At 42.5% G+C, this 288,358-nt stretch overlaps 1 protein-coding gene and 1 long non-coding RNA gene across 4 annotated transcripts; both read right to left on the bottom strand.

The window, feature by feature from the left end:
* Positions 1–77,834: 77,834 nt before the first annotated feature.
* On the bottom strand, positions 77,835–80,843 carry LOC121285313. The gene is made up of 4 exons (XR_005944635.1): positions 80,764–80,843; positions 80,636–80,659; positions 79,920–79,942; positions 77,835–78,079 (listed from the first exon to the last, which is right to left on the bottom strand). It is a non-coding gene; the product is annotated as an uncharacterized LOC121285313 (long non-coding RNA).
* Positions 80,844–106,053: 25,210 nt separating this feature from the next.
* pikfyve (phosphoinositide kinase, FYVE finger containing) lies at positions 106,054–279,621 on the bottom strand. 3 transcript variants are annotated; one of them, XM_041200720.1, is made up of 42 exons: positions 279,479–279,621; positions 260,853–261,033; positions 255,510–255,704; positions 233,542–233,660; positions 227,674–227,845; positions 224,925–225,132; positions 202,797–202,886; positions 198,257–198,395; positions 197,268–197,425; positions 192,037–192,148; positions 182,268–182,415; positions 179,159–179,326; positions 178,045–178,107; positions 176,772–176,901; positions 175,922–176,102; positions 175,116–175,190; positions 174,892–174,999; positions 174,575–174,715; positions 173,830–173,956; positions 171,563–172,782; positions 165,825–165,925; positions 158,290–158,361; positions 152,134–152,305; positions 151,823–152,001; positions 150,821–150,934; positions 150,624–150,732; positions 150,343–150,497; positions 149,493–149,583; positions 147,070–147,130; positions 145,809–145,964; positions 136,871–136,991; positions 136,127–136,222; positions 135,955–136,038; positions 135,203–135,294; positions 134,850–135,014; positions 131,933–131,989; positions 126,533–126,709; positions 124,849–124,952; positions 118,611–118,739; positions 115,144–115,405; positions 112,622–112,696; positions 106,054–107,345 (listed from the first exon to the last, which is right to left on the bottom strand). In XM_041200720.1, exons 2-42 carry the CDS (start codon positions 261,022–261,024, stop codon positions 107,230–107,232), a joined length of 6,414 nt encoding a protein of 2,137 aa, XP_041056654.1. In that variant the 5' UTR covers positions 261,025–261,033; positions 279,479–279,621; the 3' UTR covers positions 106,054–107,229. The 3 variants fall into 3 exon arrangements, with proteins under 3 accessions (XP_041056654.1, XP_041056656.1, XP_041056657.1); XM_041200722.1 differs by lacking the exon at positions 134,850–135,014; XM_041200723.1 differs by lacking the exon at positions 179,159–179,326.
* Between the last annotated feature and the right edge of the window lie 8,737 nt (positions 279,622–288,358).

Here is a 288,358-nt window from a genome sequence, read left to right as displayed (position 1 = left end):
CTACTGCCACCCTAGCCCCTCACCCAATTACCTTCTCTCCATAGCTTCTCAAAGTGGCTTTGAGACTTTAAACTCTCTGCTTGCCAGAATGTGGCAGCTAGTGCCATAAAAAGAGGCATTGCTTGGCTTCACCCAATGGACCTGCCCTACGAGGAACCATTTCCAATACAAGTTCACTCCGCATTTCTGAGGAAGCCCGGTTCGAAAATCCAGACAAGAAATGCAGAGCTCCGGTGCAAAACAAGTAAATAGGGGTGGGCTGGCAATCCAACACTGATTGCCACTGCTCAGAAGATTCAGCCCCGTAGGTCCTGCCACTTTCAAAGGTCTATACAATTAATCCCCAGGTCCCTCTAGTAGATTGGTATCATCCTCACTGGTTTCCACATTTCCAAGTTTGCTATCATCAGCAAATATTGAAATTTTACTGTGTATTCAAATTCCAAGTTATTTATATATATCAAAAAAGCCTACCATCATCCAGCCTGAAAAACAACCATTTATCACACATTTTTTTCTGTCTGCACTGGAGTGCTGCTTTGGGCTGCATTAGAGTGCTTCAGTTAAAGTTTGGTGAGAGATGCACTTTTAAGCATTAATTTCTATCTAAAGTCTAATCATTCTTTAATTTAGGAACTAACTAAATGTTGTTCTTTGGGTTTAGAGAAGGTCAGTTTTAGACCAGCTTTAAAACAGGCGTTATACATACTCTGCTTGCAGCTGCAGCTAGTTAATTAGTTAACTGGTTTAAATAGGTTTTCAGGAGGTAGATTCAGACAGATAAAAGCAAGCCATCTATAGTGATGCTTTTGCCTTCATTGGAGTGCTGCTTTGGGCTACATTAGAGTGCTTCAGTTGGAGTTTGATGAGAGAGAGGGTTTGGTGAAGAGGGAAGGAGGGACCCTTTCATTTTCTACCTTTCCTCAGTAAGAAGAGTGGCCGCATTGGTAAGTAGGACCTGGTGTGTACTTCCTTTGTCCTTAATATATGCTAAACTAGAGGAACTCAAAGTAAAGGGAGTAATTTAAGGGTAAGTCATGGCAGGACAGCTTGGTCAAGTGCAATGTGGGAAGTCGGAGACACTTCCAGTGTCCAGGGCGACCACATGTGCAAGAAGTGTCTCCAGCTGCAGCTACTCGAAATCTGCGTATCAGAGCTGGAGCTGCAGCTGGAGTCACTGTTGGGCATCTTCAAGGATGAGCTCTTTGTGGATAGTGCATACAGTCAGGTGGGCACACCCCAGCTAAAGAGTGCACAGGCAGAAAGGGAATGGGTGACCACCAGACAGAGTAAAAGCACTAGGCAAGTAGTGCTGGAGTCCCCTCCCTCTCCTTCTCTGACAGATTTTCCATTCTGGATACTGTGGAGGAAGGTGGTTTCCCAGTGGAATGCAGCAAGGACCAAGCCCCGTGGTACCATGATTGGCTCAGCTGCATGGGTGGGGGTGGAGAAGAATGGGAGCACAATAATGTTAAGGGATTCTATTGTAAGGGGAACAGATAGACATTTCTGTGGCCGCAGACCACAACATGGTATGTTGCCTTCCTGGTGCCAGGGGCGAGGATGTCACTGAGCAGCTGCAAGACATTCTGAAGGGGGAGGGTGAACGCCCAGCGGCCGTGGTCCATTTTTGTACCAACAACATAGGTAAAAGGAGATCCTGAAAACAGAATATGGGGAGATAGGAACTAAATTAAAAAGCAGCACCTCAAAGGTAGTAATTCAGGATTCCCCCGGTGCCACTTGTGAGTCATATCAGGAATATGAGAACAGACCAGATGAATATGTGGCTGGAGAGATGGTGTAGGAGGGAGGGATTTAGACTCCTGAGGCATTGGGACCAATGCTGGGGAAGACGGGACCTGTACAAGCTGGACCGGTTGCACCCCAGCAGGGCCAGGACCAAAATCCTTGCTAGTACTGTGGGCGAGGGTTTAAACTAGCTGGCAGAGGGATGGGAACCTGAGCAGGGAGACACAAGAAAGGGGAACAAAGATAGGAACGAAAGACAAGAAAAGGAGAAATCACGAGTGGAAGGCGGAAGAAATGAGGGCTAGCTGCAAATAGGACCACAGTACAAAAAGAAATGTGTTAAAGTATTAAGACACGTCCAAAGGCACTATGTCTGAATGTATGGAGCATTCATAATAAAGTAGATGAATTAACAGTGCAAATAGATGTAAATTTGATTGTGATTAGGGAGACAAGGCTGCAGGGTGACCAAGGCTAGGAACTGAATATCCAAGGGTATTCAATATTTAGGAAGGACAGTCAAAAAGGAAAAGGAGGTGGTGTGACATTGTCAGTTAAGGGTAAAATCAGTGCAATAGTGAGAAATTATATTGGCTCAGAAAATCTAGATGTGGAATCAGTCTGGGTGGAGCTAAGAAGCAGCAAGGGGCAGAAAATATTAGTGGGACTTATCTATAGGCCTCCAAACAGTAGTGATAAGGTAGGGAACGTCATGAAGCAGAAAATTAGAAATGCATATAATAAGGGTGCTGCAGTAATCATGGGGGACTTTAATCTACATATAGACTGGGCAAACCAAATTCGCAATAATACCGTGGTGCATTAATTTCTGGAGTGTGTACGAGATAGTTTATTAGAGCTGTATGTTGAGGAACCGACTTGGGAACAGGCTATCCTAGATTTGGTATTGTGCAATGAGAAGGGTTTAATTAATAATCTTATTGTGCAGGGTCCTTTAGGGAACAGTAACCATAACAAGATGGAATTCTTCATTAGGAAAGTGAAGTAGTCCGATCTGAAACTAGGTTCCTAAATCTAAGTGAAGGAAACTAAGAAGTTATTTTTTCCTTTTTATTCATTCATGGGATGTGGGTGTCACTGGCTAAGCCAGCATCTATTGCCCATCCCTAATTGCTCTTGTTCAGGGGACATTTAAGAGCCAATCACATTGCTATGAGTCTGGAGTCACATGTAAGCTAGACCAGGTAAGGACAGCAGATTTCCTTCCTTGAGGACATTAGTGAACCAGATGTGTTTTTACAACAATTGACAATGGTTTCAAGGTATAAGGCATAAGTTGGCTAAGATAGGCTGGGGAACTTTATTAAAAGGCAATCATTAAATTTAAGGAACGAATGTTTGCATTGCAACAGTTATACATTCCTTTCTGGAGCAAAAGCACTACAGGAATAGCAGCCCAACTACGGCTAACAAAAGAAATTAAGGATAGTATTAGATCCAACGAGGAGTCATATAAAGTTGCTAGAAAAAGTAGCAAGCCGGAGGATTGGGAGCAGTTTAAAATTCAGCAAAGGAGGGCCAAGGGATTGATTAAGAGGGGAAAATTAGAGTATGAGTAAACTTACAAGGAACCTAAAAGAGGACTACAAAAGCTCCTATATGTATGTAAAAAGAAAAAGATTACAAATGTAGAAGACAAATGTAGGTCTCTCACAGTCTGAAGCAGGGGAATTTATAATAGAGAACAAGGAAATGACAGAGCAGTTAACAACTACTTTAGTTCTGTCTTCACAGAGGAAGACACAAATAATTTCCCAGAAATGCTAGGAAACCAAGGGTCTAATGATAAGGAGGAATTGAAGGAAATTAGTATCACTAAAACAATAGTGCCGGAGAAATTAATGGAACTGAAAGCTGATAAATCCCCAGGGCCCAATAATCAACATCCCAGGATACTAAAGGAGGTGACCATGGAAATAGCAGATGCGTTGGTTGTCATCTTCCAAAATTCTGTAGATTCTGGAATGGCCCCAGTAGGTTGGAGGGTGGCAAATGTAACCCCACTATTTCAAAAAGGAGGGAGGGAGAAAACAGGGAATTACAGACCAGTTAGCCTAATATCAGTCATGGGGAAAATTCTAGAGTCTACTATAAAGTATGTGATAACAGGACACTTAGAAAATATCATTGGGATTAGACAAAGTCAACATGGGTTGATGAAAGGGAAATCATGTTTGACAAACCTCCTGGAGTTTTTTGAGGGCACAACTAGCAGAATAGATAAGGGAGAACCAATGGATGTGGTGTATTTAGATTTTCAGAAAGCTTTTGACAAAGTCCCACATAAGAGGTTAGTGAGTAAAATTAAAGCACATGGGATTTGGGATAATATATTGGCATGGATTGAGAATTGGTTAGCGGGCAGGAAACAAAGAGTAGGAATAAACAGATCTTTTTCAGAGTGGCAGGCAGTGACTAGTGGGGTACCACAGGGATCAGTGCTTGGACCCCAGCTATTCACAATATATATCAATGATTTGGATGAGGGAACCAAATGTAATATTTCCAAGTTTTCTGACGACATGATACTTGATGGGGGTGTGAGTGGTGAGGAAGGTGTTAAGAGATTTCAAGGTGATTTGGACATGTTGACTGAGTGGGCAAATACATGGCAGATCTTGCATAATGTGGATAAGTGTGAAGTTATCCACCTCAGTAGGAAAAATAGAATGGCAGAGTATTATTTAAATGGTAATACCTGGAAAAACTCAGCAGGTCTGGCAGCATCGACGGAGAAGATCACAGTTGATGTTTCGAGTCCTTATGACCCGAGTTTGTTTTTCGCTCCCCCATTCTTTCCCCTCCCGCAGTCATTCATTTCCTTACCCCCACTGTCAACCCCCTTGGCATCAACCTTCACCTACCCTCCATGACCTACCTGCCTCAACCATTTTCTTTTGGGGAAGTCCAGGTGGACGTGCACATTCCTTCCCAAAAATCCCGCTTCCAACCACATTAACCTCCCCAACCTCATCCTTCCCATCCCCAGGATCCTTGTCTGCCCCGAGGCCCACCAACCACCCTCACCGTCCCTTCTACCAATACTGTCGAACCCTCACTCTCCCACCCTACTGCCTCACTCTGCCCTCGGTCATTCTCATCATTCCCTCATACCACACCCATCCTCAGTTCAATCCCCAGGAGGCAGTCATGGACTCATCAGACCTCTCCATTGCATGTTCACCTGGAATTCATTCCCACCCCTCCTGGACACCACCCCCTTTATTCCTTCCCCCCCCCCCCCGGACTTCCCCCACTTAGTCCTTCCCCCTTCCTGACTCCTTCAGACACCCTTACTCCTTCCCCTCTCTGGACTGCTTCCTTCAACCTTACTTCTCCCTCCACCCTTACTCTTTCCCCTTTCTTGACTCCTCAGATGTCCTTACTACTTCCTCCAGCCTTATGCCTTTCCCCAACCTTACTTCTTCCTCCAATCTTATTCCTTCCCCTCTCCACAATTCTTCTTCCCCTCTGGACTCCTTCGTTCCCTGAACTCCTTCCTCTACACCTTCTACCCCACCCCCCCCTACACCTACCTCCTCAGTTGCTGTCTTCTCCCCCATTACGGTCTCCTCCTCCATACTCCCTCCCCCCTCCCAACCTCCTCCCCCGACATCATCGTTCCCCCTCCCAACCTCACCCAAGCACCTTTGTTCTCCCCTCCCTACCTCACCACATCCGGACACCTTCGTTTCCCTCTCCCTATCTCTTCCCCTATGCCCACCACCTTTTCTTCTCCCAGTCGATCCTAGACCTTCCTTTCCCACCCCTGGTACATCTTCCTCTCCAGCCCCTCACCTACCATCCGTTGTAAGCAGACCCTCAACAGTGACTTTCTACCTTCCGCGAGCTGCTTTGCAGCAGAGCCATGTCCATGAGAATCCACCCAGATGTTATGGATGCTCCTCCAGAGTCACGTTATTGTCGGGTTCCAGCATCTTCTGCTCCTCGGATGTATCCGATGCGAGCAAGGTCCTGACGGTACGTCCCAACTTCTGTAGGTCACACTTGCCAAGTCGTGTTCTGCACCTGCGTGTTTTACTGCCAGTGTGGGCAGATGATCTGGCATGGGGGATGATTTCAGTGGGCTGGCCTTTTAAGGATATGCAGATGTACTACAATGAAGTTCTTGACATCTGACAGTGGGAATTGCAGCCCACCATTGACAGGCAAAGCGGATGATTGCAAACTGGTTTCACAATGTAATGAAACTGATTTTTGGCCTTCTTGCCATATTGTCTGCTCATGCTGCCAAACACACCTGACACCAGCGGGCACAGAAAATTCCACCCATAGGAACTGAGGGCTGGGTTTTATGGGGGTGGCAGAGGGTCCCTACCACCATAGATAAATGTCAGGAGCAAGCCCACCCCCTGCTAGGCTGGCTTTGACATTGTGCCATTAATTGTTATGATGAGGGCTGGGGAGGTAGTCCTGCCTCCAAGAGCTGTCAGCCAATCAGATGGCTGGCAGCTCTCAAGTGCCTGCAGTGCCACTGGGAGTGGTGGCCACAGCTGGGACTGCAGCCAGTCCCCAACAGCGATCATCAATGGAGTTGGATGCAAAGGTAATTGGAGGGGTGGAGGAGGGGTTTAATATCACCAAGGCCTGGCTTGCAGATCCCAGTGAGGTGGGCAAGAAGGGGTGAGGTACCAGGTTGGACAAGGCAGTAGCGAGGGGCAACATGGGAGTGGGAAAGTTCTGGGGTCATCCAATGGATACAGGGCATCCAAAAAGAAGGGACCTGCCTCCGTTGACCAGCCACCAACTCAAGCAGCGAAAGCTGTCAGGCTGCACACTTGGTGTGGGCCTCTCCCACCACAGTTTTATTCCCAGCAGTGGAGGGAGGAGGCCCTTAATTGCCATTAACTCACTAGTTAAGGGCCTCAATTAGCCCAAGGGCAGGCAGGCCTCCCTCCCGCCATCCCTCCCTCCCCCACCCTGACCGCTGGTAAAATTGTGACAAGGCAGGCAGGTAACCACTGCGAATGGTGCCCAAGGCATGGCACCTAATCTTATGGTCCTCACAGCCTACCAACCCACCCCTGTTGCCTGCCAACCCACCTCTGGGGTCATAAAATCCAGCCATGAGTGTGGCTCACTGGTTGTTTTCAAAATAGGTGCATCATGTTGCACCTATTTTCCATTCTGATGTTTCCATTCTGATCATCATGATCAACCAATGGGTTTTCATTCTGCTGACAAAGTTGGCACTTAAGAATTTATTTATTTTGCATTCCAGTAGAAATATTGTATTCTAAAAAAAAATGGAGGAAAAGAAAGGATATTGTGATCTAAATGATTGTAATTGCTTTGAAATTGGGTTTTGCAAATATCCAAACTTTCACATTGATTTTACCATTCATAGCTTATCATTGGACTGAAAATGTAATCTAAACTAGAATATGCCCCAGACTAATGAATTATTCAACTTGTTCCACTGGTTTGTACAGAGAATGCATAACATACTGCTTCCTGAGGCTTTTTAAATCAGATCCATTCTGGCAAAGTTGAATGACTGAAGTTTGAACATTGTCTTCAGCCAGATCTTAATGAATTTGCAATAGCCTCTGATGCAGGTGAAATCAAACTCTTTCATGCAGTGGATTTTTGATTACTGAACTTAACAACCTATTTCCATTTTTGAAAAGTGAAAAGAAAAAAATGCCAATGCTGTGAGCCTGATGTCAAAGAAAAAGGCCATGTTGTTGAGGATCTGAAATAAAAAACTTTAGCGCTAACAATAGGTTTGCACCATTTGGAATGTGAGGGTCACAATTGCGATGTGCCTACCCTAGCTCTGTTGGAAGTGGGCAGTTTGCAACTTTGTTGCTGCTATTGACATGGTTGTAGCGTAGGGCCAAGCAGCTGCCCCTACACACAGCAGGGAGCTGATCAGCATCTACAGAGGGCACACAGTGCAACCAGCCTTCCGTTTTTAAAGGCATTCTCTCCTTAAAGAGAGCTGCACAAAATCACAAATGTTGCTGCTGAATACTGCTGTTACAATTGTAAACAAGGAAATGGAACACCTGGACATGAAGGACAAGTCACAGCTGCGACATTGGAGGCCATTGTGACGGAGGTAGATAGAAGAATAGATGCCATGGTTTCACAGATGCCATCAGGCCCTCGAGAACTACCCTCAGAAGAGTAGTTAATTCAACCAATAATTCAACAGTCAATCAACTATTCACTAGCTGATTCATTTATTCATTGATTAATTCATCTACTTATTCAATCATCACCCGGTGCAGAGGGGGGCCGGGAAGGAGGAGGACCTCCTCATAAACCTGCTCCAGGGCTTGGCCAAGTTTGCCATTAACAGGTCCAGGCAGCGGGCGATCGAGGGGGTTGTCCCACCCGACTGTCTGCCCCTCTTCCATGGCTACGTTCGCGGCCGGGTGTCCCTGGGACATTGATTTGACAACAAAGTCAACTATGGGAGTCAATTAATTATTTTTATTTATTTATGCAATGTGGGCGTGGCTGGCTAGGCCAGCATTTATTGCCCATCCCTAATTGCCCTTGAAAATGTGGTGTTGAGCTGCCTTCTTGAAACACGGCAGTCCATGTGGTGCAGGTACACCCAGAGTGCAGTTAGGGAGGGAGTTTCAGGATTTTGACCTAACGACAGTGAAAGAACAGCGATATATTTCCAAGTCAGGATGATGAGTGGCTTGGGGGGGATTTTCCAGGTGGCGGCATTCCCATGTATCTACTGCTCTTGTCCTTCTAGATGGTAGTGGTCATGAGTTTGGAAGGTGCTGTCAAAGGAGGCTTGGTGAGTTCTTGCAGTGCATCTTGTACATAATACACACTGCTCCCACGATGCGTCGGTGATGGAGGGAATGAATGTTTGTGGATGGGGTGCCAATCAAGCGGGCTACTTTGTCCTAGTTGGTGTCAGGCTTCTGAAGTGTTCTTGGAGCAGCACTCATCCAGGCAAGTGGAGAGTGTTCCATCACACTCCTGACTTGTGCCTTGTAAATGGTGGACAGGCTTTGGGGAGTCAGGAGGTGAGTTACTTGCTGCAGAATTCCCAGCCTCTGACCTGCTCTTGTAGCCACAGCATTTATATGGCTAGTCCAGTTTCGTGTCTGGTCAATGGTAACCCCCAGGATGTTGATAATTGGGGACAGTAACTTATTTCTAAGTAATTGCAGATGACATCATCAGGGGTGCAGTTTGGAAGTATTGAGTTAGCCTGCAAGTAGTATACCTAGTAAAACAACAGGTTCATTCTTTTCCTTTGGTGTCCTAGAAGTAAATAGAATGTACCCTAAGAGAAATGGTATTCAAACATTTCCCAAATCCAAATGGTGTACATTTTTAAATGACAGAATTATTCTGTAAATAAGAATAATTTTGAAGCCAAATAAATTAGATCCATTCCAGAAATGGAAAATGAACAGAATGTTCCTAAGTTTCACAGCAGATCCTTCACTTCTGTTCATCACAAATTTTGTTCATGTTTTCTGCTGCAGACATTTATCACGGGAAATAAAAACACTGAGACAAAGGATCCATCCCTAAAGTGTTAATCCTTTTTCTTCTGCAGATGATGAGGGATCTGCTGTAAAATCCTAAATACTTGTTAGCATTTCAGATTTGACCATCTATCTCTTGCCCACAATGGGCTATGCTGCCGGCTTTCAACATGTCGAATATGTTTTTGCAATTGACAATCTCTCATTTATCCAGCTGCGGGAACTGAATCCACTGTTGGGAAAAACAACAATGAATAATTTAGAACCAATTTGAATCTCAAATTTGGGTCACTAACCATTTAAAAATAGGAGATTTTAACTCTTGGAGGGCCAGCAACTCCAAAGAATTCTAAAGTCAGCATTCTCAAAACAAGATTTTAGCACAAAGTTGTGTGTGATTTAAAATAACCTCAAAGCGCTTTAATAATGTTACTGCAATATCAGCAGTAGCTTTCATCCGTTGAAATTAACTGGTAAAATAAACACTAAAATTAAACAAAAATAAAATATTGCGGATGCTGGAAATCTGAAATAAAAACAGAAATTGCTGGAAAAACTCAGCAAGCCTGGCTGCATCTATGGAGAGAGAAGCAGTGTTAACATTTTGAGTCCCTATGATTCTTCTTCAGAGCTGGAGAGGTGGAAATATGATGAGTTTTATGTTGTTGACAAGGGAGGGGTGGAGCAGGTGGAACAAAATAGAATATCAGGGATAGGTTGGAGGTCAGGAGAGATAAAGTGACAAAGATGTCATGGGCACAAGAGAGAAGGAGTGGTAATGATAGTGGTAAAGACTAAAGCAGGTGTTAATAGTGGCATAAAGGTCAGATAGCAGAATGTTTTAATAGCAGGACAGGGTCAGTGATTTCTGAAAGCAAAATATGAGAACAAGATACAGACTGGCACTTGGGGTGGGGGAGGGAGTCAAGGGGGTGGAAGAAAAAATCAAAATGGAGGACAGAGTTCATGGTCTTAAGTTATTGAATTCAGTGTTAAGTCCAGAAAGCTGTAAAGTGCCCAATTGGGAGATGAGGTGTTGTTCCTCCAGTTTGTGGTGGGCTTCAGTGGAACATTATAGGAGGCCGAGGACAGAAATGTGAGCATGAGAGCAAGATGGTGAACTGAAATATCAAGTGACAGGAAGGTTGGGGGTCTTCTGAACATACATACAAACTTATGAATTAGAAGCAAGAGTAGGCCACTCAGCGCATTGCGCTTGCTCCGCTTTTCAATAAGATTATGGGGCTGATCTGATTGTAACCTCAACTCTACATTCCCACCTACCCCCGATAACATTTCACCCGCTTCCTTATCAAGGATTTATCTACTTCCATCTTTAAAATATTCAAAGACACTGCTTCCACCACCTTTTGAGGAAGAGAGTTACAAAGACTCACAACCTTCTGAGAGAAAACATTTTTCCTCATCTCTGAGCTAGGTGGGTGATCACTTATTTTTAAACACTGGGTCCAAAATCCCCCACAGAGGAAACGTCTTTTCCACATTGCCCTGTCAAGACCCCTCAGGATCCTATATGTTTCAATCAAGTAATTTCTTGCTCTTCCAAACTCCAGCAGTTACAAGCTTAGCTTGTCCAACCTTTCCTCATAAGACAATCCTCCCATTCCAGGTATTAATCTAGTAAACCTTCCCTGAACTGTTTCCAACACATTTACATCCTTCCTTAAGTCAGGAGGCCAAGACTGTACACAGTAATCCAGATGTGGTCTCACCAATGCCCTATATAACTGAAGCATAACCTCTGCAACTTTTGTATTCAATTCCTGTCGCAATAAACAATAACATTCTTTTAGACTCTCTAATTACTTGCTGTATCTGCATACTAACCTTTTGCAATTCATGCACTAAGACACCCAGATCCTCTGCACCTCAAAGCTCTACAATCTCCCACCATTTATATGATATGCTTCTTCTTGTATTCTTCCTGCCAAAATGGACAAATTCACATTTTCCCACATTATGCTCCATTTGCCAGATCTTTTCCCACTCATTTAACCTATCTATATCCCTTTGTAGCTTCCTTATGTCCTCTTTACAACATTACTTTGTATTGTCAGCAAATTTAATAACCATAGCTTTGGTCCTTTCATCCCTTATATAAATTATAAAGAGTTGAGGCCCTAGGACTGATCGCTGTGGCACACCACTCATTACATGGCCAACCACAAAATGACCCATTTATGCCTACTCTCTTTCTTATTTGCTAGCTAATCTTCTATCCATGCCTATACATTACCCCCTACACCATGTGCTTTCATTTTCCGTCATAGCCTTTGATGTGGTACCTTATCAAATGCCTTCTGGAAATCTAAGTACAGTACATCCACCAGTTCCCCTTTATCCACAGCACGTGTTTCTTCTTCAAAGAACTCCAGAAAATTGATTGAAAATGATTTCCCTCTCACAAAACCATGTTGACTATGCCTGATTGACTTGAATTTTTCCAAGTGCCCTGCTATAACATCTTTATTATTAGCTTCTAACATTTGCCCTATGACAGATATTAAGCTGCTTTCTGTCTCCTTCCCTTTTTCAATAAAGTTGTTGCTGTTTTCCAATCTGATGGAACCTTCTTTGAATCCAGGAGATTTTGGAAAATTAAAATAAATGCACCAGCTATCTCATTAACCACTTCTTTTAAGATCCTAGGATGAAATCCATCATGACCCAGGGAATTGTCAGCCCACGGATCCAACAATTTGTTCAGTACCACTTCCCTGGTGACTGTAATTTTCTTGAGTTCCTCCCTCCCTTCCATTTCCTGGTCTACAGCTATTTCTGAGATGTTACTTGTATCCTCTATAGTGAAGACTGACATAAAATACGTGTGCAATTAATCTGCCATATCCTTAGTTTCCATTATCAATTCCCCAGACTCAATTTTTATTGGACCAATGCTTACTTTTCTTTTTTAAATATCTACAGAAACTCTTATTATGTTTTTATATTTCTAGCTAGCTTTCTATTGTACTCCATTTTTTCCCTCCTTATTAATCTTTTAGTCATTCTTTGCTGTTTTTATATTCTGTCCAATCTTCTGACCTGCTACCCAGCCTTACGCAATTATATATTTTGTCTCTAAGTTTGATGTTATCTTTAACTTCTTTAATTAACCATGGATGTTGGTCCTTTACTTGGAATTTTTCTTTCTTGTTGGAATGTATCTATTCTGTGTATCGTGAAATATCTCTTTCAATATCTGCCACTGCATCTCTATTGACCTATCCCTTAACTTAATTTGCCAGTTCACTTTAGCTAGCTCTGCATTCATCCCCTCATAGTCGCCATTATTTAAGTTTAAAATAATAGTCTTGGATCCACTCTCCTCTCTCTCAAGCTGAATGTAAAATTCAATCATATTATGATCACCGCTACCTAGGGGTATCTTCATTATGAAGTCATTAATTAATCCTATCTCATTTCTCAATACCAGGTCTAATATAACCTGATCTCTGGTGGGCGCTAGAATATGTTGTTCTACGAAACTATCCCAAAAACATTCTATGAATTCCTCATCTAGGATACCTTTGCTCGTCTGATTTTTCCAGTCTATATATAGATTAAAATCCTCCATGATTATTGCTGTACCATTCTGACAAGCTCCCATTATTTCTTCCTTTATATTCCGTCCTACCACGTGAGTACTGTTAGGCAGTTTGTACACCACTCCCACAAGTGAATTCTTGCCTTTATCATCTCTCATCTCTACCCAAACTGCTTCAATTTACTTGTTTCCTGAATTTAGGTCATCACTCTCTATTGAGGTAATACCATCATTAATTAAGAGAACCACCCCTCCACCTTTTTCCTAGCTTCCGGTCCTTCCTAAATATCAGGTATCCTTCAATAGTTGGGTCCCAATCTAAGTCATCCTGTGACCATGGCTATCAGATCAAACTTATTTATTTCTATTTGCGCTATCAGTTCATTTGTTTTGAATACTAAGTGCATTCAGATACAGAGCCTTTAATTTTGTCATTTTTATTTTGTAATCTCTAGCTTTACCTGCTGATTTCATCTTAAAATTTGTACTCTGTCCCTTCCTGTAACAGTATGTTTATCATTTCCCATATTAGTACCTTTCTCTATTGCCTTGTCTCTACTCTTTGATTTACCACATCTTCCCAAATTTGATCCCCTGCCCCAACTATTTAGTTTAAAATCCTCTCTACTTCCCTAGTTATGCAGCTCACTAGAACACTGGTCTCAGCACAGTTCAGGTGTAGACCATCCAAATGGCAAAGCCCCCATTTTCCCCAGTATTCATGCCAGTGCCCCATGAACCAGAACCCACTTCTACCACACCAGTCTTTGAGCCATGCATTCATTTCTCTAATCTTATTTACCCTATGCCAATTAGCTCAGCTTTTGAGGTTCTGCTTCTTAATTGGGTGCCTAGCTCTTCATACTTCTATGCAGAACCTCTTTTCTTGTCCTGCCTATGTCATTGGTACCTACATGGATCACAATGACTGGATCCTCACCTTCCCAATGCAAGTTCCTCTCCAGCCCTGAGCAGATGACCTGAACCCTGGCACCCTGGCAGACAACACAGCATTCTGGACTCTCGCTCCTCACTGCAGGGAACCATGTCAATCCCCCTCACTATACTGTTCCCTACTACTGCTCCATTCCTTTTTGCTCCTTCCCACTTGAACGGCTTCCTGTATCATGGTACCATGGCCAATCAGCTCATCCACCATGCAGCCCCCACTCTCATCCAAACATGCTGAAAGAACTTCAAACCTGTCGGGAAATTGCAAAGGCTAAGGCTCCTGCACTCTTGCCCCCTGAGTCCCCTTACCTACCTCACTCACAGTCACACCCTGCTGTCACTAACCACCTTTCAAATCAGAAGACCCAACCTAAGAGGTATGGCAACCTCCTGGTACAAAATATCCAGGTAGCTTCAACAATGGCCCACCTCAGGGTTTTAATCTCACCTTCTGAAATTCCTTTCCTCTGGATCTCTGAGTACACTGAAGCATCACCTTCCAAGAACAGTTTCAGATCTTCGGCAGTGCGAAGCAGAACCTCATGCCCCAAAGGCCCTCTTTACTTAAAGTCTGCTCCCCACGGCTCTTTTTTTAAACTTAACTGGGACCTCTGCCTATCTCTGTCTCTGTCACACTTACTGACTGATTCCCCAAAACTGACAGTCTCCGAACTATGGTTCACTGGCCCTTGAATTGATCTGGTGACCTATCACGACAGTCTAGGAGGGTCCCACTCTTGTTACTGGCAGGAACCAAATTAACAAGTATGAGAACATCCTGCACCTTAACTGCTACAATCTCCACAGACTGCCAATTTAGCATACCGGGGCACAGAAGCAAAAATGGATTTCATGACACCATCCCCTTGGAACAAAGAAAGCTTCACAACGGTGAATGTTTCTTTACAATGGCTTAACAATTCCTTTACAAGGAGCAATTATCATAAGTCTCTAACAAATTGCTTTTACATACTATACATAAACTGTTTTTGTTTCATAATTACATATCTTGTTTTATAAAGTTACAAAGATTTAACCAAAACAAAGTAACAAGTGGGATTAGCACGATTTACACATCACAGAATTATCATAACCCAAAATCTGCCTGTTCTCCTGCACCCTTTCATTAAATTCTAAATAGAACTCAATCAATTACATGGTTTTTGGCCATAATCTTTTCATGCTTAGCCAAAGGTAGTGAAGATAAATTTTCTTTCACAATACCTTGACCAGCTTGCATTTCTATTATCAGGAAAATATAATAATTGTCATAATGTTATTGGAATTTATTGTTAAGTAGAGTAAGTCTATGTCTGTGTGTGTGTGTCATTTAATTGAATTAAAGACAGATGGTCTGAGGGCTTTGGTATATTAGAAGATAAGCTAAGTTTGAAATCTTAAGTAGGTAGACATAGGCATAAAGGGAACATCTGCATTTTTAAATAAACCAATCTAGCTTGTTTTCAAAGGAGGGGTGAAATGTGTTACCTAGCCAGATGAAGTTCAGACACAGTGGAGGGAATTTTCCCAGATTTGCACTAAGTGCGGTAACAGGCAGGTAAAACATCGTTTTAAAACTGCGATGGCGGGTTTTCACGCCGTATTGTCCCAAACCGGCTGCATTATTTACGCATTCCTGGGAAACACGCAGTTTCCATGGCGAGCATGATCTCATTCACCCTCTTGCCACCACCCTGCTGTTGCATCACACCAGCCTCCATGTTTAAAAGGCAGCCACCAGCTCACCACTGCCATGGCCAGACATGGCCAGCAAAGGAAAAATACCGCAGTCCCCTGGTTTAATGATGGGTCCCTCAAGCAACTGCTGGATGGCATGGAGGCCCGCCGCGTTGTCCTGTACCCCCCCCAACTCTGGCCGCAGGATGGTAGCAGTGGTCAGCCAGGAGGTGGTGGCAGCAGGAGCCAGCATCAACGCCCTTCGGAAGAGGACAGCCACCCAGTGCTGCAAAAGGATGAATGATCTCCACCGGTCCTCCAGGGTAAGTCACTCTTCTCATCACTCTCAACTCACACTCACAAACCCAGCACACATGCACAGAGCCCTCATTCATTGCCAGTTCAAGGGACATCACCATTCACTCTCTGTCTCTCACACACACACACACACATCTTCATTGTCCTCAGCCCTTCAGTGAGACTGCTCACCACCTGCACAGGCCAGGCACATTTATCATCTGGCCCGACAGGCTTCCTGCTTACACTTTCTTCATCTCTAGACATGCAGGGCAAGCTGGCACACAAAAAGAGAGGTCACAGACAAGTGGCGGAATGCCCAAAATCAAGGTCCTCACGGACTTCAAAAGCAGAGCCATCCAGCTGGCCAGCAAGTATCTGGACTAGTCCTGTGCTGACGGTGAGGTCAGCGGTGTTCTACCAAGGATCCAGCAATGCAACATCCATCAGACAACCATACTGTGAATGATGTGTCCTGTTTCACAGGCCACTGCCATGCACTAATTATCTCTCCTTGTTTTCACAGATACAGCTGACAGAGTCCATGACCTAGGGCCTCTAATCAAGCCCCGAAGAAACTTCCGAAAGGGAAATTGAAGGCACCTTCCATGAAGTTCCGTCACAGTGCTCACCCACACCCTCCATCAGCACATAGACACACACCTTGATGGGACCTAGCTTTACAATACTCACGAGATCACAATCTGGTGAGCACATCACACTGCCTGATCCACAGCAGGCAGCAGCAGGGACTTCCCAGGTCCCCAGCATTCAAAGACTGAGTCCAAGTCAGATGAGGAGCCTCTGGACTCAGTCATACCTCAGTTGCTGGATCTGCAAGGGCAAGCTCAGGGACATCAGGAAGGGTTGTCCACTGCAATCCTCAAATGGAGGAGTCTGTCTGCCTTCAGTCTAAGGTGATAGCGCTAGCATGCCAACACACCGAGGTCAACACTGGTAGGATGGTGGCTGCCATGAAGACCTTGGTCCAGGACATCACTCCTGCATTGCTGCAAGGGCTCAACTCCATCAGTAATGCCATAGTTGGCCTCCAACAGTGTGTACGCAAGAGGAGTATGGGGCAGCTCGGTCTCACTCCAGCTACCCCTTTCCCTCAAGGAGTCAGCCAGGGGCCCATAGGCACACATAGGGAGGAGGATCAGCAGGTGCACACTCCGGGCCCCTGCACCCAGGTGACTCCGGCCCATCCCAATACCTTCTTCCTATGACCTCAGCAGCTCCTGCTTCACAGGCCAAGGATGGTGCCACTGCCACACAGCACGACCCCAAAAGCAGGTCGGGGTGTTCCAAGTCTCAGCCCTCCACGGGATGGCTGCCAAAGTCAGCACAGACAGGGCATCGCAGTCAGCAGGCTGCCTCCACCACCGAAGTGGATGTCCAGGGAGCACCAAGACATAGAGGCAGGGTTAGTAAAGTTAAGGAGAATTAGTTGCAAAGCCTGTGCACGGGTGTTAAGCACGTCTACATACTGTTCACTATTGTCAATGAACTCTCAAAATGTCTCCCTACCTATGGCTCCTTGTTCTGATGAGCAGTGTTCTTGTTACTCAGATGTGAAACCTTTCTGCACAAGATAAAGGCAGGTGTCTCAGTCCAGTTCAGGGCCTCTTCCATTGCTCTGTGCAGCTTTCAGACCAAAGGGATGGTCTGGCCTCTCACTCCCTTGCGACATTACTGATGCCTGCACCTAGATGATGTTCGTCATTGCTGTCAGAATGTTGTGGGCAGGCAACATGGAGTGTTCTCATTCTCTTGATTTGCCCTGAGGACCTTTTATGGAGGGGCTGGCCCCCATCTCTTCAGCATCTGTGACTATTGATGCTGTGCTCCAGCTCCTGAAGGGCTCAGCAGCTGAAGGCAGACAAAGCGTCAGATGTTTCTAAAGTTTCTTGGCTGCATCTCTATGATATAACCCCGATCACAGAGTGCAAGTGAGCTGCCCTCGGCCACACAGGAGTCAGACATTCTCAGAGGCCATGGGAAGGTTCATGCAGTGTCCTCAATGCATGTCATCATCATCCTCCTACAGTCAAAGCCTCCATTGCATCTCCATGACAGGAGCATTCTCACAGAGGGTATTCACGCTGCCATGGGCCAGCTTGGAGTCAAACGTTCACAGATGCGCTGTGAGGATCTATGGGGTCACCTCATTGCATGTCGTCATCATCCTCTACAAATCTAGCAGCTATGAGGGCCTCCCGAGCACACCTGCCTCATCTAGCCAGTGCGAGGGCCTCATCCCCATCATCGTTGCCTCTGAGCACCCTCTCACCCTCATCTATGTCGGCAGCCTTCTTATCAGAGGAGGTGTGCAGCTCCTCCATCTCTTCCTCAGCCAACTCGTCTCCCCGTTGGAGTCTTCCAAGGACACAGCACATTTGTGAATGTTTGAGTCACCTGGGTGGATGGGTCTGGAGTGTGCATCTGCTGATCCTCCTCCCTATGGGTGCCTGAGGGCCCCAGGCTGACTCCTTGAAGAGAAAGGGTAGCTGGATTGAGACTGAGCTGCGTTGCACCTCTTTCGCCTACTGTTAGAGGCTAACTATGGCGTCAGCTATGGAGTTGAGCCCATGCGGCAACGCAGGAGCAATGTCCTGGAACAAGGTTTCCATGGTGACTGTCATCCTACCAGTGTTGGCCTTGGTCCGTTGGCATGCTGGCGCTATCACCTCAGCCTGAAGACGGACGGATTAAATTTCTCTTTTCTCCCCCCACTTGAATGCTCCTTGTACCATGGTGCTATGGTCGGTTTGCTCATCCTCCCTACAGTCTCCGCTCTTGTCCACACAGGGAGCTAGAATCTCAAACCTGTTGGATAAGGCCAAGGGCTGAGGCTCCTGCAGTGCTACTTCCTGGATCCCTCTACCTGTCTCACTCATAGTCACACCCTCCTGTCCCTGACCACTGGCTGAATTTAAGGTAGTTAATCTAAGGGGTGTGAGCGTCCAGGTAACTGTCCCCCTCCCTGATGTGTCACAGTGTCTGAAGCTCAGACTCCAGCTCATCAACTCTGAGCCGGAGTTCCTCAAGCAAGCAACATTTGCTACAGATGTGGTCACTAGGAACCACAATGGGGTCCACCAGCTCCCACATCATGCAGCTACAACACATCTCCTGGCCCTGCATCTCTATTTTATTTAATTAGTTTTTCAATTTGCTTTTAAATTTCCTACTGGTCTTTAGTTTATCAATCTGTAAAATATTTCTTCTATTTACCTTTAATCTGAAAGCAAGTTAGAATAGAGATTCAAAATACATTTTTTTAAATGAACTGGAACTCGCTCTCGCTGCTGAGTTGAAGCTGAAGTGTTAGGCCTCCGATCCTAGGCCTCAGTAGTCACCTTTAAGCTGAAATCAAATTAGAACAGGTAGTACAAACTAGCAGTTATTTACCAACCAATGAACTTACTGCTTCCCTGTGATGTCACTCTTTGTTTTTTTTCACTTGGTGACAGTGACTGCAGAGGACATTCTTCCCAGGAGTGCAGCGGACATCCCTTCCTGGTGTCCCCGAGCTTGCCTCTGCAGCTCCAGCATCTGTGACATGATCGAGTCCAGAGGATCATCACCTGACTTGGACTCAGCAGATTTCTGGCCTCCAGAGGTCCTCCGAATGCCGGGGACCTGGGAAGTCGTTGCCGTCACCTGCTGTGGATCAGACTGTGCACTGTGCTCACCAATCTGTGATCCTGTGCATATTCTAGAGCTAGGTCCCACCAAGGTGTGTGTCTCTGCGCTGGTGGAATGTGTGGATAAGCGCTGTGATGGAACTTAGAGGAAGGTGTCTTCAGATTCCCCTTCAGAGGTTTCATCAGGGCTTGATTTTAGGCCCAGGGTCATGGACTCTGTTGGCTGTTTGGCAGCTGTGCCTGCGAAAGCAAGGAGAGATAATTAGTGCATGGCATTGGCCTGTGAAAGAGCACACATCACTCATGGCATGGTTGTCTGATGGATGTTGCACTGCTGGATCCTCACTTGGTCGAGCAGCACCAACCTCACCGTCAGCACAGGAGCTTGTTGGATGGCTCTGTTTTCAAAGTCCATGAGGACCTTGATTTCGGGCATTCTGCCACTGATCTGCAACCTCTCTCTCTTGTTGTGTGCCGGCTTGTCCTGCATGGATAGAAATGGAGAAAGTGAGAGCAGGATGCCTGCCAGGCCAGATGATAAAAGTGCCTGGCCTATGTGGGTGGTGAGTGGTCCCATTGACGGGCTGAGGACAATGATGGTGTGTGTGAAAGAGTGAATGGTGATGTCCCTTGAACTGGCAGTGAGCGAGGGCCCTGTGGAGGTGTGCTGGGTTTGAGGGTGAAAGTTGAGTGATGAAAATAGTGACTTACCCTGGCGGAACGGAGGAGATCATTCATCCTCGTTCAGCACTGGGTGGCTGTCCTCTTCTGAAGGACATTGGCACTGACCACTGCTTCCACTGCCTCCCAAGCCAGATTGGCCACGTTGCTGCCACCCTGCGGCCAGACCGGAGGTACTGGCCATCTCCGTGGGCCTCCATGGCATCTGGCAGATGCTCAAGGGACCCGTCTTTAAACTGATGGGCTGCAGTCTTTCTTCCTTTGCTGGCCATGTCAGTTGGCTTCCCGACGGCCCCAGCCCACCCCTGCTGAGCACCGCCGCCAAGGGCAAAATCCTGCCCTGTGTTTATTTTTACTTATTTTTCCCAAAGATTACTGGTAAAATTGGTACCATGTTAGATTTTTTATTATTAGAGCGGTAAAGTCCAAAGACATAATGAAACAATGGGAATTTGCATTCTAAGGGGAAAATATGTATAAAGGAGAGAAGGTTGTGTGTAAGGGCAGGAATTCTAAGATCTAACACAAATGTGAAAAGCCTCCAGCATCTAAGCCTCAAACTGCCGTCTACAAAGAACTGAAGCTGAATTTGACTCTTCAGGGTAGTGTGTGTTACTTTGCCTGGGTTTTTTAAGAAATACATGTCTTACTGTTGTCTTAACAAAAGTGTAGCTGGAAGTTAGATTAACTCAGGGATTTAGAAGTTATAATAGTAATGTGTAGATCTTTGTATGTGCTTCAAATAATTTCTTCTATTAATAAAGGTTTAATTTAGTTTTGTAAGAAACCTATAAGACTCAGTGGCCTTATTACTACTGAATTCAAAGTCCACATCTCAAAATATATACAAATTGCAAAACAGTCATGCCAGTTGTTTCAAGTTTCCCTTTGGGACTTGAGCAGTTCAGCATTTACCATCGGCTATGGAATAACAAAATTAGCTGTTCATCTGGGATATATTTGAGATTGCTTGATTGGTTTGGAGTTGGTGAATCTTAAGGTTACAAGTATGAGATGCACTTTGAATTCAGGAGTTGGTGTGAGGTTTTTTCTAAAGTGGTGAGACTGCAATATGGCTTAGGCAGTTGCTAAGACTTGTTTAGACATTGAAATTATAACTTTGGCTAGTTTACAAAATGTAACTAAATTTAAATTAATGGAATTGGTAGATAAGTTACAATTGGGGTTACCTGCAGGGGCAAAGAAAGCAGTTTTAATTGAAGGTATAGCACAGCATTTAAAGTTAGAAGTGATACCTGACTCAAGTGAGTCACAGCTTGAGGTAGTGAGACCTCAGTTAGAAATGAAGAAGCTTGATCTTGAACAAGCAAAGAAAATGAAAAAAACTTGAGCTAGAGACAGCAGAAAAAGAAAAAGGGAGAGCATTTCAAAGGGAACAGACAGAAAGGCAGGAGAGAGGAAGAAAACAAGGGAATTAGAAATGGTGAAGTTAGAAAAGGTAGAAAGAGGAAAAAAGAGAGAGAATTCCAGCTTAAAATACAGTCAGTTAAAAAAGAGACGCCAGCAAGCGGGGAAGGACTTAGTTCCAGACCAAAATCCAGTTGGGAGATGTTGAAATTTGCGCAAGCTTTTCCAAAGTTTGGGGAGAAAGATGTGAAAGCATTCTTTATTTCATTTCAGAAGATAACTAAACAGATGAAATGGCCACAGGAAAACTGGACATTATTGTTACAATCCAGGTTGGTAGGTAGAGCACATGAGGTTTATGCTTCACTGTCAGAAGAAATGTCGGTGAACTATGATGTGGTAAAAAAAGACTATTTTGAGTACATCTGAGTTGGTTCCTGAGGCATACAGGCATAAGTTTAGGAATATGAAAAAGCAGCCTGGGCAAACTTCTATTGAGTTTGAAAGAGCAAAACAAAGTAATTTTGACTGGTAGGTACGGACATTAAAGATAGAGCCAACATATGCAGCTCTTCTAGGATTCATTCTTTTGGAAGAATTTATAGATTCAATTCCTTTGATAGTGAGAACTTGTGGAGGAACTGAGGGTTGAAAAGGTAAGACAAGCAACAGAGATAGCTGATGATTATGAGTTAGTTCATAGAGCTAAACCTTTTATTGTCATCCTTTTAAATCAAAAAAGGTTAGAATGTGGGAAGATGAAAGGAAGCTAGGTAGTCATGGAAAAGGAGGAGGTGGAAATTCACAGGAAGTTTTTTTTCTCATAAAAAGGGGAGGTGCTAAGGGTAGGGGTGACATTTGAAAATTGAGGTGTTTTAATTGTAATAAACATGGACAGACAAAATTTGTGTGTTGGAAATTGCAATGAAAATCTGTTGGAATTATAGGTGTGCAAGAAAAGTACTGGAAGTAAAAGTACTGTAGGTTCTGAGGTTCAGGCACAGGAAAAACCAATGGTTTGTGTACAGGTAAAACGGGATGAATCAGTGATAGGTAAAGAAGTGGGAATGTATTCACAATTTACCTGAGAGGGTTCTGGGGAGCAGGTTGCAGAAATGTTTAAAGATTTTGTATGTGAAGGGTACAGGATGGCGTAGGTAAAAATGTTAACGTTTTAAAAGACACATGGGGCTAGTCAATTCTTAATATTGTGGGAATATGACATTTGTTGTTCAGAGGGAGTATTGCAGGAACAGGTGATAATAAGTGGGGTTCATGGAGATGCTAAAATCTATTCCATTGTGGAATGTAATTTTAAAGAGTAAGTGGAAAACAGGTGAAGTAATTGTTGGAGTATTAGAAAAATTGCCCATTGCAGGGATTCAATTTCTCCTGGGCAATGATGTAGCTGCATCACAGATGTAGATGATACCTATGGTAGTTGAACAGCCTGTAGAAGTGTTTCCAGCAGGTGTTGCAGAGAGAGTATCTTGGATCGTTTCCAGATTGTGATAACGAGATCACAGGCTCATAGATTGAAACAAGAATAACAGGAAGTTTAAAAGCAGGGAGAAGGTGTGAAAATCAAATTAACTGACATTGTGTTTGATTTAAAACAAAAACAGAATTACCTGGAAAAACTCAGCAGGTCTGGCAGTATCGGCGGAGAAGAAAAGAGTTGACGTTTCAAGTCCTTATGACCCTTCAACAGACAAAAATTGAAGGGTCATGAGGGCTCGAAACGTCAACTCTTTTCTTCTCCGCCGATGCTGCCAAACCTGCTCAGTTTTTCCAGGTAATTCTGTTTTTGTTTTGGATTTCCAGCATCCGCAGTTTTTTGTTTTTATCACTGTGTTTGTTTTGGTTGTTTAGGAAGAAAGAACAGAGGACAATTCAGCTGAAGTGTTTAACTCAAGGCTGTTAGTGGAGCTACAGAAAATGGGTTTGCAAATAAAGTATTTATAACAGACAGCTTACTCAGAATCAGGCAAAATGTGTTTCAGAATGTTATTACCTTAAGGGTAATGCTTTAATGAGAAAATGGAGGCCATTTTGGATATAGAAATGAGATTCTGAGGAGATGAATCCGCTTTTGTCACCACATTCGCCTTATGATAGTCCACACACAGTCTTTGTGTTCAATCCGGTTTCGGTACCAGCACAATAGGTGAACTGCTCAGGAAATTCCAATGGGGGGATATTTAGGGATTAGAAAGACACAGGCAAAGATACAGAAACATTTTTATTGGCCTGGATTGCAAAGGGATGTAGTCAAATTCTGTAGAACATCACACGTCAGGTGATAGGGAAACCACAAACAGTGATTAAGCCAACACCATTAATTGCCATTCCAGCATTTGAAGAGCCTTTTACTAAGGTCATGATTGATTGTGTAGGACTACTCCCTAAGACTAAAAGTGAAAATCAGTACTTACTGACAAAAATGGATGTGTCTACCAGGTTTCCTGAAGCAATACCTTTGAGAAATATTACAACAAAAAAATTGTGGAAGAGTTAACTTTTATTTTTAAAGATATGGTTTACCAAAATAAATACAATCAGGTCAGGATTCAAATTTCATGGCACAGCTCTTTAAGGAAATAATGAACAATTTGGGGATAAAACAATTTAGGTCAACAGCTTACCATCCTGAATCACAAGAGGCTTTGGAAAGATAGCATCAAGGCCTTAGAAGCTATGATGAAGACGTATAGTCAGCATTATCCACAGGATTGGGATTGAGGAATTCCATTCTTGTTATTTGCAGTTAGTGATGCTCCTAATGCATCGACTGGTTTTGGTCCATTTGAACTAGTTTATGGTCATGAGGTGAGAGGACCACTGAAGCTGATTCATTGGAAATTGGTGGATCAATTGGTGGTATTGAGAAAGTGGGACAATCAAAATTTATCACAAAGATTCACTTGCTAAAAGGATATTGGAAAATACTGTTATCGGAGAAAGCATATGAGCTATCAGCTTTTGTGGTGCCAGATGGACTATATCAGTTTAAAGCCATGCCTTTTGGTACGAAAAATTCACATGCAACATTTCAAAGACTGACAAAGTAATTGCAAGACTGAGCAATTGTGCTGTTTATATTGACAACTTGATTGTTTTTAGTCAGACATGGGAGGAGCATTTACAACATCCAGAAGAGTTGTTTACTTAATTACAAGAAGCTAATTTGGTGGTGAACTTGGCTAAAAGTGAATTTGCAAAAGCGCAAGTTACATATCTAGGCCATACCATTGGACATGGTAAGATGTGAAAGTCAAGGCTATCATGGATTTCCCCATGCCTACAACAAAACGAGAAGTTTTGAGACTTCTGGGCATGCGTGGGTTTTATCAGAATGGGATTAGTGTAGTCAGGTCTTTGTTGACCAATGCAGACACAGTGGGCCAAATGGCTTCCTTCTGTGCTGTAGAAGTCTATGAGTCTAGTTTAACGTTGTAAAAATCTACAAGAGGTGGTTTGGCGGGTGCTGGGGGATTTTTTGCTGTCTTTGGGGCTTCTGCACAGGCTGGTTGCTCCCTGACATGGCTTCACTGGTAGGCATTTCCTTTGGAATGCGGCGTGATTGTGAAGATGAGCAGAGACAGTGCAGAGCAGAACAAGCTTCCCGAGGTGGAAGGAGGAGGAGGAGAAAGGAAAAAGGGCTCTCAGCGGAGGGCCATGTTTAGGCAGGGTGTTCGGAGAAGAATCCTCCTACCTAGACTTTGGCAGGTACCAATGTGTAAGATGTCTGCGTTGCAATGAGGACAAGTCTGTCTGAGTCTGCCACCTGCTGCAGCTGCAGCCCTAGCCTCGGAGCGAGGCAGGGATGGTGTTGCCGGTGGCTCTGGGGGTGACTGTGGAGATGAAATTTGGTGCTTTGCAGGCTGATGCTGGAGATATTTGTGGCACCTCACAGTTTGTCATTGACTGTTCCATTAGGGTTTGTAGTTCTCTTTTCAAAGACAGCTAATTACATTTTGTTTTGTCTTGCCAGAGACCAGCATATGAAGGGAGCACACGTCTTTGCTATGATTTCAGGCTTCCCCATGGTGCCAAATGGCTTATTCTGTTTGCTTTGCGGTTGTTGCACATCAGCTCTGTTCTTTGGTGCAAGTAAACCTCAATGCTCAGCTGGTGTGCAACAATAGGCAATGAATCGTGCAAGCCCGTGCCTGCATGTCCGCCGTGCCAGCTGAATTTAAGCCACCACAGAAAACCAAAGGTGGCTACAGGACAACCTGGGCTACCCACTGACAACAGGGCTGATTACTCAGGTGTGCAACTGCATACAGTGAAAGCCGTCCTACCATACTAAATGTGAACAGGTCATTAGCGTATCAAAACAACTGCCTGAACTAATCTGGATGAACCCTGCAGCACTCAGCAGTGAGTGTCAGGATTCAGGGTGGCCTGCTGCATGCGCTAATCTGGCCATGATGGGGACAAACCAGGCCACCAGCTATGGAGGTACAGCCAGCAGCTGAAGAACAGAAGTGGGAGGAGGATGAAACGGAGAAAGAAGAGGTAGAGAAGGATGAGGAAGAAAAGGAATAGGGCGGAAGGAGGCAACCGAGACAACCTCTTTTTGTTTGGTCTATCAATGAAGACCTGAGTCAAGTGCAATGCCAGTAAGGACAACTCCAATTCCCTATTCCCCAACAGTCCCATACCTTACCTTTGCTATGTCACTAACCATTGCAGTGTCTATTTGGGCGCAATTCACAAATAACATCCACTACCAAATAGATGCCCCAAACCTAATTTAAAGATAAAATCAGGTCATATTGCATATGAATGTAAACTAATCTCCATTATTCATTCCCTTTGTATGTGTTTTCTGTGTGCCTTTGCCTGCTCTACTTCTCTAACGTAGTGTTACACCAGTAGCTGTAGCATGGCCGATGGAAGAATGCAGTCTGGGCTGGCTGTCTGGCTAAAGGGCAACGGCACGGACACTGGTGAAGTGACAGGGATGGAAGAACGAATGCTGCATTCCTGAGAGAGGGTAGCAGTTTCATACTACATGGAGCCGCTACCACTTCCCAGGGACAATGCCTCAGCAATCCTCATAATAATTTGAAGCACAGGCACTGAACTGCAGTGACGTAACTGAAGCGGTTATGAACATTGGTATCCAGAGTCATGTTTGCAGCAGTCTAAACTTGTTCTGGGTGGCTGCTGCTTTGCTGCAGTGGAAGTTGGCCATCATCCATCAGATGCTGCATCATGTTTGGGTCCACAAGTGTGTGAACAAAGTTAGCCACCACTTCCATGCTGAAAAGGATTGGCTCCAAGCTCTGTGTAAATCTGTGAAAAGCTGGACTTGAACTTCCCCGTGCCCCTTGCCATTGCATGTAGGCTTTCTGTCGGGATTTCCAATTTTTCAAATTAATTCCCGCGATGTGAGCATCCCTGGTATGAGCAGCACTTACTGCTCATACTCGAGAAGGTGGTCTTCTTGAACCATCCATGTGGTGAATGTACATCCAAAGTGCTGTTAGGTAGGGAGTTCCAGGATTTTGACACTGTGATGGTGGTGGAATAGTGACATACTTCCAAGTGTGTCTTGAAGGGTAACTTGCAGGTGGTCATGTTCCCATAAATCTTCTGCCCTTGCCTTTCTTGTTGGTAGAGGTCATGTGTTTAGAAGGTGCTGCTGAGGAAACCTTGTGAGTGATAGGGTTCATTTTGTAGATGGTACACACTGCTGCCACTGTGTGTTGGTGGTGGAGGGAGTGGATGATGAAGTTGGTAGATGGGATGTGGATCTTCATAGTGTTGTTGGTGCTTCTACTCATCCAGGCAAGTGGAAATTATTCCTCCATAACCTCCAGAGGCTAACTGTTTGGAAGAGCATTGGAAGAGAAAATCTCAATTGGCCAAGAAGAGGGCCCAGAGAAAACAGAGGCCAGTGAATCCTGCACCTTCTCAGCAAACGCGGCAAAGACTGCCATGCTAGAGTGGGGTTTCTGAGCGACACCAGGTGATGCTTAACAAATAGTTGAGCACCGTGGGACAGCATTTCAAAATAAGGGGGAAGCCACTTAGGTCCAGAATGGGGAGAAATTTCTTTACTCAGAGGGTTGTGAATCTTTGGAATTCTTTACCCAGAAGGCTGTGGAAGTTCAGTCATTGAGCATGTTTAAGATAGAAATTGCTAGATTTCTGATCAACAATAACGTAATGGGGTATATGGATAGTGTAGGTAAAAAGCATTGAAGTGTTTGATCAGCCATGATCGCATTGAATGGCAGAGCAGGCTTAATGGGCTGAATGGCCTTCTCCTGTTCCTATGTTCATAAACTTGTACCAAATTTTAGCACTGTTGTTGCTCCATTAGTTGAACTATTAAAAAAACAAGACGTTTCAATGGACACAGGAATGTCAGAAGGCATTGGACAGTATGAAAACTGTATTAACTACAAAACCAGTTTTGACAATACCCAATTACGCCAAGCAATTTAAGTTGGCTGTTGACGCAAGTGATATAGGGTGTTGGGACTATACAGTTACAGAAAGATGACATTGGAATTGAAAAAGCGATAGGGTATTTTTCATGGAAGTTGAATATACGACGGATAAGATATTCACCATCGAAGAGGAGATTTTGGGTCTGATATTAGCATTGTAGCATTTTGAAATTTATGTTGCAAACAATTTATCACAAACAATTGTTTATACAGACCACAATCCTTTGAAGTTTCTGGACAAATTTCAACACAGAAGTGCAAGGCTATTCAGATGGAGTTTATTACTGCAACCATTTAATCTACAGATTATATATGTAGTGGGACAAGAAAATCTGATTGCAGATGCATTGTCAAGAGTTTGAAGCTTAAGGAAAATTGGATATTTAAAAACCTAGACACTGGCTTAGATTGATTTCTGCTGATATCAAGGATTTGCGTATATATTGTTAATGCATGCATCTGGTAATGTAATAAGCGTGGAGATGATATAAGATGATTTCAGAAAATGAAGCCATCTTTTTTAAATTATGACAGCTCATTTTTAATAAGGAGGGGGATGTCAGAAAGATATAATAATTTTCATAATGTTACTGGAATTTATTGTTAAGCAGAGTAATAGCGGGGTCTGTTCTATGTTGATGTATGTGTGTTTTGATTCAATTAAAGGCAGCTGATCTGAAGGCTTTGATGCATTAGAAGATAAGTCAGGTTTGAAATGTTAAATAGGTAAACATAGGTGTAAAGGGAACATTTACATTTTTAAATAAACTAGACTAGATTGTTTTCAAAGGAGGAGTGAAATATGTCACCTAGCCAGGTGAGGTTCAGAAACAGTGTTTATTTTTCCCAAAGATTACTGGTAAAATTAATACTAAGAGATTTTTATTATCAGAGAGGTAAAGTCCAAAGACATCGAGAAGTAATGGGAATTTGCATTCAAAGGGTAAAATATGTATAAAGGTGCGAAAGCTGTGTGTAAGGGTAGGCATTCTAAACAAGTGTGAAATGCCTTCAGCATATAAGCCTCAAGCTGCTGTCTACAAAGAACTGAAGTTAAGAAAACCCACTTTGAATTGGATTTTTCAGGGTATCGTATTTCTTTGCCTGGGCCTTTTAAAATCGATGTGTCTTCTGTTGCCTTAGTGGAAGTATAACTGGGAGTTAGGTTAACCAGGGGATTTAGAAATTATCATAGTAGTAATTTGTAGATCTATGTCTGTATTTAAAATCATTTCTTCTATTAATGAAGGTTTTACTTAGTTTTGTAAGAAACCTAAGACTTGGTGTTCTTATTACTACTGAATTCAAGGCACACATTTTGAAATTTATACAAATTGCAAAACAGTTGAGGCAGTTGTTTCAAATTTCCCTTTGGAATTTGTGCAGCTCAGCATTTACCATCGGCTGTGCCATAACACTATTTCGTACACATATTGCTGGTGTTACTGCAAACTGATACCCTGCTGGTCTTCTCCTCTTCCAATGTGAATGCATGCTGGTCATGTTATGTGATACAAATTACTTTTGCCTAGGTTTCCCAACTTTAATAAGAACATGGGATTTTTCTTATTCCTTTCCTCTGTTGATGGAAACATGCCTTCAATAGGTCCTTTACATTTGTGACAGACACTGATTGGCAACCAACTTCAACACTGTCTTTCTTACCAATTTCTTCCATAATAGATTTCCTCTTTTCATTTTTTTGATCAACATCAGATGAATGAATTTGCACTGCAGTACTTTTCCTCTCTTTGGTCAAATCATTTGCTACTTTATCCACAAGATATATTCCAAAGCCTTCTGCACAAGTTTATATTCTTCCTGTTGACATTTCAAAAATGGAACCTTCATTTCTACTTCTTTTGCAATTTTATCCAAGTATTTGCTCATTTTCCAATTCTTTTCCACACTTGTTAATCTTTTCATTCAGCTCAGTAACTACTCTGGTGCGTTCAGTTGTTCTTCTTTCAGGGTCATTTATGAAACTCTTACACAAGGTTAACAACTTTGCATGGGCATTCAGTTCATTTTGGAATATTTCTTCCGTGGTTCCTGACTGTTTTTAAACTTCTTCAATTTACTCCTTAGATCTTCACTCTGTTTCTTTGAATTTTCCTTATCTGCTTTTAAAGTCTGGATTTGTAATTTAATTCAGCACATTTAATTCTTTTTGTTCTCCAAATTGCATTGAGTTCAAGAATCTCATTGCTCTGTTCATGACAAAGTTCTAACAGTTTGTCAGCCTTGGATTTTAATGCTGCATTCAACCAACTGTTCTGATTCACAGGCAATTCCTTTTCCTGTTCAAGGCATTTTTCACAATACTTCATAGAGCCTTTTGTTGCTTGAAGTTCAAGTTTCAACTGAAGACCTACCTTTGTTGAATTTGCTTCCACAAGTTTATCATTTAGATATTTCATGTTCTCAGCCAAGTGTTCCACTTCCTGTGACCGCTCAATTTTTCTCATCAATTTTCATTAGCAAACTCATCGTTCATATGTGAAAGTTGGTTCTCTACACTATAATTTTTATTGACTGGAGCAGCTTCTCTTAAACTTTGTTAGCTAAGCTTTTCTTTATCCTGTTTATACTACTTAATTTCTTCTTCTCTTTGAAACTCAAGCTTCAGCATTTCTATTTATTTTGCTCTTTCTTTCTCAAGCTGCATCATCTGCAACTGTTCTGTTTCCACCTTCTTTGGTCTTTCTATAACTGCTGGTGAAGCCACTACTTTCGCTCCAGCCAGGTCATTCCAGAGGAATAGGTCAAGTCCTTTGACAGGCAAATGATGTACAACTCCTATAGTTACCAACCCAAATATTAGGTCATTCTCCAGAAACACCCGATACAGAGGTGCTTGTATATTCTACCCTCTGAACCATTCATTAAAACCTTGGCATTTAATGAGCTCTCTGATGAAAAAGTCATACCTTTCCCCAGCAAAAGAGTTTGGGTAGCTCCTATGTCCCTAAGTATTATAGGTTTACCTGCCCTACTTGAGGGATAAGAAATTACTTTTCCCTTTGACAGGAATTCCCTGTAGCGTTCAGGTATCTTGTTCACCTCCCCAGCACACACAGCAGTGTCTGCACTTGGCTTTACAGCTGCAGCTAGAGTTCTTCTTCAGGCATATGGACTCAAAACATTAGCTCTATTTCTCTCTCCTCAGATTTACAGCATTTATGGCATTTTGCTTTCATTTTAGTGTTTAGACAATGTTGATTTTAGATTGTGTTTATTACAGTTAAAGTCTTCAAATTTGAACTCCTGCCATGTGATCATTCCAGTCAAGTCACTGGAAATTCAAACATCTTTTTAAAAGTTATCGGCCTCTGCAGGGATTGTAACACATTATTGAGGTTTTTGATGAGGTAACAGAGCGGATGTGGTTTACATGGACTTCCAAAAGGCTTTTGATAAAGAGCTGTGTAACAAACTTATCAGCAAAGTTAAAGCCTATGGAATGAAAGGGATGGTAGCAACATGGATATAAAGTTTATTGAGTGATAGAAAACCGAGAAGTGGTGAACGGTTATTTTGGGGGCTGGAAGAAGGTACAGAGTAGCGTTCCCCAGGTGTCAGTACAAAGACCACTGCTTTTCTTGATCTATATTAATGACCTAGAGTTGGGTATACAAGGCACAATTTCAAAATTTACAAATAACACAAAACTTGGAAGTATTGTGAAATGTTAGGAGGATAATGAGACATCAAGAGGAGGATATGACAGATGAAACTTAATGCAGAGGTGTGAAATGATACATTTTGATAGGAATAATGAACAGAAGTAATATAAAATAAAGAAAGTGGAATTAGCTGAGCTACTGTTGCTGAGAGTCAGCATGGACTCGGGGACCTAATGGTATCCTTCTGTGCTTTATAATTCTATTCTGTAATTCTGTCTACAAGACACAAGTTAGCAGTGCAAATGTGTGTCACCCCAACAACACAAGAAGTTCAACACCATCAAAGAAAGGAACTCAGCTGATCAGCGCCCTATCCACTACCTTACACATTCATTCCATCCACCATTGGCACACTGTAGCTTCAGTGTGTATCAACTACAAGATGTACTGCAGAAACACACCAAGGCTTCCAAACCTGCAACCTCTATTACCTAGAAGGACAAGGGCAGCAGGAACATGGGAACACCACTATCTACAAGTTCCCCTTGGATATTGGAATGCAGAGTAAAATTTGAACATTTGCCAATGATACCAAACTTGAAGATGTGGCAAACAGTGTGGAGGATACCAATCGATACAAAAGGGTGTAGATCATTGAAGATGGCAGGACATATTGAGAAAGTAGTTAGCAGACACTATGGGATCTTGGGTTTCAATAAATCAAGGGAAGTTATGCTGAAATTTATAAAGCTCTAGTCAGGCCACAACTAGAATATTGCATCTAGTTCTGGTCGTGGCACTTTAGGAAGGATGTGGAGGTCCTTGATGGGGTGCAAAAGAATGGTTCTCAAGATGATGGAGTTTAGCTACAAGTTTAGGTTTGTTCTCCTTGGAGCAAAGGAGGTTAAGTGTAGATCTGACAGAGGTGTACAAGATCATGGTAAGCTTAGATAAGGTAGACAAAGAAAATCTGTTCCTATTTGTTGATGATTTGAGGACATTGGAGATATAGGGGAACCGTGAGGAAGGGCTTTTTTTCTGCAGTGAGCAGTAGTGACCTAGATCTCTTTGCCTCCAAGGGTGGTGGAAACAGAGACAATCAATGATTTCAAAAGGAAATTGGATAGGCACTTGAAGGAAATAAACTTCCAGGGGTATTGGGATAGAGCAGGGGAATGGGACTGACTGAATTGTTCTGCAGAGAGCTGGTATGGATGCAATGGACCAAATGGCCTCCTGTGTTATGATGATTCTATGGCAACAGCTCAGACAACTTCAAAAGTCTGAGAGTCATACAATTACACATAAGGGAAATCCTATTCCCCAGTGTTAAAAGAGAAAAGGGCTTGCATTGATTCAGTTCTTTATCATGTCTCTCAGGAATATTCATCAGCACTTCACATACAAGTGCTAATTCCACACTCCTTGCAATGAATGGTTCTTTCAAAGAGTGCATTACAGGGATTCTGGGCACACAGCCTTTATTACCCATTAAAATAAATTGATGGAAAATCATGGATTGTGCACCTGTGATGTGAGCACTGCTCACCATTGGAAATGTGGAATTAAAAACAGAAAATGCTGGAAATGTGGATCAGCCCTCTTAATTGCTTGAAAGTCAAACACAGCAGCCATTTTGTGCATATAGCAGCGTCACATAAGCAACATAATCACATAATCTGCTTTTGCTGATGCGGATGAAGGGAGGAATGCAGGCCCAATCACCAAAGAATCCTTGTTCTTCAAGTAGTACAACATCCTTAACATCCACATGATTACTAAACAGGCATACATTTAACATCTCATCTGGAGAATGGTATCTCAAACAATCCCACAGTGTAGTACTGGAACAGCTGCCTAGATTATGAGCTGAAGCCCTGGAAAGGACCGAAACTGGCACCTATTGATCCAATAGCAAAATTTCAATTAGCTGAGCTAAGCTAAGATTCAATTTTGTGAAGCAGAAGATCTGATTCTAGAAAATCAGTTTGGTTGCTTTCTGACCTGGTCAAGACAAACAAAAAATGGCACAAAATCTAACTTGACCAGGCTTCAGCTGTAACAAGTGCAATGTCGAAGAGCATGTAGATCCATGTAATCACGAAGCTTAGAGTTGATGCTTTAGTTTTAGACCAGATGGAGCAGGAAATTACCACAGGCTGCAGGAACTCCAAGGCCAGGATCAAATGAGGATCCCGAGCCCCCACTTGCTGGCTGTGGGACCAGTACAGCAATTTTACCAGAGGCCACCTCCAAATTGGCCAACTTGGCCTCGCATCCTAATAAGATGGCCCAATCAGAGAGCCAGCAACTCTGAAGCCTCGGCAACTCCACTAGAAGAGGTGGGCACAATGGTAGATCGCAGATCGAGAGCGTGTCTGTAAATGGAGGTGCACTTGGACTGGTAAGTAAAAATATCAGAGGAGCTAAGCAGGCAGACCCCTCTGGGTGGCCCACTGGGCAGCTTTCCCTGCTCCCTCATTGGAGCATGGAGTCTCCAACTCAGCACAGTCTGCCTTCATGAAGCTGGCAGCCTAGCTATGTGGCAAAGACCACACCACCACCAGCAAAATGCAGGTAGCCTCAGAAAATTTCCCTTAATGCAGTCTTTAATAATTTAAATTGGCTGCCTGCCTCTTGTCAGTGGGCAGCCCATCTGCATCCAGTCCCACCACCAAGAAACCTCCCCAGCAGCAGGACATGGCACTCCACTATTTTCCCACCTGGAACCCCAGCCTCCCCAACCCCTCACCCCAGGATCTGGAAAATCCTGCCCATAGAATCAACGTGCTAATCAAAAGTCTTGGAATGAAAAGGCCAATGTTGAAACATAGAACTGATGTATTGATAAGGTAAAAGAATCAATACTGCAAGCTTGAAAGGAGGGATGTGAGATCATTACAGGATGAGTCAGGTTGGTACTGGAAGCTTGGTTTTCTAGAATGGATGGAAGATGTAGGGTAACCCAATGCCTAAAGGATAAGGTATATGGAACTCACTGGTAGTAAGGATAGTAGCCCTTCTCATTAGAAAGGTTATCAATACTGTTTACTTACTAGTTTCATTTTATATAGAGTGATGTCTAATCTTTCCATTTTTGTGACATCATGTAATGCATGTATATGTGCCAATGGTGCACGAATCCAGGATCTGAAGGTTTAAAAGGAGAGATTTTTAAGGAGTTTCAGTGAGTACACACCTGTGACGGAATTTAATGAAGACTCTGGGATCAGGAAGCATGGCGGGCGGGCTGAGTTAATCAGAGCTGAAACGCCAGACGATGGGCTCAGAATGGAAAAGTTAAGTCAGCGGTGTGGAAGTAGGAGGTGGGGCTTCACACCATCATGTGGCAGTGTCCTACTTGTACTATATTTTCATGCCATAAATACTCAACTTCAAAAAGTTTTAATATAAATCCTATCTTCAAGATTAAGTCAGCGCTGCACAGGCAAATGGGGCACCTGGTTCAAGTCCATTTAAAGGTCGTGTACACCAATCGGCTTTGTGCAGCTGTGTCTGAGGTCAGGGGATTTCCTTGTTGAACTCTGCAGCATAAGGGAGGGGAGGGCCAGAAAACGGCAGCTTGCATGGAGCCTTGGGACCAGCAAGGGCAAGTCAGGGATGAGGGTGTTAGCCGGGGGGGGCGGGGTGCCGATTTGGGCAGGGGCATGGAGGAGTGAAAGAGGGTTCTGAGGAAGGACAGAGCATGAGGTCAGGGCATGAAAGTGTGCAGTGGGAAAGGCCTGGTGTCTTGGGTATGGTGGTGGGGTGGGGGTGGGTGCAATCAGTGTAGATAAACATAATGGAGAGGCCTAAAGGGCAGGGTAAGAACTGTCCACATATGGGTCCTGTACGTCAAACTCAAGGTTCTGGCTGGCAGCAGGAACATTCACAGTAACACAGTGGGGAGTTTGATTTGGTAGGGAGGCAGCTCTAGTCTGAGGTAGGGAAATTCAACAATCTTGTAGAGCGAGACACGGGATCTAACGGAAGCTCTAAGGGTGAGGCAAGGTGGGTATAGGATCTGAGGAGGAATCTCATTGGGGTTGAGAATAGGCTCGGGGAGAGATGGCATATCTAAGCCCCTGCCCAAAACTCCCATCACTCCCACTGTCCTTGACAGGATTATGGGTTACAGAAGGAAGGCGCACAATGATGTTGGGAAGGTCAAGTGTGATGGGGTTAAAGTCATGGGTGACCGGAGGAGGGTGAAGGTTCATAGGTTGCAAAGTGAGAATCACTTGCACACTATAGCTGGCCATTTTCAAAAAAAGCACTTGTAGCTACCAGGAGTGCAGATCGAAATGGGAGGAGGTCAGTGTGAGGTGGGAGGAGTTTTGGATGCAGACAATAGGAGAAGTAGAAAATCTCACTGCTCAACAGCTTGGACAAAACCCATAGGCACACAGATTCTCATATCACTGCCTTTTTCACATGGTTTGCTTGGTAGAATACTTATGAATCTCATACACCCAATCTACATACAACCCCGGGAGCAGGAGGAGATGTGGCAAAGGAGATTTCTTGCCATCAACAACTGAGGCCACAAGGCCAGCAGCAGGCAGCATCAGTGAGGGAGGGTAGTCAGGAGGCAACCATCCAGGGAAGGCATAGAAGGTGGTCACTGGCATGTCAGCACATCTTCAGGACGTGGACAAACTACCTCCAGATGTCCAACAGACAATGCTAGAAGCCCCAGAGATGCCGAGAATGCCAGAGAGTGTCCTGGGAAACCATAACCAAAATCTGCTGGATTCTGCAGCAAGACCTTTGCCTCCACCTGTCACTGGCCTTCTATCCAGCTTCACCTGTCCCACCCCCATTAAACAATATATTTTTCACCATATATTTACTTCTCTTTTATTCTGAAGAGTCATACAGACTCAAAACGTTAACTCTGTCTTTCTCTCCACAGATGCTGTCAGTCCTGTTGAGTTTTTCCAGCACATTTTGGTTTTGCTTCAGATTTTCAGCATCTGCAGTATTTTGCCTTTATCCTTTAGACCTACATCCACATGGATTTGGCAGTAACCCCATGGCACTGGCCCTCAAAGTGACTGTGGTACTCAACTTCTTTCACCAGTGGCTCCTTGCAGGGATCCATAGGCCACATGTGTGGCATCTCTCAGGCTGCCACGCAGGTTACAAAGAGGTCATGCCAATGGGTTCATCAGGTTTACCACAGATGATGACAGCCAGAGCAATGGCTTTGTGACTATCGCTCATTTCCCTAGAGTGCAAGGGGTAATTGACTGCACTCAAGTTACCATTAGAGCTCCCTGGGAACAGCCAGCACCAAATGTGAATGGCAAGGAATTCCACTCTCTAAATGTCCAACTGGTTTGCGACCACAAGTGAAGAATCATGCTCCGCTCATTTCCCAGGCAGCTCTCATGACTCTTTTCTCTTGCAGAGCTCTCAGCTTCCCGAGCTTTTTGGGGCCCCTGCCCAGATTGACGGCTGGATCCTGGGTGACAAGGGTTATCCCCTCTGGACCTGGTTGATGATACCAATGAGGCATCCCCACATCGCAGAAGAAGAGGGTTACAACAAAGGCCACACCTTCACCAGGACCCTCGTCGAACAGACCATTGGCATGTTAAAAATGTGCTTCCACTGCCTTGATAGGTCCGGAGCAGCCACGGAGACTTTCACAGATAGTGGTAGTATGTTGTGCAACATGGCCATGCACTGTACTGAACCCATGCATCAGGATGACAGGGGGGAGCAACACTCCTCCTCAGATGAAAATGAATTCAGAATAAAAAGATAAAAAAGAGAAGCTTATTATCTAAAGAGTCATCTGGACTCGAAACATTAACTCCGTCTTTTTCTCCACAGATGCTCTTAGACCCGTTGAGTTTGTCCAGCAATTTTTGTGTTTCAGATTTCCAGCATCCGCAATATTTTGCTTTTATCTCTTTTATTCTTCCTGCCCAGATGGACAATTTCACATTTATCCACATTATACTCCATCTGCCAGAACTTAGCCCACTCACTTAACCTATCTACACCTGTTTATAACCTCATGTCCTCTTCAAAACTTACTTCCCTACCTACCTTTGTATCATCAGCAAATTTGGCAACCATCCTTTCATCCAAGTCATTTATATGAATTGTAAACAGTTGAGGTCCCAGCACTGATCCCTGTGGCACACCACTCGTTATATCTTGCCAACCTGAAAAAGACCCATTTATGCCTACTCTCTGCATCCTGTTAGCCAGCCAATCTTCTATCTATACAAACATGTTATCCCCTATACCATGAGCTTTTATTTTCTGCAATACCCTTTGATGTGGCACGTTATCAAATACCTTCTGGAAATTTAAATACAGTACATCCACTGGTTTATCCACAGCACATGTTAATTTCTGAAAGAATTCCAGTTACTTGGTTAAACATGATTTCCCTTTCATAAAACCATCTTGAATCCACCTGATGACCTTGAGCTTATCCAAGTGCCCTGCTATAAGTTCTTTAAAAATAGCTTCTAACATTTTTCCTATGACAAATGTTAAGCTAACTGGCCTGTAGTTTCCCACTTTGTCTCCCTCCCTTTTTGAATAATGGAATTACATTTGCTATTTTCCAATCTAATGTGACTGTCCCTGAATCTAGGGGTTTTTGGAAATTTAAAACCAATACATCAACTATCTCACTAGACACTTTGTTTCAGACCCTAGGATGAAGTCCATCAGGACCCGGGCTCTTGTCAGCCCACAACTCCAATAATTTACTCAATACCACTTCTCTGGTGAGTTCTTTCCCCACTTCCATTTCCTGTTTTATAGCTGCTTCTGGGATGTTACTTATGTCCTCTATAGTGAAAACTGATGTAAAATACCTGTTCAATTCATCTGCCATCTCCTTGTTTTCCATTATCAATTCTCCAGACTCACTTTCTATAGAGCCAACACTCACTTAAAAAATATTTATGAAAACTCTTACTATCTATTTTTATATTTCTGGCGAGCTTTCTCTCCCACTCTATTTTTTCCCTCCTTATTAGTCTTTTAGTCATTCTTTGCTGTTCCTTATATTCTGTCCAGTCTTCTGGCCTCCCACCTATCCTTGCACATTTATATGCTTTTTAAGTTTTTTAAAGTTCGATACTACCTTTAGCCTTTCTAGTTAACCACAGATGGTGTGTCTGTCTCTTGGGCTTTTTCTTACTCTTTGGAATGTATTCTATTCTGTACATTCTGAAATAGCATCTTAAATATTAGCCACTGCATTTCTGTTGATCTATCTCTTAATCTAATTTGCCATCCTCCATCTAAGTGTACAATGGCACTTTGCTGTCTCCTTGAAGGGGCACTGGGAAGGAAGTCAAGACAGCTCATCTCCCTCTTGCCTAGCCACTGCTGTTTGGCACCATTGGCTACAGTGACAGGGTGCAGATGAAAATGCATGTGGATTGATCGCTTGACCTCATTCTTCATGGCAGATCATAAAACTTGGAAGTATTAACATAACCAGTATAACAGGCCTTTAAATTGTGAAATCTTTTCATCACAGATTCAGGAGCTCTAGATAGGTTTAAAAAAAATGCTTCTAAATCTTTCATTCAGAAGATGCACTATTGACACAGAAGTATTTCTTTGACATTTCTATAACAAGTGGACCGAATGTCAAAGCTACTTTAAGAACTGGATTATGCTCCCAACATAGGCAATAATTTTAACAGAATGATTGACAAAAAGATCATTGGAATGAAGGGACATTAACGGCCGCAAGCTGCCTTCAAGTTGAACATCAATGACCAGGTGAATGTCACGATATACAAAGTAAGTTAATATTAAAATATGGAAGGTTATGTATAAATTTGTTCTTTTGCACATTAATCCACATGGTGGATTAACAATGAGGGGAGGATTTCTGCCTTTTCACGTGACCCCTCCATTAACCCACTTACGTGCTCCACTTCAATATCTCAGCCGATAGAGGACGGTAGGTGACTGTAAAACTGGCATCCTTAGGTCGCTGGTTCAATTCCAGCTCGAAGGAAGCCCTCCTTGTTTTAAGGTGGCATAGTGATATTGTCACTGACCAGAATTCCAGACACCCAGGGTAATGCTTTGGGGAACCTGGGTTCTAATCTCATCATGGCAGATGGTGAAATTTGAATTCAATAAAAATCTGGAATTAAAAGTCTGACCACGATCCATTAACACATTATTTCACTATTTACACATGGTAGGATAACTGTGGTAAAATTGGTGACTATTGGTTTACTGCCATTGAGGGAGGGAAATTGTATGATGCTGCAGTGGATTAAAGGGCTTCACATTTTTTTTGGAAGGGAGCAGAACAATACAGCGATGATTGAGGAAGGGGCAGAATTGCGGAGAATGGGTTCCCAACATACTGATGCTTCCATAGAAATCCTTCTAGCAAAAATAAGGTCCAAGAGAGAAGGTACCTCTGGAGCTGGGGCCAGGAAGCCCCTCCCAAGAGTGTGGCTCAAAATTTATAGATGGCCTTCATAATTCCACAAACTATCGCACAGTGCAAGAGGAGCTTTAATGACCTCGGGAAGGCGACCAAAGTACTGTTCACCAAGCACATCCTGTGAGATAAACTGAAACATTGAAGCATGACACACCACTATCTTTCAGGCTTCCTGGTCTCATGATCAGAGCGATAGAACTCTGTGGACATGTATTACATGGCACAATGGATTTTTCTAGTCTGGAAGGAGATTTATTAGAAGGGAACTTGTTCCTGCAAGTCTGATAACAATTGTGCTTGCAGACATTTGTATGATAAGAGGTGTGTGAGCTAGTCACATTCTTTTAGCTCAGTATTCCCTCATTGCAATGAAAAAAGGAGTGCATTACTAAAGCCAAAGACTGTTATTGAAGGAGCAGCAATCGTGAACATCAACTCTGCTGAAGGAGGAAGCTTGCTGCTTGTAAGATGACAGACAGGAGAAGTAGGAGAAGATGGGCAGGGAAGTGGGAAACTTTTGGACTAGATTGCAGAACTGCTCCAAATTTATCCATGTACTTAAAAAAATCCCTGTGGTTTATTCTATTAAAATTCTTGTAGTCCCCATGGGTCTCATTATACTTCTTTCCTTCTGCCTGCAGATGCCTTATTGGAATCAAAAATCATGATTGCAGGGGATTTGGCTGATCACCAATCATAGGATACATGTGTTATCAAAGTTATTTTGGTTTATTGTTGTATGATAAAGGCAACATGACCTCTTCCTGGGTTGCAGGAATTAATGCTAGCTAAATCTGTGGCGAATGAAAAAGTCTTCCTTGTTAATGAAATTAAGGGAGTTGTTATATGGGGCTTTCAATGCCACATGATAGTTGTTTCTCTGCACCTGTGGGAGGCTTGCCAATCTACAAATTTGGACGACTCACTCTTTTGCAGATTCTATGGAAAATATAAAAAACCGAAAAGCCTGTCCAAATAGAGCATTAGTGATTTTCTTTATGCAAGTTTGTGCTTCTGAATAAGGATACATAAGGCTGCCAGAACTATCCAGTAGCTAAAAAAAAAAAAATCACAAGACAGTGGTCACTTGCCTTACTACAAGTAATGGTATTCTCCAAGTGGGAGTAGATTGTAGGTCTTCAGCCAGCAGCTGCTCTACTTCATTCAAGAGTCTCTGGAATGAAGCATAGCCTTCTGAAGCATTAATCAGAAATTCTAGATCTATAACCCTGTAAAGTCAATACTGGCATGTAGGCATTAAGGAGAGGGTCTTATGGAGTCCGCAAGAGTGGGAAACAGGGTGACTGAGTTAGACAGGATGCGAAATTTTAACTTCCCAATGGTGTGTTGAGATAGAGTTAAAGTGAGCAGCATGTTTTCAGCACGTTGGGATTACGAAAGCATGTGGCAGGTTCGTACTTGTAACACATTTGTATGCCATGAATACTTATTAGCGTAAAACTTAAGTCTTACCTAGTGTGTAGAGTGGGGGGTCAGGAGCATGGAGAAGTGGAAGAGGAATCCAAGGGAGGACAGAGGGTTGGAGCAGTAGAAGAGAGAGTGACCTGATGTCCTGGGTGTGGTGGCGGGGGGGGGGGACAGTCAGTCAAGGTAAGAAAATGAATTCCTAAAAAGGTCAGGCTCAGTACTTTCAAACATGTATCTATCTCAGGGTATTGGCTGGCAGAGTCCTCACAGGGCTGAGTTCACCTACAACATTTCAATTATCCCCACTCAGTATGATCCTGGAAAATGTCCTTTAAAAGCATAGAAGAGGGCCAGCTAAGCCCGCAAGTGCAGCCATGTCCCAGAGTGGCGAGCATAACTAGGACACTAACATGAACATTCAATAAAGAGCGAATAAAAAAAAAACATTGTTACTTCCACAAGAAAGGAAATATCGCTAACTCCCTTGTAACCATCAATGTGTGCCAACCATGAGGCATGCCAGAACATTTAGCTCTAAGCTAGTCTCAACAAATAATGATGATGCACACATGAATAAAGTGAAACCAATGTAATGTGGATTATTTGCTAATGAAATTTAAATTTGACCTCTCAAAAGTCTTATGTTAATGCCAATGGAGTTGGGCGGGAAAGTTTTGGCTGTGATGCAGAATCTCCCTGTTTGACCAGGAGGCTCTTTAATAGCTCACCTATAGCTGCAACATTGTCAGCTGATGCTGGTTTCGCCACTGAAAAGCTTCCCCTGTCTCCCATGCAGCCTCTGGTTCTTTAAATTTTAATTGTAACCATGTGGGAACCAGGAAAAAGCAAGAGAGCTGAACTGGCACACACATCCACTTTCAGGAATAATGCAATACTGACAAAATCCCGCCCTCAACAGTCTTTTGCAAAGCCTCACAATAAAAAACTTCAATTTGACCTCTTTGTCCTCCTTGTCTTCGCAGCATAGAAGTACAGAAATTTCCAGACAAAGCAGAAAATGGAATTTCCCATTACATACAGATGGAGGTAGTACATTCATGTGACTAACAGGCTGAAGTATGCAGGCAAATGTGTGATATCTATGTATTAGAAATATACAGTCATGTTGAGAACTTAAGGAACGTGTTTTCCTTGGAAAAGAGATGATTTTGCACTGATCTAATTGAATGTTTAAGATCATAAACTGAATTGTAAATGTTCATGCAGGGGTTAAAAAGTGTATCCGGAATTAGAAATAAATTAGGAGGAGGAAAGGAAGTTACATGGAATATTTCTACTTAAACAATAGTAAGAGTTGTGGAATAAGTTTAGAGGAAAGAAACATTGAATTGTGTGGTGTAGATGTAATTTTAGAAAGAAGGTTTGAAGGATGATGAAATGGAAGGGAGGTAGATATATAGCTTCTCCTGGTACTAAAGTTTATGTATTACTCAGAATACTTTTTGAAAAGAATTCAGACATTTGGCGAATGAAGAGTGGAATATCAGAGCATATGGCAGATCTCAATGTAGATCTGAGAAATCTAAGTGGGAGAAAGCCTCAACTTACACTTGCATTCCAGGAATCCCAGTTGATCAGAAAGCATAGGACTGATTTTACAGAAGCACAATATTAGCTGGGATTCTCATCAGTCAGCTGTTCATATTAAGCATTTATAAAATTGGCCATTTTAAATCCATCCAAATATGAAGCACATGATCCATCTCATATTTTCAAGTTTACCAAAATATATCACTTAACCAGTATTATCAGACAAAACATGTATCCTCCATGATTGGCATCATTAAGATACAAATGTGAGCTCTATTACCTACATTATAAGAGTGACACTGCTGTTCATTTTCATCATTTTACACTTCTCAACATTTCACAGACTTACAAAAAACACTTGAAAAAAATGTGCACTTTATGCAAAATCTTTCAGCTCAAATGATTGTGGGCAGCAGCTATCACACAAATGTATGGATTCAGTTCATTACAGACAGAAAGGCCCTAAATTTAACGGGAGGTTGAAAATGTTGTACACGTGCCCCAGAACGTGCAGTGCATCTGGGAAACCAGGAGTCTCAAGGCCTGGTCCGTTTTCTGTGTCATGTCTCACTTCTGTAAATTTTGTCAGACTGCCGTCCAAACCTGACCAACAGGAGTGGGAATTCTGCTGGAAAGAGGTCACTGGCGATGACCCATGGGAACCGGCAGTCAGTTAAGTGGTGGGCAGGGAAGTGGGTGGGAAATAGGGTTGCCAACTCTGGTTGGACATAATTCCGGAGCTTTCATCAAATGTCTTCCTAGAACCAACCACCTGGCCTCCACATTCCTCCACTGGTTGCACAGCGTGACCATCCTCACGTCCTACCAACTTCCCATGCAAAATGAAAGGCAGACAGACTTTTAATTACCCAATTATGATGCTTGAATGTCAGTCAAACAGACTTTTATTGGGCACTGGATAAATTTTATAACAAATAAAACTTCAAAGTAAATGAAAAATTAATGCACTATTCTTTTGGTGTCCTTACGATTATTCTCCCAGGTAGCTCACAGCAGTTTCCTGGAGATAGATCTTCAACTCCTGCAGACTCAAGGACAATCCTGGAGAGTTTACAACCCTGGGGTATGATCACAATCAGGGAAGGTGACGTCCTGGAGCAAAGCAGGACCATGGTTTCCTGCTGGGGCTTGCAGTAAAAATAAAAGAATTGTGTTATATGCCCTGGAGCTTGGAACCCTGGTCCTTCTGAGCAGAAAGGAACATAAAAGGAAATGTAAAACTAACCTGCCCTCGGCCTCTTCTGGCCCATGCTGCAACTCTAGGCAGATTTGAACTGATGGGAAAGTTGTCACCGTTTCCCCAGTCAGGCCTTGGACTAAAATTGGAACCAGATTCTGATGCTGTCACTTGGACACTGTCTGCATATTTAAAACTCAACTAAGATATCGATCTACCATGATTTCTCTGAATGGCAGAACAGGTTTGAGGGACCGAAAGGTCTATTCCTGTTCCTGTGCTCCTATGATCCTTCTGCTGTCCTGCAGGTGTCCTGTTCACCTACTCAAAACAACAGTTAAAATTGGGACCTGGCAAGAAAGCAGCAGGATCATGGAGAGTAAGTCGCTGCCCTTGTTTTAACGGTTACCCACTTTGTCCAGTTTCCCCACAAGGCCAGAGTCTTACATACAAGAATAAAGAGTAAAGAATAAACACCTTGCAAAAATCTTTCCTTCTTGCAGATGTTTGACTGTCAAGGCCAATGACAGAATTATGCAGCAATGTAACGGAATTAATAAAGCGTGGGCAAAAGTTACCTCAATTTCCGTTTCTTAAGCATTGTTTTTTGGGATGCATCACTTTGTAACATTGCCAATATTAACAAACCAGAACTATCACTCAGCTATTCACAAGTTGTCACTCTCCTCACTCTCCCTGCAAGCCCTGCAAAAGAAAAACAGCTAAAGTGCTTTGAGAAGTAAAAATTACAAGTTCCACCCACACTGATTATGAAAAGCATCTGCCTGTGGATACCAAGCTGTGGAGTATGTGATGCACGAGTGATTACTGGATCTATTCACTGTGGTCTAATTCACAGGGAAACATGAAGATGCTTTGAAGACAGGCATAAAGTCATGGATTCAAATGGTTCAAAATAGGCGATAAATTAAATTACATTTTTAAGGAAAAATTGAATTTATGTACCACCGTATCACATATCTTAGCGACATCACAAAACATTTCACATCCAAAAAGTTAGTGAGCGGTGAATGCTGTGCAGCAATTTTGAACACCAAGAGCATGTGACAGGTCAGAAATGATCTTAAGAATTTCTGCAATTTTTGTGTACTCACGTTTTAATATAATTTCAGACAGCTTGCCAGTACTGTAATAATTTTGAAGAGCTGTTTTTAATGAGAAAGTTAATTAGCATTAAATTCATCTAAGGGTCTGAAAATATTGCTAGAGGGATTCAAATAATCCAAACATTATTTTCTTTTAAAAAATTGTTATTCTGAAAATAGTCCGTTTTGAAGTTCAGTAAAAGTTTTGTTAGATTGTTAGCTCTATGAAAAATGTATTTGCTGGATATTTGCAATGATTGAATTGGGACCCTAATTTCCAAGCTCCAGGACAGTATATCTGGGGGGTACCACAAAAGGTGAACTTGGGAAGACCCTCCCCCACCCCAACCCACTGGAAATTCCCAGGTAAGGATTGCATGGCAATAGCCCAGGAAGTTCAAACTTCCAATGGGCAATTGCCCTACACTGGGAACCATGTGAAAGCGTGATTTCAGTTGCAAACTTCGAATGGTTCCGACTGTCATACAGCAATAGTTACCCAGAAAAAGTTAGCAGAACTAAAACCATTTCTAGCTTCTGAGAAACTATTGCCCGACACCCTGACCCTCCATGGGACTCTCCCCACTCTACCTCACCGACCCCCCCTAGTTCCCCACACCCTGCCCTGAATACCCCCCATATTACCCACCCATCCCCAAGAAGAACACCTTCACATCATGAACATCTACGGGACCCCGCTGACCACCCCTGCCTGTGACCCAGCTGGCTCCCCCACCGGCCGTGACCCCCGCTGACCGCCCCTGCCTGTGACCCGGCTGGCCCCCCCATCGACCATGACCCCACTGACCGCCCCTGCCCTCAACCCGGCTGGGCCCCCCTCCCCCCACCCCGACCGTGAACCCGCTGACCCACCAACCCCCCTGCACTCGACCTGGCTGGCTCCCCCCAGCCGTGACCCCGCTGACCGCCCCTGCCCTCGACCTGGCTGGCCCCCCCTTACCCCTAACACTGAACTGCCCTCCCCAGCTGGCACCCCCACTTACCCCTAACACTGAACTGCCCTCCCCAGCTGGCACCCCCCCTTACCCCTAACACTGAACTGCCCTCCCCAGCTGGCACCCCCCCTTACCCCTAACACTGAACTGCCCTCCCCAGCTGGCACCCCCTGACTATCTCCCCTCCCGATCCCACCACTGCCATCCCCAGATAGCCCCCCCAGCCCGGCCATCTCCCCTCCTAACCCCACCACTGCCTTCCCCAGCTGGCCCCCAAAGACAATCTCACCACCTCCTACTGCCATCCCCACCTCTGACTATCCCTCCCCCCACTGCCCACCCCAACCACACCCCAACTGCCCCTTAGTTCTGGACTTGCCCACAAGAGGAAACATTCTTTTCTTGTCAAGACCATTCAGGATCTTATATACTTCAATCAAGTCATCCCTCACTATTCTAAACTCCAGTGGAAACAAGCCCAACCTGTCCAACCTATACACAAGACAACCTACTCATTCCAGGTTTCAATCTAGTAAACCTCCTCTGAACTGCCTCCAACACATTTATATCCTTCCTTAAGTAAGGAGACGAAAACTGTGCGCATTATTTGAGACATGGTCTCACCAATGCCGTTTAACTTAAGTATAACATCCTTACTTTTATGTTCAATTCCTCTTGTAATAAAGGATAGCATTCCATTAGCCTTCTTCATTATGTGCTGTACCTGCACACTAACTTTTTTGTGACTCGTGCACTAGAGCACCTAGATCCCTCTGCACCTCAATTCTGCAGTCATCCTCCATTTAAATAATTTTCTGCCTTTTTATTCTTCCAGCCAAAGTTTCACATTTTGCCACATTATACTCCATCTGCCATATTTTTGTCCATTCACTCAACCCATCTATATCCATCTGCAAACTCTTTATAACTTCTTCACACACTTTCCGATCTATCTTTGTGTCACCTGCAAATATAGCTATTATGCCTTCGCTCCCTTCATCTAAGAGATTGATGTAAATTGTGGGATTCCACTCATCACATCCCGCCAATCAGACAAAGACTCATTTATGCATACCCTGTTTTCTGCCAGCCAGCCAATCATCTATCCATGGTAATATATTACCCCCTATACCATGAGGTTTTAGTTCCTGTAATAACCTTTGATGTGGCATCTTATCAAATGTCTTCTGGAAATCCAGCACAGTACGTCCACAGGCTCCCCTTTATCTACAGCACATGTTACTCCTCCAAAGAACTCTAATAATAAACATGATTTCCCTTTCACAAAACCATGTTGACTCTTCCCGATTACATTGAGTTTCTCTAAGGTCCCAGCTTAAGCTCCTTAATGATTGATTCTAACAACTTCCCTACAACAGACGTCAAGCTAACTGGCCTATGGGCTCCTGTTTTCTGCCCCCCTCCCTTCTTGAATAGAAGGGTTATATTTGCTACTTGCCAGTTCTGGAACCTTTCCAGAATCTAGGGTATTTTCGAAAATTAACACCAACACATCTACTAACTTGTTAGCCACCTCTTTTATGTCCATCTGGATCCGGAGACTTGTCAGCCCGCAGCTCCATCAGTTTGCTTAGTACCGCCTCCCTAGAATTGTAATTTCACCAAGTTGCTCTCTCCCTTCCACCTCCTGGTTTATAGTTATTACTGGAATGTCTTTTATATCCTCCATAGTGAAGACAGAAGCAAAATATTTGTTTACTTCATCTGCCATTTCCTTATTATCTACTATTAACTCGCCAGACTCACTCTCTAAAGGACCAGCATTCTCTTTATTTCCTCTTTTCCTTTTTAAATTACCTGTAGAAACTCTTGCTATACATTTTAACATTTCTAGCTAGCTCCTTCTCATTCTCTAAATTCTTTCTCCTGATTAATCTTTTAGTCATTCTCTGCCATTCTTTATATTCTAACTAATCATCTGACCTGCCACTCATCTTTGCAGTTATATGCTTTTTCCTTAACTTTGATGCTTTCCTTAACTTCTTTAGTTAACCACAGATGGTCAGTCCCCCCCTTAGAATTTTTCTTTATATTAGGAATATACTTATTCTGAATATTCTGGAAAATCCCCTTAAATATTTGCCACTGCTCCTCCAGTGATCTATCCTCCAGTCTGGCATCCTTGTTCACTTCAGCCAACTCAGCTTTCATGTGCACATAATTGCCCTTATTTAAGTTTAAAATAGTCTTAGACAGTCTCCTCTCCCTTTCAAACTGGATGTAAAATTCAATCATATTTTGGTCGCTGCTACCTAGGGGTGCCTTTGCTCTGAGGTCATTAATTAATCCTGGCAAGTTACACAATACCAGGTCCAAAAATTCTGGTTGGTTCCATAACGTGCTGCTTTAAGAAACTGTCTCAAAAACATTCTATGAACTCATCAAGGCTACTACTGCCAATCGATTTTTCCAGTTTATATGTAGATTAAAGTCACCCATGATTATTGCCCTCCCTTTATCACAAGCATCCAATATTTCTTCTTGTATACTTTGTCCTACATTGTGGTTGTTAAGGGGCCTTACACCATCCCACTAGTGACTTCTTTCCCCTACTATTCCTCATCTCCACCCAAACCGATTCTACATCCTGATCTCCTGAACCAAGGTCATCTCTAACTATTGCAGAAACGCCATCGTCAATTAACAGCGCTATCCCTCCACATTTACCTAGCTTCCTATTCTTCTTGAATATCATATACCTCAATATTCAGGACCCAATCCTTGTCACCTTGCAGCCATATTTCCATAATGGCTGTCAGATCATATTTATTTACTTAAATGTGTGCTATCAATTTGTTTACTTTGTTATGAATGCTCTGCATATTTAGATACAGAGCCTTTCGTTTTGGCTTTTTGTTATCATGGCAACATCTTGTCTTGACTTTTGGTGCATTCTTAGGTTTGTTTCTGTCTGTCCCTTCCTGCCATTCTCCGACCCTTATTTCCCATGTTACAGGTTTCCTCTTCTCTTGCTCTACTGTTTTACCTTTTCTCTGCTCTTTGATATATCACATCTTTCCACATTTGATCCCTTGCACCCATTGTTTAGTTGAAAACACCCTCCATTTCCCTAGTTATATGGTTCGCAAGAACACTGGTCCCAGTATGGTTCAGGTGTAGACCATCCCAATGGTTCAGCCCCTACTTTCTCCAGTACTGATGCCAGTATCCTACAAACCAGAACCCACTTCTCTCACATTAGTTTTTGAGCCACATATTAATCTCTCTCATTTTATGTACTCTCTGCCAATTTGCATGCGGCTCAGGTAATAATCCAGAGATTATAACCTTTGAGGCTTTCCTTTTCAATTTAGCGCCTAGCTCTTCAGTCTCTATGCAGAACCTCTTTCCTAGTTCTACCCATGTCATTGGTACCTACATGGGTCACGATAATTGGATCCTCCCCCTCTCACTGCAAGTTCCTCTCCAGCCCCAAGCAGATATCCCGAACCCTGGCACTGGACAGACAACATAGCCGTCTGGGCCCTCGCTCTTTGCTGCAGAGAACAGTGTCAATCCCCCTTACTATACTCTGTCCTTCTACCACTACATTTCTTTTCCTCCCCCAACTTGGATAGCTTCCTGTACCACGAAGACATAGTCAGTTTGCTCATCCATCCTGCGGCCCCCACTCTCATCCAAACAAGCTGAGAGAATTGGACAATTGCAGAGGCTCACACTCCAGCACTCCTAGCCTCTGGGTCCCCTTACCTGCTTCACATGCAGTCACACCCTCCTGCCCCTGACCACTGACCAAATCAGAAGCCCCTAACCTAAGGGGTGTGACTGCCTCCTAGTATAAAGCATCCAGGTAACTTTCCCCCTCCCTGATGTGTCGCAGAGTCTGCAACTCAGCCTCAAGCTCAATGACTCTGGGCCAAGGTTCCTCAAGCCACAAACACTTACTGCAGGCGTGTTTGCCCTGTATCACAATGTTATCCAGGAGCTCCCATATGCTGCGGCCTTGACACATCACCTGTCCTGCCATCTTGAACTGTTGCAGTCCATGTGGTGTAGGTACACCCACACTGCTGTTAGGGAGGGAGTTCTAGGATTTTGACCCAGCGGCAGTGAAGGAATGGCAATATATTTTCAAGTCAGGATGGTGAGTAGTTTGCAGTGGAACTTCCAGGTGGTGGTGTTCCCATGTGTCTGCTGCCCTTGTCCTTCTAGATGGTCGCGGTTTTGGTTTGGAAGGTGCTGCCTAAGGAGCCTTGGTGAGTTCCTGCAATGCATCTTGTAGATGGTGCACACTGCTGACACTGTCGGTGGAGGGAGTGAATGTTTGCAGATGGGCTGCCAATCAAGCAGGCTGCTTTGTCCTGGATGCCGTTGAGCTTCTTGGGTGTTGTTGGAGCAAATGGATTTATTGAATTATAGTATTCACTTATATTGCTTTTTAAAATATATTATCATTTTCACCACCAATTTATATACTATTTTAAATCTTAGGAATGGAATGAACCTTAAATACTTACCAGATGCTCACCAAACGCCTTTACCTGTAGTAGAGTAAGAACCAATTCCTACAGCATGAGAAAGGTAGAAAAAGCAAAAGGAAATGAATAGCTTCTTCCTCCCTTCATCAAACTTTCCCACTCAAACTCTCCATGCCAAGCTATGCTCCTCCACCCATCACCCTGTGCCCATACACCTACCATGCCAACTCACTCAGTATCCACTATGGGCATACCTCAGAACTCATGCTGAAATTAAATAAAGCTCTCAAATGTCTATTTCAAAAAAATCACTCATTGATTAAAAACCCTACTTTTAAATTATTTTAATCCCTTATGAAAACAAGCTTTAGTGTTCATTCTCCGGCAGCAAAGAGATTAATATCACTTTGGGGGGCGGTGGGACTTCTACATCCAGGCCTCCACCACCATTTTCACTAAGATGGAGAGCATCGCCATCTGCACAAAAATTATGGCCAAACATTATGATTTTCCACAAAGGACAGCTGTAGACTTGAGTGCTAGGCATCCTCAGATATTGAGCTCAGAGCTTCACAAAGATTTAATGTTCCTCAAACATCCTTCTTTGCATGAATTTTGAAACATTTGGCATCTTTCCCCTCAGCCTTCAGCAGGAAGGTGGCAGATCCTCATTCTCACCCATTCCCTACTCCTCTGCTGCCTTTGTATTTATCACGCTCATGATCACTGACTAACTGTGTTTGTATAAAATAACTTGAGCTGGTGCCTGGGAGCAGGAAACAAGTGCCACAGGTGAGAGTTAGGGCAGAAGGTGGTGAGACAGGCTGAAGCAGCTGCAGGGGGAAGGTGTCCTGATTCTTATATTCTTCCTTAACACCAGCATTATCATATGCAATTCGGGAAAAAAATTCCCTGCTCCTTCCCCTTCTCATCAGCATCATGTTCATCCTCCTGTGTCCCCTTTTGCTATAGTGGATCTAAAGAAGGATGAGTGTTAACCCCTTGAGATTAAGGAGACAAGAAAAAGAGTAAAAAGTTTTGTCGGTTTGGTGCTTCACAGGGATGCCAGGTTGATAATATAGGGGTTTTGGTGAGATGTCCCTTGCTATCTCTGTCAGCAAAAGCCAAGTGAGTGCCCGCAAGTTCCTAGGCACTCTCCTTGAAGGGGATGAGGGGTTTAAAGGTGGGGATGGCTACTTAAGAGGATATAGTTTGTCAATTTGTCCTGCGAGCAGATAAAATAAATGAGGTAAGGCCAGCAGTTAAGGAGTGTAAACCAAAAATGCTTGAGCTGAAAGGCAAGGGAAAAAGTGTAACTAATGGGGCACATCCCAAGATGTCACACTCTAGTAAATTCTAATAGATTATCTAGTCCACTGAATTTCTATAAGGTGAGAAGCACAGAAATAATGAAGCTGTGGAAGGAGCCAGTGGGAGTGGGAGGTGGTGGTGAGCAGGAGAGAGGCAGAGTAGAAAACCAGGACTGAGTTTTAATAATCATAATTTATTCTTAATAATCAATGATAAAATCTATTTTTAAAAATTAGACATAATTTAAAAGCTATTTTATATAAATGTATAAAATTGCTCTGAAGCCCCATCTAGTGGCAGAGCAGGAGCTGCAGCATGAAGGACCATGGTTAAGCTAATTGCTAAACTTAGAATGGGAAATCCCACAGGCATAAAGATAAATGTTGACAACTAATGCATTTCACACAGAGATTGTATTATATTATAGATCTATCATAGCTTTTGAAACAGCCGTTTGAATCATTCTGGCCAACGCTTGTGCTATTCACCTAATGCAAACACCACTGTTTAGTGCTAAACTATATATCACATGTCTGGATTAGTGTGCATCAAAGGCAAGTGTGTTTCTCCCACTGTAACCCTAAGGGAACCCCCACACGAAATGGCAAACACCTGGTTGCATTGGTTGGTCTTCTATGAGGGTCAGAAACTCCCTCTGCTTGTTACAAAGCAGATGGATAGGCTGAAGGCAAGGGTTACCTAAGCAGAGGGAGATTAGTCAGTAATATGAGGACAAATGATAAAGTTGTCAATGTCATTGTATTCTCAACCATACTTCTGTTTGCTCTTGATTCCAGCTTAAAAGAAATAAACTTTTCCAAGTTCAGCATAGGCTCCACATGAGCAGGAATATATTAAATCTCATGAATGTGTGGTTGACTTGGGATCATCATCTGAACTTAATAAGGAACTGGCTGACAATATTGATATTGTTACCAAGGAGGAATAAACAAATGCATCATCACAACATAAATAATATTGGCATTCTGTGGGAACTTGTGCTTTTCTGAGTAATATTAGAAAATGCAAACAATGAAAATGAAGAGGGAAATTTGCTCAAGGGATTGAACCAGTCAGGTGAAATTAAGGTGTTGTGTAAGGATGCACTGTTAGTTGGGGATCTGATTTCTAAGAAACTTCCATCAGTCTAGTGAACAGAAAAGTTCACAATGGCACCATTGGCAATACAGTAATATTTGCTTCTACTTACAACTGCAATTTATTTTTAAATTAACTTAAAAATCAAACTACAAAATGCCACACTGAAGCAGGTAGGAAAGTATAAACAGTCCAAACTTGCACTAGCAGCCAACTCTGATGGCAGAGTTTCATACCTGACTATTCCTGGAACCTAGGACCCCTATAAGCTCCCCTTTAGCAACAGTTTATAAACAGTACAATAGATGCCTTTGACAATTCACTTGAGCTTATTGTATGGGACATATCTTATTATTTCTGTTGGACTGTTGTAAAGAACATATCTTTTTATTTTCTGTTGAATTGTAGTAAAATTACAGTGGCTGCAGTTGACAGACATGTCGACTGGAACAGGATGAGAGATATATACAATGTTGCAGTCCTGGAACAGAGTGTCACAAAAGACAGGATGATGCCAGGAAGGAGTCCTGACAACAGCATTTTAATTGGCTCCTGACCACAGCATTTTAATTGGCTCCTGACCACAGCATTTTAATTGGCTCCTGACCACAGCATTTTAATTGGCTCCTGACCACAGCATTTTAATTGGCTCCTGACCACAGCATTTTAATTGGCTCCTGACCACAGCATTTTAATTGGCTCCTGACCACAGCATTTTAATTGGCTCCTGACCACAGCATTTTAATTGGCTCCTGACCACAGCATTTTAATTGGCTCCTGACCACAGCATTTTAATTGGCTCCTGACCACAGCATTTTAATTGGCTCCTGACCACAGCATTTTAATTGGCTCCTGACCACAGCATTTTAATTGGCTCCTGACCACAGCATTTTAATTGGCTCCTGACCAGGTGACCAGGGGTTTGTGTGAGAGCAGTGTGCAGAATAACTCCTAGTCTGGAAGGAAGAAGACCTAAAACCTCTTTCTCCTGTGTGTGGAAGATTCCAATATTTCCACAATAATAGCTAGCTGGCTTTTCTCCTCATATCTCTGTAACCTGCTCTCTCTGAAAACCCCTGTCAAGAGGCAAAAGGGGAAAACAACTGTTAGAGACATTGAAAGGCAAGTGCTCAACCAGTGATCTACAGACTGAAAGTGCTGGAAGACCATGTCATCAACAAGAACTGAAAGGAATTTGGAAGACATCGATCAAAATTAACCCATCGATTCCTGTACTCCAGATTGGTGCTATTGAATTGTTTTATCCCATCCTTAAAATCCATGACATGTGTCTTGTGTGTCTGCATGTAGGGATTTAAGAAAGGGGTAGTGTTTAAGTAATGGTATTAGAAGTTAGTTCATATTTCTATCTTCTGCCACTAATTAAAGGCAATTTGTTCAATAAACAGTTATTTACTTATTGGCCAGAAATTTCCCCTGCTTTGGGGGGGGGGGGGGGGGGGGGGGGGTTATGCGAGGGCATGCGTGAAACCAAAACCAATTGGCACCATGCTGCCATTTTACATGGGCGGGCCAATTACGGCCTGCCCATTGTGACGCGCACCTGGAAGCGCTGAGCCTCTGTGCCTCAGAGAGATTTTTTTTTCAGTGTTAAACTTTTAAATAAAGGATTTTTAAACATGTCCCCTCACGTGACACTATCACATGATCTGGAATATGTCAAAGAATAAATGTATAAATTATTAGATTTTCAAACCGTTCATGAAACTTCATCCTGCCCATGGATGAGGTTTCATGAAAAAGGTGAAGGCCACCTGGGCTCTTTGCCCGCCGCCAACCTTAAGGTTGGACGGGCAGCTCATTAAATTGAGTTAATTAAGTTTTAAATGGCCTTAATGGGCCTTTGACAGTTCGGCAGGTGCACAGCCAACTCGGCTGCACACCCACCAAACTGAAAATCTAAATGACGTGCAGTGACATCAGGACACCCTCCCAACATCACCGTGCATCATTTTACGCGTCAGCAAGCAGGCTCAGCCCCCTGCTCGCCAGTGTGAAAATGCTGACTGTTAAGTTTGCAAACCTGGTGCTTGTATTCTGTTAACCTAAATTAAATAGTTAGGTAGAATTGGGGCATTCTGGTGGTTTGGTCAAACTTTTCACATTTGTGGTGGTTTGTGGAACATTGGGCTTGATATTGCGGCGCACTAACCCCAGTGAGTCGTATCATTATTTAAAATGTACCAAAGCCACACAGGCTGAAAGATCTCAGGATCAATCCCTTCTCTGTGCTGAAGCAGGTGACTCCAGACCCAATGACAATAGGAAATCTAACAGTTGGCCTTGAATTCAGTTCCATGTGGTAGCCAAAACAGCAGCTGCATCAGTCCTTTGTTTTACCAAAGGTGACGTTAGGTCACTTGACTAAGGCAAGCCACAGTACTCAAAAGGCAGCAGTGCACAAAGGCATTTCTCCAAACAACCCCATTTTCATAATAAGAAACAGATTGCATGCATTATCATTTGCAGTTATAAGTTACCTCCATACATGGGGCAGAATTTTTCACTGAGCAGCGCACCCAACCCGCTAGAGTGTAAAATAGTGTGATGACATCAGGTGAGCATCCCAACATCATGCACTTGCACAATATTTCGGTTGCCAGGTGTGCCTTGAACTCAGAGGTGCTGCTATGACACAACAATTGATAAAGGCTGAGTTATTTGAGGGAAATCTTAAATAACTGTCATAACCTATATTTTCAAATGGTATGTCTTGAGTTGCAGCTCTAAAGTCAGGAATAAGACCACCAGTTCCAGAAAGGTTTTTATATCAAACTAAAATGAAACATTTATTAATTTATAACGAATTAAACACATACACATGGCTACAAATTACTACTATCATAACTTTTAACAAATTCCCAAATTAATCTCCACCAAGGCAACAATAACCAATAGACTTAAACAGACACCAGGCAAACTATTCCCCTGACTAACAAATCCCCTATCACTACTACTCTACCACTCTTGTTCCTCCCCTCCAGTGCAGCTCGGCCACCCATGGTGCCACGGACTTAGCTCTGAATGCACTCTCTTCTGAGGAGCCATCACCTCCACCAATATCCAAAATGGAAAACTGATTAGCGAGTGAGTTAGTCTCAGGGAACTCCTACACTACCTACTTAGTTCTTAGACTGCCTGGCAGTCACAGATTCCATATCTGATTGCATGCTCCTAACCTGTGATGTGACTGCTTCCCTAAACATGCTATCCACGTAGTTCTGTGCTCTGTGGAGGCACCACAAGTTCAGAAACCTGGAGTTCAAGCTTGTACAACAGTGGCACTTCCTGCAGTTGTGTTTGTCTAGGACACATAGTGTGTCCATGACTTCCCACATGCTGTCCATCCCATTCTGTCAAGGTGCCATACTTTAGTCTGCAAAGTTATTTGTTATAAGTAGAATAGCTTACCAGTTACTCACCAACCAGCTCCTTCTGCTACACAGAAGGAAGAAAAAGGTAGTAAAAAAAGGAGCACCTCCCCTGACCTTCACCAAATCCCTACTCACCAAACTCATATCTGTTCACTCTGCTTGCAAGCTGCACTCCATTTGTAAAGCTGTACCCAGGCCTCTATATTTATTCTCATTGAAGCTGAAACTGGAGCAATTAGATTGGACTAGTTAGCTAATTAACTAATCAGCTGCATTCCATTAGACCTGGTTTATCCCTGCCTAAGGCTGGAAGAAACTTACTTTACTTCATTGACTTACTTTAGTCACAAGAAATGCCAGTTAAATGCTAACCACTGACCAGATTTTCAGAAAGAGATTGACATTTAAAAATCCCCACTCACCAAATCGTATCTTCTCACTCTGCTTGAAAACTGCACTCCGTTTGTATATTGCTCCAATGTTTAACAAAACAAATTAGAACAAGATAGCAACCCAACAATGATTTCTTGCTCAAATCTATTTATGTATTTATTTTTACAGAACTTATGTAGATGCCAGAATATTAGTGATGTTGTTGAAGAGCCGTTACAAAAGTATTAAGATTTAAAAATATCGATCAAAATTGATTTTAAAAAATTATGGCAGGTCCTGAAGAGAACTGACTACTAGCAATTAGACTACTCCTACTGAGCTAGTTGGGCTGAAGTCAAGCTTCAAATTAAGGAGGGCTTGGGTTAAGATTTTGGCAGCATTAGGGAAGAGCTGAAGGTAGGTGATGTTTGACAGATGAAACAGTGATCTTGGTCATGTTTGGATGCAAGTAAGCAAGCTAAGCATGGATTATGCAGAAGTTACACAAATCTGTAATTTAGCCAGAGGTGGAATCTTAAGGTGTTGATGCAATTAAGGCTAGATGCAGAAACGTATGTCTTCGAATTTTTAACATATGGCTAGAGGAAACTTCAACTAATTTAGATCATAATATAGTTGCCAAATGTAACTGCAGCCTTGGGATAGAGACAGACAGACAGAAAATGCAAAGAGATGTTAGGGGTTATAGACATGCATGTAGAAGTCACAATGTTTTCCAATGTTATTGCCAAAGTGTAACATAGTGGGCAGAATTTTGCCCTTGATGGGTGAGCGGACACCACCGGCTCGGCTGTGGGCGGGCAGCTGATTGCCGCCACCAAAACAGGGCCTGCCACCATTTTGAGTAAACAGGCCAATTAAGGCCCACTCAGCAGGCCACCCAACGGGAAGCACTATGCGCTCCCTGTGCAGGTTGGGGATGGGGGGGTGGAGGGATTCCCCAACTGTCAAAGAGCGCACATCTCCCTGAGACTAAGTGCAGTCTCGGGGGTTCCTCCTGACGTCATTCCGTGTCATTTTTGCGTCGGTGAGCGGGCCCCATCCCCAACTTGCCAATGGAAAAATTCTGGCCAGTAAATAAAAAGTAAAATACTGCAGATGGAGATTGGAAATAAAAATAGGAAGTGCTGGAAAAACACTGCAGGTCTGGCAGCATCTGCCAGACAGTGCTGATCTTTATTCTGCCATTAACACCTACTCTGGACCAATGCTTTGTTCCTTTACTACCACCATTCCCACTCTCTTTGCTTTTTGTTCCATGACCTATTTATAATTTAACCTCCCCTGCCCTCTAACCCATGCCTGACCTTCCCTTTTTGCTCCACCTCACCCTTGTCCCTTTTTCAAAGCATAAAACCCACGAAATTCTGTGATTCACATTTCTGCTTTCCTGTTCTGAAGAGGAGTCAAACTGGACTCAAAATGTTTACTTGTTTCTCTGTAGCATAGTAATGATGGATAGAAAGGGAGTATTATGGCACAACAAAGATGACTACATAAGCACATAAGGGGATGCAAGGGATAAGTTTACAAATTTACACACCATGTGCAGAACTTTACCTGGCAGGAGTGTAGAGTTTGTAAGATTATCCGTGTGATGATTACAATACAATGAAGTTTGAACGGAAAAAAGAGAAGGCAGAACCACATAGAAACATAGAATGACTACAGCCAAAAGTGTATAATTCGGGCCATCATGTCCATTTCCAAGTCACAAAGTTATAGACAGTGGATAGGCTGAAGAGGATGAATGATCTTCAAGCATGCAGCATATTCTTAATGACTTTGACATTGCAGAAACTGAATATGGGGTGAGAAAGAGGACGAGAATATAGTATTGCTGCGGGGGAGAAGATTGGAAGAAGCAAATGGGAGTATTTTAACTGACAGAATTGAGGAAGACAGGGATATAAACCAAGTCTTCAAAGTCAAGAACTAATACAGGGGAGGGAGAGAGAAGTCTCGTGAGAGGACAAGTAGGGGGGGTTGTGCTCTTGGTGGGAGTGTCCTGGGAAGAGGAGGTCTAAACTTTCCTTATGGGCCTGAGAGGAGCATTGCTACACTACCTGGCTCTAAAGGAAAGCACAAAAAGTTACAAAAATGGCTTCTTCTCATCTTTGATCTTCTTCCTTTTGTCTTTAATTGGCTGGAAAGATACAGCATTAAAATTACAGTTGAGATGCAATTATGATCTGCAAAGTTACAAGATTCCACTAATTTCTAACAGTCATCTTTGCCACCTGCAGAGAAGAACAGGCTAAGATTAAAGACAGCGGGATCTATAAAGAAGAAACCACAGGACTGATTTTTATTGGTCCATCTGTCTGGTTTCCACACGACCAGTTAGAGTTAAAATTGCTCCTCTAGAAGCAGCTGGGTGGAAAGCTTTGATTTTGAACAAAGTCTAACAGCTCTCCACTTTTGATATTTGTGAAGATTGAGGACAAGGATTTGGGAGGAGTGAAAGTGTGGATAGGATGGCACAGTTTATGTTTCCCAAAGCAGTCTCGGTATATCAATTGTAAGTCAAATTGTAAAGTTACAAGATCATTTCAAAGATTTTCTCTCAATCTACATTTTCATTCAGGTGGCTGATTAGTGAAATTTTAATACTTAAGAAGCATCATCACTGGGACCCAAGCATAATGTCAGCTCATGGCATAGCTCCAAATATTTAAGCAGTGAAGACTTGGGGAAAACTGAAGTTTAAAAAAAAGTGTCCTGATGATTAACCAGATTTCTGTTTTTAAGCAAATCCCAATATTTGAACTAAACAGTTTGCTTATATTCCTTTGAAGATGAAGTATGGCTCAATTTCTATCAGGAGGAAAGATTGGTATACCTCCATGAAGTTTACCACTTGTTTATTCAATCTGGCTTCCATCCTTGCCTGATGGTTCCATTGCCCTTTTAAAAAACATGTCTTATATTCTATGTTTCCACTAGGTCTGCTTCCTACAATACACCCTAGTCTAACTTATTCCCAATTCCTGTTTCCTCCTCTACCCACTGCATTTGCATAGTCAACATGCATCTGCCTGCATAATTAGCTGACCCCACAATTTCCAGTGGGTTCAGTACTGTGACCAAGGATGGAAATCCTAGGCCACCTTAATTCCTAAAGATAAGAATGTCAATTTCAAATCTTTAAGAGACTGAAAAATGCATTAACACAAACCATACTTGGATCATTGTTAAATTCTGCTCACCACGCCACTGAAAGGATACATTTGACATTGTAAAGAGATGCAAGATTGACTCCAAATCTAAAGATGATTATGAGGAATTATTATACAACTTCAAACTGTACAATTTATAAGGAGACCAAACTATTTTCTTCCAGCTCAGGGATAATCAGAATCATAGAACCCAGGTGGTCAATCAGCCCTTCATGCTTGTGCTGACTCTTTGAAAGAGCTCTCCAATTAGCTTCTCCTATGATTCTCTTTCCTCATAGCCCAATAAAAGTTTCATTTTCAATTAATTCAACTTCCTTTTGAAAGTTATTACTGAATTTGCTCCCACCACACTTTGATGGTGCATCCAGATCATAACTTGCTGTGTAAAAAAAATTTCATCTCTCTTTTTTTATGTCAATTACCGTAAATCTGTACCCACTCGCGACCATCCCTCCTATCACTGGAAACAGTTTCTCCTTATTTAGTCCATCAAAGCCCCTCAACAATTTGAATATCTGTGTTAATCTCACCTTTAAACTTCCCTCCTCTAAAGAGAACAATCCTAGTTTACCTAATCTCTCCACATAACTGAAATCCATCATACCATTCTAATGTATCTCCACTGCACCCTCTCCAATATCTTTGTCCAATTTTGGGCATGATGTCAACCTCCAACTGAAGCTAAGCCAGTGATTTATAAAGATTTGGCATAACTCCCTTGTTATTATACTCTAGCCCTCTGTTTGAAGGTTGAGGGGACGAGCTTTAAAGACAAATAAATGTCCCGGTCTCTTTACCATTTAGTTGATTTTGTCTATTCTCACTTTTCCTTCCAAAATTCATCACTTCACCCTTTACTGCATCAAATTTGATCTCTCATGCATTGGTCCAAAGGACACTTGGAATAAGTTATCAGGGAAGACAACTGAAGTAGACAACGTAAGTATGTTTAAGATCAAGAGGCAATTAGGCGCAGCCTGGACAGAGGATTGTGCTGAAGACAGGTAAGTAAAGTTCATTAAGCAAAAAGGGACTGAGTTATTCAGCCTATCCCTTTCATATCCCTGAAATGCTTTTTTCCCTCAAGTAATTGAAGAAACCATTTAAAATTACATTACACTGTAGAATTTACCAAATCAGCAGAATTGATGCCATAAGAATCAGATCTATTTTATTCTAAAATTACTGTTATGCACTTTCCCTTGCATCACAGAGTGGGGTATTGATCAACAAATCCTACTTCATAACATATAGCATATCAGTTTGAAGTTTAATTTTTGCTATCCAGATTTTGACTGTTTTTATTGGGTAGTTATTTTTGATTTACATTTTACAGGCCAGCCAGCAGCAAACTCCAACCGAGTAAGTTGGCAGACAGTGAAAGAAACAAATGAGTGCTGAAAGCATTTGTTTTTATTCAGCCGAGTTATCCTGTGGATACAGGATATAGGAAGAGTTTAGAATTTGATTATTGTCACCTCAATGGCACAATGATAATGTCATTGGTGACACATTTCCATTGCTAATACAAAATACAATTCTGATAAGCATGCTGCTAATACAAGAAAACTTTTAACATATTCAGATTAGTCCTTACATTGTGTTTTTTTAAATAGAATGTAAGGACTAAGCAATGTCTCATCTTGATAAGTTATTATTCATCCTCTCATTTTCTATTCATCCCTACACTACAGAGCACGAACCCCTCCCCATAATAAAAGTGCAATGTTGCCATTGAACCCACCAATCTTTGGAACCAATCAGGATAGCCAGATGCTTGTGGGGACCCAAGGAACTTACAATGTAGGATAAGGCGAAATAAAAAGCTTGTCAGTAGCCAAGAGCTCAATACTGCAGAAAGTCTAGAGGAGTATGGAAAATGCAGGATAAAACTGAAAATGAAATTAGGAAAGCAAAGAGAGGATATGAATAAAATATTGGCAGGCAAAATTATGGAAAACCAAAAGATGTTTTATAAATTCAGAAAGAGCAAAAGGATAACTAAGGAAAGAGTAGAGCCAATTAGAGACCTAGAGGGCAACATGTGTGAGATGCAAGATGTGACATGAATACTTTGAGTTTTCACAAAAGAACACAGGAGGCATTGTGGTTAAGAAGGGGTGTGAAAAAATTGGATGGGGTAAAAAGTGAGGAAGGAAATTTTAAAGGGTGCTTAGCAAGTTTGAAAGTGGATAAATAATCAGTCCCAGATGAAATGTTTCCCAGGCCAGTAAGCAAAGCAAGGAAAGAAATAATAGAGGCCTTAACCATCATTTCCCAATCCTCTCTGGCTATAGACATTATTCTGGAGAACTGTTAATGTTGCACCATTGTTTAAAAGAGGAAAAAGGTATAACCCAAGTAATTTTAGGCCAGTCAGCATGACTTAGTGGTGGGCAAATTATTGGAAAAAATTCTGAGACACTGTATAAACAGTCATTTAAGAGAGGCAAATTAATTTAGGGCAGTCAGCATGGATCTGTGAACAGAAGATGGGAATCTGACTAACTTGATGGAAGTTTTTGAGGAGGTAGCAAGGCTTCTGACAAGGTCCCTTGTGAGAAACTCAAAAGCTGATGGGATCCAAAGGAAAGTGGCAAGTTAGATCCAGATATATATATAATATAAATGATTTAGATTTACGTATAGGATGTATGATTAAGTTTGCAGATGATATGAGAATTGGCTGCATGGTTGATAGCTAGGAAGTAAACAGAAAACTGGAGGAAGATATCAATGGACTGCTCAGGTAGGGAGAAAAGTGGCAAATGGAATTCAATCCAGAGAAGAGTAAGATAAGGCAATTGGGAAAACAAAGCATGGGATTACTTTTCAGAATTCTACCATTTATTGTGCATGTCTGTAGGTCTCTGAAGGTAGTAGTCATATAAATAAGGTGATCAAGAAGGCATATGGGGTACTTACCTTTATTAGCTGAAGCCTAGAGCATAAAAGCAGAAAGGTTATGTTCGAATTGTACAAAACTAATTAGAGCACAAAGAATATTGCACACAGTTCTGGTCACCACGTTACAGGGAGGATGTGATCACACTACAGGGTACAGAAGAGATTTACAAGGATATTGCCAGGACTGGAGAATTTTTTTCTTTGCGAAAAGTTAGGGTTATTTTCTTTGGAAGAGGAGGCTGAGGGGAGGTTTAATTGAGGTGCATAAAACTGAGGCGCCTAAAGTGGATAGGGACTATTAGCAGAGTGGTCACTAACCAAAGGGCACAGATTTAAAGTAATTGGTAGCAGGTCCCTTCATCACATGTGAAAAGAACTAGGATATGCAATTGAGGTGCTGGAACCTACAGTGCTGCAGATCAAGAGCTGCAAGCTGGGATTTGACTGGATAACTCTTTTTCATCTGGCATGGAGACAATGGGCCAAATGGCAGCCTTCTGTGGCATAAATCTTTCCCTGATTCTATACAAAGATCAACAAAAAGGTGATAAATATAGTAAGAGCTACAAAAAGGGAGCCTGAAAACAAACTTATGAATTGTTTTTTTTAATCCTTTCATGGGATGTGGGCATCGCTGGCTAGGCCAGCATTTATTGCCCATCCCTAATTGCCCTTGAGAAGGTGGTGGTGAGCCACCTTCTTGAACCACTGCAGTCCATGTGGTATAGGTACACCCAACAGTGTTATTATGATGGGAGTTCCAGGGTTTTGACCAGGTGACAGTGAAGGAATGGTGATATAGTTCAAGTCAGGATGGTGAATGACTTGGAGGGGATCTTCCAGGCAGGTAGTTTTCCCAAGCATCTGTTGCCCTTGTCCTTCTAGATGGTAGAGTTTGCAGATTTGGAAGGTGCTGTCAAAGGAGCCTTGGTGAGTTGTTGGAGTGCATCTTGTAGATGGTACGCACTGCTACCACTATGCATCGGTGGTGGAGAGACTGGATGTTGAAGGCTTTTGATGGTGTCAGTTTTCGAATGTTGTTCAAGGTGCACTCATCCAGGCAAGTGGAGAGTATTCCATCATACTCCTGACTTGTGCCTTGCACATGGCGGACAGATTTTGAGGAGTCAGGAGGCAAGCTACTCTGCACAATTCCCAGCCTCTGACTTGCTCTTATAGCTATGGTACTTATATGACTGGTCCAGTTCATTTTCTGGTCAACGCTAACCCCAGTATGTTGATAGTGGGGAGTTCACTAAAGGTAACGCCATTAAATGTCAAGGGGAGATTGCTGGATTCTCTCTTGTTGGAGATAGTCATTGTATGGCGCTTGTGTGACAAATGTTAGCTGTCTTTATCAGCCCAAGCCTGAATGGTGTCAGTCTTACTGCATATGGACATGGACTACTTCAGTATGAGGTTGCAAATGGTGCAGAGCATTGTGCAATCATCAGCGAATACCCCACTTCTCACCTTGAGGGTGGGAAAGTCATTGGTGAAGCAGCTGAAGATGGTTGGGCCTAAGACACTTCACTAACGAATTCCTGCAGCGATGTCTTGGGGCCTAAATGACAGACCTCCAATGACAACCATCTTGCCATTTGCTAGGCATGACTCCAATCAGTGGAGAGTTCTCCTCCTGATTCCCATTGACTCCAGTTTTGCTAGGGCTCCTTGAGGCCACACTTAGTCAAATGGTACCTTGATGTCAAGGGCAGTCTTGCTTACCTCACCTCTTAAATCCAGCTCTTTTATCTACGTTTGGACCAGGGCTGTAATAAAGTCAGGTTATGAGTGGCCCTGGTGGAACCCAAAATGAGCAGTGAGCAGACTGAGTAAGTGCTACTTGATAGCAATGTCGACGACCCCTTCCATCACTGTTGTCAATCGAGAGTAGACTGATGGGGTGGTAATTGGCTGGGTTGGATTTATCCTGCTTTGCATGTACAGGACAAACCTGGGCAATTTTCCGCATTACCAGGTAGATGTAAGTGTTGTAGCTGTACTGGAACAACTTGGGTAGGGGCCCAGCTAACACTGGAGCACAAGTCTTCAGCACTATTGCTGAAATGTTGTCAGGGCTTGTAGCCTTTGCAATATCCATTGCTTTCAGCCGTTTCTTGATATCACGGGGAGTGAATCGAATTGGGTGAAGACTGGCATCTGTGATGCTGTGGGCCTCGGGAGGAGGCTGGGATAGATCATGGTATGTGCTTCAGCCTCGTATTTGGCACTGATGTGCTGGGCTCCCCCATCATTGAAGAGGTGGATATTTGTGGAGCTGCCTTCTCCAACTAGTTGTTGAACTGTCCACCACCATTCATGACTGAATGTGGCAGGACTGCAGAGCTTAGATCTGATCCGTTGGTTGTGAGTTTGGTTGGCTCTGTATCAAATGCTGCTTTCACTATTTGGCATGCAAGAAGCTGTAGCTTCACCAGGTTGATACCTGGCATGCCCTCCTGCAATCTTCATTGAAGCAGGGTTGATGCCCCAGCTTGAATGTAATGGTAGAGTGGGAGATATGCCGGACTATGAGATTGTGATTGTATACAATTCTGCTGCTGATGGCTCACAGTGCCTCATGAATAACCAGTTTTGAGTTGCTAGATCTGTATCCCATTTAACACAGTGGTAGTGCCACACACTATAGAGAATATCCTCAATGGGAAGATTGGACTGTGTCTCCACAAGGAGTGTGTGGTGGTTACTCCTACCAATACTGTCATAGTCAGATGCATCTATGGCAGGTAGATTGGCAATGACGAGGTCAAGTAGGTTTTTCCCTCATTAGTTCTCTCAACATCTGCTGCAAATCCAGTCTAGCAACTACGTCCTTTAGGACTCAGTCAGCTCAGCCAGTAGTAGTGTTACTGTGCCACTCTTGGTGATAGACATTGAAGTCCCCCACCCAGAGTGCTTCCTCCAAGTGGTGTTCATCAGCTGGGGTCCGGGGAGGGGTGCGGGGTTGGGCGGAGAGGGCAGTACATGGTACTCTACAGGAGGCTTCCTTGCCCATGTTTGACCCGATTCCACATGCTTTCATGGGGTTTCGAGTTGATGTTAAGGACTCCCTGGACAACTCCCAACTGTATGCCACTGTACCTCCATCTCTGTTGGGTCCATCCTGTCAGCAGGACAGGACATACTCAGGAATAATGATAGTGGTGTCTGGGACATTGTAAGCTACGAATCCATCAGTATGACTATATCAGGGTGTTGCATGGCTAGTCTGTGGGACAGCTCCCCAATTTTGGCACAAGTTTCCTTATGTTAGTAAGGAGGACTTTGCAGGGTCGACAGGGCTGTGTTTGCTCGTCATTTCCGGTACCTAGGTCGATGCCAGGTGGTCCGTCTGGTTTCATTCTTTTTTTGAGGCTTTGTAATAGTTTGATACAACAGTGGCTTGCTAGGTCATTTCAGAGGATTGTAAAATTTTACACTCAATTGTATTAGGAAAAAGAAGTCGTCAAGAACAATGTATGCTCTTTGAAAACTTAATGCCAATATAATAAATGAAATTAAGGAAACTGGGGAAATATTGAATAATTACTCTGCCGGTATTGACAGTCGTGGAAGAGGATAACCTCAGAAAGCCGAAGGAAACTAATATTGCACCCAAGACTCAAAATTTACATAACAAAGATAAGAATGAAGAAAATAACGGCACAGAAGAGAGACAAATCTTCAGGTGTTTAAGGAAATAGCCAAAAATATTGATGTCAGGAACCATTCCTTTAAATTTAGAAAATTGTACATATCACTCCACTATTTACAGTAAAAAGAATCCAGACAATTGCAGACCAGTTAGCCTAACATTTGTCAGGAAATCACTAGAGTCTATAATTAAGTGTAGAGAGACTCAGAACATTAGACTTTCAGCTAATCAGATAACTAGCATGGTTTGGAAAGAATAGGTGCTGTCTGACAACGCTAATTGGATTCTTTGAACAGTTGGAGAGGGGAACATGTGTGGGATGTTATTTTTATGAACTTCCAGGAGGAATTTGATGAAGTGTCTCATTACTGACTGTCGTTAAAGTTGAAACTCATGGACTTGAAAACAAAATTACTGACCAGGTTAGGAAATAGTTTGTGTGGGAGGAGACAGATGATGGACAAGTATCTAATTGACAGGATGTGACAACTGGCATCCTACAAGGATCTATGTTGGGGCCTCAACCATTCAACATATTTATTATTGACTTAGATGGAATAGAAAGTCGTATATAAGAGTTTGACAAATAAAGATAGGTCTCATTTTAAGCAGCATAAGATAGAAGTATAAAAATTAGAGATATTGATAGATTGAGCAAATAAGCAAAATTCAGGCAAAAGTGAACTCATTCGTCTGAATCAAAAAAAGGATAGTGCAGGCCACTTCCCAAATGGTGAAAAAGTAGAAACAGTGGAAGTCTGAAGAGACTTAGGAGTCCAGGCGCGCAGATCATTATGTCATGATCAGGAACAGAAAACAATCAAAAAGATTAATGGAATACCAGTCTTAATATCTAGAGGAATAGCATATACAGGTCATTTTTCAGCCACACAAAGCCATGGAGCACACCTGGACAGAGTTGTACACAGTTCTGGGCAGCACAGCAGAAAAATATATTGGCCTGGGAGGGAATGCAGTGTACATTTACCAGAATGATACCTGGACACCAAGAAGTAAATTATGAGATCAGATTTCAAAGGAATGCAATCCTAGCTTGTGCAATTAGAAATTTAAGGGGTGATTTGCTCAAAGTTTTAAGATACAAGAGGAACAATAGAGTAGATAGAAGCTAATTCTGCTGGTTGACAGTCTAGAATTAATGGGGGTGGGGGGACATAAAAGTTAGAACCAGACCTTTCAGGAGTGAAATTAGGAAACATTTCTGGTGTCGGGAGAGTTGTTTGGAATTCCGTTCTGCATTAGGCAACTGATGCTGGGTCAATTAGAACATTTGGGTGGTGGGGGGGGGAGGCGGTGGTGGGGGTGGATGTCCAGGCCGAGGAGGAGGCAGAGGTAATGGTATTGTCAGGCAGAGACCCAGGGTAATGCTCTGGGGACCTGGGTTCAAATCCCACCACAGCAGATGGTGGAATTTGAATTCAATAAAAATCTGGAATTAAAAATCTAATGATGACCATGAAACCATGATTGTTGTAAAAACCCATCTGGTTCACTAATGTCCTTTAGGGAAGGAAATCTGCTGTCCTTGTCTAGTCTGGCCTAGATGCAACTCCAGACCTACAGCAATGTGGTTGACTCTTAAATGCCCTCGGAACAAGGGCAGTTAGGGATGGGCAATAAATGCTGGCCTAGCCAGCAACACATCCCATGAATGAATAAAAATTATTAATTTTTAAAACTGAAATACATTGGTTAGCAAACCTCCAGTATTAAGAGTTATGAGGCAAAGGTAGTTAGGTGGAAGAGGACAATAGATCGTAAGATCGTATAAATGTTATCGGGGGTAAGCAGGAGGTTACAACCAAATCAGCCATGGTCCTATTCAATGATGCAGGGGACTCGAGGGGCCGAGTGGCCTAATCCTGCTCCTAATTTATAGGTCAGTCCTGATCTCAGTGAATGGCAGGACAGGCTTGAAGCACTAAATAGGAACGCATTGCTGCAAAAGTTACATTTCACATCAATGTGTGTCTGATGTCTATTTAGATTTTAAATATGGCTGCGGCAGATGTCTTGCATATTAAGCTTGGTAAATTGTTCGCGTAAATATTCTTTAGTCAAATATTCTAGGCAGCAAGATCAACAACTCCACTGTCACCAACACATACCCATCCTTCCCTCTCCCCCAGGGGATAGTAACTGTTACTGGGCTAGTAACACAGAGGCCTGGACTAGTGCTCCAGAGACATTAGTTCAAATCCCACCACAGCAACTGGAGGAATTTAAGTTTGATTTAACAAATTTGAAATAAATATCAATCTCAATAATAATGATCTCAAGCTACAAGAATGTTGTTTAAAAAAATCTCTGGTTCATTGCTGCCCTTCGGGGAAGTTCTGCTCTTACCCAGAATGGGCCATATCGTCACTGGACTAGTATTCCAGAGACCCAGGATAATGCTCTGGGGACCTGGGTTCAAATCCCACCTTGGCAGATGGTGAAATTTAAATTCAATAAAATTCTGGATTTAATAGTTTGATAACCATGAAATCATTTCTGATTGTCATAAACACCTCTCTGGTTCACTAATGTCCTTTAGAGAAGGAAATCTGCTGTCCTTGGTTGGTCTGACCAGTCTGGCCTACATGTGACTGCAGACTCACAGCAATGTGATTGACTCATTAATGCCCTCTAAACAAGGGCATTTAGGGATGGGCAATAAATGCTAGCCCAGCCAGCAATGCCCACATCCATGAAATAAAAACCCTACGGCAATGTTGTTGAGTCTTAGGCAACTCACCACCCATCTATAAGGGAAATTTGGGATGGGCAATAAATGATGGCCTTGCCAGTGATGCTCAGTTCCCAAAAAGGAATAAAACAAGCCCCCAGAGTTTCCTGCTCATGACAAAAAAGGCAGGAAAATCCTAAGGACAATAATAGAAAACTTAACAACTAGAACATTATCCAGTCTCTGCTGGAGACCGATGAACATCTAAATAGGTTCAAGGACCTTGGTTTATCCAAATAGTTGAGGTATTTAAATGGAATTAAAGTATTTCTAGCCTGATATAAAGTGAAAAGAAAATACTCATAATCTAAACAATACAATTTTAATACCAAGGTCTGCAATGTCATAGTGTACTACTTTTAATGTGTGCACATGAAGTATCTTAATCACCAGGTCTTTGGTATCAGAAAGCAGTGAATGGAATCAGTCAGCATATTACTAATATTATAATCCATAAACAATTGCTCCAATTCACTTGACTCATTTCATGACAGATCTTGAACATTTTTATCCACTTGTGCCCAAGGCATTTCTATGGCAACAAAAGAGTTGTTTAAAAGGTGCAATCTACACAAAACACTTAAGCAGAATGTTATATTCATTTGTACTGAAATATTCTGAATATTAAATCAGTTTGCAAAACTGCTTTAAGAGCACTTTACTTCAGATGTGCCATATATCAGTCAGGTTAAGCAATAAGATGCACTTAGAAAGCACAGATGACCAAAAAGTTCAGGGTCTGTCAACATCACATCTTAGATTTCTACTTCCTCCAGGAGTTTGCATTACTTGTAGTTGATTAGCATGATGCACAAAGTTGCACCTTCTCTTGGAAAGGCTGAGGACTGATCATCTAAATCTTTTCTTAGCCTTTTATTCATAAACTCAATCAGGTGCAAATATATTCCACAGTCCCTACTGAGCAATCTTGGTACAAATGCCTGTCACATAATACCATACTTGTTTGCATCTTGCAACCTAGATTTGCTGCCGCTGAATCACAATAATGGGGTAATTTCCTATTAACTCTCAAGCTTATCGAAAATGTAATTAAAAGGACAAATATTTGACATGGTTATAATCAATCCCAAAAAACACTTTTCAGCATCAATTGAAGAAAGCATATTAAGAGCTCAAGAAATTAAGTTTACAGGACATCCATAACAAACTCCCTAGAATCCAATAAAGTGTAAATTAAAATGTTTTAATACTGTAAATTCCATAGAATGCAACTGTACTCAAAGGATTAGTTAAATGTTATTCCAGTAAAAAATGAATAGGCCAGAATCACACAGTGCAGAAGAGGCCCTTCGGCCCATCGAGTCTACACCGACATGTGAGAAACACCTGACCTACCTACCATATCCCATTTACCAGCACTTGGCCCATAGCCTACCAGATTGCTTGGATATTTTCAAATCCAACTGGATGTTTAGATGTAACTTAGTCGATTGGAGAAATCAAGGTTGAGTTTCTTTTGTAGCTTTTTAAGTTCCATTCTGTCAAGCACGTAAATAAATTTCCAGTCCTAATTTGCCCTTTTAGGATTTCTCACCAAGTGCTTACTTCTCTAATCCCTTTTATCATGTCAAGCCTCTCCATTAGATCACTCAAGGAAATTACAACTTATTAAAAGGATGGAAGGATTGCATCAGTGATAATTGAGTACGTATTCACTTGATAATAGGTTAAGGTGACAACTGCTGTTTTTAAAAGGATTCTAAAAAAGCCTAAATGGACCGAGAGAAATTATTTCACCTTCACCAGAATAATTCAACCAGAGGGCAGTGATGCTTTACAGAGAACTGGGGGGAGGAAGAGGGTAAATTCAAAATGAATCTATACAAATCCCAATCAGGGGTCAATGGTAGACTCCCTGAAGAACAGCAGTCAGCCATTTAGCTCAAGCCTGCTTTGGCAAAGACATTTTGGCTGGTCAATGTCCAACTAGAGACACAATATTGTTCCAGTTAGATTTCTCTCAAAACATGGTGCAGTATGCTTGTGAGCAACATGTCTTTGGATATGTAGTTTCCAAACTTCATTGAGCTTGTGTGTTATATGTTATGATCAGGCAACAACTCTTGCTGCATAGGACTACCAGGATACATTTAGTCTCACTACAGATTATTGGCAAATCCAGTTGCACATACACAAACAGGCAAGGATGGAACAGACTGGTTGACCCAGTAGTTGAAAATCCTGACGACACAACTGTTACCCTAGAATGACGCAGCACTTCTAGACAGTAAAGATTAATACAATAGTAAAAATATTTATCTGAAGGCTATTGAGCACATTGCAGTTAGGTAGCTCCACCTACTGGGTAAATAGTTGGTGCTCCCTTCTATGAAAAATTGAGAAAGCCTAGTTTCAGCTCTATTTCAGTCTGAACATTTATCACATTAATAGTAAATCACAATAAATGGCAAAATTTCTAAGAGTTCTCTGGTGTCTGCACAACTTTATCCAAATTCTTATAGCAGCCATGAAATTCCACAATTTACTTTCCCAGCTTCTCTCAGGTGCCACTTAATTAACTGTTTGGGGGGGGGTGGGGGGGGCTGGCACAGCGGGAGGGGAAAAGAAATGTCGCCAGACCTGTTGTCTGTTAGGTGCTTTGACATTGTGTGGAGACAGGAGTTGAGCTTGACAATAACAGGTCAAATGTTCTCAAATACCCACTTCAAAGCTTCGTGCATAAACAATAGTTGCTTATTAAAGATACTGCAAGGAACCCTACGTCCATGGAACCATACTCCAAATAGTCAATTCATCAGAAGAAAAACCAGAGAAAATAGGTAAAGCCTCTTAGTAAATGTTTCATTTGTATGTAGTAAGATCAATGATTTCTTCAATTCCATTGAGATGAGTAAATGTATGTAGTAAGATCAATGATTTCTTCAATTCCATTGAGATGAGTAATGAGATAGCATACTGACAAATTATTCAACTGTCTTTAAAACAAAGGAAGAAGTTAACATTGAAATACAAGTTGAATTTCACAGGATTCAGAAGCTACAGAATCCTAAACAGTGAATACTTTCGCAGTAAATTTCACAGTTCAAGTGAATGGGCAAGTGAGCCATCTAGGCTACTGATGCTTTTGCTTTCACAAAAGTAGGCAATTCTACAAAAATTGATACCAACTCTTTAGTAATGTCAGGTGGCTAATTTAATAAAGCACTGTTTGTAATAATGAAGAGGAATTAAAGCACAGCTAAATACTCTCATATACCTCCTTTCCATACCATTATAATATGAACACCTGGTCTTCACCAAGACCTTGCAAATTACCTAAATCTGAAAGTTATCCTTTAACATCTTATAGTAAAATTTCTGTTATCCAACATGTTCCATGAATGGGTGGTGCTGGCTAATCAAAAATGGTGGTTAATGGAGTTATGATAGCACACTTTGATTTTTGCTCAGTAAGTTATGATACAGGAAATTAGGTAGTCTGGTTGCTCCTTGTGTAGGATGTGACCCGTTATGGCCACCTCTGCTTCCAGCATTATCTCAGGCTTCAAAGTAACTGTGCCCACCATCTTTCCACTTTGTCAATTCCAACATCTCATCCCCATCCCTACTTCCCATTGTATACCCATCCTTATTCCATCATCTGTTCCCTCCTCTGCAGTCGCCGTCACCAGGAAGCAGTCTGGGAAGAGTGTCCTCTACAGTCACTGTCACCAGGAAGCAGTCTGGGAAGTGTCCTTGGCAGTCGCTGTCGCCAAGTGAAAAAAACAAAGTGACATCACAGGAAAATAGTAAGTTCATTGGTTGGTAAGTAACTGATAGTTTGAACTACCTATTTCGAAGTTGATTTCAAGTTAAAGGTGAATATTAGGGCCCAGGGTCAGAGGCCTAACACTTCAGCTTCAACTCAAAGAGAGCAAGTTCCAGTTGATCTTAGTGTATTTTGAATCTCTATTCTAACTTGCTTTCAGATTAAAGTTAAATAGGAGAAATATTTTACAGATTGATAAAGACCAGTCGAAAATTTAAAAACCAATTGAAAAACAAATTAAATAGAGATGCAGAGCCAGGCGATGTATTGTAGCTGCATGATGTGGGAGCTGGTGGACCCCATTGTGGTTCCTAGTGACACCTATGGCAAATGTTGGTTGCTCGAGGAATTCCGGCTCAGAGTAAATGAGCTTCAGACACTGTGACACATCAGGGAGGGGAAGAGTTACCTGGACGCTTTGTTTCAGGAGACAATCACAACTTAGATTAACTACCTTAAATTTGGCCAATGGTCAGGGACAGGAGGGTGTGACTGAGTGAGGCAGGTAGAGGGATCCAGGAAGTAGCACTGCAGGACCCTCAACCCTTAGCCTTAATCAACAGGTTTGAGATTCTTGCTCCCTCAATGGACAAGAGCGGACTGTAGGATGAACAAACTGACCATAGCACCGTGGTACAGAGAGCCATTCAAGTCGGGGGAGAAAAAAGAAATGTACTTATAATCGGGGATAGTATAGTTAGGGTAATAGATACTGTTCTCTGTAGCCAGGATAGAGAGCCCCGAAGGCTGTGATGCCTACCTGGTGCCAGGGTTAAGGATATCGCATCTGGGCTGCAGAGGAACTTGGAGTGGGAGGGGAAAGATCCAGTTGTCGTGGTCCAAGTAGGTACCAACGATATAGGTAGAACAAGGAATAAGGTTCTGCCAAGGGAATATGAGCAACTAGGGGCTAAATTAAAAAGCAGAAACAAAAACAAAATAATCTCCTGATTACTACCTGAACCATGAGCCAATTGGCACAGGGTCAATAAGGTTAAAGGTAAGTGTGTGGCTCAAAGGTTGGTGTCAGAGAAATGGGTTCAAATTCATGGGACATGGGCACCAATACAAGGGAAAGAGGGAGCTATTCTGTTTGGACAGGCTCAACTTGAATCGTGCTGGGACCAGTGTCCTGGCGACTTGCATAACTAGAGTTGTAGATAGGGCTTTAAACTAAATAGTTAAGGGGAGAGTTCAATTGCATGGAAAATAAAAAAATCAAAGTTTAAGGAGGGGGTAAAAGTGCAGGTTAGTGACGAGGCTGATTGTTACCAAAAAAGTGAGGAAGGGACTGTGTGAATGCTGTATTGCACCAAAGAATCATAAAAGTAGGGAAAATTGACGATAGGGCAAACTTAAAGGCGTATCTGAATGTGCATAGCGTTTGGAATAAAACTGATCAGTCAACAGCACAAATTGAGATAAATAGGTATGAATTGGTGACAATTACTGAGACATGGTTACAGGGAGAACAGGTTTGGGAGTTGAATATCCAAGGGTACTGTTTCAGGATAGGCAGGAAGAAAAAGGTGGTGGTGTAGGTTTGTTCGTGAAGAGATCAGTGCTATAGTGAGGAATGATATAGGCACTGGAGAGCAAGACGTAGTCAGTCTGGGTACAAATAAGAAATAGCAAAGGAAAGAAGCCCCTGGTGGGAGTAATCTATAGGTCCCCAAACAGTAGTTCAGCAGTAGGGCACAGTATAAATCAGGAAATACTGGGGTAATGTAAGAAAGGTACAGCAATAATCATGCGCAATCACCATCACTAGAGAAAAAGTACTGAGCAAACTATTTGGATTAAAGGGTGACAAGTCCACAGGACCTGATGGGCCTACATCCCAGGGTCTTAAAAATGGCAGCAGAGATAGTGGATGCATTGGCTATAATATTCCAAAATTCCCTGGATTCTGGAAAGGTTCCAGTGGATGTAATAATGCTAATATAATGCCCTTATTCAAAAGGGTGGGGGGCGGGGGCAAAAAGTAAATTATAGACCAGTTAGTTTAACATCTGTCATTGGGAAATTGTTGGAATCCATCATTAAGTAATGGGGCATTTGGAAAGTCAAAATGCAATCATCAGTCAGCATGCTTTTATGAAGAGTAAATAGTGTTTGACTAATTTGCTAGTTCTTTGAAGATGTGACAAGCAAATTGGATAACGGGGATCCTGTAGATGTAGTATATCTGGACTTCCTGAAGGCTTTTGATAAGGTGCTGCACAAAAGATTAATACACGAGATAAGATCACAGTTAGGGGTAATATATTAGCTTGGATAGAAGATTGGCTAACCAACAAAAAGCAGGGAGTGAGGATAAATGGGTCTACTTCTGGATGGTAAACTAACTAGTGGGATGCCACAGGGTTCTGTCCTTAGGCCCCAACTATTTACGATCGATATTAACGACTTGGATTCAGGGATAGAAGGTACTACAGCTAAACTTGCAGATGAGATTAAAATAGGTGGGGAAGTAAGTGCAATGAAAGAATTTACAAATGGATATGGATAGGTTAGGTGAATGGGCCAAAATTTGGCAAATGGAGTTTAATGTGGATAAGTGAGGGGTTATCCAGTTTAGTCGGAAGAATAAAAAGGCGACGTTAGTTAAATGGAGAGCAACTTCAGAATGCTTCAGTGCAGAGGGATCTGGGGGCCCTCATGCATGAATCGGTGAAAGCTAGTATGCAGGTATGACAGGTAATAAGGAAGGCAAATGAAATTTTGGCATTTATTGCTAAAGGAATAAAGTGTTGTTGCAACTATATAAGGCACCTGGACTGCTGTGCAGTTTTGATCCCCTTACTTGAGGATGTAGTTGCATTGGAGGGAGGTGGTTCACTAGACTGACTCCAGAGGTGCAGGGCTTGTCTCAAGAGATATTAAGCAGTTTAGGTTATACTCACTAGAGTTTAGGAGGAATTACTTTTCTTGGGGTCACGAATCTGTAGAATTCACTACCTCTGAGTCCAGTGGATACCTGGACACAATAGATTGAGATATTTCATAACAGGATGAAATATTGAATGGCAGGGCAGGCTCAAGGGGCTGAATTGCCTACTCCTGCTCCACTTATTTTATCTTCTCCCCCAACCTTGCCAGAGCCTAACCTGAAGAGCTTACCTGCCACTGTTTTCACTCTACAAATCACCTCCACATCTCCATTGGCACCCAATTGAGATAGGTAAATGTTGCTCCAAAGTTTAATTTTATGTAACAGAATAGTTTAAAAAGTTAATCACTTTCAAAATGTTTTACAAATGTTATGCATCTCAACCCACAAAAAAATTAAGCACCCACTCATTGCCAATGAAAATGGTACCAAAAAGGCAACACACATGCTTCCATCCACCAATAGATCTACTTAAACTGATCAAAACAATTTAGACAAAAACTGCATATTGTGGATTTTGTTTGAATAAATTAGGCCACATTCATGATTACATGTGTCATTTTAGGAAGAACACAAGTTTCCACCCTGAAAATTCTCAGGGTTGAACCAAATTTCCCATCTCACTATCTTTTAACACTTACGTTATTGTAACCTTAATTTTTCAGAGAAATAGACTACTCCCATCAAATGCAAAAAACCTATTTGCCACTTGAATGTAATGATATTGCAATACAAAATGCAGGAAATGAGTGAAAAATTAAGTTAAAGAGCAATACATAGGGAAGTCACAAAAGTGGAGATGACGATATGAAGGAACACAATTATAAACAAATGGAAGCCAAGAGAAAAAATATGTAACAAAATGCTGATTGGAGGAGGAAGTTAATGTTTCAAGCCTGGGATCTCAGAAGCAAGTGCAAACTGGTTGGTCCAACAAATGCTCAGATTGAGTTGAATACAGTGAATTGTAACTTTAGCCAATTAAATCATGTGGCTCATTGTTCTGTCAGGGGCTAACAAAAACCTCACTAAAGAGCCCTTTAAATCATCACCAAACATACATCTATGTAAAATTTTTGTATCAAACAAAAAGATGTACCTGATCATGGAAATAAAAACCCATTCTGTTTTAAATGAAACAATAAATTTGACCTAGATCCCATGAATAATTGGAAGGATGCCTCCCTTCAATATGCAATAGTGGCATATCTTGCCTATGTCATGCTGGTTGTCACTTCATTTCACAGTGGTTACTAAGATGAATGCAATAGAAATTATAACTACTTATTTCAATTTAGGACAAAACTGATTCTACAAGTGAACCTCAAATAACTGAGGTCACTCATTTTAGGTAGTACTGTATAAATCAGTGTTGTCCAACAGATCAAGGGGGAAACAAAGGAACTTAGCTGAATTGGTAGTCTGCAATCCAACCCATTAGAAAGTGCATCAAAACTACAAAATGTTCATAATTACATATACACGGAGAGATGACCAGTGGCCAGAACCACTAATTTCAGTAGAATACACCTGCAGGGTCTCACTTAAGTCATGTATATTTAAATATCTACCAACCTTCAGTCATAAAAGTACTGGTCAAAGTACATGCATATACCATACAAATGTGAAATCAAACCTATTGATAATACAATTGAGCAACTAATGTACTGCTTTACCACTGGAATATTTGGTATATTCTCAATGCCTACATTGGAGCTCCACATTTCCTATTTATAGGGAAAATAAAGCAAGATACAAATGAGTTTTCACATTTTATTTCACAACTACTGTACATGAAGGCACAGTACCACAACAGACCAATGTAAAAGATCTTCTCATGACCAGCATCTGAAGTGCCTCTAAATTGTTGGTCTTAAAAAGATGTATAAACAGAAGCGCAGAGTCCATTTGCCATGTAAGATTCAACGAAGACTGATCAGTACTGCAGCTTCAGCAGTTGTTCACCTGGACCTCTGCCTCATCTTTCGTCTTTTACGCTTCAGCCTGCAAAACAATTAAGATTAGTGGGGGGTGAAAAAATAGGTAAAGACAACAGGAATTTTGATTTGAGGGTGAAGAAGCAGCAATAGAATGTACTGAGCAAAAGCTAAGGCAGCATCTTCTCATGGCAGACTGGGAGTTCAAAGACAGCAAGAGGAATAAAAGATAACCCTGGCTGCAACTGGGGGCCATACAACTTTATTCAGTGACTTCAACATTTAGAAAAGTTCCATGCCATTTCATAGGAACATTAAACAAAATTGGGACACTGAACCGCTAAGGAGGCACAAGGTCAGATGATCAAAAGCTTGGTCAGAAGAAGGTTTTAATTGTCTAAAAGGAAGAGAGATGTAGAGGAGGCAGGGTATTCCAGAGCCAAGGAAGCTGAAGGCACAGTCGCCAAAGGTGCAGCAATTAAAATCAGGGATGATCATGAGGCCAGAATTAGAGCATCACTGAATCCGAGTGCCATGGGGCCAACAGAGACAAGAAATGGTGGTGGGCAATGCCTTGGAGGGATCTGAAAACAAGGGTCAGACTTTTTTTTAAAAAAAAAGTAATTGCTTGACCGGGAGCAAATTTATGTCAGCAAGTACAGGGTGCAAGGGGCAAGAGTTTTGGAAAATCGAATTTATACAGGGTAGAATGTGGAAAAAACAGCCATAAGTGTGGTGGAATAGTCAAGTGCAAAGGTAACAAGGGCAAGAGTGAGGGTTTCAGCAGCAGGCGAGTTAAGACAGGGACCAAGTTGAGAGGTGGAAATAAGGAGCTTGAGCGATGGTGCAAATTAGGCCAGAAACTCACCTCAGGGCCAAATGCAAGGCCAAGGTTATGAATACATTGGTTTAATGTCAGACAGTTACCAGGGAGGGGAATGGAGTTAGTAGCTAGGCAAGAGTTCTGGGCAACAGCTGAAAACAAGGCCCAATACTTCCCAATACTTAATTGGAGGAAATTTCTCTTCCTCTAGTGCTGGATGGCACATAAGCAATCTGATAATTTATCAGCATGGAGTCAAGTGGGGATGGCAAGGCAGAGGTGGGTGCTGTCAGCATACATAAGTAAAAACTATCAAAAGCAAATATTTCAACATAAGCTGCAAGTGGTGGCAGATGTTACAACCCATGTTCAAAAGGGTACGCTCAAGTTGGGTATTAAGAGCAGCAAGTCAACTGACAACAAAAGGAACAGAACACTGCTTGAGGGCAGCCCTTCAAACCTGACCATGACTAATCTCCAAGCTCCATTTACTCCCCCTGGCTCAATACCATCACCCCTCAAAAGTACACTTAGGTTACCACTGCCTTGTCTGATAAAGTGCACCTGACCATCATCCTCAAACAGTGGACCTAATTTTAAGGTTATATGCCTTTGTTCTGGACGCCCGAGAGGAAATAGCTTCTTACACCATAAAGTTTTTTTTAAATCTTCACCATCTGTCCTTATGTCCCCTTCACTCCAACATCACCGAGGAATGTCACTGTCCAGGACGAACCGATTGTCCTATTTCATTACATGCTGATAAACCCAAATAATTTCCTTAGTAACTACTGTAGTTACTATGGTGCAATACAATCTTAGTTTTATAATTTTATTCACTAGGCCATGAATGCAAGTTGAGACCAACAGATCAATTAACAAAGAATTTAGCTGGATTGATAGTCTGTAAACCACCTATCAAAAAGGGCACCACAGCTGCTAAACATTCAGAATTACGGAGGAAGTTGACTAGTAGCTAGACATCAGTTATAACCACAAGAAATAAAAGCATAAACTGCTTGAAACAAATCTTTCCAGCACACCATTCCATTGAATGAATTCCTTAACAATTCACATCACATACCTGCGCATACGCTTCTTCCGCCACTGAAAAGAAAACAGAAAAAAATTGAAATTAACAACTTATACTAAATTTCCAACTGGGTAAGTCACCAACAACCTTCAATACAACTGATATTCCCCAAATTGACAATCGCACTTAGCTTTCATGACAACTGGTAAGGAATTATGGAGAAATCATATAGCGGGAAGAGCTTTTTCTCGCACCAATTTATTGGGTTATACCCCGCTTTTAGATGAGCGGTTTTACAACAGAACTTCTTGCAATGGCCAAAAATTGCAAATGGGAGTTTTTGCAAAATGGAAGCAATGCATTTCCTGCCAGTATAAACTGATCATATGACTGGCAGAAATTACAACCTTTAATAAATGCGATATTCCCAGCCCCCACAGTATCTTTCTCGCACATAATCGTCAGAGGTGGAATAGATGGTTAGAAAACGCAACAACTTAAGCAGCGAGACTGAACTTCGATACAGAAAAGTACCTAATTCAGAAATTCCTGCAGTTATTTTTCTGCATACCGTTCACCCCAAGCAGAGCCTCCTCAATGAAAGCTGGTGCCGGTCAAGCTGAGGCTCGTGCGCCGCCGTGGCCCACGTTCCATCCGCTTCCTCTCCTCCTCTCCGAATGCGTTCGCGAGCCAGTTAAAGCCCAACAGCTAGGCCCAAAGTCATCACTCTGAATTTAAAAAATGCGTGAACAGTTAAAGACGCTTACCTTAGCTCTCATGTCAACAAGGATCTGTAAAAAAAAAAATTGTAAAGGTTAATGTGAACTGATGGCTAGATTAAGCTGCTGATACAAGTCGGATTCTGTCGAGCTCCAGCTGCTCCCTAACCACTCACCTCAAAATCCCAGAACCGAAAGAAGGAGGAGCGATCGGTTCGTCCGGATATACAGGCCTGGCGCGTGCGCAGAGACAGTCCGTCCCACCCCCGCCGGTTGCGCGCGCAGCCCAAACCCTGCACAAAGCAGGTTCTACGTGAATCTCAACATGAACGACGTTCAGAATGAACATTGCAGAAACATTTCCACATGAATTACTAATTAAACTCGTTGCAGTAAGCTAGTGTTGGTACTCAACAGTATTTCTGCTTCTCTCCAGTCTCTCTGGCATCACTGGCTAGGCCATTTATTGCTTATCTGTAATTGCCCCACGTGTGACTGCAGAGGTTGCTGGTGAGCATCGCTATCCATTTTCACTAAGGCCTCATCCAGTCCCTGCACATGTGTGAAGACCATGCCTGTACTTTGCTGGAGTCGGATGGGGCATATTCATGCCTCATTTTTAGATTTTAACACCTCACGCTTCAGTTCGAAAAAATGTGTGTTGTAAATTGCTATATGTGCGAGCTGATAACTTTGTGGTGAGGATAACCTGGCATCTGGGATCCTCATGGTTCTGACACTGTATCCCCTGTACCAAGACTTTTAATATTGAAAAATAAACAAAAAATAGAGAAGGAAATAAATTGGATTAGAGCCAAATTATGTACAGAAGGGAGGCATAGTGGTGTTGTCACTGGATCAGTATCCCAGATACCCAGGGTAATGCTCTAGGGACCTGGGTTCAAATCCCACCATGGCAGATGGTGAAATTTGAAAAGTCTGGTGACCATGACCATGATACCACTGTCCCAACTGGTTCACCTACATGTGACTCCAGGAGCTTGGCCTAAATAGCCAAGTGGTTATGGTACTGGGTTTGTAACCCCAAGATCAAGAGTTCAAATCTCACAAAGGCAAACTATGAAACAATGTAACTTCATCTGAAACAGGTTTGTACTCAAAAGAGTTACATGTGACTCCAGGAGCTTGGCTTAAATAGCCAAGTGGTTATGGTACTGGGTTTGTAACCCCAAGATCGAGTTCAAATCTCACAATGGCAAACTATGAAACAACGTAACTTCATCTGAAACAGATGGAAATGGATTTGTACTCAAAAGAGTTACATGTGACTCCAGACCCACAGCAATATCCTCTGAACAAGAGCAATTACAGATAAGCAAAAATTGGCCTAGCCAGTGATGCCCACATCCTGTGAATGAATTAAAAAAATAAACAGAGACTGGAGAGAAGCAGAAATGCATTTAAGTACCAACACTAGCTTGCTGCAATGAGTTTAATTAGTAATTAATGTGAAAATGTTTTTGCAATGTTCATTTTGAATGCCATTCCTGTTGAGATTCACGAAGAATCTGTCCTCTGATGCTTAGAGACATTTATGTCAGTATTATCACAGCTTTATTATCACAAATTGCCACAATGAGGTATGTGAATCTCGGTGCTGGTGTAAGTTCATTCAAGCACGGAAGTTATGGGCCTAACTGATAGCTACCACTCCATAAGCAACAACTGTCTCTTGAAACCGTTCTCGATTTCTTAACACTGCACCAGTTTCCTCAGCTGTCACTGCCTCTAGTCCAGGGGTGTTCTGCAGGTCAAAACAAAATTCCTGCAATATGTGCTACAGGTTATATTCCTGGCACTCACCACACCTCTGAACTATATCTCCACTGGTACCTTTTTAGATTTTGATGCCCTCACATCATTGGTCCTTCAATGACTGAGTGCCTGAGGTATGAGTTATAAGCCCTAGGCTCCTCAGCTGAGGACAGCCCTATTTCTGTGAAGATGAAAACATAAGAAATAGGGAAGCAGGAGTAAATCATTGGGTCCCTTGTGCCTGCTCCGCCATTTAATATAATAATAGTAGATCCTTGACCTCAACTCCACTTTCCTGTCTAATCCCCACATCCCTTAATCACCCTGGAGTGCGAAAATATATCGATCTCAAGTTTTGAATATATTTATTTCCATAACCCTCCGGGATAGAGAATTCATCCCCTGCTTAAAGGAATTTAAGGAATTTCTCCTCACCTTAGTTCAAAATGGCTCTCTCTTATCCTGAGACTATGCTCCCTAGTTCTGTTGTAATATGCCTTAAAAGGGATAGCAGCATGACATCACCAGAAGAAAAACGTGTCATGTGATCAATTCTTAGTTTCACTTTTGCTCAGAGTGGAGTGTACACACATGTCTTCAAGCTTTTGCCTGTGTATAACTGTTCTCATGTGCCAAATCTTAATAATTGAACCCCCAACGTGTTTATCCAATCCCAATTAACAATTGGCAGGTATATCATAGAATCACAGAATTGTTACAGTGCAGGAGGCAGCAGTTCAGTCCATTGTGTCTGCACTGGCTCTCCAAATGAGCATTATGACTCAGTGCCATTCTCCTGCTTTTCCCCCATAACTCTGCACATTGCTTCTATTTAAATAATCATCTAATGCCCTCTTGAATGCCTCGATTGAACCTGCCTCTACCACACTTTCAGGCAGTGCATTCCAGACCCGAACTACTCGTTGTGTGAAAAAGTTTCTTCTCATGTCACATTTGCTTCTTTTGCAAACTACTTTAAATCTGTGCCCTCACGTTCTTGATGCTTTTATAAGCGGGAACAATTTCTCCCTATTTACTCTGTCCAGCCCCCTCATGATTTTGAACACCTCTATCAAATCTCCTCTTAGCCTTCTCCTCTCCAAGGAGAACAGTCCCAACCTCTCCAATCTTCATAACTGAAGTTTCTTATCCTTGGAACCATTTTTGTAAATCTCTTCTGCACTCTCTCCAATGCATTCACATCCTCCCAGAACCGTACAGAATACTGCAGCTAAGTTCTAGCTAAAGTCCTATACAAGTTTAGCATGACTTACTTGCTCCTGTACTCTATGCCCCTATGAATAAAGCCTAGGATACTGTATGTTTTATTAACTGCTCTCTCTACCCATCCTGCCACATTTAATGACTTATGCACATATACACCCAGGTCCCTTTGATCCTGCACACCCTTTAGAGTTGTAACTCTTATTTTATATTGTCTGTACAGTCTTCCTACCAAAATGAATCACCTCACACTTCTCTGCATAGAACTTCATCTGCCACCTATCTGCCCATTCCACCATGTCTATGTCCTTTTGAAGTCCTACACTGTCCTCCTCACAGTTTATAATGCTTCCAAGTTCTGTACCATCTGCAAACTTTGAAATTTCCCCTGCACACCAAGATCTAGATCGTTAATATATGTCAGGAAAAGCAAGGGTCCCAATACCAACCCCGGGAAACTCCACTACAAACATTCCTCCAGCCCGAAAAATGTCACTTAACCCACTGTTTCCTGTTACTCAGCCAATTTTGTATCCATGTTGCTACTGTCCCTTTTATTCCATGAGCTATAACTTTTTTCACAAGACTGTTGTGCGGCACTGTATCGAATGTCTTTTGGAAGTCCATGTACACCACATCAACAGCATTAACTTCATCAACCCTTTCTCTTCAAAAAACCCCAGCAAGTTAGTTAAGCACGATCTTCCCTTAAGAAATCCATGCTGGCTCTTTCTAATCAACCCACGTTTTTCCATGCGACTATTAATTCTATCCTGAATAATTGTTTCTAGAAGCTTCCCCACCACTGAGGATAAATTGACTGGTCTATAACCTTACAACCTTTTTTGAACAAGGGCATAATGTTTGTAATTCTTTGGTCCTCTGGAACCTCCCCTGAGTCTAGGGAAGACAAAGATTATGGCCAGTGCCCCTGCAATTTCTACTCTCACTTCCTTCAATATCCTTGAATGCATCCCGTACGGTCCTGGCGCCTTGTTAACCGTAAGAACTGACAGTTTATCCAACACTTCTTCCTTATCAATTTTGAACTCTTCTAGTGACAGAGTTTCCTCCTCTGTCACCATGACCTGGGTAGCATCTGCTTCCTTGGTAAAGACAGATGCAAAGTGTTCATTTAAAACAACCATGTTCCCTGCCTCCATGTGTAAATCCCCTTTTTGGTCCCTAATCTGCCCTACTGCTCCTTTTACCACCTTCTTACTATTTATGTGCCTGTAGAAGACTTTTGGGATTCCGATTTATGTTGGCTGCCAGTCTTTTCTCATAAGCCCTCTTCACTTCTCTTATTTGCTTCTTCACCTCTCCTCTGAACCTTCTGCATTCAGCTTGGTTCTCAATTGTATTTTCTACCTGATACCTGCCATAAGCACATTTTTTTCCTTTATCTTAATTTCTATCTTCTTTTTCATCCAGGGAGCTCTGGATATGTTTGCCCTACAGTCAAGATGAATATACATTTCTTTTTGAAGGAAGCCCATTGTTCGGCTGCAGTGTTTCCTGCCAATCTTTGGTAATAGTCTATATGGCCCACATCCGTTCTTGCTCCATTGAAATCAGCTCTTCCCCAGTTAATTATTCTTACTCTGAATTGCCCATTGTCCTTTTCTACCATCATCCTAAACCTTATGATACAATGATCACTGTCTCTTAAATGTTCTGGCACTGACACTTGATCTACTTGGCCCACCTCATTTCCAAGAACCAGATCGAGCAATGCCTCCTTTCTTGTTGGTCTGGACATATACTACAGTAGAAAATTCTCCTGAACACACTCAAGGAATTCTTACCCCTCTCTACTCTTTACACTACCACTATCCCAGTATATTAAAAGTCCCCCATTATGACTACTCTATAATGTTTGCACCTCTCTGTAATTTCCCTGCCGATTTGTTCCTCTATACCCTTCCCACTAGTTGGTAGCCTATAGATTACACTGAGCAATGTACTTGCACTTTTTTTGTTCCTTAGCTCTAGCCAAATTGATTCTGTCCTTGAACCATCTGGGATATCTTCTTTCTCCAGCACTGCAATGCTCTCCTTAACCAGTACAGCCACTCCTCCTCCTTTTCTTCCTGTCCTACTTTTCCTGAACACCTTGTACCTAGGAATATTTAACACCCAGCCCAGCCTTCCTTGAGCCAGGCCTCTGTCATCACAACATCATATTTCCATATAGCAATCTGCACCTGTAACTCACCAATCTTATTTACGATACTCCATGCATTCACATACATGCAGTATAACCCCGATTTAGACTTCATTACTTTCTCCCTTAATCTGACTCTGCCTATTAACTTACTATTCTCTATTCTATTGCCATCTGTCTCTCCCAGTATTTTGTGCACCTTAGTATTACTCTCTAATATTCTCTCCTGGTTCCCACACTCCTACTGGGGTAGTTTAAAGCCCCCCCAACAGCACTAGCAAAACGCCCTGCAAGGAACTCAGTCCTGGTTCTGTTCAGGTACAACCTGTCCAGTTTGTACAGATGTCATCTCCCCCAGAGCCAGTCCCAGTGTCCTAGGAACTTAAAGCCCTCCCTCTTGCAGCATCTTTCCAGCCACACATTCATCTGCCTTATCCTCCTATTTCTGTACTCACTTGCACGTGGCATTGAGAGTAATTGGGAGATTGCGACTTTTGAGGTCCTGCTTGCTAATTTTCTACCTAGCTCTGTCTTGAAAGCATAATCATTTTCATAATATTTTTCTGGTTCATTGTGAAGTAGGCTTATGGGGATAATTATGGTTGTGTCTGTCTGTGTGGGATTTAGTTACATTTGGAGTCAAGTAGACTGCAAGTTTAAATCATCAAAAGAAGCTAGGTGCTTGATATGCTAATGAGTAAACATAGATGCTGGCTTAGCATGTAAGGTGTGAAGGGAATTTGCATTTTTAGATAAATGAAGGAATATTTGGATTTCAAAGGGATTTTAGTCTGTTTACAACTAGTCAGATAAGCAAGGCTTTTTTTCCCCAAAGGTTACTGACAATATATATTGACAACATGAAAGTTTTTATATTATGGGGGAGATACAGTTTCAAAGACATATGGAATAGATTTTGCATATTAAAAGGAGAAGGTCATGTAAGGCCTAACAGGAGTGTGCGAAGGAGCCTTAATGAAGCCTCCAGCATTTGTGCATAACTCCAACATCTGCTGTCTAACAGAGCTGAAGCTGGAGAAAAGCTATTTGGAATTCCACCATTGAGGGCATTGTGTTAACTTACTGAGTTTGTTTTAAATTTAAAATCTATTGTTGGACCATTGCCTTAATGGAGGGTGTAACTGGGGGTCAGGTTAATTTGGAATTTTAGGAGTTATTATAGTAGTAATTGTAATCTTATGTATGTGCTTGACATCTTTTATATTGATAATAAATATTTTACTTTAATTTTTAAAATCTCTAAAGGTCTTGGTGGGCTTATTACTTCTGAATTCAGTGCACAGCTCTCATAATGAATACAAATTGCAAAAATGGTGTGATATCGTGACCAAGGGCAGAATTCTCCAGTCAGCGAGTGGGGGCAGGGCCCGCTCACCAATGCATAAAATGATGAGCGGTGACGTCGGGCGTGCGTCCTGACGTCACTGTGCGTCATTTAGATTGTCAATTCAGTGGGCTGTGGCCCGCAGAACTGTCAAAGGCCTATTAAGGCCATTTAAATAGTCATTAACTCAATTAAATGAGCTGCCCATCCAATCTTAAGGTTGGCGGGCAAGTGAACAGCCCAGGCGGCCTTTGCATTTTTGATGAAACCTCATCCACGGGCAGGATGAGGTTTCATGAAGTGATTTAAAATATAATAAAAAAGTTTACATGAATTCTTTGACATGTCCCAGCTCACATGACAGTGTCACAAAAGGAGACCTAAGTTTTTTCCTTCCTTTATTTAAACTTACACACGCCAAGCGGATTTCTCTGAGGCACCTCCATGCCTCAGGGAGATCCCTGCGGGCAAAAGAACACAGGGAACCACTCAGGGATTCCCCCACCAGCTGCACAGGGAGCGCACAGCACTTCTGGACGCGCGTCACGATGGGCGGGCCTTAACTGGCCCACCCACGTAAAATGGCAGCACGTCCTGGATCGGGGGCACCAATTGGATTCACGCTCGCCTCTGCCTGCCTCTGCAGAACCCCCCCAAAGGGGGGAAGTTTTTTTCCCCAAGTTTGCCTCATGGATTTGATCCGCCTGGCCCACATCATCTGCCACGTCATAACAGCTCCCTAAATTCCGTCTGCTGGACCACATCCCCCTGCCTACCTAAGGTTTACACCCAAGTCTGTACCAACATGGACCATGACCTCTGGCTGTTCACCCTCCCCCTGATGAACATCCTGCAGCCGTTCGGTGTTACACTTGACCCTGGCACCAGGGATACAACATACCATCCTGGAGTTATGTCTATAGCTGCGGAAACGCCTATTTGTTCCCCTAACTAATGAATCCCCAATCACTGCTGCTCTTCCTTTCTTCTTCCTCCTCTACTGTACAGCCAAGCCGCTCATGGTACCACAAACTTGGTTGTGACTGTACTCCCCTGAGGAACCAATGCCCTCACCAGTATCCAAAACAGAAAACCAATTAGTGAGCAGAACTCCAGGGACTCCTGCACCACCAGCCTGGTTCTATTGGACTGCCTGACGATCACCCATTCCCTTTCTGCCTCCACACTCTGAACCTGCAGTGTGACCACCTCTCTGAATGTGCTATCCACATAGCTCTCAGCCTCCCAGATGTACCACAATGTCTCCAGCCGCCGCTCAAGCTCTGATACAACGAGGTCAAGGTTCTGCAGCTGACCGAACTTTCTGCACATGTGGTCGTCTAGGTCACCAGTAGTATCCACAACTTCCTACATTTTACAGGACATGCATCCCACACGACCGAGCTGTCCTGCCATGTCATAACATTTTTTCCCTTACATTAACTTTAGTTTACTTTGGTTTACTTATACTACTTTACGTTACTGGCCCTGACTTCCCCTTATTCCTAGTGTTTCTTACTCAAATCCAAGCAGCTACCTCTTTAAAATAATATGTTTTTCTAATTTACAACTATTTAAAGATACTCCCTAATAGCAGTTTCTTACCAACCAATGAACTTACAGTTTTCCTGTGAGGTCACTGTTTGATTTTTTTTTTCAAACTCAGCTCTGAAGGTAAGGTTTACACCCAAGTCTGTTTTTGCTCAGCTGCTCCTGTTCCCGACTCAGAATAATTCCTCTGTATACCACACCTCTTACCCCCATGCACCACATTCCTACATGAGCATAATTCACCATTCACTCGGTCTCCATCTCTGGTGTAGTTGCCTGTCTGCTCACATGTCCCTTACTCATTATAGTATTATCATTATAATAACATGATAGGGTTCCAGCTAGCAGAAACAGCCTCTCCATATTTACTCTGTCATGCCCTGTCAGAGTATTCACATTTCAATGCAATCATCACTCATTCTTCCAAACTCTGGTGCTTATAGCTCCTTTCTGCTCAATCTCTTCTCAAAGGAGGACAATTCTCTCATCCTGGAATCAATCTAGTGAACCTCGAACATAGGTTCTCCTTCATTATAACTGTTTAAAATGCGGGCATTTAAAAGAGGTCAGAATGGGATTGGGACAGAGAATTAAAACGACAGGCGACCAGAAGTTCAGGGTCATGCTTGCAGAGTGAATGGAGGTGTACACGTAAATCACTGTTTCACCTGGAAGGAGAGTCTGGGTCCTTGCGTGTTAAGAAGGAAGGTGGCAAAATGGCCCCTGCTGCACCTACTGCACTTGCTAAGGGGAGGGGTGTTAGGGATGACTCAGGAATGGATCAGGATGCCAGAGAGGGAACGGTGCCTTCAGAATGCTGGAAGTCCAATTGGTCATCTGGGTCACCACAGCCCAGAATTTCTTCTGGTTCCTTACAGGAGCTGCAGGTGGCATCTCCAGAACCTCTCAATCTGCTGTCCATAATTGAATCTTCTATGTCACTGATGCCTCATTATCTGAGCTCACCACTCATGAGAACTTTGCCACCAATGAAGCCAGTCAAACACAGAGGGCTCTGCTGTAGTGGTAGGATTCTCACGGGTACAGGGAATCATTGATTGCACCCATGTAACCATTAAAAAAACATCAAGCTTCAGATAGTTTGTGACTGCCAGAAGCATATTATGCATGTCTGTGCAAGATATCTTCAGAATTGACATGATTCATTTACTCTGTGGCAGTCACATTTTCCACAGATTTCTGCTCCTATGCATATCATCAGCAGCTGACTCCCGATAGAGAAGAGCTACCCTCTCAAGACGTGGCTAATGAATCCTGTAAGGACCTTACCAGTGAGCCAGAGGAAAGATGCAACAGGAGCCACAAGACCACAAGGACAATAATAGAACAAGCCATTTAGTTGCTCAAGATGCACTTCTGGTACCTTGATCAATCTGGAGGCGCCATCAGTAACCTCCATCAGGGGTCTCCTGTGGCCTTCATAATATCATGCTGCAGAGAGGAGTGAAGCATCAGGAAGAGACGTTTCAGAGGAGGAGCCAAATGTGGCCTTGGTGCCTTCAGCTTCCCATGTGGCTGCCACAGAAGCCTAGAATGGCCTTATCCAGACAAGTTTTATCTAATATTCATGTGTGAGGCATCTGACAGTGTCATCAGATCCAACCCCTCCCACCGTCCCAACCATCTTCAAACATAAATCATTCCAATAGTCAACAGTCTAACCATCAAATTCAAGCCCCTTCCTAATCGTGAAACCTAATTATATCATTCACCTGAAGACTATTGTCCTGGGTGAATCGAAGATGCAACAAAGTAGAAGCCAGGAGAACAAAGAGTTCAAATAAAGTGTTTCATTCATAAACATAAGGCCATGAAGATTGTTATAAAGACCCAAGACATCTTTCTCATCCACTCCCTTTTACACGTACATGGTGCAATCCCTGTGGCTTTAGCAGAGCTAGAGGTAGGCTGCTTGTCCCTCTGCTCTGACAGATGAGGTGCTCTTCGCAGACATCCTCTGAGTTTGGAAGCCTGTGAGGGCCCCCACAAATATTGCCCCACCTGCACCCCAACAGGAGCAGACTCGGTTATCAGGGCAGGAGTCAGCCAGTGGGGCTCTCTTGGGTGTGTGATGCGGGAGTAACTAGTGTGAGGTGAGAAGATGAGGACCTTTTAGCAGAGTCCCCACTTCTATGTGTCTTCTTCACCTTCCCTCTCATGGCCCATCTGCACTTCCCTGCTAGCCAAGAGCTGGAGAGATCTTTGATGTATTTCAATGGCATGTTTAGCTACCAAGGCAAGGCTTTCCTCCATCTTGTTTAAAGTGGCAGACAAAGAGTATGGGACGTGCACTCGGTTGCCTGCCGTGTCAGATTTTCAATGAAGTGGCCACTCTTTCTATGTTTATGGACATCTGCACAAATGCTGAGAATTCATAGCATTTGTGCTAGGGATGGACTCAGCCAATCTCTCTCCAGTGGTGTGCTCTGTCTCTGGAAATACTAACTGAAGAACATACACTTCCTCTTTCTGCTCCAGAAGTTCCCTTTTAGTGGATCACCCTTGAGGCTCAGTATCTGCATCCATCTTAGCACAGCTTGGAGGATCCAGCACTCTCTGATAGGAACTCTCAACTGCCCTGTCTCCAGCACTTTCCCTGTCTCATGAGATGTGTGCCACACCATGTGACAAATTAACTATCTCTACCGCAGTACCTACCATGGTGCGTATCTGAGCTGGTAGAGCAAGCATATGAGTCATTTGACAATGCATCCTCAAAAGTGCTTAGCCTCCTCTGAGAACCCCTTGGTCTCCTCCCTCAGCAGCTCCTCTGTCACACTTGAAGGACCTGTGAGAGATCAAAGATATGAGTTAATGTTGAGATGGGGAAATGGTACAAGTTCAACAGAGTGCATACCATGGCATTTTAGTGGTGACATCAGTTCAACATGAGTGACTGTCAAGTGCCAAGTGCTGGTGCGATATCTAATGTCATCACCAGGTCTCTGGGCCACTTCTGAACCCACCTCCCCAATTTTCCAACGTCACCCTGCCAGTCTCCAAGGCATCTTCCTCTGATGCTGTCAGGTTGGCTATGGCTCCAAGACCATCCCTGGAGTTGTGCATGGGAGAAATTGGAGAGTTATGAATGTCAGACATAGAATGGAATCAGGACATAAGTAGAGGGTAGCTGTGAGGGATGAGAATTAAATTGCAACAAGATGTGGATGAATGAGATTGTTGGATGCTCAGATGGAAAATTGAGATGGTGCCTGGAGACAGAGGAATAAGTGCAGCTGCAAGTTCTGTTGGTCAGAGCAGTACTGTGCTTGAGAATGTTGAGGGAATCAGACAGTGGTTGATGCCACCAGAAAGTGGTATGTCACTTACCTTATCTGACCTAATGGTCACTTCCAAGTCACTGTCCTCTTCTCTGAGTCATAGGGAAAGACAGAAAGTGGTTTGACTAGTCTGCTGGATCGTGTTCTTGTTTCCTCTGGAAGAGGGTTAAGGAGCATAGTGTTCTTGTGGAGGGGCCTGTGAATCAGCAAGTAAATTGGCTGGGTTGTCTTCTTAGTTGTCTGGATGGTCAATCCACTCCAGTAGAGGCTGTCTGCTGGTTCAAACTGGAGCAAACCTGTTCCGCCAGAGGACACTGTGGTCAGTGTGCACCAGGTGGAAACATGGATGAATGGACAAACTCTAAAAATAGCTGGGCAGTTCTGGTCTTGAGCCCAGACAGACTGTTCTGGTGAGAGTGTTGGTGAATCCTGTGCTTTATGTCGACGGTTGTATGACAGGGCCTGGTGTGCCCTGAAGTGGTCCTCTTTTATCTGCACCTATTCGATCTGTCATCCTGAGGCATGGCCGGAAGGTATGTGGAAGACTTGGGATCTGTGTACATAATCTCATACACATTAAGAGTTCCGATGGAGCCAGACTGTTCTGCAGTGATATAGATTGGAAACTCAGTAAGGTTAGGTCAACATCATCATTTTTTTTCAACAAGGATTTGACAGTATGGACCCCTCTTTTGCCTCACCATTTACCTGTGGGTACCTAGGTGAGCTGGTGATGTGGATGAAGCTGTATGTCTCCATAAAGCATTGAAGCAGTCATTGGTGAACTGGGCCCATTATCAGGGACAACAGAGGCAGGGATGCCATGTGTGGCAAAAATTTCCTTGAGCATAGTAATAACTGCTGCCGAAGTGAAATCATGTAGTCATTTGACCTCGATCCACCGAGAGTATTAATCCATGATGATAAGAAAGGTTTAAACCTTAAAGACAAAACAATCCATCCAAGGTGTTCCCACGATTGGGATGGCAATGAGGATGCTATCAATGGCTCCTTGTGGTCTTGCCTATTGATGGCATGACTAATACAATTAGAAATCATGTCTTCAAAAGCTTTGGAGATATCGGGCCACCACACTGAATTGGGCACCCTAGCCCTGCACTTGGTGACGCCGAGATGTCCCTGGTGAAGCCGTTGCAGAATGTCTAGCCTGAGAACCCTGGGAATAACAAACAAGTCATCCAGGAGGCTAAGATGGTGATAATGTTTGAAGTACTGCTTCAGAACACAATTGCTAGGAACATATGAAGAAGATTCAATAGAACAGTACTCTTGTATCTGTATACTCAGTGTCAGCTTTCTCGGCTGCTCGAATTTCTTCTAGTTTCTGAGTGGTCATTGGAAGGGAACTAGTAGACAAGGAGACATAGGGCTTCACCTCCTCAGTGAATTGTGCATTGTTGTGTGCTGGTTTCCCCACAGGGATGGGGGACAATGCATCAGCTGTGGACTGGTGCTTACCCTGGATGCATTCGGTATTGGCGTCAAACCTCATGAGTTGTAATCAAAGCCTTTGAATGTGGGATGGCACCTTCACCAATTCCTTGGTGTTAAGCTAGAATAACTAATGGCTTATGATTAATCTGGATTGTAAATGTGAGTCCCAGGACATTATCAGAAAACTTTTCACAAGCCGGGGGCTCCTTTTCAGTGACAGTATACCACTGCTCTGTATCCCTCAGTGCCCTGGAGTCATAATATACTGGCCTGAGAGACCACCTTGCTGAATTTGGAACAATCCAGCCTCGAGGCCAATGGACGATGCATCAGCCTCAACTATGGTGAGTATGTCTGGAGTATACAGGGCCAGTGGCTAGGATTTTCTGTGCCCGATCAGGATGGGCATGTTTGATGGCGAGATATGTAAAGGCAGTCGCAAGAAAGCCCTAGGTATGTTACCTGGCAGTGTAAATCCGGAAAGCAATTGTCTCCTCCTCCTGTCAATGGCAGGCCTCGTTTCCCACCGTTGGACGTCAGGAACTTGATTTGAATGCATTTGCATATCATTATTGTGGCCACATGCTAGAATCAGCCTCCCACATCAAATTAAACCCCACATCAGTGTGATTTTAAAATGGCGTGATTTACATCTTCCTTTAAAATACGTTCATCTGGTGACCTGAACTTCGAGGGAAACTCGGAGGTGAGTGCACACAACTTAGTGCAGCACTCGCGATGATCCGAATACAAGGAAGCGGCTCTGCGGATTTGAGAGGGTGTTCACAGTCAAGTCTCCAAAGTGGCTTCTTCATTGCTGGTTTGTGATGCCAGGGCAAGGGCAAGAGTGCCCGAGAGAAGGGAACCTCAGGCAGGAGCAATAGTGCAGGAGAGAGCAGAATCTCAGGGTTAGAGCAACAGTGCCGGAGAGAAGGAAACCTCGGGCAGGGGCAACAGTGCCAGAGAGAAGGGAGTCTCAGGGTTAGAGCAACAGTGCCGGAGAGAAGGGAGTCTCAGGGCTAGAGCAACAGTGCCGGAGAGAAGGGAGTCTCAGGGCTAGAGCAACAGTGCCGGAGAGAAGGGAGTCTCAGGGCTAGAGCAACAGTGCCGGAGAGAAGGGAGTCACAGGGCTAGAGCAACAGTGCCGGAGAGAAGGGAGTCTCAGGGCTAGAGCAACAGTGCCAGAGAGAAGGGAGTCTCAGGGCTAGAGCAACAGTGCCGGAGAGAAGGGAGTCTCAGGGCTAGAGCAACAGTGCCGGAGAGAAGGGGGTCTCAGGGCTAGAGCAACAGTGCAGGAGAGAAGGGAGTCTCAGGGCTAGAGCAACAGTGCTGGAGAGAAGGAAACCTCGGGCAGGGGCAACAGTGCCAGAGAGGTTCTCCCTGCCTCTGCCTGAGATAAGAGTTCAGGATACAGTCGAGTGGATGAAGCTGCTGCCAGTTGACCACGTAGTGTGGGGCAATTATGGGTGTGGCATGGTCATTCACCCTAAACACTGGGCATCAATGTGGTGGCCTGGACTCTCCAGTATATATTAAGGGGCCTTGACAGGCAGCCACAAGCGATGACTTGACCAAGGGTGGTCCTTAGGAGATAATCAATGACCCTTGCATCTTCCTCTTTGATGTTGCAGTGAGGAGACCATCAGGAACATGGAGCCTGGAGCCTGGTGATCTCATTGTCTGCCTCATTGCTTAAAGGCAGGAGAGAAGACAGAGAAGAATGCGATGGAGGCACCTGGCTCACCTAAAGGAGGAGCAGAACCCTCAAAACCAAGGATCAGCAAGGCCTCCTCTGCATGCAGAGAGCTGTCATTCATAGGCACATTGCTAGACCCATGGTCTATAGGTGGTGCATGTGCTATCTGCAGATGAGTGAGAACCAGTGTCGCTGACACCTGCACATGTCAAGAGAACTGGTCATGCACATATGCCATCTTCTGCAGGATTTGGCACCACGGGGACTCGGAGGGCATCTACTGCCATTGGCAATTAAAGTTACTGCCGTGCTCAATTTTTATGGCAGCGGTTCCTTCCAGGCCTCCAATGGGGGCCTTTGTGTGATTTTGTAAGCCTCCACCCACAAATGTACCCAGGAGATCACAGGCACCCTTTTTGCCAAGGCACACAACTTCGTTAAATTCAACAGGGATCAGGCAAGCAAGGAAGCAAGAGTGCTGGGATTTGCTGAGATTTCCAGATTCCCACAGGTGCAGGGTGCCGTCAACTGCACTCACGAGGCTCTTAAATCTCCCTGGCAACAAGCAATCCAGTATGTGAACCACAAAGGCTTCCACTCTCTCAATGTTCGGCTGGTCTGCGACCATAACAAAAGGATCATGCAGACTTATGCAAGGTACCCCGGAAGCATCCACAACTCGTACATCCTCAGCAGATATCAGATCCCTGATCCAGGGACAACACTGGATGCAGGGTTGGCTCCTTGGGGACAAAGGCTACCCGCAAAGGATATGGCTCATGATACCCTTGTGGCGGCCTCAGACTCCTGCTGAAAGAAAGCATAACGAGGTTTATGCCGCAACCCTGAGTTTGGTGGAGCGCACCATAGGGATCCTATCCATAGGGATAATCCTGGGGGATTTTAATTTACATATAGATTCGAAAAGTCAAATGGGCAAAGATAACCTACTCAAGGAGTACAATGAATGTTTTCGGGATAGTTTCTTTGAACAGCATGTTCTGGAGCCAACCAGAGAGCAGGCTGTACTAGACCTGGTGTTGTGCAAGGTGATGGGAGTAATTAATGCTCTTATAGTGAAGGCACCCCTAGTTAGCAGTGACCATAATATGATTGCATTTTGTATTCAGGTTGAGGGAGACAGGAGTGAGTCTAAGAATAAGGGCAGAATTTTTCCATTGGTGAGTTGGGGGTGGGGCCCGCTTGCCGATGCGAAAATGACACGCAGTGATGTCAGGGGAACCCTCGAAGTCATCCTGCCCCATTTAAGTATTCAGGAAGGCAGGGGGACAGCAAAATCAGCTTTCCGCCCGCCAACCTGTCAATGGTCAATTGAGGCCATTGACAGAGTAGTTAAAACAATAAAAGGCCCTGCCCATCCAACCTTCCGGCTGGTGGGCAGGCCAGGAGCCCCAGTGGGCTTCTGAAAAAACATGAAATCTCATCCACCAGAGGGATGAGGTTTCATGTTGGTTTTAAAAATCTTTAATAGGGTTTCTGTGATATTTATCAACATGTCCCATCTTGTGTGACATTGTTACATGAGGGGGACATGTTAATAATTTTTTAATTTTTCTATTTTTACACTTTCAAAAATTTTCAGTGCTCTCCCTGAGGCAGCATCTAGTCTCAGGGAGATGTGCACTCTTTCGTGCGCATGCGCAATAGAGTGCACTCTGACAGTTAGGGAATCCCTCCCCGCCCCCTGCACAGGAAGCACATAGCGCTTCCTGTCGGGCAGCCCAGTGGGTGGGCCTTAATTAGCCCGCCCACTCAAAATGGTGGCGGGGCCCATTTTGGCAGCAGCGATCGGCTGCCCGCCCGCCACTGAGCCGCTGGGGCCCGCCCGCCCATCAAGGGCAAAATTCTGCCCTAAGTGTTTAAACTTAAATAAGGGCAATTATGAGGGAAAAATTAGAGTTTAAGAGAAAGGTATCCAGAAATATAAGAACAGATAGTAAGAGTTTTTATAAATATTTTAAAAAGAAATGGGTTAACAAAATAAGTGTACGTCCAATAGAAAGTGGTCTGGAGAATTGATAATGGAAAACAAGGAGATGGCAAATGAATTGAATAGGTATTTTGCATCAGTTTTCCCTATAGAGGGTACAAGTAACATCCCAGAATCAGCTATAAACCAGAAAATGGAAAAGGGGAAGGAAGTCAGTTATGCTTCAGTTGTACAGGGCACGGGTGAAACCCCATTTGGAGTACTGTGTATAGTATTGGTCACTTTATTTAAGGAAGGATGTAAGTGCATTGGAAGCAGTTCAGAGAAGGTTTACCAGACTAATACCTCGAGTGTGTGGGTTGTCTTATGAGGAAAGCTTGGACAGACTAGGCTTGTATCTGCTGGAGTTTAGAAGAGTAAGATGCGACTTGATTGAAACATATAAGATTCTGAGGGGTCTTGACATGGTGGATATGGAGAGGATGTTTCCTCTTGTGAAGAAATCCAGAACTAGGGGTCACTGTTTAAAAATAAGGGGTCATTCATTTAAAACAGAGATGAGTCGAAATTTTTTCACTCAGAGGATCATGATTCTTTGGAACTCTCTTCCTGAAAAGGTGGTGGAAGCAGAGCCTTTTAATATTTTTAAGGCAGAGGTTGATACATTCTTAGAAATATCGGGGTGATAGGTTAATGGCAGTAGGTGTGATGCAGATTTCAATTTACTATCAGATCAGCCATGATCGTATTAAATGGTGGAGAGTCTCAAGGGGCTGAATGGCCTACTCCTGCTCCTGGTTTGTATGTTTGTATGAGCATTGCTCACTTTATTAATTTTTTTCTAATTTAAATATCTATAGAAACTCTTACTTTCTGTCTTTATTTATTAACTAGCTTTCCCTTATACAATTTTCCCTCCTTATTGAACTTATTGTCATTCTCTGTTGTTTTTTATATTCTTTCCAATCTTCTGACCTGCCATCCATCTTTGTGTAATTATATGCTTTTTCTTTTTTAACTTTTTTAGTTAACCATGGATGGTGGGCCCCTCCCCTTTGAATTTTTCTTTCTCAGAGGAATGTATATAATCTGTGTATTCTGAAATATCCCTTTAAGTATCTGCCACTGAACTTCTACTGACATTTCCCTTAACCTCACTTAGCAGTTCACTTTGCTTTCATACCTTCATAATTGCCCTTATTTAAGTTTAAAATACTTGGCTTGGACGCACTCGTTTCTCCCTCAAAATGAATGCAAAATTCAATTATATTATGATCGCTGCTACCTAGGCATGCCTTCACTATGAGGTTATCAATTAATCCTATCTCATTGCTCAATACCAGGTCTTGTGCAGCCTGCACTCTGGTTGGCTCCAGAACATGCTGTTCTAAGAAACCATCCTGAAAACATTCTATGAACTCTTCATCCATGCTACCTTTGCCCATCTGATTTTTTCAGTCTTTATGTAGATTAAAATCCCGCATGATTATTGCTGTACCTTTCTGGCCAGCTCCCACTATCTCTTCCTTTATTCTCTGTCCTACTGTGTTGTTACCATTAGGGAGCCTGTACACCGCTCCCACTAGTGACTTCTTGCTTTTATCATTCCCCATCTCAACCTTTTACATCCTGATTTCCTGAACTTAGGTCATCCCTCTCTAATGTGCTAATACCATCATTAATTAACAGATCCACCCCTCCACATTTTCCTAACTTTCTGTCCTTCCTAAGTGTCACATACTCTTCACTATGCAGGTCCCAATCTATGACATCCAGTTGCCATGTCTCTGTAATGGCTTTCAGATCATATTTATTTCTAGTTGCACTACCTGTTTTATTTCAAATGATATGTGCATTTAGTTTTGTCCTTTTATTATTTTTGTAGCATCTAGCCTTATCTGCTGATTTACTCTTAGATTTGTACTCTCTGCCCCTTCCTGTCACAGTCTGTTTATCATTTCTCATATTAATACTCTTGCCTTGTCTCTAATCTTTGATTTACCACATCTTCCCAAATTTGATCCCTTGCCCCCAGTATTCAGTTAAAACCCCCTCTCTTTCCCTGGTTAGGCAGCTCGTGGGGACACCAGCCCCAGCACAGTCAAGTATAGACAGTCCCAATGGTACAGATCCCACTTTCCCCAATACTGGTCCCAATGTTCCACAAACCAGAACCTACTTCTCCCACATCAGTCTTGGAGCCATGCATTCATTTCTCTAATCTTATTTAGCCCATGCCAATTTGCATGAGGATCAGATAATAATCCAGAAATTATTACTGTTGAGGTTCTGCTTCTTAATTTGGTGCCTAGCTCCTCATCCTGCCTATGTCATTGGTACCTACATTGACCACAACCACTGGATCCTCCCCCTCCCACTGCAAGTTCCTCTCCAGCCCTGAGCAGATGTCCCAAACCCTGGAACCAGGCAGGCAAAAAAGCCATCTGGACTCTTGCTCTTTCCTACAGAGAACAGTGTCAATCCCCCTCACTATACTGTCCCCTACTAACACTATATTCTTTTTGGCACCCCCCCCACCCCATTTGGATGGCTTCCTGTACCACGGTGCTATAGTCAGATGCTCATCCACCCTGCAGCTCCCATTCTCATCCAAACAAGCTGAGAGAGTCTCAAATCTATTGGACAATTACAGAGGCTCACACTCCTGCACTCTGGGTCCGCTTACCTGCTTTACTTGCAGTCACACCCTTCTGTGCCTGGCCACTGATCAAATCAGAAGCCCCTATCCTAAGGGGTGTGACTGCCTCCTGGTATAAAGCATCCAGGTAACTTTCCCCCTCCCTGATGTGTTGTAGAGTCTGCAGCTCAGCCTCCGGCTCAATAACTCTGAGCCGAAGTTCCTCAAGCTGCAAACATTTACTGCAGACGTGTTTTCCCTGGATCACAATGTTATCCAGGAGCTCCCACATGCTGCAGCCATAACACAACACCTGTCCTGCCATCCTTAAATGTGTTTTAAATAATTATTTAATTATATTGATCTCTTATTTATGTTGCTTTCTTAAATGTTTTATTAACTTCACCACCAAATTGTGTACTATTTTAAACTTTAGGGATAGAATAGAACTTACCCACTTACCAGACATTCACCAAAGAGCTAGCCCCTTTCCCTGTAGTAGAACAAGAACCAATTTCTATGGGGTGAGAAAGATAGAAAGAGGATACAAACACCTCCTTCCCCCCCTTCACTGAACTCCCCTCTCACCAAACTCCAAGGCCTGAATTTTCCAGTGGGGGGGGGGGGTGCGGAGTTGGAGTGGGAGTGGCGGGCGCTGACCCAATCGCCGCCCATGATCGGGTCCGTGCCTCCATTTTACATGGGTGGGCCAATTAAGGCCCGCCTAGCATATTTGCTGACTCCTGAGGATAGCGGAAATGTGCGGGTGGCGGTGGGCATGCACAGACCGCCGGGTCCAATGGTGACCCGGCAGCCTGTTTAAATGAAGACCTGGCAGTCTTTTCTAGGCTGCTCACAATGGCAAGGGCAAGGCCACAGCCGCGGGCCTCTGGTGAGCAGGCCAGTCCAGAGGGCAGGCCAGCGGGACAGGCCAGTCAGGAGGGTAGGCCAGTGGGACAGGCCAGGCCGGAGGGTAGGGTGACTGCCCTGCTGCCCTCCTCGAGGAGGCGGCAGCTTGGCGGGAGGTGCTGGTCCCCCAGGATGGATGGAGGAGCCCCCCACCCGCCACATGACGAAATGTGCCGGGGAGGAGGTGACATGGTGCGGCGCACTTGGATCCAGTGCCGTAAGCGCTTCAACGATTTGTTGTGCTCTGGCAGGGTGAGTACCATCGGCATTGGGCATTTAACCCAGCAGGTCGGCTTGCCCTCCTTGCTGCACTAGTCCAAGTGTCATGACTGCATTGAGTCATTGAAGGCATTTGTCCGTTGCTGGGTGGGCCAGCAGATATTGCCCATGTTGACGTCAGCCTGAGAGTGTGATGAAGAAATGTGTTTTGCCCCCGCAGCATGTGTTACACTGAATCCCACATGACTGGTTTGGGGCCAACCTGGAGGAGCTGCAGCTAGGCGCTGTGTTAAAACTCCAGGACATGTCCTAGTCAGGGTGATGAGATGGTGGGAGGGAGCTTCAAGGCATTGTGGCAACAAACCATCTGTTGCCCTCGACACTGCATGTCCTTGCGCCTCCTTGCTATGGAAGGATATACCGTGTGGTGCTTAATGTGCTGTAGGCAGCATGTGTCCAAGTGGGCGGTTGGGGGATGGTGGTGGGGAGCAGCCCAGCATCTTTGTCTGAGTGTTCAGCAGCAGCAGGGTGAAGAGGCTCTGGAGGTCTGATATGTCCCACTCTGGTTGGGATGGGCCATGCACAAACAGAGTCCATGTGCAAGTTGCACTAATCAATGCTCTTCTCTCATTTTCAGGAGAAGAATGCTCATAATGTGTCAGAGCATGTGAGGACTGGCAGTGGCCAGGCGCAGATCACTATTCTAAGCCATTTCAAGCAGGTGGCCCTGGATCTGGAGAGGTGCTATGCGCCAAGGTCCATTGGTGTCGGTGAGGCTGGGATGCCATGGCCAGGTATTTATGCCTAACAGTGAGGTCAGCATTGTTCTCCCGACAACCATAGCAATGCTGAATGATTTAATTTTGCAACATGGCTTGACCATTGGTTATGGAAGGATGAGCGCATAATGTTCTGAGGGACAGGGATCAACTTTGTCATTGTCTCCATGCTAGGTGATCCACTGTCCTTGTTCTTCCTTTCAGTATCATTGGAGCAGGACCAGGAGGAGCAGCTGAGGGGCCTGAAGTCTCACCAGTGTCACACCATTTCAGCGAGGCAGGCACCAGTGCAGATATTAGCACCTCGGTGGGAATTCAAACAACAGCTAGTGTCCCGGGGCACAGCGATGAGGGCACTTCACAGTCATTGGAGGAGTTGGCAGAGACAGAGTGCCCATGGTGCCAGCAGTCGGACAACTGCAGGGGACAAGGCACATGTTCAGTTGGTGCCTGATGATGTGCCTCTGGAGTCGTCTGAGATGCAGCAGGTGCAGGAAATGCAGCTGGGTGAGCATCGGGGGAGATACATGAGGGTATGCTTGGCATGGTCTCTGTGGTGGAGGAGTCTATGCAGATGCTCACTGAAGCAATGAACCACATGTCCCGAGCGCCATGCATCCTCCATAGAGAGAGTGGTGGCTCTTGTGGAGAGCCTACTCCGGGAGACCTGTCAGGGCTTCCTGGGGATGTGCTCTGACCAGCAAGCCCTAACATTGGCATTGACATCAGTTGGTCAGTGATAGTGTGGGAGATGGTCTGGGCATCAAGTTTTTCAGCTCGGTGCCCATCCATCCACAGTAAGCAGGGAGGTCCAAAGCGACCTTACATCAGCGCAGCAGCTGCCTGGCGTCTCTGCGGGCACCTCTCAGGGCGCTCCAGATGAGGGCGGCAGCTCCTCTGCCCCTCTCCCAGTGACTGTTTCATCCGGTGAGGCTGCGACTGGGGAGATGCCAGCTGAGACTGGCCGCACCCTCCCAGGTGGGGCCAGCACAGGCTCCATGGGCCAGAGGACGGCCGCCAAGGTCTTTAAGGCTAACAGGACAGCAGAGTCAGCAGGCTGTCTCAGATGCCACTCTGAGTGATGGGGCAACACCAAGACGTATCACCCAGAAACAAAAGCATAGATCACCCACTGACCCTTGGAAAGAATCGGAGGCAAAAAATTTCAGGGCCAGTGTAATCTTAAGAGCCATTGGCATAGGGTGGCCACCAACACAGTTTGAGGCAATCTCTGCGCCAATCATCTGGCAAATGGAGGTCACTGTGTCCCTAGAGCGGTGAAGCCTCCTTTGACACTGGACCTCGGACAAGTCCAGGTAGCTAGAGCACTGACTGTGGACATTGGCTGCAGGACAATGGCGTCTTCTGCGGACCCTTCTTGTAGAAACTTCTTAGCCAAACAAAACAAATTTTATTTACACAAGAGCTTCTGTGGCTGCTTGTATCCAGCCAGCCCCTCATATGGCCATTCTTTCCTAGGAAACCCCTCCCTAGAATTTATTCCCCCACGCTAGCCACACATTGGTTGAACAAATCATGTGACACCTACTCAGATGAACAAGTCTTGAAGTGTCATCACACTTCTACTTTGCTCTTCCTGCTGGCCCTGCACTCACTCTGGCTGTGCCTCTCTTCCCACAGGGTCACCCTCTGGGATGCTGCCTGCTGACATGTGACCTCCTCTCCCTTCTGGCCCTCTCCTCTTCGGAGGAGGTCACTCTAGCGGACTAGACAATCCCCATTTGCTACAATATAGATGGCACAGGATAGTGCACTGAAGGGGGCGCTTGGCAGAAAGCCTCTAAGAAAGCTTGTCAGCCAAAAAGTCCTCCAAAAAATACAAAATGTCTGAAAACCACCTCCAACCATTAATACCTAAACTCTTACCTACTCAAGTTGCCACGGCTCTGGTCGACTTTTATCCTGCCCTGGATTGAGTTTCAATTGATGGCCATCTGGTTGAATGGTGAATGTGCTGACTCCTAATTCGCATGGGCCACATAAAATGGCTGACAATTGCCTTTTTAATGGGCTTAATTGCCCTATTAATTATCAACGGGCACGCTTCCGAATCCTGCGCCCGTCCACCAACCATAATATTGCATGATGGTGCAATGATGTCGGGATGCCAGCCTGACATCTTCTCATGCAAGTTCAGATTCGCCACGTGCCTGTTCAAAGATTGTAAAATTCTGGCCATGATCTGACTGAATAAGCTCTAGGGGCTGAGTGGCCTACTTCTGTTCCTATGAGACACCTGCTGGTGGCCGGCAGAAAGGCATCAGTTCCTAGGGCCACTTCCTAAAATACAAAAGATATATACTAGGATCCAGATGCTGAGAATTACCCTCCAGTGATGCAGCCCTCTTTATAGTCCTAGTCAACTAAGGACACTAGGATACTGGTCTCAGCACAGTTCAAATGAAGCCCATCCCAACAGAACAGCTTCCTCTTTCCTCAATAGTGCTATCAGTGTCTCATGAATTGAAACCAATTTCTTCCCTACTAATCTTTGAGCCACACATTAAACCCTCTGATCTTATTGACTGAATACCAATTTGCTTGCAGCTCAGGTAGTAATCCAGAAATTATTAACTTTGTGGTTCTGCCTTTTAATTTGGCCCCTAGCTGCTCATACTCTCTTTACAGAATGTCTGAGTCCTACTATGTCATTGGTGCCACACAAACCACGACAACTGGATTCTCTCTCTCCCATTCCATATTCCTCTCCAGCCCTGAGATACACTTAACATAGGCTGTATTGCCTGGTCAGTGCCATTGGGACTCATGCTCTTGACAGCAGAGTATATAGTATCTATCCTCTAAGTTATTCTGCCCCCTATCACTACTAGATTCCTTCACTCTTGCAACTTGAATTGTCCCTGTACCACGGTGCTGTGGTCAGTTTGCTCATCCTCCCCACAGTCCCTGCTCCTGTCCACCCATGATTTGGATGACTGTATTTTTGTCAAGTTTGCTGATTATACAAAGAAAAGTGAGAAAACAAGTTGTGAGGAGGATACAAAGAGATTGTGAAGGGATATTGATGGACTGTGTTTGCAAAAACTTGGCAGATGGAGTATGTGGGAAAATATGGTAGGAAAGATAGAAAAGTGGAATGTTATTTAATTGGAGATCACAGAATATTGTGGTACAGAAGGATTTCTGCATCCTTGTACATGAAACACAAAACATTAGCATGCTGGCACAGCAAGTAATTGGGAAGGTGAACAGAATATTTATTGCAAATGGGAAGGAGTATAAAAACATGGAAGTCTTGTTACAACTGTACAGAGTGCAGGAGAAACCACACATGGAGTACAGTGTACAGTTTTTGTCTCAGATTTTGAGGAAGATACCTATGTTTGAGGCAGTACAGCTAAGGTTCATTAGGTTGATTCCTGGGATGAATTGGGTTGTCTTATGAAGGAAGGTTGAGCAGGATCTATAGTAATTGGAGCTTAGAATAATGAAACATAAGTCTCTGAAGGGGCTTGACAGAGTAGAAGCTGGGAGGATATTTCCTCTTGTGGGGGAATATAGAACTAAGGGGAATGGTTTCAGAATAAGTGGTTACTCATTTCTGTTGGAGATAAGAAGAAATTTATTCTCTCAGGAGGATCGAGAATCTTTCAAAGTCTGTAACTCAGAGAGCTGCTTCATTGAATAATTCAAGGTTGAGATAGACATATTTTTGAACTATAGGGGAGTCAAGGGCTATGTGGAACAGGCAGAAAGTTTGAGTTGAGGACAAGATTAGATCAACCATGGTCTTACTGAATGGTGCAGCAGGTTGGAGAGGTCATATAGCCACTTCAATTCCTATTTCTTCTTTTCCTATGTTCTTAACAGGTGTATGCCAGTGTTTATGCTGTACATAAGCCTCCTCCCACATTACTTCATCTCACCTTCATCAATTTATGAAACTTGAGGATCGAACATGTTATAAATGTCAGTAAGGCAAGAAGAGTTCTCTGTTCAGTCCCCGAGCTTTGTTATATTTCTCTTGGCATTAGACAAAACACACTCTTGACTTGTAGGGGACGAAGTCCATTTACATGAGTGGTATTTAGCACAGAATCCAAACAACTCGCAAAAATACCCACACGTGCAAGTGAGTTTGAAATATTTATACTTTCAACATTTGAAAAATCCACCCAAATTTTAATACTTTGAATTAAAACAAAGTGCTGGAAAAACTGAGCAGGTCTGGCAGCATCTGTGGAGAGAGAAGCAGAGTTAATGTTGAGTTTGATATGACTCTTCTTTGGAACTGTTGAGTTTTTCCAGCACCTTGTTTTCATTTCAGATCTCCAGCATCCACAGTATTTTGCTTTTATGAATAATTAGTTTCATCATCTCCATGAAAGATAGCAATTTAATAAAAGGACACTGCATGTGGCCAAAACAATAAATGATGCATTATGAAAAATATTGAGCACATTAACATACCATTGTTCTTCATATTTTATTGTAATATCCATTAGCATAGTTATTTTCAGACGTACCAATATGGTCTCAAATAACTTAACACAATTTGAGCATTATAAAACATTTTGTAGAATATGAAGATTTATTGTACATTAGTGCTCCAGAGAACATTTTGGTGGTATTTATTTTCTCTCAGACAATCATCTAAAATGAACTTTGAATCATACTGAATTCAAATCCCAGATGCGTTGGACACTGCATCTGTTTTGAAGCATGATCCAAAACAGCTTTGCAAAGTGCATCAATAACAGTTGTCAAATTAGCCTGAATTATAATTCTTTCAAGTTATTTGTTATATAAAGACACTTGCATGAATTTGGAATGTAAAAAATCCAAAACACAATTTGCCAATTTTAGCATTTTCTATTTACAAATCTATCTGTACCCGTGTTAGAAAAAAGATTTACAAAGTGCACCACTGGGAAAAATACTGCAGTATGAAGTATTCTTTAAAATTCTTGGCAACAGTTCTGAAATGTGAAAACTTGATTCTAATTCTGTCAGCTCTGCAGCAACATATTGCAATGGGAGTGTTACATCAACACTGAAATGTGTCCAATCTTCTACTTACAGGTAGTATACTCTTAATATATGAACACTGAAATAACAAGTATTTTTATAGATCCCTCAGCTTGACAATCTATATATAAAATACCCCATTTAATACATGCTTTTTCTACAGCTCACAAAGCTATTGTAAAGAGCATCTACAGTGTGTGCATATACTGAACTAATTATTTGAGAGCAGCACTTTGTGCTTTTTGAAAGGTAAACCCTCAATGAGTTGCGTTTTCTAATAATGTTTTATTTTAAGCACATCAAAGTGGAAATATAGTTCAGGTTTTGCAGGTCTCATTCATGTCCCTCAAATCGGACCATTTGTGAAACAGTGGTTTTCACCCACCCAAAATAAACCGAAAAATCAAGACAACTTTTTCTCACAAACTGGCAAATTATTTCTGTTCTGATACAATACTGTAATGAAACCTGCATATGTACAGTGTTTTCTGACTCAGTGCCGTCTATGGAATCATTTTCCTTTCAAATGAACAATCCACATATTCCCCCCTTCCATAGCATATATCCAGTGATGCTTTGAGCAGTTTAATCCAACATTATCTTGAATACTGCCCATCTTTTCAGCAGCTCACACCCAGGCCTGTCCAGTGTTCTGGGACCTTCAGGAAATACTTGTCCATTGCTTCACAGAACCTCGTTCTATAAAGTTCTGGGGAAACCACAGTTGGCATTTTCCCTGTGTGAAAAAACAGCAATGTTGTAATGTTTTAAAAAACGATGTGGTATTTAACTGGCTTTAATATCTATAGAGCTGAAATTATTAAGAGTTAAAGAAAAAATAGACTTGCTATCTAAACAATTTTAAGGTCATCTGTACCATACATGGCATAAGTACAGAAAAAGTTGCCAATTTAATAGACTTGGATATTTACTATTTATCACTATTGTACATTCTAATGTAAATACCAGAAATCTCTCTACACTTTCTACAAGTTTCACACAATACATTTTCCTTACTGTAAAAATCATTAAAGTGAAGAGAATATGGACATTTTCAAAATAATCCGTGGCAATAATAAATGGGACAACAGTGTCACAATCACAGAGTGAGAAACTGTCTTCTTAAGCCCACTCAAGTCCAATGAATCAGGTACATCAAGGTCATGGAGATCTGGTTCTTACATACAGTATATAGCACAGCAACAGGACATTCAGCACAACAAATTGTTACGTTCCACTTGAATTTTCAAAAAACTTTTGCCAATATCTGTGAAATAAAGACATGAATATTTTAAAAGTTCCTTTATAGGTTTGGCAAAAGTTATTTAAAAACTCAAGTCCTTAATTTCTAGATGGAAGGTAACAATCATAAGTAACACTTTCAAGTGAAAGGTCTACAAAACTATGCAAGAAGGCATTCGCAATGCCAACACCATGGTAAAAATTGAAGTATTTTCGTCTTAGTAGTTTTGGTATAGTATTTACTCCTTTCATTCTGTCACAGTATCAAAGGCCAACACATCAATAGGACATTATTGAAGCTGAACAGTTGCATTGCTCAGAGGAAATGATAAGGTAGACCAGCAGAAAGAAAGAAGATTGATCTTGCGGAGGCACAGTATGAATTCCAGTAGCTCAAAATAAATAACAGAAGAAAAGGTTTTCTACTTTTTTGTCATGCTACAGAAAGCTTACAGTTTTCAAGACTCAGTAGACATTTGAAGGCATGGGAAGTTAGGACTCACCCATGGTAGGTTTTTAAAAAATATTCATTCATGGGATGTGGGTTTCGCTGGCTGGGCCAGCATTTATTGCCAATCCCTAGTTGCCCTTGAAAAGGTGGTGGTGAACTGCCTTCTTGAACCGCTGCAGTCCATGTGCCTAGGTACACCCATAGTGCTGTTAGGGAGGGAGTTCCCAGCAACAGTGAAGGAACGGCGATATATTTCCAAGTAAGGATGGTGAGTGACTTGGAGGGGAACTTCCCAGGTGATGGTGTTCCTATCTATCTGCTTGACCTTGTCCTTCTGGATGGCAGTGGTCGTGGGTTTGGAAGGTGCTGTCTAGAGGGCCTTGGTGAATTTCTGCAGTGCATCTGGTAGATGGGACACATTGCTGCTACTGTGTGTCGGTGGTGGAGGGAGTGAATGTTCGTGGATGTGGTGCCAATAAAGTGGGTTGCTTTGTCCTGGATCGTGTCAAGCTTCTTGAGTGTTGTGGGATCTGCACTCATCCTGGCAAGCGGAGAGTATTCCATCACACTCCTGACTTGTGCCTAATGGATGGTGGACAGGCTTTAGGGAATCAAGTAGTGAGTTACTCGTCTCAGGATTCCTAACCTCTGACCTGCTCTTGTAGCCACAGTATTTATATGGCTAGTCCAGTTCAGTTTCTGGTCAATGGTAACCCCCAGGATGTTGATAGTGGGGAATTCAGTGACTTTAATGCCATTGAACATCAAGGGGCGATGGTTAGATTCTCTCTTGAAGGAGATGGTCATTGCCTGGCACTTGTGTGGCGGGAGTGTTACTTGCCACTTGTCAGCCCAAGCCTGGATATTGTCCAGTTCTTGCTGCATTTGGACATAGACTGCTTCAGTATCTGAGTTGTCACGAATGGTGCTAAATGTTATGCAATCATCAGTGAACATCCCCACTTCCAACCTTATGATGGAAGGAAAGTCATTAATGAAACAGCTGAAGATGGTTTGGCCAAGGACATGACCCTGAGGAACTCCTGTAGTGATGTCCTGGAGCTGAGGTGACTGACCTCCAACAATCAAAACCATCTTCCTTTGTGCTAGGTATGACTCCAACCAGCTGAGAGTTTACTCCCTGATTTCCATTGACTCCAGTTTCGCTAGGGCTCCTGATGCTATATTCAGTCAACTGCGGCCTTGATGTTAAGGGCAGTCACTCAGAAGTCACTCGGGAGTTCAGTTCTTTTGTCCACATTTAAACCAAGGCTGTAATGAGGTCAGCAGCTTAATGGCTCTGGTGGAACCCAAACTGGGTGCCATTGAGTAGGTTATTGTTAAGCAAGCGCCGCTTGATAACACTGTTGATGACCCCTTCCATTACTTTACTGATGATCGAGAGTAGACTGATGAGGTGGTAATCGGCTGGGTTGGATTTGCCCTGCTTTGTGTGTACAGGACATACCTGGGTAACTTTCCACATAGCCGGGGAGATGCCAGTGTTGTAACTGTACTGGAACAGCTAGGCTAGGGGCACGGCAAGTTCTGGAGCACAAATCTTCAGTACTATTGCCGAAATATTGTCAGGGCCCATACCTTTGCAATATCCAGTGCCTTCAGCTGTTTCTTGGTATCACCTGGAATGAATCAAATTGGCTGAAGACTGGCATCTGTTATGCTGAGGACCTCCAGAAGAAGCCAAGATGGATCATCCACTCGGCACTTCTGGCTGAAGATTGTAGCAACTGCTTCAGCTTTATCTTTTGCACTGATGTCCTGGGCTCCCCCATCATTAAGGATGAGGATATTTGTGCAGCCTCCTCCTCCAGTGAGTTGCTTAATTGTCCACCACCATTTATGACTGGATGTGGCAAGACTGCAGAGCTTAGATCTGATCCATTGGTTATGGGATCACTTAACTCTATCACTTGCTGCTTATGCTGTTTGGCACGCAAGTAGTCCTGTGTTACAGCTTCACCGGGTTGACACCTCATTATCCGGCATGTCTGGTGCTGCTCCTGGCATGTCCTCCTGCACTCTTCAATGAGCCAGGGTTGATCCCCCGGATTGATGGCAATGGTATATTGGATATGCCAGGCCATGAGGCTATGGATTGTGTTAAGAGTACAATTCTGCTGCTAATGCGCCACAGTGGCTCATGGATGCCCAGTCTTGAGTTGCTAGATCTGTTCAAAATCTATCCCATTTAGCACGGTGGTAGTGCCGCACAACACGATGGAGGGTATCCTCAATGTGAAGGCAGGACTTCATCTCCTCAACGACTGTCAGGTGGTCCTACCACCGATGCCGTTTTGGACAGGTGCATCTGCAGCAGGCAGGTTGGTGAGGATGAGGTCAGGTATGGCCAGAAACGTAGCTATGTTGGGCGGGTTAGGTGGGGGCAGGCATGGAGCCGATTGCCCTCTGCAATTGGCTGTGTGCCGCCATTTTACATGGGCAGGCCAATTAAGGCCCGCCCAGTGTGCCGCATGGCTTGTAGCTCTGAGCACTACCTGTGCGGTGGGAGGAGGAGGGAGAGTCAGTGCATGGGCGCGAAAGAGCGCAGCAAACTCTGAAGCACAGGGCTGCCTCAGGGAGATTAAGTTGATATTAAAATAATTAAATAAAGCATTTAAAAAGTTGTCTAAACATGTCCCCTCATGCGACAGTGTCACATGAGGTGGGGCACGTTTTTATATTTCTGGAAATTTTTAAATTTATTTAATAAAACTTTCAGGAAACCTCATCCAGCCTGTGGGCTGTGCTGTTAATTGGCTTAATTAGTTTCCTAATGGCCTTAGTAGGCTTTTGACAGTTCGGTGGATGCACAGCCGCCTCTGGTGCGTGCCTACCTAACGAAAGATATAAATGTTGCTCAATGACGTCGGGACACACACCCAACGTCATCTCACATCATTTTGCGTGTTGGCATGTCGGGCCTGCCCCTGCATGCCGACGGCAACATTCTGGCCTATGTTTTTCCCTCTTGTTGGCTCTCTCACCACCTGCTGCAGACCTAGTCTAGCAGCTATGTCCTTTAGGACTCGGCCAGCTTGGTCAGTAGTGGTACTACCGAGCCATTCTTGGTGATGAACATTGAAGTCCCCCACTCAGAGTACATTCAGCACCCTTGTCACCTTCCAAGTGGTGTTCAGCGTGAAGGAGCAGATTCATCAGCTGAGGGAGGGCGGTATGTGGTAATCAGCAGGAGGTTTCCTTTCCCACATTTGACCTGATGCCACAAGACAAGGGCAACTCCCTCCTGACTGTATACCACTGTGCTGCCACCTCTGCCAGGGACAGGACAGGGATGGGGCATTATCTGTAAGAAATGATTCTTTGAGGATGACTATGTCAGGTTGTTGTTTGACTACTCTCCCAATTTTGGCACTGGCCCCCAGACGTTAGTAAGGAGGACTTTGCAGGGTCGACAGAGCTGAGATTTGGTCGCTTCTAGTGCCTAGTTCAATGCCAGGTAATCCGTCTGGTTTCATTCCTTTTTTGAGACTTTGTAGCAGTTTGATACAACTGAGTGGCTTGCTAGGGCATTTCAGAGGGCATTTAAGAGTCAACCACATGTAGACCAGACCAGGTAAGGACAGCAGATTTCCTTCCCTAAAGGATTAGTGAACTGTGGTTTCATGGTCATCATTAGATTTTTAATTTCAGGTTTTTATTGAATTCTGCCGTGGTGGGATTTGTACCCGGATGCCCAGAGCATTACCCTGGGTCTCTGGATTACTAGTCCAGCGAAGATACCACTATGTCCCGCTTAGCAATATAAAAATTGAATGCTGAAATAATTCATACAGTAAGGAGGACTGAAAATATCAAAAACATATCAGCTACACTAAAATACTGCAGCACACAGACTATTATCACAAAACCAGTCTGCAGAACATGGATGTTTGACAGATGATTTACAGTTAAATGCAACATAAGTATAACAACATGAAATGAACTAAATGCAAATTTCACGGCAGTGAGAATGTTGCGCTTATATTTTCAACTGTGAGAGCTGCAAAAGATCTTTTTCTGGGCAGCACGAACAGACAGTAAATGGTTTCAAGTAAGCTCTGAAGGCCAGGGTTAAACTACATGCTATTCTGCTCAAAGTTGGGATTATATATAGGAAATTTCTGGACACAAGTTGTATTCTTGTAAAAAGAAGATAGGTAAGTATGAAACAGTATTAGAGAAGAAACACAAATTCATTGTTCTGCTTCTTACCTACATCTTTAATCTTGTAGGATATTTTGTCATTCTTTTCTTTAATAACTTGTACAATGGTTATAAACAACTACATACAGACTTACCTTGTCCACCTAAGATTCCTGTAGACTTTACAACCATTTCAAGTTTTTTATCCCAAGTAAACGTTCTGATATAATCTAAATAAACCAAAAGAAATAAGTCAGGAAGATGACTTGAGGGAAATAAACTACATAATTTTTCTCTGCTTTTATTGTTCCTGCAACATGAATTAAAAAACAAGTAGTAGTTGCATTTGCAGTGCCACTGGTTGACATACAATGGAAAAGGACAAAGATGGATCATAAGTAAAAGTCATGGGCAGAGGCCAGTTTTATTAAGCTGAGATGTGATTTGGCAAAAGTGGACTGGAAGCAGTTATCTGAAGGTAAATTAGTGTCAGAGCAGTGGGAGGCATTCAAGAAACAGACAGAGGGGGTTCAGGACAAATATGTTTCCGCAAAGAAAAAGTGTGGAACTCCCAAATCTAGAACCCTTGAATGTCAAAAAACATACATGACAGGATAAGCCAAAAAAGCCAAGGAAGCTTATGCCCGTAACTGAGATTGCAATACTGCAGAAAGTCTAGGGGAATACAGGAAGTGCAGGATGAAATTCAAAAGGAAATTAGGAAAGCAAAGTCAGGGCATGAGAAAAACATCAGCAAGTAAAATCATGGAAAACCCAAAGATGTTTTACAAATACTTTAAGCACAGAAGGGCAACTAAGAATAGAGTAGGGACTATTAGAGACCACAAAAGTAACCTATGTGTGGAAGCAGAAGATGTGGGCATGGTTCTCATTGAATACTTTGCATTGTATTCATATAGGAGTGGACAGATGCAGACATTGTAATTAAGGAGGAGGAATGTGAACTATTGGATGGGATGAAAGTAGATAAATCACCAGGCATGGATGAAATAATCCCAAGATGCTAAGAGAAGCAAGGAAGTAGCAAATGCTCTAACCATTTGTTATCTAATCCTCTTTAACTACAAGCATAGTGTCAGCGGGCTGGAGGACAGCTATTGTTTAAAAAGAGAGCAAGCAAATATAGGCCTATGTGCCTTGGCTGTGAAAAAAATTGCTAAAATTCTGAGTGACAGTATTAATCACCATTTAGAAAGGCACAGATTAATCAAGGTTAGTCAGCATGGATTTAAGTGCAGGTTGTGTCTGACTAACTTGACTGAATTTTTTAGGAGGAATCAAGGAGAGGTTGGTTAATGAGGGTAGCACCTTTGATGTAGTCTACATGGATTTTAGGAAGGCTTTTGACAAGGTTTCACATGGCAGGCTGTTCAGAAGAGTTAAGAGGCAGTGGGACCCAAGGGAAATTAGATCCAAAATTGGTTCAGTCACAGGAAGCAAAGTCTAATGGTTGATGAGTGTTTTTCTAAATGGACGGCTGTTTCCAGGAAGGCTCTGCAAGACGAAGGACTTGCTTTTCATGGTCAATGATTTAGAATTAAAGGCAGGGGACATGATTTAAGAAGTTTGCAGATGATACTAAAATTAGCTGTTGGGTCGACAGTGAGAAGTTTGCAGATAATACTAAAATTAGCTGTCTGGTTGACAGCAGAAATCATTGGACTATTCAGATGAGCAGAAAAAGTTGGAAGTGTGAGGTAATGCCTTGTTTCACCCCACCAAATGCATGGGAATTTAAAAGGTCAGATACTGAGAAGTGTAGAGGAATAGAGGGACCTTGGAGTGCACATCCACTGAACCTTAAGGTGGCAGGACAGGTAGATAAGGTGACGAGGGTGCCATACAGGATACTTTCCTTTATGAGCAGAGGCACAGAATATAAAAGCAGGTAGGTTAAGCTAGAACTTTATAAAACGCTAGTTAAACCATGGCTGGAGTACCATGTACAGTTCTGTCACCACACTACAGGAAGGATATGATCGTACTAGAGACGGTACAGAGGTGATTTACAAAGATGTTGCTACGACTGGAGAATTTTAGTTATGAGGAAAGATTGGATAGGGTGGGGTTGTTTTTCTTGGAATAGAGGATGCTGAGGGGGGATTTATTAGAGGTGTATAAAATTACAAGGCACCTAGAGAGCTTCTATAGGAAAGACTTTCTTCCCGAAGCAGCACTGTCAATAACCAAGGGCATAGATTTTAAGAATTTGGCATAAGGATTAGAGGGGTGTTGAGGAGAAATTTTCACCTAGAGGGTGATAAAAGCAGAAACCCTCACTTCATTTAAAAATACTTGGATATGCATTTGAAGCACCTTAACCTATATGCTGCAGACCAAGAGCTGGAAAGTGGGGTTAGATTGTATAGCTCTGTTTTGACTGGCACAGATACAATGGGCAGTTAACTTTCTATTTTACTCCACTATCGGTTCCTATCTATTTTCATGTTGGAATACTAGTATCAGCTAGTTATAAGATGGTTGTTGAGAAAGTACAAGGCATTTTCCCTGAATGAGAGAAGAGCTGTCATCCAGCACCACTGTCGTTCACCTCTATTCTCTACTCTCTGCCCTGCAGTAGTGATAACAATGTCTTCATTGTGTTGTGGCGAATGTGATATGTTAAAGACCATAAACCATTTTCTATTTCACTTACCAATAATTCCAACAACCAATTCATTTGTAATGTCATCTCTGCCCACCAGCAGAGAATAGTCAATGATGAGATGGCTCGATAGAAAATATGCATCACTATGAATGGATGCTCGTAGCACAGCCTTACAGTGTGATCGAATATAAAGGGGGTTATCACGAATCATTTTTAATAGGTTTTCGTCCAGCAGCACAACATCACATGTCTCTTTTCCAGTTTCAGTTTTAACATTTCGATTCCTTAAAGAACCTTTTAAATCAAAGACCTGCAGGGGAAAAAAAAAGTTTACGGACACTCAAAAATACAAAGATATGCATTCAGAGAAAAAAAAGTTTCGAAGTCCAGTGCTGGAACTATGATATTTAAAATGCTCCCTGGATTGGTCATCAGCTTGTCATACAAGGTTTGGCAAAAGAATCCAAAGGAAACATTGTGTGTTATCAGTAATATTTTCCCAATCTTTACTTGGATGATCTTTAGAAATATCATGCCACTCCTATTCAATGTCTCAGAATCAAATAGGAACTGATGCACCTTTAATTCGAAACCATTATATCACATTTCTGAAGAAACCATATACTGCTGTGTAATAGGTAGGACATATAATTAGATCATATTAATTGTTTTCATTTCCCAATTCTTCTTCTATTCAGAATCTCACAGTACAGAAGAGGCCCTTCTGCACCGATGCGTGAGAAACACCTGACCTACCTACCTAATCCCATTTACCAGCACTTGGCCCATAGCCTTGAATGTTACGACGTGCCAAGTGCTCATCCAGGTACTTTTTAAAGGATGTGCGACAACCCGCCTCCACCACCCTCCCAGGCAGCGCATTCCAGACCGTCACCACCCTCTGGGTAAAAAAGTTTTTCCTCACATCCCACCTAAACCTCCCGCCCCTTACCTTGAATTTAAGTCGCCTCGTGACTGACCCTTCAACTAAGGGGAACAGCTGCTCCCTATCCACCCTGTCCATGCCCCTCATAATCTTATACACCTCGATCAGGTCACCCCTCAGTCTTCTCTACTCCAACGGAAACAACCCAAGTCTATCCACCGTCGCTTCATAACTTAAATGTTTCATCCCAGGCAACATCCTGGTGAATCTCCTCTGCACCCCATCCAGTGCAATCACATCCTTCCTATAATGTGGTGACCAGAACCGCACACAGTACTCCAGCTGTGGCCTCACCAAGGTTCTATACAACTCCAACATGATCTCCCTACTTTTGTAATCTATGCCTTGATTGATAAAGGCAAGTGTCCCATTTGCCTTTTCCACCACCCCACTAACATGCCCTTCTACCTTCAGAGGTCTATGGACGCACACGCCAAGGTCCCTTTGTTTCTCAGAACTTCCTAGTGTCATGCCGTTCATTGAATACTTCCTTGTAAAATTACTCCTTCCACAGTGTATCACTTCACACTTTTCAGGGTTAAATTCCATCTGCCACTTATCTGCCCATTTGACCATCACGTCTATATCATCCTGTAGCCCAAGACACTCAACCTCACTATTAACCACCCGGCCAATCCTTGTGAGACCCACAAACTTACTAATCCTACCCCCAACATAGTCATCTATGTCGTTTATATAAATGACGAATAATAGGGGACCCAGCACAGGTCCCTGTGGTATGCCACTGGACATTGGCTTCCAATCACTAAAGCATCCTTCTGTCATCACCCTCTGTCTCCTACAACTACGCCAATTTTGAATCCACCTTATCAAATTACCCTGTATCCCATGTGCATTTGCCTTCTTTATAAGTCTCCCATGTGGGACCTTGTCAACGGCTTTGCTGAAATCCATATAAACTACATCAACTGCACTACCCTCATTACACACCTGGTTATCTCCTCAAAAAATTCAATCAAATTTGTTAGGCATGACCTCCCCCTGACAAAGCTATGCTGACTATCCCTGATCAAACCTTGTCTCTCCAAGTGAAGATAGATACTCTCCTTCAGAATTGTCTCCAATAGTTTCCCTACCACTGACATGAGACTCACTGGCTTGTAGTTCTCTGGCTTATCTCTACAACCCTACTTAAATAGCGGAACCACATTAGCTGTTCTCCAGTCCTCTGGCACCTCCCCTGTGGCCAGAGAGGAATTAAAAATTTGGGTCAGAGACCCTGCGATCTCCTCCCTTGCCTCTCTCAGCAGTCTGGGACAGAAATCATCCAGATCTTGAGATCTGTCCACTTTTAAGCCTGCCAACACCTCTTGTCACTCCCTATATCAATTTGCTCAAGAACCTCGCAGTCTTTCTCCCTGAGTTCGATACCTTCATCCTCATTCTCTTGGGTGAAGACAGATGTGAAGTATTCGTTCAACACTCTACCGATGTCCTATGGCTCCAGCCATAGATTGCCTCTTTGGTTCCTAATGGGCCCCATTCTTTCCGTGGTTATCCTCTTCCCATTGATATACTTATAGAATATCTTAGGATTTTCCCTACTTTTACCAGCTAGAGCTCTCTTGTATCCCCTCTTTGCTCTCCTAATTGCTTTCTTAAGCTCCACGCTGCACTTTCTGTACTCCACTAATGCCTCTGCTGATTTGCTCCCCTTGTACCTGCTAAAAGCCTCTCTTTTCCTTCTCACTGTATCCTGAATCTCTAGTCATCCATGGTTCTCTGGGCTTGTTACTCCTTCCTATCACCCTAGAGGGAACATGTTGAGGCTGTACCCTACCCATTTCCTTTTTGAGCGCAGCACCCCCCCCAACTCCACCACTGCTCCTTTGTAGATTTCCCCACATGTAGCTGTTCCCAGTCTACCTTGGCCAGAGTCTGCCTTATTTTACTAAAATCCACTCTCCCCCAATCCAAAACATTTTTTTGCAACTTGAATATTTCTTTGTCCATAACAAGCTTAAATTGTACCATGTTGTGGTCGCTATCACTAAAATGCTTCCCCTCCACCACCTCAACCACCTGTCCGGCTTCATTCCCCAGAATTAGGTCCAGCACTGCGCCATCCCTTGTTGGACCCTCTACATATTGACCTAAAAAGTTCTCCTCTACACATTTCTAGAAATCCACTCCATCCAAGCCCTTAACACTGTCTGTCCCAATTAATGTTGGGAAAGTTGAAATCACCTAATATAATTACCCTATTGTTATTGCTTTTACACACCTCCGCAAATTGTGCACATATTTGCTCCTCAATTTCCCGCTGACTATCTGGGGGTCTGTAATAAACACCTAATAACGTGGCTGCCCCTTTTTTATTCCTAAGCTCCACCCACAAAGCTTCATTTGATGCCCCCTCCAAGATATCATCTCTCCTTACCGCAGTAACTGACTCCTTAACTAATATTGCAATGCCTCCTCCTCTTTTACCTCCTCCCGTCTCGCCTGAAGATTCTATATCCCAGTATATTACCCAGTTTTATGAAATAATTTTAAATTAGAAACCATATGTAAATGCAAATTATAAGCAATTGCTCATGCCACATACCTGAGCCATTTTTCTCCCATAAAAGAGATTCTCCATAACCAAAAGATCAAGTTTCTTCTCTGTATTATTCTGAGAGTTTTTGTAGCCTATTCGATACACCCCTAGAATTTTTGCCAATGCTGTAGGTCTCTGTGTGGTATTTTAGGGAGGAAAGAAAATAAACATATAATTTGAATACCCAATTTAAAGCAAGTAATTTGATACATTAAACATAGAAAACATAGAAAATAGGAGCAGAAGTAGGTCATATGGCCCTTCCAGCCTGCTCTTCCGTTCAATATGATCATGGCTGATCCTCTATCTCGACGCCATACTCCCGCTCTCTCCCTATGCCCCTTGAGGCATTTAGAGTCCAGAAATCTATTTCCTCCTTAAATATATTCAGTGACTTGGCCTCCACAGCCTTCTGTGGTAGAGAATTCCACAGGTTCACCAGCTTCTGAGTGAAGAAGTTTCGCCTCAGATCAGTCCTAAATGGCCTACCCCATATCCTGTGACACCCTTGTTCTAGACCCCACAGCCAGAGGAAACATCCCTGCATCCAGTCTGTCCATCCCTGTCAGAATTTTATACGTTATACAATTGAGGCCATTGACAGAGCAATTAAAGTAATTAGTGGACCTGCCTGCCCATCCAACCTTAAGGTTGGCCGGCAGGCCAGGAGCCTCGGCAGGAACTAGAAAAAGCATGAAACCTCATCCACAGGCGGGATGAGGTTTCACGTAGGGATTTAAAAATTTTAATAAAGTTCTTTTGGACATTATGAACATGTCCCAACTCATGTGACATTGTTAGGGAAATTATATTTTTCTATTTTGAGCTTTTTCACATTTAGAGCCCATCTCCCTGAGGCTGCACTTAGCCTCAGGGAGATGAGTGTGCTCTTTCATGCGCCTGCATGAAAGAGCGCATTCTCGATTTTAGGAATCCACACCCCGGCCGCACAGGGAGCGCACAGCGCTTCCCTGCGGACGTGACACTGGGTGGGCCTTAATTGGCGTGCCCATGTAAAATGACGCTGCACCTCCAATCGGGGGCGCCGATCAGAAGCACGCCCGCACGCACGCGCCCATCAACATCCCCCCCAACTGGGGGGGGGAAATTCAGCCCACTGAATTTGTCTAAATCACCTTGAAGTCTTTTAACACCTTCCTCACCACTCACATTCCTGCCAAGTTTCATGTCGTCAGCAAACTTGGAAATATTACATTTGGTTCCCTCATCCAACTCATTGATATATCTTGTGAATAGCTGAGGCCCAAGCACTGATCCCTGCGGTACCCCACTAGTCACCACCTGACACTCTGAAAAAGACCCATTTATTCCTACTCTGTTTCCTGTCTGCTAACTAATTCTCAATTCATGCCAACATATTATCCCAAATCCCATGTTTTAAATTTGCACACTAACCTCTTATTGGGACTTTATCAAAAGCTTTCTGAAAATCTAAATACACCACATCCACTGGTTTTCCCTTATCAATTCTGCCAGTTAAGTCCTCAAAAAACTCCAGTAGGTTTGTCAAACATGATTTCCCTTTCATAAATCCATGTTGACTCTGTCTAATCCCATGATATTTTCTAAGTATCCTGTTATTACATCCTTTATAATAGATTCTAGCATTTTCCCTATGATGTTAGGCTAACCGGTCTCTAATTCCCCGTTTTCTCTCTCCCTCCTTTTTTAAATGGTAGGGTTACATTTGACACCCTCCAATCTGCCAGGGCTGTTGCAGAATCTTGGAAGATGACAACCAACACACCCTCTATTTCCGTGGCCATCTCCTTTTGTCCCTTGGGATGTAGATCATCAGGCCCTGGGGATTTATTGGCTTTCAGTTTTATTAATTTCTCCAGCACTACTTTTTCTGCAATACTAATTTCCTCCAATTCCTCCTTCTCACTAGACTCTTTGTTAGCTTGCATTTCTGGGAAGTTATTTGTGTCTTCCTCCATGAAGCAAGAATTAAAGTAGTTGCTTAATTGTACTGCCATTTCCTTGTTCCCTATTACAAATTCTCCTGTTTCAGACTGTAAGGGAGCTACATTTGTCTTCACTAATCTTTTTCTTTTTACATACTTACAGAAGCTTTTACAGTCAGTTTTCATGTTCATTGGAAGTTTACTCTCATACTCTATTTTTCCACTCTTAATCAATCTCTTGGCCCTCCTTTGCTGCTCCCAAATCCTCAGGCTTGCTACTTTTTCTAGCAACTTTAGATGACTCCACTTTGGATCTAGTACTATTCTTAATTTATTGTTAGCCCTAGTTGGGCCGCTTTTCCTGTTGTGTTTTGTGCCAGAAAGGAAAGTATAACTGTTGCAATGCATACAGTCATTCCTTAAATATTAGCCATTACCCATCCACCGACATGCCTTTTAATGAAGTTACCCAATCTATCTTAGCCAACTCATACCTCATACCTTTGTAGTTTCCTTTAAGATTTAGGACCCAAGTTTCAGATCGGACTACTTCACTTTCCAGCCTAACGAAGAATTCTATCATATTATGGCCACTGTTCCCGAAAGGACCACCACAACAAGATTATTAATTAACTCCTTCTCATTGCACAATACCAAATCTAGGATAGCTGGTTCTCTAATTGGTTCCTCATCGTACTTGTCTAAAACAAATCTCGTACACTCCAGGAATTCATCCACCATAGTATTTTTGCTAATTTGGCTTGCCCAGTCAATTTGTAGATTAAAATCACCCACGATTATTGTAGCACCCATGTTACTTGCATCTCTAATTTCCTGTTTAATGCCATCCCCTACCTTATTACTACTGTTTTGAGGCCTGTAGACAACTCCCGACAATGCTTTCTGCCCCTTTTTGCTTCTTTGCTCCACCCAGACTGATTTTCCAAGCCAATATCCTCTCTCACTATTGCATGGATTTCACCCCTTTAATAGACAATGCCACCCCGCCTCCTTTTCCTTTTTGCCTGTCCTTTCTAAATATAGAGCACCCTTGGATATTCAATCCCAGCCTTGGTCATCCTGCAGCCATTTCTCCATAATCACAATCATATCGTACCTGCTTACATCTATTTGCACTGTTAATTCATCAACCTTATTGTGAATGCTCCATTCATTCTGATACAATGCCTTTAGACTTGTCTTTTTAACATTTTTACACATTTTTGTTTTACTATGGCCCTATTTGCTGCTAGCCTTTGTTTCCTCTGCTTTCCACTTTTGCTCTCTACTTTTGTCTTTCGTTCCCTTTGATTCCCCCTCCTCTGTCTCCCCACTCAGGTTCCCATTCCCCTGCAGGTCTAGTTTAAACTCTTCCCCACAGTAGTAGTGAATGCCCCTTAACATAAAGGCATAAGAAATAGGAGTCAGCCATAAGACCTTTTAAACCTCCTCCACCATTCAATAAAATGAACGATCTACATCAATTCCACTTTCCCACCTTATCCCCTAAATCACATGATTCCCTTAGTGCCCAAAAATATTTTGATCTCTGTCTTGAATATTCTTAACAACTGAGCATCCACAGACTGATGGCATTCAGTATTCCAAAGATTCACCACACTGAGCGAAGAGGGTTCTCCTCATCTCAGTTCTAAGTGGTCGACCCTTTATCTATAGGCTATTTCCAGTTCTAGCAATACTGGCCATGGGAAACAGCCTGCTGGCTGACAAAGCTGCTCAAAGTCTTGTATGTTTTAAGGAGATCACCTCTCATTTTATTGAGCTACAAAGAATACTGAACTCGCATCCTACTCAACCTCTCCTCATAGGTCAGCCCTATCATCCCAGCAATTAATCTTGTGAACCTTCATTGCACACCTCTAAAGATAAGTACATTCTTCCTTGGGTAAGGAGAACTAACCATATACAGTTCTCCAGCTGTGGTATCACCAAAACTCTATTTAATTGCAGCAAGACTGCCTTACTCTTGTACACCAATCTGTTTGCAATAGAGCCAAACATATAACTTGCCTTTCTAGTTGTTTGCTGTACCACCATATTAACTTTATGATTTGTGTATGAAAACATCCAAGTACTTCTGCACACTAACATTTACTCATCTCTTGCGTTTTAAAAAATATTTTGCTTTTTTATTTTCCTGACCAAAATGCACAATTTCGCATTTGTCCACATTGTACTCCATCCAAAACATAAAGAGAAATACCTGGAAAAACTCAGCAGGTCTGGCAGCATTGGTGGAGAAGAGCACAGTTGACGTTACGAGTCCTCATGAGCCTTCAACAGAACTAAGTAAAAATAGGAAAGGGGAGTTCTGTTGAAGGGTCATGAGGACTCGAAACGTCAACTGTGCTCTTCCCCACCGATGCTGTCAGGTTTTTCCAGGTATTTCTGTTTTTGTTTTGGATTTCCAGCATCCGCAGTTCTTTGCTTTTATCTTTGTACTCCATCCATCTTATCACCTTCTTGCACTTAACTGGTCTATATCCAGCTGCACCCTTTGAGTTATCCTTAGCTGACTTGTACACCTAGCTTTGTATCAATAACAAACTTGGATACATTTCATTTAGCCCCCTCATCTAATTCATTGATACATATTGTACATAGCCAAGATCCAAGCACCGAGCCTTGCAGCACCCACTTCCAACCTGCCATCTTAGAAATGACCCCTTTATTCTGACTGTTTTCTGTTCATTAACCAATCCTCAATCTAGGCTAATATATTGCCCACAATCCCATGAGCCCTAATCTTATGCAACAATCTCTTGTGGCAATGTATCAAATGTCTTCTAAACTTCTAAATATAAACCTGCACCCTCAAAAAATCCTAATACATTTGCCAAACACAATTTCCCCCTCATAAAATTGTGATGACTCTGCCTAATCATATTATAAATTTCTAAGCACCGTTACCACGTCCCTAATAATAGACTAGCAGTACTACTAAGGTCAGGCTAATTGTCCTCCCCCTTTTCTCTCTCCCTCCTATTTTAAATATTTGTGTTACATTTGGTAAATTCCAATCTATGGGGAATAAGATAAATTGTTTTGGAAATTATGAAGTTGCAATCACTGGAAAAATAAGATTGGAAAGAGTAGTACACATCAATCAATTAGCTTCTGCATACGTTTTAGCCATTTTTAATTGGTTTAATCTATTTCCCCAAATTGTTTTCAGTTCAGAGTGAAACAGTCCAAGTCCACGCACATCTCCACCAGGTGGTGCACTTGTCTTGGTGATACTGCATACAGACAATTGGCCAAGGTTGCAGCTTTGAACTACTGGATGGCTAATTTACTATTTCTGGACTCAACATTGAGTTCAACAATTTCAGACCATGGACTCTGTCCCTCATTTTGATCTTGCTTTAGGACAGAGCTGTTCATTATTCTGGCATTCACACTCACACTGACAAATGCTTTACTATAACTATTACCATGCCCTATGCCTTTTGTCCCATGACATCTGTCATTTAATCACTCCCACCCTCCACCCTATCCCAGACCTTCCCTTTTGTTTTTCCTCCCACTCTCCACTTTCGATGACGTGACCCATCACCTTTCTACCTTCCTTCAGTTCTGACCAGGAGTCACATTCAACTTGAAATGTTTACTGTTTCTCTCTCCACTGCTGGAGCTGCTGAGTATTTCCAGCATTATTTTTATTCCTATTTCTTTAGTTGAAAATGACTATTTCTTCACCCCCACCCTCCCTAAAGTTAAATTTCCATTTGTCTAAAATTCTTTAATTTCAACATTCTTGATGTGAGAAAGGCATTAATAATCTGCCCTCTGGCCCACTATATGTCAGTAGATGCTGGGAGGAGTGCAACAGTTTCCCATTATAGCTCACCCTCTAATTTCCCCTTTGCAGACAAGCAAGTGCCTGCATCTACAACTCTCCAAGAGGGTGAAGCTCAGATGCTCAAACTGTCCGGATAAGTTTCTATAAATCAACATTAAACTACTTCAGCATTACGCTTTAAGCACTGGTAATGTAATAATTTGAAAGAACATTATGTAGTACAGTTGTACATCCAGCATCCCAAAAATGATAGTAGGGCAATAAATGGAGATTAGAACCACAGATAAACAAACTCTGACATTCCCAATCTAACCAGAACTACAAGAAAAAAGCCAAGGCTTGATTGTGAAGTTCCTGGAGGTTAACAGACCATTGACCATAACAAATCTGATGCTCTGATTTCTTGTTATGACATAGCTTCAAAGCTTTAAACACGAGAAACAGAATTAGCAGGAAAACGTGAAACATCCACGCCGCCCCAAACTTCACTTACCTTTTGCTGAACAGCAGTTGTAATATAATTAAAATAATGAGGAGCAAAATCCAGGAAAGACTGGACTTCCAGGCGAGGCATCTGCTTCAGAATAAAGCGGTCATCTAGAAAAGATTAAATGTTTAAAAATGATAAAAGTTACGCAAAAGATATTTTTCCACACCTTGAAGTCAAGGTAAAGCACCTCACAACTGAAATAAATTCCTCTAGAAAATACAGCAAGATTTTTCAACAAAGTTACAAGGTCCTAAAGCGATACTTCAACTGCATTTTCAATTAAAATAGAACATAACAAAAATTCAGAGTCCTGCAATTTCACTTGTTTTGCTTCAACATAATTAACATGACCATCAATTAGGTCTTACCTAAATAATAATCACTTAAAATGACTGCAAGGCACTCTCTCTTGATGACATGTCACTAGAAGGACAATGGCTTATCAACCTGTTTTTCCAGTGTAATTGTTCTCAATTTGAATTAAAGGTGAAGTTAACTGCAGATATACTTTCTGTGGTGGTCATAGTGGCGGTAAATGAACAGGGATGGAAGGTCATAATTTCTCCATTCTGGAAGGGCCAACTGCCATTTTAAGCATTAAGATACACATCACATCATGGAAGTGCCAAAATGACAGCATTACCAGTACTTACAATGATTTTTAAAATCAAGTATGCTTCAAAAATAAAAATTAGCCGAAGCTTTAAAAATCTACAAAACATTTGAGCATACAAAAGCATAGAAACCTCTTAATTGTAAGGTGGAGAGGAATAGAGGTTATGCTGATAGAGCTATGAAACAGGGCAGGTGGAGGCACGTATGGATCGGCATGCACCAGAAGGGCCGAATGACCTGCTTATGTGCTGTAAATTCTGTGCAATATGCAACCTCCCTTTCCATGCTATTCCACAAGTTTATTCGCTTCTAAATACTTTACAAACATTTTGAATTCCTCTTCCTCCATCCAACATCCTCAATTCTATGAATGCATAGGACGTGGACATTTTTCACCAATTATCAATATAATTAGTTCCCAATTGTTTTACACAATCTTTCAAATGAAATACTTTATTGCAAAAGATTGCACTGTGCAATTTAAGTAGCAGGGTCTTTGCTTAACATCTTGATAAACATTCCTTCCTCAGCAAACATCACCAAAACAAATTAGATAGTTACTGATCTCATTTGCTATTTGTGGGACCTTGCTATACACAAACTGGCTTCTGCATTTACCTGCATTAGACACAGTAGCTACTACACTTCAAAATGTGGTTAAATTAACAGAACACTTTGGTTCATCCTGAAGACAATTTATATTTCTATTGAATCTTTAAAATTAATGCAAAATTAAACCAGGAAATTTTCTAAATTTTAAAAAAGTTCTCAGTTTATAGCTACTATATTTTTTGCCTATTAACTATGAGATCCCAGGGATCTCTGAAATTTAGAGCGCTTTGTACTCTGTCAACTTCCAGTTTTGTAAAAATCAGCCATTGTTCAACCTTTGGGATTAAATACAAACTTGTCATTTGTTATCTGGAGTGTACTTTTGTTACACTCCCCAGGTACAAAGTTCAGCACAAGTACTTTGTAGTGTACCAGTAATTGATTTACTAAATATTTACAATGTTTCAATAAAAGTCTTATTGAATCTTTATCGCTTTACGGAATCAGCAAATTCTTTTACCTTCTGTAGCATAAAAAGCTGCTCCTGATTTGCCTCCTCGGGCTTGCCATGGCACACAATGAGAGAGAGATCGGATGAAATCATCTTCATTGCTTGCCAAAATCACTTCTCGCATTTTGTGGAATTCTTCAGCATAATAAATTCGACAGTAAAACTTCGCATTGGCATCTGAAAATTCTGTACAAAGCAGTTAAAGAAACATTGTTATAAACACACAGTCACCTTGGTTACTGGCAATTGCTGTCAGATTTGTAAATGGATGGTTTTGTTTTCTGTCTGGCCAAAGACTAATGCACTCACACATCACTGTCATCGACAGTGCTCTTCAGTGGTAATTACATAGAAATGGCCTTCTCACTGATGTGCATTTTGGGTTCTGCTAGGGTCACATAGCACCTGACCTCATTACAGCCTTGGTCCTACATGGACAAAAAAGCTGAACTCACAAGGGATGGTGACAGTGACTGCCCTTGACATCAAGGCAGCATTTGATGGAGTCTGGCATCAAGGAGCCCTGGCAAAATTGAAGTCAATGGGAATCAGAGGGAAAACTCTCTACTAGTTGGTGTCATACAGAGCACAAAAGAAGAAGGTTGTGATTGTTGGAGGCCAATCATCTCAGTCCCAGAACATTGCTGCAGGATTTCCTCAGGGTAATGTTCTAGGTCCAACCTTCTTTAGCTGTTTTATAGACGATCTTCCTTCCGTCACAAGGTCAGAAGTGGGGGATGTTCGCTGATGAATGCGCAATGTTCAGCACCATTCACAACTCCTGAGATAGTGAAGCAATCCATGCCAATATACAGCAAGACCTGGATAATATTCAGGCTAAGGCTGAGAAGTGGCAAGTAACATGTGTGCCACATAAGTGCCAGGCAATGACCGCCTTCAACAAGAGAGAACCTAAGCATCTCCTCTTGACACTCAATGGCAATACCATCGCTGAATTCCCTACTATCAATATCCTGGGGGTTACCACAGACCAGAAACTGAACTGGGCTAACCATATAAATTCTGTGGCTACAAGAGCAGGTCAGGGGCTGGGAATTCTGAGGTTAGGAACTCACAGCCTGACTCCCCAAAAGGCTTATCCACCATTTACAAGGTATAAATTAGGAGTGTGATAGATTATTCTCCACTTGCCTGGATGAATGCAGCTCCAATAACACTCAAGATGCTCCACACCATCCAGGTCAAAACAACCTGCTTGATTGGTACCCCATCTACCACCTTCAACATTTATTCCCTCCACCATCAATGCACAGTGGCAATAGTGTGTGTCTTCTATAAGGTGCAATCTAGCAACTCACCAAGGCTCCTTCAACAGCACCTTTCAAACCTGCAATCTCAACCACCTAGAAGAACAAGGGCAGCAGTTGCAAGGGAACACCACCACCTGCATGTTCGCCTCCAAGCCACACATCATCCTAACTTGGACCTATGCCATTCTTTCACTGTCATGGATCAAAAACCTGGAACTCCCTTCCCAGCAGCACTGTGGGTGTACCTACAGTGGTTCAAGAAAATGGCTCACCACCACCTCCTCAAGGGAATTAGTAATAGGCAATGCTGGCCTAGCCAGAGACACCCAGATCCCATGAAGATTTAAAAAAATAAACAGAGGGAATTAAAAATACTTTTGCAGAGGTCTCAATTAAGAGTTTGAGCCAGTGAAACTAATAATTTTGAAGTATATTTCAAGCAACCACTTTGGATCAATTCTAGGAAGATAAAATTACATTTAATGTAAATTCTCTGCATGAAAGGTGGTGTCACATTGAACTGCAAGATAGCAATGCTTCAACCGAAGTTTGCAAACACTTCATGGAGTCAGCAAAGTCCAAAACTGTTGCTAACCAGTTGTTGTACTACCAGGTACATTTAAAATGTTACTCTTTCACTTACAATTTTTGGGCTCATATGGCGAATGCAATAAAGTTTGTGGAATACAGATGAAAATGCTCATGAAATATGGTATAAAGTTAATCGCAGTATCACGTGGTATTAGATTTTTTTCCCCAACAGTGCAATCCTTGGACACTATTTATTATACATGCACATCTCAATTCTATTAGAATTGATGGGGTATGTTTGTGTGCGTGACTGAAGAATTCTGCTCAATTTCAACTTCCTTAAGCAAAACTTCATAACAGGAAGATGTGTGTGTTGTCAAATGTTGTCCGATAAGGCTCCATAAAGCATCTTGGGATGTTTTACCATGTAAAATCGTGCTACATAAATGAAAGTTGTTTTGTAAAAACAAGTTGTACTAAAAAGAGCCATACAATTACAGGGCACGCTTCACAACTTCAGGACACCCTAAAGCTCTTTGTAGCTAATTAAGTATTTCAAGCGTAGTTAATGTTTAGTAAACATGCCAGTCAATTTGCACACAGCAATCTCCCACAAACAGCAATGAGGCTATGAGGAGATAGTCTATTTACTGAAGGAGTAAATATTGGCTCGGACACAGGAGAACTCTCTCGCTTTCTTTGAAATAATGCCATGAGGTTCCGAGGGAGGAGATGGGTCTGCAGTTTAATGTCTCTTCCAAAATGCAACTTTCCCTCAATACTGCATTGAAGTATCAGCCTGGATTATGTGCTCAAGTTTCTGGAGTGAGACTTGAATCCACAATCCTCTGGCTGAGAAACAAGTGTGCTACCACCAAGTCAAGGCTGACACCCAAGCCTAAGACTGGAAGCAAAGGAGGACCAAGGGATTGATTAAGAAGGGGGAAAATAGAGTACGAGAGTAAGTTTGCAGGGAACATAAAAACTGACTGTAAAAGGTATGTGAAGAAAAAAGATTGGTGAAGACAAATGTAGGTCCCTTACAGTCAGAAACAGAGGAATTTATAATGGGGAACAAAGAAATTGCTGACCAATTAAATACATATTTTGGTTCTGTCTTCACAAAGGAGGACACAAATAACTTACCAGAAATGTTGGGGAACACAGGGTTCAGTGAGAAGGAACTGAAAGAAATCAGTATTAGTAGGGAAATGGTGTTGGGGAAATTGATGGGATTGAAGGCCGATAAATCCCCGGGGCCTGATAATCTACATCCCAGAGTACTTAAGGAAGTGGCCCTAGAAATAGTGGATGCATTGGTGGTCATCTTCCAAGATTCTATAGACTCTGTAACAGTTCTGATAGATTGGAGGGTAGCTAATGTAAACCCACTATTTAAAAAGGGAGCTAGAGAGAAAACAGGGAATTATAAACCAGTCAGCCTGACATCGGTAGTGGGGAAAATTCTAGAGTCTGTTATAAAAGATTTAATATCTGAACACATGGAATCAGACAGAGTCAGCATGGATTTATGAAAGGGAAATTATGCTTGACAAATCTACTGGAATTGATGAGGGGGAGCCAGTGGATGTGGTTTATTTGGACTTTCAGAAGGCTTTCGACAAAGTCCCACATAAGAGATTGGTGTGTAACATTAAAGCGCATGGGATTGGGGGTAGTGTACTGAGATGGATAGAAAACTGATTGGCAGACAGGAAACAAAGAGTCTTTTTCCGAATGGCAGTGGGTTACCGCAGGGATTGGTGCTGGGACCCCAATTATTCACAATACATATTCATGATTTAAATGAGGGAATTAAATGTAATATCTCCAAATTTGCAGATGACACAAAGCTGGGTGGGAGGGTGAGCTGTGAGGAGGATGCAGAGATGCTTCAGTGTGATTTGGACAAGCTGAGTGAATGGGAAAATGCATGGCAGATGCAGTATAATGTGGATAAATGTAAGGTTATCTATTTTGGCTGCAAAAACAGGAAGGCAGATTATTATCTGAATGGCTATAAATTGAGAGAGGGGAATGTGCAACGAGACCTGGGTGTCCTTGTACACCAGTCGCTGAAGGTAAGCATGCAGGTGCAGCAGGCGATAAAGAAGGCAAATGGTATGTTGGCCTTCATAGCCAGAGGATTTGAGTACAGGAACAGGGATGTCTTGCTGCAATTGTACAGAGCCTTGGAGAGACCACACCTGGAATATTGCGTGCAGTTTTGGTCTCCTTATCTGAGGAAGGATGTACTTGCTAGAGAGGGAGTGCAGCAAAGATTTACCCGACTGATTCCTGGGATGGCGGGACTGACATATAGGGAGAGATTGAGTCGATTAGGATTATATTCGGAGTTCAGAAGAATGATGGGGGATCTCATAGAAACCTATAAAATTCTAACAGGGCTAGACAGGGTTGATGCAGGAAGGATGTTCCCGATGGTGGGGGAGTCTAGAACAAGGGGCACAGTCTGAGGATATGGGGTAAACCATTTAGGATTGAGATGAGAAATTTCTTCACCCAGAGAGTGGCAAGCCTGTGGAATTCGTTACCACAGAAAGTAGTTGAGACCAAAACATTATATGCTTTCATGAAGGAGTTAGATATAGCTCTTGGGGCGAAAGGGATCAAAGGGTATGGGGAGAAAATGGGAGCAGGCTTTTGAGTTGGATGATCAGCCATGATCGTAATGAATGGCGGAGCAGGCTCGAAGGGCCGAATCGCCTACTCCTGCTTCTAGTTTCTATGTTTCTAAAGGAACTTAAATTAGCAAGTACTAACGGTGAGTAGAGTGTAGCTGGGATAGAATTAATTTTCCAAGGAGCACTGTGGATGGGATGGATATTATAAACAAAAATCACAGAATCACAGAGTGCAGAAGAGGCCCTTCGGCCCATGAGTCTGCACCGACACATGAGAAAAATACGAAGTCAAGATTTCTCCTCATGAAATTGTACAATTCATCAGCCCCAAAGTAGCCTCAAATGTTAAAGCACCTTTCAAAAAGTGTAAATCGTCCTTCTTGCCACTTTATCTAAATTATCCAACAGCAAAATGTTAAGTTTTTTTTTCTCTCTTCCAGTTCATCAAGCAGATGGTGAGATAGGAACATTTAAGTAAATTATTCCAAATTGCAGCTTAAGGAGATCTTTATATATACATATTGCATCACACTTACAAGCTAGGCTAAACACTACCACTTTTACTGAACCAGGCAGCTTTAATATTGCGTTTCCCCAAAGACATTATGCTACAATATGTGTTAACCCATATTAGAGATGTAAGAAAATGATAACATTGTGAAAGCCATTATTCAAGCCTGATCATTAGCAGCAGGTGAACTTTGAGAAAATGCCAGAAAGCAAGCAATCAGATGTGGGAACTTCATTTGCTCCTTTCACTTAGGGAACTGTGGCACTTCCACTGTAGTCCCAGCTGAAGTTATCTAATTTGCTTTAAATCAGCAACCTACTTAATTTGCATCCCTAAGTGTCAAATCATGTGGTGCATTTATACAGTTGGTCATTAAAAGTGTGGGATGAGGATATTTGACACAGTGAAATGAGTGCTTCAGAAAGTTCAACAGATCATCAACAAATCTTACGTAGTTCCACATGTGGGTTTCCAAGCTGTTTCTTTTGTTTGTCTCCATCACCATCATCTAAAATAAAACAACACCGAACAACTTAGTGAGGGAATACTGGCTGAGCAATTTTAAATTTTCTTGAGCATATTGCTCATTTCTAACTCCAAAAGTTAAGTTTTTGGTTGAAATGAAAAGATGATGATCAGAAGAACACTAAATCACAGGTGACATCACCCTTAAATCTCATCTGCATTTACATTGCAAATCTGCAAGTTGGTGAAGCGTTATTGCAACCTACACTTTCGACATATAATTGTAATTTGAACACAGATTTTGGGAAAAGTCCACAAGTGGGAACAGTTCATTGGTCAGACCAAGCAAACAATCTACCCAGATAGATCATTCAAGTTAATGCAAATGGTTTAACACGTTAATGATGTACCAAAGATCTTAAAAACACATTTATACATTGATATATTTTTGATATGCCAGCTCAAGAAAGGTTCCTGTAAAAATAAATACAAACTTTAGGCATATTCTCAATTACTGGTTTAGTTCCAGTTACTTGCATAAAACAATGACAACCTGTCAGTAGTTTATGTATCTAATCTGCCTTAGATGAACAGCATCAGTATATTTGTTAGTGTAATAAACTTATGTGCAATTATATAGTTACAATAATCACAAATTCAAAGTATACCACACTTAATCTAAATTCACAATAAATAGCAGGCTAACATCAAACCTGAGCTTGTCCTCATCTAATACATTGCATATTATATTCATTCCAATAAGAAAATTATTTTCCATATAACAGGACACATAGACCAAACTTTAAAAAACTGTTATCAATTTATTCTGAAAATATAGCTTATGTACTCAGAGCTCCATTGATTTTTAGACTTTTGAATACTGTTTTTCAGACTTAAAAATGTATACTTAAGACCTTCAAACAAAATTTCTCCTCCTTGTTGGAAAAAGTATTATCTTAAGCCTTCTTGGCTGCCCAGTCCTCATGATAACTGACAAACTGACAAAGCTGCTCTGTTTCCTTTGCCAGAAATTTTCCCCCATTGGGGAGAGTTGTGCAGGGGCAGGCGGGAACCCGATTGGTGCCCCCGATCGGGGACATGCCACCATTTTACGTGGGTTAGGCCAATTAAGGCCTGCTCAGCATGACGCTCACCTGGAAGCGCTGAGCGCAGGCGGGGGGGGGGGGGGGGGGTATTCCCTGAGAGGTTCCCTGTGCAGGTGCATGAAAGAGCGCAGAGATCTCCCCGAGGCACAAAGGTGCCTCAGGGAGATTTGGTTTAGTGCTAAAGTTTCAAATAAATGTTTGTAACACTTTTAAAACATGTCCCCTTTTGTGACACTATCACATGAGCTGGGACAAGTCAAAGAATAAAAGTGTAAATTTTTGTTAGATTTTAAGACACTTCATGAAATCTCATCCCAGCCGTGGATGAAGGTTGCCCACTGAACTGAAAATCTAGATGATGCGCGGTGACGTCAGGATGCACGCCCGACGTCACCACGTCGTTTTATGTGTCGGAAAGCGGGCCCCGCCCTCGCTCGCCAATGGGAAAAATTCCTCCCCTTGTGTTCTGGTATAAGCCACAAAGTATGGCTGTGCTATACAGTAAGTGCTCTAATGGAATTTAAAGCTTACAACCTTGTGGAAATGCTTCTAATCCTGACTTAAGAAGTTTTTAATTACATATAAAAATATTAATTTTTTGCACACATACACTGGTCTAGTTTGGAATGTTAGTAGGATCTCATCAATTATGTTTCTGCAGAAAATCATTTACAGAAAGCATGAACTTAATTTTTCATTCTGCTATGACATCAGTCATACAAATTTAATGCTTTTGAAATTAGCTTTAATATTTTTGTGTTGTGTTGCACAGATACCAACTATGCCTTTCAACACCAGAGGAAATCTCATTTTATGCACTGGTACTGTTAAATTTCAAAAGCTTAAGGGTTGCAACGATACAAATGCTACATTTCTTTGACTGTTATCTAAAAATGACAAGTAAACTTTGCACAGTAACGAACAAAAATGCAGCAAAGGCATATTTCAACACTGTAAATAAAATATTGCAAACAATCTTATACGATGTGCACAGGTCTCCATGTTTCCTCATTTCAGGCCTCAACCTTTTACTATACGTTTGCATCCATAGATTAGCTTAGACCAATAAGTTGATATGTAGAGAATTACAGGAGCAAGCACTTTATGATATGTAGAGAATTACAGGACTAAACCACCTGCTACTGAGGACCAACTTACTACCTGCTTGAAAAAGAAATGCTTCAATCGATGCAAGTCTGCTATGCACTGATTTCAGAGGGTTAAGCAGAGTTGCTTTTCTTTAAATAGGTTTTAAATGTTAAGTAAATAGATAAACAAATTCAACATTTTATTAAAAGGTTAACACATGGGGAAGGATTATCATCTGAAAGAATCTCAGTTCAAGAATTCTGGTAATCAAACTTGAGAAAGAATACATAAACAGGTATTTAAAATAAAAAAGTGTTTTTGAGTTGCTAATAATATGTTATTAAGCATACCAATGAATACAATTTGCTTGTAACAGATGACCCAAAACAGTACCATTCATGCCTTTAAATGGCCAAATAAATTTGGCAATAATTGCAGAGCTCAAGAGAACAAACCCATTTTACATTATAATTAAAGCAACTACCTCATACACAGCACTCAACTGTAGGAGCAAAGTGGCTCTCATAATACATAGTTTGTCAACAGCAGTACTGCTGAGGGAAAATAGAGTCTCTTCCAGTAATAGCCTTTCTTAAAAAAACTGAAATGGAGTAAGGAAAAGTATTATCAGCAATGTAGAAGTCCAAAAGGCACATGAATTGTCATTCTATACGGTTTAGTGGGTCAGTGACCAGAGTTTAACTGTACCTTGCGACTCTGCAGCTTGATTCTCTGCCCCTTCTTTCCCTGATTGAGACACCTGGTAATAAGCACTATCTGCACCTCGCAAAGTTTCTTTTCTCTGTATGGACAGATCAGGGCTTTTACTCCCTGAACCTCGGAAAAATGACAAAACTCCAGATGTCTTTCTTGCTAGAAAAGAGCAAGAACATTTCTTTTTATAATTTCTAAATGAATTCCTATCTGCTTTTGCTAACAACTACAAAAAGCGAGCCAGTGGTAGCAAAGAGATAAGGCCTGTGGCACTGCTGAACTGTTTATGCAATAATGCTCTACAAAGCAGGTATTGCATCTAAACAAGCTTTTAAAAACTAACTTACATGTCTGTTCAGAGTCGGTGCTGCGATTTCCTTGACTGCTGTTGCTTTCCAAATGCCTTGCAGGGCTATTGGTCTTTGGTCTGTCTGCATTACTGAAACATAGCCAATGCAAGTGAAATATTCCATATAAACACTTTAAAATAAATATATATATATATATATATATATATATATATATAAAAAAGAAATAGGTTAAATGTCTATCTCAATCGCTTTTCACAAATAAAAAGGTCAGATTTAGTACAGAAAACTCTCTCAGTACTTTCTAGCAAACTGTCTGTAATGGATACATTTTAGAAGTTTTGCTTAGTTGGTTCACACCAAAGACTGTAACATTCCCACTGTTAAGACACTAAAGGCAAAAAGAGTTTTTTTTTAAATCATGCTGCGTAAGAATGGTATTACACAGAAACAATGGAATAGTGCTAAAATGTAATACCACCCTAAAAAGGGAGGAGCTTGAGAGCAAGCAACACAATATAAACTGTGTGGAAATCCACAGTAATAATTGCATTTATATAGGAGCCTTTAATGTAATAAGACGTCCAAGCTACTTCACTAAGAAACAAAATCTAAAAGTGCTGCTTTGATCCAAGTTGATGGATCACTTAGCAAAGTCCAATTTAAGGGACAATGTCTGAATGTAGTTGAAGAATCCGGACAACACTGGGTCGGAAATCACCAGTAAGTACAAGAAATCTATCTCCACGGTCTTTTCCTTACTCCCACCACACCACCCCCATCCAAATTACTTTGCCTGTTGTACTCCTTCGTCAGTCCCATTCGTCAGAGATTCTCGTCCAAGATCTTCTACGGCATTTTTGTATTCCTTGCAGCTACAGAAAATATTAAGTTAAAGATCAGAATTTACACATATAACATATTTGTGAAAAAGAACAACGTTTTAAAAAGTAAACATAGTACCTGAGTGCAAATGCAATGATTGAACTTGGCTCCTTCTCACATACTGTAATTGGTACACGTTCATGTTCCCACATAAGATAATGCTTATCTGGATCACTATTAAAAGAATGAAAAATTCATGGTCACACTACCATACTAAAATCATTTAGTATGTTATATATACATATGGCCCTGACCACAGTTTCAGAATTTCCTTTTGAGGTATTTAATGTAATGCCTAAATGCAAATTGCTTTAAAAATAGCACTGAGTTCACGAAGGCCTAGTGTTTATTGTATTTATTTTACTTGATTTGTTAAGTAATTGGCTATATTTCATTTCTAGACCTTGGATCATTTCTAACTCTTAATGTACTTTCTCTTTATATAACAGGAATTGAAGGATTATCACAAATTGAGATTACATTAGGCCTGGTCTTTGCATCAGTGTAATCAACATTTATGCTCTCATATTTCATTTTTTGTGGATGTTTTTTCATAAAATTATACCAGAGTTCTGGTTAATGGAGGCATTGCAATACTCAAACATTTTAGTACCTTCTAACAAAACAGTCTTCTTTTCAGAAAAACAACCCAATACCTGTATTCGTTTTCACCTCCATGATTGAAAACTAGGAACTCATCAAAACTTAGGAATGAAATTCAAAATGGCATCAAGCATACCAGAAAGTGATTCTTTTTAGTGTAAAATTAAAAATGGAACATTTTGATTTAATTTAAAATGTGTAGAAAAGAACAAAACTTACAATGGGAAAGGGATGGAGTTATAGCTGCTTCCAGGAAGTAAGTTTGCAAAAATGGCCTTCATCGTTGACTTTTCTTTCACTTGACTGTCAGTGGAGCCCAGAAGGTGTCCATCATATACATCTGCAAGTATTAAAATGCCTGTTAAAACTCATTACACTGAAAACCCTAACATGTGAACACAAGGAGATTGAAAGATTCGAAGTCTCAAATGTGCCCCTGTGCTATTCCTTGCATCCCCAAACACCTTTTCCACCTGAATAGAACTGTTTTAAGAAAGAGAACTAAATATGTAGAATGAATTCTTTGCCTCAAGGCCATCACTTGTTGTTCAACAAGCCAAATGAATCAATAATTGACTTTCCTTGAACATAGCATTTTTATTATCCAAGGTAGAACACAAAATAGAATCATAAGCTGTGGTAAAATCAATAAGAAATTGACAAGTTGCAGAAACACAAATGCGTCAATTTACTGCTAACAAGCTTCTTTAACTCCATTACAAGATATACAGAAAAACTTTCATAATTACTTTTATTATATTTCTTTATATGGTCCAGAGATACAACATATAACACAAGGCTGTGAACACTCAGAAGCACAAATATAACAAATTATATATAACACAGTTTAGTTGAGGGTGCATTTGCAAATTATCAACTGAGTCCTTCCATTATAACAGATTCCCACCAACTGCTATCCTTTGTACAACTATTGGTTATTAATGGAAGAGACATGAGCACTACTGGCAAAATATTTAAGTAATTGAACCAGCTAAATGTATATCTACATCAAATATATACAGGCAATATGATTGTATATACAGGTTATCATAAGGCTGGTAGTTGGGCTAAATCTTCCAAGGATAGCAATCTCTGTCAGATTGCCACTCTACTGCTCTTTACTTAGCTTTCACCGGAGCTCTGCATTTCTCGATGGATTCCAAACAGGGCCTCCTCAGAAATGCAGACCGTACCTTTTCTGGGTATCATAGGTCAGGATCATTGGGGAATCCAAGCCACATCCTCCTTTTTACAGCACTAGTTGCCATATTCTGGTAAGTTTAAAGCTCCCAAAGCTACTTTGAGAAGCTATGGAGAGAAGCGTGTAAGGTAAATGGGTGAGAAAGTAGGGTGAGGGTGTGTAGGATGACAGGTGGGTGGTTGAGGGGGTATGGTGGCAGGTGAGTGGCTGAGGTGCTAGGGTAGGCCACAACTGGAGTATTGTGCGCAGTTCTGGTCACCACATTACAGGAAGAACATAATATCTCTGGAAAGAGTGCAGAGGAGGTTTATAAAAATGTTGCCAGGGTTAGCAAAGTGTAGCTATGAGGAGAGATTGGATAGATTAGGGTTATTTTCCTTAGAACAAAGAAGGCTGAGAGATGACTTGATTGAGGTGTACAAAATTATGAGGGGAATTGAGAGAGTGGACAGGATAAAATTATTTCCCTTGATGGAGAATTCTAGAACCAGGAGACATAGATTCAAGATAAGTTGAAGGCGGAGGGGGGACATGAGGAAGAACTTTTTTTACGCAGAGGGTAGTGGATGTCTGGAATTCACCAAGTTGGTGGTAGAGGCAGAAACTTTAAACTCTTTTAAAAAGTACCTGGATCTGCACCTAAAGTGCTGTAAGCTGCAGGGCTATGGGTCAGGTGCAGGAAGGTGGGATTAGAAAGGGCACCTGGGTGTCCTTGGGCTTGCATGGACAAGATGGCTGAATGGCCTCCTTCTGTGCTGTAACTTTTCTATGGTTCTATGGTGGCAGGTGGGTGGGTGAGTGGGTAAAGTTGCAGGTGGGTGAGGGGATTGGGTGGGTCAGGGGCATTGGGGGTCCAGGGTGGAGTTAGTTGGTGGGGTAATCAGGGTTGAATTGGGAAATTGGTGAGGGGTGGTCAGCTCTATAGTCATCCAGGAGTTGGAACTGGTTTTAATCCTTCTAACTATTCCTGAGTAACTATTCTAGCAAGTGAGTCGGAACCATCCAAAGTTTCTGACTCTAACTCAGAGTTTCCCAGGCAATTCCCACATAGTTTGTGTGTTGGGACATCTGAAGTGACCCCCCAGCACATTTTGGGGAGGAGTTTGGGGGGGGGGATGGGGCGAAGTATCTCTGAGGTACAGCCATCTGGAGATTGGAACCGTGAACAGGATTCAAAAATGAAAAGAATTAAGTCAACATTATTCAAGGTGTTACCAGGTTTGTTTTATTTAAAGTTAAGACTTTACAAAACTCAAACTGTTTAGCTCGAGAGCTGAAGATATACCATTTTTATTTAGTATTAAGCACGACGAACAACTTAGTCACACAATAAGTGATTTTGGCTAAGGAAAAGTGAAAATAAACCAAGCCTATGGAATGCTAATTTAATAAAAGATAAAAAATCCAAATCTTAAAATATTTATCAGATCTGAATCAAAATAAACAATGGCAGAGTTGGTGTGATTTTTAACACTCTTTTCATTTTGTTTTATTAAGTTTCTTTGGTTGCAATAATAAATTCAGACATGTCACCATGGCTGAGGTTGCCTCTTTTGTTCTACAGGTGGATGGTTTCCAATAATGTAAGGTGTGCTTTGTGGGACATTCAGCATTATTAATTAATTATTAGTTAATGTTCCTAACCACGCAGATTTTGCACTTAGGTCTCGGATATGGAGCATACAGCCCAGGCTTGTCCTGGAGGTCCATATGTGTTGTGTTTGCTGAGGATTCGTTGGATTAAAGCCTCCTGGGTGTCCCTGCCACCCTGGAGTATGCCCAGGTCAGCGTCAACGCTCTCAGCATTTCCCTGTGCATGCTCATCCTTGGACTCATTGTGTGCAGCTGCAGCCAATGCTTCCACGTCTTCATCGTCCACAGCATCCCCCCTTTCCAGTGCAAGATTGTGGAGAGCACAGCATGCGACCATTATCACTGAGATGCGATTTGGGGAGTATTGGAGTGTGCCCCCTGAGCGGTCGAGGCATCGGAAATGCATCAAGAAGACCAATGGTTCTCTCCACCACAGCACTTGTGGAGGCATGGCTCCTATTGTAACGCTGCTCAGCTTCTGTTCTTTGATGGCAGAGAGGCATAATGAGCCACATTCTGAGGGGAAACCCTTGTCACCCAGCAGCCATCCATCAAGCCGGGCTGGAGCATTGAAGAGCCCCGGCACCTGGGAGCGTCTGAGGCTGTAGGTGCCGTGGGAGCTGCCTGGGTACCTTGCACAGACTTGTAGAATCTGCATCCTGTGATCACACACTATCTGCACGTTCATGGAGTGGAAGCCGTTGACGAAGGCAAAGGGCTCACCTGCTGGTGCCTTGATGGCCACATGTGTGAAGTCTGTTGCACCCTGGACACGGGGGAAGCCAGCAATGGCTGCGAAGCCTCTGGCTCGCTGTGCCTGGCTTGCCTGGTCCCAACAGTAGAGGATGAAGGTCAATGCACACCTGTCTGTAACCTGCTTGACACAAGTATGTACAGCTGATTGGGAGACACCACAAAGATCACCGACCAAGCCCTGGAAAGAGCCAGAGGCATAGAAGCTGAGGGCAGCTGTGACCTTTAGAGCCACTGGCATGGGGTGTCCACCCACACAATTAGCGGAGATCTCAGGCTCAGTCATCTGACAGGTATAGCTGACTGTCTCTCTTGAGAGATGGAGCCTCCTTCAGCACTGCACCTCAGACATATTGAGATAGCCTCCTGTATACCCTGGCAGCAAGATAGTGGCATCTTCTGCGGCCCCTTCTGCCTTGGACTACCTCTTGGCCCTGCACCCCTTGTGACTGTGCCTGACCTCCCAAAAGGTGGCTCCCCTGGAGGTTGAATGTGCATTCCTGGCCTCCTCCCCCTTCTAGCCCTCTTTTCCTCCTCAGAGGAGGTGCCTCCAGTGGAGAGTTCATCTCTCATTCCCAGGCTAAGCGAAGGCTTTCTGAAACATGCAGGCCCAAAAAAGATTCCTCAGTGCAGAGTGCTGACTTGAAGGTTGTGAGTCCAGTCCAAGCAGCTGGTATGCATTTTGAAGTATTGCAGGTCACACAGGCAAATATCAGTAACTTTGAAACATCAATATTTGACAGAGCACACTCGTGACCCCACTTAGCCCTCTTATCCCTCCCGTGGATGAGGTTTATACAAATGTGCCCTACCTGCCTGCCCGTTGTGCCCTTGCACCGACCCGAAGATTGCACAGGCGCCAAAAACTCGCAGTCAATTGGGGCCTCAAGTGGCCAATTAATTAATGGCTGGTACACATCGGAGAGCATTGCGCGCCCGCCCAACGAAATATTGCGATGGAGCACGGTAATGTCAACTCTTTTTGACGTGGGGACGTTCACCCGTAATTTTAGGCGCATGTGTGTGGGGCCCGTCCCCGCATGCCAACTGGAAAATTCTGCCCATATAGAAGCTCCAAAAGTGGAACAAGTAACAATCTAGAGAAGCAGGTGGAAGAATTGTCTTCAAACAGCTGCGTCTGTCACCTAAAAAGCATCTCAAAGTGACTGCTGCAACCTATTCATTCAATCTCTTAGGGCAGAATTTTTCATATGGCGGGCGGGCTTGACGGGAACAGTGTTGATCGCTACCCGCGATTGGCTCTGCGCCGCCATTTTATGCAGGGGGGCCAATTAAGGCCTGCGCTGCATAAGACACCACCGGAAGCGCTCAGTGCTACCTGTGTGGATAGGGGGAGGAGGGAGAGTCAGGGCCAGCACATGTGTGCAAAAAAAACACTTCAATCACTCTGAGGCACGGAGCTGCCTCAGGGAGATCGAATCCATATTAAAATGACTAAATAAAAGGTGTAAAAATTTATTTAAACATGTCCCGTCATGTGCCACAAGTTGGGACATGTTTTCATATTTATGAAAATGTATTTATTTATTTAATGAAAGCTTTAGGAAACCTCATCCCACTCATGGATGAGGTTTCCTAAAAAACATGAAGGCCGCTTGGGCTTTTCGCCTGCCCGCCAACCTTAAGTTTGGATGGGCAGCATTCATAAATGCTCCAATTAATTTCTTAATGGCCTTAATAGGCTGTTTACGTTTTGCCAGGTGTGCAGCCGCCGAATGAAATATCGCGATGGAGCACGGTGACATCGGGGCGCACGTCCAACGTCATCACACATCATTTTACATGTCGGCATGTTGGGCTCACCATCGCACGCCAACTGAAAGATTCTGCCCTTAAATACAAAAGACCAGGGGTAGGACAGGTAAAAAAAAAATATAAAAATAAATAAATAAAAATGCAGAGTTTAGGGAGAAAAAAAAAATTCAAGAAGTATGCAACAAGAGTCCATTAAATCTTGCCTTCTCCATTGTACAAATATAAAGGGCACATATTGTCACAACTTGAATTAAGTTACAGGAAGTAAGTTGTTCAACACAGAATTTGGGTTCTGACTGAATTAATATAGAACTCATCAAAACATTAAATATGTATGTGATTTGAAATTTCTTTTGGATCAGTTTATCCACGAGTGGCAAAGCCACAAGTGCATAATATGGGAGAAAATACTAGGAATGAAAATAATGGCACAGGAAAACAGATTGCAAACCCAAAAAAGTTAGTTGTGTCCCTTGTTCAGATTGACGCTAGTCAAAATAGATCACACTTTGAAAGCAAAAGCACTTAATACCACTTGATAAACTCTAATGCAAGAATGTCTTGTGCTGGTCATTAGTTATAGGAACAGGAGGAGGCCATTCAACCCCTCGAGCCTGTTCCACTAGGTCATGATGGATCTGCGACTTAATTCCAAATTTCTTATACCTTTGGATAATACAAATTGATCAATCTTAGGTTTAAAATTAACAATTGATCTAGTATCAATTCTCATGGTAGAAGACAGTTCCAAACTTCTACCACCTTTTTCCCTAACTTCACTCCTGAAAGGTCTGGTTCTAATTTTTAGATTCTCCAACCAATGGAAACAGTTTCCCTCTATCCACACTGTCTGTTTCCCTTAATATCTTCAAAATTTTGATTGAATCACCCCTTAATCTTCTAAATTCCAGTGATAGCACCCTATCTCCTTTCAAATTCTTGCAGTCTCATTATCAGTCTGGTAAATCTCCACTGCATTCTCTCCAAGGACAATACATCCTTCCTAAGGTGTGGAGTCCAGAGCTCCACGCAGTGCTCCAGGTGTGGTCAAATTATGGCTTTGAAAAAATTAACCCAGACTGCTACCCCTTTGTATTCTAGTCCTATAATTATAAAGGCCAACAGCATTCCATCAGGCTCTTTGATTATTTTCTGTACCCCTTATTGCATTTTAATGACCAATGTATCTAGATCCCCCAAGACCTATGGAGCTCCACTGTTTAATCTTTCTATCATTTAGAAGCACTCTGTTCTATCCTTCTTAGGTCCAAGGTAGATGACCCCACATTTGAATTTTACCCAGTCATTTAAGCTATCAATATCTTTTTCTAATGTTAAGTTTCTAACGTTTATAACGCCACCTATCTTTGTGTCATCAACAAATTTGGACATGTGACTGTTATATTCCCCAGAATTTTAGAGGTTTAAGAATGTTTTTAATCAGAGTTTTTCAGATATTAAAGGAAACAGATAAGGTAGATAGAAAGAAACTATTTCCACTGGGTGGAAATATAGAATTAGGGGGGATACTGTAAAAATTAGAACCAAACCTTTCGGGAGTAAATCTATGGCCTGAATCTTCAGGTTGGCGTGCGGGGGTGGGCCCCGCTCACCGACACGTAAAATGATGCGTGGTGACGTCAGGCGCACGTCCCAATGTTACCACGCGTCACTCCGATCTTCAGTTTGGCGGGCACGCACCGGAGTCGGCTGCGCACCTCCTGAACTGTCAAGGGCCTATAAAGGCCATTTATACAGTAATTGAAATAATTAACAGGGCTGCCTGTCCAACTTTAAGGTTGGTGGGCAAGCGGAGCCCAGGCGGCCTACGCATTTTTCATGGAACCCCTCCATGTAATAAATGTAATAAATATGTTTATTAAAATTCATTAACATGTCCCAGTTTATGTGACACTGTCACATGAGGGGACATGTCTGAATAAATTTTTTTTTCCTTTATTTCAATTTTTCATGCAAAAGTAATCTCCCTGAGGCAGCTCTGTGCCTCAGGTAGATTGCGGACGAAAGAGTTATGGCCCGACTCTCCCTCCTCCTCCCCACGCCCGCACAGGGAGAGCTCAGCACTTCTGGGTGCGCGTCACGCTGGGTGGGCTTTAATTGGCCCGCCCACATACAATGACAGCGCACAACCGATCGTGGGTGGCCCACTCCCGCCCAGCCTGCGGGAGAAAATTCTCCCCTAGGAAACACTTCTACACACAAAAGGTGGTAGAAGTTTGGAACTCTTCCATAAATGGCAATTGATGAGTGATGAATTATTAAATTTAAAACTAAGATTGATAGTTTTTGTTAACCATGAATATTAAGGAATATGGGGCAAAGGAGGGCATATGGAATTAGATCACAGATCAGCCATGATCTCACTGAATAGCAGAATAGGCTCAAGTGGCTAAATGGATGCTGCTGCTTCTATGTTTACTGATCAGTCCAATGTGAAAGTGGCTTCATCAATTGTTGCTGAATGCAGTCCCAGGGCACAAAAGAAAGTCTCCAGATTTAATTATAGGAAGATGAAAACATAGTAGTGAATGATTTGCTGAGGCTGGGTTCAAGGAACACTGCTGGAGAAAAGCATGGGAAGCTTTCAGATTTATCTAATTCACCCATCTAATCAACAACCACTTGAGGTCCTCAGCACTAACATTTCGTACCCCAAACAGTTAAAAATGTTAAAAAAAACACTCAAGGTCATACCAAATCTAATTGTGTAAAACACTGCAGTGCATATTTGGTTTTTTGTTAGATCCAAATACAAAGTTGTTTTTTGGGTGGGGGGGCAGGGGGGAAAACTGCAACATGCTGTGGTCTGCAATGAACTGCAGAAAAATGTCAAATAAGATTAACCAACTTCCAATGACTGTGGCTTGAGTTTACAAAACCTCCAGGAAAACAAAGAATATTCATAAGCAACAGCCTTCTGTTGTTACAAGTTTATATAAAAAATATCTTTTGGTACTTAACATATTAAACTGACTTTAATATAATTTCACAAGAACCTAAGAAATGGGAGCAGGAGTAGACCAATCAGCTCTTAAGTCTGCTCTGCCATTCAGTATGTTCGTGGCTAATTTTCTGCCTCAACACAACCTACCCATCCACTCCCAACATCTCTTAATTCCCTGAACAAATATCTATCATTCTCAGTCTTGAGTATACTCAAGATGGAGCATCCACAAACCTGTGGGGTAGACATTTCCAAAAATTCACAACCCTCAGTGAAGAAATCTCTCCACATCTTGGTTCTAAATGGTCTGCCTTGTATTGAGACTGCTCCTAATGTTCCAGATTCCACAGCCTATGAAAAGAACCTTGCAGTGTTCACCCTGTCAAGCCCCTTCTGAAAATTGTATGTTTCAATGAGATCACCTCCCATTCTTCTAGACTTCAGAGAGTATAGGTCCAATTTATTCAGCCTCTTGTCATTAGACAACCCTCTCATTCCAGGAATCAATCTAGTGAACCTTCACTGTACCACCTTGAAGGGAAGTATATCCTTCCTTAGGTATGGAGACCAAAACTGTACAGAGCATTCCAGGTGTGATCTCATCCAAATCCTATACAGTTGTAGCATGACTTTATTATTCTTGTACAAGAACAAAATATTACAGAGAAACAATCAGCAGGTATGGCAGCATCTGCAGAGAGAGAAACCGAGTTAATGTTTCAGGTTCTCATGAAAGGTCACAGGCCTGAAATGTTAACTCTGTTTCTTCCTCCACAACTGCTATCAGACCTGCTGAGTATTTCCAGGATTTTTGTCTTTATTCCTTATTCGTGTCACAGGCACAGCAAAAAGAGTTATGAATTATTTACCATCAGCATTGTTGGTATCTTGGTCACTGATAATAGACACTGTGGGAATGTTGGGCCCAGCAGACAGTTGCTCTGTGCATACATCTGGAGAGGAGGGTAACTGAGAATTGGCATTGTTTGTGGAGTTAGCTGCCATACCAGTCAATAAGCGATCCTCTGTAAAACAAAATTTATTTTCATCATATGATGGTTTCAAAAGTTTTAGATCACAAAAGCTAAGTTTCATAGTGTTTTATTGCATCTGAAAATTACTTTGAATAAACTCAAAATAAAAATTCATAAAATTGAGATAAAACTTATGCTTGCAGATTCTTTCCACTTGATAACGGAGTACATATATTACATTCAAAAGTACATTTACCACTGTGCATAATAGTGAAAAAGAGCTGAAATATTCATTCTATAATGAACACAATATAACTTCAATTTCTGGTCACATTGAAGATGTTTTGGGGAGAGCCAAAAAAGTGGTCACACCACCTTTTGGGAATGGGTAATAGTGTAACTTTGTGCCATGCGATAAAACATACATTTGCATCCTCAATTCTCAAATGGCAGCACAAATACATCACAGAGTTATTGCCAAGCAAAGGGGGGCGGGGTCCCCACAGGAGGGAACCTAGAAAGACAATGACCTTAGCTGGTTGCAGAGCAGAAATAGAGCAGAACGTTGGCTGTCACAGACAGTGGATCACATTAGGGAGAACTCTTCCCTTTCTTTCCACCCAAAAAAAGAAACTGATGGAGAAAATGAGAATAAAACATTTCAGAGGAATTTTACTTCACATGCAAATACAAGTACTTTTTGGCAGTTTATTTCCCAAGTAAGTTTACACTTCAACCTTCCACATCTAGGTTTCAGACAATCTTTACCAAATAAGTGCAGACTGGAAAGTTATATTTGAAATCTTTTCAGTTTTCTCTTTGAGAATAATTATTTTGCTCCCAAGATTGGGATATTTAACCAGACAAAATGATACAGCTACCAAAACAGAAGACAGGTAAGCTACATGCAGTTTGAGACCAGCTCCTGTAAAGGGGCAATAATAGTAAATAAACATTGCATAAACCAGAATCTATACAACTGAATACCTCAAACACCACAGAGACAATCCATTGGGTAGTGAGGTGGCTTTATTGATTAAGGACGTGATTACGCCTGCAGTTCAGAAAGTTTGCATTGATCGTGGCGTTTGGTTTAAGTTCAGGAACAATAAGGGATTTTTCAAACTGATCAGATTTTGAAAGTGACCATACAAACCTTTGTCTCCATTCAGTAATCCTGAGGAGGAATTGCGTGGAGAAGCATCCAGTACACTGCTCTGTGAAAGACAATAAAGACACACAATAAACAAATGAAGGCAAAATAAATGCTTGAAAGTTCCACAAATGGTGAAGTCAACAGTATGTTCATTAAAAATGCTACGAATGTGAGGCTATAAAATGGTTATGTTTAAATTGTCCCTTTTAAGGTGAGACAGAATGCTCTGGAAAATGGAGACGTTATGAGGTTGTAACTATGGACTGGGGGACCCCAGGTTAAGACTTAGTGAAATCCACATGCTATATTAAACATCTGAATATTAAGAGAGAGGCAGCTGTTTTCGCTTTATGCAGGCTTACAGATTCCCAGGCAGTAAAACGCCTGGGACACAGAGAAAGCAAGCAAGAGTGAGAGCAACAGACAAGCAGCAACTGTTGGGAGCAGCAGGGAAAAAGCTGTTCTCTGCTAGCTACCAGGCAGAATGCTGATCAAAGCTTGACCCCTCATGGAATAGAAGGAACTTGCAGGGATCGAAGGTCACTGGAAGATTTGCACTGGTGAAGCCAGGATAAGGAAGCACCAGAGTTGGCCTTTCTGCTGGAACTCAGTTCAGGAATTTTCAGAAGACTCAAGGAAAAGGCATTTGAGAGTCACTGACTCAATTAAATGGAGAAATCTCAACCCATTGGAAGAGAGTGTGACTTTGGACTGTTTCCTATAAAGACTGCAATTCTGCAGGAAGCATGCTGTAAGGTATATGTGTGGTGTGAGGTTAGTATGGTCATGTTAAGACACTCATAAGGATTATCGTTCCTGTAGTTTAAAGTATTGTCAGCAAAGCAATGATTAGTCCAGGTTGTTTGACACAGTGAAAGCCTTAAAATTTGAAATCTTGACATGTAGTTCCTTTATGTTGGCAGCTGGGAATTCAAATATTTTTTTAAAAAAGCTATCATAATCATAACATGGTGTACAATATTTTTGCTTAGAAAATGCTATACATTTTACAGAACATTGGAATTCTATAGTCAAAAATGCAAACTCTAAAATCCATATAATTAAGACACAAGAATAATCAACATTCAGAGCAGGTTAAATTTTATGGCCAACTCAAAATAGTTTATAAACACATTGAAGACAAGCTTCAATGGCCTGAATTTTTCAGGCGGTAGGCGGGCCTAGCAGAAGCAGGCAGGGGCTGTCACGGAGCCAATCACTGCCTGCAATTTAACATGGGGGTTGCCAATTAAGGCTTGCCCAGCGTTAGACGTGAGCCGTAGCGCTCAGCGCTACCTGTGCAGGCTGGTGGGGGGGAGGGAGAAGAGAGTCGGGGCCAGCGTTCTTTTGCGAAAGAACACTTCAATCTCCCTGAGGCATGGAGGGATTGTAATTAATGAATAAATGGATTAAAAATGCATTTAAACATGTCGCATCTCTTGTGGCTCATGAGATGGGACATGTTTTTATATATAGGAAAATTCTTTTATTTAATTAATAAAAGCTTTAGGAAACTTCATCCCGCTCATGGATGAGTTTTCCTAAAAATGTGAAGGCCGCTTGGCCTTTTCACGTGCCTACCAACCTTAAGGTTGGACAGGCAGCGTTAACAATTACAATAATTACTTCCTTTATGACCTTATTAGGCCGTTTGCATATTGATGGGTGCGCGCCTGCCGAACGAAACATCATGAGACAGCGCAATAACGTTGGGACGCATGCCCGATGTCATTGCGCATCATTTTACACGTTGGCGTGTTGGGCCTGGCCCCGCACGCCGACTGAAAAATCCTGCCCAATGTTACAATGATATGCAACTCACATGAGCAAACTTAGTAGCACTTAAATCGGGTCTCAATAACCTCCCAAGCAAGCAGAGTTATGACTTCAGAAAATAAGATTCAAATTGCCCGATGCAAGATACAACAAAACTTCCCCCAGCTACTCCAATCATATGAGAAAAAAAGGAATCAGAAGTGTGTGAAATCAAAACAGACAACTCCAGAAATAATCAGCAGGTCTGGCAAAATGTCAAGAGAAAGAAACACAGTTTACACTTCGACCTTTTATCGTGTCATTAGCCTGAAACATTTACTCTGTTTCTTTCTCCACAGCTGCTGCCAGACCTGCTGAGTATTTCAGCGCTTCATCTTTATTTTAGGTTTCCAGCATCTGCAATATTTTGCTTTTATATTAATGGAAAATTCTCAACCCATTGGAAGAGAGTGTGACTTTGGACTGTTTCCTATAAAGACTGCAATTCTGCATGGAAACATGTGTCTCAAATTCAGAAAAATCACCTTTGCTTTGCTGACAACAACTTTTTGGGGTTGGTAAAGAAAGGAGCATCACCTCAAGACAGCTGCACACTGAGTGCTCATTGACTTATTTCTATTAACACAATTAATCAAGAAATTGAATACCTTGGTTTCTTCAGTTGACCTCAATCTGCCAGGGCTTGGTGGTACTGTTGGTCGCTTCCGTCCTTTTTCTTGTTGAAACAGATCCTGTAGTCTACAAGAAAAGATTTTTAAAAATAATTTACGGTGTTGTGCTATAAACAGTACTTACTGCACTACCCCTAAATGGGGAGATGGTGACGTAACAGTAATATCACTGGACTAGCAATCCAGAGCTGCAAGCTAATGTTCTGGGGACATGGGTTCAAATCTCACCATGGTAGCTGGTGGAGTTTAAATTCAAATCAATTAAAAAATCTGGAATTGAAAGCTAGTCTCCGTGACAGTAACTATGAAACTAACATCAATTGTAATAAAAACCCATCTGGTTCACTAATCTCCTTTAGAGAAGAAAATCTGCCAAAAGAAGGTGCCCTTTGAAATACCATAGCAAGCCACTCAATTGAAGGGTAATTAGGGATGCGCAACACATGCTGACTTTGCCAGCGACACTCATCCCATAAAGAATAAAAAGAACAGAATAAATCCTCATGGCAAATTAAGACACGCCAGATCTTTAGCAATTGCATCAATTAAATTAGACATTTGGCAATTAAATGATCTTGTTAATCAACTGGCATGACTACATATGATATGCCTGGTAAATAACAGACTGTCATTACTACCAGTTATTTGATTATCACGCTTCACAATTTTATCCCATCTTATCTAGTGTTTAATGATGCAATTTTTAACTTTGTGTTACTGTGCGACTAACCTCAATGGTCACTATGCATAATACAATTGTCTATTATTAAAACTCATCATTATAATATACAAGCATTTGAAGTGATTATAGTAGGGTCAACCACACCTGGTATTCCAAGCCTGTAATAGCTCACACAAATTCTGTTTCTTGATAATTAAGCAATCATCTACAAATAGCAACTGTTGAGGGTTGTCAATTGGCGAGGACAACAACCTTGCCTGAGTTTTCTCAAACCAGTTTCGAAACTCTGCCTCTTCCATCTGCAACGACAAATAAAACACTTCAGCTTTCAACATGGATAATTTTAATTATAAGACTGTTGGCATGGTTTTAAACATTATTTTATACACGCTATGTTCAAACTGGTGTGAAAAAAAGATAGTTACTTCTTTTTGTGCAAAAAGATCCTCAATTTTTTCTTCTCTTGTTTTGTTGAAGGTATCAGTTTTCAGGGACACAAGGCGATCGTCTACTGCTGAATAGATTTGTGATACCCTGAATAATAGCAGGTTTTTTGTTAGTAATCACCTTAATCAAACTAGCTATAAACAAGCAATTGTTTGCCCACTGGGTTCAAACTTACTTTTGTGAAAAATCCTTCAAATCCTGAATAACCAATTGCTTTGATGGCATTTGATGTTTGATGTATATTTCTAATGGTGGAAGGCAAATTTCAAGCATCCTAATGGGGGCAAAACTGGTAAAACAAAATGTTAACATATTTGTCAATCGACAGCAGAAGTAACAAATTAATCGTAAAAATTAGTATCTGTGAAATGATGCAATTATATAATTATGCTGCTAAAGTAAATCACTCATAAAACAAGAAAAATAAATAAGCTGAACATAGAGATAATATTTTGCAATTTCTATTAGAACTCATGATTTTAGTTGGTGAGTAGAAATATTTTTGTAAAATGGTCATTCCTTGTTAACATTAGGTGGAAGGGGTTGGGTTCCGATTTCCCCTCATACTGTTATCCTTTCTGGCTGGAAGAAAGCAGTGAATTAGAGTCCCGCCAACTTCTTCATTCTCTACAGGCTTCAATGCTATTATATTCTGTTCAGAAGAACCTTTCACTGAAGTTTTAGAAATTCAGGATAAACAGTCAAGTTTCATTATGCATAGTATATTGAAATTGACAAAGATGTAACCACTGACCTCAATATCAGAGAGCTAGGTAATTACACGGCCATCATACTTTGGAGACAATGAATAAGTCCACTTCAGGCCAGTAATCAATGAATAAAAGAGCTGGCGCTTCACAAGTTATTGTCAAGTAACATAAGTTACAGGACAAATGTAATTATACAAGAAATTCAGACTTTTTTTTGCTCAACTGTTTTTATATCCATATGCAAGTTAATTTTCTGAATGTGCAATGTTCAAAAGATGATTTTCATGAAACTATAATAGGAACATTTCACATCTTCCATAATGAGCGACTATTCAACACTGAAAATTTATATAGTTTCCTAAAGATTAAATTGTTCCAAGAAGTTTTATCAAGCTAAATTTTGATTTAGAAACATTGATTATGAGCACAGCACATTAAAATAGACTAGACCAGTCACTTTTATTAACCTGAAAGATGCAACCATCTGATTGTAGGAGAAATACTGGTGATAATCATGATGCATGGAGTGACCACAAGGCTCCGCATTTGCTCTACGGGTATACTGATGGCCATAGAATCTTAACTCCAGATACTTGGCAAAGGACATGGACCAAGAATCCCTGGACAGCGGAACCACTGGAGTCACCTACAATAATACACAATACAATATATTATCTATCCGGCAAAAACAAAAATCTACACACAGTATTCTTCCAGAGTTTATACAATTTAACTTTCTAAAATGGTTATCCTCAACTGATTAATTATTCTGACATACCTGTTTACATATTCTGCACCAAGAGTATGTTAAGATTGTGTGCTGATAGCCAGGAACAGGAGAATCCAGCTCTTTTAATACAATTTGTACACAGCCATTACCATGCACAAAACGGCGTATATGGTGCACCATAGGCGTTTCACAGAACATGCTGGGACACTGATAGGAGGGTCTGCAAAGAGAAACAAAATACAGAAATGTGTAAAACTACTATTTAAAGTCATAAAGGTTTTGTGGTGCATAATTCATTTTTTTCCTATGGTACTTTGGAATTTGTTAGTATTGAAATACCATTCCTGATTCTGTTGACTTTTTCAGAAAAACTGCATAGTATGAAAAGTTTCAAGTGTGCTAAAAAATAGTTCAACTGTGTCTGTTCTTCAAAATCAAGCATTATATTAACTATTACCAAGGACTGAAGTAGGAAGTGGTGCAACGTAATTAAATAATCAAATGATATCTATGCAAGCCAGTAAGGAGATCAACAACAAATCCTTTATTCCATTAAATAAATTCCTAATTCTATTAATGACCTAATTCATGATGTAAAATTTAATAATTTATTGTAAAGAAGTAAGGCACTCTAATCATCCTGCCTATCAGCCACAACAAATGCCCAATGTGTTGTATACTTTGCTCCATAAACTAATAAGAATATATTGTGTACCAGTTATTTTGTGCGCTTGTAAAGTGCTACAATTCGGAATCTGCAACCACTAACCTAAACCACTAAAGAACCTCCGTGAAATATTGGCTCTCTCTTAAACCAGAATTTGTAACTATAAATATAGGCACCATAAAAAAAAATTAATAGGAAAATTAAAATCAAACTATTTCCTTTACATCAAAATACTAAGTTTTTAAATTTTGCATGCAGATACAAACAGAACAAACCAATCATATATACTTCAGCAACAGTTAACAGTTCAATAGACTAAAAATATAATTGAGATATAAACGCAAGAATAACTGAACTCATAAGGTATCAGGTGAGGAATGAACAGAGGCCATGGGAAGAAGTGTTCAATAGAATGCAAGGGTCATTTGTACGACTGAACACTTGAGAATATCTATAATAGCACAAACTAAGCTCATTAAAAAAATTGCAAAAATAACTAAGACTTTGTTTGGTTACAGTTTACACTGGATTTGAGAATCACGTTAATCCCAGAAGTAATTCTGAATCTACAGTTATTTAGGTGACAATTTAACAACAGATTTTGTGTGACTAACACTAGAATTATGTTGGTTATTCATTTATTCAGTTCCATAGCAAGGCATCATTAAGTAAAACTCAAAAAATTAAAACATTCATGCAAGTTATATTATTCAAACTTGAGCAACTGCTTTTTAGTTATAATTTTGATGGTCACAGCAACACTGGGAATGTCCTGTTTCACATCTCATTTGATCATCTGCAGGTTGTGAAGATAGTGGTAAGTCATAGAATGGTTACATCAATGGGTCATGACACATGTCTATGCCAGCTCTCTACAACAGAAACTCAGCTAATCCCATTTCCCTGCCCTTTCCCAGTAGCCCAGCACTTTTTTTGTCTTCAAGTGCTTATCCAATTCACTTTTCAAAGCCATGATTGTATCTGTTTCCACTACAACTCAGGCACCGTATTCTAGATTCTAACTAATTGCTGCATAAAAGTTTTTCTTCATGTTGCCATTGAATATTTTTTGCCAATCACTTTAAATTCCTGTCTTCTGGTTCTTGACATTTCCACCAATAGGAATAGTTTCTATCTCTGTCTGGACCCCTCATGATTTTGAATATTTCTATCAAATCTCCTCTCAATCTTCTTTCTCTAAGGAGAGCAGACCCAGCATCTCCGACCTATCCACTTAACCTGGAACCATTCTCATAAATCTTTCCTGCACCCTCACTAAAGCCTTCACATCCTTTCTAAAGCGCAGAGCATAGAATTGGACACAATGCTCCAGTCGTGGTTGAACCAGTGTTTTATAAAGGCTCATCATAATTTCCTTGCTTTTGTACTTTAAGCCTCTATTTGTAAAATGGAATACCTGTACACCTTTTTAACCACTTTCTCAAACTGCCCTGCACCTTCAACAATTTGTGCATATTTGTGCTCCAGATCTCTGTTCCTGCATGTCTTTTAGAATTGTACCTTTTATTGTAGATTGCTTCTCCTCATTCTTCCTACCAAATTGTATCACTTCACATTTCTCTGCACTAAATTTTATCTGCCATGAGTCCGTCAATTCCACCAGCCTATGTCCTCTTGATATCACCATCTTCTTGACAGTTCACAATACTTACAAGCTATGTCATATGCAAATTTTGAAATGTTACCCTATACACCCAGGTTAAGATCATTATAGGTAAAGAAAAGCAGTGGTCCTGGTACAGATTGCTAGGGAACCCTACTGGATACCTCCTCCAGTCCAATAAACAACTGTTCACCATTACTCTTTGGTTCCTGTCACTCGGTCAACCTCACATCCATGCTGCCACTGTCCTTTTTATTCCAGTGGTTTCAACTTTTCTGGAAAGCCTATTATGTGACACTCTATCAACACATTTTGGAAGTCTGTGTACATGATGCAAAACAACACTCTTTTTTGCCTCAAAGAACTCAACCAAGTTAGGTAAACATGATTTTCCCTTATTAAATTTGGGCTGGCTTTCCTTAAGTAATCTACATCTGTCCAAATGACTGTTAATTTTGTCCTGAATTGTCCTTTCTGAAAGCTTTCGCCCTGTCAAGGTTAAACTGATTGGTCTGTGGTTGCTAGGTTTATCCTTGCACCCCTTTTTGAACAAGGGTGCAACATTTGCAATTCTCCAATCCTCTGGCAGCCTCCATGCAACTAAAGAGGATTGGAATATCATGGCCAGTGCCCCCCACCGCACCCCCCCACCCCCAATTTCCACCTTTACATCCCTTATATTCCTCTGATACATCCCATCTAGTCCTGGTGACATCAACTTTAAGTACAGCCAGCCTTTCTAATACTGCTTTTTATCAATGTTTAGCCTGTCCTGTGTTTCAACAACCTCCTCTCGTGATGATCTTGGCATCTTCTTCCTTGGCAAAGACAGATGCAAAGTACTCACTTAGTACTTCAGCCATGCCACTCCTCCATGCATAAATCCTCTTTTAGAGCCCTAATTCGCTTCACCCCTTCTCTTATTACCTTTTGCTATTTATATATCTATGGAAGACTTTTTAGATTCTTTTTCATGCTAACTGCCAGTCTCTTCTCATACTTTCTCTGTCTCCCATTTCATTTTTCACTTTACCTTTGAACTTTCAAAATTCAGCTTAGTTCTCACTTGCATTATTAACCTCACACCGGCCATACACACCCTTTTTCTGCTTCATCTTACTCTCTCTCCATTAATTTCCATTAGTAGGAGAGACTAGGACCCGAGGGCACAGCCTCAGAGTAAAGGGAAGACCTTTTAGAACAGAGATGAGGAGAAACTTCTTTAGCCAGAGAGTGGTGAATCTATGGAATTCATTGCCACGGAAGGCTGTGGAGGCCAGGTCAAAGAGTGTACTTAGGACCGAGATAGATAGGTTCTTGATTGATAAGGGGATCAAAGGTTACGGGGAAAAGGTGGGAGAATGGGGTTGAGAAACTTATCAGCCATGATTGAATGGCGGAGCAGATTCGATGGCCAAATGGCCTAATTTCTGCTCCTATGTCTTATAGTCTCGATTTCTTCATCCAGGGCCCTCTGGCTTTAATTGTGCTTCCTTCCTCCCTCTTGGGAATGTACCTCAATTGTACCTAAAGCATCTTCGCTTTAAAGGCAGGCCATTGTTCCATTACTGTTTCATTTGACAATCTTTGATTCCAATTTTCCTGGGACAGGTTCCTTTCACAGTCGACTGAAATTGCATCTCCTCCAGTTAAGTACTTATACTCTAGCTTGCTCCTTATCCTTTTCCATAGCTAACCTAATAATGATACACTGTTCCCTAAATGTTCCCTTACTGACACTTGTTCCACTTGACTTTCCCCATTCCCAGAACCAGATCCAGCAATGCCTCCAGTCTTGTTGGACCAGAAACATAATCAAGAAAATTCTCCTGATCACATTTCAGAAACATTTCCCCTTCTCTGCCCTTTATATTATTGCTATCCCAGCCTATATTTAGACAATTGGGACAGGATTTTTCAGTTGGGTGTGTGAAATGACACGCAGTGACATCGGGCATGCATCATGGTGTCTCGCAATGTTTCGTTCAGCAGGCGTGCCCCCACTGATAACTGAAAGACCTATTAAGGCTATTAATGAATGAATTAATGTTATTGTTTACGCTGCCCGTCCAACCTTAAGGTTGTGGGCAGACAAAAAGGCCAAGCGCCTTCACATTTTTTAGGAAACCTCATCCACGAGAGGGATGAGTTTTCCTAAAGCTTTTACCACTTAAATAAAAATTTTATATGAAAAATAAAAACATGTCCCATCTCATGTGACACAGTCACATGAGGGGATATGCCTCACTAAGTTTTTAATTTCTGTAAATATGTTTCTACAAGCCGCTTCAATCTCCCTGAGGCAGCTCTGTGCCTTAGGGAGGCTGAAATGCTCATTTGCACGCATGCACAAAAAGTGCGCTGGTCCTGACTCTCCCCCTGCCCACACAGGTAGCGTGCTACTGCTCACGTATTACGCTGAGCGGGCCTTAATTGGCCCACCCGCGTAAAAAGTCGGCGCGAAGCCGATTGCGAGCAGCGGATTGCGAGCAGCGGTCAGCTCCATAATCACCCCCGCCCACCGAGGGAAAAATTCTGGCCTAGAAGTCCCTCATTATTGCTACTCAATTGTTTTGTATCTCTCCAATTTCTGTGCAGATTTGCTCCACTTCATCTTTCCCACTATTTGGAGGTGACAAAAAAAATGGTTTATTAATGGGACCTGGAAAGGTGGTCTGACACTGAGGCTGGGTTTCTTTTCACTTGGCTGCAGGTAAGGGTAACTGGGTTACATAGGCAGCAAGAAATCAGTTATAAATTTGAGTTTGCTACAAATACATTCTCAGCATCAGTAACGATTGCAGCATTCTGTAACAAAAGTATGACCCTCTATTTTATTGTAAATCTCTGTGGCCTGAATTTTGCCCTCGTCGGGTGGGCTCGGCGGGACCGGGCGGTTGGCTCCGCCCGCAATCAGCTCCACATTGCAATTTCACACGGGCAGGCCTTAATTGGTCCACTGCATGGATCGCGAGCATTGTGGGCGGGGCAAGGAGGAAGAGCCGGGCCTTGTGCACAGTTTGCGTATGTCCGCGAAAGAGCGCTTCAATTTCCCTGTGTCACATGAGATGGGACCTGTCTTTAATGTCAAAATAAAGGTTTTATTTAATTAGTATTAAACCCCGTGGATGAGGTTTCCTAAAAAAAATGTAAAGGCTGCTTAGTCTTTTTGCCTGTCCGCTAACCGTTAGGTTGGATGGGCAGCGTGAATTTCAATTTAATTAGGTCATTAATGGCCTTAATAGGCCTTTCAATTATTGGCACAGCCGACTCTGGCGCATGCCTACTGAATTAATTGCCGCATGTGTGCGCGATGATGTTGGGATGCATGCCCAACATTATATTATGTTCTGGCATGTGAGGTGCACGCCTGCATGCCAAAGGTAAAGTTCTGGACTGTGCGTTCACAAGTGAGGCACATTGATTTTGTACATTCCTTGTCCAGTACTAAATTCAGATTAAGTTGAAATAAATGCCAAAATCAAAGGATCTTTCCCTATATTATTACCTATTTTGGTCAGACAGCTCCCCTACAACATTTATTTTTACTATCAATGCCATGTTATTGAAGTCAAAGTAGCAATGGTAAAACTAATGAATATCACTTGACACACTGAAGACAAGTATGTAGATGAGCATTCTGGATGCTGCATAGTAATAGTTAGCTTTTTTCTTAAAAAATGGAATGAGGCATGTGGACAGGATACTGGGCCAATGCAATTTCAGTTTCAGGCACCATTTTAAGAACATTAATCTTGCTGCTACACTTAAGTTTGAGCGCCTGAGGGCATGCTTTCTTGAATTTAATACAAATAATCAAAATGCTCTATTTGTCTGGAATAAAAGTTGCAGATCTGTTAAATATAGTAAAATAAATTAATTAGCAAACTTAGTGGAGAACCGCCACACTCACCGAAAGCAATATCTTTCCAAAAATATTCCCAAAGTCAAATCATTTTTTCCATAAAATTCCATTGTGACGATCCTAAAAGCACAACAACCAAAATCAATAGTTAAACATATTTGATAAAATAAAGTCTGAAGTAATCATGGATATTTTAAACAGTAATTCACATACATATTTAAATACATATGGGAACTATCCAAAGCACTGTTCTATGTTTGGCAATTCATAACGGTGTTGCAGTAAATGACTTCTCAGAGGATCTATATTTAAAACAAATGATTGTAAATGAATCATTTCAGTCATTCCATATAATTTACTGGCAAAATTGTTTTTGTAATAAATTTTGGCTTGGGGATATGAGGAAAGCTTTTACTAAAATATTTCAATACTGTGGGATCATGTTATGTCAAACACAATAATGGGTTTGGAAAGGCTACCTCAAAAATTAATGGAACATCCAATAACATTTGGAATTCACAAGAATCTTAATAGAAAGCAAGTCTTACATCAAAAACAGCTGGCACAATATCATCTGCTATTCATAAACTTGAATGTTTTACAGTAACCTACCAGCATCTGCAAATGTCTCAAACTTATGAAAGACCATCATCTGCAAGTTCACTTTATTGCTCATTTAGAATATTAATAACCCTTCTTTTTGACCCCATAAACTGAGTATGCAAGCAGGCAAGTTACACTTTAGTCATTGATTCATTGGTGTCATCACTTAATGGTGGGGCTTGCAACTGAGTCAGAAGTCAGTAAGTTCAAACTCCACTCCAAAGTCTTCAGCACTTTATCTAAGGTAACACTCAAAAGCAACACTGAATTGTGTGTGGCACTGTTGGAGGCACATCTTTCAGATTAAACATTGCGCTAAAGCCCAGTCAATTTTCTCATGTGGATATAAAAGGTCCCATGTGTAAGTTTCAGGGGTTTTAAGGCATAAAACCCTTTAACTGAAATATCTAAGTTCCAAATTCTTGATTTCTAACAATGAGGTCCTCAGTTGTGCCTGATTTAACAAGGTACAAATAGCTAGTATTTATCAGGCAAGTAGAATTTATTAAGCAAGATGTTCCATGTACTCAACAAAAATCAGTGAAGACAACATGAATAGCTCTTATCCCTCAAGGCCCCGGGGTTCCTTGAGTGCTGCCAGCGCAGGCGATGCCTTTCTTAGCTCTGAAGTAATGTTACATTGAACTGTGTCTCAGAAGAACAGAAGCTTTAGTAGAGCTAGCCAATGAAGGCTTTGATTTTCAAACTTTTATCCCTACTTCTGACTGTTCCTCAACTCTTATTTGGAAATAGTCCAAATTACCTCTTTTCATTGGCTTAGGATGAAGGTCATCTGATGTCACCCCACCTCTAACTAGTGTCCTGTAGACTGAAGACAAACTCCAATCTATTATTCCCTGGGCCCCTGGAGTTACATTCCATTGTGAACAAATGGCATACCCTTGTAGATACAGAGCAGTTACGAAAAATGTTATATCTTCTTATCAATAACGCAACCTATCGTAAACATTCACACTAACATATTTTAACCCAAGTCCCGCAGGTGCTAAAGCCATTAAGAAGACATGTTAATAACACTTCCTACCATAATGTCAGGAACTAAAAGTTTTCCACTAATACAGATGCTCTGCCTTACAGGTATGGTTGATCAATTAAACCTAACAATATATGGTTTTGTTTAAAAATAAGGTGGCACACTGAGTCCAAGCCGATGAGCTAAACTCTTTTGGTTTGTTCTTCAAAGCTGACAAAGAAGCCCTCAATTGCACAGTGTAATTAAAATAAATACAATTCCTTGAGCCCAGGCTTTACAATACCTGTAAAGTAATTAAATCATCAATACCAGTTCCTTGCAAACAACTGCCTAAACTGTTAATTGTCCCACTAACAGAAATTCAAACCGAACTGTTTAATAAAACTCAAATTTACTTCAGGCCAACATGAAACCCTGTAAATTAGTATTATCAAAACCTTATGCATGGCATTATTCAGAGAGCAGCAAAGAAGTTTACCCAATGTTCTGGCCAATACTTACCCCTCAATAAGCATCACTACAAAACAAAATAAGATTATGTGCTCTTTTGTCTCATTGCTGTTTGTGCAAAAATTGGCTGCCACATTTGCCTACATTACCACAATGAGTACATTTCATTTGTTCTGAAGCAACTTGAAACATCCCGAATTTCTTTAATGCTGCTCCAGGGGAAGGTTCTGGCAATTGCTAAATGACAACTTGCATTTATATAGTGTATTTAACATGGTAAAATGCTGCAGGATAGCATGGTTGATTCCTCCCATTTCTCTTTAATGATAAAAATCCCTCTCCCTCTACTTGGTACTTCTTGGCTGGCTCAGCCAAGGAAAGGTATTGAATAAGTTAGAATTTCATGCCCATACATATATTCCCCATACAGCACAAAATGTCACTACACTACTCCATCATGCCATACTGGTTTCTTTACATTAAATTGAAGGTAATATAATTAAATGCACATCACTAAACATTATTCTCATAAGCTATTGCAAGGTTTATTTTTCACTGAGCTAATACCAAACAGATATAAGCAAGGGGTGGGAGACAGGGTTGATGGAGAACTGCCAGCATAAGTAGTCATTACCCCTGTGAAACTGGTTGCAACTTCAGGGTTTAACACATAGGTAGATTAATGACGAACTCCTGAAATTGCAGTCTTCTATTCACTGCTCTGCCACAAGCTGGCCACAAACCCAGCAATCACTGAAATTAGATGTGGCAAAAACTTCTCTTTTTTACACTCTCTCATTGTTGTTAGAAAATCCCCCAAAAGTTACACCTTGTTCCATCAGGTGTAATTGGGAATTTAACAGTCATATGACTTGTATTTTTTGCTGAACAAACTCATTTCATATTTGTGGATTGTTGCTAAATGCCTCTGTTATGATTAATTATTAGATTTTACAAAACTAATATTTTTAATATAAGCACCTTATAAAAAGTTTTTTCAGAATATTTCAACATACCTCCATCCACTAATACCTAATAACTATCAGCTCAAGACATGCAGATCAAGGCTCAGCTGAGAACTCTTAACATGTGTCAAATGCCAACTGAAGAAGTTTGGCACCTTAACTCATGAAGCGCATTCATTCAAGAATCTGTTAAGGCTTGGGGCAACATTTGGTTTGGTCTGATTGCTCACATGTCCATCACAGAGGCTTGTAAAAAGGGAAGACGATCAAATAATTAAGGGGCCGTGGATGTGTCACATAAGCAACATGCTCAAGACAAGATTCCACATTATCATTTGAATGGTCATGGCTTATGGGCCACAACGCTTGCAGCATGAAATTAGTGCAATGCTGGGCTAGTGTCTAGGCTAATGGAGACAGGCTGACAGTACCCCGGTTGACAGTAAGAGCACATGGCTGTATTCACCCTGATTAATGCCTCTTTGTTAATATGCAGTCATGTTACAGGGGGATGTTCAGCTACCTGTGAATCTTCAGATGTGTTTCAGCTGCAAGGGATGGCCTGGGAATGCCATGTCTGGAATGAGGGCAGGCTGAGGGCTTCACACTGGCTTCCTGGCTTAGTGGTGGAAGGAGGCATTCCAGGGTATGGTGCAATCTTGGGTCTCTATTCTATTTGTCCACAGAGACAAGGAGGAATGCACAATGCAGGCTACAGGCAATGCTGCCTTCTTGATAAGCTTGATGCGAATGAGAAGGGCTCACTGCCCTTTTGGCACAGCACAGGGAAGAGTGTCGCCCTGAGGAACAAGAGCCAATGGTGCCCCTGGGTGACCCAGATGTTGATGAGGAGGGACAAATCCATGGAGATATTTGGCCAAAGGTTTACAGAAGACGCCTCTCATAGATGGACATAAGCGAAAGACAGTGCCACAGATGCTTGTCTAGGGATGTTGTGGATTACATCTGCCACCTTCTCATGAGGATCTCACCCTGCATGGACTGGGATGTCATCCAATGCTGGTTGCTCTGAAGGTAACTGCTGCACTCAACTTTTTGCCAGTGGATCATTCCAGGGCTCCACTGGGGACCTCTGCAGAATCTCACAATCCTCCACACATGAAAGCATAAGGGAGGTGACTGATGCCCTTTTCAATAAAGTTCACCATTATGTGCAGTTCACCATGGATGAAGCAAGCCAGGCTGTCAGAGCTGTGAGATTTGCAGTGGTCTCCAGCTTCCCACAAGTAGAGGGCATCATCAACTGCATACATGTGGCCTTAAGAGGTCCCTGGCAACACCCAGTAAGATTTATTGATAGAAAAGAATTCCACTCTCCAAAGTTAATCTGTGATCACCAAAAGCAGATAATGCATGTTTGTACCCTGGGAACTTGCACGGCTCTTACATTTTGAGTCACTTGCAAGTGCCACAGATCTTTGAGGGCCCTCAGCGCATTCAGGGTTGGCTCTTCGGTATTAAAGCTAATGATACCCATTTGTTATCCACATAGTGCCGCTGAGGAGAGATACAATGCAGCACATTCTGCAACAATATCTTTAATAGAGCAGACTATTGGCATGTTGAATGTGCATTTTAGATGTTTGGACTGATCAGACAGGAGGTTCGCCAGTACTTGACACAGAGGGTATCCCGCATCATTGTTGTTTGCTGTGCCCTACACAACCTAGAGCTGCCACATGGAAATGTGGAGGAGATACACCTTTCCTCGGATGAGGAGGACATGGAATGAGATGATTTCGAAGAAGACGAGTACTCTGACGTGCCACATGAAGAGGACATGAGAGGCATGACGTCGAAGATGTGCCCATGAGACCCTCAGTGATAAGATTCTAGGGTGAATATTGTGAAGACATATGCTAACATGAGCGCAGTTCTCCTGTCCCTTTGATGCAGGGTAGACATTTAGATCTTCTTCGTCATCTTCAACACCTCAATGAAGGTCAATCTCAGAATGAATACTCACATTCATGCATAACAATGGCCTCATCCTTGAAAAGCTAAGCACACTAGGGAGCCTGTGGCTGTTCTGTAATGGGATAAGGACTCCACCAGCGCTCAGCTGAAGCAGGTACATATTGTGCAGTTCTTTCAACCATGGTGCCAACATTTCAGACCATAACAGCCTTCAAAAGGCAAAAACGCTACTGCAAACATCAATGCACTCATGGAAATATGCCAGGGACTTAGCAAGGTGGCTCAAGGAGGAATATCATCAGTCACTGGTTGTCACTTGACCATGTGAGGATGAATGTAAATCCAGAAAGGAGCATCTCTCCAAATGCCACCTCTCATGCATGATTAATGGTGAGGCTGCATCTTGATCCTGAGCCCCAGGATGGCATTGCTCTTCAGGACCTGTGATCTGTCACTCGACAGCATGGAAATGAATCTGAGAGTTAGGTTACCTTTGTAAGCACAGAGTGCTTCAACAGGACCATCGTGTGATCATTGACAAGCAATCCTGACCCTGCCTTTATCGGAAGCCTCTCAAATTAACATCCAGCATTGCCTTGGCATCTGAGAAACACGTGGCCCAATCAGTACTGAAACAGTACCCAAAATTGGCTGAAAGGCAGGAAGCAGAGGGTGATGATAGAGGGATGTTTCTGTGAATGGAAGTCTGTTTCCAGTGGGGTTCCGCAGGGCTCAGTGCTGGGGCCCTTGCTGGTTGTTGTGTACATAAATGATTTGGCCTTAAATGCAGGGGGTATGATCAAGAAGTTCACAGATGACACGAAAATTGGTAGGGTGTTAAATAGTGAGGAAGACAGCTGTAATCTAGAGGAGGATATCAATCAACTGGTCAAGTGGGCAGGGCAGTGGCAAATGAAATTCAACCTGGAATGCACTTGGGGAGGGCTAACATGGCAAGAATGGTAGGACCTGGAAAGTACTGAAGATCAGAGGGACATTGGTGTGCATATCCACAGATCCCTGAAGGTAGCAGGGCAGGTAGATAAGGTGATTAAGGTGGCAAATTGGATGCTTGCTTTTATTAGCCGAGGCATAGAATACAAGAGCAGGAAGGTTAAGCTGGAACTGTATAAAATGTTGGTTAGGCCGCAACTGGAGTACTGCATGCAGTTCTGGTCACCACATTATAGGAAGGATGTGATTGCACTGGAGAGGGTGCAGAGGAGATTTACCAGGATGCTGTCTGGGCTGGAGCATCTGAGCTATGAGGAAAGACTGGATAGGCTGGGGTTGTTCGCCTTGGAGCAGCGAAGGGACCTGATAAAGATGTATACGATTATAAGGGACCTGATAGAGATACGACCTGAGAGGAGACCTGATAGAAATGTATACGATTATAAGAGACATAGATAAGGTGGCTAGGAAGGCATTTTTTTCCTTTAATAGGGATCAATAACCAGGGGGCATAGATTTAAGGTAAAAGGTAGAGGGCTAAGAGCAGAGTTGAGGAGAAATTTCTTCACCCAGAGGGTGGTGGGAGTCTGGAACGCACTGCATGAAATGGTGGTTAAGTCAGCAACTCTCGTAACCTTTAAGAAGTATTTAGATATTCACCTGCGTTGCCATAGCCTCCAGGGCTATGAACCAAGCACTGGAAAACGAAATTAATGTAGTCAGTGGGCGTGGTCAGGTTGGTGGATCTCCTCTCCCATCCTGAGGAAAGAGGACCTCCTGCCTTTCCTGTACAACTTGGAGGAGAATCACTGAGCTGTGGAGCCGAGGGTTTCAATCTTTTGGGCATCATGGAGAACCTGAACAACACGACACCTGGGCTGCAGAGGGGGAATATATGTGTGGGTGCCATGTAAATATGGTGCCAGGGCCTTCGAAATCATGAAGTAACAGCAAGGCAGACAAATCACTGTCCACCCCGCCCCAAGGTTTGACAAGCTCCTTGCCGATGCCTGATTATTGATCTGAAAAGCGGAAGATCTGGTGCAAGACCCGCCCCACCGCTCAGCGGGAATCATGCTGAGTTTCCCATCCGCCACTGCACTCAAGTCTCTGGAATGGAAAATTCCACCCAAAATGACAAAACTGAAATGTTTTGCGGATTTAATTTTTAATTGTAATTTTCAGCCACCTTCTAGGTATTAATTTTGTGAAGTATATGTCAGCTAATGAGTATTATACCTTCACACATCTTTGTAAAAATTGAAGTTTATAAACATGTGACTGGTACAAAGGTACAACAAAATTTGTTCTTACCTTGTTATTTAATTCACAATACATATTAAACAACTTATTGCATATACAAGGACACTGCAAGCAGCATACTGAGTTTTTAAGTAAAAACAAATAATTATAGGCATCAGGATCCCAACAACAAATTTATGTATCTTTCCTGTATTGGAACATTATTGCCAACATTTGAATTGAATTTAAATCTAGGAAAAAAATGTCTGTCCTATCAAATGGAGAGCAGGGGGGCGCAGGGGGGGAACAAAAGAGCATTGCTCTTTGGGGGCAGGAGAAAAACACAACACAAGTAACCCATGTGGAACTCAAATTTACAGTATATGTTTCATTAAGCTATTTAAGATTTCAAAAATAAAGGCAAAATAGTAACTCACCACGGACTAACGCATGGATTTGGTGCATTGCTCGACTGCACAGAGGAACTACTGAAGAGAACACAAAGCTTCTGATGGTTTGCAGGGCTCAAACAGTCCACCTTAAAAACAAATATAGGCCTGACAAACACATTTCTCTTGCAACAATTCCTATTATTCTTATAGATGGCTGTGTGCTGAATACAAAAAGTATCAAGCTCACACCAGTGGTTAACCAATAACTTGCCATTGTTTGTACAAGTTTTGGATCTACTATACATGTTCATCCAAAGGATCCCTGGGCTTTATTTCTCAGGCTTTTATTCGTCATTATTTTAGTGTCAGGTCAGTCATTATATAAACCAAAAACTTATTGACCTTTCCCCTGTATGTGGGTATAAAACTTTAGTTTATGGTTGCTTATCCTAGTAATATCACAAAAATACTTTTTCCCAAAGCAGTCTGACTGCAAGCAATATTTTGAATGGTCAGTTTTAAATTTTTTGATCCCTGCAGTTACTCAAATTTTTTTCAGCACACCCTTTCCTCATGCACAAGTGAAACAAAGACAGTTTTTATACTTCCATGCTGAGGGTCTGGAGTCACATGGAGGCCAGACCAGGTAAGGATGGCAGATTCCCTTCCCTAAAGGGCATTAGTGAACCAGATAGGTTTTTACAACAATTGATGATAGTTCATGGTCACCATTATTGAGACTAGCTTTATATTCCAGATTATTTAACTGAATTCAAATTCAACTAGCTGCTGTGGTGGGATCTGAATGCATGTCCCCAGGGCATTAGCCTTAGTCTCTGGATTACTATGCCAGTGACATTACCGCTATGCCACCATCCCCCCCAGGTAGCAGGAACAGGGTCGAGGAAGCAGTTGGTGGGTCTCATGGAGATGAGTCCAGAGAGAGCACAAGAGAAGATAGATGAAAAACTAGATAAAGATAAGAGTTCAGGGTTACGGCAGAGGGAAGTATCAAAGGAAGTTTGACCCTGTGGGCCATAGGAAGGGGCAAAACCTGCTGATCGGATGGTCTCGATCTTAGTGAAGAAGCCCATGAGCTCCTTGTACTTATTGAAGGAGAGGGTGGAGGAGACAGGTGAGGAGTTTAAGAAATAAAGATAGAAAATACTGGAAATACTCAGTAGGGTCAGACAGTATTTATGAAGAGAGGAACAAAAAGAGTGACATCACAGAAAAACCTAAAGTTCATTGCTTGATAAATAACTGCTAGTTTGCACTACCTATTCTAAGTTGATTTCAGATTAAAGGTGACTACGGGGGCCCAGGATTCGGGCCTAACACTTCAGCTTCAACTCAGCAGAGAGTGCGAGTTCCAGTTGATTTAAAATAGCGTATTTTGAACCTCTATTCTAACTAACTTTCAGATTAAAAGGTAAATAGGAGAAATAGTTTACAGATTGATAAACTAAAAACCAGTAGGAAACTTAAAAACCAATTGAAAAACAAATTAAATAAAATAGAGATGCAGAGCCAGGTGATGTGTTGTAGCTGCATGATGTGGTAGCTGGTGGACCCCATTGTGGTTCCTAGTAATCACATCTGTAGCAAACGTTGGTTGCTCGTGGAGCTCCGGCTGGAGTCTGAGCATTGGACACTGCGACACATCAGGGAGGGGGAGAGTTACCTGGATGCTGTGTTTCAGGAGACAGTCACACCCCTTAGATTAACTACCTTAAATTCAGCCAGTGGTCAAGGACAGGAGGGTGTGTCTATGAGTGAGGCAGGTAGAGGGATCCAGGAAGTAGCACTGCAGGAACCTCAGCCCTTGCTCTTATCCAACAGTTTCAAGATTCATGCTCCTTCTGTGGATGAGAGCAGGGACTGTAGGGAGGATGAGCAAACTGACCATAGCACCATGGTACAGGGAGCCATTCAAGTGGGAGGAGAAGAGAGAAACATAATTGTAATCGGGGATAGTATCGTTAAGGGAATATATACTGTTTTCTGTAGCCAGGATCGAGAGTCCCAAAGGCTGTTGCCTACCTGGTGCCAGGGTTAAGGATATCTCATCTGGGCTGCAGAGGAACTTGGAATGGGAGGGGAAAGATCCAGTTGTCGTGGTCCACGTGGGTACCAGCGATATTGGTAGAACAAGGAAAGAGATTCTGCTGAGAGAATACAAGCAGCTAGAGTTTAAATTAAAAAGCAGGTCCAAAAAGATAATAATCTCCAGATTAATCTCTCTTCTCCTCCCACCTGAGCCACGAGCTAATTGGCACAGGGTCAACAAGATTAAAGAGATAAATGCGTGGCTCAAAGATTGGTATGGGAGAAATGGGTTCAAATTCATGGGACATTGGAACCAGTACTGGGGAAAGAGGGAGCTATTCCGTTCGGACGGGCTTCACTTGAATGATGCTGGGACAAGTGTCCTGGCGAATGCATAACTCGGGTTGTAGATAGGGTTTTCAACTAAATAGTAGGGGGGAGGGTTCAGTTGCATGGAAATATAAAAAAAATCAAAGTTTAAGGAGAGGGTAAGAGTGCAGGTGAATGACGAGGCTGATTGCTACCAAAAAGTGAAAGGAAGGGACAGTGTGTATGAATGCCATATTGCACCAAAGAATCATATAAGAGTAGGGAAAATTGACAATAGGGCAAACTTAAAGGCTTTGTATCTGAATGTGCGTAGCATTCGGAATAAAACTAATGAGTTAACAGCGTAAATAGAGATAAATAGGTATGATCTGGTGGTGATTACTGAGGCATGGTTATAGGGAGAACAGGTTTGGGAGTTGAATATCCAAGGGTACTCAGTGTTTTGGAAGGATTGGCAGGAAGGAAAAGGAGGTGGTGTAGCTTTGTTAGTAAAGGAAGAGATCAGTGCTATAGTGAGGAATGATATAGGCACTGCAGAGCAAGACTGGGTAGAAATAAGAAATAGCAAGGGAAAGAAGTCCCTGGTGGGAGTAATCTATAGGTCCCCAAATGGTAGTTCAGCAGTAGGGTACAGTATAAACCAGGAAATACTGGGAGCATGTAAGAAAGGCATGGCAATAATCATGGGTGATTTTAATATGCATATAGACAGGAATAATCAAATTGGCAAGGGTAAGCTTCGAGGGAGAGTTCACAGAGTATATTAGAGATTGTTTCTTGGAGCAATATATTATGGAACCAGCCAGGGAGCGGGCTATTCTGGATCTGGTTTTGTGTAATGAGGTGGGATTAATTAATGATCTCATAGTAAAGGATCCTCTAGAGAAGAGTGATCATAGCATGCTAGAATTTCAAGTTCAGTTTGAGAGCGAGAAATTCGAGTCCCACACTCGTGTTCTGGAAATAAACAAAGGTACTGCATAGGCATGAGGGCAGATTTGGCCCTAGTGGACTGGGCAGGAAGACTACAAGGTAGGACAGTTGATGGACAGTGGTAGATATTTAAGGAGATACTCAATTCCTCCCAAGTAAAATATATTCCAAAGAGGAAGAAAGATGATAAGAGGGGGAAAAAGCATCCATGGCTAAGCAAGGAAGTTAAAGGTAACAAAGGCAAAAACTAAGGCATACCAAATTGCAAACATCAGTGGCAGGCTGGAAGATTGGGAAACTTTTAAAGACAGACAAAGGGTTACTAAAAAAAAAATAAAAAGAGCAAAGGTAAATTATGAAAGAAAACTAGTGCAAAATGTAAAAAAACTGATAGCAAAAGCTTCTACAAGTATATAAAAGGAAAGGGAGTAGCTAAAGTGAATGTTGGTTCCTTGGAGGATGAGACTGGGGAGTTAATAGAGGGGAACGCAGGAATTACTTTTCTCAAAGGGTCGTGAATCTGTGAAATTCACTACCTCGGAGTGCAGTGGATGCCGGAACGCTGAATAAATTTGAGGAGATAGACAGATTTTTAATTAGTAACGGGTTAATATAATGCCGTTATTCAAAAAGGGGAGTTGGAGGGGCGGTGGAGGCAGAATGTAGGGAACTATAGACCAGTTAGTTTAACGTCTGTCATTGGGAAATTGTTGGAATCTATTATTAAGGAAGTAGTAATGGGGCATTTGGAAAGTCAAAATGCAATCCATCAGAGTCAGCATGATTTTATGAAGCGTAAATTGTGTTTGACTAATTTGCTAGAGTTCTTTGAAGATGTGACAAGCAAAGTGGATAATGGGGATCCCTTAGAAGTAGTATATCTGGACTTCCAGAAGGACTTTGATCAGGGGCCACACAAAAGATTAATACACAAGATAAGATCACACGGAGTTTGGGATGATATATTAGCTTGGATAGAAGATTGGCTAACCAACAGAAAGCAGAGTCGGGATAAATGAGTCTTTTTCTGGATGGCAAGCTGTAACTAGTGGAGTGCCACAGGGTTCAGTCCTTGGGCACCAACTATTTACAATCTACATTAACGACTTGGATTCAGGGATAGAATGTCCCATAGCTAAATTTGCAGTTGACACCAAAATAGGTGGGAAATTAAGTTGCAATGAAGAAATAAGAAATTTACAAATGGATATGGACAGGTTGGGTGAATGGGCCAAAATTTGGCAGATGGAGTTTAATGTGGATAAGTGAGAGGTTATCCATTTTGGTCAGAAGAATAAAAAGGCGACTTATTATTTAAATGGAGAGAAACTTCAGAATGCTTTAGTGCAGAGGGATCTGGGTGTCCTCATGCATGAATCACTGAAAGCTAGTATGCAGGTACAACGGGTAATAATGAAGGCAAATGGAATTTTGGCATTTATTGCTAAAGGGAGAGAGTATAAAAATAGGGAAGTGTTGTTGCAACTGTACAAGGCATTGGTGAGACCGCACCTGGAGTACTATGCACAGTTTTGATCCCCTTACTTGAGGAAGGATGTAGTTGCATTGGAGGCGGTTCAGAGGAGGTTCACTAGGTTGATTCCAGAGATGCGGGGCTTGTCTTATGAGGAGAGATTGAGCAATTTAGGCCTATACTCGCTGGAGTTTAGAAGGATGAGAGGAGATCTAATTGAGGTATATAAGATGCTAAAGGGGATAGACAAAGTTGACGTGGAGCGGATGTTTCCCCTTGTGGGGCATTCTAGAATGAGAGGCCATAGTTTTAGGCTAAGGGGTGGTAGATTTAAATCAGAGATGAGGAGGAATTACTTTTCTCAAAGGGTCGTGAATCTGTGGAATTCACTACCTTGGAGTGCAGTGGATGCCGGAACGCTGAATAAATTTGAGGAGGAGATAGACAGATTTTTAATTAGTAACGGGTTGAAAGGTTATGGGGAGAGGGCGGGAAATTGGAGTTGAGGCCGAAATGAGATCAGCTATGATCATATTGAATGGCAGAGCAGGCTCGAGGGGCTGAATTGTCTACCTCTGCTCCTAGTTCTTATGTTCTTATGAACAGAGTTAACATTCCAGGTCAATGATCTTCCATCAGAACTGGGTAACGTTAGGAATGTAACAGGTTTTAAGGTGGGGGGAGGTGGGGGGAAAGAACAAAAAAGGAAAGTGGAAGACAGGAGAGATTGAATGACAAAAGAGTTAGTGGTGCAAGGCCAAAAGATGTGCCAATGGGGCAAATCTGATGAAAGGTCCTTAACCAGAAGCATGAACTCTGTTTCTTCTCCACAGATGCTGCCAAACCTGTTGTGTATTTGCAGCATTTTCTACCATTTACGCAGTGCTTAATGATATGTATCTGCCTACTGTTCTCCTAAATTGAATAGCTGGTTATTGGGAGCTTAAACATTTGATTTAAAGAAGCTGCTTTTTAAGAAAAAAAATGACATCTTTACCTTTGATGCCCACATTAGCTCATTCTGGATTTGTCCTCGTTGGTTTTCCTCTTCCCCATCTTTCATCGCTGTTTTACTGCTGTCCTCCTTGCTCTGCATAAAGGGATCTATTATTTTGTTCTTTATCCTACCACCTCTAGCTCTATAATCAGCTAATAGCTTTGACAGGCTTTGGTTACTTCCTAAGGAATGAGTTATTCTAGTACTCAGCAGATCATGAGATGGAAGAATTTGAGTAGACTTTGCCTGCACATTGCCATTCAGTCCCTGAAGGTTTGTCAAGTCCTTGAGCAGTTGCTTCTTTCTCCGGAATTCTATTTCCTTTATGTCTTTGTGCAAGAGAGGGGACCAATAGACTTGTTCTGGGAAGTAGTCTCTTGTTGGACATTTCATACCTTTGTCAGTCAATAGGAAAGGCTCTCTGAAAGTAATGAAAGGAGATATGCAAAGAATGACATCTTTCAGTTCCTGCTTGAATGCAACAGAGTAGGATTTCAGTCTATCTTCAGAGGAAGTAACATGTTCAGTAATGAACAGATCTGTATCATCCTGAAGGGGATCACGGAAAAGCTTAGGCCTGTTTCCCACTGACTGATCATCAGACTCATTTAAAGATCTGGGTTGCTCACGTAAGAATGCATGATAAGTGTCAGGAGGTGTTTGATCTTTCTTACTTTCAGATATCAGTGAATCCATTATGGATGCACGGACAGAGGACGTCATAGGAGAATCAAGAAAAGGGGTGTCAAAATCTGGAGGAGCGCTATCAGGTGTGGGCCCCTCAGGTTTTACAAAAATACTGTCTCGGGAAACACTTCTTCTCAATGGTTTCTCTTCCTCACAAAATGTATTTTCTTTCGGACAGTCAAAACTAATTGCCGGAGCAAATTCAGATCCCAAGGAGACATCTTCGATTGGAGCATCAGAGTCTTTGGAAAGATTGCCAATCTTCTCGTCATTAAACAAGTCTTGTCCATCACTTTCAGCAGTCTCACCATCGATGATGGAATGGATTGATCCACTTTTAGATAAACTTGGAGGCATCGCAAACTCATCCATAAGAAAAGAAAGTTCCAGCTGAGAATGATACGCTACACAGACCATGAATATGAGAATTTCTTTCACCCTTGCTAATTCATATTCCGAAGCACCTCTCAGCTTCACAGTACAGCCCAAATGTTGGGGACAACCTTCAAAAAACATGAGTGTCTTTGTGTGACCTGGTGGGAAAATGGAGATAAATTCAAGACATTCAAAACTATATGCCAGTTATGTCACATACGATAGCAAAGACATTCATATATGGAAATTCCCAACCAGCATTTCTCTTTCTGACCTGATGTATTTTGAAACTGTTTTTTTAAATATTGTTTACGGTGTTGCCTCTTGCCAAAATATTGAAGTAATTCAGAATGAGGCCTTACACAACACAGTAAGGCATAAACCCTATTTGTATGTGGATTTAAGGCAGGAGTTGGCACCATACTACATCTTGTGAATTTCTACATTTGCTGTTTACGTCATGATCTGGATTACAAATACTGCAAACAGCGTAAATGCTGGTTTGCATGCAGCACCCACTGATTAGTAACAATTAGCTTGCCCCAACAATTCACTTACCCATGAAATTATAAATTGCTAGGTGGCTGTGACTAGCAAAACTATTTGTGAATACAGCAATTTTAAAATACTAAGAGCACTGTAATTTTTTTAAGAACAGGACACAATAATACAATACATTGAACTATAATAATTTCACAATAGTGTGTTTGAAGTTTCATTTTTTATAATTAGTTGAAATATTCCCAAATTGGGAGAAACAATAAAGAAACAAATAATGGTTCTGGGGATATTTATATTGCCTGAAAGGCACCGAGATAGGCAGGTCAGTAAAATCTTTGATTCAATATCTAGACTATGCCTAGTTAACTGATGTCAGTTATGAGGCCATTAAATTGGCAACATACTTCCTCATTAGGAATGTTAAAAATGTCACAATTTCTATTTTCAACTGATAGGCAATGAACCATGCACTAATAGGGGTAGGTGAATGGGGGGGAAGGAGGGGGGAGAGAGAGAGGACATGTCAAGTGAGCATATGATAAGGTTTGACTGCCACAACTTCCTGAGCTGAAATAATCTACCAATATTCAACAGTCTATGTCCACTATAGGAAATAATGCCACCAGCACCCATGGAACTCCAACACAAGTCTAGCTTCAGGGAGTAGAAAAAAATGCATAGGTGCATGATGTGAAGTTACTTACCATTAGGTAGTTGGAACGGCTGAAGGAAAAATTTATGGCATGTTCCAAGGCGAGGCTTTGTCAGAAGTTGGTCCATTGACATAACCAAATCACCCTGGGTAACACGACTCACTCGATCTAGCACTTGCTATGCACAAAAACAAATGCGACAGTCGTGCATCAATTTCCATAGAAACAAACATTGAAACTTCAGCATTCCCCTGCTCTTGCCAATTTTCAATCTTCTGCACTGGGCTCACAGTTTAGAGGTCAAGCTAATAAAATAACTGTCTATGCAAACTTTCAGAAATAGATTTTTTTAAATTTACAATTCAATATTTTTGATTCATATTTACTTGTAGACTCCAACAGTGGTTAAGTGTGCATGTATAATTCACTACAGTGTCCTTCGGCTAGCCAAAGGAAATTCAGCTCGGATTTCACTTCTTGATCAGTAATATTTTCCAAGTATGCTTTGAAACAGTGCCAACAGGAATATGATAGCAATATACAAACTGCAGTGAAGTTCCTCAAAATGCCATTGAAAAAATACCTCATGAAAACGAAATCAAGTTTCCAGAATTTCAAAATCACTGAAAAATTGAACCAATGATACCAAACTTAAATATATTTTGAGTAACAATTACACAGCTGTTGGTTTCTCTTATATGACACAAAAAAATGAAGACCTCACAAATTTGCATGTATAACATATTGAGAGAAAGTCAAGAAGCTAAACACTAACTGACAAAATTGGAGAACTCACTTGTTTTACATTAATAACTAAGGTGATGCCATTTTCCAGAAGCATATCTTGAGCAATACGAGAAACTGTCTTTTCCACAAGAACCAGATTTGGTCGAACATCCACTATTCGCTGCACATAATTCTTCAGAAATTCTCTTTCCTAAGTACCACAATGCAGATCACATTACTCTCCAGTATTTATAAACCATGCAACATGATGAAGTGAATATGTGAAAACCATACTGACATTGTCTTACTGATTATCCTTGCGCAATATAATTCATCTAACTTACATAACTGCAACTAAGATGCAGACCAGTTTTCAGAAACACAAACCTGTAGGACAATGGGATCGATGCATGTAAACTTGGTCTCCTCTCGATAGAGGTATTCAATAGAGCACTTCAACAGCAGAATCTTTGGATTTTTTATGTGAGGATTCATCTGCAGAGTTTTAGAACCATTGTTATACTCAAAGAATGCTACTGATCACGAACATGAACTTCATGAACTTGTAAAATGCAAATAATAATTAACAGAAGACTTAAGTTTATCATTACCTTCTTATGGGCTATGTTCTTGGTACAAACAAACCCATTAACGACCGCGGAATCAAACTTTTTACCACCCGGTATCTGAAAAAGAGCAAAGTATAATCTTGGGATACATTTTTTTGGGTTAGCAAGCAAATTGAGGTTATTTGGGATTAGAAAGGTCATGTTAGATTTAAAACTAATTCTAACATTAAATTCTTGTTTTAAAAAGGTAAATAGATTATGAGAAAACAGGCCTTGCACTTGTATAGAATCTTTTGCGACCACAGGACATTCCAAATTGTTTGCAGCCAATAAAGTACTTTTAAAGCGTAGTCATTGCTACAATGTGGGAACACAGCAGTCAATTTGCTCACAGAAAGCTCACATAAACAGTAATGCAATATTGACAATTTCTTTTGTGATGTGGATTCAGGGATAAACATTGTCCAGGGCACCAGGGATCCCACACCTCCTCTTCTTTGAAATGGTGTCACAGGTGTCCACAGATGGGGCCTCAGTTTCATGTCTCATCCAAAAGCCAGAACATCTTTAACAGTTCAGCTTTGGAGCTACAGTTCTGATACAATGGGATTTGAACACAGAACCTCCTGACTCAAAGGTGAGAGTGCTACCAACTGAGCTAAAGCTCAGACCTAATGACTAAAACAAAATCAATTAGAAGTTCCAGCTGGTAGACAGTGATTTTTTAAAAAGAGGTGCTTGTGTTGAAATGAAGCTTTGTAAATTGAACACAATTTTTCATACTAATGCTGATGTGTGTGTGTGTGTGTGTGTGTGTGTGGATGTGACTTAGCTTCAACAGATAATACCTTTTTTATATGAACAAACTGGCGGATATCCATGTCATCATCATTGTTCTTAACATCTGGATGTACAGTCTGTACAACCTGGCGGACCACCGGAACAATGATGTCTCTCCAGGATAGTGAGAGAGATTCACTGTACAGCAACTGCTGCAACAAGGCCATCATATGGCTATGGTTAGCTGAACTGGGTGTAAAAATAAGATAGAAAACAGAAGTCAATTGTTCATACTGTTACTACAATGTAAATTTGAACTGAAAACTGCACATCTTTAATGCACACATAAGATTTAAAATATTTTCCATCATATAATTACAATCCTGCTTAGAATGTTAGCAATTATGAAAATGGTGATAATTCAAGTGCTGGCTTTCAAAATATTACATAAATGAAAGGTTTCCTGAACACCTGGATCTCTACTAAAATAGAAATGTCAAAAAATGGACAACTACAAATTAACTATTGTTTTTCACATATATAGACGCTAACCATTCATACAAATTATTTATTGCTCACCTTAACTTTAAATGCTAGTTCAATTTCTTGCATACTACAATCAATTTAAATAGATGTTAAAATAAATTAATATTTAAACCTTTCAATTGAAATTTGATTTTCTATTTCTTTCTACAGAGGATAGAGAAGCTACCAAACATTTTAATCAGTGCTTCATGCATTTTAAACATAAAAGCTGCATTTTTTTGTAACATAGATCTAACATAACATACCAGAAGGGGTAGGTGCATCTATTATTTCATACTTCTGCCTCACATTGAGCAAAGCAAGCTTTTATTTTTTTAAAAATTACAATAGAGCTACATGAGATCATATTGTAGCTTTAACATATGTACATACAGTAGTCTCTCCATTGCTTGTTTCTCGCCATTTTCTTCCCTAAGGTGTTCCAGGGAGCTGTGATGCCACCCAAGTGGTGTAAAAAGGAGATCTTTGGATTTTTCTTCAACCCGACGATTAAAGAGAGATTCTGAAGACAAAATGCAGGAATAATTTAAAGTATACCTTTCAACAGTTCAAAAGGAAATTGCAGAAATTAAGATCTTGGTTTTTTTTGGTACATTTTAATAATGTTTAGTCATCAAGCAGCATCGCAAAACAGATTAAATGGTCATTACCACATTGCTGTTTGTGGGAGCTGGCTGCTGCGTTTCCTACATAATCATTGTAAAGCATTTTGGGATGTCTGGTGGCCATGACAGGTACCACGTAAATGCAAGTATTTTATTATACTTTATACATGCTGATTAAAAAACCATAGGATTTAGTTAGATGCAGCATATAAATATTTCTCAGGAACGATGGGTTAAAAAACAGCTTCGACATTCAGCAGCCCTCTTTACTTAAGTGAATGGGCTGAAAATTATCTGTTGGCAAGCACAGAAACAGAATTTCTATTTCTGTTAAGCACATTCTGGAATATGATTTAACTTTAAAGAAACAATGAATGACCAGAGTTGTGAAATTACTGCTGTCAATATTAGCAGACAAGTTAATGGAATTCAACAATAGAAATCTATATTCTTTGTTTTTTTCATAGAAGTAATCTGGTTCCTGCATATGGCTCAACTGGTGAGAAAAAGCAAGAACTGACAGTTTTATGTCATCTTATATCCCGTCTTCAGGGTGCTTTAAAGCATTTCACAACCAATGACTTAATTTTGAAGAAGTACAGTCACTACTAAGCAAGAAAACGCAGCAGTCAATTGTGCACAGTGAAGTCACTCACAACAAATGACCAGATAATCTGTGTTTTAGTGACGTTGAAGGAATGTTCATTGAGATACTGTGAGACTCCTTATCTTTAAATAGGATCATGAGATCAATTACATTCACTTGGAAGCAGGCAGGGCCTTCTCAACTAAAAATGTCACTTCCCCCAGTATCAGCCTAGATTAAATCCAGGCTTTTGGGATAGACTTAAATCTTGTCTCAGAGGGAGGAGTGTAACCAATTAAGTTTACATACAAGTACAAATAACCATACATCTTGCAAATTTTACTTAAATCTTTCAGGCATTTAAGGCAAATTCATAGTCATGGTTATAGATCCCTCAAACAAACCATTCTGTACTTATTATCGTTATGAATTTTACACCTAAACTTTTACTTACCTTTAATAAAGGCATCACTTATACCAATGACTTGCTGTACTCCATCTTCAGATACCAAGAACTCTGTCAAAGGACATAAATTGACATAGGTCAGCTAGCAGCTAACTACAATATATAGTCCACATGCCTGCAAATGGCTATTGGAATTGAAATCAGCATTTTTTTAAAAACAATTTTGTTTATAGCTGTTTATTAACACAAAATAAAAGTTTGTGAATTTTTTTCTGAAAATTGTAGCATTCAAAAATGTAAAACACTAAACCATTTAGTCTTAGCTATATCCCAAAGGGTCCCCTTTCAAAGGTTTGTGTGCAAAAGTTGGCTATCTAGAAGCAACACAGAGGAGACTAAACAAACCTTGGTTTAGCACAATAACAGGATAAGAGAAAACACAGCACCAAAATCATATAGATGCATTGTACTCAGCAAATTACAGGGCCTTGCAGCAACGATGACATTAGCTTAGGAAAGCTGAAATACAAGGAGACATTAAACAACAGCAGTACTGTGATAGTAAATGAATGAGGTAACTGTGGTTTTAAAATTGACAGGCCAAGAAAAGATGAAAAAGATAAACAAGGACAGGGACACAAGCTTGTAGGCATCCAGCATAGCAAAAAGACAACAACATGTCATCCACAGAGTACTAGGTCAGTCAGAGTGCAAAAGCTGGCTGCAAAGCAGATATAAAAACAAATGTTATCATGCATAAATCTGGAAATAAAAGTTACAGAACTTAGTTAACAGATTAATCTTTTTTTTGTACAGGGAATGGTGATAAAGCAGTGTGCAGGGGTTTGGGCAAGAGGTGGTAAAATAATCAGGACTGTTTCATTGGCAAGCCAAGGTGCAAAGACAGTCCAGTATTCAAAGGCATAAGGTTCACTTCTCCAATAAAAAAAATTACAGCAACATTTTTTTTAATGAAGATTTTCCTCAAAGTAAAAGCTAGGCTTCAAAACTCTATACTAACCATAAGATGTCAACCATTGCTTAACCTTCAGTCACATTTACTTCTTCTTGGGCATTATCTTCTTCCAAAGCATTGGAGTAAAGAACTAAACTTCATTCCTACCACTCTTTCTAGCATTGTGTTTCTTTTTCCCTTCCATACCTTTCTGATCTGCTGGATGTGTTGGGACATACGGGTACTTGGAATGTTTCTTGATATGAAAGTTGACATTGTCCAGTTCCACATTTAGGCTGATAGAAGCTGCAGAGTCGCTGTCCACGACTGACTGAAAGCTGCTTACTGATGTACGCTTGCTAGGGCTGGAAAAGCCTGTAAAAAATTATGATGACTGTGTTCGTGGAAATTCAAGCAAAGCACTTTCAGCCTATGACATGCAAATTGTGTACCAAGCCAGGTTATGGCTTGTATTTTTTTTAAATTTAACACTAAACACTTGGTATTCAATTCTGAATCAGTTTGTTGTGCCACAATGTAGCCTGTATCACAGTGGTGATGGATCAATGGCACAGGTGCCCAAAGTTGCAAGAATGGTTAATTCTAGTGGAAAGTGAAAATCTTAATTTGCCCAAGGTATTTAGCAGCAATTCGAGATTCTTGCATGCCATGACATGAAGACACATTTGTACTTGAAGTTTGTGTTTTGCTTGGCTCATATCTTGGACACCCTCCCATTTAGATGACTCTGCAAACCGGAATGGGAAAATTAATGACCTGGAACAGGGAAAGGCAGACACCATAAAACAGGGAAGCGAGAAGTCTCACTGATGTTGGCATGTAACAATCAGATAAGCCTACGCTTTGTTACTTAATGGCACAATTTCAAAAAGATTCACCATCGCTGTAAATGTCATTTTATTTTTCTCCTGTAATAGCTAATGCAGCTGAAAATAAAATTAAAATGTCATCATGTCGTGTTGGCATTCACGTTCTTGTTCCTCTCCTTCTTCACCACAGCTTTGCAGCTCTTTTTCTCTTTCCTCAATACAGTGTCACTCAACTATTTAGTGCATGTATAGTGTTTTGATCTCAATTTGTTTTTGTAACATGCATGCTAGAGTCTATTTAATATCAAACATTTGCTGGACAACTAAATGCCATTGTAAAGCTATTACTGTTTACCTAGTTCAGTTTAGCAGCTTTCTTCAGACTGCAAAACACAAGAAAGTTCTCCACATCAAAGATGACAAAAATATAAGCAGCTATTTTCATGACCAAAGTAACCTTGCAGAAAACCTACATGCTGAAGTATCCAAAACAACATATTAAGGGGAAGGAACAGGAACACAAGAGAACATCTTTTAAAAGTTAAACTTATGGTAATAATTGTGCCACTTACATAAATGCTTCATAAATCCATGGCAGGGCAACAGTACAAATAACAGTCATGAAAGTTCTCACAACTATGGCCACTAGAGATAGAATATAAATACACCACACAATATGAAATAGCATGTATTCTGTATTTTGAGCAACCATATTTCTACCATTCTAACACAAACAATGCTCAAATAGCAAAACTGGAAATAGTATACACTGTATACTACTTGTATGATACATTCTACACTGGATTAGAAATAAAGATAGTCCACAGAAGGAAATGGACTGATTTGAACTCTTGGCTGCACTGTAAACAGACCATTAAAAGTGTGCTGATTGTGATGGTGCTTAAAGTAGTTTTTTTTATGCTTAACTATACATTTTAAGAAACAGAATATACCGATCAGTACATGGGACAGGGAACCTTACCAATTCTGCACGAGTACAAAATAGGAAGTGGAAAAAACATACAATAGAGAAGAGCAATCACCACTAACCAATGTTAGAATTTAGCAGTGGGCAGCAAACATACACACATATGTACAGTGTTCAAGTACCAAAGAAGCTATACAAGGCAAATTTCTTTAACTTCTTTAAAACTTCCCATTTACATATGTCAAAAGATGAACTTTAAATAATTTATGAAATGAAGTACAAAAAGTGTAAATGTATCATTACAAATAGAACATGTTCAATGGATATTACTACACAAATTCTCACATGTACACATCACTGATAGATATTTACAAAGCAGCAGTTCTGGCAGGCCTCACCAGATCAGCTGTAATATCTTTTGGTGTCTCTTGTTTTACTACTTTTTTGATGTTCCTGGCTCATGTACTTCTTGCAGGAAAGTGACCTTCTCTATGTTCCTCTCTTCACAAAGAATTGAACACTCCCCTCCCACTCCATCCAAATGGGGAATTGCTTACTGTCTTCTCAGCATCACTCCACAGCAGCAGAGTATGGAAATGGAATTAAAATGGGTCCTATCTATCCATGTTTCTGTCAATTATTGCTATAATTCTAACACACTGTGCAGCTTCTCTACTCCATTTATCAAAACCAAGGTTCAAAGTTAGGATTGTTGTGAAGTTACACATTAGACTGAAACTTTACTTCTTTGTGTTGCCAAAGTCTAACGAAATTAATTATAGGCTCTTTTGCTACTCCTTGGCTAGTCTATATTTCTTTTTAAAATCTTGAGGAAAAGCATAGCTTTGCTACTGTGTAAAAAGCACTGATCAGGTATTTTCAGAAATTCGCAAATGTCAAAGCTCTGATGGATTTTTGTATTTGCATCACCAGGGCATAACATACCTTCTAGTCTTCTCTCGCATTCAAACCCCACTATCCCAGGGAATTAAACAAGCTGCAGTTTCATAATCCAACTAAATATCAGTCATACAAAAAAAACAGTTACAGCAACTATGTCAGGAGGGTGTGACTAACAAGTCAGGTAGGTGTGGGGGTGTAGCATGTATTAATGGGAGAACCTCAGCCCTTCATTTTGATCAACAGGTAAGAAGTGCTTGCCAGCAGATTGATAAGTAGATTGATAAGGAACTGATTGAGAAATAATAGGGTTATTAGAACTGACCAGAACTTTTTCTCCATTTTCCATTCAAGTTTCATAAATGTGCTTCACCAATTCCTCAGATACAGAAGCATCTGAAGTGCTCTTAGGGTGTTTACTGAGTAGCAATTTTTCTAACCAAAAGTTCTTGTTTCTCCCTTTCTTTTGAGAAAAAAAATTAATTTGGCAAGAACTATATACACATGTAAAAAAAGGTTTTTATACGCTTCAAATTAATTGTTCTCTATATTAGCAATAATACCCAACTACTATTAAAATGTAAGCTCTCACACTTCTTTCCACCTCTCAGTATAAAGAATTAACCTTACCTGCTGCATCTTTAAAAACATGACTTACTTTGCATGATTTCTTCTCCATCATCCTGCATCTGCTCAGTGTCGCTGTCATCAAACTTGATGTCCTTAAACCATGATGGTTCAGAATTGCCTTCGACCGAATTTATTGAATCGCTGTCTGGAGAGGGTGTCTCGGAAAACTCTGTACTCTGGAATTCAAGACATTGGTTTAAGAAAGTTCCTCTTCCAAATCTTGTTCCTTCATATGGCAGGTTAGAATTTGTAATTATTTGAAACAGGCTGTTTATAAATGTCAGTGTTCAAATGGAAAGTCTCAGATGCTACATTTAACACAAACTAACTTTTTTCAGCGTGAAACATGAACGTATAGATAAAAGTACTTCCCACTGTTCAATAACTTCCTTAGACACCACTTTCAATTCTCTAGCTTCTTTATTGTTTAACGCACAGGGAAGTTTGAAATTTAATACCCTCAAGCATGAATTAGGGGAATGTGGTAGAGAATTAACAATTGTTTTCCTTTTCTCAAAAATGAGAACACAAAATACATAGAGCATGCAGCAAACCAACTGACAATCGAGAAAAATCTAAGGAACAGCTTCAACATAAGTGATTTGGCTGGGATCCTATGTAAGACTGAACAGGGCTGTGTTAGGAGTAAACGAAAATTCACGCGGTGAGGTCTACTATCACTTCACTGCTCTGATCACAATTTTCTTCCCCCAAACCCTGAGAGGCCACTGGCCATTATTTCCCTGCCAACTGCACATAAATGGCAGCTTTTGCTTAGGGGCCAGGTCCCAAGAGGATTTCCCATCCATTTCCCACACTTACCACCCTCGTCCAGAGCCACCATGTGGAAGGAAGTGCCAGGAAGCAAAAGTAAAGGTTCAGAATTCCTCTGCCAAAGGGGGAGGGTCTTGTAACAGTCTCTTCTCCTATCAAGTCCGGTCCAGTACTGACCTGCCAAAGGCTGTCACCTTTGGGAATAGCTGCCTCTTTAAGGTACTTCATCACATCTGCTGCAATGCTGCCAGGCTTTTGTGCTTTTACACTGGCAGGTTATCTTTTGGTGGCAGGAAGCACATTCAGAGCTCATCACGGGCATGAGATGAACATTGAACATGGAAAATTGGTCGAAGCTGCGGCAAATTTGACAGGATAGTAAGATGTCCTGCTTCACTAGAATTCCATGCTGAAGAGCAAAATTCCAGTCTCCTCTTCTCTTTTTCCTGATCTTGTATTTAAGGGACTGGAAACAAGTTGGCCAGGCCTCCTTTCCAAAGCCAACATTAAGGTTACAACTAGCAAAATGGTGACAAATCGGTCTTTTGACATGGAAGAATGAGCGCTTTGGCTTACCACCAAACTTAAATATTTGTGAATAAACCCATCTATCTGAAAGTGAAAACAAATTTATTTAGCTAAAGTGAACATGTTAGTTTACAAAAGAAAATGCCATTGAATAAAAATGAATGCAGCCAACACTAGGGGCAGAATTTTCCATTGTTTGGGGGGTGGGGGGTGGTGGTGGGAGGGATAAGAGTGGGTGCAAGGGATAAGAGCGGATGCAGGCAGTCGTGGACCTGATTGCCGCCCTTAATTGGGTCCGCGCCACCATTTTACGTGGGCGGGTCAATTAAGGCCCGCCCAGCGTATTTGCCGTGTCCTGTGGAGACCAGGAGTGTCCAGGTTGCAGCGGGCGTGTGCACAGGTCGCCGGGTCCAATGGCAACCCGGCAGTCTGTTTAAAAGGCCTGGCAGCCTCCTGTAGGCTGGTGACAATGTCCAGTTTGAGGGTGTCCCTCGCTTTTCAGATGAATGCCTTGCTGCCCTCCTTGAGGAGTTGGCAGCACAGTGGGAGTTGTTGGTGCCCAAGGATGGGAGGAGGAGGCCCCCCGACATGACCAAACGTGCCTGGGAGGAGGTGGTGAGCTCCCGCAACGTAGTGTGGTGCTCCTGGATCCAGTGCTGTAAGCGCTTCAACGATTTGTTGCTCTCTGGAAGGGTGAGTACTGTGTTGGAGTGGGGCATTTAAACCAGCAGGTAGCCTTAGACTTTGAGGTGCAGCCACCTCCCCCCCACCCCACTCCCCCTCCAAGTCTTACTGTTGTGACTGCATTGAGTCATGTAGGGCATTCTTCCTTCGCTGTGTGGGCATGCAGATAGTGCCCATGCTTAGATCAGCCTGAGTAGTTCATGAGGAGATGAGTTCTCCCCTGCACCATGTGTTGCTCCTAGTCACACATGACTAGGGGGCAACCTGCAAGAGATGCGGTTAGGCGCATACTCAGAACTCCTATTCAGGGTGATGAGATGATAGAAGGGGAGCCTCAAGGCACCGTGGCAAAGAGCCATCTGCTGCCCTCGACGCTGCATGTAGTTGCGTGTCCCTGCTATGGAAGCAAAGACTGTGTGGTTCCTAAAGTGATGTACGCAGCATGTATCCAAGGTGGCCATTGGAGGAACTGGGAGCAGGCGTACTATCTTTGCGTGAGTGATCAGCAGTAGTGGGGAGAGGAGGCAATGAAGGCCTGATATGGCCCATTGTGGTTGGGGATGCAGCGTGCGCGTGCAGAGTCCATGTACAATTTGCCGTAATGAATGGTGTTCTCTCTTTCTCAGGAGAAGAATGCTCATAATGCCTTGGAGCGTGCAAGGTCTGGAAGCGGCCAGGCACACCACCTCATGTTAAGCAGCTTCCAGCAGGAAGCCCTTGAACTTGAGGGGCGCCATGCACCCAGGTCAACTGGTGTCGGTAAGGCTGGGGTGGAATGGCCAGGTATTGAGCCAACAGTGAGATCCACAATGTCCTCCTAATATCCATAACACTGATGATTATCAAATTTGTTATTGTTGCAACATTGCTCTGTCAGAGAGTGATAGAGTCAGAGGTGTGGAGCACAGAAAAAGGCCCTTCGAGGATGCACGGATCAAACACATACCTAAATATTTTAATCCCATTTCCCAGTACTATGCCCATAGCCTTTAATGTCATGGCATCGCAAGTGCACATTCAAAAACTTATTATATGTTATGAGGGTTTCTGCATCTACTACCCTTTCAGGCAGTGCGTTCCACATTCCCACCACCCTCTGTGTGCAAAAGTTGTCCATCACATCCCCTGTAAATCTAATGCCCCTTACCTTAAATCTATGCCACCTGGTTACTGATCCCTCCCCCAAAGGGAAAAGTTCCTTTCTGTCTACCCTATCTATGCCCCTCATAAGTTTATGTACCTCAATCAAGTCACTCCTCACTCTCCTCTGCTCCAGGGGAAATAACCCCAGTCTATGCAATCACTCCTCATAAGTGAAACTCTCCAGGCCAACCAACATCCCGGTAAATGTCCTCTGCACTCTCTCCACTGCAATCACATCCCTCCCATAAAGCACATTTCAGAACTGTAGCGGTGGCCTAAGCAGCGTTTTCTGCAGTTGGAACATTACTTCCCTGCTCCTATATTCTGTGCCTCGGCTAATAAAGTCAAGTATGCCATATGCCTTCTTAAATACCCTTGTCCCGCCAATCTAAGGGACTAGTGGACATGCACACTCTGATCCTCGTTACTTCCCACGATCCAACCATTCATAGTGTATTCCTGTGTCTTGTTTGTCTTGCCCAAGTGCATCACCTCACTTATCCACGTTAAATTCCATTTGGCACCTGACCAACCCATCTATAAGCTCCTGTAATGTAAGGCTATCCTCTTCATCATTTACCACCCCACCAATGTTCGTGCCTATTGGTTCTGGAAGGTTGAGCGCATAATGAGAAAGGGGGAAAGGGATGAAGTGTGTCACTGTGTGCACGCTAAATGATCGACTGTCCTTGTTGTTCATTTCAGCATCATCAGAGCATGGCTGGCAGAAGGAGCTGCAGATGCCCCCTCTCACACCTGAGGGCCCTCAAGTGTCACCTGCGTCACACCATTTCTGCGAGGCAGGCACCAGCACAGATCCTAGCACCTCGGTGGGCATTGGATCATCGGTTAGTGTCCCGGGGCCCAGTGGAGAGGCCACTTCACAATCGCTGCAGGAGCTGTCAGAGACAGAGTGCCGATGGTACCAGCAGTTGGAGGACTGCAGTGGACCAGGCACATGCTCAGTTGGTGCCTGATGATGTGCCTCTGAAGTCGTCCGTGACGCAGCAGCTGCAGAAAATGCGGCCAGGTGTGCGGAGGCATCTGAGAGTGATACATGAGGCTATGCTTCGCTTGGTGTCCGTGGTGGAGGAGTCCACGCGGAGCATCACTGATGCAATCATGCTTCGTGCTTCCTCCATGGAGAGAGTGCAACTCTCATGGAGGGGGGCTACCAGGGGTTGCACTTGGGCCTGCAAGCCCTCACAGGGGCATTGTCCACAGCTGGTCAGTGCAGGAGATGGTGTGGGCTTCAAGCTTCCCAGCTCGTTGCCCATCCATCCCAGGGAGGTCCAAGGCGACCGCAGCAGCTGCCTGTTGTATCTGCGGGCTCCTCTCAGGGCGCTCCGAATAAGGGCACCAGCTCCTCCACCCCTCTCCCAGTGACCATATCATCCGGTGAGGCTGCGACGACTGAGGAGATGCCAGCTGTGGAGCTGGCAGTTCCCTCCTAGGCGGGCCAAGCACAGGTTCCAGGGGCCAAAGGATGACCGCCAAGGTCATTGAGGCCAACAGGACAGCAGAGTCAGCAGGCTGTCTCAGCTGCCACACCGAGCAACGGGGCAGCACCAAGATGTAGCACTCGTAAACAGAAACGTAAGACACATTAGGCACACCACGGGTTTCTCAGTGGCACTTTTATGTTGGCCCTAGATTAGGTCCTTGGAATTTATTTTTGCTTGCCTACAGTATTTTTTTGCAATTGGGAGAACATCTGATTTGAAAATTAAAAATCAGATGTGTGACCATGGCTGAGGGTGGCTCGTTTGCTCTGCATGTGTATTTTTAAGAAAAATGTCACGAGTGTTTGTTTGAACATTCAAATTTATGTACAAGGCCCTTTGTTCCTACTGATGACCTGGCAGATTTTGCACTTAAGTGCCAAGTATGGATGCGCCAGGCAAGGCTGCTCCTGCTAAATCATTGGTGTTGTGCTAGCTGAAGGTTCATTGGATTAAAACCTTCCGGGTGTCCCTGCCTCCTTTGTGTAGTCCTGTGTCAACATCTACCCCCTCAGCATTTCCCTGTGTATGCTCATCCTCAGAATCAGTGCTAGACTCATCATGTGCAGTCACAGGCACTGCGTCGATGTCTTCATCGTCCACTGTGTCCCCTCTTTCCAGCACAAGATTGTGGAGAGCGCAGCATGCAACCACTATTAACGACACATGATCTGTGGGGTACTGGAGTGCGCCCCGAGCAGTCCTGGCATCAGCAGCACATCTTGAGAAGACCAATGGCTCTCTCCACCACAGCCCTTGTGGAGGCATGGCTCCTTTTGTAGTGCTGCTCAGTTTCTGATCTGGGATGGCGGAGAGGTGTCATGAGCCACCTTCTGAGGGGATAGCCCTTGTCAACCAGCACCCATCCATCAAGCCGGGCTGGAGCAATGAAGAGACCCTGCACCTGGGAGTGTCTGAGGATGTAGGCATCGTGGGAGCTGCCTAGGTACCTTGCACAGACTTGTAGAATCAGCGTCCTGTGATCACACACTATCTGCACGTTCATGGAGTGGAAGCCCTTCCTGTCGACGAAGGCACCGGGCTCACCTACTGGCGCCTTAATGGTCACACGTGTGCAGTCTATTGCACCCTGGACACGGGGGGAAGCCAGCAATGGACGCGAAGCCTCTGGCTCTCTGTGCCTGGCTTGTCTGGTCGCAGCGGAAGTGGATGAAAGTCAATGCCCGTCTGAACAGAGCGTCTGTGATCTGCTTGACACAAGTGTGGACAGTTGATTGGGAGACACCGCAAAGATCATTCACCGAAGCCTGGACGGAGCCAGAGGCATAGAGATTGAGGGCAGCTGTGACCTTCAGTGCCACTGGCATGGGGTGTCCGCCTACACTGTTAGGCGAAATCTCAGGACCGATCATCTGACAGATATAGTTCACTGTCTCCCTTGACAGTCGGAGCCTCCTTCGGCACTGCACCTCAAGACACACTGAGGTAGCTGCTTCCCTGCCTGTATACCCTGGCAGCAGGATAGTGGCATCTTCCACCTTGGCCCTGCACCCCTTGTGCCTGCGCCTGTACTCCCAAAGGTGGCTCCCTTGGAGGCTGAATGTGCACTCCTGGCCTCCTCCTCCTTCTAGCCCTCCCTCCCTCCTCAGAGGAGCTGCCTCCAGTGGACATGTCAGAACCCATACCCAGGCTATTGGGAGGCTTCTGGAAAGCTACAGGCCCGCAAAAGATTCCTGACTGCAGAGTGCTGACCTGAAGGTTCAAAGTACACAGAAAGCTGCTGGAATGTGTTCTGAACTACTGCAAATCACACAGGCAAGTTTAAAATACTTTCTCCAATAAGTACTCCACAAAGCAGATTGACGACCCCACTGAGACCTCTTATCCCACCTGTGGATGAGGTTCATAGAAAAGTCTCTTACCCGCCTGCCCGTTGCACTCATCCGAAGATCGCATGAGCACCTAAAAATCGCTGTCGATTGAAGACTAAAGGGCCGTAACTGGCCTGTTAATTATGGCAGGCGCACGTCGGACATCATCGCGCACCCGCCCAGCAAAATATCGCGATGGCACGTGGTGACATCAGGACACTCGCTCGACATCACCGTGCGACATTTTACACGCGGACTTGCAGGGCCCACCCCCACTTCCCCCACGCTTCAAACTGAAAATTCTGCCCTGGGTTGTAGTAGAGATTTGTCCTGTAGCTGAACAAGTCAAGATAGTTTGCTTATATTTCCCTGCCTGACATGGTTCAAATCATTTGAATTTTTTTCTTGTTTTAAATGTGTCTTAGGTACATTTAGAATTAATACTACTGTAAAACTAAACCAGAAAGGCACACAGTTTCTCAATTATTGCACAACAAATTTCATTAGCATAACAATAAAACTTATGTACATAAAGAAACATCCCAAGGCACTTCACAGGAGCATTATAATCAAAGTATGACACTGGTTCACATATGAGATATTAGGTCAGAGGACCAAAAGCTTGGTCAAAGAGGTAGGTTTTAAGGAGTGTGCTTAAAGGAGGAAAGTGTAGTAAAGAGGCAGAAGGTGTGGAAAGAGTATGCCAAAGCTTGGGGCTTAGGCAACTAAAGGCATGGTCACTAATGGTGGAGCAAGCAAAATTGAAAATGCACAAGAGGCCAAATTTAGAGGAACATTCTAAGATATCTTAGGGTTGTGGAATTGGAGGAGTTAACAGAAATAGGGAGGGGGCGAGAGCATGGGGGAATTTGAAAACAAGATGAGAATTTTAAAATTGAGATTTGCTTGACCTGGAGCCAATACGGGTCAGCAAGCAGAGGGGTGATAGGGGAACCGGACTTGCTGCGAGTTAAGATGCAGGCTTCAGAACTCTGAATGACCTCAAGTTTACAGAGGGTTGAATTTGAGAGTCTAGCCAGGGATGCACAGGAAAATTTGAGTCTAGAGGTAACAACGGCACGTGTGAGGGCTTTAGCAGCAAATAAGCTGAGACAGGGTTGAAGTCCAGCCTTGTTACAGAGTGGATTTAGGTGGCCTTAGCAATGGCGTTGTGACACCAAGTCACAAACTGTTTTAGTTTCAGACTGTTGTCATGGTGAGCGATAGAAATCGTAGCTAGGGAATTGAATTTGGAGCTGAGACAGAAAACAATGGCTTCAGTCTTCACAATATTTAACTGAAGGAAATGTCTGCTCATGCAGATCTGGATGTCGGATAAGCAGTCTGATAATTTGGCAACAGAGAGTGTGATGCAGAGGTATTGCTGGGTGTTATCAGCATACATGTGAAAACTAACGCTGTGCCTTCAGAGAAATAGAAGGAGGCCAAGGAGTGATCTTTGGAGGACACAAATGGTAATGCTGTGGTTAGGAGGAGGAAAGGCCATTGCAAATGATTCTCTGGCTATGATTAAATGGAGAAAAAATGGAACCAGTTCAGAGCAATCCTACCTAACTGGATGACAATGGAGAGGCTTTGGTCAACTGCATCAAAGGCTGCAGACAAGTCGGGAAGGATAAGAAGGGGAAGTTTATCTTTGACACAGCCACATAGGATGTCATTATGACTTAGTTAAGAGCTGTTTCAGTACCCAGGGTGAAAGTGGCCAAAGACAAAAAGTCCTAAAAATTATCGGCTGAAGAAAAAAGGTCTGACTTTTTTTGTGACAAGGAATCATGTAATTATAGCACTTTTTATAATCTGTTGTGGAATGCAAATGCTTCTCGGATACTTCAAACGGATGGACTTATTTGACTTCGAATGGGTAGAAACATTAGCTTGCCTTCTATTACTGTCAAGGCTGTGGACCAATGCATTTGTATCAAATCACCAAAGTTACCTCAGCAATTCAGCATTCAATGCAGTTAGTGCATGTAATACAGGATGAAGTCCATACGAACAACAGAACATGACTCTGTACATAATGTACAAAGTGAAGCAAAGGACTACAGCTGTGCTTTGCAAACTACTTTCCAATGTGACCCCATTTTAACTCACCACCACCTCAAGGGCAACTGGGGATGGGCAACAAAGGCTGGCCTTGCCAATGAAGTCCACATCCCATGAACAAATGCATTAAAAAATACTCTCGGAAATTAACGTAACCCCATAAGCCAGCAATAAAGCTATGTAATAATATTTGGAAATAATTAAAGTTTGCGTTTTACAGATCAACATATAATAACACATTATATAAATAAGAAAATTTTAAACAAAATGTCATTATTTTATGTATTCATATAGATTTCAGCCAAGCTCTCCATATTCCATGGTGATGGAAGACTCAGTGAAGACTCTCTCCTCCTCATCATGCATACATTCTAATCAACTCTTCTCCCCCACAACACCCTCCAGCTACAGCTCATCCTCGGCCGGTGGTACTTAGATTCCCACTGCCGGGGAAGGACGAGAAACCTGCCCAGGGATAGGAACTCAGGCTCAGGCCCCTCAGGCTGGGAGCATAGCTACGGTCATCATTGAGCCATCATTGAGCACTTGGGTAGCACCGGGATCCAGAGTACATAGAGCCAGTGGAGGCAGAAAGTGACTGCTGCCAAGGGTGTGGCAGAAATTGCAACTGGATGAATCCCCCAGCCCGATCTTGGAAACAGAAACTTAAGTTAAAGTGCAGACTGCGGTGGGTCAGGGCCTCAGACTGGGGAGAAGATCCAGCCGTCCTCCACCAGTGGCAGCAACTCCTGCAGCAGAGGTAGCACCAGAAAAACGGCCCATTGCAGGAAGGTTCCCTGCAGAGTTCACCTAGTAGCCGGGCACGGCCTCTGCATCTCCCTATCACAGAACGTGAATAATCGGGGCAATAAGTGGATTCACTGGAAGTCAATGCTAGGTCAGAATTGGCTACGGATTAAAGAAAGATGGGCTGAGTGACAACTCTCCTTGGCCAGGCAGAGTTCAGGGAAAAAATTTAAAAGGGTCTGTAATCCAAAAGTCAGAAATCCACCAAAAGGTGGAAATTTCTCATCCCTGCAGTACTGTGGCAGGAACAGAAAGCAGATTGGAGGGATTTGAACATGGTGTTCCAGGAAAGATGGAAACAGGTTTTCGGGAGACAATAACACCTTCAGGGGCTTTGGAGATAAGGCTAAGCCAACTAACTAAGTTATCAACTATAATATATATAACCACACTGTTCATTATTGTGGTGTACCAGAAATTGGCAATGCTGAAGTAGACAAGTGCTACATTCACTTACTTGCAAAGGCCTGTATAAGGCATATTCATCCCTAAAGAGCTGATCATGATGGGTTACACAGTCAAACCATCGTCCATCCACTAATGCTTGACCAATGGCAATTGCCTGAGCTCTGAAATGAAAAGATATTGGATGAAACAGATGCTGTAGTAACACTTAAATACACAAAACTGCACCTTGAGGTAGCGATTATTACACTACAGATTTCCAAAGTATTGCTCAATCTGCTATAATTGAAAGGAAAATGTGGAGTATTATTCTATGATAGGTTAATTTACAAAAACAATCCCTTTGAGACACATCAGGTACTCTTATATAACATAAACTATTTGATTCTCATGCACAAAATACATAATAAAATTTCAGATTTGAGGAAGAGAGGGCAAATTCATATTCAATGTTTTTATTTTAAACAGCTTTTGATATCGCACAAACTGACTTGTAGAGAACAAATAGAACAAAAATGAAATTATTTGATAGATAAGCTAATATAGCAGAGATTTTTCACTCAAGATGACACAGGCATAAATAACTAGTTAAGATGTTTTACAAATGCAGAATGAGGGAAACAATATTGATATGGCATCAGGAACACTTCCTGCTCTTCTTGAAATAGAGCAATAGGATCCACCTCAACCACCAGAAAAACTAACCAGAACCTCAGTTTCACAAGAAACCAAAAGCAGGTAAGAGAGACCTCAAAATAAAAATTATATTTAAGAAGGATAGTGTGTATTAAAGTTTAACTCAAAGAATGAAAGGATATAGGTTTACATCAACAATTCACCATATAGGGAGTTCCAAACAATACGCTGGCAAGGTGCGAAGCAGAGAACAGGCACTTTCTCCACAGGACTAGGGACATATGAAATTTAGAGAAAAATTTGCACATCTTTTAATGTTGACACATCAACCAAATTCAATAAACTACAGGGCAAGAGGGGTAGTGCAGTGTGGGAGAATCAAGGAAATGGTAAATTCAAAAAGCAGTAAGGGAATTGTCAAGGCTCCAGAGCAGAGCAACATTTTGAATAAAATTAAGTAGAGTGGATCAGGAGGAGACAGTGAAAGTAAAAAAGGTGATTTGTGACTAAGGTAGTGTCAGGCAAAATTAGAAAAAAAGTCAAAGCTAAAGATGCTATCTCTGAGTGCATGAAGCATTCATAACAAATTAGCACAGATTTGCAGCTCTTGCTTGAGACTTTCCCTGCCTGGTTGATGCTCTGTAACTACAAAGCTTAAAAAGGTAATCCTTTTATTCAAAAGCTTGCAATTCTCTGAAGAGGCTTCAGGCCAATCCACATCCAACAACCTGCTCTACAAACTCTGTTCACATTTTGACAACTGTGACAAATTCCACTACAGCAGCTGAGACAATCTACAACATTCTAAATAAAACAACCCACAACGTCCTAAAAAAAGTCAATTCGCCCTATCTCCCAATGTTAAAGGGGTCCTTTAAAAGAACGGTTTTTATTTTATTTTTTCATGGGACATGGGCGTCACAGGCTAGTCCAGTATTTATTGCCCATCTCTAATTGCCCTTGAGAAGGTGGTGGTGAGCCACCTTCTTGAGCTACATCAGTCCATAAGGTGTAGGTACACTCAGTGTTAGGAAGGGAATTCCAGGATTTGGATTCGGATCTGCATCTTCACCAAAAACTAATCATTTCTTCTTTGGGCCATAACCAGTGTGCCAAGTTTTGTTCAAAACCGTCCATTAATTTTTGAGATACATTGTTTACAGAAAAACAGGCTACCAAATGAGCGAAAATACTACCTTCACTCATTTTCAGTGACAAGGATAATTAATGTGGTTGCAAAACAACGATGGTTTGAAACTAAATATTCCAGTATACTTCACTTTTAGAAGGGATAGACAAAATGGAAAAGGGTAGCTCTGATAATAAAGGATGGGACAAAGACAGTAGAAAGGAAGGATCTTAGCCCAGAAAAGCAAGGAAGTGGAATCAGTTTGATTGGAGCTAAGAAACAAGGGGTAGAAAACATTGGTGGAATTTTTTTTAAAATATATAGGCCCCCTGACAATGAAGGCAGTGTAAGACAGAGTATAAACCAAGAAATTGGATGCACATGTAATGTGGGTAATAGTTATCATTCAGTCTTCATATAGACCGGGCAAAATAATTTACAGTTATAGTGAGCAGGGCAAGTTCGTGGAATGTATACAAGATAGTATTCTAGATCAGTATGTTGAGGAACCAATAGGCTATTTTGGAATTATTACTGTTCAATGAGTAAGGATTAATCAATAACTGTGCGTAAAGGGGCCTCTAAGGAAGAGTGATCAGAGTTTTATATTAAATTTGAAAGGTTAGTTAAGTCTGAAACAAAAACATAAGTTGCTGGAAAAACTCAGCAGGTCTAACAGCATCTGTGGAGAGAAAGACAGAGTTAACGTTTTGAGTCCATATGACTCTTCTACTGACTCGAAACGTTAACTCTGTCTTTCTGTCCACAAATGCTGTTAGACCTGCTGAGTTTTTCCAGCAACTTTTGTTTTTGTTTCAGGTTTCCAGCATCTGCAGTATTTTGCTTTTACCTTAGTTAAGTCTGAACTAGGATTTAAACATAAACAAAGTAAACTACATAGGCATGAGGAATGAATTGCCTAATGTAGATTGGGAAACCGCATTAAAAGATATGACAGTAGCCAAGCAATGGCTAGATTTCTTTTAAAAAAAAATCAGACATTTTGCAACAAATATACATTCCTTTAAGACACAATAATCCCACAGAAGAAATGGCCCAACTGTGACTAACAAAAAGAGTTAAAGACAGGTATTGGGTCCTAGGATGATGCTTATAATGTTGCCAAAAAAAGAGTATCATCAAAATGAGGTATTTTTCAACTCAAAAAAGGAGAGCCAAGAATTTGATAAGAAAAAAGCAAATATGAAAATAGACTAGCAAGCATCATAGACAGATTGTAAATGGTTTTTTAGACATATAAACAGGAAGATTAATGAAAGCAAGTGGCAGAGACAGGTAAAATTATAATGGGAAATAAGGAAACAGAAGACACATTAAACAAATACTCTGCCTTCATGGTAGAAGACACAAAAAATAATCCAGAAATAAAAGGGAACCAAGGGTTTAGTGAGAGAAACATGAAGAAATCAAAGTAAAGAAATAGAAACAGGAGAAATTAAAAGGCCTCAAAGGCAACAAATCTCCTAGATCAGATGACCTTTATCCAAACATTTTAAAAGAGGTAGTGAATGCATTGGTTCTGATCTTCCAGAATTCCTTAAAAGTCTAGAACAGCTCCCAAGGTTGGGAAGGTAGCAAACATAATGCCGCTATTTAAGAAAGAATGGAGAGAGAAAGTGGGGAACTGTAGGCCAGTTAGCCACATCAGTAGTAGGCAAAATGTTGAAACTTAGGTAAGAGGTAACTTAGATAATCAAAATATGATTAAGCAGAGTCAGCATAGATTTACCATAGGGAAATAATGTTTGACAGATCTATTACAAGTTTTTTGAGGATGTAACTAGAAGATGGATAAGGAATGTAGTGTATTTGAATTGGCAAAAAGCGCATTCGATAAGGTGCCACACAAGAGTTCATCACACAAAATGAGCACTCATAGGATTGAGGGTAAATTGTTAGCATGGATTGGATTCTGATGTAAGGTCACGACCTGAAATCTTATCTCTGTTTCTCTCTCTATAGATGTGGCCAGATCTGCTGAGGATTTCCAGCATTCTTGACTCCCAAATACTCCCCAGTATTCTGTTTTTGGATTATAGTTTGCTGAATACTTTGGTAAGGGAGGAGCCCCTAAAATGATTCTTTGGGTTTCAGTAAATTTAAAATCAGCTTCAACAGTCAAAGACAACAGGGTCTTAATCCTTATGTAAAAATGTAAACAAGCACAACATTTTAATTAATACTGTGATAGTGCATGGCATGTCCAAAAACAGAGGTCCTTGATTATTATATGAAATAATTAAAAAATCTATCATTATTACAATATATAATAAAAGAACTCATCAATCTGTTGGTGAACCTTTATTCTTGAGGACATGATCAGTCCAAGGTACATTCATGAGCTTGTCTAGATGCCAATGGTCAGATGCCAGGCCTGCATCTGGCTTCCTGCAGCTTCAGACACAACTAGCTCCTGACTTGATCATCTTTCAGTGATTTCCCATTCTCAGTCCCAGTTCCCCCCCAGCTCCACTCCAATGAACTCAGGCTGGCAGTCTGCCCCTCACCACTTTGAGCTCTACTTACTTTTTCAGACTTAACTTTGCCCTCATACCTGAAGGTCTGCACAAAGCCTTATTTCAATGTTACTTCTTAGTAAAAAAAAGTAAAGTAAGTTATTGGCGCAGGATGGTATTATTATAAATTTAAAATTACATTAAAATATTAGTATATTAGGAAAGATTGAGACGCTGAAGAACCCAAAAGAGCATAAAAGCAATTGTATGGAGGAAGAGAAAGGGGCCATGTAGAGCAGAAGTGGCTCAAAGCTGGGAATAAAAGCTACAGGGAGCAAGTGGAAAGTAAAGAAGGCAAATCTAAACCATAAAAATACGAAGTGCATGAGAGGAAATATGCAACAAGGGGAGGGACTTAATAGCTAGAAAAGAGGGCACTTAAAAAAAAGGCTTGAATCATGCTGAATAGCAGACACATGCCAGTGAGCAAACATAGACACAAGTACCATGCAACATACTTTAAGGAAGCTATGTGACTACCTGCTGCAGCAGACCAGAAGCAGTGGGATGCAAATGTGGCAACACTCCTTTAACTATCTAAATAGCAACTGATGGATGAATGGAGCCATGAGGCAAAGTCTCTCTGCTAAGGTTCTGGGTGCACACCGACTGAAGTAGGAGCTGGGGCCTGATACTATCAGTGGCCTGTTGCGCAACAATGCAATTGGTGTGTTGCAAAATACCACATCTGTCGGAACATTGCATGGCTCAAACATCTATTAATCTTAAACAGATGAGAAACACACCAGGAATTATAAGTATAACCTGGTTATTGTGTGACAAAAGGGAAAAGATGCTCACAAGAGAAATGCAAATAAAGCTGCTCAGTCTCATTTTCTTCAAATCCATAGGCTTTGTCACCGAAATAAAGAACAGGGAGATCTATTTTGTATTTACATTATTTGGTCACCTCATCGCTGATTGATGTATAAAAGGGTCAGATACATTTTGGTGTCTCTCAATTTCAACAATGCAAATTACCGTGTGGTTATATGTCCATTTCTAATCAACCAGTTCACCAGTTCCTTTCCTACTATGCAATTAGGATAAGTTCGCAACCAGTATCGATGGTCCTGAAACTCCATGCCAGTGCTGTGATGGCATATTTTCTTCCAAAGGTCTTTTAGTTGAACAGAGTCCTAAAAAGTAAATTAAAAATTCAAAGATGGATTGTAAAATAACAAAAATATTTGAACACTCCTTCATAGTAGATGATAGATATATATATATATATATAGATTTTTTGAAAAAACTTGCATTTACATAGCATCTTTCATGAGCACAGATGCCTCTCAGCTAATGATGTGTATTTGAACTGCAGTCACTGTTGTAATGTAGAATTGCGGCAATCAATTTTCATATGGCAACTTCCATAAAACAGCAATGTCACAATGACCAGATAATCTGTTTTTCTGATATAGGTTGAGGGATAAATATTGGCCAAGGTATCTTTTATGTTCACCTGATAGGGTAGATGAAGCCTCAGTTTAACACCTCATCTGAAAGCTAGTGCAGCAGAAGTACTGCACTGAAGTGTTAGCCCTGGTGCATCTAAGACCTGCAGTGGCACTTGAACCCATAACCCTCTGATTCAAGAGTGCTATCAAGTGAGCTGCGGTTGACACACAAAGTTTTGCAAAACAAAGTAAAAAAATTTTAAATAAAATGATAGGGCTGCAGCTCCCTACAGACAGTGCTTAATTGTAGCCAGGTTTTTAAGGGAGATGCACAGCAATGCTATTGACAGAAATCAATACAAAACATTATGTGTCAGTACACAAATATATTTGGGCATGTTAGGAACTAAAGAAGCAAGAATGATTTAAGTAAATGAAAATGAACAAGGAGAAAACAAAACTACATTGAGTAACCACAGCAATTTGCATTATATTACTTCACAGATAAAACATTTTGTCTCCCACGTCTTCTCTAACTTCCAGAAACCATTAAAATCCAGGTTGTATGAGTACCAGAAGAATCTTTCTTTCATCTTCATTGGGGTCTGTTTTAACATATGCCCGAGAGGCTTGAGGACTGATAGAGCTGTCATATGAAGGAACCATGGGTGAAGCTGACCGGTCCAAAGAAAGATTGGTGATGCTTGCAGACCTGTACATAAAGGAAAATAAAATCATCATAAACAAAAGTGTTAATACTTGAAACTTTTGTAACATCCGTCACAGAAAACTTTACAAGCCTGTGCCATAACAGGGAGAAATCCATCACCCTTACAAGATTTGATGACATGATTTCTTGAGGCTTTTCTTTTCACATAAGTGTACGTTCCTAAGTGACACTAATTCTTTTCTCAGTGAAATAAAGGAATGCACAGCATAATGGAAAAAACTGCTCCAAATCAGTTGTATTGAATATCACAATAATAGCTATGCACACTTGATCTTTCCAAAAAAGGGCAGAATAGAAACTGCTGGACTGGCATAAGAAAATGTTTCCTGGAACTACAGCTTTGTTTTTTTCTTATTTTCTGCTCTCTTGAAAGTGGTAACTCATTCCTCTTACATCTCGCTGAAGTGACCATTCTAAAAGGAGCCAAGGTAGAATGTGAACAGGTTTCTTAACTGTGGAGATCACCAAGTCAATTATACAGTCACGCTGCATATACCCTTGTCCAGTTTGAGAGCCCATTTTCTTTCCACAATTCATGCCTAGATAAATGAAGGCCAATTATAATGCCTCAACTGTTTTACAGCTTGAAATCAGTTAATACAGTGGAGACAGAGAGCACAAGCACAGTCAAGCCTTTATTTACAGACTATTGGGTAATCTTGATTGGTTGTACAAGCCATCAGGTGACTTCACTTCTGTAGTGCAGTGGTTCGCCTAGGTTCGCGAAAGGTTCTCGGTTTGAAACCGGGCAGAAGCATTTTGATTTCTGTGTCTGAAACTGAAGATGGTTGATAAGAAGAAACCAGCTCCCAAGAAGGGAGCCAAGAAAGCCTTAAAGAAACCGGCAGTAAAGGACGGCAAGAAGCGGCAAAGATTGAGGAAGGAGAGTTACTCCATCTACAGTGATGAAGCAGGTTCACCCCGATACTGGCATCTCCTCCAAGGACATGAGCATCATGAACTCTATCGTGAACGATATTTTCGAGCGCATAGCGGGCGAGCTTCCCACCGGCCCATTACGACAAGCGCAGCACCATTAGCTCCTGAGAGATCCAGACTGCAGTGCGCTTGCTGCTGCCCAGGGTACTGGCCAAGCACACCGTGTCAGAAGGGACAAAGGCGATGACCAAGTGCACCAGCTCCAAGTAAAACCCCATAATGGACTGAAAAACATTCAAAAACAGGAGGGTGGGTCTTTTAAGTGAGGTGGGACAGCTATATTGAAAGTGTTGGTCAAAAAGCAAATTATTTTAACAGCAACATCCAACCATTATATTTGAGAAAGTGCAGGGATTGCTCCAAAGAATTAGTTTTACAGATATTTTGCAGATTGACATTTTTGGGAAAGGCGCAAGGTAAGGGGAGCTTTTAACATTTTCTAATCACATCCTTCATTTTAAGTGGTAAGAATATCTCAGTGGTAGGGAAACTTCTGGAAGCTATAATATGGGATAAAATCAATAAATGCTTAGACAAATGCAGAATAATAAAAGAAAGCCAGCATGGATTCATTAAGGGAAAATTATGTTTAACTAAATTGGAGTTTTTTGAGGAGATAACAGAAGGTTGATAAGGGAAACGTTGTTGATGTGGTGTATATGGATCTTCAAAAGGCATTTGATACAGCGCCACACAACAGATTTGTGAGCAAAATTCTAGCTCATGGAATAAAAGGAAAAGTAGGCACTTGGATAAGAAATTGGCTGAGTGACAGGAAAAAAAAAGAGTAGTGATAAATGGTTGTTTTTCAGATTGGAGGAAGGTTTGTAGTGGAGTTTCTCAAGGGTCAGTGTTGGGGCCTTTGCTCTTCCTGATATATATCTTAATGACCTAGACTGTGGTGCCCAGGGCTTGATATCAAATGTTGCAGATGATATGAAGATTGGAAATGCTGTAAACTGTGATGGGGATAGTCATGAACTTCAAAAGGACATAGGCATGTTGGTGGATTGTGCAGACAAGTAGCAGATGAAGTTCAATGCAGAGAAGTGTGAGGTAATTCATTTTGGCATAAAAATATGGTGAGACAGTATAAAATAAAGGGAGAGCCTCTAAAAGGAGGTTCAGGAACAGAGGGACCTCAGTGTATAGGTCATTAAAGATGGCAGGGAATGCTGAGAGAGCAGTTAATAAAGCATATAATATCTTAGGCTTTACTGATAGGGGCATTGAATACAAGAGTAAGAAAGTCATGTTGAACTTGTTTAAGACACTAGTTAGGCCTCATCTGGAGTACTGCATCCAGTTCTAGGCGGCAGACTTGAGGAAAGATGTGAAGGCATTGGAGAATGTACAGAAGAGATTCACAAGAATGACTCCAGGGATAAAAAACTGTAGCTATAGGATAGATTGGAGAGATTGGGGCTCTTTTCCTTGGAGAAAAAACGGCTGAGAGGAGACTTGATAGAGGTATTAAAGATCCTGAGGGGTATGGACTGGATAAATAGGGAGAAACTGTTCCCACTCAAGGGAACTTCAACAATTAGAGGACACAGATTCAAAATAATTGGCAAAAGGAGCAAATGTGACACGAGGAAATTTTTTTCACCCAGGGTGTGGGCGGAGTCTGGAACAAACTTCCTGAAAGGGTGATGGAGGCAGGCTCAATTGAGGTATTCAACAGGTAATTAGATTGCTACTTGAAAGGAGAGAATGCGCAAGGTTATGGGGATAAGGCAGGGGAGTTGGACTTGGTGTAATGCTCTTTCAGATAGCCAGTGCAAACTCGATGGGCTGAATGGCCTCCTTCTGTGCTGTAAAGATACTGTGATACTTCCCCAGTGAAAGCAAAGCAACATTATTTTTCATGCTAGAATTTAAGGTCATGAGATGTAGGGTATCAAAGACCTGTGAAGCAACAAATTCAGATCTCATACGCATCATAAACTGCTTACGCATTGAGGCACCCTACATGAATCAGCTGATGGGGTAAATTCTTCCTTAAAGAGCCCAGCTGCAAAAGAGGGCAGAAGATACTTATGGGTATTGCAGGAACATGTGAGGTACATGCTTTCAATCTGCAATTTTAGACATTGCAGCTACTCCAAACTAATTGTGTTATTTCACAATTCAAGTAAGTGGTCAAAACAAATAAAAGAGCATGTACATTTTTGCACTTGGCCATCTGAAGTTATCACCATATTAAAATAATGAAAAACAAAGTTAAAGAGAAAAAAAATCACTACAATAGGTTCTCATTTTTTGAATCCAAAGGGGGAAAAAAAAGTCCATGTAAGGTTTCTGTGTATCACTTGGCCTTAGCAATATGAAATAAGAGTGAAGACCCAAAAAGGGGGGTAAAGGGAGAGATACCTAAGCAGATGCAGACGAGACAGTTCAAAATCTAGAAATGGGGGAGCACTTCATACTAAAAACATTCGCTCTTTCCATCCTTTCTTGCTACACTTTCCCGCTTCCTCAAAAAAACTCTTCAACAGGCATGATAATTCAGTGTTAATTCAACAGTATTGCTCCACTGACCATACAAAAGACAACAAAAATGCAAGAGTAGTATATTCTTATTGGTCACATTTTCAAAATATTTCTTAGGGAAGAATTTTCCATCCATCGGGGGCTGGGGGGAGGGGGGGGAGGGGTGTTTAGTGCGGGGGCGGGCGCGGACCCGAACGGCGCCCCTGATCGGGTCTGTGCTGCCATTTTACATGGGTGGGCCAATTAAGTCCCTTCCAGCGTGACACACGCCAGGAAGTGCTGAGCGCTCCATGCGGGCGGGGGGGGGTTCCCTGAGTCGGGGCCTGCATTCTTTTGCGCATGCACACGAAAGAGTGTAGAAATCACCCTGAGGCACCTCTAGATTAAGTTTTAAAAATTTAAATAAAGGAAAAAATTTTAAGACATGGCTCCTCATGTGACAGTGTCACGTGAGCTGGGACATGTCAATGAACTTTTATAAAAATTTTTATTCAATTTATAAACACTTCATGAAACCTCATCTCGCCCATGGATGAGGTTCCATGAAAAATGCGAAGGCCGCCTGGGTTCTTTGCCTGCCCACCAACCTTAAGGTTGGATGGCAGCTCAGTTCATTAATTTAATTAGTTTTTAAATGGCCTTAATAGGCCTTCGGCTGCGTGCCCGCCAAACTGAAAATCTAAATGACGCACAGTGACGTCGGGACGTATGCCCAACGTTACCCCGCGTCAGTTTAGGCCTCGGCAAGCGGGACCTGCCCCCGCTCGCCAATCCGAAAATTCTGGCCTTAGAATGGCTTTAAGATTTGAAAAAAACTATAGAGTTTTGTATTTTTAAAGTTCCCCTTCATGAATTTTTGGAGCTTTGCAACTTATTTGTTCCTCCAGTTAGACCTGTTAGCTAACAGCCAAAAAAATTAAAAACATTGTTAAAAAAATGTTAGAAACATACCTTTTCCGTGCAGGTGACTTTCCTACATCTTCTTGCACAGCAGTGAGGCGTGTTGACAAAGTATTACTCTGTGAATCCTGGCGGCCCAAGCTGATTAAAAGGAAAAGATAATATAATCAATTTCAAAATTAAATTTTTACTGCGCTATCTTAAGTTTAAAATTTAACAGATTTATCACATTAGCTTAAAACTACAAATAAAAAAGCAGCATGGCCCATGTGTAATCATTTCATGAGTCCGCTTCAACCCACATGATAAATTTACAATATTAAACAACACATCACCACACAAAGCAGTTTATCCTTGTTATCATATGGTATATAAGATCCACTCAAAATGTGTATTTTAATGACTGGCACATTATCAGCAGTATCAGTTACTCCAAAAATTTTAGCTGCTTTTTGTAACTGGAATTCTTTACTTCAAACCCAATACAATGCTAAATGTCAGCAGTCTTAGTCTTCTTTCTTGTTCCCTCCTTTCAGAAAAAAATACCTGCTAAAAATTACCTGTTAAGAACTTCTAATCATGGCACCGTGATCAAGCAGAAAGAATAAAAAAAATGGGGGATATCGCTGGCAAGGGAATAAACAGAGTCAGAGGAACAGGAGTATAAAAAGATCTTCAAACATAAAGAGAGGAAATCCAATTAAAAATCAGTTAAAAAGTCTGAACAGTAATACAGTGTCCATAACAAAATAGGGCAGTTGGAGGCAATTATGCAATGAGTGAAACCAGACATCGCGTGGAACTTTCCCAGATGTGCACTAAGTGTGGTAGTCGGTGGGTAAATGACGTTTAACCCATTGGTTGCGCTGGCAGGTTTTCATGCCATATCGTCCCAAACCCGCCACATTATTTATGCACTCCCAGGAAACACGCCATTTCCATGGCAAGCTTTCATGCCATTTCGTCCCAAACCCACCACATTATTTATGCACTCCCGGGAAACACGCTATTTCCATGGCAAACGGGCTCTCATTCGCCCGCCATCACCTCGTAGCTGCATCATGCTGGGCGCCATATTTAAAGTCCAGCCGTGCGCACACATCTCAGTGCTTCTAGCCCACGACTACTGCAAAGAAGACAAAGGCAAAAAGACTGCAGCACCCCACCACCCCGTTCAGCGACACAACACTGGAATGACTTTTGGATGCTGTGGGGTCCTGGTGGGATGACGTCTACCCCCACCCTGGCTGCAGGGTGGACAACAGCCTCACTAATCCAGCTTGGGAGGCAGAGGCAGTGGAGGTCAGTGCCAACAGCCTTCAAAAGAATTCAGCCACCCAGTGTCGCAAGAAGGTGAATGACCTCCTCCATCCCACCAGGGTAAGTCACTCTTTTCATCACTCTCAGCTCTCACACTCTCAAACCCATCACATATCCACAGGGATGTCACTCATGGGACATCATCATTCACTCTCTCACACTCACCGTCATTGCCCTCATCCTGGCCATGGGGCCACTCACCGCCCACACCACAGGCCAGGCATACTTATCATCTGGACTGGCAGACATCCTGCTTACACTTTCTCCATCTCGATTCATGCAGGACAAGCAGGCACTCAACAGGGGTAGATAGCAGATTGGTGGAGGAATGCCTGAAATCAAGGTCCTCACCGATTTTGAATACAGAGCCATCCAGCTGGCCGGCAAATATATGCTCTGGTTCTGTGCTGACAGTGAGGTGGGCAGTGCTCTACCAAGTAAGGGTCCAGCAGTGCAACATTCATCACACAAGCATGCTGTGAGTGACGTGCCCTGTTTCACAGGCCACTGCCATGCACTAATTATCTCCCCTTGTTTCCACAGGCATATCTGGGAAAAAGCCAATGGAGTCGATGACCCAGGGCTTCCAGTCAAGCCCCAAAGAAACCTCTGAAAAGGAATCTGAAGGCACCCTCCTTGAAGTCCCATTACAGCGCTCACCGACACCCTCCACCAGTGCAGAGACACACACCTCAGTGGGGCCCAGCTTTAGAGTAGCCTCGGGATCACAATCTGGTGAGCACATCACACTGTCTGATCCACAGCGGGCAACGGCAGAGACCTCCCTGGCATCTGGCACTCGGAGGGCTGCTGGAGGCCAGAAACTTGCTGAGTCCGAGTCAGATGATGAGCCTCTGGGCTCGGTCATGTCACAGTTATGGAGCTGCAAAAGCAAGCTTGGGAACATCAGGAAGGGAGACTGCTGAACTCCTCAGATTACAAGGCACGTTGGAGGAGTCCGTCTGCCTTCAGGCTGAGGTGATAGTGCCTGCATGCCAGCATACGGAGGTCAACACTGGTAGGGTGGCAGCCACTATGGAGGCCTTAGTCCAGGAGGTTGCCCCTGCACTGCTGTGTGGGCTCAATTCTATCGCTGCACATTAGTTGGCCTCTAACAGTGTATATCTGAGAGGGGTGCCGGGCAGCACGATCTCACTCCAGCTACCCCTTCTCCTCAAGCAGTCAGCCTGGAGTCCCCAGGCACACATACGGAGGAGGATCAGCAGATGCGCAGTCCGGATCCATCCATCCACCCACCCAGGCGACTGAGTGTGTCCAGCCCATCCGATTCCCCTTTTCCTGTGATCTCAACAGGCCACAGGCCGAGGAGGGTGCTACTGCCACACTGCAGGACTCTGAAAGCAGGCCGGGGCCCTCCAGGTCATCACAGACAGGGTCTAGCAGACAGCAGGCTGCCTCCACCTCTGCTGTGGATATCCGGGGAGCACCAAGACATGGTGGCAGGGTTAGGAAAGTTAATAAGAATTAGTTGCACAGCCTGGGCATGGGTTTTAATCATGTGTACATACTGTACACTACTTTCGATAAACTCCCAAGAATGTCTCCTTGCCTATGGCTCCTTCTCCTGACGAGCAGTGTTCTTGTCACTCAGGTGTGAAACTTTTCTACACAAGATAAAAGGCAGGTGTCTCAATCCAGGGCTGCTTCCCTGTACTCTGTGCAATCTTCGAACCAAAATGATGGCTCGGCCTCTCACTCCCTGGAAACATTACTGATGCCTGCACCTCAGTGGTGCTTGATATTGCTGCCAGAATGTAGTGGGCAGGCACCACAGAATTCTGTCAGTCTCTCAATGCTTTCAACAGCTTTAAGGTGGACCTGGCCTCCATCTCTTCAGCTTCTGCGGCCACTAATGCTGTGCTCCTGAAGGGCTCAGGTGCTGCAGGCAGACAAAGGATCAGATGCTTCTAAAGTTTCATGGCTGCATCTCTATATGACCCTGATTGCAGAGAGCAAGCGAGCTGCCCTGAGCCAGACATTCTCAGAAGGTATGTGAAGTTCCAAGGAGTGTCCCCAATGCATGCTGTCATCATCCTCATGCAGTCGAGCAACTATTAGGACATCCACTATGTCCCCATGACAAGAGCGTTCTCACAGAGGCTATCCGCACTGCCATAAACCAGACTGGAGTCAAATGTGCACAGACGCAATATGAGGATACATGGGGTCACCTCATTGGATGTTGTCATCACCCTCCACAAATCTAGCAGCTATGAGGGCCTCCCGAGTGCAACCACCTCGTCTAGCCAGTGCGAGGGACTCATCCTCATCATCGTCGCCTCCGAGGACCTCCTCACCCTCATCCCCGTTGGCATCCTCTTCATTGGAGGAGACCTCCAGTTCCTCCATCTCCTCCTCAGCCAGCTCGTCTTCCTGTTGCAGCGCCAGGTTGTAAAGGGGGCAGCAGACAACAACAACGCATTACACCCTCTGTGGACTGTATTGGAGGGCTCCACCAGGCCAGTCCAGGCACCGGAAACCTCATCTTCAGTATCCCGATGGTCTGCTCCGCCCGAGAAGCCATCACTGCAGCTTCTGTGGACCTTGGAAAATTTCAGAGATCTATGAGCGACTGAGGATGTAGGAGTCGTGCACAGTCCCTGGGAATTGTGCAAACACCTGCAGGTTGCGTTTCTGGTGGTCGCACACCAGCTGCACATTCAATGAATGGAACCCCTTGCAGTTAATGTAGCTCACTGTATGTTGCGGCGGAGATCTGAAGGCCATGTGAGTGCAGTCGATCGCACCCTGCACCTGTGGGAAACACGAGATCGGGGCAAATCCAATTGCTCTTGGATCCTGGCTGCCCTGGTCCTGGGCGAAATGCACACAAGTTGTGTGCCCTCACAAAGGTTGCATCCGTGACCACATGGGTGTATTTGTGGGTGGGGGCTTGTGAGATCCCACAGAGGTCACCTGTGGAGTCCTGAAAGGAGCTGCTGGTTTAAAAATTGAGTGCCGTGGTCATTTTCACAGCCCCTGGCAATGGGTGCCCTTCAAGTCCTTGTGGTGCCAAATCCTGCAGTAGCTGCTGGTGTAAAAACTGAGTGTCGTGGTCATTTTCACAGCCCCTGGCAATGGGTGCCCTTCAAGTCCTTGTGGTGCCAAATCCTGCAGTAGATGTGATCAGTTTGCTAGGCATGCGCAGTCTTCAGCGACACTGGTTCTTGGTCATCTGCAGGAATGACAAGCAGTGTCTACAGACCCTGGTGTCGCTAGGCATCGACCAGCGATGGACCTTCGGCAGTGTGTGCGGGAGACCCAGCCGCCCCTTCTTCCTGAAGTTGTCTGTGCAGCCAGGAGCCTCAGTCGCTCTCTCCAGGCCATCAGGCATGCAGCTAGTTCACCAGGCTCCATGACCCTGATGTACTCCTACTGCAGGGTTAAAGTCAGAGACACATGGTTAGCGTGGCTATACAAAGGACTTGTCCTGGCGAAGTCTGAAGGCCCCTTAAAGCTTCCCAGAGAGTGCTGCCCACCACTTGGATGGCCTAAGTTTAGTGTGCTGCATAGCTGCCTGAAAAACCACTACCTCTGTCCCACTTCACCAGATCGATTGGCAGCAGCTTTGTTCATTGGACTGCATGCTGTGCTCTCGGTTCAGGTGCAGGCATTCTCCTAACTCACTCTGCAAGGCTGCACCGTTAGCTCGAGCTATGGGAGAGACTGGTCCAAACTGGGATGTGGACATTGCAAGGGTCTGTGAGCACCTCCAGCAATGACAGCTCCATGGCCAGCTTTAGCAAGGAGATTGTACAATGTGTGCAGTTGTCCAACTGTTCTGCAGTCCACTAAAATGCTCATGACTTTGCAGTGTGCTGGGGGGGGGGGGCGAGTTTGTGTTTGTGTGTGTGTGTGAAAGTGAGTGAGTGAGTGAGAGAGAGAAAAGCTTTGGAGCACATGGTCGCACTTTGATGCCTCTGCATTGCTTGAGTGGACAGGTAAGCTAGAAGCCAGACTCCAATCATATCCATGTGGCTTGAACTTTCTCAGTTGCGGAAGAATAGTCACTGTATACAGGTTTCCCTAATGTGTGGCCACTTTCCTCGCCCACTCTACCCCACCACCCAAATGCTCGTGTGCTATAAGACCAAGATGTAGGAGCAGAAGTAGGCCATTTGGCTCATCAAGTTTGCTCTGCCATTCAATGAGATCATGGCTGATCTGATAATCCTCAACTCCACTTTCCTGCCTTTTCTCCATAACCCTCGACTCTCTTACTGATTAAAATCTATCTCAGCCTTGAACATGCTTAATGGCCCAAGAATTCCACAGATTCACTACCCTCAAGAGAAGAAATCCCTCCTCATCTCTCTCTTAATTGGGCGACCCCTGACTGAAATCATGCCCCCTGGTCCTAGACTCTCCCACAAGGGAAAACAACCTCTCAGCATCTAACCTGTCAAGCCCCCTAAGAATCTTATTTGTTTCAATAAGGTCACCTCTCATTCTTCTATACACCAATGAGTACAGGCCAAACCTACTCAACCTCTCCTCATAAAAAAATCCCTCTATACCTGGGATCAACTTAGTGAACTTTCTCTGGACTGCGTCCAATGCCAATATACTTTTACTTAGATAAGGGGGTCAAAACTGTTCATTGTATTCTAGGTATGGTCTAACCAGTATAGTTTTAGCAAGACTTCCCTATTTTTATACTCCATTCCCTTTAAAATAAAGGCCAACATTCCATTTGCCTTCCCTATTAACGGCTGAACTTGTATGCTATCTTTTGTGGATTCATGCACAAGGACCCCCAAATCCCTCTGTGCTGCAGCTTTCTGCAGTCTTTCTCCATTTAAATAATATTCAGCTCCTCTATGCTTCCTGCCAAAAGTACATAACCTCACATTTTCCCACATTATATTCCATCTGCCACATTTTTGCCCATTCACTTAACCTATCTATATCCCTCTCTGGACTCTTTGTGTTATCCTCATCACTTGCCTTCCCACCTATTTCTGTGTCATTCACAAACTTGGCGATAGTACATTCACTTCCCTCATCCAAGTCATAACTATATATTGTAAATAATTGTGGCCCCAACGCTGATCCCTATGGTTACAGGTTGCTATCCTGAAAATGTCCCCTTTATCCCAACTCTCTTTTTTATTAGTTAGCCAATCCTCTATCCATGCTAATATACTACCCCCAACACCATGGGCTCTTAGCCTTATGTGCAGTAACCTTATCGAATGCCTTTTGGAAATCCAAATATATTACATCTACTGGCTCCCCTTTATCTATCCTATTTGTTACCTCCTCAAAGAATTCTAATACATTTGTCAGGCATGATTTCCCCTTCATGAAGCCATGCTGACTCTGCTTGATTATATTATGCATTTCTAAATGCTCTGCCATTACATCTTTTATAATAGACTCTAACATTTTCCCGATTATGGATTTTAAGCTAACTGGCCTATAGTTACCTGTTTTTTGTCTCCCTCCCTTTTTGAATAAGAGTGTTACATTGGCAGTATTCCAATCCTCTGGCACTTTTCCAGAATCTAAGGATTACTACCAGTGCATCCACTATTTGTGTAGCTACTTCCTTTAATATCCTTGGATCCAACCCATCAGGTCCATGGACTTATTGGCCTTTAGCCCATTAGTCAGCCTAATACTTTTTCTCGAGTGATTGTTACTGTATTTATTCCCCATCCCCTGCCGTTTTTGCCCCTTGATTATTTAGTATTTTTGAAATGCTATTAGTGTCTTCTACCATGAAGACTGATGCAAAGTATTTATTCAATTCCTCTGCCATTTCCTGGTTACCCATTATTTCCCCAGCTGCATTCTCTAAGGGGCCTATGTTCACTTTGGCCTCTCGCTTCCTTTTTATATATTTAAAGAAGCTCTTACTGTCTGTTTTCATATTATTTGCAAATTTACCCTCAAAGTTATTTTCTCCGTCTTTATTACAGTTTTGGTCATCTTTTGCTGGTTTTTAAAATTTTCCCAATCCTCTGGCTTACCACTAATCTTTGCCACGTTGTAAGTTTTTTCTTTCTAAACTTAACTTCCTTGGTTAACCGTGGTTGGTTTATCCCCTTCCTAGAATCCTTCTTTCTCACTGGGAAATATCTTTGTTGAGAGTCATAAACTATTTTCTCAAAGATGTGCCATTGTTCATCAACCGTTTTTTCTGCTAAACTCCTTTCTCGGTCTACTCCAGCCAGCTCTGCCCTCATTCTGTTGCAATTACCTTTATTTAAGTTTAGCACAGTTGTTTCCAACCCAAGTTTCACACTCTCAAACCAAATGCTAAATTCTACCATGTTACGGTTATTGGCTCCGAGGGGATCTTTTCTTCTGAGATTATTTATTAAACCTGCCTTGTTACACACTACCAGATCCAAAACAGCCTGACCCCTGGTTGGATCCACAACATTGTTCTAGGGAACTGTCCCGAATATACTGTATGAATTCTTGCTCATGGCTACCTCTACCAATTTGATTTTCCCAATCTAAATGAAGATTAAAGTCACCCATGATTAATGTACTGCCATTTTTACATGCCATCATTATCTCCTGATTTATTCTCTACCCTACAGTATAGCTACTGTTAGGGGGCTGCCCTTGCCCACCCCCACCCCTAACAGATCACCTCAAAGGCTGGGCTCCCCTCAACTCTCCCCAACCTCCACAGGTCACCTCAACGGCTGGGCTGCCCTTAACCCCGATCCCCCAACGCCGCTCAAGCTTGAAGTCCAACAGGCAGCCCTGGTGAGCACTGTACAACGTTACTGTGTAATCACCTCCAAATTCCTCTAAAAGTACAGGCCGCCAAGCGCATGCCTTTTTTGTGCCATTGCGAAACATGTTGGTGGAAACGGGGGAAGAGATGATTCCGACGGGCTGGCCTGGTAATTATATGCTGATGTATTACAATGAGGCTCCCAACATCTGATGGCGGAAAACGCGGCCTGCCATCGCTTGGCTGAGCGGACCATTGCGAACTGGTTTCAGGACGGTGTGAAACCAATCACGGCACATTGTCTGGTCATGCCACCAATCATGCCCGACACTGGCGGGCACAGAAAATTCTGCTCAAAGTTACAGAACATTAAGGCTAGTAATTAAACCTTTCAGGATATAACTTATTTAGAAAAAACACAGAGGGAAAAAGATGAGGTGGAGGAGCAGCACTTATTTTTGTTTCCATTCAAGGAATGTGGGCTTTGCTGGCTAGGCTGCCACTCCCTAATTGCCCTTGAAAGGATGGCGCTAAGCTGCCTTCTTGGATCGCTGCAGTCCCTGTGCTGTAGATACACCCACAGTGCTGTTAGGGAGAGAGTTCCAGGATTTTGACCCAGCAACAGTGGTATATTTCCAAGTCAGGATAGAGAGTGGATGGAGGGGAACTTCCAGGTGGTGATTTTCCCATGTATCTGCTGCCCTTGTCTTTCTAGATGATCGTGGTGGAAGGTGCTGTCTAAGGAGCCTTGGTGAGTTTCTGCAGTCTTGTAGATGGTACACACTGCTACTACTGTGCATTGATGGTGGGTGGAGTGAATGTTTGTGGATGGGGTGCCAATCAAGCAGGCTGCTTTGTTCTGGATGGTGTCAAGCTTCTTGCATGTTGTTGGAGCAGCACTCATCCAGGCAAGGGGAGAGTATTCCATCACACTCTTGACTTGTGCCTTGTAGATTGTGGACAGGCTTTGGGGAGTCAGGAGATGAGTTACTCTGACCTGCTCTTGTAACCATAGTATCTATATGGCTAGTCCAGTTCAGTTTCTGGTCAATGGTAACCCCCAGGATGTTGATAGTGGGCTATTCAGTGATAGTAATGCCATTGAATGTCAATGGGCAATGGTTAAATTCTCTCTTGTTGGAGATGGTCATTGCCTGGCACTTGCGTGGCATGAATAATACTTGGCACTTGTCAGCCCAAGCCTGATGTTGTCCAGGTCTTGCTGCTTTAGATCTGGACTGCTTCATTATCTAAGGAGTCGTAAATAGTGCTGAACATTGTGCAATTATCAGCTAACTTCCCCACTTCTGACCTTATGATGGAGGGAACGTCATTGATGGTTGGGCCTAGGACAATATCCTGAGGAACTCCTGAAGTGATGTCCTGCAGGTAAGGTGACGGACCTCCAACAACCACAACCATCTTCCTTTGGGCTAGATATGACTCCAACCAGTGGACAGATCCCCCCCACCACCCCCCGATTCCCATTGACTCCAGTTTTACTGGGGCTCCTTGATGCCACACTCGGTCAAATGCGGCCTTGATGTCAGGAGCAGTCACTCTCACCTCACCTTGCGAGTTCAGCTCTTTTGTCCATGTTTGAACCAAGGCTGAACTGAGATCAGGAGCTGAGTGACCCTAGCGGAACTCAAACTGGGTGTCAGTGAGCAGGTTATTGCTAAGCAAGTGCCACCCTGACAGCACTGTTGATGACCCCTTTCATTATTTTACTGATGATCAAGAGTAGACTGATGGGGCGGTAATTGGCCGGGTTGGATTTGTCCTGCTTTTTGTGTACAGGACATATTACGGCAACATTCCACATAGCCGGGTAGATGCCTGTATTGTAGCTGTATTGGAGCAGCTTGGCTAGGCGCGCAGCAAGTTCTGGAGCACAAGTCTTCAGTACTATATTTGGAATATGTCAGATTCCATAGTCTTTCAAGTATCCAGTGCCTTCAGCCATTTCTTGGTATCACATGGAGTGAATTGAATTGGCTGAAGACTGGCATCTGTGATGCTGTGGGGACCTGTGGAGGAGGCCAAGATAGCCAGAAATGCCAAGTGGATGATCTATGGAAGTGCTTCAGCCTTATCTTTTACACTGGCATGCTGGGCTCCCCCATCATTAAGTATGGGGATATTTGTGGAGCTTCCTCCTGCTCCAGTGAGTTGTTTAATTGTCCACCACCATTCACAATTTGATATGGCAGGACTGCAGAGCATAGATCTGATCCATTGGTTGTGGGATCGCTTAGTTCTGTCTATCACTTGTTGCTTATGCTGTTTGGCACGCAAGTAGTCCTGTGTTGTAGCTTCACCAGGTTGACACCTTATTTTTAGGTATGCATGCTGCTGCACCTGGCATGCCCTCCTGCACTCTTCATTGAATCAGGGTTGACCCCCTGGCTTGGTGGTAATGGTAGAGTCGGGGATATGCCAGGCCACGAGGTTACAGATTGGGTTGAGTACAATTCTGTTGTTACTCATGCCCCACAGCGGCTCATGGTTACCCAGTCGAGTTGCTAGATTTGTTTGAAATCTAACCCATTTAACACAGTGGTAGTTCCATGCAACACAATAGAGGGTATCCTCAACGTGAAGGTGGGAGTTCGTCTCCACAAGAACTGTGCGGTGATCACTCCTACTGATATTAACTTGGACAGATGTGTCTGCGGCAGGCAGGTTGCTGAGGATGAAGTCAAGTATGTTTTTCCCTCACCACCTGCTGTAGACCCAGTCTAGCAGTTATGCCTTTTAGAACTTGACCAGCTCGGTCAGTAGTGGTGCTACCGAGCCTCTCTTGGTGATGGGCATTGAAGGCCCCCATCCAGAGTACATTCTGCACCCTCAGTGCTTCCTCCAAGTGGTGTTCAACATGGAGAAGTACAGATTCATCAGGTAAGGGAGTGGGGGGGGGGGGGGTACATGGTCATCGGCTGGAAGTTTCCATGCCAATGTTAACCTGATGCCATGAGGCTTCATGGGATCCAGAGTCAATGTTGAGAACTTCCAGGGCAACTCCTTTCCGACTGTCTACCACTGTGCCGTTACCTCTGCTGGGATGGTGATGGTGGTGTCTGTAAGGTTTGATTCTGTGAGTATGACTACGTCAATCTGAGACAACTCTCCTAATTTTGGCTCAAGCCCCCAGATGTTAATAGGGAGGACTTTACAGGGTCGATTTTTCCAACAATCGACAATGGTTTCATGGTTGTAATTAGACTTTTAATTCCAGAGTTTTATTGAATTTAAATTTCACCATCTGCGTGGTGGCACTCGAACCCAGGTCATTAACTTGGGTCTCTGGATTACTAGTTCAGCGACAATACCACTATGCCACCGCCTCCCCTTATTAGAGATAACACAAAGGCGGTAGGAAAAAGGGACACACCTCTCTGCAAGACGTAAACAGAATCCATGTGGATAGACATAAGATAATAAAAAATCAACCCCATTAACAGGTGTAGCCTGCAGGCCATGTAATAATGGGAGATAGAAGGTGAAATATGAAAACAAATTGGGGAACGGAGTAAAAACCATAGAATAATAAACATGAGGGTTTCAATTTCCCCGATATTAATTGGATAGTAGTAGTAGATAAAGGGGATAAAGGAATGGAGTTCCTACATTGTACTCCTTTCTAACGCAATATGTAAAATGCTTAACAAACAAGATTTGCAAAACAAAAATAGAATTACCTGGAAAAACTCAGCAGGTCTGGCAGCATCGGCGGAGAAGAAAAGAGTTGACGTTTTGAGTCCTCATGACCCTTCGACAGAACTTGAGTTCGAGTCCAAGAAAGAGTTGAAATATAAGCTGGTTTAAGGTGTGTGTGTGGGGGGGCGGAGAGATAGAGAGACAGAGAGGTGGAGGGGGAAGGGACAAACAAGCAGTGATAGAAGCAGATCATCAAAAGATGTCAACGACAATAGTACAATAGAACACATAGGTGTTAAAGTTGGTGATATTAACTAAACGAATGTGCTAATTAAGAATGGATGGGAGGGCACTCAAGGTATAGCTCTAGTGGGGTTTTTTTTATATAATGGAAATAGGTGGGAAAAGGAAAATCTTTATAATTTATTGGAAAAAAAAAAGGAAGGGGGAAACAGAAAGGGGGTGGGGATGGGGGAGGGAGCTCACGACCTAAAGTTGTTGAATTCAATATTCAGTCCAGAAGGCTGTAAAGTCCCTAGTTGGAAGATGAGGTGTTGTTCCTCCAGTTTGCGTTGGGCTTCACTGGAACAATGCAGCAAGCCAAGGACAGACATGTGGGCAAGAGAGCAGGGTGGAGTGTTAAAATGGCAAGCAACAGGGAGGTTTGGGTCATTCTTGCGGACAGACCGCAGGTGTTCTGCAAAGCGGTCGCCCAGTTTACGTTTGGTCTCTCCAATGTAGAGGAGACCACATTGGGAGCAACGAATGCAGTAGACTAAGTTGGGGGAAATGCAAGTGAAATGCTGCTTCACTTGAAAGGAGTGTTTGGGTCCTTGGATGGTGAGAGAGAGGAAGTGAAGGGGCAGGTGTTGCATCTTTTGCGTGGGCATGGGGTGGTGCCATAGGAGGGGGTTGAGGAGTAGGGGGTGATGGAGGAGTGGACCAGGGTGTCCCGGAGGGAGTGATCCCTACGGAATGCCGATAAGGGGGGTGAAGGGAAGATGTGTTTGGTGGTGGCATCATGCTGGAGTTGGCGGAAATGGCGGAGGATGATCCTTTGAATGCGGAGGCTGGTGGGGTGATAAGTGAGGACAAGGGGGACCCTATCATGTTTCTGGGAGGGAGGAGAAGGCGTGAGGGCGGATGCGCGGGAGATGGGCCGGACATGGTTGAGGGCCCTGTCAACGAACGTGGGTGGAAAACCTCGGTTAAGGAAGAAGGAGGACGTGTCAGAGGAACTGTTTTTGAATGTAGCATTATCGGAACAGATGCGACGGAGGCGAAGGAACTGAGAGAATGGGATGGAGTCCTTACAGGAAGCGGGGTGTGAGGAGCTGTAGTCGAGATAGCTGTGGGAGTCGGTGGGTTTGTAATGGATATTGGTGGACAGTCTATCACCAGAGATTGAAACAGAGAGTCAAGGAAGGGAAGGGAAGTGTCAGAGATGGACCACGTGAAAATGATGGAGGGGTGGAGATTGGAAGCAAAATTAATAAATTTTTCCAAGTCCCGACGAAGATTTGCAGTTGGATTTAGTAATGAGAAATGAACCGGAGAAGAAAGTAAATGTAGGGGAATATCTAGGCAGTAGTGACCATTGTACAATACCATTTAAGGTGATAACAATAGAGAAGAGCATACATAGGTGAGTACTAGGTTAATAGCTTGGAGAAAAGCTGATTCCTGAGAACAGAACTTGGGAAAATAAAATGGGCAACACTAGTCGCAAACAACAATGTAGAACATCAATGGAAAACATTTAAAATAGTGTTCGACAGAGCGCAGGAAAAATATATTCTGCCAAAAGGAAAGAACAAACTAAACATTAGTGAGATTCCATGGATGAATAGTCAGAAGAGAACAGCTGAGGGTTAGGAAAGAGGCATGTATTAAGTACATAGATAGAAGAACACTACTTGATAGGAGAGAATACAAAGACATTAGGAGAGAAATAAAACATATTAGGAGGGCAAAAAGAAATTATTAAATTAAATTGGTAATGAACATAAAATAAAATATTTTCGACATATCAATAAAAAAAAGGAAGGCCGGCATGAGATTAAGACCATTAAGGGACAGGAGATAATACCACAGATATACCATAGATAGACAGCAGAAATATTAAATAATTTATTTCACTTATCTACCTATCAAGGAGATGGAAGAGGTAGACAGAGCATTGAATGATCAGTTGAATAAAGAAATAAGTGCATTTAAAATAAAAAAGTGGGATGCACTAAATAAACTAATCAAATTCAAAGAGGATAAAAAAAACCTGCACATGGATGGCATCCACACATTTTAGAAGAATCTAGCTGACCTATTCTGCTCAAAGTTCACCATCCATTATGTCTTGAATATAGCTAAGTATCACTGGCAGTAGACTTTACCTATTTTTGATAGGAGAGTGACTCCCCTCCAATTGTCACATTTGGTGAGGTAGCCTATTTTGGGGATACAGACACCTGACCCATCTTTCCAGACTTGGAACAGCACTAGTGTCCCAGGCTTGATTACAAAGGAGAGTTAGTTCTCCATCTGCCTTGAGCATTTCTGCAATAGTATCCATACCGGGAAATTAGTTGTTCTTGAGTGCAGCAATTGGCTTTGTCTTTCATTTTCAGTTAACTTCTCTACACTTATTGGAAATTCAGCTGGGGGCTGATCGACTTGGGCTCGGTTGACCATAGGTTTTTTGAGAACCTCCTGGAAGTGTCGTGCCTACTATGATAACTTGTCTTCAAGTTTTGAGGTAAGTGTAATTGTTTTTTTTTAAAAAGTCCTTGCTTTCATACCACCTGTAATCTCCTTTCCAATTTGAAACAGTGATTTCAAGTCAGTGTAGGTAGCTGGCCTCTTGTGCTTGTTTGTTAATCCATTCTCACATGTCTTTTTGAGCATTCCTCTTCACCCCTCTATCTTTATTTACATAGGCCTGATGGAAGGCAGTGTTTTCTGCTCCTCTTTTCTGAAGTACCTCCCTTTCTGCCATAGGATCCCATGTGTGGTCACTGATCCATGCTTCCTTCAAAGTCTTTTAGTATTTTACTACCGCTTCCCCTGCTACTATCATTGCTACAATAAGAACAAAAAAAGCTGGAAAATCTCAGCAGGTAAGGCAGCATCGGTAGAGAGAAACAGAACTTACATTTCAGGTTGATGATCTTTCATCAGAACTTTCATTGATACCTTCAGTTCCTCCCAACATTCTACTGTTCCAGGCATGGAATCAGCCAGGACATTGTATCTGTTCCTAAGGGTAAGCTGAATGTCATCTTTGGTTTTAGTGTCATTGAGCTTGCTGCTATCAAATCCCATCAACGTATTTGATTCTTCTGCCTCTTCAGCTTAGTCTTGATCTTTGCTATACCAAATGGTGATCACTAAGTATGTCAGCCCGCCTATACATTCCAACATCCTGCAAACAAGTAGTTCTCCAACTTGGCTGTAAAGCTAGGTGGTCACTTTGTGTTTGAGTCCTGTGGTCATTCAAATTCTATGTGATTTTGTGGATGTCTTTATGTGTGAAGAGTGAGGAGCCAATCTTGAGACTGCTTATAGTATAAAACTGTATAAAGCCATCTCTATTGTTTGTGCATCGCCCAAATTCATAGGGGCTTAAAATATGCTCAAACTTAGTTTTGTCACACTATTTGTATATTCAAGTCACCTATGACAACAGTGATGTCATACATTGGAATCTCCTGGCAATCAGCAATCAGGCTGAGAGAGAAGAACTCACCATACATGCCAAGAAAACAAAAACTATGATGACGGAAAACCACCAATAAACAACAGATGTTTATGTCAGTCAAAACAAAGTTGACACAGCAGAGGATGTCACCTTTTTGAGAGTTCCATTCATATCCAGGGAGCCATAGGCAAAGAGTTCAATGCAAGGATAGATAAAGCACCATCAGCTTTCAACCAACTGAAGAAGATTTGGAATAGTAAAAATCTTACCATGAAAACAAAGCTTAGGTTCTACAGCACAAATGTGCTTTCCACTCTCCGATATAACTGTGAAACTTGGAACCCGAAAGCTTGCCAAGAAAGGAAACTGGATGTCTTTGATACCAGATGTCTTCAAAGGATTCTCAGCATGCACTGTTTTACCTAACACTGTACTAATAAAAAACTCAGAACAGTCTCCAGTTTCATCTATCATCTACAAAAGAAGGCTCAGATGGCTTGACCATGTCACACTGCTTCCATCATTGTGGCCTGCCCATCAGGTCATGCAGTGGGCTCTTACTAGGCATTGTAGTTCATCAACAGATGCTGGAATGACGCAAAAACATCGGCAGTGGACTGAAGTGAATGGAGTGCTTTGTCTATTTCATCTATCTCCAGACACAGGTTCTACTAAGTCTTAATAAGTAATCATCCAATGAAACAAAGTCATACTTTCAGGACACCATAACGTACTTCATCGCTCCCACTATTGTGAAAAATGGGTGACGGGAAGAAATAGCAACAACATGGATTTTCATTATTGACCCGGATTTTGCTCTCAGCAGCGAAGGAACAACTTTTGCCACTCATCTCGCTGATAGCTGCCCAGGCTTTTCATGGTCTTGTCAGATGACATTACCACCAATTCACCATCTATTTCAGTGTGACCCATCTACATGGGATCTATGGCATCTTTTACTGGGACAAGCAGCAGCCAGGTTCTTTTACCAATCAGGTTGAAAAGTCCTCACGAGACACGCAGAGTCCAAACAAGAAAGAATTTATTGGGAAATACAAAATTAAATTTAAATCACGTAGAGAAAGCAAAATACTGAATTGGGAAATACATATGGGATTAAAGGGAGAGAATAAGGGAGAGAATAAGAGACATAAAAACTAAAAAGGTTATTTTCTTTTACATCTCTACCATTAACTTTGAGGAAATGAGAAAATTAATTTTACAAGTGTAGTCTAAGTGCCAGGGTGGTTGTTCACTAGCAATTATCATTTACCATTCAATTAAAAAAAAAAAATCACACTTAAATGCAACAGCTCTAACTTTTCCAACTTTTTTTTGTGCAGAACTTGTGGGCAAGTATCCCAAGTTCATGACATTGCATTGATTTCAGTGTCAAGATGTTTGGCAAGGATTACAACAGCACATCCTGTGAAGGAGCAGGCTATCTTTGATAACAACTTCTGTTTTCCTGTGTCTAACTTCCTAACTGTGGATGCCATGAGTCGCTGTCAAATTTATCCTGTAATAATATTAAAACTGATAGCCTCACTGTTATTATTACAAAGTCCAGGCTATTAAGTTGAGTGTCTCTAATCTCGCAGTATTTACCAACAAAAGAGCTGCTATTTTATCATACCCTGTTGAGTTGTGATCAGCATGTTGGCATCGATACATGAAACTCATCCACTTTCTGATTGTAAGCTTTTAAACTATTTCTTTCTGGAGGTCAGTAATGGGCCAACAGATCACTGGAAAACCCTGTTACATCAGTTTAGCCTCTCAAGTGTTCTGTTCCCGATATGAAGCATTACATCCTGTGTCAGATCTGACCATCCATCTGAATCAAAAGATCTTGTCTATGTGGAAGATAAAATACTGCAGATGCTGGAACTCTAGAACAAAAACAAAAACACCTGGAAAAACCCAGCAGGTCCGACAGCATCCGGGGAGAGGAACCCAGTCAACGCCCCAAGCCCGCACGACTCCCCACCAGAACCAAGGAAAAACAGAAAAGAGGCGAAATACAAACTGGCCCAAGTGGGGAGTGGGACAGGCAGAGCCGGACAGAGGGCCAGCGACAGGCGGAGACCGCCAAAAGACCCCACGGACAAAAGGAGAAAGAGTCGCTGATGGTGGTGACACCAGCCAAGAAATATGCCAAAGGGGACACCAAGGGCAGAAAGCAGGACGAGCAAGGGACAGATTTAACTTATTTCAATCTCCCCCACACCCCACCCCCACTAGGGCTATCTGTCCCTTGCTCGTCCCGCCCTCCACCCCCAATGTCCCGATCAGCACACCCCTCAGCCAACATAATCACCGACAACACCTCCCTGTCCCCCTATCCACGACGTGTCCCGGCAATCTCCACCCACCACTGGCCCTCCATCCAGCTCCACCCGTCCCACCCCCCCCCCGAACCAGCCCATACTCCACCTCCTTCCCACCCCCCCCCAGCTCTGATGAAGAGCCACACGGACTCGAAACGCCAACCGTATCCCCCCCCGCAGATGCCGCCAGACGTGCTGAGCCCCTCCAGGTATCCCTGCCTCTGTCTATGTGGAATCTTGACATAAGTTGATGTTGAGGGCTGGAAGTTGAGGGCTACACTGGGAGTCATGAAGATGACTGTCGTCTCTACCCTAATCTTGTGAATTATCCACGGTATGAAAAGAAAAGAGGGAAGCGTAGAACAATCTTTATGCCGGGGCTGAAAGGCATTTCAGAGACCACAGCAGAGCTTCTGGAGTTCTCTATTTTAGAAGAAACTGTAAACCTCCTGTTGAAAAGGAATTTGGGGCTGCTCCCACAAATGGAAGGCTCCATTTGGATTAACTTTCAGCAGAGATCATCCACTATCATGTCAGCACTCCTTCAAGGTACTGAGCAGAATGATCTTTAGAATCTCAGCTGTCTGGTAAAAATAGGAAACGTGTGTACCTTTGACAACATAAAATAGCCACCATATTTTGTTTTCACATACTATAAAAGCTTTTTTGAATCTTTTCAAACACCTTCAGAGTTAACCATATTACCTAAAGCACAGCCCCATTATGATCAGACATAGAAAATTCTATCATACCTATGCATTAAGGGAAATGTTTACGCTCCTGTCTATGCAAAGGTTGCAGCCCTCACCCAGGTGTTCCTCGAGAATGTTAGTCCACAGCACTGATTTATGTGGAGCTTGCAAAGATTTCATAAAATGGTGCAAAGGGCACAAAAAAGACTACTGACATCAAGGCAAGGATACACAAATAATACTGCATGCAAATGTTGGATTGCAACTGGGAAACAGGCTAGAAAGTCATGAATCCGTCACCCAGGTGGAGATAGTTATGTCCAGAACATACTGTACGTGGGATTCCTCCAGATTACTGGCAATGTTTTGTCCTGGACAAGTCCAACTCAGGTCTGAAAGGATTCTTTCTTGCCCAGGACAAGCCACACTGATTGCTGTGTCTCTAAGGCTAATCTCTAAAGAAGCTAGAAGTTTTGTTTGTGCTTTCTTTCAAAAATGGCATCCATCCAATCCTCACAAAATTTTACCATATTTTCTGAAGGTTTGATGGCATATCACTGCAAACTTTTCACCCAGCAATATTTTGAGGCGACACTGCCACACCCATCCTTGCATCTGGCACATTTCATACTCAACCACTGCAGCACTTTAACCATTTGGCAAATATTATCAACATTAGCATATACCCCATGCTGCACCACACAGCTGTGATTTTAATGTTGAGTAGTGGTATTGATCAGAGGCTGGAAGGGAGCTTTGAACTGATAGAAGCAGGCTACGCTATGTTAAGAATGATGCAGTGAATATCAGCAGCGTCAAAACAACACTGATTTACTGATGTATACTGCTTTGATACATATGTGTGTAAACTCAATGAAAAAAGGGAGAAAATTTTAATTTGAAAAATTACACAGACATTTGCCAAATTATAAAAGATGCTAAACTGAGTAAAGAAAACTGGTCTGATATCAGGGAAAAACAAAGTCTTTTCAATGAGAGAACAAGAATTGTTAGACAACAGAAAAGAACACAAAATAACCGAATATGCCTGAGTAAGGCAAAGGTCACCTTATCAGGGTGCCTTTCTTTTTGGATGACAGGAAATTTTAATCTTAAATACAAATGTTGATAGAATGAATAAGGAATAATAGTTACTTTATTCACAAACCAATGACTATGAAGCAACTGGGAACAGTTTCCTTCCAATAATGGTTCAAGAAGGCAGCTCAGCACCACCTTCTCAAGGGCAATTAGGGATGGGCAATAAATGCTCGCCTAGCCAGCGACACCCACATCCATGTAAGTGAATTAAAAAAATGATACTCCTGTGAAAAATCTGCAATGACAACTACACATTCAGTGAATTGCTAGACAGAAAAAACAAGGGTTACTTACTTATTTTACTGTTGTTGAATTTAAAAATACAAAATCAGAGGACCTGTACCGTACAAAGCTGAAATAATTTGTGATATGCTGCATATGCCAGACTTCAATAGCTGCTTTTCCTTTACAGTTTGTCTCAGCCAAACCTTTCACAAAGTATTTTCTACGCATTCTTTAAAAAAAAATTGCAGTTAACTTGGCTCAGTTTTGATGGTTCTCAAATGCAATGCAACGTCCTGCAAAATCTTTCCATAAAATGTTTTGAAGAACTTTGCTCATTATAACAGATGCCAGTGCCAAGGAGAATGGAGCAATTTTCCACTCTCCTCACTCAGTTGTCAAGATCAATACTCCAAAACTAAGCAGAACTTAGGCCACAGGGAAGTAAATTTCAGATCAAACTTTAACCAAAGAAGCCTCAACCAAATAAGTTTTTTTAAATTCATTCATGGAAAGTTGCATCGCTGGCTAGGCCAGCATTTATTGCCCATCCCCAATTGCCCTTAGAAGGTGCTGGTGAGCTGCCTTCTTGAACCGCTGCCGTCGATGTGCTGTAGGTACACCCACAGTGCTGTCAAGGAAGGAGTTCCAGGACTTGACCCAGCGACAGTGAAGGAACAGCGATATATTTCCAAGTCAGGATGGTTAGTGGCTTTGAGGGGAACATGTTCCCATATGTCTGCAGCCCTTGTCCTTCTAGATGGTAGTGGCCGTGGGTTTGGAGGATATTGTATAAGGAAGTTTGGTGAGATTCTGCAGTGCATCTTGTAGATGGTACACACTGCTGCTACTGTGCGTCAGTGGTGGAAGGAGGGAATGTTTGTGAATCATGCAGGCTGCTTTGTCCTGGATGGTGTCAAGCTTCATGTTGTTCAAGCTGCACTCATCCAGGCAAGTGGAGAGTATTCCATCATACTCCTGACTTGTGCCTTACCCAAGGTGGACAGGCGGACAGGCTTTGGGGAGTCAGGGGGCAAGTTACTTGCTGCAGGATTCCTAGCCTCTGACCTGTCCTTGTAGTCACAGTATTTATATGGCTAGTCCAGTTCAGTTTCTGGTCAATGGTAACCCTCAGGATGTTGACAGTGAGGGGTTCAGCGATGGTAATGCCAATGAATATCAACAGGTGATGGTTAGGTTCTCTCTTGTTGGAAATGGTCATCGCCTGACACTTGTGTGGTATCAATATTACTTGCCACTTGTCGACCCAAGCCTGGGTATTGTCCAGGTCTTGCTGCATTTGGACATGGACTACTTCAGTATCTGAGGAGTTGCAAATGGTGCTGAACATTGTTCAATCATTAATGAACAACCCCACTTCTGACTTTACGATGGAAGGAAGATCATTGATGAAGCAGCTGAAGATGGTTGGGCCTAGGACATTACCCTGAGGAACTCCTGCAATGGTGTCCTGGAAATTAGATGACCTCCAACAACAAGGACCATCTTCCTTTATGCTGGATATGACTCCAACTAGTAGAGTGCTTTTCCCATAGTTCCCACTGACTCCAGTTTTGCTACAGCTTTTTGACGCCACACTTGGTCAAAAGCGGCCTTGATGTCAAGAGCAGTCACTCTCACCTCACCTCTGGAGTTCAGCTCTTTTGTCCATGTTTGAACCAAAGCTGTAATGAGGTCAGGAGCTGAGTGGCCCTGGCAGAACCCAAATGAATCGTTGGTGAGCTGGTTATTGCTAAGCAAGTGACTTTTGATAGCACTGTTGATGACCCCTTTCATCACTTTACTGATGATCAAAAGTAGACTGAAAGGGTGGTAATCAGCTGGAGTGAGTTTGCTTTTTGAGTACAGGACATACTTGGGCAATTTTCTACATTGCCGGGTAGATGCCAGTGTTGAAGCTCTACTGGAACAACTTGTCTAAGGACACGGCAAGTTCTGGACCACAAGTCTTCAGTACTATTGTGGAATGGTGTCAGGGCCCATGCCTTTGCAGCATCCAGTACCTTCAGTTGTTTCTTGATATCACGCAAAGTGAATCAAATTGGCATCTGTGATGCTGGGGACCTCCAGAGGAAGTCGAGATGGATCATCCACTTGGCACCTCTGACTGAAGATTGTTGCAAATGTTTCAGCCTAATCTTTTGCACCGGCGTGCTGGATTCTCCCATCACTGAGCATGGGGTTCCTATTGCATCAATACAAGTCTTTCTACTCCTTAAATTATTTAGCATTGTAGCCAAAGAAAGATTATCGTTTAATCGCCAACTTGTGTCATGGACCTGCATGTTAGAAACTAAATTGATATTATATAAAATTGTTTCACATGTCTTTTGTAGCAACCAGGGATGTGACTTTCATCAGTTTCCCCTGAACTCAAACCCACATCCAATTTTAAAAGGACAGTTCAAATACTTTTCATACCTCTGCCATGCAAGGTCCTCTTCCAAGAATATATTTCTGATGGCTTTCCTTCCACTTATAGGAGTTCTAGGTTCACCTGGATCCAATATGGATACAGAATACATGGAGTCAGTCAAAACATTTAGATCTTCGCCAATGGAGCTGCTGTCTGTGGAATGTGCATAGTTCAGAGCTATTTTACGGCAGTAAGTACATGCTCGGAGATCACCTGTAAAGAAAAATGCAAAAATTTAGAATGGTTCCCTGTCAATGCATACATTTGAAAAAGTTAGTGGACCTACACAACAGCTTAAATAAAAGTTTTAAAGGCAAGCTACAGGTATTCATTATCCAAGTTACAAGGTAATATGCATTTTTGAAACAAGTGTTATTGCTAGATATGCCAAACTAGGCACATGAAAAATGCTTCACACCACAGGCAAAAGTGCTTTACCCATGAGATAAGACTAGTGACTGAATTTCATTTAGTATTTTTCTCATATATTAATACTCTGAAGCATATATATCAGTAGACATTTTCCATCACCTGCATCCTGCAATAAATTGTACATTAAACAAACAAATATCAACAGCACTTGGTACCAAGAATAATTTTAAAGATTGGTAAATTACAATTCTTACATTTACCGTATATACTTGTATAAAAGTCGCCTTTTCTCGTACATCTTGTTTAAAAGTTTACCCTAGTTTTTAGGGATCAAACTGTGTTGTGATTATTAATTACTTGCCAGTAATTACTACGGTTCATTAATTTAAAGATACACACAGGAAACTTTAGATTTTCCCTCCGCTAATTCTAGCAGTAATCTCCTAGCCAATCGGCAAGACTAATATGTACCACACGATCTATCACAATGCTTTCGAGAGAGAATAACAAGGGCCCTCACAGAAGCAAAGAAAGATGGTATTCCAGAATTCAAGACCAGTGCAGGATGGTCCACAAGATTCAGGGAAAGGCATGATTTAGTACTCCGTCAGAAAACAAAAATTTCACAGCATCTGCAACCTGAACCCAATGATAAAATAATCATATTCTACCATTTTATCATTCAACATCGAGATTAGAATGTCTATTGTTTGGCTTGCATTGGAAAGAGGGACAAAACACCGACGAACGTCGACATGCTGGAAAACAACATCTTTACTAAGATGGTGAAAAAACTGCTGTTGAAAAGACAACTGGCCATAAGATGATAAATAGAAACATAGAAAATAGGAGGAGTAAGCCATTCGGCCCCTCAAGCCTGCTCCACCATTCATTATGATCATGGCTGCTCCCGCTTTCTCCCCATATCCTTTGATCCCTTTCACCCTAAGAGTGATATCTAACTCCTTCTTGAAAACATACAATGTTTTGGCCTCAACTAATTTCTGTGGTAGCGAATTCTACAGGCTCACCACTGTCTGGGTGAAGGAATTTCTCATCTCAGTCTTAAAAGGTCTACCCCGTATCCTCAGACTGTGACCTCTGGTTCTGGACTCTCCCAATTCAGTTCCATCTTGGCGGATGGCATAAAATTAAAGCGGATGGTGATGCTCAAGTGCAATACTCTCCCCCAAAGAGAAATTTCAGACAGGCTTTGTTGTCCACTTTCATGCAAAAGGCTGGAAGGATGAAGGCAATTGCAAAAAATAGATCAAAGAAGTGTGGAATTTGAGACCGAGGGGATTAGGCAAAGAAAAAAATTTTGCTCATCTGAGACACATTCAAATCCCACCTTGTCAACAACGTAGTCAGTGATGTGAGATCAACCAACACTGGCATGGCAGTTATTCTCGGCCATCTTACGAGCGTTGTTCAGCCCTTGGGTCTGTGTATAAGTAAATCTCTCAAGGACAATATATCTGAAACAATTGGATGTTGCAGGGCAAAAAAACAATCAATCATAAAGGGTGGAAATATGTGGGCACCCTTATGAGCAAAATCATGTGAATGGATCTTGGTGTGGGATGAACCCGATCCCAATATTGTCAAAAAGTCATTTCTAAATTGTGGAATATTGAATGTGCTTGACTGTGCTGAGGATGATTACATGTGGAATGATAATGCTGAAGTTACTGGTACTACTGATGATGATGATGATGATGATGAAGATGAGGAAGATCCAAACAATCATGTTATATAATCGGGCTAATGGGACCAATTGTTCAGTGATTCAGACAGTGATCAAAGTGATTTTGAAGGATCTGAATGTGAAGTGTTGTAGTTAATTCATTATGGTATGTGTTTATATCATGTTGGAAGAAATGTATATAGTTTAATGATGTTATAAAATAAATAAATGTTAGAGAATTAATATTAATTCTTTAGTTCATTTTTATTCAATACCATTAAGGGGGTCTTTTATCGGTTCAAATCAAGAATCCCTCAAAAACATTACCCATACAAAAATCGACCCCATGACTTTTGGCCTAAAAGACTGATCTCAAAAATTCAACTTTTACACAAGTATATATGATAAATAATATTATTTATAGTAAGGTTTCTATGTCAATTCAACAACTTGTTTCCTGGTTAAATTTTGCCACCACTTTATTTTTTGACAATGTTTTAATCATGCTTGATAATTTCTCTTTCTAAACTATATAAGTTAATAGCATGTTCATGACCTGTCAGTTATATTTATACAGTTATTTAGCCCACCATAATATACTCAAACTACCACTGGCTTCTTTAGTTGTTTAAATTGATCAATCGTTAGCACATATTTAAAGGTTTAATCTCAGATTGACTTTGCTATTTACATACCAGCATAACCCATGAATTTTCCAGGAATTTCCTGATTGCAACAGCGACTACAGAAGATCTGTCCACACAAACGGCAGTGATGTCGACGTCTAAAGGTGGTAAACTTCTCATTACAATCATAACACTCTTTACACTGACTATCCGGCATCCAGTACTGCTTCAAGTCAGTATCCTGTATTGCAAAACAGAAGTAATAATCTAGGATTCAGTGATCTTGAACTATTAAAGCACAATAGAATTATACATTATGAATCCCTTGTGCTACTTAATCACCACTAAAATCTTCCCTCCCCTCCATTTTTCCCTTTCTGTTTTAGCGTTTAGGAAAACTTAGTTGGAAATCCATTTTAATTAAACATGGGGGTAGCCCACCAGTAGAATGACAGAACCAATGAAGCTCGAAAACAATTTGACTGCTTAACTTAAACTCAGGAACAAAGCTATGACCACATACATTGGTTACATGCATATTTTCAAAAACATGTAATATAATATACATCTTATGTGGTCCTAATTTACTGATGGTATTTTTAGTCAGGTCAACTTACTAAATCAAAATTTCAAATGTACTAAATCAAAATTTCAAATGTACTCTCTAATTTAATAGACAAAAACAGAAACATCTGCATCAATCTTCTCTGCAGATAATCCAGTGTACATCATGAAGCTGGAGCATACTATTTGAAATTCTCACAAACGGGCCTACAAACCTCAAAGTTAAAAGCCCTAAATCGCTACCTAATAAATGTTATTTCACAACAAAAGTGAAGACACTATTGAGCATTACAATTTGAACATTGGATTGTATACTGGGCAGAAAACACGTTTCCTCAATTAGTGTAGCACATTCTCCTCCAAACCTTTGTGCCCCTGAGGCACATAAGGGAGCAACAGGTCACTATTCTGTCTTGGGTTTTTGCCCCGAGCTCCCATAGTTGCACGTGCACTGCAGCTGCATCCATTATTGTATTTACTGTTATTGTTGATCACACTTTAGGCTCTTCTCTCCCTTAGCTTTCAATTCCATGTCCATTTCTGGACTTGCGTGTCAGGCATGCTCCGAATGAGACTAAGCTCAAAGTTAGTGGGTGCCTGGAATTCGCTGCCCAAGTTAGTGGTCGAGGCAGAAACTCTGAACTCTTTTAAAAAGTACCTGGATCTGCACCTTAAGTGCTGTAAACTGCAGGGCTATGGGCCGGGTGCAGGAAGGCGGCATTAAAGAGGGCACCTGGATGTCCTCGGGCTGGCATGGACACGATGGGCCAAATGGCCTCCTTCTGCGCTATAACTTTTCTATGGTTCTAAAGCAAATCCATCTTTTCTTCTGGGCTGTTATCCTCAAAAGTGGCATTTACAGTCTCAAATGTACTTTCAAGAAAACCAACTTGGTCTTCTTGGATAAAAGCAAAAAACTGCAGATGCTGGAAATCCAAAACAAAAATAAAAATAACTAGAAAAACTCAGCAGGTCTGACAGCATCTGTGGAGAGGAATACGGTTAACGTTTTGAATCCATATGACTCTTCAACAGAACTAAGGAAAAATAGAAAAGAGGTGAAATATCAGCTGGTTTGGGGGGAGGGATGGTAGGACACGTAGAGCTGGATAGAGGGCCAGGGATAGGTGGAGATAGCCAAAAGATGTCATAGACAAAAGGACAAAGAGTTGTTGAAGGTGGTGATATTATCTAAGGAATGTGATAATAGGTGACATTAAGGGTAGAAAGCAGGACGAGCAAGGTACAGATAGCCCTAGTGGGGGTGGGGTGGGGGAAGGGATCGAAATAGGCTAAAAGGTAGAGATAAAACAATGGATGGAAATACATTTAAAATAGTGGAAATAGGTGGGAAAAGAAAAATCTATATAAATTATTGGAAAAAAAAAGGGATCACAAAAGGGGTGGGGATGGAGGAGAGAGTTCATGATCTAAAATTGTTGAACTCAATATTCAGTCCGGAAGGCTGTAAGGTGCCTAGTCAGAAGATGAGGTGCTGTTCCTCCAGTTTGCGTTGAGCTTCACTGGAACAATGCAGCAGGCCAAGGATGGACATGTGGGCATGAGAGCAGGGTGGAGTGTTGAAATGGCAAGTGACAGGGAGGTCTGGGTAATGCTTGCAGACAGACCGAAGGTGTTCCGCAAAGCGGTCACCCAGTCTGCGTTTGGTATCTTCAATGTAGAGGAAACCGCATTGGGAGCAACAAATGCAGTAGACTAAACTGAGGGAAGTGCATGTGAAATGCTGCTTCAATTGAAAGGAGTGTTTGGGCCCTTGGACGATGAGGAGAGGGGAAGTAAAGGGGCATGTGTTGCACCTTCTGCGGTTGAATGGGAAGGTACCATGGGAGGGGGTTGAGGTGTAGGGGGTAATGGAGGAGTGGACCAGGGTGTCCTGGAGGGAACATTCCCACGGAATGCTGCCAGGGGGAGCTGATGGGAAGATGTGTTTGGTGGTGGCATCATGTTGAAGTTGGCGGAAATGGCGGAGGATGATCCTTTGAATGCAGAGGCTGGTGGGGTGACAAGTGAGGACAAGGGGGACCCGATCACGGTTCTGGGAGGGAGAGGAAGGTGTGAGGGCGGATGCGCGGGAGATGGGTCGGACACAGTTGAGAGCGCTGTCAACCACCGTGGGTGGAAAACCTTGGTTAAGGAAAAAGGAAGATATGTCAGAGCAACTGTTTTTGAAAGTGGCATCATCAGAACAGATGTGATGGAGGCGAAGAAAAAGAGAGAATGGGATGGAGTCCTTACAGGAAGCAGGGTGTGAGGAGCTGTAGTCGAGGCAGCCATGAGAGTCGGTAGGCTTGTAATGAATATTGGTGGACAGTCTTTCACCAGAAATTGAGACAGAGAGGTCAAGGAAGGGAAGGAAAGTGTCAGAGATGGACCATATGAAAATGATGGAGGAGTGGAAATTGGAAGCAATATTAATAATTTTTTCCAGTTCCACACGAGAGCATGAAGCAGCACCGAAGCAATCATCGATGTACCGGAGAAAGAGTTATGGGAGGGGGCGGGGTAGGACTGGAACAAGGAATGTTCCACATAGCCAATAAAGAGACAGGCATAACTGAGGCCCATGTGGGTACCCATAGCCACAACTTTTATTTGGAGGAAGTGAGAGGAGTTTAAGGAGAAATTGTTCAGTGAGAGAACAAGTTCAACCAGACGGAGGAGAGTAGCGGTGGATGGGGGTTGTTCGGGCCTCTGTTCGAGGAAGAAACGGAGAGCCATCAGACCATCCCAGTCTTCCACTTCCTCTTCCTCCTACCTCCCCCTGGACCATGACCCCACCACTGACCATCAAGCCATTGTTTCCAGGACTGTTACTGACCTCATCTCCTCTGGAGATCTTCCTTCCACAGCTTCCAACCTCATTGTCTCCCAACCTCGGATGGCCCGTTTCTACATCCTACCAAAGTCCACAAACAGGACTGCCCTGGCAGACCAATCGTGTCAGCATGTTCCTGCCCCGTGGAACTCATTTCTTGCTATCTTGAGTCCATTCTCTCTCCCCTTGTCCAGTCCCTTCCCACCGACATCCGTGATTCCTCTGACACCCTACATCATATCAACAATTTCCAGTTCCCTGGCCCCAACCACCTCTCCACCAAGGACGTCCAATCCCTCCATCCTCCACCGGGATGGTCTGATGGCTCTCCGCTTCTTCCTTGAACAGAGGCCCAAACAATCCCCATCCACCACTTACTCTCCTTCAGCTGGCTGAACTTGTTCTCTCACTGAACAATTTCTCCTTAAACTCCTCTCACCTCCTCCAAATAAAAGGTGTGGCTATGGGTACCCACATGGGCCCCAGTTATGCCTGTCTCTTTATGGGGTATGTGGAACATTCTTTGTTCCAGTCCTACTCCGGTCCCCTTCCACAACTCTTTCTCCAGTACATCGATGATTGCTTAGGTGCTGCTTCACGCTCTCGTCGGGGCCTGGAAAAATTTATTAGTTTTGCTTTCAATTTCCACCCCTCCATCATTTTCACATGGTCCATCCCTTCCCTTCCTTGTCCTCTCTGTCTCAATTTCTGGTGATAGACTGTCCACCAATATTCATTACAAGCCTACCGACTCCCACAGCTACCTTGACTACATCTCCTCACACCCCGCTTCCTGTAAGGACTCCACCCCATTCTCTCAGTTCCTTCGCCTTCATTGCAACTGTTCTGATGATGCCACTTTCCAAAACAGTTCCTCTGACATGTCTTCCTTCTTCCTTAACCTTGGTTTTCCATCCACGGTGGTTGACAAGGCCCTCAACCGTGTCCGGCCCATCTCCCAAGCATCCACCCTCACACCTTCCTCTCCCTTCCAGAAACATGATAGGGTCCCCTTTGTCCTTATTTATCACCCCACCTCCGCTTTCAAAGGATCATCCTCCGCTATTTCTGCCAACTCCAGCATGATGCCACCACCAAACACATCTTCCCTTCACCCCCCTCCTCCCTGGCAGCATTCCGCAGGGATTGTTCCCTCCAAGACACCCTGGTCCACTCCTCCATCATCCCCTACATCTCAAACCCCTCCCACAGCACCTTCCCATGCAATCGCAGAAGGTGCAACATCTGCCCCTTTATTTCCCCTCTCCTCACCGTCCAAGGGCCCAAACACTCCTTTCAAGTGAAGCAGCATTTCACTTACACTCCCCTCAATTTAGTCTACTGCATTCGTTGCTCCCAATGCGGTTTCCTCTACATTGGAGAGACCAAACGCAGACTGGGTGACCGCTTTGCGGAACACCTTCGGTCTGTCCGCAAGCATTACCCAGACCTCCCTGTCGCTTGGCGTTTCAACACTCCACCTTGCTCTCGTGCCCACATGTCCATCCTTGGCCTGCTGCATTGTTCCAGTGAAGCTCAATGCAAACTGGAGGAACAGCACCTCATCTTCCGACTAGGCACTTTACAGCCTTCTGGACTGAATATTGAGTTCAACAATTTTAGATCATGAACTCTGTCCTCCATCCCCACCCCCTTTCTGATCCCTTTTTTGTTTCCAATAATTTATATAGATTTTTCTTTTCCCACCTATTTCCATTATTTTTAAATGTATTTCCATCCATTGTTTTATCTCTACCTTTTAGCCTAATTCGATCCCTTCCCCCCACCCCTCCCCCACTAGGGCTATCTGTACCTTGCTCGACCTTTCTACCCTTAATGCCACCTATTAGCACATTCCGTAGATAATATCACTACCTTCAACAACTCTTTGTCCTTTTGTCTATCTCCAACTATCACTGGCCTCTATCCAGCTCTACCTGTCCCACCCCTCACCCCCTTAAACCAGCTTATATTTCACCTCTTTTCTATTTTTCTTTAGTTCTGTTGAAGAGTCATACGGACTCGAAACGTTAACTGTGTTCCTCTCTGCAGATGCTGTCAGACATGCTGAGTTTTTCCAGGTATTTTTATTTTTGTTTTGCTCTTCTTGGAGCAAGCCAAGAAGAAAAATACAGAAAAATTTACCAGGGACAGATAATGTAACATCACAGCACTTGTTATAATCACTTCTGTTCCCCCTGCTTCAGAAGCTTGGCAATGATTTTTTTTCTCCAAATGTTTGGTGCTTCCCCACAAAATAAAATAAATGCAGAATGGAAATCAAGTTCTCTTCTCCAGTTTCTTTGTGTAATTCTGCATAAACACTGCTCTCCTGCTGGTTTGTTGCTCTTTAAGTTAGCTCTGGTGGATCTCAGATCTTCTATTGACTGTTTAACGGAAATGCATTGCCCAAACCCTCCTTGCAATTTCCAGTTTGGTAACAAACTGATTGAACTGCTGAATATTTCCAGCAGTTTTTGTTTTTGTGCTGCATTAAGTTCATAACTTAAATCATCGTCATTTACTATACACTGTACCTGGCTTTTTCCCTCCATTATTTCTTTCAAGCGCTTTAGAACTGTAGTAAGGCTCCTCAGTTGTACTGCTGTTCGAGGATCATGGCTTCCCATCGACACATCTGGTTTTCTACGACCATCTAATTAATAAATCAAAAACAATCTTAAACATAACAGATTATAACAGGAAAAAAACTAATTTTGATTACAACAGAAAATATGTATGTAGTACCTTTGTATTTGGTAAACTGAGCTGTTCAGGAGCTGAATGCTTTGCAACTTTCCTTAAAATCAGACTGGCATTTATGGCATATATATGGCACAGGAACAAGCCACTTGCCCCAACCAGTCTATGTCGACATTTCTGCTTTAGTCAAGCCGCCTCCGTTATTTCCCCTTCTGACTCAATCATTACCCACTATTCCTTTCTCCCTCATATACTTGTCCAGTTTCCACTTAAATGCATCAATACTATTCGCTTCAACCACTTCCTGTGGTAGGGAGTTCCATATTCTCGCCAATCTTTGGGTAAAGAAGTTTCGTCTGAGTTCCCTATTATGAATGTGTGTGTGTGTGTGTGTGTGTGTGTGTGTGTGTGTGTGTGTGTGTGTGTGTGTGTGTGTGTGTGTGGAGGAAAGAGAGGGGAGGGAGATCTTGCCTCCATTAGGAATGGAAAGGAATGTTACCTTGAAAAGTGGAATGCGTTAATGACATTCTCCACTGAAGATGTGGGTATCAGAGATGGCATCCTTGAATCAATGTGTATTCATAACCTCGAGGGGGGGTGCGGAGAGAGAGAGAGAAAGAGAGAGAGAGAGGGGGCGTGGGGAGAGAGAGAGAGAGAGAGAAGGGGAAGTGGGAGAAAAAGACAGACAGTGATGGATGGGGGGGTAGAGAGAGAGCGAGAGAGAGAGAGAGAAAGACAGGTAGAGGGAAGGGAGAGAGTAAACCTCTCAAACAGGAAATTAAGTGAAATTAAGTACACTTGGCAATAACATGTCACCATGGATGATCTGAAAAAAAATCAGAATTTCTAACTCCTTTTTATATAATGTTTTAAAAAGTTGAAATGGAAGATGTCCATCCTTGCCAAATTTCAAAATGAAGACCAATGCCTTATACATGCCTGTATAGGCATGTTCTATGCCTGTTCTATACATCAGTCAGAAATCATGGATTTTATGGAAGGAGTTAATTAAATTTATATGATCAAAGCATTATTCAGTATACCAGACAAGTACAAAAGGAAAACACTTGCCCAGTTTCCAGTAAAATAACTTGTATTTATACAGCACCTTTAATTTAGTGCAACATCCCAAGATGCTTCAAAGTAACATTATCAGACAAAATGTGACACTGAGCCACAGAAGGAGACATTAAGCTAGGGAATCAGAAGCTTGGTCAAAGTAGTTAGTTTTAAGGAGTATCTTGAAGGAACAGGAATGTTCGGTGGCACACAGATTTTGGGAAGGAATTCCTGAGCTTAGAGTCGAGACAGCTGAAGGCATTGCTACAAATGGTGAGGTAATGGAAATACAAGATTTTATAACATTGTGCACTTAAACAGAACTGTTGAAACATTGAGAGTTCGGAGATCTTTGGGCCATGTAAGTATAACATAATTTTCTCTTCAGTTCTAACTGGAGATCTAAGACATAGAATAATACAGGACACAAAGAGGCCATTCAGCAAGAGCAATCCGGGTATTCTCACACTTCAATTCTTCTCCATGTCCCGGCAGCCCTTTCACTTTCAAATATTGATACAATTCCCTTCTGAAGGCTATTAGAAAATCTGCTTCCACCACCCTATTAGGAAATACATTCAAAATTCTAACCACTCATTGTGTAAAATAAGTTTTCTTCATATTGCCTCTGGTTCTTTTGCCAATCACCAAAATCTGTGCCCACTGTGCCAGACTGGAATATGTTCGAAGGGTTGAATCTAGAGGTAACAAAAGCATGGATGAAGGTTTCAGCAGCAGATAAGCTAAAGCAGTTTTGGAGGTGGAAGTAGGTGGCCTTGGTGGTGGAATATTCACAGTTAAAATCAGCTCAAAATCAAAAAAATGGCTCAAAGTATCTCAAAAATAATATGTGTATACATACAAACATCGAGAAGACAATTTAAAAACAGCATACACTTGTAGAAAAAAAAATTGATTGAAACGTTTCAAATTAATTCAACAAAGACAAGACTACAGGGGATCAAACTGCTTACAGCTCTAATAGATATGCGTACATTGGCAAACCTCACTACATTAGCGTGCAGACTTTCACCCAGGGAATGTTAGAGAATTTCCATGTCAATGTCTGCTGCATCATTTTTTAAACTGCTTGGGAGTTTGGTATATGTCAAGAGGTCCGAGCTCAGGACCTATTTTATGCAGCAAGTGGTTAGGGTTTGGAAAGCACTGCCTGAGAGTGTATAGAGGCAGGTTCAACTGAAGCATTCAAATGGAATTAGACTGCTATCTGAAAAGGAAGAATGTGCAGGGTTGCAGTGAGAAGGCAGGGGATTGGTATTAGGCGAGTTGCTCAGTGAGCTGGTGCAGACACGATGGGTCAAATTCTTTTAAAATTAATTTACGGGATGTGGGTGTCACTGGCTAGGCCTTGTTATCTTGTATGTTAGTATGGTGTGCAACCTGCCTTTTTTTTCCCCTCTAGCATCTGTGGACTGTGCAAGGTCTCCTTTTTTCTCTATATTCTGTTGGCATATTTATGTATATTCTGCTTCCGATTTTGGATCTCCCGTCAAATGCTGCTCAAATTTTCCACTGGTTCTTCAAACATCTCTTTTTTAAAACCCTCATGCTCTTTTTGCTTGGCTTTACAGGTTATTAACTCTCTGGATTTCCTTTTCCCATTGCCTGGAAGGCAATCTACTGACATTCGACGGTTGTGCTTTTTTAAAAATCTAATTGGATTTTCAAGTTTTTGACGCAACTGTTATTTTTAGGCTTTTTGGTCTAATAGGGTTTCAAGTCTCTGGCTGCAATTGCTCGCACTTTTTAGTTCTATAATTTGTTGTTCTTGACAAACCACAGCTTTCGAATATTCCTTTGTTAAATGATTCTCTTTGGTTAGTGTTTTAGACACCTCTCCTAGCTGTTCTGTTTTCTGTTTACTCAAAAGGATGCACAACCCTCATGATTTTTTCACATATGTTCAGATAATAGACAAATATGAAGACCATTTGGTGAAAGCATGTTGGGAGGAAAGAAGAGTCAGGAAATTGTGTCACCTATATGTAATATTGTATCTTTAAAATAAAGAAAAGATTTTCATCTAAAGATGTCAATTTTTTTTTAATTCATTCATGGGATGTGAGCTTCGCTGGCTCGGCCAGCATTTATTGCCCATCCCTAGCTGCCCTTGAGGAGGTGCTGGTAAGCTGCCTTCTTGAACCGCTGCAGTTCCAGGTGGTGGAGGTACACCCACAGTGCTGTTAGGAAGTGAATTCCAGGATTTTGACCCAGTGACAGTGAAAGAATGGCGATATGTTTCCAAGTCAGGATGGAGTGACTTGGAGGGAAACTTCCAGGTGGTGGTGTTCCCATGTGTCTGCTGCCATTGTCCTTCTAGGTGATAGTGGTTGCGGGTTTGGAAGGTGCTGTCGAAGGAGCATTGGTGAATTTCTGCAGTGCATCTTGTCGATGGTACACACTGCTGCCACTGTGCATCAGTGGTGGAGGGGGTGAATGTTTGTGGATGTGGTGCCAATCAAGGGGGCTGCTTTGTCCTGGACAGTGTCAAGCTTCCTAGCTGTTGTGGGAGCTGTACTCAACCAGGGAAATGGAGAGTATTCTATCACACTCTTGACTGATGCCTCGTAGATGATGGACAGGTTTTGGGGAGTCAGCAGGTGACTTACTCGCCACATGATTCCTAGCCTCTGGCTTGATCTTGTAGCCACAGTATTTATACAGCTAGTCCAGTTCAGTTTCTGGTCAATGGTAACCCCCAGGATGTTAATAGTGGGGGATTCAGCGATGGTAATGCCATCAAACATCATGGTCGGATTTTCTCTTGTTGGAGATGGTGATTGCCTAATACTTACGTGGCGCAAATGTTACTTGCCACTTGTCAGCCCAAGCCTGGATATTGTCCCAAGTCTTGCTGCATTTGGACATGGACTGCTTCAGTATGAGGAGTCACGAATGTTGTTGAACATTGCACAATCATCAGGGAACATCCCCACTTCTAACCTTATGATGGAAAGAAGGTCATTGATGAAGCAGCTGAAGATGGTTGGGCCAAGGACCTTCCAAGGAACTTCTGCAGTGATATCCTGGAGCTGAGGTGACTGATCTCCAACAACCACAATCATCATTCTTTGTATTAGGTATGACTCCAACCAGCGGAGAGCTTTCTCTCTGGTTCCCATTGAGTCCAGTTTTGCTGGGGCTCCTTGATGCCACACTCAGTCAAACGCGGCCTTGATGTCAAGGGCAGTCACTCTCATCTCACCTTATGAGTTCAGCTCTTTTGTCCATGTTTGAACCAAGGCTGTAATGAGGTCAGGAGTTGAGTGACCCGAACGGAAGTCAAACTGGGTGTCAGTGAGCTGGTTATTGCTAAGCAAGTGCCACTTGATAGCACTGATGATGACCCCTTCCATTATTTTATTGATGATCGAGAGTAGACTGATGGGGCGGTAATTGGCCAGATTAGATTTGTCCTGCTCTTTGTGTACAGGACATACTTGGGCAATTTTCCACATAGCCAGGTAAATTCCTGTGTTGCAGCTGTATTGGAACAGCTTGGCTAGAGGTGTGGCAAGCTCTGGAGCACAAGTCTTCAGTACTGTTGCTGGAATATTTTCAGGGCCCACAGCCTTTGCAGTGTCAAGTGCCTTCAGCTGTTTCTTGATATCATATGGAGTGAATTGATTTGGCTGAAGACTAGCACCTGTGATGCTGGGGACCTCTGGAGGAGGCCGAGATGGATCTTCCACTCGGCACTTCTGGCTGAAGATTGTAGCAAATGCTTCAGACTTATCTTTTGCACTGATGTGCTGGGCTCCTCCATCATTGAGGATGGGGATATTTGTGGAGCCTCCTCCAGTGAATTGTTTAATTGTCCACCACCATTCACGATTGGATGTGGCAGCATTGCAGAGCTTAGATCTGATCCATTGGTCACGGGATCGTTTATCCCTGTCTTTCACTCAATTATAAAATGGATTTAAAAAATCACAAGGGTCACTCATGACCTTATTCTTTATTTTCTAAGCGTCCGCTTTCCTGTTATTATGCTATGTGTAGATAAACCTAAAAGTAAGTTTTATACGGCACACGTTGACCTGGTGGGATGGTTTTTCCCTGGTTTTCTAAGGAGGCAGGAAAACACTGCTATTTTTAGCATTTGTTATCACAATTATAAGAGCTTCCTTAACTCAGTAACATTCTATCCCACTCTCAGCGCATATATATGCTCAGGCTTCAATTCACAATTAACCTGGGTCGTCTTATTTTGGCTGAAAACACAAACCAAAAAGTCAGAAACAGCAATGAATGGTAACACTGTCTTGCACTGTGGAGGTGTCCCTGCTGAAAACTCCTTAATCTGGTTGGGAGTTGACATCTTTGAATTGGGATAACAATCTGCTTCCATATAATTCTTAGATAAAGTGACTGGTTAGATATCTCAAACAAACTGTAAGAACAAGCTGTCATGGTGTTGAAGGCCATCACTATTTTGTAACCTTACAGACATCACATGCAAGCATGATACAGAATCATTCTGGTAGGGGAAAATTAAAAATGCTAAAAGAGAACACTAAGAATTTACTGAAGAACACAAAATCTCCAGGCAGACACGGCTGATAAGCATATTAAGAGTTGACAATTACCAGATGAACACTGCACAGCCTTGAGAGTCAGGCTGAAGACACAAGAAGGACATAAAATAGATTAAGTGCACTCCCCTCTCACATAGGGAAGGGGCATATAGTTTTAGCTTTAGATATGGGAAGACATACAATGGACAAAGAGGGGGCTTCGATGAAACACAAACAGCTTTGAGCTGTGAGAACCAAGGTCTTTGTGTACGTGTTTTAATTTTGACTGGATAATATAATTATGTATACCACCTTTAGAATAATTGGCAAAATCACATGTTTATGTACTCAATAGGACAGAGTTAGCATGAGACCGGTGTATTGGTTACCGACTGGATGTATTCAAATGTATTATGATAAGTAAAAGTACAAAAGTAATGAAATGTAATCAGTCCGGGAGCTGGGTCTTCATTCTTAGGAATGATTGTGGCTCCCTTGCATATGCTTGAATAAAACCGGTTAAAGGAAGCCTGAGTCTCTCTGGTTGCTATGTGATCAGGGATTGTAACTTCTCCTCTTCAACTGGCCTATGTGGTAGTTGCTGGATTGGAGGGGATACTCTCTTCAGCGGCATAGTTGGCAGGATTCGCCTGGACCTCCGTGAAGGTGGAACAATGATCTGGTGAGTATTTTCATTTTGAAAGATACTCTCCGGTTGTTCGCTTCAGATTAGAACAGAGGTCTAATAGGGCGAATCCGAATGTTTCGGCCAGGGAGACTCAGGTGGACAGGTGGGGGAACTGTGTGTTCCTGTTTTATTGTGGGGTGGTGGAGTCCTGTTTTATTGTGGGCCGGTTGAGTCCCAGGAGCTCGGGGGAACTGTGGGTCCCTGTTTTAGTGTGCGTTTGTGACCATGTAGTGTGGATGCGTGTGTGTGGATATGGCCGAGAAGATCAAACGCGAGTTCGTTGCAGAATAGGGAGGTGAAGGAAGCATGTCCCTTCATCTCGCCAGAAAGCATAGAAAGCTGATCAAAATGAAACAACAAGGTCGGCAGCCGAGCGACCCACCATTATGATCCAAGGAGTAGTGGAGAGCTCAGGCTAATGATAAATCTGACAAAGCTACAGTACTCATTTTGAGTCTGTATCTGCAACAAACTAAACTAATCTAGAAATATTTCGATCGAGTTGCACCGGTCGTAGCGGCAGTTCGATTTCTCCCAGGGGCTACCAACAGTTATTGGGAATATGTGGAAGGATAATTGGGACCTGAAAGGTCCCCTACTGAATTTTTGCTGAATTTTTGCTAAGTTTCAAGAGTTGTTTGTGCTGGAGAGAGAGAGAGAGAGAGAGAGAGAGAGATAGATAGATAGAAAGAGAAAGGGGGTACCCCTAGGGGAGTTAGTGAGCAGTGACAGGCAGCAGCAGAGAAAATATGAGTTTCAGTCAGTTTGATTGTCCCTATAGGTGGAGCCTCCAAGATCCCTTTATTCCCCCCACTGCCACTTGAAGCTTCGTTTAGAGTTAAGTTCAATATTAAAGGAATATAAATACATACCTTTATCTATGTGTTTGTTTGTGTGCAAGGAAGCATTTGTGTGTGAGCTTTAATGTGTTTTCGTCCCTAAATTGTCATTTGTGTAATTCAGCACTTGAGAGTCAAAAGCCCCATATTAGATTAAAGGAAATGTATACTCAAACATTCCAAGGTTTTGAGTATAAGGTTTGAGTTGAGTTTTCTGGCAAAAATCACAATTTGAAGGTATTGTAAAGATACAACAGGGCTTGTCTTTGTTTGAGATGAACCAACCCTTGTACCACCCTCTTGCAGACTAGTAGGGAATAACCCTCATCATCGGCTTCCAAGCTGATTGGGACTGATACATACGAGTTGGTATTCTAAAATTCTGAGGGAAAAAAAATTACCTGAAATTCAGAAAGATTCTAGGAAAACCAAAAGACGTAAACACACAGTCTAGATGTTTCCAATGGATAAAAAGGGGTTTCTTTTGAAGAGATGAGTTAAAAATGAAAGGAAATCTGCTTTCCAAAAGCACTGTAATTTGAATTTGGGACAATCTTGAGATGTAAAGTGCAGTGTAATTTAACAGGTTACTTTGAATAACGAGGATGCTATCCAAAGATAAAGAATGTGTCGATAAACATATGGGGCTTCTAATCTGGATACAAGTCATTACACATGAAAAAGAGGTTGTTTTAATTTGATAGTGTTAATCACAGTTCTTACAAAGTTTAAAATTTTGAGGTTTGATTCTTATAAAGTTCTCAAAAGGGAATTTTCATTTTAAAAGGTTTTTGACAACAATTGACACTCATTCAAATGCTGCAACTTTTGTATTTGCAAGTCTGTTCCCAAAATGTGAAGTTAAGCTCAAGACCTTGACAAAGTTTGGCAGAAATCCAATTTTTGGCTAAGTTAATGAATCTGGGATAATGCTTATAAAAAAGTCAGACATAAATTAGTGGGTTACTTTTGAGACAATAAGATGTTGTTTGAGAAGATAAGGAAGCAAAACACGTCAATGCCTGATTTCTGTTTTAAAACTGTTATGAGGATACTTTATTGGACTGTAAAGTCTCTCCAGACAACCTGAACAGGATAAGATTATAGCTATTACATGGGTAAAATGGTATGAGGAAAGTAGGGAAAGAGGACATAATGTACAAACTGCTTTAAGGGAAATTAATTTGATAATCTGGCCATCAACTGAGTCATTGGAACTGCACAGGGGGAGATAAGCAAAGATCCAGAGACAGAGATCCCCTTTGACATGGAGTAGTTATTATGGCCTAAAGAGTAAGGAAACATTTTAAACGATCAAGACAATAGGAGAAACTGACCTCAAGAGAATCTTAGGATGATCGTGGTCAGGGAAAAAAAAACCTTAGAGGTAAAACTATGTGGAATCTGTAGTTGAGGCAATTGAAGGGTAAGGAGAAATAATACTTAACAACAATGTACCACAAGATGGATACAGGTAATGGGAAAGCTGTGAAAAGGTTAAATAGATGTATTACTGACTATATTAATGTGCCTGCGAGCTACAAAGAGTAAGACCACAGGATTAACACCTTGATGACAGGCAGAGTTAAGCAGCTCCCATATAGAAGTGCCACTGGATGTGAAGATAGTGAGCCACTGAAAGATAGGAAAAGAAGGTGCATTGTAGAGTTGTGTAGACAGCTTAAGGAATTGAGGTCTGACATGAAACAGCAGCAGGAAATAGTAAACTGGAAAGAGTGGGGTGCCTACCCAGATGGATTCAGATCAGGGAACTTATTTCACAGGGAGAGTCATTAAAGGAATGTGTAAACTTAAGGCGATTAAACAGAAATTCCATATTCCTCACCACTCCCAGAGAGTTCAGGGATGGTGGAAAGAATGATCCAAACTTTAAAAACATCTATAGCCAAGGCAATTCAGGAGACAGGGAACAGCTGGGCCACACTATTGCCCAGCATTCTGATGCGCCTTAGGGCTACACCAAATAGGACTACCAGGTTCACCCCATTGAATTGATAACAGAAAGGGCCATGTAATTACCTGAGGGCATTATAGTGGGGGGGGGACGGGACACACAATTAAGTGAGCAATTACATGAGTTGAGAGAGGAAGTTAGAGACTGACGACTGACAGATGATTAAGGATATGGAAACAGGCAAATCCAAAAAGCAACAATGCCCCCCCGCCCCCAACCCCACCCCCCCCCACCACCACCACCACCGGTGGGGAATAAGGTGATGGCCAAGGTGAGCCCTGAGCAAACAGGGTTTGCCTCAGGTGGCATGGACCATGAGAGATAAGTATGACAGGTGATACGTGCGCACTCGTAGATATGAAAATGGGAAATAAATGGAGGCATTACACACAGTTAAAGATATATGATGACTCACCAAGTGGTAACCCAGACAACAGGAGCCAATGTTAATGTTTCCACAGGTCCGTTATCCTGGCTATGGGCGTGTCAGCGCTGGCATGGTCAAAGTCAATAATGACGCCTGCCTTCACCCTGAGCAGTACGTACTACTTCCACAAGGAGGAAGTGGGAAATGGATAAGAAAACCCAACAGCTGGATTATAGATCAAGATGGTGGTACTTACCCAAGGGTAAGGACAATGATGAACGTACACGCCCCTTACAATAGAACTGGACTGGGTTGGTGGAATGGGGGATGCACCGGTTTTTCATCAACAAGCATTTGGATGTATCAAGGGAGTAATGTGACTGCTGGATGGATGGACCTACATCCCCTTGTTTGGGAACTGGATCTTGAGGGACAATATTGTCAAGAAACATGTAAATTTGTAATAGATAGGCATGATTGCTATAATGCACAATGTTTTACTTTGACTATGTGTGGATATCAAAGACTCACTCAATGTCCAGATGTAGTAAGTCCCCCATAGATGGGATAGTCAGGATAGGAAAGTCGAAACCACTACTACATAATGTAACTATGGTCTCCATAGAAGTGACATATAATATCTCGGGACTACTGTCAGCATTGCATACAACTTGTCACAGCCACCAGAATTCCATAAAATGGGCTAGAAGCCAACTGAAGAGGACAGTCGATGACAATAAATTTTGAATCATTCTGGGAATTAGAGCAAAAGCACAGGCTAGGTTAAAAAGTAGTATACTAGGTGATATCGGAAGGCTATTTGGGAGTGCCAATTCCATGCTTAATTCAAATTAGATCTATGACTTAAATTATGTCACCTGGGTGGCTGCTGAGACTGCCCGAGGGTTGCACTACAGTGCGTGCGGGACAGGATATGCCCTGACATCCATGGAGTTACAAGGGGAAGGTCTGCGACGGATCCTTAGGCAGACAGCAGATAGAATAATAGACACAGCCGAATCACAAGCTACAGGGGGGGGCATGCGATATGCTAGCACAAGAGCTAATTGATGGAGTACAACCCGACATTGAAGATATCAGGTTCGGGACAAATCCCGAACACATGTTTGGGTCAGTCTACCAATTAAACCTCAAATTTACACAAGGAGCGGCAGGAATTGGTGATTACACAACCTCAAGGTGGAGGAGAAGATGGAGTCATAAAATTCATCATGGCCATTCTCAAGAACATTATCCAAATGGTGCTTTCCTGAACAGCTATAGGTTTGAGTCCCTAGGAGTAGATAAAAGGGGGGATGGTATTCAGTGTAGGGCTACGTGGATATATATATCCTATGTAAAAGACATGGTACTGATGAGTACTAGAGATTGTTGTTCAAAATCAAGAAATTACATTGTGTGTGTTCATGTCAAACGCAGGAGGTATTTACAAACACAAGCAAAGTTGCATTCACCGCTTTACCAATTCGGGAAGCATTTAAGGCAATGGTGTTTCCTCAACTCAATGGCTGAGTTCCTTTATGGGGGCTTACTTTGTGCTATCAATGTAAAACCTGGAAAAGGACTCTCCAGGCACAGACAGTAACAAGCCAAAGGTGCGCATCAGTTCCCTGACCAATGCAAATTTCAAAGGGGAGGTCAGGAAAAGGGAAAGTTATGTTATACAACCAGATCGTTTGGGATTCCTCTGGCGGTCTGGACGACTGGCCACCCGAAGGACAAGAAGAGGAATTCTCAACTTAAGGTGTGGCCAGCTTGGGCTTTGCCAGGGCCAAAAAGGGGGGATATTAGGGGAAAATTAAAAATGCTAAAAGAGAATAGTAAGAATTTACTAAAGAACACTTAAAATCTCCAGGCAGACACGGCTGATAAGCATATTAAGAGTTGACAATTACCAGATGAACATTGCACAGCCTTGAGAGTCAGGCTGAAGACACAAGGAGGACATAAAATAGATTAAGTGCACTCCCCTCTCACATAGGGAAGGGGCAGATGGTTTTAGCTTAGATATGGGAGGACATACAATGGACAAAGAGGGGGCTCTGATGAAACACAAACAGCCTTGAGTTGTGAGAACCAATGTCTTTGCGTACGTGTCTTAATTTTGATTGGATAATATAATTATGTATACCACCTTTAGAATAAGTGGTTAGTAAAATCACATGTTATGTACTCAATAGGATAGAGTTAGCATGAGACCGGTGTGTTGGTTGTATTCAAATGTATTATGATCAGAAAAAGTACAAAAGTAATGAAATATAATCAATCTGGGAGCTGGGTCTTCATTCTTAGGAATGATTGCGGCTTCCTTGCATATGCTTGAATAAAACCGGTTACAGGAAGCCTGAGTCTCTGTGGTCGCTGTGTGATCGGGGATTGTAACTTCTCCTCTTCAACTGGCCTATGTGGTAGTTGCTGGATTGGAGAGGATACCCTCTTCACCTTCCCTTTAAAATAAATTGATTAATTGGCAAAATGCTCTGAATGTAACACGGCATACTCATTTTTGGTAACCTAGACAATTGCCTACTTCCGTTCCATCATGATTCACTCTCTATGTTCAGTTATTCGGCTATTGCTAATTTTTACACAGTCCATTTTACATATTTATTTATTTTAAATTGTTCCATCATGATTTAAGAATTTCAAATGAAAAAAAGTGGAGAAGTTTATTTATCTGTAGTTTTTGAAAATTACACACATTTTACAGTATCATGTTTTACCACGCTAAGATCCAAACTCAGTTTATTAACGAAATAATCTACTTAACTGAATCAACTGAAATCCTCTAAGACCAAGAGTTAAACTGGTTCTACGTTTTTTCTCAAACTTAATAAACTTAATGCTTTCAGTGTCCTGGTTCTGTCTTTGCAGTAGTTACAAGCTTGTTTCAAAATTCTTTTTAGTTTATGATTTTTTCCATTTCTCTTTCACTTCCCCTTACAAGCGTTATCTTAAATGACCTTCCAATTTAGTTCCTCATTCAATGACAAGAGTACGAAGGTGAGATAAGTGCAGGTATAAACCGTAGTCACACTTGCTTAGTTAATCCTTTATCAACTGAAACTTTTTTAAAATAAGCATTTCGATCGAAAGAAAAGTCTATTTTTATCAGCAATACTCAAGTTTTATTTTTTATTGCATTTGAGCAGTGTCTGTAGTTTCCCGATTGAAATGCAAGAAAATATCAATGTCATGGAAAACAGCATATTTATACTGTATGAAAAAATGTGTTGGTAAGTGGACTCTGATTGATAGAGGTGTTGCCATGGTGAAAAAAAATCAACTTGCATTCAGTCAAATAATAGATTCTATAACAGAACTTCTTGACATTTTGTCAATGGAAAACTTCAAGCTTGAAGAGTTTTAGGTGCCGTAAGTGCATTTGGCTCCATTGAAAGATTTCCAAGTGTTTCGTGCCTTCCAATACCAAAGATGACTTAACAAGTGCATAACAATTACCAGGACTAAGTTTCTTGACTAACAGGCATCACCGAATCACAGAATCGCACAGTGCAAAAGAGGCCCTTCAGCCCATCGAGTCTGTACCAACACGTGAGAAGCACCTGACCTACCTAATCCCATTTATCAGCACTTGGTCCATAGCCTTGAATGTTATGATGTGCCAAGTGCTCATCCAAGTATTTTTAAAAATATGTGAGGCAACCCGCCTCCACCACCCTCCCAGGCAGCACATTCCAGGCTGTCACCACCCTCTGGGTGAAAAAATTTTTCCTCACATCCCCCCTAAACCTCCTGCCCTTCACCTTGAACTTATGTCTCCTTGTAACTGACCCTTCAACTAAGGGGAACAGTTGCTCCCTATCCACTCTGCCCATGCCCCTCAATCTTGTACACCACGATCAGGTCACCCCTCAGTCTTCTCTGCTCCAACGAAAACAACCCAAGTCTATCCAACCTCTCTTCATAACTTAAATGTTTCATCCCAGGCATCATCCTGGTGAATCTCCTCTGCATCCCCTCCAGTGCAATTGCACCCTTCCTATTATACGGCGACCAGAACTGCACACACTGCTCCAGCTCTGGCCTCACCAAGGTTCTATACCACTTCAACATGATCTCCCTACTTTTATAATCTATGTCTCAATTGATAAAGGCATGGGTCCCGTATACCTTTTTCACCACCCCACTAACATGCCCCTCCGCCTTCAGACATGCATTGTGACATAGACAATAACTTGTCGTAATGAATAAACATGTCTCTAATATGAACCAATATTGAATGTGAACTATAAGATTCTGTCCAAGGTCATCGCCAATCGGGTCAAATCTGCTCTGGAGTTGGTGATCCACCCTGACCAGACATGCGCTGTAGCCGGCAGGAAGATCTCTGACAGCCTTGCACTACTCAGGGATACGACTGCCTATATACAGCACAGGGGTGTGGACACCTGCCTCATCAGCCTGGATCAGGAGAAGACCTTTGACAGAATATTGCATGCTTACATGGTGAATGTGATCTCCAAAATGGGGTTTGGAGAGGGAATCCACAACTGGATCCAACTGCTCTACACTAACATCAGTAGCGCAGTTTCAATCAATGGGTGGGAATCAGAAAGCTTTCCAATTAAATCTGGAGTCAGGCAGGGCCGCCCACTCTCCCCTGTCCTGTTTGTGTGTTGCATAGAACCCTTTGTCGAGTCCATCAAGAAGGATCTGGGCATCAGAGGAGTGACAATCCCAGGTAGTGGAGGCACTCAGGTCAAAGTCTCCTTATACATGGACGATGTCGCCGTCTTCTGCTCCGATCCGCTGTCAGTGCGCAGGGTGTTCAACATCTGCGACAAGTTCGAATTGGCCTCAGGAGCCAAGGTAAATCGTGGCAAGAGCGAGGCCATGTTCTTTGGGAACTGGACCGTCTGATCCTTTGTCCTCTTCCCCATCAGGTTGGACCAGCTGGAGATATGGTTTGGAGGGACAGGGGCATGCATTAGAGGTTGGAAGGAGCGAGTGGCTATGGTGAAAAGGAAACTAGGCATGAGGGAGCCTCCACTGCCTGGGATCATCACACCTCTGCCCGCATCCTTCCTGGTGGACTCAGCAAAGGGTTCTATACAAACAATGATAGAAGAGCACTGCATGACAGGATAAAAATATTGGATAGATTTTGGGGCCCTGATAGGGACCAATGTCTCAGGATCATAAGTGAGCTGCAACTGCAGGCATGCGCAAATATGCATACTTAGGCCAGCATCTGAAGGTTGCAGCGGTCAAGAATGTGCTCCCCTGAAGCATCAAATGATGGTCCCACTGAGCTGCTCTTTAAAGTGCAGGGACCCATAATTCATCAATTTGGGCTAATTTCCCACAGATTACTCTCATTTTAACATTTTTTTTTTAAGAACTGATATTAGCAGGTGCAGAGCCTGCTCAGGAGTAAATCCACCATTAGGAAGGCACCAGCAGCAACGATGTTAATGACTTTATGGTTGTGCTAGATCTCTTTTTGTACATCAACTTAATTACAAATTTTCACTACAGTTTGCAACAAAAATGTATCCAGTTAAAAGGTGTAGCAAGCATAATGCAAACTGGATTAATAAAGATTTTATTCTATTTTACTATGATTTTATTTCCAGGATATTTACAAAGAATGAGTTAGCAGAAACTAATTTTACCCAGTTTTATGTTCCAGGAAAGTGGTGCAGTTAGCCATTCTTGCAAGAGTGCAGAAAAACACATCCAGAGAATCATTATAAACTGAAGATACTCATCCACAGAGCCCTTATACACTAAAACCAATCATCCAGAGAGCCCACTGGTGCTGTCAAGCAAGGCCTGTAAAAAAAAGCACCATGCGAAGTAGAGCTTGAAGCAGGGTGGCCAGTTTTATCAAAAAATGATGCAGCTAAGGGAATGCAGTTTATACTGCACTTTCCAAAGTAGTGAATGCAAAATTATTTTTAGACAGTTTAAAAGGTTCACATTAAAATATTCAAAGCTAATCAATCGCATTAACATTGAATATGACACGACAAACCAGCAGCCTCCATGCAAATTAAAAGCAAAAAACTGCGGATGCTGGAAATCCATAACAAAAACAAAAATACCTGGAAAAACTCAGCGAGTCTGGCAGCATCTGCGGAAAGGAACACAATTAACGTTTCGAGTCCGAATGACCCTTCAATAGAGCCAAGTAAAAACAGAAAAGAGGTGAAATATAAGCTGGTTTAAGGAGGGGTGGGACAAGTAGAGCCAGTGATAGGTGGAGATAACCAAAAGATGTCACAGACAAAAGGACAAAGAGGTATTGAAGGTGGTGATATTATCTAAGGAATGTGCTAATTAAGGGTAGAAAGCAGGACAAGCAAGGTACAGACAGCCCTAGTGGGGGTGGGGTGAAGGAATCAAAAACGGCTAGAAGGTAGAAATAAAACAATGGATGGAAATACATTTAAAAATAATGGAAATAGGTGGGAAAAGAAAAATCTATATAAATTATTGGAAAAAAAAGACGATTATGTCGGTGCTGCTTCATGCTCTCGTGTGGACCTGGAAAAATTTATTAATTTTGCTTCCAATTTCCACCCCTCCATCATTTTCACATGGTCCATCGCTGGCATTTCCCTTCCCTTCCTTGACCTCTCTGTCTCAATTTCTGGTGATAGACTGTCCACCAATATCCATTACAAGTCTACCGACTCCCACAGCTACCTCGATTACAGCTCCTCACACCCCGCTTCCTGTAAGGAATCCATCCCATTCTCTCAGTTCCTTCGCCTCCAGCGCATCTGTTCTGATGTTGCCACTTTTAAAAACAGTTCCTCTGACATGCCTCCCTTCTTCCTTAACCGAGGTTTTCCACCCACGGTGGTTGACAGGGCCCTCAACCGTGTCCGGCCCATCTCCCGCGCATCTGCTCTCACACCTTCTTCTCCCTCCCAGAACCATAATAGGGTCCCCCTTGTCCTCACTTATCACCCCATCATCCTCTGCCATTTCTGCCAACTCCAGCATGATGCCACCACCAAACATATCTTCACTTCACCCCCCCGCCCCCCAACCCCCCTGGCAGCATTCCGCAGGGATCGTTCCCTCCAAGACACCCTGGTCCACTTCTCCATCACCCCCTACACCTCAAACCCCTCCCACAGCACGTTCCCATGCAACCGCAGCAGATGCAACACCTGCCCCTTTACTTCCCCTCTCCTCACCATCCAAGGGCCCAAACACCCCTCTCAAGTGAAGCAGCATTTCACTTGCACTTCCCTCAATTTAGTCTACTGCATTTTTGCTACCAATGCGGTTTCCTCTACATTGAAGATACCAAACGCAGACTGGGTGACCGCTTTGCAGAATGCCTTCGGTCTGTCCGCAAGCATGACCCAGACCTCCCTGTCGCTTCCCATTTCAACACTCCACCCTGCTCTCATGCCCACATGTCCGTCCTTGGCCTGCTGCATTGTTCCAGTGAAGCTCAACGCAAACTGGAGGAACAGCACCTCATCTTCTGACTAGGCACTTTACAACCTTCCGGACTGAATATTGAGTTCAACAATTTTAGATCATGAACTCTCTCCTCCATCCCCACCCCCTTTCCGATCACCCCCTTTTTTTTCCAATAATTTATATAGATTTTTCTTCTCCCATCTATTTCCATTATTTTTAAATGTATTTCCATCCATTGTTTTATATCTACATTTTAGCCTTTTTCGATTCCTTCACCCCACCCCCACTAGGGCTACCTGTACCTTGAACAAAAACAGAGTTACCTGGAAAAACTCAGTAGGTCTGGCAGCATCGGCGGAGAAGAAAAGAGTTGACGTTTCGAGTCCTCATGACCCTTCAACAGAACTCTGTTGAAGGGCCATGAGGACTCGAAACGTCAACTCTTTTCTTCTCCGCCGATGCTGCCAGACCTGGAGTTTTTCCAGATAATTCTGTTTTTGTTTTGGATTTCCAGCATCCGCAGTTTTTTGTTTTTATCTACCTGTACCTTGCTTGTCCTGCTTTCTACCCTTACTTAGCACAATCCTTAGATAATATCACCACCTTCAACACCTCTTTGTCCTTTTGTCTGTGACATCTTTTGGTTATCTCCACCTATAACTGGCTCTACTTGTCCCACCCCCCTTAAACCAGCTTATATTTCACCTCTCTTCTATTTTTACTTAGTTGTGTTGAAGGGTCATTCGGACTCGAAACGTTAACTGTTTTCCTCTCCGCAGATGCTGCCAGACCTGCTGAGTTTTTCCAGGTATTTTTGTTTTTGTTTTCCATGCAAATTAACTTCAGAGACATTTCCTGTTTGAAAATGATTGCCTCGGGGCTCATTATAGCTAAGGGTGTATTCATTTCTGCATCATTTAATAAAATCTGGCTTTCAGAGACACAAAATGAATATAAAAATCCTGAACAGGTCAAAATTAAGCCAAAGAATTATGAATTGGAATTCCTTTATTTGATTCTTTAACAGCCATATAAATGCTATGGCTACAAGATCAGGTCAGAGACTGAGAATTTTGTGGCGAGTAACTCACCTCCTGACTCCCCAAAGCCTGTCCACCATCTACAAGGCGCAAGTCAGGAATGTGATAGAATACTCTCCACTTGCCTGGATGAGTACAGTTCCAACAACACTCAAGAAGGTGGGCACCATCAGGAAAAAGCCGCCCCCTCGTTTGACACCACATCCACAAACATTCACTCCCTCCACCACTGACACACACTGGCAGCAGAGTATACCAACTACAAGATGCGCTGAAGAAACTCACTAAGGCTCCTTAAACAGCACCTTCCAAACTCATGACCACTACCACCTAGAAGGGCAAGGGCAGCAGATGCATGGGAATGCCATCACCTGCAAGTTCCCCTCCAAGACACACACCATCCTGACTTGGAAATATATCGCTGTTCCTTCACTGTCGCTGGGTCATAATCCTGCAACTCCCTTCCTAACAGCACTATGGGTGTATCTACACCACAGGGACTGCAGCGGTTCAAGAAAGTAGCTCACCACCACCACAAGAGCAATTAGGGATGGGCAATAAAAACTGCTGGCCGAGCTAGTGAGGCCCACGTCCCATGAAAGAATTTTTAAAAATGGCAGATCTTTGTACCTTTACTACTTGACAGAGCGCGCAGAAGGGAATCTTAGAAATATATGGGCTTTATGATGTTGCCAACTTGGACAATATGATCCCTGAAATAGTTCAAATGAATGTTTGAAGCAAAATACACTCAGCAATATACATTTGTTAACAACATTAAATTATTTGCAAGGTTTTCAGTGGAAGGGATGACAAACAGAGATGGCTGTTTATCATGGACTTAATAAAGGATATTGAAACGAAAATAAACAAAGTGCTCTTCCACAGCCTTCTTTTCTGAAATCACTTCCTGTTAGTGGTGTAATAAGGATTACAAATCTTAATTTTTGGACATTCTTTCTCTACACATGTGAAAAGTTTCTAGGGGGTGGAGGGGTTGAGATGGCAGTGGTGGAAAGAAGCTTCTCCTATTCCAGACAGTTTCTGTGCAGTTCCACATTGAGATGGAGGGAGATTCATGTGCAACTAGTATGAGATGGGATCTGAATTTATTTAATGGAAACACGGTTTGCTCTTTTCTCTGATCGTTTCAAGTTCTAAAGTTCATTGGTTTTGGCAGTTGATAAAAGATGTTCCCCAGGGGCAGTCACTGACTGGTCAATGTTTATTAAATTATTTAAAATCCCTGAGTAGAGTCAGACAATGCGCTGACACACACACACACAAAACACACAACACACACACGCCCAGGGCACGAGCAGGCAAGGTGCCAACTCCCCAATTACTCCACAAATTCTCCTCTCATCATCCTAACACCTGAGATTTGGCAAGTGAAGCAGAGCACAAGCCATCCTCACCTCCCAAGAATATATTTAGAAACAAAGACCCCAAGTGGCATTTTTAACATTAATTGTGCAACTGGGGGTGCCCTCTGTGGTGGCAATAAGGTGGGGTGGGGGAGGGGGCCTTGATGGAGGATTAAAAGCAACAGAAAGTAAGAAGAGCCCAAACAAACAAAGTTCCCTGGCTGGAGGATTTGGGGAATGGGAAGAATGGTATGGTAGGGGCTGGGGAATAAATGGCATGGGAATGGAGGGGTGACACCGTGATGAGCCCGGGAGGAATGATGTGGGAAGGTATGTAATGTGGGATGGGGAATGGGATGGCTTAGGAAGTGTGGAATGGGGACAGCGATGCTTTAGTAAGGAGGAGAGGTATGGGGATTATATGACAGCTGGTAGAAGGGAAGGAATGAACAGCAGGGGAAGGCTGATCTGGTTGATCCATGAAGACAGACTATTTCTACACTTGCACCATCAATGCTCACAACACTTCAACTAGAGATTATTAACTCATAATTTTAACAAAATTCCAAAAATAAGCATCTTTTCATCTTTTTTATGCTCCTTGATCTGCTTACATAAGGGACATTCACTGAGGATACCTGGATGACATTTTGGGCCTTAACCGCCAACTAGTGTCGGAAAGTGCTGGCCTGGAGAAATTAGAAGAAATACCTACTTACCTGGTCTTGAAAATAACGTTGACACTTCCATTCACCAGGGCTGCTTGGGGCCTGCATCAAAAGACTCCTCGCAGGCCCCAGCGAAGTCTAGATCCAGTGTATTCAAGGAGGCCATGTCCCCTTTTTTCCAGTACTAGCTGCTGTAAAGCAGGCAAGTTTAAAAGTCCAGGGAAATTGACAGGCCAAGAGAAGCTAAATGTTGGGTGGTTGGAGGTGTCCAGCGGCGGGGGGATGTCCTGTGGTATGGGTCTGGGTCTTTGCAATAGTTACTCAGAAGTTAGAAGAAGGTTTGATTCTTCTAACTTTTTCTGGGTAACTATTGGTATAACCCGAGCGGAGCCGTCCGAAGTTTGTGATTTAAATGGCTCCCAGCACAGCGCAACTGTGCACTTCAGGAAATTGCTGTGCAAACCCTTACCTGGAAACGTCCCAGAGACATTCCCCAGCACATCTTTGGGGTACCCCCCAAATCCGACGCTGGGGAGCATGCAACTTACAGGCCTTTATTTTCAAAATTCTACAATTTAAAACATAGCCAGGTTTAAGTTTTTATGTACCACAGATGCAACAGAGGCCTGAGAAACATTAGGAAAAAAATCCCATGAGGCAATCTTGTCGTCAAATCTCTAAACACATTTATCTAGCACCCTAAAATCCAGAATTGATACCTGAATTTCCATCTGCAATTGTAAATTATGAATTTCTGTACAATTATATCACTTAAATTATATAAATTGTTTAAGAATAGATTAATTGCAGTGATTAACTAATTACATTCTTTACAGTATCTGATTCTATTGCAACTAACACTTCTTTAAAGTATCTGATTCTATTGCAACTAACACTAATAAGGCTTTTTAAAAGCCAACAGGAAGAAATTTATCTATTCCACTCATGTTGCTGGATTCATAAAAATTCAGTGAACATAAGTTCTATCCACTCCTATTTGCATTCCTATATAGGGCAAAGAAAGGGACTTTGTTGTGAGAACATAGTTGCAATTTAGAGCACATACACTCTGCAGTAATAAAATGCAGACAGCATGATGTATAACACTAAGCTATTTTAATCATGTAACACAGTTACAACCTGTAGCTTTCTGACAGTAGAAATTTGTGAAAAGAAATTTGTCTGGTCAACAAAAGCTAAATCTGAAAGTTGCATTGGTAACATATGCACCCTTCATCAGGAGTTGTAGATAAATATGTTTCAAAATAATCACCTTGATTTTGCAGTGAACGATGAGCAAACATCACTTGCTGTTCATTATACTTACATTTGACCACAGAATAGGGGTTTTTCACTGAGTTTTGGTTATTAAAAATCAAAAATAGCACAACACTCTCAAAGGAAATCTAGCACCTGTGTGAACAGGACAAGCAATGTTGCATCTCCTTAACCAATCAGATTGAAGAATTCTTGCTGAGGCACATAGTCTAAACCCAGAAGTGTAAGCTTAAACCAGCAAGTGTAAGCTCGAATAGTTAATTCAATACCAAATCATGCACAGAAAGTAAAATAAAGAGAGGGAGAAAGAATGGCAGGATTAAGAATGATAGCTAAGAAAGAAATGAAAAAGTAAACAATAACATTTCATTTTAATTTTTCAAAACCTTTAGTAATTATAATCTGAAAGAATGAGACTCCACAATTGAAAAGCTACTTATCAGTGCCCAGACGCTGTTTGGCAGTATAAATACTTATCACACTGTTAGCTTGTATGCAGTTTACAACACGTATTAACATAATTAAATTGGTTCATCAGGTTTTTTTTTTTACCTGCACCTTGTGATTTGACTATCGATGCACTAGATGCCCTTCGTGGTTTCTCCCCTGTGCGTTGCTTTTTGTATGTCGGTGATGATCTTAAATACGTTCTGTCATCAACTTGGCGGTTGGACCAATTTACTTCTGTACCCTGTGGTTCACTTTGGGGCAATTCTGTTCTGTATGAAGAGTTAGGTCTCCCATCATCTAATGTTGGGTTGGGGAAGGGTGCAAAGAAACAAGAGAAGTCTATTTTATAGCATTTTCCAAAATACATCCAAAGTAACAATTCTGATTTTATAACCAATATATAGCTTTATACAAAAATATTGCCAAAGTAATGATAAACATTGGTAAATTTTCATCTCTACAGCACTGAGCTGTTTATTTTTAGTTCCCATCTTCTGTAGTATCCAGGCCTAATTGCTTTTCTCACCACTTTATTCTTGCCACCCGCACTTAAGTATCCTCAAAAATCAGGATTGAACAGTAGGCTGTGGTATAAACAACACTACTTCTTGTTCAGTTACCAAAAGATGCGGAGAATTACATATGGTATTAATATCACTCTTTACTCTTGGCACCTCACATTCAGTAAATACTGCATAACCTAACATTCATTAAGGGACAGGGCGGAGAGAGGTATGGGAGAGAATGGAGGAACAACAAAATATAGAAACCTTACTGAAAGGCTTCCACCACATGTTGAATCTGTATTGGATATGTATTTTGGGTAATCATTGTTGTACTAACCAAGCATTGAACTTGTTCTCACACTGAACAGTTATATCAGAATGAGGAGAGTAGCAGTGGATGGGGATTGTTCAGGCCTCTGTTTGAAGGGGATGGAGGTGTAGAAGGACAGAACAACTTCTCCTTAAACTCCTCTCATTTCCTCCAAATAAAAGGTGTGGCTATGGGTACCCGCATGGGCCCCAGTTATGCCTGTCTCTTTATGGGGTATGTGGAACATTCCTTGTTCCAGTCCTACTCCGGCATCCTCCCGCCACAACTCTTTCTCCAGTACATTGATGATTGCTTCGGTGCTGCTTCATGCTCTCGTGTGGACCTGGAAAAATTTATTAATTTTGCTTCCAATTTCCACCCCTCCATCATTTTCACATGGTCCATCGCTGACACTTCCCTTCCCTTCCTTGACCTCTCTGTCTCAATTTCTGGTGATAGACTGTCCACCAATATTCATTACTACTCTCCTCCGTCTGGCTGAACTTGTTCTCACGCTGAACAATTTCTCCTTCAACTCCTCTCACTTCCTCCAAATAAAAGGTGTGGCTATGGGTACCCGCATGGGCCCCAGCTATGCCTGTCTCTTTATGGGGTATGTGGAACATTCCTTGTTGCAGTCCTACTCCGGCCCCCTTCCACAACTCTTTCTCCGGTACATCGATGATTATTTCGGTGCTGCTTCATGCTCTCGTCAGGACTTGGAAAAATTTATTAATTTTGCTTCCAATCTCCACCCCTCCATCATTTTCACGTGGTCCATCTCTGACACTTCCCTTCCCTTCCTTGACCTCTCTGTCTCAATCTCTGGTGATAGACTGTCCACCAATATCCATTACAAACCCACCGACACCCACAGCTATCTCGACTACAGCTCCTCACACCCCACTTCCTGTAAGGACTCCATCCCATTCTCTCAGTTCCTTCGCCTCCGTCGCATCTGTTCCGATGATGCTACATTCAAAAACAGTTCCTCTGACATGTCCTCCTTCTTCCTTAACCGAGGTTTTCCACCCACGGTCGTTGACAGGGCCCTCAACCGTGTCCGGCCCATCTCCCGCGCATCCGCCCTCACTCCTTCTCCTCCCTCCCAGAAACATGATAGGGTCCCCCTTGTCCTCACTTATCACCCCACCAGCCTCCGCATTCAAAGGATCATCCTCCGCCATTTCCGCCAACTCCAGCATGATGCCACTACCAAACACATCTTCCCTTCACCCCCCTTATCGGCATTCCGTAGGGATCGCTCCCTCCGGGACACCCTGGTCCACTCCTCCATCACCCCCTACTCCTCAACCCCCTCCTATGGCACAACCCCTTGCCCACGCAAAAGATGCAACACCTGCCCCTTCACTTCCTCTCTCCTCACCGTCCAAGGACCCAAACACTCCTTTCAAGTGAAGCAGCATTTCACTTGCATTTCCCCCAACTTAGTCTACTGCATTCGTTGCTCCCAATGTGGTCTCCTCTACATTGGAGAGACCAAACGTAAACTGGGCGACCGCTTTGCAGAACACCTGCGGTCTGTCCGCAAGAATGACCCAAACCTCCCTGTCGCTTGCCATTTTAACACTCCACCCTGCTCTCTTGCCCACATGTCTGTCCTTGGCTTGCTGCATTGTTCCAGTGAAGCCCAACGCAAACTGGAGGAACAACACCTCATCTTCCGACTAGGGACTTTACAGCCTTCCGGACTGAATATTGAATTCAACAACTTTAGGTCGTGAGTCCCCTCCCCCATCCTCACCCCCTTTCTGTTTCCCCCTTCTCTTTTTTTTTTTCCCAATAAATTATAAAGATTTTCCTTTTCCCACCTATTTCCATTATATAAAATAAAAAAAAACCCACTAGAACTATACCTTGAGTGCCCTACCATCCATTCTTAATTAGCACATTCGTTTAGATAATATCACCAACTTTATCTTTAACACCTATGTGTTCTATTGTACTATTGTTGTTGACATCTTTTGATATTCTGCTTCTATCACTGCTTGTTTGTCGCTACAACCACACCAACCCCCTCCACCTCTCTGTCTCTCTATCTCTCCGCCCCCCACACACACACCTTAAACCAGCTTATATTTCAGCTCTTTCCTGGACTCGAACTCAAGTTCTGTCGAAGGGTCATGAGGACTCGAAACGTCAACTCTTTTCTTCTCCGCCGATGCTGCCAGACCTGCTGAGTTTTTCCAGGTAATTCTGTTTTTGTTTTGAATATTCATTACAAGCCTACCGACTCCCACAGCTACTTCAACTACAGCTCCTCACACCCCGCTTCCTGTAAGGACTCCATCCCATTCTCTCAGTTCCTTCGGCTCAGTCACATGTTCTGATGATGCCACTTTCAAAAACAGTTCCTCTAACATGTCTTCCTTCTTCCTTAACCTTGGTTTTCCACCCACAGTGGTTGACAAAGCCCTCAACCATGTCCAACCCATCTCCCGTGCATCCACCCTCACACCGTTCTCTCCCTTCCAGAACCATGATAAGGTCCCCCTTGTCCTCACTTTTCACCCCACCAGCCTCCGCATTCAATGGATCATCCTCCGCTATTTCCACCCACTCCAGCATGATGCCACCACCAAACACATCTTCCCTTCACCACCCAGCGGCATTCCGTAGGGATTGTTCCCTCCAGGACACCCTGGTCCACTCCTCCATCACCCCCTACACCTCAAACCCCTCCCACGTCACCTTCCCAGGCAACCGCAGAAGGTGTAACACCTGCCCCTTTACTTCACCTCTCCTCACCATCCAAGGGCCTAAACACCCCTCTCAAGTGAAGCAGCATTTCACTTGCACTTCCCTCAATTTAGTCTACTGCATTCATTGCTTCCAATGTGGTTTCCTCTACATTGGAGAAACCAAATGCAGACTGGGTGACAGATTTGCGGAACGCCTTCGGTCTGTCTGCAAGCATGACCCAGACCTCCCTGTCGCTTGCCATTTCAACACTCCACCTTGCTCTCATGCCCACATGTCCATTCTTGGCCTGCTGCATTGTTCCAATGAAGCTCAATGCAAACTGGAGGAACAGCACCTCATGGTCCGACTAGGCACTTTACAGCCTTCCAGACTGAATATTAAGTTCAACAATTTTAGATCATGAGCTCTCTCCTCCATCCCCACCCCCTTTCCAATCCCTTTTTTCCCCCCAATAATTTATACAGATTTTTCTTTTCCTACCTATTACCATTATTTTTAAATGTATTTCCATCCAATGTTTTATCTTTACATTTTAGCATATTTCGATCCCTTCCCTTCACCCCACCCCCACTAGGGCTTGTCCTGCTTTCTACCCTTAATTAGCACATTCTTTAGATAATATCAACACCTCTTTGTCCTTTTGTCTATGACATTTTTTGGCTATCTCCACCTATCACTGGCCCGCTATCCAGCTCTGCCTGTCCCCCGCCCCCCCCCACCCCACCCAAACCAGCTTATATTTCACCTCTTTTCTATTTTTACTTAGTTCTGTTGAAGAGTCATACGGTCTCGAAATGTTTACAGTGTTCCTCTCCACAGATGCTGCCAGACCTGCTGAGTTTTTCAAGGTATTTTTATTTTTGTTTTGGATTTCCAGCATCCACAGTTTTTTGCATACATCTGATGACTATAGTCAGACAGGAGGTATTGCTGCAAGCTCACGTGTACCCGGATTCATTGTAACACAATTATTTTTTAATACCTGGATCATCTTTAATCCTTATTGGATCACATTTTTGTATCGAGCAAATGAGAATATTGTACTTAACCTTATCACCCAAAAACCATCAAGTTTTACAAAATTGTTTAGTAGAAGAAGCATTTGTCTCTTAATGCAATGAACAAAATGTGAAATTAACGTAACAGTAACTACAATCACGTTAATGAGTTGTCAATTTTCCACAAGATAAGGTAAGGCACTGAATCTCCTGATAATATGGCCTCAGAATTCTAAGCCCGAGACCAATCCAGAATGTAAAATAGCAGGCCTAAAATCTGCTGACTTGAGCCTTGAAAGAAGCGTAATGAGATATGAAATGAAACAGTTCCTTCCCATTGTCACGGGCCAATGATTAGTCATTAAGATGCCTTACCCCACTGGTTGACCACTTTATCGCCCCTCTCCTATACCTGTCCCTGGAAGGTGGAGATAAGGGGTGGGTTGACTCTTCTTCCTTTGTTTGGAAGATACTCAATACCTCATTGACCACCCACCCTTCAGAAAGTTCTGTTGCAACGTCAACCCCTATATCCACCCTCAAAAGTTCACAAGACAGAGGCTAGTCACAGTGTTAGGCTGTAGAGCTACCAGGGCAAGAGCAAGGGCTGCCTCTGGAAGAGAAGCAGGCAGCAGTGGCCACAGGAGAAGAGGATCTGGGTTTGAACAGAGAAAATCTAAGGTGAGGTAGAGCCAATGGCACTGACCCTTGTGCAAAACATAATAAAATGTCAATGTACCATGCCACGTCAATCATTGGAAAAGGAGGGAGAAAGCATGAGTGTGATTATTGGACGAAGCTTACAATCGACTTCATGACTTGTATACATAGTTTTCAGTACATTATCATATCATCAGGCTTCTGCTTGCACTTCAGTATGCTTATCAGAAAAATGCATGCTTCTCACCTTTGTTAAAACGGAAAAGGCTTACAAAGGAGCTATAGGCTGATCTGAAGGGAGGTTCATCTTGATCTGGAGTTAGTGGCTTAAAATGGGTGAGATGAGATGGGCTTGTAGGAGACCGAGATTGTTCATTCCCAAAATCCAGAGCCGATGCAACCTTTTCCTCTGCAGCCATCCCATATACCTGGAATAAAAAGAGATTAAACTCTAGCAAAATTAAAATTAGAAATGGAACAAATTTTCAACTCCTATGCCAACCATGGTTCAGCTGGTCGCATCCCCACCTCTGACTCGGAAAGTTATGGATTCAAGTCCCACACCAGAGACTTGAGCCCAAAATCTAGGTTAGTATTCCAGTGTAATGAGGGAGTGCTGCACTGTTGGAAGTTCTAGCTTTCAGATGAGATGTTAAACCTGCTCTCTCAGGACATAAAAGACCCCATGGTACTATTCTGAGAAAGAGCAGGGGAGTTATCTCCAGTTTCCTGGCATTTATCCCTCGATAACCGTCACAAAACAGATTAACTGGGGATTAACAATTGCTGTTGGCAGGAGCTTGTTTTTGCAAATTAGTCGCCTCATAACCTACATTATAACAGTGGCTACATTTCAAAATATTTCATTGGCTGTGAAGGGCTTTGGCACATCGTCTGGTCATGAAAGGCGCTTGACGAGTGCAAGACTTCCTTTCTTTCAGTGCACATCCAGAACAGCTGTGCCAATAGGTTTCCTGGTAAAATGAAAGCATCAAAGTTTAATGCACAGCATAGCATTGTTGTATATGGTGGCGTAGTGGTATTGTCACTGGATTGGTAATCCAGAGACCCAGGATAATGCTCTGGGGACCCGGGTTTGAATCCCACCATGAAAGATGGTGGAATTTGAATTCAATATAATGTGTAATGAAACCATTGTCGTAAAAACCCATCTGGTTCACTAAAAGGAAAGTTTTAAAATGAAAGAAATAAAATAAAAAAAAGGGAATCTGCCGTCCTCACCTGGTCTGGCCTACATGTGACTCCAGATCCACAGTAATGTGGTTGAAACCTAAATGCCTTCTGAAATGCCTAGTAATTCACTTAGTTATATCAAACTGCTACAAAGTCAATGAAAAGGAATGAAACCAGACTGATCACCCAGCATCTACTTAGGCATCAGAAACAACAACATCAAAACAAGCCCTGTCAACCCTGCAAAGCTCTCCTTACCAACATCTGGGGGGCACGCACCAACAGTGGGAGAGCTATCTCACAAACTAGTTAACCAACAGCTGACATAATCACACTCACAGAATCATACCTCACAGATCATATCCCAGACACCATCATCACCATCCCTGGGTATGTCCTGTCCCACCTGCAAGGGTACAGAATGTAGTGTAGGTGGGGGACTTTATGCCCATCAGCAGGACAGACTCAGCAGAGGTGGCGGCACAGTGGTATACACTCGGGAAGCAATTGTCCTGGGAGTCCTCAACATCGACTCTGGCCCCCATGAAGTCTCATGGCATCAGGTCAAACATGGGCAAGGAAACCTCCAGCTGATTACCTTGTACCCTCCCCCCTCAGATGATGAATCAATACTCCTCCATGTTGAACATCACTTGGAGGAAACACAGGGTGGCAAGGGTGCAGAATGTACTCCAGGTGAGGGACTCAACAAGAGTAGCTAAGTAGCACCACAACAGACTGAGCTGGCCAGAAATTTAGCTTGGCCAGCTATTTAAATACTGGGGCTACAAAGGACAGGTCAGAAACTAAGAATTCTGTGACAAGTAGCTCTTCTCTTGACTCCGCAAAGCCTGTCCCCCATCAACAAGGTACAAAACACAAGTGTGATGGAATATTCTCCACTTGCCTGAGTGAGTGTGGCTCCAACAACACTTAAGAAGCTCATCATCAAAGCCAAAGCAACCTGTTTGATCTGCAACCCAACCACCCCATTAAATATTAATCCTTCCAACAACAACGCACAGTGGCAGCACTGTGCAAGTTACACTAGATGCACTTCAACAACTCACCAAGGCTTCTTCAATAACACTTTCCAAACTCATGACCTCTACCAAGGACAGCAGAGAAACCAAGGACAGCAGAAGCATGGGAACATCCTCAACTGCAAGTTCCCATCTAAGTCACACACCACCCTGACTTGGAACTATATTGCCATTCCTTCATTGTCTCTGGGTCAAAATCCTGGGACGCCCTCCCTAACAGCACTGTGGATGTACCTAGGCCAGATGGACTGCAGCAGTTGAAGACAACAGCTCACCACCACCATCACCTTTTCAAGGGTAAATAGCAGTGGGCAATAAACACTGATCATGTCATTGACATTCACATCCCAAAAATGAATATAAAAAATAAAACAGAAGTGATAAAGAAACAAAAAGAGTGTCGTAAGTTAAAATGTGTGTAAAAACATCACAGCACAGGGGCAGGATAGGGGCCTACTATCCAATTAAAAGCTTCCACACAGTAATGTTCATACCATATGAAATAAAAATTACATTAGAAGTGCAAATTCAGCTTAATGAGTATAACAAATTGCCATCACTGGGAGAAAAATATTTTGGATAAAGTCTTTACAAAGGGAAGGGAAATTGTACAAAAAAAAACACATTGGGAAGAAACATTATTACAGCATGAAACAGAGGAGATATCAGCAAGGGTGGGCAGGCAGTAAAAGCTTTATGGGTAAAAGTGAAGAATAGAGAAGGATACAAGACTTGGGGGGGGGGGGGGGGGGGGGCGTTGTTTTGTAGACATCCAGATGGCAGGCTACATAAATGCAGAGATCAGGGAAGTTTTTTTAAATAAGAACTGTGTAGTTAAAATGGGAGATTTTCATTTTTCCATAGGCCAGGAGGGAAGTAGAACAGCTCAAGAACCATAGGTGATGAATTTCTTGACAACATTTGGGATAGTATTCTAGAACAATAGTTCCTGAATCAACACGAAAGCAGGCCACCTTAGATTTAGTAATAAGTAATGAGCTTGAACTAGGCAATAACCTAAACATAAGGGAACATTTAGCTATCAGTGGTCATAAGAGAATAGAAATCAAAATAGGGTTGGTTGAGAAAGAGGAGGCAGAGACATAAGCCAAGCTTTTACATTTAGGTAAGGTCGACTCTGGAAGGATAAGGCACAAATTTACTACAGATAAAACTACTGATGAACAGTGGGAGATGTTCAAAAAATATTTGGTAGAACACAAAAACTGTACATACCCCTGAAGAGCAAGACCTCTGTGTGTAATTAAGCAACCTAACAACCTTGATTAACATGGAAAGTGAGAGAGGCAGAGAACAAAAGAGGCTGATCTAAAGACGATAAAACAGTGAAGATCCCACAGGCTGGGGTAGCTATAAAAACAGAAGGATGCAAAGAAAGTGGTAAAGCTTCCAAGTTTTTACAAATATGTCAAGAGAAACATGGGCCCCTTAAAGACAGTTGCAGGAAAATTAGGGTAAAGTACCAGGCTACAAGGAAAACTAAAAATATTTAAGGGAACAAACGAAAGATCGAGTTAAAAAAATGATCAAACATCGATTGAGGAAGTTACTATAACCTGTTATTTGGAACAAAGTTAGCATGTGGACAAATAAGAGCTGACCAGAGTGAGCCAGCAAGGATTTATAAAGGCAAGTCATGTCTGATGAACCTTGTTGAAATTTTTGAGAGGTTAATTAACATGGCAGATAAGGGAGTGTCTACAGATGTTATTTACACAGACTTCCAGAAGGCAGTCAATAAGAATTAAAAATGAGAGCACGGGAGTTGGAGGCATCTTACTGGTTTGGTTAGGAGGTAGGAGCAGGGATAACGATTATGTATTCAATTGAAAGTCAACTTTTAAAAGATATTAAAAACAAAAACAGAATTACCTGGAAAAACTCAGCAGGTCTGGCAGCATCGGCGGAGAAGAAAAGAGTTGACGTTTTGAGTCCTCACGACCCTTCAACAGAACTTGAGTTCGAGTCCAAGAAAAGTCAACTCTTTTAAAAGATATTACTAAATTAAACAATGGAATAATACTTCACAGCTTTGGGACAGTCCTTCGTCATCTTGATTCATACATGTTAGCTAAAATTAACAGACAGAAATGTGGTTTCATTGCATTCACATGTTAGCTAAAATTAACATTTGCCCCCCTGCCCCCCCCAACCTTAAAGCAGCTTATATTTCACCCCTCTCCTTATATTCACTCAGTTCTGTGGAAGGGTCATGAGGACTCAAAAGGTCAACTCTTTTCTTCTCCGCCGATGCTGCCAGACCTGCTGAGTTTTTCCAGGTAATTCTGTTTTTGTTTTGAAACCACATTTCTGTCTGACATTATGTGACTAAACCACATACCAACAGCCCTGATTAAGAATTAAACAGCTGGAACCAATTAACAGATGCCGAATCTTGCAAAATACTTGGAAAACAGGACTAAGAATTTATACTAGGTATATTAATTGCATGAACAAAGCTAATTTCCCCCATGAACAAAGACAAGTAAACTCATTCGAAGTTCAAAAAAGTCATTTGCTTTAAACATGCATTTGAAAAAATGCTGCTGTTATTTCTTTAAATGCATTAAAAATGAAATCCCAATTTGATGATTTGTGACAAATTATTTAATTAAACTCATCCGCTTTCAGTATAATATGTTGTCATAACAAAAACAATTCCATATTAAATGCAGGACACTTCCTAAATCAGAGATTAGCCTAATACGTAGATTAGATTTCCAAAGTGTGGATAGATCATCAAAGCCACTGACTGGGCTTTTCCCTCAAATCCAAAGATTATTGGTTGCATATTACCGAAGCATAATTGAAAAGAATGCTCTGCTATTTCAGCACTCACCTAGCACCCATTCATAAGAAAAACTGGTGTATCTTAGAAAGAGAAGGGAGCATGCACAGATTATCTTGTGGGCAGGGGAGGGGGTTGGAAAGTGCACACTAAATAGAAGTTTGGGAACATTTGATCTAATATCTAGCCCTGAAAACTTTAAAAGGTGTATCAAGAAGTTTATTACCATGTTGTATCTCTTTGAATTTGTAAGCAGTACTTATTTCTCTATGTTCCAAATTTGCTTCTGAACTGTGCTATTCTCAAATTCACCAGCACCTTCATTGATAAATGGGTATAATCAGGTTGCTGATTTCTCTGCAACCAGCATAAATAACATTCTACAACTGAACAGGAAAGATGACACAGTACTGTATCTGCTGGGTTCTCCACCCTTGCTACTCCCCATGTTGTACCACCTGATGGTTTACTTAAGTTAATACAATTATAAACTCAGGTAGCGTAACAAGTTACAGCACCAAAGGTCAAATGACAAACTGATGCCGAACTACTATAAATTTAAGCAAACAGCACACCTGCTACCATAACTGCTGTACATCAGCTTAACTTTAACTGATGGGATACATTAACATATGAGAATATGACTCTTAAATTTAAAACTCCATAACATTAAAACGATTAAGAAATCAGTCTTCAGAATGAAACCATCATAAGACTAGTTTTACAATAAACTGATGCATTAAAATTAATTACAAACAATAATAAACAACTCAATCTGGCCAGCACACTGGTAAAATGAAATGCACCAAGGTAACTAAATCTTTTAACATCCCTGCCACTAAACTTAATGGGCCAGAATTTATTGTTAATCTTACTGTTATTTTGACAGTGTTCACCAATATTTACATCAGATGAGGGCACATACGTTCGTTAAGTATGAAAATCCAGAAGTTGCTGTCGAGATGTACCATTGCCTCATTAGCTTCCCAAACAGCATCTCACTTTCTGATTTGAATGCATTGAATGTTGTAATGTCCGTGTACTTGGATACGAACTAAACATACCATAGGAAGTTAAGGCTTGTCCATTTCAGGCTAACACATGGTAAGTTTAAATTACTGCCAAACATCATCTTTGGCACTGAAAATTGCAAATAAAATCATTCCTTTTAAGCTTTTAATTGTAGTTAGAATCTTATTCTAGATTACAATTTTGTAAATACTTTAAATTATTTAATTTAGATTTTAAATTCTGTGTCTCTCTTTTCTTTCTTAATCCAACCTTCCTCTTCCTTTCTATTTTGCTTTCTGTGTCTGATTTGACACGGAATTCACTATTCTAACCTGCAATAGCAGGGGTAAGGCAGCATAGTTGTTAGGTTACAGGCCGAGTTATCGAGAGGCCTGATCTAATGATCCAGAAACGTGTGTCCAATTCTCACCACGGCAGCTGGTGGAATTTAAAATTCAATTAATAAATCTTGAATTTAAAGCTGGTCTCAGCAATGCTGCCCATGACAGCTATCACTGATTGTTGTAAAAAACTATCTGGTTCACTAAAACCTTTTAGGGAAGGAAATCTGCCATCCTACCCAGCCTGGCCTACATGTAAATCAATGTGGTTGATCAAACTGCCCTCTGAAATGGCCTAACAAGCCACTCAGTTCAGGGGCAATTAGGAATGGGCAACAAATGTTGGCGTTTCCAGCAGCACCTACATCCTATGAAAGTATAAGGGAAAAAAATCCCGAGAATGATTTTTTAAAAATCCTGGTTCAGAGACTGCTATGCTTTATGAACAATTTTTCATTCTGATTGGTTATTAAGGAGATACACAGTTACCTGTCCTGTCCCAGCCATAAAACATGAAATCGTGCTGTGTCATCCTTTTTATTCACTGGCAGTTCAGATTTCTTTTTTAAAAGTTGTCACTATGGGGATTGTAACACTATCTTCTCTGTCCAGACCCCTCATGATTTTGAATACTTCTAGCAAATCTCCTCTCAATGTCCCGCCTGGGACACAAGTCCCAGGTGTCCTGAAGAAAGCAGTGCACCAATTCAATATCTCATTTGGAGCAACTGAACATGCAAAACCTCAGAAATCAAAAAGGTAACAGCAAGTCTAACAAATGGCACCTAATTTGTTTGCCAACTAAGTTAAATTCTGGCCCAATATTTACCTCCCCCTTTCTGTTGCACTGTGGCTCCAGTATGTATTATCTAGGATAATACTGTAGCAGTTCATCAGGCTTAGACTGCACCTCTCTTTCCCACAGCCTATAACAAACAGAAAGGCAGCAATATCATGGGAACACCATCATCTCTTAAGTACCATGCTATCCTAACCTGGGTATAAATCTCCACTTATTTATTGCCCACCACCCTGCCCAGTGAACGGCAATGATTAAAAAAACATCCAAAGTAAGTCTTTTGCCACTCGCACACATTACTCAAATGACACAGAGCAGTTGACTACTGAATGTCTTTTGAAACTTGCACAATCATTAACTGCTAAAGATGTATTTGGGAATGGGAAATAAATGCAACCTTACCAGTGTCCTCCGCATCCTGATTTCACTCATTTATGTTAAGAATCACAATTTATAACCTTTTATAATTACAATTTATAACCATGAGGACTGTTCCAAGGATGAGGAACTTCAGTTACATAAATAGATTGGCAAAGCTGGGATTGTTCTCCTCAGAGAAAGGGACATTAAGAGAAGATTTGATAGAGGTATTCAAAATCATGACGGGTCTGGACAGAGAAGATAGTGTTATGAGCCTCAGTGACTGATAACTTTTTGAAAATAAATGAATTAAAAGGACGACAAAGCAAGATTTCATGTTTTATGACTTACTGCAACACAGACTAAAAGCACTAATGACTAAACACTAACTTAGTAGGCAACTTATACTCAAACTACAGGACAGAGCTTTCCCCTTTTGTTTTTACCACACCCAAACGTCCCACTCCACAATTGTAATTTACTCTGTCCCTTTAAAGAGACATTCAATTCTCCCAGTAGAGGTTCTTAGCTCCAGAGGGTTTACTTTCATTCTTTTCCTTTCTCAGCCTGGTAACTTTTAAATCCAGAACTGTCTTTCACAATACGGGTTTTCTTGGAGGTTCTCCCGCTAACTTAAGCCAGGAAACTCTTCCAGTCTCATTTTAAATCCTCACAAATTTGGCCTTTTCAATCATGACTCATGAACTGCAGTCCTGCACGGTGAACCACACAGACTTGCGCCTCTGTCTGCTTTCTCTTTTTCTCTCTCGGACCCTGGCAGACTGACCTGTCTGTGAAATTCAGAAATGTATTTTAGGAGAACCTTGTAATCCAATCCTACAATGGCTTTCTATGCACCCTTCCCCTCTTCCCCATCTTCATGGCAATGCAATTACATGAGCCTTGTATCCAGGTAAAAATGCTGATGAGCTATCCTTTAGACCCCAACTTCATTCTATCTTGAAATTAACTGGACAGTTAAAGTATATCCGTTTACAAAACCTGGCAGTCTCCAAAGTCTCAGGAAGGTGTTAAGAATAACAATCTAACCACTGACAGCATGGATGCTTCTGCCATGTCTACAAGTGTAAACACTTTTCACCTCCTTCCCAGTAAAACAATCTAGGCCTCCCTTTAATCTTTAAGAATCAAAGCACTCAGGCTTACTGTCAGCAGAATTCAGAACCGGGGAAGAGGGTTCCAAACTTCTACCACCCTTTGCATATGCAAGTGGTTCCTAAAATCACCCCTGAAAGTTGTCTCTCTAACTTTCAGACACTGCCCCCTAAACCCAGATTCCTCAACCAGCATAATTAGTTTCTCTCTATCTACCTTATCTATTCCCCTTAAATTTCAATCAAATCACCCCACAACCTTCTAAATTCCAGAGAAACAACTCTAGTATGTATAATCCCTCCTGATAATTTAAATGTACAGGGCTTTGGTGAGACCATATCTGGAGTACTGTGTACTGTTTTGGTCTCCTTATTTGAAAAAGGATATAACTGCATTAGAAGCAGTTCAGAGAAGGTTCACTCGACTTATTCTTGGGATGAAGTTGTTATCTTATGAAGAAAGGTTGAACAGTTTGGGCCTTTACCCACTGGAGTTTAGAAGAATGAGGGGTGATCTTATTGAAACATATAAGAACTTGAGGGGGCTTGATAGGGTGGATACCAGGAGAATCTTTCCTCTCGTGGGGGTGGCTGGAACTAAGGGACGCAGTTTAAAAATAAGATGGAGATGGGGAGAATTTTTTTCTCGATGGGTTGTTAATCCATGGACTTCTCTTCCCCAGAAAGCAGTGGAGGCTGGGTCATTGAACTTATTCAAGGCCGGGTTAGATTTTTGATAGACAAGGTAGACAAACGTTAAGGGGGGCAGGTTCTGGTGGAGTTGAGACCATAATCAGAACAACCATGATCTTATCAAATGGTGGTGCAGGCTTGAAGCTCAGAGTGTACTACTCCTGTTCCTAAGTCCTATGTTCCTATGTTCCTCTCAAAGTCCAGGCATCATCTGGTAGGTCCACACTGGACTCCCTACAAGGCCAGTATATCCTTCTTAAGGGTACGGTGCCCAGAACTGCTCACAGTACTCCAGATGTGGTCTAACAAGGGTTGTATGTCCCTGAAGCATGACTTCTACCCTTATATTCTAGTCCTTTATAGATATAAATACAGCTTTAATTATAATCTGCACCTGTTCATAACATTTTAATGATCTATTTATCTGGACCCCCACTATTTCTGGCTATTCACCATTTAGAAAGTACTCTGGTACTATCCTTTCTAGTACTAAAGCGGATGGTCTCACATTTGTCTTCACTGAAATCCATTTGTCAGAGATGTGCCCATTCACTTAATCAATCAACATCATTTTGTAATGTTGCACTTCTACCTACACTGCTCACAATGTCACCTATGGTTGTGGCATTAGCAAACTTGGATACGTGGCTCTCTATTCCATCATCTAAGCTGTTAATAAATACGACGAGTAGTTGAAGCCCTGACATGTTCCATTGTTGGTCCTAGGACATACTGTTGCAGAAAATTGTCCTTGATATACACAAAAAAATTCACCACCTTTGACATTTGGAGGAGTGGTAAACAGTGAGGATGATACGAATTGCCTGCAACAGGATGTAGATAGGATAGCAGAATGGGCAGGCAAGTAGCTAATAGAATTCAATACAGAGAAGTTCGAGGTGATGCATTTTGGCAAAAGGGATAGGGAAAGGCAATAGAGACTTAATGGTTCCAAAATGTGTGCAGGAACAGCAGTTCCAAAATGTGTGCAGGAACACAGGGACCTGAAGGTGCATGTACACTGATTGCTGAAGGTGTCAGGGCATATTCAGAGAGCGGTTGGCAAAACATATGGGACCTTGGGCTTCATAGATAGAATCACTGAGTACAAAAGCAGGGAAGTTATACTAAACATTTATAAAAGCTCTGGTTAGGCTCCAACTGGAGTTTTGCGTCTAATTCTGGTCACAGCACTTTAGGAAGGATGTGGGGTCCTTGAGAGAGTGCTGAAGAGATTTACCAGAATGGTTCTAGTGATAGGGGATTTTAATTTAGATTGGAAAAGCTGGGGTTGTTCTCCTTGGAGCAAAGGAGATTTGAAAGAAATTTAAAAGATTGACAGGTTTGGATAAGGTAGACAGGGAAAAGCTGTTCCCATTAGCTGATAGTACAAGGCCTAGGGGAGACATAGGCTTTAGGCAAGAAATTCATGGGGAATGTGAGGATGAACATTTTCACGCAGTGAGAGGTAATGACCTGGGGCACACTGCCCATAAGGGTGGAGGAAGCTGAATCAATGAATGATTTCAAAAGGAAATCGGATGGGCACTTAAAGGAAATAAACCTGTAGAGCTACGGGGATCAAGCGAGGGAGTGAGACTGATTGCTCTGTGGAGGGCCAGCAAGCACTTAAACAAATCGCCGGCATTCTCCAAAACAAAATTAGAAGGTACATTGGTGTGCACAATCTGGGAGATGCACTGCAGCAACTTGCCAAGGCAATACCTTTCAATCCTGTGACCTCTATCGCCTAAAAGGGCAACAGATATATTGGAACACCTATACCTGCAAATTCCCCTCCAGGTCTCACACACCATCCTGACTTGGAAACATATGTGGTTCACTGTTGCTGGGTCAACATCCTAGAACACCTACCCTAACAGCACTGAGTGTATCTACGCTACATGGATTGCAGTGGTTCAAGAAAGCAACTGCTTTTTCTTGCACGTGGGTCCAGAACAAGGGAACATAGCTTTAAAATTAGGGGTCACCCTTTTAAGACAGAGATGAGGAGAGTTTTTTTCTCTCAGAGGGTTGAGAGACTTTGGAACGCTCTGCCTCTGCAGGTGGTGGAGGAGGGGTCAATAAATATTTTTAAGGCAGAGATTGATTCCCTTGCTTAACAAGAATTTATCTAAGGTCATTGGGGGTAGATGGGAATGTGGGATTCAAAACACAAACTGATCAGCCATGATCTTATTGAGGGGCCAAATTGCTTGCTTCTGCTCCTATTTCGTATATTGGACTTACAAACACCTCCACCTCAAAAACAATTAGGAATGAATAATAAATGCTGATTTTGCCAGTGATGTACCATCCCATGAACCATTTTAAAAATATTTTGTAATCCTGCTCTTTAATTTAACTCCTGGTTCCTGGTACTCTCTAAACAGAATCTCTTGCCTATTCTTCTCCATGTTGTTGGTCCCTTCATGGATCACAACGACCAGATTGTATCCCCTCCTTTCCAATAACTTTTCAAACAGGTTTGAGGTTTCCCTCACCCTTGCACCAGGAAGACAACATACCATGTGGGACTCTGAATCTTGCTTACAAATGATGCCATCTTTCTCCCTAATTACTGAATCCCCAACAACTACATTCCTCTTACCCCATCTCTCCTCCCACCTATGGACAGTCTCTTGCTCCAAGTAATTCTACAGGTTAAGGATTTTTACTGATCCCAGACAAACAGTTAGTTAACTCAAGTTATAAAATTCAAGACTCTGGAGATACATAATATAGTCAGTCACAGTTATGGAAACTTAATTTACACAGGAGTTCTTACATGTCATTCAACAACTTCCTTTTCTATTGTACTTCCCACATAAGGAAAAATGTCTCAGAATTCTACAAGCTGGAGAATAAAATGGAATTCATGAGTAAAGAGAAAGATTTTATGTTTTTGAAAGTTAACAATGAAGGTGGTATGCCAAGATAGTTTAGGTGATCAAGCTGAAGGAGCAGTTACTGGTCACGCAGCAGAGAGGGACTAAACCACTGACAGAGGATGCATATGGTTGAAGAACACCAATGTAGGTCAGCTCAAGAACAGAAACACAAAATCCTGGAAAAATACAGTGCATCAACCAATCTGTTGTCTCCAATCAATGTGCAGCATTTTCTGTTTTTGTTTCAAATTGCCAGAATTTACTGGGGCTTTTTTGTGCTTTTTATTTTGGTTAAGCCAAGACCTTGGACAAATTTGAAAGCAAAGACAGAGATCCTGAAGTTAATTTGAGACGACAAAAAGTCAGCGGGGGTTGGCAAGGACAAGGATATTGGGAGTGCTGCACACAGTATGGGTGAAGCCAAAGGCTACAGAAGTTTAAATCCCTGGATTATTCCCTGTGCCACGTGCTAATGAGTATAGGAATAGGGGAGAGAGAGGATGAATGTGTGGCTGAAGAGATGGTGCAGGAAGGAGGGCTTTAGTTTCTCAGGTCACAGGGTCTGTTTCTAGTGAAGGTGGGGCCTGTACAAGTTGGACGGGTTGCCCCTGAACCGGAATGGGACCAACATCCCTGCATCCCCGTGGGGAGGTTTGCTAGTGGTGTGTGGGGGAAGGGTTTAAACTAATTTGGCAGGGGGATGGGATACAGAGTGGAGGTACAGTAGGGGGTGCTGCACAGCCAAATATTGGAGAAAAATTAAGTCAGTCTGGAAGACAGAGCGAATATAGACCTCTTAAAGCACAAAGGAATAATGCAAGGCTGGGTTGCATCTATTTCAACACAAGGAATCTTACAAGTAAGGCAGATGAATTGAGGGTGTTGATTAACACATGGGAATATGATATTGTTGCTACCACGGAGACATATTTGCTGGGTGGCCAGGACTGGTAGCTCAATATTACAACATGACTTGGCGGGGGGGGGGGGTGTAAAAGAGGTGGCATTGCACTGCTGATCGAGGAATCAATTACTGCAGTAAGGAGGGATGATATCTTAGAAGGTTCCTCAAATGAGGCCATATGGGTCGAACTTAAAAAGAAAAAGGGGGCAATCACTTTGCTGTACTAAAGGCCTCCAAACAGACAGAGGGAGATAAAGGAGCAGATATGTAGGCAAATCTCAGAGAAGTGTAAAAATAATAGGGTGAGAAAATTAGGGGATTTCAACTTCCCCAATATTGACTGGCATTGTCCTAGTGTGAAAGGCTTAGAGAGGGTGGAATTCTTAAAGTGCATCCAGTAGAACTTTTTGAGCCAGCATGTAGAAAGTCCAACAAGAGAAGGGGCAGTACTGGGCCTAATCTTAAGGGATGAAGCTGGGCAAGTGGTAGAAGTGTCAGTGGGGGAGCGTTTTGGGCAGAGTGACCATAACTCTAAGATTTATGGTAGTTATGGAAAAGGACAAAGATGGAACAGAAATTAAGATCACGAATTGGTGGAAGGCTGATTTCAATATGATGAGACAGGATCTGGTCAAAGTGGACTGGAAGCAGCTACTTGTAGGAAAGTCTACATCAGACCAATGAGAGTCATTCAAAAAGGAAATAGTCAGAGCCATGTTCCCGTAAAGGTGAAGAGTAGGACCAACAAGTCCAGGGAACCCTGGATGTCAAGGGATATAGAGGATTGGATAAGGAAAAAAAAGGAGGCTTATGGCAGATACACAGGGCTGAAAACAGCGGAAGACCTAGGGGAGTTTAAGAGTGTAGGGGGGTACTTTAGAAAGTAATTAGGAGAGTGAAGAGGGGGCATGAAAAAACACTGGTGGGCAACATAAAGGAAAATCCCAAAGCATTTTATAAATATATTAAGGACAAGAGGATAACCAGGGAAAGAGTAGGGCCCAATAGACCAAAATGGCAATCTGTGTGTGGAACTAGAGGACATAGGTGAGGTTTTGAATGATTACTTTTCATCTGTGTTCACTATGGAGAAGGACAATGTAGGTGTAGAAATCAGGGAGAGGGACTGTGATGTACTTGAACAAATTAGCATTGAAAGGGAGGAGGTATTAGTGGTTTTAGTGGGCTTAAAAGTGGATAAATCCCCAGGCCCGGGTGAGATGTATCCCAGGCTGCTTTGTGAGGCAAAAGAGGAGGTTGCAGGTGCTCTGACACTAATTTTCAAATCCTCTCTGGCCACAGGAGAGGTGCCAGAAGACTGGAGGACTGCAAATGTGGTACCATTATTCAAGAAGGGTTGTAGGGAAAAACCAGGTTATTACAGGCCAGTGAGTCTAACATCAGTGGTAAGGAAACTATTAGAAAAGATTCTGAGGGACAGGATTAATCGCCACTTGGAGAGACAGGGATTAATCACAGATAGTCAGCATAGCTTTGTCAGGGGTAAATCGCGTCTAACAAATTTGACTGAATTTTGAGGAGGTGACTAGTTGTGCAGATGAGGGTAGTGCAGTTGTAGTCTACATGGACTGCAGTAAGGCTTTTGACAAGGTCCCACATGGGAGAATGGTCAAGAAGGTCAGAGCCCATGGGATCCAGGGCAATTTGACAACTTGGATCCAAAATTGGCTTAGTAGCAGGAGGCAGAGGGTGATGGTCGAAGGTTGGTTTTGCGATTGGAAGCCTGTGACGAGTGGTGTACTGCAGGGATCGGTGCTGGGACCCTTGCTGTTTGTAGTGTACATTAATGATTTAGATGTGAATATAGGAGGTATGATCCGTAAGCCCATAGATGACACAAAAATTAGTGGAGTCGTAAATAGTGAGGAGGAAAGCCTTAGATTACAGGACGATATAGATGGACTGGTAAAGTGGGCAGAGCAGTGGCAAATGGAATTTAATCCTGAGAAGTGTGAGGTGATGCATTTTGGGAGGATTAACACAGCAAGCGAATACACAATGAATTGTAGGATGCTAAGAAGTCCAGAGGATCAGAGGGACCTTGGTGTACATGTCCATAGGTCCCTGAAGGCAGCAGCACAGGTAGGTAAGGTAGTTAAGAAGGCATATAGGATATTTGCCTTTATTAGGTGAGGCATGGGATATAAGAGCAGGGAGGTTATGTTAGAACTGTATAAGATGCTAATTAGGCCACAGATGGAGTACTGTGAGCAGTTCTGGTTGCCACACTATAGGAAGGATGTGAATGCACTGGAAAGGGTGTAGATAAGATTCACAGGGATGTTGCCTGGGCCAGAGGGTTTCAGCTACGAAAAGAGGCTGGATAGGCTAGGGTTGTTTTCCTTAGAGCAGAGAAGGCTGAGATAGAGATATGCAAAATTATGAGGGGCATAGATAGGGTAGATAGGAAGAAATTTTCCCTCTTAGCGGAGGTGTCAATAACCATGGGGCATAGATTTAAGGTAAGGGGCAGGAGGTTTAGAGGAAAATATTTTTCACCCAGAGTGTGATTGGAATCTGGAACACACTGCCTGAGGGGTTGGTAAAGGCAGGAACCCTCAGAATATTTAAGAAGTATTTAGGTGAGCACTTGAAATGCTATAGCATACAGGGCTATGGGCCAAGCGCTGGAAAACGGGGTCAGAATAGATAGATGCTTGATGGCCGGCACTGACGCAATGGGCCAAAGGGCTTGTTCCTGTGCTGTATAAGTCTATGAGCTATAATTTGCACATGATAAGGCAGGAGAGGGGGCTAAAGGAGTGCTTTATCAAATTATGTCAATTTTTAAAAGGCAAGGATTAGAGTATTCATGACGCCGAAATATTTCAACAGAGATTATCATCTCACTTCATTTGATGTATTTATGTATCTATAGCATTTGGTTATTCAGGCATTTGACAAAATTTTCAATCACAGGATCCGTGATGTTCTCAGGGATAACAGTTGATGGAAATAGCTAATGTGATATAATTATCATCGTATGAACTAGTTCAAGAATTCTCCAGTAAATATGATTTTATGATAGCATGATACATAAAAGCATTTTAAAATCAGAAATGTCATATTTACAGTGTCATAAATTAAGCTCCACGAAGTTTAGAATAAGGTTTGTAAATTCTTAAATTTCTAATGTGGCAAGCAAATTTAATTTCTGATATAAAAAATTGTAAGGCATCATAAGACACTTACATACATGGATTCTTACTGACTGGAAACTAAATTAGTTGAATATTTCATTAAGATTTTTCAGTAGCATAATCACTTACAGTGTCAATTGACAAACCAGAGCTGAAGCGTCAAGCTATGAGTTAAATATGGATGAAGATGACAATTTTGCTCATTTTAGCTCATCTATTAGAAGAAACATACAGCCTCACCATCACAGTATCATCCAGTATCTTGGAATGGGTACAATATTTAAGGGGAAAGTCTGACCAGAGTGCCGGATGAATACAGCACTCCATCCTCCTTTTTTACTCATTCGTGGGATGTGGGCATCACTGCCTAGGCCAGCATTCGATGCCCACCCACCCCTAAGTGCCCTTGTTCAGAGGGCATCGGCCACATTGCTGTGGATCTGGAGTCACAGGTAGACCAGATCAGATAAGGACGGCAGATTTCCTTCCCTAAAGGGAATTCGTGAACCAGATGGGTTTTTACGACAATCGACAATGGTTTCACGGTTTTTAATTCCAGATTTTTATTGAATTCAAATTTCATCATCAGCCATAGTGGGATTTGAACCCAAGTCCCCAGAGCGTTACCCTGGGTCTCTGGAATATTAGTCCAGTGACAATACCACTATGCCACCACCTCCCCCATTTCACCATTCTATTTGCTTTGTTGATTGCTAATCCATGGTAACTGGATGTGCCTATGTTGATAAAACCAATAATGGCAGCACTGGGTTGCCCCGATCTCACTAACCAATGAACCAGCTCTAAAATGCACCCCTCATTTTAGGAAGCACCACAAATATAACCTGAACATGAAGTTCAGTCAAACTAAGAAAACCTCACATATAGGCCAAATCACAATTTTATCCATATAAATTTATTCTGTGAAAACTCAGTCGTGGAAGGTTTAAGCATCAGACCTGACACCACTAAATTTCTTTCAATATCACCCTTAACCAGTCCAACAGAATGCATATCACCCATTTTTTCCTTTACCTGCCAACATGGATTTTATTAATTTAACTTTTTTTCAGATCCTCTATCCCTCAATGGACTCAACTGTCCTTCCCCACATTTTAGAAACACATGTAAATTGATCCAATATGTGATGAATTTCCAAATCTAAGTAGTCCTAGTACCAATCTCTGAAGCACTCGTTGCTTCCACCCTCACTCCTCTATCAAGCCACATGTTGACTGCTGTGCCCTTTTATTTGACAGCTGGTTACCCGATGTCAGTTTTTACCTTAAATTCACTGAAGTTTAAGTTTGCATAACAAACTTAATGGTTTTTCTGGAGGTTTAGGGCATGTTATAGTCCACATAAGATGTAATGATGGGAGGACGAGTGGGTGAAGTTGGTGTGAGAGATGTGCCGCCCCCAGCCCATAAATATTGCTTGCCTGGTCATTTGTCCTTGTCCCCTATTCTAAATTTTGGAATTACCTGATTTTACAATTCTTAATGCATAGTTGTAGTCCTACACTTTCTCGGAACATCAGCAAATACAGTTACTGTTTCATCTACAACAGAAACTACCTCCATTACAAGCCAAAAATTGTAATAAACAAAAATATATATTTTCTTGGGTTAAATCAATCTCCAATGACATTAGAGACAGCATACATTGCAACAGAAGTGTCTAAACCTATGGTCCATGGGGCAATGCCGTGAATGTTGGAAATCTGGCCCACATAGTTCAAGAAAGTTATATTTATTCAGATATTTCTTTACGGTTATGCCTATTTGGATTTTGTAGATCTTTAGAAATGGCTCTTGTGCAGTTCTCTCACAGGTAAACATATCATAAACTTAAAATATCAGATATGCTAGTGTAGGCAGCTTACTGTGTACACAAATAAACAGAAACTTTGGATTTAAGATGACACTCCATGATGAACACCTAAGTGAGCGGCGAATACCAAAAGCCTTTTATTATAACGTTTAACAAGCATATTACATTATTACCCTGAATGCTGCAACCAATCAAGAAAAGTGGTCAATGGCAATAGCTACATTTCAGAAATTGTAGATAAGAACAAGTCAAATTCAAATTGGAAACAGGACTGCAGTATAAATATCCTGCCTTTAAAAATCACCGTTGGCAACAGCGAGATCAGCAGCTGCTGATCATGAGACCGAACACAGTCACATCATCCTCAACACATGAAAGAAAACCAATACACACAGGCTCTATCATGTCAGCAAGTTATTTTATATGCATTTACATGAGAGGGCGAGGGTGAGGGTGGACCCTGCACATCCTCAAAACCTAACTGCTCCGGACCGCCTGCAAACGGGGGGTAAAGGAAAAGCAGGAGCCTCATGCCACCACCTCCTCCCGTATCCATCGGGAAACAAACAGGAAACTAATATATAAAAAACGTAGGGCTGGTGGTGAGCATACTGCAGGATATGTGATAACAACAAAACAAACATCGACATGCCAGACCGCCGCTCCCAGGGCCTGAACGGCCTTAACTCACAGCCCGAGGCCATTTCACTGGCACTCACCTCTCACAAGGTCCACACCCACCGAGAGAACGGCCACTGTTCCCCCTCCTCCCAGCCCCCCGGGAACAGATCATTCACATCATCACATCAAACTAAACCGCTCCCTCTTCACACCCACCGACATCAACCACTCCAAATCAATGACAGGCCGGCGTCAGCGTGCGCGTCCCCGTCCGCCCGGCGTCAGCGTGCGCGTTCCCCACACCGGCGTCAGCGTGTGCGTACCCGCAGCCGGGAGCTTGCTCTGCCCCACCCTGATCAGGCAGCCTGAAGCGCGCAGAGTGCATTGGGATTTACCTCTGTCTCCGTCGGGGGGGAAGAGTATATTTCAAGGGAGGGAAGACGGGGTAGATTGCGCCAGAATTAATCGGCTGTGACAGGGATGGATTCGGAGGCCTTTTTTAACAAGGTGGTGGTGGAAATTTTTATGATGTTCATTGGGAATTCTAGAATTTTGAAACCAAAACAGGAATCACAAATACACAATTTTAATATGTAAATAACATTTTTATATTGGCATATATGGCAGTTGTTATCCAGTAATATAAGGTAAAGCAGTAATTTCCGAGCTCCAGGGTGTCTTTTTTGGGGGGGTTGGAAGGAAGTGGGGGGGGGGAAGGAAGTGGGAGGGGGGGGGAAGGAAGTGGGAGGGGGGGGGAAGGAAGTGGGAGGGGGGGGGAAGGAAGTGGGAGGGGGGGGGAAGGAAGTGGGAGGGGGGGGAAGGAAGAGGGAGGGGGGGGGAAGGAAGAGGGGGGGTGGGGAAGGAAGAGGGGGGGTGGGGAAGGAAGAGGGGGGGTGGGGAAGGAAGAGGGGGAAGGGAAGTGGCGGGGGGGCCGCGCAAGGGAAGCGGCGGGTGGGGGCCGCGCAAGGGAAGCGGCGGGTGGGGGCCGCGCAAGGGAAGCGGCGGGGGGGGCGCGCGCAAGGGAAGCGGCGGGGGGGGGGCGCGCAAGGGAAGCGGCGGGGGGGGGCGCGCAAGGGAAGCGGCGGGGGGGGGGCGCGCAAGGGAAGCGGCGGGGGGGCGCGCAAGGGAAGCGGCGGGGGGGGTGCGCAAGGGAAGCGGCGGGGGGGGTGCGCAAGGGAAGCGGCGGGGGGGGCGCGCAAGGGAAGCGGCGGGGGGGGGCGCGCAAGGGAAGCGGCGGGGGGGGCGCGCAAGGGAAGCGGCGGGGGGGGGGCGCGCAAGGGAAGCGGCGGGGGGGCGCGCAAGGGAAGCGGCGGGGGGGGCGCGCAAGGGAAGCGGCGGGGGGGGCGCGCAAGGGAAGCGGCGGGGGGGGCGCGCAAGGGAAGCGGCGGGGGGGGCGCGCAAGGGAAGCGGCGGGGGGGCGCGCAAGGGAAGCGGCGGCGGGGGGGGCCGCGCAAGGGAAGCGGCGGGGGTGGGGGCCGCGCAAGGGAAGCGGCGGGGGGGGGGGCCGCGCAAGGGAAGCGGCGGGGGGGGGGCCGCGCAAGGGAAGCGGCGGGGGGGGGGCCGCGCAAGGGAAGCGGCGGGGGGGGGGGCCGCGCAAGGGAAGCGGCGGGGGGGGGGGGCCGCGCAAGGGAAGCGGCGGGGGGGGGGGCCGCGCAAGGGAAGCGGCGGGGGGGGGGGCCCGCGCAAGGGAAGCGGCGGGGGGGGGGGCCCGCGCAAGGGAAGCGGCGGGGGGGGGCCGCGCAAGGGAAGCGGCGGGGGGGGGGGGCCGCGCAAGGGAAGCGGCGGGGGGGGGGGGCCGCGCAAGGGAAGCGGCGGGGGGGGGGGGGGCCCGCGCAAGGGAAGCGGCGGGGGGGGGGGCCGCGCAAGGGAAGCGGCGGGGGGGGGGGCCGCGCAAGGGAAGCGGCGGGGGGGGGCCCGCGCAAGGGAAGCGGCGGGGGGGGGCCGCGCAAGGGAAGCGGCGGGGGGGGGCCGCGCAAGGGAAGCGGCGGGGGGGAGGGGGGCGCAAGGGAAGTGGCGGGGGTGCAAGGAAAGCAGGGTGGGGAGAGGATTACAATGGCATGCAGGCACATTATACAACAAATTCTGAGTTGTTGAGACCCCAGCACTGATCCCTGTGGCATCCCATTAGTTACAGTTTGCCATCTTGAAAATAACTCATTTATCCCAACTCTGTTTCCTGTTAATTAGCCAATCCTCTAACCATGCTAATATATTGCCCCCCATCACCATGAGCTTTTACTTTGTGGAGTAACCTTTTAAATGTCACCTTATCAAATGCCTTTTGGAAATCCAAATAGACTACTGGTTCTCTTTTTTCCACCCAGTTTGTTATATCATCAAAGAACAACTCTAATACATTTGTGAAAGGTGATTTCCCTTTCAGGAAACTATATTGGGTGGGATTTTGCAGCCCTGCCCACTGCCAGGATCATCCAGTCCCACTAAAAGCCAATGGACGTTTGGCTGGGCTGCTGCAACCCCCCACAGCAGATCCTGCCACAATGGGGCTGGAATATCCTGGCCATTGGCTCTGCTTAATTGTATTCAGATCTTCTAAATGTACTTCTGCTACTTCCTTACAAAGGAGTTCTGCCATTTTTCCAATGACAGATGTTAGGCTAACTGGCCTATCGTTTCCTCCTTTCTTGAATAGAAATGTTACATTTGCAGTTTTCCAATCTGCTGGAACCTTACCATAACTTAAGGAATTTTGGAAGATTACAGCCAATGCATTCACTATCTCTTCAGCCACTTCCTTTAAGATCCTAGACATCTGGCCAACAGGTCCAGAGAACTTTTTAGCTTTTAGTCATATTAGTTTTCTCGTACTTTTTCTCTAGCCTCTTGATTTTCTTCTTTTGTTTTTTTTTGTCTTCTAATACGAAGCCACATACAAGATATTTGTTCAAAGTCTCTGCCATTTCCTTGTTTCCCATTAATAATTCCCGGGTCTCGTTATCTAAGTGACCAGTGTTCACTTTAGTTACTCTCTTCCCTTTTATATACTTGTAGAAGCTCGCTAGTTTATTCTCATATTCTAATTTCTCTTTTTTTTTAGTTATCCTTGGCTGGTTTCTAAAATTTGTCCAATCTTCTGACTCACCTCTACTCTTAGCAGTATTGTACAGATTTTCTTTCATTTTGATACTATCCTTGATTTCCTTTGTAAGCCATGGATGCTGTGCCCCTTCACATAGAGTCTTTCTTTCTCAATGGAATATATCTTTGTTGAGAGTTATGAAATTCCTCCTTAAATGTCTGCTGCTGCATCTCTACCATCCTACCTTTAACCTATTTCCCAGTCCACTTTAACCAACTCTGTATTTATATCCTTATAATTGCCTTTATTTAAGTTTAAGACATTAGTTTCAGACCCATGTTTCTCACCCTCAAATTGAATGTGAAATTCTATCTTGTTATAATCAGTGTTACCTCCTTTACTATGAGACCATTAATCAATTTTGACTCATTACATATTACACTGGTTGCCTCTAGAATGTATAGCTCTAACAAATTTTCCCAAATACATTTTATGAACTCATCTTCCAGACTACCTTTCTCAATTTGATTTATTCAATATGTATGAAGATTAACATTTCCCATGATTATTGCAGTATCTTTCTTATAAGCCCCCATTATTTTTTCATGTATACTCTGTCATACAGTGTAGTTACTGTTAAGGGGCCTATAAACTATTACCACAAGTGACTTCTTTCATTTGTTATTTCTTATCTCCATCCAAACTGATTCTACATCTTGTTCTTCTGAACCAAAGTGATCTTTCACTCCTTCACTAATCTCAAGCTTTAATATTGAAGCTATTCCATCATCCTGTCCTTTATTCCTGTCCCTCTGAAATGTCAAATACCCTTAAATATTCAGGTCCCAGTCCTGGTCACTTTGCAACCATGTCTCTGTAATGGCTATCGCATCATACTTATTTATTTATATTTGTGCTATTAATTCTGTTACAGAGCCTATAATATTTTTATTGTTCTTTCACACTTGACCTTATTTGCTGGTGCACTTTTAATTTGTAGGCTTTGTCCCTTCCTGTCACACTCTGGCTATCATTCTCTGCATCACTACCTTGTATTATTGCCTTGTCCTTTCCTTTTAACCTATCAAATCTCTCCTCATGTGGTCCCCCATGTCCCTTCTTTATTTAGTTTAAAGCCCTTTCTACAGCTGTAGATTTGCCAGGACACTGGTCCCAGCATCGTTCAGGTGAAGACTGCTCCAATGGTACAGCTCCCTCTTTCCCCGGAATTGGTGCATGTGCACCATGAGTCAAAACCCATTTCTCTCACATTAATCTTTGAGCTATGCATTCAACTGCCTGATCTTATTCACCCCATGCCAATTTGTGGTTCAGGTAATAAGCCAGAGATTATTATATTTGTTTTTGCTTTTTCATTTATCCCTTTGTTGCTCATACATCCTCAGCAGAACCTCTTTCCTGGTCCTATCTATGTTGTTAGTACCCATGTGGACCACGACAACAGGATCCTTCCCCTCCTACTGCAAGTACCTCTCCAACCCCAAGCAGATGTCCTGAGCCCTGACACCGGCAGGCAACACATCCTTCAAGACTCATACTCTTGGCTGCAGAGAAGAGTGCTTATCTCCCTAACTATACTGCCCCTACTACAATTACATTCCTTTTTATTCCCCCAGTTCAATGGCTTCCTGCACCACCGTCAATTTGCTCATCCATCCTGCAGTCCCTGCTCTCATCCACACAAGCTGCAAGAATCTCTAACCTGTTGGACAATTGCAAGGACTGAGGCTCCACCAGTTCAACTTCCTTTGTCCCCATACCTGCATCACTCGCAGTCACACCTTCCTGTCCCTGACCACTGACCAAACCTGAAGAACATGGCTTAAGGGATGTAAATGCCTCCTGGATCAAAGTGACCAGGTAAATATTCCCCTCCCTGAGGCATCACTTGGACTCCAGCTCATCAACTCTAAGCTCAAGTTCCTGGAGCTGCAGATATTGCAGATGTGGTTGCTCTGGATCACACTGGTGTCCAACTGATTCCACATGTTACAGCTACAATATATTACCTGCCCTGCCATCCTTAATTTCTCAGCTCCTAATTTGAATGTATTCTGTAGTTTAGAGAGACAAAAGAGAAAAAAATACTCACCACCCAATCATTTAGCGTCTTTCCTGTTACATCACACTTTGATTTTCTTTAGAATGCAGATGGTCTGTTCTGAACCCATGGACACACCCCCTAGCTAACTAAACTCTTGCTGGTGTCTCATTGTTCACTCTCAGGCCCGCTCTCAAAACTCTCACGACTGTCTGACTGCTCCCTCCCAAGCTCACTCTTTAAATTCTCACTGCTGACTCACTGCTCTCGCTAAAACTTGCTCTTGAAAGTCTCACCACTTTCTCAATGCTCCATCTCAGACCTGCTCTCGCTGCTGACTCACTGCTTCTTCTAAAACTTGGTTCTTTAAACTCCCACTGCTTTCTTGCTGCTTTGTCTCAGGCCTGCTCTTTAAACTCTCTCCGCTGTCTTTGGTATGGAGATAAGAGAAAACAGGGGCTTCAACTGTAGCATCAATACATGTTAACTCAGATCTGCTAACTCGACAAAGGACACCTTGCTGATCTGTATGGTTCAGAAACAGATTGAAAGATATATCTACTAACAGCCATTCATATTCAAAATGATTTAAAATAATTATTCAGCAACATCACCTTGCATTTATAATCACACTTTTAAAGTAATACGAAATTCCAAAGGCACTTCACAGGAACATTAAGGAACAAAATTAGACATTGAGCCAAACCAGGTTATATTAGGCCAGATGACCAAGATTTTGGCCAAAGAGATGGGTTTTAATAAATGTCTTAAAGGAGAAAAGTGTGGTAGAAAGGCAGAGAGATTTATGGAGAAGCTTAGTGCCCAGGTAGCCGAAGGCACAACTGCTAAGGGTAAAAAGTGATTGAAATTAGGAATGCTTAGGAGGCAGAGATCTGGTGGAGGGTTGTGGGGCTACAGGAAATTACAGAGATAGATAGGAAAGAGGCCATGGAAGTATTTGAAAACAAGAATGAGAATTTTAAAATGAGATGTTGCTTGACCGGGAGTCCAGGTAGAACAGCACACACAGAGAAAAAAAATAAAAAGCAAAAACAGAATTACCTGGAAAAACTCAGCAGGTCTGGCAGCATCGGCGGAGAAGAAAAGAGTTGACTTTTCGAATCCTCATGACCTTTCCACAGAACTGATTGAATGTTAGAAGAGGGGTGAAATATAAGCTGGTTTAAGGTGGGGGATGGGGGGGTGGTGTGGTTGTAGGGACAAGCAAGCAGTGATAGGAGCAGATAATCAAAAGATGTCATAGACAATGGAACAAAGAAGTGTTGAAGATGGTGATATTATCTAAACGAATGTGCTAATTAAGAATGGATGGCAGGGCACTCAAGGTACAGCTCTAGTGGGGGTGCGGTGGAAAGACTAGACCGGCATACAAGATTTAAAAATAATGGAAATAGGTGGGAAAAGAAAAATCTATATAAATTATTGGAAAAAACAAAAGGAAGGGGGAAGAAATGGAAAAGGGGTGGGGATGGAGGAGGGAGTTCAAGATCTAAAGTTGTTGAATTCAATATTCAGTCCAGAAGGCTGTAAAGTGCCTAGTCGGAAGATGAGGTGCTGTTCCTCCAGTTTGCGTTGGGCTTCACTGGAACAATGCAGCAAGCCAAGGACAGGCATGTGGATAAGAGAGCAGGGTAGAGTGTTAAAATGGCAAGCGACGGGGAGGTTTGGGTCTTTCTTGCGGACAGACCGCAGGTGTTCTGCAAAGCGGTCGCCCAGTTTACGTTTGGTCTCTCCAATGTAGAGGAGACCGCACTGAGAGCAACGAATGCAGTAGACTAAGTTGGGGGAAATGCAAGTGAAATGCTGCTTCACTTGAAAGGAGTGGTTGGGCCCTTGGACGGTGAGGAGAGAGGAAGTGAAGGGGCAGGTGTTGCATCTTTTGTGTGGGCATGGGGAGGTGCCATAGGTGGGGGGTTGAGGAGTAGGGGGTGATGGAGGAGTGGACCAGAGAAGATAGATGAATGGAACTTGCCGCCAGTTACAACATGGGCAGAGTTTTGTATAACCTGAAGTTTGCAGAAGATGAAACATGGAATACCAGCCAGGAATTCATTGGAATAATCAAATCTCGAGTTTACAAAGGCATTGAGGGTTTCAGCAGCAAATAAGCAGAAAAAAGGGTGGAGCCAGCGATTTTACGTATGTGGAAATTGGTGGTCTTAGTGATGGTGTGAATATGGAAGCTTATCTCAGGCTCACATATAACATCAAGGTTGCGAACAGTCTGATTCAGCCGCCACAGTAAAGGATGGAGTCAGTGGCAAGGGAACAAAATTTGTGGCAACGATCAGAGATAATGACACCCCAATATTTATTTGGAGGAAGTTTCTACTGGATGTTAGACAAGCAGTCAGACAAAATAGATGAGAGAGGTGGGGTCAAGAGAGGTTGAGGTGAGCTAGAGCTAGATATTGTCAATGTACATATGGGGCCAAATATTTAAATGGCTACAGAGGGGAGGATGAAAGTAGATGGACCTACAATTTCCTGCCACCACCTGGAGTGCCATTCTTCTGCCATGATCACGCCTCTGGGCCATCTTCAATCTGGGAAAATCGGGGGAGTGATTTGACGGCTACCTATCTGCAAGTGGCGAATAGCCTATAGTCCAATTAAAGGGTCTATTTAGGCTAATCTCCACTGTGAAGGGATGGAGGGCGGCCTCTCAGATAAGTTGGGGGGCCGTGCTCTCTCCAGCAAGGAACACCTTCTTACAACCACCTTGGCGTCAGGCCACAGCTACAGCTGTTGGCAATCCAGTGGACGGGTTGTCCCTCCAAGATGACTGCATTTTACAGTTATTTATTTTAAGCACTTCAGATGGTGCCTCCATCTTGAGGTGTGCTCACTCTCACTTCTATCTGCATCAGCAGCTCCCACTTCTGATGATGGGGCTGCCAATCTGGGAGAGCCTCCTACTGACCCTTCGATCTCAGGAGCCTGTGCTCTGTCCTTGATTGGGCATGCCTTCAAAGGTAACTACTTAATTGACTGCCTCCTTAAAAATAATTTTCTGGGGATTGATGCCAACATGTGTGGGTTCCTGACCCACATATCCTATTGACAGCAGGATTAGGAGCCAGAAACAAAAATTCAGCCCATGGAAACTGGTGTTATGTTTTCTGATGATGTCACCAGGGGGCAGTATGTAGATGAGAAAAAGGGCAAGGATAGATTCTTGAAAGTACACCAGAGGTAACATCAGCTTACTCCACTATCAACTTGAATGATGTGCCCATTGTATGCACAATCTGTTTGGCAGTGCTTTAAAAGCACAGTGTTAAAATGTAAAACACAATTTTATAATAACCACATTTCTAACATTCTCAAACCATCGTTGTGCCCTCATCACACCACTTCTCACTGTAACTCATATTTACACTGGACCTGAAAACGACGTACTCCTTCCCTCCCTTAGTCTTTCCTTCCTTCTATAGTAAACAGGCTTATAAAAACTAAGCTTGACATTACTTAAACATTTGAGACAGGGCAGAAGCGCGAGTGCCAATTAGCCTTTGAAGTGGCAGGGTTGGAAAATTCCAACGGACAGAAAAAGACATTTTCCAGTCTCTGTGACGGTGGCAAGGTCATAATAATCATGATCCAGTGTTAGTCTCTCCTTCAACCTCTTCAGCCCAAGTTAATAAAATAGCTGAAACACCATCACTGTTTTCCTCATACCTCACACTCTGAACTTTATATTCAAGGCCATGTGCTTCTCTGATGGATGGATAGATCTAGTTTGTGTCCTTTGATATACTGCCAGCTATTTGTAAAGGGGTTGAAGAGGATAAAAGATGTCACTAAAGGATTTATGGCAACAAGGCAGGGTGGGTAAAATCACTCAGCACCCTG

Source organism: Carcharodon carcharias, chromosome 12 (genome assembly GCF_017639515.1).
Source record: "Carcharodon carcharias isolate sCarCar2 chromosome 12, sCarCar2.pri, whole genome shotgun sequence".
Lineage (NCBI taxonomy): Eukaryota > Metazoa > Chordata > Chondrichthyes > Lamniformes > Lamnidae > Carcharodon > Carcharodon carcharias.
The sequence above is the reverse complement of the archived record's forward strand: the minus strand, read 5'-3'. Positions and strand labels throughout refer to the sequence as shown.

Bases quoted from the DNA above. Each gene is read 5' to 3' on its own strand.
- pikfyve (XM_041200720.1), bottom strand. From the start codon at position 261,024: ATGGCTGCAGAGGAAAAGGTTGCATCGGCTCTGGATTTTGGGAATGAA. The intron at 165,926-171,562 runs GTAAAGATGTCA...TTTGTTTTTAAG, and splicing joins AGCTAATGTGGGCATCAAAG to GTGGACTGTTTGAGCCCTGC. The intron at 112,697-115,143 runs GTAAGTGAAATA...TGGTTTATTTAG, and splicing joins ATTGGTTGTTGGAATTATTG to ATTATATCAGAACGTTTACT.